Source organism: Scyliorhinus torazame, chromosome 1 (assembly GCF_047496885.1).
Source record: "Scyliorhinus torazame isolate Kashiwa2021f chromosome 1, sScyTor2.1, whole genome shotgun sequence".
Lineage (NCBI taxonomy): Eukaryota > Metazoa > Chordata > Chondrichthyes > Carcharhiniformes > Scyliorhinidae > Scyliorhinus > Scyliorhinus torazame.
Window position 1 is genome coordinate 75,352,125 of NC_092707.1, and position 288,358 is coordinate 75,640,482.

The window sequence follows — 288,358 nt, forward strand, 5'->3', positions numbered from 1 at the left end:
CTGCTAATCTTACTGCTCCTCATACAAACGGACGTCAGAAATAAAATAAGACCCTTCATCACGCTTCTCATCTCGGCCCCCTTTTATGAAACATCACCTTCCTGTAGTCACCTATTAATTGACTACCCAAGGCTCCAGTGCTTCTCATTGCCAGATGTTCCGTTTAATCCAAGTTGGTCCAATTGCAATTGGCATGAGTGGCAGGAATGACTGACAAAAACTGAAAGTGTCAATATGTTAATGCTTGTCACTTTTTCTGGTGAGGATGCATCTTAATTATTTTTGTGTGAATTACTGAAAAAGCTGCAGCAACCATTTGAAAATGAGAAGCACTATAAATGTGTCATGGTCTGAATTGAGTATTTCTGATTCACAGTTTAGAGGGCTCTGGAAAATAGATTGTGCACTTGCTGTGTAAAATATTACATATTTCCTGTTGAAGTCGATGACTCTTCAGAAGGAAAAGGACAATAAACATCAGAAATGACTGGCACTGGTACACCTGAAAATGGAACTCCAGCTCGTACTGGTCCGAGCTGAGTCCTGTACCGGTCATTTCCGAAGTATTCCTGGTTATAGAGTAAACTTTTACCTGGCGATCCACGAGTAGCTTTTCCAGATTATAGCACAAACCCTACAAAATTATTTACACCTCAGACCAACAGGAAAGCACTAGGATTGAATGATTTCTAAAAATAAATAGAATCAATTCAGCACAGCTTTAATATTTCACACCCTTTGCCGTTCTGTGCTCTGCTATATTTAACCACCTTTATACTTATCTATCGATGTTTTGTTGTGTGGGTGGCTGCAAAAATGTCAGATAAGTACAACGTAAATAAAAATTACTTTTCTATTTCTGTCAATTGTTTTTGACAATTTCAATTCAGAATGGTGTTTTCTGCTCTGCTTGCATTACTTTTAATAAAGCATCATGTCGCCTGTTCAGCTGTTGAGATAGGCTCCCCCAACCCAGCCACTCAGAATAATATGGGGCAGTTTTACAAGTGCACACAGCAGGAGGAATGTGCCACGCACCAGCGGGAAAGATTAGAAATTCATGCATGCCATGCCCATGATTGCATGACCATTTAAAAAAAAAAAAATTTACTGCTTAGCCCAGCCTTTATTGCACATCCCTAGTTGCACTTGAGAAGGTGGTGGTGAGCTGCCTTCTTGAACTGCTGCAGTCCTTTTGGTGTAGGTACACCCACTGTGCTTTTAGGGAGGGAGTTCCAGGATTTTGCCCCAATGTCAGTTGAAAGAACAACGATATATTTCCAAGTCAGGAGTGGTGAGTGACTTGGAGGGGAACCTCCAGGTGGTGGGGTTCCCAGGTATCTGCTGCTCCTGACCTTCTAGATTGTAGTGGTTGTGGGTTTGGAAGGTGTTGTCTAAGGAACCTTGGTGAGTTACTGCAGTGCATTTTGTAGATGGTATACACGGCTGCCACTGTTCGTCGGTGGTGGAGGGTTTGAATGTTTGAATGGAAGGAGGAGCAATCAAGCAAGCTGCTTTGTCCTGGATGGTATTGAACTTCTTGAGTGTTGCTGGAGCTGCACTCATTCAGGCAAGTGGAGAGTATTCCATTACATTCCTGACGTGTGCCTTGCAGATGATGGACAGGCTTTGGCAGGGGAGGCGGGGGATCAGGAGGTGTGTTCCTCATCGTAGGATTCATAGCCTTTGACCTGCCCTGGTAGCCACAGCATTAATATGGCTAGTCCAGGTCAGTTTCTGATCAATGGAAACCCCCGGGATGTTGATTGTGGGAGATTCAGCGATGGTAATGCCATTGAATGTCAAGGGGCAATGGTTAGATCCTCTCTTGTAGGTGCCATTGCCTGGCATTTGTGTGGCGTGAATATAACTTGCCACTTGTCAGAGCAAGCCTGGATATTGTCTTGATCTTGTTGCATTTGGACATGGACTGTTTCATTATTTGAGGAGTCGCGAATGGTGCTGAATATTGTGCAATCATCCGCAAACATCCCCACTTCTGACCTTATGATGGAAGGCAGGTCATTGATGAAGCAGCTGAAGATGTTTGGGCCTAGGACATACCCTGACCGAACTCCTGCAGTGATGTCCTGGAGCTGAGATGATTGATCTCCATCCACCACAATCATTTTCCTTTGTGCCAGATATGACTCCAACCAGCGGAGAGTTTCCCCCCCGATTTCCATTGACTCCAGTTTAGCTTGTGCTCCTTGATGCCTTGCTTGGTCAAGTTCTGCCTTGATGTCTATTAATGTATTAATCCTTGCAAGCTGCTAGAAAGCTCGCTGAGTGGGATTTTCCACCCCTCCCCATGGCGTGTTTTGTGGTGGTGGGATTTTCTGGTCCCGCCACCGTCAACGTGTTTTCCTGTTGTCCATACCCTTTTCCGCTAGGGAACACGGGGTGGGGGGGGGGGGGGGGGGTGTTCGCGTTGGTGGGACCAAAAGATCCCGCCAAAAGGAACGGACAGAAAATTTGGGCCTTTAAAACTATTTGAGGATTTCAATCAATGTAAGAAAAAAGATTTAATTCTAATCAGAATGACAACTTAATAACTCAGAACGATCCCAATGAAATTTTGAGTTCATCTTTTTGAGAACAGGGTGAAATTGGGGATTTGGGAGTAAATGCCCTGCAATCACGTATTTATTAGGTTCCTAACCCAAACATTAAAGAAAAACCCTCGACCGAACTGTCAACTCTTTCTCTTGCCACAAAGGCTGCCAGACTTGTGGAGTAGTCCCAGTATTTTCTGCTTTTATTTCAGATTTCCAGCATCCACAGTATTTTGCTTTTGATTGAGTGTCAAGTTGGCAGGCACACATTAACCTACCTTTGTTAGAGGGTCTCGCCAGCTCTGAAAGTAGTACTGGGATTGACTGTGGAAGTGGACATGTCCCACACTTAGCTGTGGTAGGAAATGTGTAGTTACGAGGAGAGATTGGAGAGGTTGGGGTCATTTTCATTGCAACAGAGAAGGCTGAGGGGATGACATCACAAAATTGTGAGGGGTAGAGATAGAGTAGACAGGAGGAACCTGTTCCCTTTGGCAGAGTGTTCAAAAATCAGGGGCCATAGATTCAAGCTAAGTGACAGAAGGATTAGAGGGGACATGAGGGAAAATGCTTTTACGCAGAGGGTGGTGGGTGTCTAGAATTCACTGCCTGAGTTGGTGGTGGAGGCCGAGATCCTAAACTCTTCTAAAAGGTATCTGGATCTGCACCTTAAGTACTGTAAGCAAGGCTATGGGCCACGTGGGCAGGAAGATGGGATTAGAAAGTGCACCTGGATGACTTTGGGTCAGCATGGACAGGATGAGCTGAATTTCCAAGGTTCTATGGTTCCAACCAATGATAGGAAAGAGGAACTTAAAAGGACAAGAAAAAAGGGAAAATAAAACATTGTTAGCTCTTTTCTCTCCCTACAGATGCTGCCAGACCTGCTGAGATTTTCCAGCATTTTCTCTTTCGTTTCAGATTCCAGTATCCGCAGTAATTTGCTTTTATCACTAATTCAGGCCTCTTCTTTCTCAGGGGTGGGGAGGGGTGAAGATGGATTGTCCACCACTGCAGGCGGAAAATGGGAGGGCCAGTTTCCCTTCTGGAGTTTCCCTTTTCAATTAGGGTCTGTCCCAGAAAAGATCCAAGTTTTGAAAGCATGGATTCCATCACTTCTAATGGGAAACAATGATAAAAACATGCTACATGTGGAGCCAAATATTTTTTGTCAGGAGATGAAATAGCAAGGCCCTCATTTTTCCAAGAATGCATTTGCAAAGACAAGCCTGCACAAAATTACATTAATGAGTGAGAACAATTGGGCCTGACCTATCCAATCTCTGGGCAGTATCATCCCAAAAATTGGCAAAGTCTGATTTTGGGCAGGGAAAGTATAATTTAACCCACCGAAGGCACTGGCTGCTTTTTCCACCATATTGTGCGTCGTCTGGTCAAAATAATTTGCAAGGATGAATTCCAGGCCATAACGTGGCAGGCAGCCTCTGATTAGCCCGCCACACCATCACCTCAACACTTCAGTGATCCGGGCATCATATTGAAAGGCCATCCCTGCACACTCAAGGCCGGGGAAGCTCAATGGGGCGCTTGGCTTGTCAAAGGGAGGAGCAGCACTGTAAAGAAGAAGGGGTGGCAAGGCCTACTCTGCAGGCCAGAGGATGAAAACCAGAGAGCCGTCACTCATAGGCACCTCGCCAGACACAGGGTCTACAGACCGTGCTTATCATGCCTGCAGGTGTCCGCGAACTAGTGGCATCGAAGACGGCTTATGTCCAAGGAACTGATTGGTCACATCTGCCACCTACTATAGGATTTATACCACGGGGACTTGGAGGACATCCGCTACAAATGGTAACACTATTGATAGGTTGGGCAAGATTATGACGAATAGGGAGAGGTGGCAGTGGGTTCAATTATATGGGATACATAAAGGTCCCAATAAATCAAACACAGTTTGTAATTTGCCATATAATATGGCCAATTTTACAAAGCAGGAGCAGCCCAGAGTGTGTGAGGAAGGAGGCAGAGTGCTTTGCAGTAGATATGGGGGTGGAGGAGGAGGGACATGTCTAGTAAGTAACTTCCCAGCAGGAATAATTCCCTATTTATGATTTCAGGAATTTCTCTTCAGGGTAAATGATTCAGTGAGACAGAAATCTTTTTTTAACCCAGGTAGCACGCCTTTCCTTTATTATTATTATTACTATTATAAGCATTGATATGTAGGAGAAGCCAAGATCAACCCAGTTTACAGCGGTGGATGACTTCATTTTCTGATCATTAGAAAATGAGCAATATGCCTCATTAATAAAATCAGCTTGGAATAGGTAGAGGATTAGGTTAGTGCTGCAAGTTTAATTTCTCTAAAAACAAACTTGAAATGATTAGCCTTGGGTGTTAACAGTTAGCCCTAAAATGAAGACATGAGTGAAATGAATGAAAAATTGACCATACTACAAAACCATGTTAGGTCTTTCAGATAACCTTGCTTAATTATGATGCTCACTGAAATGCAAACGTTAGTGTGTGGAACTAGAATAGAAGCAGGCACAAAGGTAATGCAAGTTACGCTTGTCGTGTAAAAACTATAGAGGCCCATGGAAGGTGGAAGATAACTGAAGGGTGGACTTCACTCCATGGGTTAAACAAAGAGTTCAACATACCAATGAATGCCAGCACATAAGCCTTGAATGCAATGCCATGAATCACCCCTGAAGAGGGCCCAATATTTAAGGTTTAGAAAGGCTCCATTTGCAGTAGCTGCTGGTGAGAAACATCCAAGGGTCAATTCATGCTGAGTAGTTTGAGAAGTTGCAAAGATGTGGGGAAGAGGAAGGGAAAAAGAGGAGAAGTTCTGTTCATGGATTCCTGCCATCTTGTCTGACCTGCACTCTCTACTCATCAGTCATTTGCTGTTGTTGTATAGCTAGTGTATTGTTTCTCAAGCCCAAGTTCAACATATTGGTTGCAGTTGACCCTGCTTAAATTGAATTACTGTAATACGAATGGTAATGCACCGGATGGCTTCATCTGCAGAAAGTGCACCCAACTGGAGCTCCTCACAGACCGCATGGTTCGGTTGGATCAGCAATTGGATGCACTGAGGAGCATGCAGGTGGCGGAAAGCGTCATAGATCGCAGTTATGTAAATGTGGTCACACCCAAGGTGCAGGCAGAGAAATGGGTGACCACCAGAAAGGGCAGGCAGTCAGTGCAGGAATCCCCTCTGGTTGTCCTCCTCTCGAACAGGTATACCCCTTTGGATACTGTCGGGGGGGAATAGCCTATCAGGGGGAAACAGCAGCAGCCAGAGCAGTGGCACCACGGCTGGCTCTGATGTTCAGAAGGGAGGGTCAAAGCGCAGAAGAGTAATAGTAATAGGGGACTCTATAGTCAGGGGCACAGATAGGCGCTTCTGTGGACGTGAAAGAGACTCCAGGATGGTATGTTGCCTCCCTGGTGCCAGGGTCCAGGATGTCTCCGAACGGGTAGAGGGCATCCTGAAGGGGGAGGGCAAACAGGCAGAGGTCGTTGTACATATTGGTACTAACGACATAGGCAGGAAGGGGCATGAGGTCCTGCAGCAGGAGTTCAGGGAGCTAGGCAGAAAGTTAAAAGACAGGACCTCGAGGGTTGTAATCTCGGGATTACTCCCTGTGCCACGTGCCAGTGAGGCTAGAAATAGGAAGATAGAGCAGCTAAACACGTGGCTAAACAGCTGGTGTAGGAGGGAGGGTTTCCATTATCTGGACCACTGGGAGCTCTTCCGGGGCAGGTGTGACCTGTATAAAAAGGACAGGTTGCATCTAAACCGGAGAGGCATAAATATCCTGGCCGCGAGGTTTGCTAGTGTCACACGGAGGGTTTAAACTAGTATGGCGGGGGGTGGGCACGGAAGCAATAGGTCAGAAGGTGAGAGCATTGAGGGAGAACTAGGGAATAGGGACAGTGTGGCTCTGAGGCAGAGCAGACAGGGAGAAGTTGCTGAACACAGCGGGTCTGGTGGCCTGAAGTGCATATGTTTTAATGCAAGAAGTATTACGGGTAAGGCAGATGAACTTAGCGCTTGGATTAGTACTTGGAACTATGATGTTGTTGCCATTACAGAGACCTGGTTGAGGGAAGGGCAGGATTGGCAGCGAAACGTTCCAGGATTTAGATGTTTCAGGCGGGATAGAGGGGGATGTAAAAGGGGAGGAGGAGTTGCGCTACTGGTTCGGGAGAATATCACAGCTGTACTGCGGGAGGACACCTCAGAGGACAGTGAGGCTATATGGGTAGAGATCAGGAATAAGAAGGGTGCAGTCACAATGTTGGGGGTTTACTACAGGCCTCCCAACAGCCAGCGGGAGATAGAGGAGCAGATAGGTAGACAGATTTTGGAAAAGAGTAAAAACAACAGGGTTGTGGTGATGGGAGACTGCAACTTCCCCAATATTGACTGGGACTCACTTAGTGCCAGGGGCTTAGACGGGGCGGAGTTTGTAAGGAGCATCCAGGAGGGCTTCTTAAAACAATATGTAGACAGTCCAACTAGGGAAGGGGCGGTACTGGACCTGGTATTGGGGAATGAGCCCGGCCAGGTGGTAGCTGTTTCAGTAGGGGAGCATTTCGGTAACAGTGACCACAATTCAGTAAGTTTTAAAGTACTGGTGGACAAGGATAAGAGTGGTCCTAGGATGAATGTGCTAAATTGGGGGAAGGCTAATTATAACAATATTAGGCGGGAACTGAAGAACATAGATTGGGGGCAGATGTTTGAGGGCAAATCAACATTTGACATGTGGGAGGCTTTCAAGTGGCAGTTGAAAGGAATTCAGGACCGGCATGTTCCTGTGAGGAAGAAGGATAAATACAGCAATTTTCGGGAACCTTGGATGACGAGAGATATTGTAGGCTTCGTCAAAAAGAAAAAGGAGGCATTTGTCAGGGCTAAAAGGCTGGGAACAGACGAAGCCTGCGTGGAATATAAGGAAAGTAGGAAGGAACTTAAGCAAGGAGTCAGGAGGGCTAGAAGGGGTCACGAAAAGTCATTGGCAAATAGGGTTAAGGAAAATCCCAAGGCTTTTTACGCGTACATAAAAAGCAAGAGGGTAGCCAGGGAAAGGGTTGGCCCACTGAAGGATAGGCAAGGGAATCTATGTGTGGAGCCAGAGGAAATGGGCGAGGTACTAAATGAATACTTTGCATCAGTATTCACCAAAGAGAAGAAATTGGTAGATGTTGAGTCTGGAGAAGGGTGTGTAGATAGCCTGGGTCACATTGAGATCCAAAAAGACGAGGTGTTGGGTGTCTTAAAAAATATTAAGGTAGATAAGTCCCCAGGGCCTGATGGGATCTACCCCAGAATACTGAAGGAGGCTGGAGAGGAAATTGCTGAGGCCTTGACAGAAATCTTTGGATCCTCGCTGTCTTCAGGGGATGTCCCGGAGGACTGGGGAATAGCCAATGTTGTTCCTCTGTTTAAGAAGGGTAGCAAGGATAATCCCAGGAACTACAGGCCAGTGAGCCTTACTTCAGTGGTAGGGAAATTACTGGAGAGAATTCTTCGAGACAGGATTTACTCCCATTTGGAAGCAAATGGACGTATTAGTGAGAGGCAGCACGGTTTTGTGAAGGGGAGGTCGTGTCTCACTAACTTGATAGAGTTTTTCGAGGAGGTCACTAAGATGATTGATGCAGGTAAGGCAGTGGATGTTGTCTATATGGACTTCAGTAAGGCCTTTGACAAGGTCCCTCATGGTAGACTAGTACAAAAGGTGAAGTCACACGGGATCAGGGGTGAGCTGGCAAGGTGGATACAGAACTGGCTAGGCCATAGAAGGCAGAGAGTAGCAATGGAAGGATGCTTTTCTAATTGGAGGGCTGTGACCAGTGGTGTTCCACAGGGATCAGTGCTGGGACCTTTGCTCTTTGTAGTATATATAAATGATTTGGAGGAAAATGTAACTGGTCTGATTAGTAAGTTTGCAGATGACACAAAAGTTGGTGGAATTACGGATAGCGATGAGGACTGTCGGAGGATACAGCAGGATTTAGATTGTTTGGAGACTTGGGCGGAGAGATGGCAGATGGAGTTTAATCCGGACAAATGTGAGGTAATGCATTTTGGAAGGTCTAATGTAGGTAGGGAATATACAGTGAATGGTAGAACCCTCAAGAGTATTGAAAGTCAAAGAGATCTAGGAGTACAGGTACACAGGTCATTGAAAGGGGCAACACAGGTGGAGAAGGTAGTCAAGAAGGCATACGGCATGCTTGCCTTCATTGGCCGGGGCATTGAGTATAAGAATTGGCAAGTCATGTTGCAGCTGTATAGAACCTTAGTTAGGCCACACTTGGAGCATAGTGTTCAATTCTGGTCGCCACACTACCAGAAGGATGTGGAGGCTTTAGAGAGGGTGCAGAAGAGATTTACCAGAATGTTGCCTGGTATGGAGGGCATTAGCTATGAGGAGCGGTTGAATAAACTCGGTTTGTTCTCACTGGAACGAAGGAGGTTGAGGGGAGACCTGATAGAGGTATACAAAATTATGAGGGGCATAGACAGAGTGGATAGTCAGAGGCTTTTCCCCAGGGTAGAGGGGTCAATTACTAGGGGGCATAGGTTTAAGGTGAGAGGGGCAAGGTTTAGAGTAGATGTACGAGGCAAGTTTTTTACGCAGAGGGTAGTGGGTGCCTGGAACTCACTACCGGAGGAGGTGGTGGAAGCAGGGACGATAGTGACATTTAAGGGGCATCTTGACAAATACATGAATAGGATGGGAATAGAGGGATACGGACCCAGGAAGTGTAGAAGATTGTAGTTTAGTCGGGCAGCATGGTCAGCACAGGCTTGGTGGGCCGAAGGGCCTGTTCCTGTGCTGTACATTTCTTTGTTCTTTGTTTGTTCTTTGAGGGGAAATAGGTCAGGGCCCCCGACCCTCCCTGGGACGTAAACACCTTGGCACTGCCAGGATGGCTCCTGAGCACTGCCACCCAGGCAGTGCCAAGGTGCCTGAGTGGCACTGCAAAGCTGGAAGGGGCACCACCAAGGGTCAGGGCCTGAGGGGGGGGGGCTGTGCACATAAAAGGAGGGTGGAAGGGGTATGAAGAGTGGGGAGGGTGCAGGCTGGGTATGAAAGGGCCTCTGAAAGGTTGTGGGGTGAATGGTGGTGGTCCTGGAAGGGGGTGTCCCTAAAGGAAAAGGGGGGTCCTCAGCGACACCCAGAGGGGGGTGCCATCACTTGGGGAGGGGGTGTTGGGTAATGCCGATGTGTGTGGGGGACCCACAAACCCACGTAGGGATCAGGGCACCCTTTCAACATGGTGCCGCGCTATCTGGGGAGTCAGTCTGGCCAGTGAGTTCAGTTCCCCAATGGTTTAAACTGGTGAGAAACTCCCAAGGTCCCCAAAGATGTGACTATGTGATGTTTTTGAAAACTCACCACTATTCTTAGAAGTCCCCCTTTCCCAAAAAGGGCCGACATTCTAAATGGTGATCAGGGATTCTCACTCCCCGACTCCAATGCAAACTATGTTTTCAAGTTATCCCCCAGTATAACCCAGACCTTCACCGAAGATTTCATCTACTTACCACTTAGTAGCATCGATCCTGGATCCCGCATTGCTAAGTAAGTAAAGTAGACTAATAACCACTGTTTCAGGTTAAAACTTTTAAGTTATTTTATTATTATATTTTTTGTTCTCTTTTTCTAAAAGATGCAATCACTGTCTTTACAGAAAAGTAAAAAGATCTTGCTTCTGGATCCTTCTGGTTGTTTGAAGGGACCTTCAGGCCCAACTTGACAATCAATCTTCTTTAAAGTCTGGTCTTCTTTAGATGTATTTAGTTATTTTAGCTCGGCTGCTTTGCTCTGTCTCTTTCCCATGACCGAGCTGACTGTGACTCTAGCTGCTTGTCCCCTCTCTCTCTCTCTCTGAGTTCTGCTTCTGGTTCAGGATCTGATCTTTCCTGCCCTGGTCTCGAGGTTTATATTTGCTTTCTAGCAATTAAGGTTTTATGATGTTATTGTAAAGTAACTCTTATTTTCTTTGATTGTAAAAAGTATCTTTTGATCTAAACCTTTTAATCCAACTAAGTATACATTTTAACATGACTTCATCTCATAGATCTGATTACATTGTGTCCTTTGTGGTGTTCAAAATGCTTTGGTTTCAAGAAGTGTTACTTTTAATTCCTGTCATTTGTATAGTTTTATTTTCCAATTGTGTCCTCAGCTCAATTTTGACTTTGATTTTGGCTTGATATTATGTTTCTCGTAGACTGATAGCCTCCAGTTTTCTTTAATTTATCTGGTATTAGCAAATTTTCGCACTTAGAAGTATCACAAAATTCAACTGAACCTCATCCATTCTGTTCCAGATCCTTACTAAGATAGTTACTTTCAATGAAGGTGTGAGCCATTGTGTTTGGCTTCATTCAAAATACTGTTTGCCTTGTTTGCTAAGCCTGCTTGACCAAGGCTATCTGCATTTTACAATCCTTCCCTGGCAGCTGCTGTTAACCCTTTGTGAGATCTTTCCCTACATTCTCTCATGTTTCTCTCAGACCAGATATTGCCAGACTTCCATGTTTCAAATGACACATCTTTCCATATTTTCAATTACACCCCGTCTTGACATTTGAAACATTACTATATAATTTCGTCAATTATCCCCCCATCTAATTAACTGACTAACATTTATCCCCGATCTTTCTCATTTGAATGTACATGTTTTGTGATTTTAAATTGTGCACCAAAATCAATTCGTAAATGTATCCATATCACAGACCAGTGTTTTTTCCCGTTCTTTCCTCAAGTCCAATTACCATGAACCATAGCCGCAGTTGCTCAGGAAGGTAACACAATAGCTATATCCGTGTTCCACTATCTCCAAAGCATTTTACTTCCTTGGGGTAGCAGCACCGTAGAAGCTTCCTCATGTCCCTTAGAAACAGCACACAACTCAGTCCATCAGTAACAAAAAAGGTCTTTTGTTCATCACTGGCTCTTAAGTGTCCCATTTTTCTGTCATCCAAATTGCTTTCCGTTTCTCATTGGCATGGTAAATTATGATATCATGTACCACCCCTTGATTCTCTTGCTTCATTAATTTAAAAGGTTCAATCAACCCTGCTTCTATCCCTGACTTCCTCCACATTAATATCTAACATTGTCCTGAACCATGTATGTCTGCCAACCCCTGGTGTACATGAGAGAATATCTTTCTGACAAATTTCCTTCAAATCCCTTTCGTCTGTTATAATTTCCCTTACAACATTTGCAATACAATATGCCGACAGTATTCACAAAATCACATCGAATTGTAACTATTTCCAAATAAATTCTCCTTATTGTTAAATACACAGTTAAAAAAAAAATTAAGTCTCATCTTAACACATTACTCATCACCTATCCACACAAATAGACCGTGTGTTACAACTTTACATATTTGCAACTGGTATCACAATTTCAATACTAAAAATATAGTACAATATCGACACATCCCTTCTAGGCTTTGGGACCAATAGTCATTACATACTAAATATGGCGTGCAAACAACATCAATATTATTTGTGATGTTCTATGTAGTTAAATCAAGAAAACACATTAAACTACCACTATACCCCCTTTATTAAAACATTCACACAGTTTAGAAATGCTGATCAAGGTCCTTGAACGGCACACATATCCCCATTATCATACATAACAGTCTCTACCAATTTACATGACATTTCTTCTTTAATAACTATTACAGCTCTTCAATGCAATATTGTTTGCTGCATTGGTAACAATTTTCCCACCGTGGCATCAAGCTATAAAAATTCTTAAACTTTTATCATTTATCATATTGGGGTTCCTCGTCAGTCGCTGCTGTCTGCCGAGACCCTTAATAACTCCATCGCGTAGTACCTACCCCGTGGAGACCTCAGATCATCCATCAGCTGATGTCCAATTAGAGATGTCTGACCGGAGGTTTCATTGCTCAGTAATAATTTGATATTTTGATTTGTTTCTAACCCGTAAAGTTTTCCTACGGGCTCTTGTAATTTAATTCCCTCAAATATGTAGCCAATTGTATCATTAGTTTCCCCCCAATCCTGTCTAAAACATTCTTCTCTGGAGCGTAGTTCTCTTCCTTCTTGTGAACTGGTTTGTCTGTTATTTATTTTTCCCATCTGAAAAATCAAATGAACAGGTCAAAGGTGGTGAGGGCCCTATTCTTTAATTTGTACTTTCTATCTTCGATTGAACACTCCAGAAATGCCCTCTCCAGGACTTCCGGATTTCTTTTGCTACCATTTCTTTCCTTTTTTCTTTTTGAACTGGTTTATTTTCCTTATCCTTGATATACATCATACAATTAAAGCCTGTTAAGCCTCCTCCTTCTGTCGTTGCACCCCTGAGTGAGATTCGAAGAATCTCAAACTCCTCCTCTTTTGCTCACTCTGATCCAATCTGTCGAAACCTTACCCTGATACATTCCTGATATTGCTACTGCATTTACTTTAATTACTTTATTTTAATTACGACCGGATTTTTATGAAGGTAAGTTCCAAACATGACATTTTAACTTTATCACCTGTCCAATCAATGCTGCTGATGGGTTTTAATTCACTGTCTTCCCACCAATTAGTTATGTGTCTTAATTGTGAAACCATTTCTTTTGCTCCAGACACCATGCTTCTCGAAGTCAACTGTATGTTTACCCAGATTCTGAACAATCTTGTCTTCACATTTTACAGCTTCACTGATTATTTTTCCTGCAGTTTTAGTTGGTAGCTTCACCCAAACTTCCTCTGTGTTATCAATTGTTTTAATATCTTAATTTTTCCACCTGCATTTATTTTTATCAAATCTTTTCCTGCCATCAGATTCTCTTTTCCTTATACTGCTAGTAATTCTCTTAATCTAACTTTTGATCCAATATCTTTATTCTCTAAAGCTCCTTTTTCAACGTATTTAACATTCTAAACATCATTATTTCTGCTGGTGACATTCTTGTGCTCATCGGGCACTAGGACCCTGCGGAGCTATGCAGTGTCAATTTCAACGCTCAGTTTCAAAGCCTGACATTTATAACTTCTAATTGATGTGAAACTCGGTTTTACAAAATACAACATTTTTTTAAAAATACAAACACCAAAGGAAATTCACAATTCCTTATTAGACACACACACATTCATTCATCCACTCAGATCCTGGATCTCTACTTTGTAGGATTTCACAAATCCTTATTAAACACACATTCATTTATCCACTGAGATCTGGGACCTCTATTCAGTGGGGTTTTAGTTACTTTTAACAAAAATTGAGACCCCTCCATGCTGATAAAGTTTCACTTATGCAGGAGTTTTTTGCCTCTGTTAATTTCTTCCACTCTTGTTTCATTGCTTCAACTCTCTTGACCGTGTTTCAGAGCAAGATGATCATTCGAATTGCCATTTTTCGGAATTTTAAGTTCTGTTCCTGGTTGTCCCTTTCAGTTGCAATCTGAAATTAACGATAAGTACCCTTTCTGGGCCCTATCCAAGGCTGACTAAGGCACTATCTTCCTGTTTTAGTTAAGGGTCGATTGGTTATTTGTCTCTAAAGATTCTAGATGTCCCCTATTTCTCTAGGCTTTAAACTCACAATCTGCCTTACTCTAAGGATGATTTATTTTTTGGCCTCTTTTTACCAGTAATGGATGCAAGATTTTTAGTGCTGTCACCAAGATGTCTTGCAGACTTTATCTCAGGGTCAGTATCTTCTAGTCTGCCGATTTTACACACCCAACCTGAGTTTTATGTCCCCTCGATCCACAGAATATCCTTACAAAAGTCAATCACACATGACTTTCCAGACTAAACTGGGCAGGTAAAGTCTGACTCACACATAGACCAGAAACTTCTAATATTCGAGCCTTTGTGCCGGTTAGAAACTTCTCATTTCCAACCGTTTCTTGGGAACTAGAAACTTCTAATATTCTAGCCCCCACTCTAGCACCCATTCTGCTCAACTAGAAACTTCTAATATTCTAGCCTTGCGTTACCTAGAAACTTCTAATATTCTAGGTCCCTGTTCGGGCGCCATGTTTTTTAAAAACTCACCACTATTCTTAGAAGTCCCCCTATACCAAAAAGGGCCGACATTCTAAATGGTGATCAAGGATTCTCACTCCCCGACTCCGATGCAAGCTTCAGTGGGTGCTATTCAGGTCAAACTATGTTTTCAAGTTATCCCCCGGTATAACCCATACCTTCACCAAAGATTTCATCTACTTACCACTTAGTAGCATCGATCCTGGGTCCCGCATTGCTAAGTAAGTAAAGTAGACTAATAACCACTGTTTCAGGTTAAAACTTTTAAGTTATTTTATTATTATATTTTTTGTTCTCTTTTTCTAAAAGATGCAATCACTGTCTTTACAGAAAAGTAAAAAGATCTTGCTTCTGGATCCTTCTGGTTGTTTGAAGGGACCTTCAGGCCCAACTTGACAATCAATCTTCTTTAAAGTCTGGTCTTCTTTAGATGTATTTAGCTATTTTAGCTCAGCTGCTTTGCTCTGTCTCTTTCCCATGACCGAGCTGACTGTGACTCTAGCTGCTTGTCCCCTCTCTCTGAGTTCTGCTTCTGGTTCAGGATCTGATCTTTCCTGCCCTGGTCTCGAGGTTTATATTTGCTTTCTAGCAATTAAGTTTTTATGATGTTATTGTAAAGTGACTCTTATTTTCTTTGATTGTAAAAAGTATCTTTTGATCTAAACATTTTAATCCAACTAAGTATACATTTTGACATGACTTCATCTCATAGATCTGATTACATTGTGTCCTTTGTGGTGTTCAAAATGCTTTGGTTTCAAGAAGTGTTGCTTCTAATTCCTGTCATTTCTATAGTTTTATTTTCCAATTGTGTCCTCAGCTCAATTTTGACTTTGATTTTGGCTTGATATTATGTTTCCCGTAGACTGATAGCCTTCAGTTTTCTTTAATTTACCTGGTATTAGCAAATTTTCACACTTAGAAGTATCACAAAATTCAACTGAACCTCATCCATTCTGTTCCAGATCCTTACTAAGATAGTTACTTTCAATGAAGGTGTGAGCCATTGTGTTTGGCTTCATTCAAAATCCTGTTTGTCTTGTTTGCTAAGCCTGCTTGACCAAAGCTATCTGCATTTTACAATCCTTCCCTGGCAGCTGCTGTTAACCCTTTGTGGGATCTTTCCCTACATTCTCTCATGTTTCTCTCAGACCAGATATTGCCAGACTTCCATGTTTCAAATGACACATCTTTCCATATTTTCAATTACAGTGGTTAGACAACGGTGGGGATCTCATCAACAGAGCCGGCGGGAAACTCCCAGCAAAACCCACCACAAATGACACTTTAGACATTTTTCCATTAGATAGTGCCCGAAATGTGAAGTGAACCTTCACTGGAAGGACTCTTCTAATATGCTTTCAAATGTATAACTGTTGGCTGTTTTCTGGTATTTAATATTTGCAGCGATGAGTCACTTTTTTTATAAAAGCATTTCATTGCTAATTCCCGACCTAAAAATGGCTGCTAGCAGCTGAATTTGCAGTAGACAGGCACCCTCTGACTTGATCAACTTCCGATATGTGAGCAGGTTTAGATAGGTTACTGTGGTTCTCAAAGCTGCAAAACTCAACAGTGGTGGCAAGAACTTGCTTTTGAGGCTGCAAGAGATAGAAATTATTAAAGCCAACTGGTTTAAATGTTAGTTCCTGGTAACAACTGTAGGGTTCTTTGTGATTCTTTTATCAGGACGGATGCTGTAGTGTTCACAAAGACCACAGAAGCTAAGCTCATTAACAAATCTAACTTTTATTTACACTACTTATTAAAGGTCGACTACTTATTCTTATTGTAAACAATAATCTGGTAATCTACAATCTACACTCAATTAACACCAGTCTCTATACTCTATCTATAATTGTACTCTGATCCCTCTCACTGCTCCTATGCTCTCCTCTCCAGCCTTCTCCCAGAAGTCTGTGAGTCAGTGCTTTATATAGTTTGGCATCTAGCTTCATCTAGTGGTTAATTATGATATGACATTAACCCTTTGTACTCTGAACATTTCCCATAATGTCACATCCCCCTTTCTTTGAGAAAAATGTTGGAAATTCTTTCGAACATATTTTTAGATACATGGTTGAGAATGCTGTCATACAGTTCATGCTTAATGTTATATTACATATTACTATTGCAATTACAGAGTTGCAGTCCTGAGTGTGTTACAAGTTTAATCGAATAGGTGGTTTTCTTTTGACCTTCTCAATGCACTTGAAGCGTCATTGGAGTTGTCTGTTTCGTATGTGTGTTCGATAACAACGCTGCTGGTAAGTCAATGTTACAAAACATGGGGCGGGATTTTCCAATAATGGGACTATATCCCCACGCCCTCGTCAAAACGCGGGCATTTCACTCTGGAGTTTCCTTAATAAAGTCCAGGGTGATTCTCCAATGTTCAGGGGGCTAGCAGTGCCCTGGAGTCCTTCTCGCAGCTCTGACTGCGGATACGGGGCCCTGCACTTCCGGTCGGGAGTCCACGCATGCAGTGCGACATGGCGGACTCAGCCAGAATGTAGGTCCCCACGAGATCGCGCGTGCCTATGGATCGGTGCCTCCCGATCATTTGCCGGGCCGTCTGTGAAGCCCCCCCTCAGTGAAGGATCCCCCCTCCCCCACCAGGGAGCCGCAGACTGAGTCCACAGCCACCACCATTCCCGACAAGCAAAACGTGGTTAGAACCACACCGTCGGGAACTAGGCCAGTTGTCCTCGGAGAATTGCCGGAGGGGCTCTGTCAATAGCCCCCTATCCCTGCACCGTAGACCGTGCACGCACGATTCGCGGTGCTTTTCTGGGGACCAGGGAATCACGGGAGCAGCGTCAATGCCCATTCTCCGCCCCCGCGCCAATCGTGACTTTGGCGCGTAGGCTCAGAGAATCCCGCCCATGGTGTCTGGGTTTGTTATAGTTGGCTCTTGAAACTGCAGTGAATTCTTTACTTTTAACAATGCTTGTCTATTTCTATGAAACATCAGTCCAACCACAGTTTGTACCACGTACGATCGTGGTGCAACCTCATTTAACACTTTCGCAATGTCTGACCAACCACCATTTGGATTTTGTATCCTGACAACATCTCCTTCTTTGAGTGGCAGTAATTGTTTTGCATGCCTGTCATAGTATGCTTTTTTCTTGCATTGCTGTTGCTTTCATTTTTTATAAATTCCCCCCATGTTTGGAATTTTTATGGCAAGTGATGTTGCATGAATCTTCTTTTCCATGTGCACTGGGCAGGTGACAGTCCTGACGATAAAGGAGTAGTTCTGTAGCTTAACAGCACTTTTATCATCAAATGCCTTTTTGAACAGTTGTTTTACTATTCCGATTCCTTTCTCCGCTTTCCCATTGGATTGGGGACACAACGGACAAGAGGTAACGTGTTGGAAGTTGTATCCTTCTGCAAATGACAACCATTCCAAACTACTGAAATAGGGTCCATTATCCGTCACGGCTTTTAATTTAATTCTGTGTCGAGCAAATACAGACTTTGCCACTCATATTATTAAGTGAGCAGTCGAATCTGACAACGTTATGACTTCAGGATAATTGGAATAGTAACCAATGACCTGAAATAGATCTGGGGTGAGATTCTCCGACCCCAACCGTGTCGGAGAATCGCCGGGGGCTGGCGTGAATCCCGCCCCCGCCGGTTGCCGAATTCTCCGGCACCGGAGATTCGGCGGGGGCGGGAATCGCGCCGCGCCGTTTGGCGGGCCCCCCCCCCCCCGCGATTCTCCGGCCCGGATGGGCCGAAGTCCCGCTGCTAGAATGCCTGTCCCACCGGCGTGGATTAAACCACCTCTCTTACTGGCGGGACAAGGCGGCGCGGGCGGGCTCCGGGGATCTGGCCCCGGGGGGGGTGCCCCCACGATGGCCTGGCCCGCGATCGGGGCCCACCGATCCGCGGGCGGGCCTGTGCCGTGGGGGCACTCGTTTCCTTCCGCCTTCGCCACGGTCTCCACCATGGCGGAGGCAGGAGAGACTCCCTCCACAGCGCATGCGCAGGGATGCCGTGAGCGGCCGCTAACGCTCCCACTCATGCGCCGCCCGGCAATGTCATTTCCGCGCCAGCTGGCGGGGCATTTCCGCCAGCTGGCGGGGCGGAAATCAGTCCGGTGCAGGCCTAGCCCCTCAAGGTTAGGACTCGGCCGGTCAAGGGGCGGAGGATTCCGCACCTTTGGGGCGGCGCGATGCCGGACTGATTTGCGCCGTTTTTGGCGCCGGTCAGCGGACATCGCGCCGATACCGGAGAATTTTGCCCCTGGTCCATCCCAACCTTTGATCATGAGTTTGTGACAATCTTACTTGCGACAAAGGTTTCTTTACACTGCGATGGTTGATGTGTTTGACAGACACTACACTCTTGCACATAGTTGTCAACATCTCTATTGATGCCCAGCCAATATACTGACTGCCTGGCACGTCTTCGACCGTTATCTATCCCTTGGTACCCTTCATGTATCTTTTCCAGAATACTTCTTCGTAGGCAGGAGAGTATTACAATTCTGTCCCCTTTCAACAGGAATCCGTTTATAACAGTCAGGTCATCCTTCATTCTTTGAAAACTGTTACAACTGCCATGAGGCCATCCTTCTCTGAGGTTTTTGATCATCTGTTGAAGTATTGTGTCGTTTTCAGTTTCATCCCATATTAAACTTAGCTTTGCATCAGACACAGGTAACATGGGCGAAATTCTCCCCGAACAGCGCGATGTCCGCCGACTGGCGCCAAACACGGCGCCAATCAGACGGGCATCGCGCCGGCCCAAAGGTGCCGAATGCTCCGCATCTTTGGCGGCCTAGCCCCAACATTGAGGGGCTAGGCCGACGCCGGAGGGATTTCCGCCCCGCCAGCTGGCGCGGAAATGCGGCGCATGCGCGGGAGCGTCAGCGGCCGCTGTCAGTTTCCCGCGCATGCGCAGTGGGGAGAGTCTCTTCCGCCTCCGCCATAGTGGAGGCCGTAGCGGAGGCGGAAGAGAAAGAGTGCACCCACGGCACAGGCCCGCCCGGATCGGTGGGCCCCGATCGCGGGCCAGGCCACCGTGGGGGCACCCCCCGGGGTCAGATCGCCCCGCGCCCCCTCCCAGGACCCCGGAGCCCGCCCACGCCGCCTGGTCCTGCCGGTAAATACCAGGTTTGATTTACGCCGGCGGGACAGGCAATTTCTGGGCGGGACTTTGGCCCATCCGGGCCGGAGAAACCAGCGGGGGGTCCCGCCAACCGGCGCGGCCCGATTCCCGCCCCCGCCCAATCTCCGGTACCGGAGACTTCGGCAGGGGTGGGATTCAAGGCGGCCTACGGCCATCCTCCGACCCGGCGGGGGGTCGGAGAATGACGCCCCATGTCTGCAACAAATGTGGCATGTGTTTCCACATTGAGTACTACTTCTGCTGCTTTCTCATCATTGCAGCTTGTAGCTCTTGAAAATGCATCTGCAACAGCTAGTTCTTTGCCCTCAGCTTCATGCTGAGATGCAATGGCAGTCTGATTTCTTTACACCAAATTCAATTTTGTGCATGCGTCTGCCCCAATTAGTGATCATCCACAATTTCAAAGTCTAATGGCATACAGTTGTCAGTATTCTCTACCGGAGACAGCAGGAACCTTTCGTCACTATTATGAGAACATAAGAACTCGGAACAGGAGTAGGCCATCTGGCCCCTCGAGCTTGCTCCGCCATTCAATGAGACCATGGCTGATCTTTGTGGACTCAGCTCCACTCTCCGGCCCGTACACCATATCCCCGAATACCTTTATTCTTTAGAAAGGTATCTATCTTTTTCTTAAAAACGTTTAAAGAAGGAGCCTCAACTGCTTCACCGGGCAAGGAATTCCACAGATTCACAACCCTTTGGGTGAAGAAGTTCCTCCTAAACTCGGTCCTAAATCTACTTCCCCTTATTTTGAGGCTATGCCCCCTAGTTCTGCTGTCCCCGACCAGTGGAAACAACCTGCCCGCATCTATCCTATCTATTCCCTTCATAATTTTATATGTCTCAATAAGATCCCCCCGCATCCTTCTAAACTCCAATGAGTACAGTCCCAGTCTACTCAACCTCTCATCGTAATCTAATCCCCTCAACTCTGGGATCAACCTAGTGAATCTCCTCTGCACTCCCTCCAGTGCCAATATGTCCTTTCTCAGGTAAGGAGACCAAAACTGAACACAGTATTCCAGATGTGGCCTCACCAACACCTTATACAATTGCAGCATAACCTCCCTAGTCTTGAACTCCATCCCTCTAGCAATGAAAGACAGAACTCGATTAGACTTCTTAATCACCTGTTGCACCTGCACACCAAACTTTTGCGACTCGTGCAACAGCACACCCAGGTCCCTCTGCATAGCAGCATGTTTTAACATCTTACCGTTTAAATAATAATCCATTCTGCTGTTATTCCTCCCAAAATGGATAGCCTCACACTTGGCAACATTGAATTCCATCTGCCAGACCCTAGCCCATTCACCTAACCTATCCAAATCCTTCTGCAGACTTCCAGTATCCTCTGCACTTTTTGCTTTATCACTCATCTTAGTGGCGTCTGCAAACTTTGCCACATTGCACTTGGTCCCCAACTCCAAATCATCTATGTAAATTGTGAACAACTGCGGGCCCAACACTGATCCTTGAGGGACCCCACTAGTTACAGGTTGCCAACCAGAGAAACACCCATTTATCCCCACTCTCTGCTTTCTGTTAGTTAACCAATCCTCTACCCATGCTACTACTTTACCCTCAATGCCATGCATCTTTAGTTTATGCAGCAACCTTTTGTGTGGCACCTTGTCAAAAGCTTTCTGGAAATCCAGATATACCACAGCCATTGGCTCCCTGTTATCTACTGCACTAGTAACGTCCTCACAAATTCTACCAAATTAGTCAGACGTGACCTACCCTTTATGAACCCATGCTGCGTCTGCCCAATGGGACAATTTCCCTCCAGGTGCCCCGCTATTTCCTCCTTAATGATAGATTCCAGCATTTTCCCTACAACCGAAGTTAAGCTTACCGGCCTATAATTACCCGCTTTCTGCCGACCTCCTTTTTTAAACAGTGGTGTCACGTTTGCTACTTTCCAATCCTCTGGGACCACCCCAGAGTCCAGTGAATTTTGATAAATTATCACTAGTGCGTTTACAATTTCCCTAGCCATCTCTTTTAACACTCTGGGATGCATCCCATCAGGGCCAGGAGACTTGTCTACCTTTAGCCCCATTAGCTTGCCCAATACTGCCTCCTTAGTGATTACAATCATCTCAAGGTCCTCACCTATCATATCTTTATTTCTATCAGTCACTGGCATGTTATTTGTGTCTTCCACTGTGAAGACTGACCCAAAAAACCTGTTCAGCTCCTCAGCCATTTCCCCGTCTCCTATTATTAAATCTCCCTTATCATCTTCCAAAGGACCAATATTTACCTTAGCCACTCTTTTTTGTCTTATATATTTGTAGAAGCTTTTACTATCTGCTTTTATGTTCTGAGCAAGTTTACTTTCATAGTCTACCTTACTCTTCTTTCTAGCTTTTGTAGTAGCTTTCTGTTGTCCCCTAAAAACTTCCCAGTCCTCTAGTCTCCCACTAATTTTTGCCACTTTGTATGCTTTTTCCTTCAATTTGATACTCTCCCTCACCTCCTTAGATATCCACGGTCGATTTTTCCCCTTTCTACCGTCTTTCTTTTCTGTTGGTATGAACCTTTCCTGAACACTGTGAAAGATCGCTCGGAAGGTTCTCCACTGTTCCTCAACTGCTTCACCATGAAGTCTTTGCTCCCAGTCTACCTTAGCTAGTTCTTCTCTCATCCCATTGTAAACGCCTTTGTTTAAGCACAAAACACTAGTGTTTGATTTTACCTTGTCATCCTCCAACTGTATTTTAAATTCCACCATATTGTGGTCGCTCCTTCCAAGAGGATCCCGAACTATGAGATCATTAATCAATCCTGCCTCATTACACAGGACCAGATCTAGGACTGCTTGTTCCCTTGTAGGTTCCATTACATACTGTTGCAGGAAATTATCTCGGACACATTCTATAAACTCCTCCTCAAGGCTGCCTTTACCAACCTGGTTAAACCAATCGACATGCAGATTAAAATCTCCCATGATAACCGCTGTACCATTTCTACATGCATCCGTTATTTCTTTGCTTATTACCTGCCCTACCATCCTGTTACTATTTGGTGGCCTATAGACTACTCCTATCAGTGACCTTTTCGCCTTACTATTCCTGATTTCCACCCAAATTGATTCAAACTTGTCCTCCATAGCACCAATATCATCCCTTACTATTGCCCGGATGCCATCCTTAAACAACAAAGCTACACCACCGCCCTTACCGTCCATTCTATCCTTTCGTATAGTCTGATACCCTTGGATATTTAACTCCCAGTCGTGACCATCTTTTAACCATGTTTCAGTAATGGCCACTAAATCATCGTCATTCACGATGATTTGCGCCATCAACTCATTCACCTTATTCCGTATACTACGAGCATTCAGGTAAAGTACACTTATGCTGTTTTTTATGTCTTTGTTATGAATCCTAACACCTTGATCAGTAACTTTTCGCAAATTATTTTTCCTCTTACCCTTTTTCCTAGTTTTCCTTGTCTTTGAACCCATATCTCTACATAATAACCTGTCACGTAACCTGCTGCCTTGCTCTCCATTAACCATTATACTGTCCATAGCTTTACCCTTCCCTTCCCCCCAACTTGCTAGTTTAAAGTCCTTGTGACCAACCTATTTATCCTATATAGAACACTGGTCCCAGAATGGTTCAGGTGAAGACCGTCCCAACGGTACAGGTCCCTCCTGCCCCAGTACTGATGCCAATGCCCCATGAAATGGAATCCCTCTTTCCCGCACCACTCCTTTAGCCATGTGTTAACTTCCCTAATTTTCTCAACCCTATGCCAATTGGCACGTGGCTCGGGTAATAATCCAGAGATTATAACCCTGGAGGACCTGTTCTTTAATTTAGTCCCTAGTGTTTGATAATCCCCAAACAGGTCCTCTTTCCTAGTCTTGCCTATGTTGTTAGTCCCACGTGGACCACAACAACTGGATCCTCCCCCTCCCTCTCCAAAATCCTTTCAAGCCGGTCAGAGATGTCCCTCACCCTGGCACCGGGCAGGCAACATACCATGCCGGACTCACGATCTGGCTTACAAAGGATGCCATCAATCCCCCTAATTATAGAATCCCCTACAACTACCACTTGTCTTTTTGCTCCCCCCTCTTGAATGGCTTCCTGTACCACGGTGCAGTGGTCAGTCAACGCATCCTCCTTACAGCCCTCTTCCTCATCCACACAGGGAGCAAGTACCTCATACCTGTTGGACAAGGTCAAGGGCTGAGGCTCCTCAACTCCTAAACTCAGGATCCCCCTACCTGCCTCCCTTGCAGTCACACCACTCTGTCCCTGACCACTGACCGAATTAACAGTACTTATTCTACCGGGTGTGACTGCCTCCTGAAACAAAGCGTCCAGGTAATTTTCCCCCTCCCTGATGTGCCGCAGTGTGTGCAGCTCGGTCTCTAGCTCATCAATTCTGAGCCAAAGTTCCTCGAGCAGCCAACACTTGCTGCAGATGTGGTCACTGACGGTCTCAATGGGATCAACCAGTTCCATCATCATACAGCAACAGCACATCACCTGTCCAGCCATATTCAACTAGTTAATTAATTTAAATAATTTTTAAAACATTTTTTTTTCTAGAACCTCAATGATAAACCCAAACACCAACAAAAACACAGCCCTCTCTCGCCACTCACCCGAACTCAGTCACTCACCTAAACTCAGATGCACTCTGTTCCAATCAGCACTCAGTCACTCACCTAAACTCAGATGCACTCTGTTCCAATCAGCACTCCCGTGACTAAAGGCACTCCTGCCACACCTTTTGTACCCTGCCTGATTTCCAATGAGCCAATAGGCCCGCTCCAGGAACTGAAGTCTCCAACTGCCACTCGACCTGTAAACTAAGCTCTTTTAAATATGCACTCACCTCTCCCAGCAACCCTGCAGCCTGTGGCCTGCTCCAGGAACTGAAGTCTCTTTTAAATATGCACTCACCTCTCCCAGCAACCCTGCAGCCTGTGGCCTGTTCCAGGAACTGAAGTCTCTTTTAAATATGCACTCACCTCTCCCAGCAACCCTGCAGCCTGTCGGGAATTATGTTCCCGTTGTCGTCTGTCAACCTACAGTTTGATTTTTTAATACTTGGAATTTTGTTCACTTGTTTTAGATCTGCCTCTGTGATTAAATTTGCATTTGTACCCGTATCCAGCTGAATGGAACATCGGACCCATTAATATTAAGTGGTACAGTCTAACCTTTAATTAAATTGAAGAGTTGAAATATTGTTCTATCATCAGTGTCCAGGGCATTAACTCTAGTTATCGCTTGGCCCATGAAGTTATCCTGCAGAGAAAACTTAGAGGAATAATTATTTGAAGTTACATTTTTTTCTTCATTTTGTATACTCTATATTTTTATATGTATGGAATGATTTTTTAGAGTTGTTTGCCAGTATCGCTGAAGTAAAATGGCATTGTGAGGCAAAATGATTGAACTGGCTGTATATTATTTTTAAAATTCCCGATGCCGGGCATTTCTTTCTTAAGTGGGCATGGCCACAGTGTCAACACATCATCACACTGGTGACGGCATGCGCAAACATCTCATGTGCATGCGCAGAACAGTCGACTTCCGGTTTGCGTTGTTTTCCAAGTGCGCATGCGCAAACTAGTCATGCACATGCGCAGAGCAAACTAGTCATGCACATGCGCAGAGCAATCAATGTCCGGATCGCATTTTCTTCTCAAGTGCGCCTGCGCAAAATGGCTGCTTTCTGCAGCACGCTGTGCCACCGATTCAATGGCATCAGACACGTTTCCCGTAATCACGCCTTTTTCTTTAGCCCTGAATTCAGCATATTCGTTTGTGGGTTGCTCACTAGCCTTGCAAAGATTTATGTCTTCTTCTAACGGCATAATCATTCTTCTCAGTAATCTTTCTCGCAATCAATCATATATACCAAACACTATTTGATCCGGAAGCATCGAATCCGCAACAGAGGAAAAATTATAGGACTGTGTTCTTCGTCTTAAATCAGTTATAAACAAATCTACCGATTCTCCTTTTGTTTTTACTTTCAAAAATTTGGAGTGCCCAAATCATTTTTTCTAATTAAGGGGTAATTTAGCGTGGCCAATCCACCTACCCTGCACATCTTTGGGTTGTGGGGGCGAAACCCACGCAAACACGGGGAGAATGTGCAAACTCCCCACGGACAGTGACCCAGAGCCAGGATCGAACCTGGGACCTTGGCACCGTGAGGCAGCTGTGCTAACCACTGTGCCACCGTTCTGCCTCAACTGATTCTCCTTTAAGCTGCAGCCATTTTCTGAACATGTATCGCTCGTATGTTTCATTCATCTGCACTTTGCAATGAACATCAAATTTGTCCACGACCCAATCAAATTTTTTCTTATCTTCACTGTCTGTGAATTCAAAGGAATTAAATCATTCAAATGCCTGCGGTCCAGCCAAATTGAGGCGGAGCGCAATTTTTCAATTATCAGGAGCTGATTCTAACACAAAGGCAGATTTTTAAAAAGCTTCAAATTGTTATTTGAAGTTTTTCCAGTTTAGACTTAGTTTACCGGTCATCCGAAAGTGTTCTGGCTTTTTCAGACCTTCCATCTTTTGATCAGTAGCTTGGTGTTGTCTCCGAGATCTGTGTAGCGGCGTGATCGTTCTTATTTTTTCTTAGAAGATAAACTCACGTTCTAAACTTACTGCTTACTTTTAGGAACAGACTTCTGGTACCATGTGGTGTTCTTTGTGATTATTTTATCAGGATGGATGTTGCAGTGTTCACAAAGACTGCAGAAGGAAAGTTAAAATTTATTTATACTACTTATTAAAGCTCGACTACTTACTTCTATAGTAAACAATAATCTCGTAATCCACCACCTGCATTCTGCTAATACTGGGGCGTGAATCCCGCCCCCGCCGGTTGCCGAAGTCTCCGGCACCGGATATTCGGCGGGGGCGGGAATCGCGCCGCGCCGGTTGGCGGGCCCCCCCGCTCGATTCTCCGGCCCGGATGGGCCGAAGTCCCGCCGCTAAAATGCCTGTCCCACCGGCGTAAATTAAACCACCTACCTTACCGGCGGGACAAGGCGGCGCTGGCGATCTGGCCCCGGGGGGTGCCCCCACGGTAGCCTGGCCCGCGATCGGGGCCCACCGATCCGCGGGCGGGCCTGTGCCGTGGGGGCACTCTTTCCCTTCCGCCTCCGCCATGGTCTCCACCATGGCGGAGGCAGAAGAGACTCCCTCCACTGCGCATGCGTGGGAAGCTGTCAGCGGCCGCTGACACTCCCGCGCATGCGCCGCCCGGAGATGTCATTTCCACGCCAGCTGGCGGGGCACCAAAGTCCTTTTCCGCCAGCTGGTGGGGCGGAAATTCGTCCGCCGCCGACCTAGCCCCTCAAGGTTGGGGCTCGGCCCCCAAAGATGCGGAGCATTCCGCACCTTTGGGGCGGCGCGATGCCCGTCTGATTTGCGCCGTTTTGGGCGCCAGTCTGCGGTCATAGCGCCGTTTCCGGAGAATTTCGCCCCAGGTCTCTACATTCTATCTATAACTGTACTCTGATCTCTCTCACTGCTCCTATGCTCTCCCCTCCAGCCTTCTCCCTGAAGCCTGTGAGTCAGTGCTTTATATAGTTCTGCATCTAGCTCCATCTGGTGGTTAATTACGATATGACATTAACCTTTTGTATTCTGAACATTTCCCATAATATCACAGCAACCATCATTAAAGGACTGGATTCTCCGTCGGCGGGATCCCCCGTTTTGCCAGCAGCGCACTCATGCCCACGGCTTTCCCAACGTTGTTGGGGTGCCCACAATAGGAAACCCCATGGGCCTGCTGCTGGGATGGAGAATCCCGCTTCTGGCAGGGACGCGCCGCACCAGAAAATGAGTGCGGTGGTCCGGCGAATCCCACTCAAGTAGTTCTAAAGTGTTCCATGACCAAGGCCACATTCAGGAGCATGCAGTTTGCTCCCATGACCCCTTGATCTGTTACTGTGCCTAACAGAAACACAGGGAAAGGAAGCAGAGATCAACAGCCTTGTGCACAACTATTTTACTCCTGAAATTGACCTTTGCTGCGTGGAGATTACTACCTCCCTCACAGATGGGGCAAGGTCAGACTCCATGTGAGTCCGACGAAAGCATCAGGCAGAAGGGAACCGATAGCCACGAGACAGTGGAGCTTTAAAAGTACTATTACAAAATCTAAATTGAATTTGATTCGCAAGCAAGCTGAAAGGCTCAATATTTGCCCACCAGGCTGCGATGTGCTGCTTACTGAGTTACAACATTTCCCAGTGCGTCTGATGAGTCTGCATTTAATTTACAGCAAAGGAGTTTGTTTCTGGTGCCAATATAAATAAAGTGAAATGCCATCAGCTTCACTTGCTTGTGAACTGCATCATTCTACACAAGAAATATGACACATAGCCAGGTGTGTATACAGGAAATCAGCCAAAACATCAGTATTACTGTGGCTACATTTCCTGGAGTGGGAAGTGCGCTAATCCTCCCTAGTATTCTTTGGCAACACCCACAACGTGTCTCTTGCACATGCAACAAGCTGGTCGTCCACACCTAATCCTCTCTCGTCACTTTGCACTCCCAGGGAAAGTGAAATCTGCTGTAGCTCTTTCAGGCCTTATTTAAACTGTAAGTCAGTTATGTGCTTGGGAGCGGCTGCTTTGGCTCCGCACCCACCAATAATCACCTCAGTGTGCATGTTTTAGACATTATGACTGGCAACAACAGCACCTCAGCCTTCAAACATTCACCTGCATTCAGAAGATCTATGGCAGAAAACCAAAATTAAGTGCATCCTGAATTGAAGTGATTTCATCCCCCCCCCCCCCCCCCCACCCCCTCTAAATAGCCCATCAATTACAAGATCAAACTCATAAATAGAACCAAATGATGGTTAGGTCACTGGAATGCAAAATAAATTGTATTCTCTAATTTCAAAGTTAATTTAAAAGCCTTGGTGCTGATTTTACCGTACAAATCAGCTGGCACAGGGTATCAAAAATCTTTTTTAAAAGGTCCTAAAAAAGGTATTTTCTATAAAATTGCTCAAACAACTTATATCTCAGGCTGACATAAAAAGCAAAATACTGCAGATGCTGGGAATCCAAAAGTAAATTCCATGAAGATCTGGCAACAATGGTGGAGATAGAAACAGTTAAATTTTCAGGCCTGTGACTTTTCATCAGAACTGGGAATGATTATGTAATGTCCTCCCCTGCAATGGGATTGCTTCACCACTTTTACCTTGTTCGCCCTCAGGCTGATTGTCATGTGGACAAATGGGAACACACGCTTTTTTAGTGATCAAATATGTGATTGTTAAAGATTAAAAGTTTGGCTGCCTCCCATCACATGAGATCATTGTTGGCATTTTGGTGATGAATTCTGTGTTAATCTGGTGTGACTCAGGAATTCCACTTTGGCAGTCCCTGCTGCAGAGGGTGACAGTGGGCTGAGAAGGTGCATAATTCCCTCTGGGCCCTCTTCGTGGCTATCTGAGCTCTTTGCTTCTGCATGCCTCTTCCAATATCCTTCCAAACAGATCACCTCCAGACTCCCCGTAGCCAGCGACTATATCCCAATGTCAATGTTGGCCATTTTCAAATGTCGGTCAGATAAGATTAATTTTTGAACAAAGGCTAAAGGGGTAACGATTAAATCTAAAAGTGTGGAAAAGAAAATATGTTTTCGAATTACATTGTTTTGGGAAAAAGATCTCCAACAATAATTAAAACCTAAAGGAAGGGGAATCCACACTCATTATAGTTAATTTTCAGTGCCTGTGACATTGACTAACATGAATCACACTCTTAGATAGGATACTTATACTTGAAATGGCTCAACATTCTGAGGAGTTCACTTTTTGCCTATGTTCGAGGACAGGAACTTCACAGCCACTCAATATATTTAACTGGGGAGTGAGAGTGTTGCAATTTTTGTTAATCGAATAGCAGAGCAACAACTCCAAAAGCAGATTTTCCGAATTCTGATTTTAAGTTAAACATTTGCTTCCATCTTAATTTGCTGTAGCACGTGCGTATAAATAACACCAAGCATTATTTACCTCACTGTCATTTTGACAGCAATTTTTGGGCCATTGATTTAGCGCTGTAGCTGCAGTGCTAGCAGCAGAATGTATTGAGCCACTACACATGTGGAGGGGAACCAAGCTTTTTAAAGGCAGAATGGAAAGGATCAATTCACTATCAAATTGGACAGATTTACTCATTTTTCAGTGAGAATTAATCTTCATTCCAGTGGCGTATTTTAATCTGGCATTTGTCATCATGACTTCAGCTTCACACAGCCTTTGACATTTATGTAATAACTACTGGTTGGTGCACATATTCAAGTATGCTGGAGGATCAAGACCACAAGAGATGAAAAGCAGCGTTAAGGCTAACCTTCTGCAATAATGTTTAAAATATATTCCAATAAAGTCTTGAACAACCAATATAACGGTGCTAAAGAGATTGAATTCAACTGAAAAGGCCAAAATATTTTATACGTTCCAACAATCTTAAAAATCACATTTAAAATTGATCGGAAATATTCTCCAAAAAGGTAAAATTAAACCACAGAAGGGTTTCTTTCCAATTGGGAAACATAAATTTTAAAAATCTTAATTTAAAGCAACTTCTGATCATTTTATTTTTAATCCATTAGTTGAAGGGTGACAAGTGTTGAAGAATGGAACATTTCTTATTTGTATTTTGTGACTACACCTCTTGATCAGATAACACACAGGGCAGATGAAGTGATTTAAGAGTTCAGCCACACTGCACCAACTAAGTTTTCTTTTATTTTTATTCATTTAAAAGGGTGTGGGCGCTGCTGGCTTGGCCAGCATTTATTTCTCATTCCTAGTTGCCCTTGAGCAGGTGGTGGTGAGCTGCCTTCTTGAACCGCTGCAGTCCATTTGGTCTAGGCACATCCACAGTGCTGCTCTGGGGAGGGTTCCAGGATTTTGACTCAACAACAGAGAAAGAACGGAAATATATTTCCAAATCAGGTTGGTGAGTGGCTTGGACGGCAAACTCCAGGTAGTGGGGTTCCCAGGTACCTGCCGCTCTTCTCCTTCTAGGCTAGCGTCGTGAGTTTGGAAGGTGCTGTCCAAGGTAACTTGGCAAGTTCCTGCAGTGTATCTTGTAGATGATACACATTGCTGCCACTGTTCACCAGTAGTGGAGAGAGTGAATGTCTACAGAAGGGGTGCCAGTCAAGTGTGATGCTTTGTCCTGAATGGTGCTGAGCTTCATGAATGTTTTTGGAGCTGTGGAGGCAAGTGGAGAGTATCCCACCACACTTGGGTTAGCAAGTTCGAACAAGTGAGTACCACAGGGATCAGGCCTCAACTATTTAGAATCTATGACTTGGATTTAAAATCTTGACTTGGACAAAAATTTGGAAAATCAGGACCGGCGCTCAGAAATGGCGCTCGGCACGGAGGCGGAGAATGGGGCCTCAGACACGCAGTCGGGTCCGAAGCCAGGACGCATATTCTCCGGCGACCGGAGAATCGCCTCCAATCACGCGCGCAGCCTACGCGCCGCCGGTCGGGGGCCGTTGAAAGAGGCCCAGGCGGCGATTCTCCGCGGTCGACCGGCCGAGTTCCTGCCAGCGTGGTTCACGTATGGTTCCACCCGGCGAGAGCTCGGCGTCGCGGCTGCGGTGGCCGTCCTGGTGGGGGATGGGGGGGGGGAATCAGTCTCCGGGGGGGACCTCCACGATGGCCAGGCCTGTGATCGGGGGCCACCGAGCAGCAGGCTCGCGCGATCGGGGAGGGGGGCCTAACTTCTGCCATGCCGGCCCGCTATGTGGCTCCACCATGTTGCGTGGCGCCAGCGCGGAAGTGGCCGCCGCGCGCATGCACGAACCCCGGCCGGTAGTGCAGGGCCGCGTACGGCAGCTGGAGCAGCGTGGATCAGTCCGGCGCCTTGCTGGCCCCCTGTGGGCTTTAGAATCGCTGGGCCAAGGGCCAATTTTTCCACTTAACGAGATCTCACAGGCTTCTTGCCGCAAATCAAGACTCACCAGCTGATTCGCTGGCACCGCGCTCGGCAACCCCCCACTAACAAGGTCAGGCAGCACTTAAACTGCACTTGCTCAGCGAACCCAAGCCAGCTCACAACAATGGCGCCAAGGAGACCAGCCCCAAGATTCGGGAACGCAGACCTGGGGAGGCTGCTAGACACTGTGGAAGCCAGGAAGGATGCCCTGTTCCCCCGAGGGTCCAGGAGGGTCAGCCACAGGGCAGCCAGTACAGCCTGGGACAGGGTGGCGGCGACAATGAGCTTGGTGAGTATGCCCAGGAGGACTGACCTCCAGTGCAGGAAGGTCAATGACCTACACCGAGCAGCACGAATGAGTAGACACCACCCCCATCCCCAAACCCCCCCCCCCCTAGGAGACATATCCCCCCCCATCCCCCCAGGAGCGTCTACCCCCCTTCCCCTTCAAACGCCCCAACCCTTCCTCCACCCCCTCCCTCCTTCAACCCCACCAACCGCTCCTTCACACACACACACCGTCCCACCACTGTGAACCACGCGTGTGGCTAACAATGCCGTCTCTGTGTCTTCTCAGGAAAATCTCTCCCACAATCACCAGGGGAGAGCCCAGACTGGCGGTGGTGTGCCAGACATCAGAATCCTCACCACCTTCAAGGTGCGTGCCCTGGAGGTGACCATTGTGGCCAAGGACAGAGCGGTCACCAACACGGAGGCTGGCGGAAGGGAGGAACCACCGGGCCCCACCCTGAAGATGTGACAAACGTGAGTTTTTATTGCATTACTGACTGACCCATCCCTCCCACTGACCACATGTCCATTCTCCCCTAGGTCTTCCAGTCAACAGCATTGGACTGTCCTGGGTGGCCACCTCAGAGACCACCTTGGAGGTAATAGTTGCGTCACAGCTGTCATCCCCACTCTCCACCAACGCAGAAACATGCACCTCGGTGGGACATGTTAGTGGACAGGCTTCGGGGCACAATCTGGTGAGCACCACACTGCTGCTGATATACATTAAGCGGAGGCAAGAACCCCCAGGTGAGACAGTAGTCGGAGGTCTGCTGGATCCCAAATCCCAAACTGATGCTAAACCTGTGGAAGAGGTCATCCCAGAGATGATGGAGTCAATAGGGTGCAGCAGGGACATTCAGGGGGAGGTGTCAGCAGGAGATATTGCCGGCAATACGTGGCACCGAGACCAACACTGCCAGGTTGGCAACCACAGTGGAGAGCCTGGTACACAACGTCGGCACCATTAGTGAAGGTGTACAAGGCGTCGCGCAGTCAGTGACGGCCATGGCTGAGGATCTCGGCAGAATATTCACTTCGCTGGGGGATGTCACCCAGAACCAAGCTGACGTTGATGAGGTTCTGCAGAGCATGTCCGCTCTCAGATGGGAATGGCCGAGGCACTGCATAGCTTTCCCCAGTCGCAAGTGACATTGCCAAGGCACTGCAGAGCATGGCCCAGTCACTGAGGAGCATCACTGAGGGAGTCGACACGATACTGTGGACCATGGGGATCCGCCAGGGCTGGCAGAGCCAAATGATGCAGGGGCCATCAAGTCTGGATTTGTCTGCCCAAAATGCAAAAGTTCACAACACAATGCACTATTTTGACACTTTGAGTCCCTTACTTCCTCTGCACAACGTAAAAGTGTCTCGACATTAATGATCCATGGACCAAAAACGATAAAGACAAAATAAAAGAAATAGGAACTAAGTGATTCAACAGGAAGGGCCCTTACAATTAGCCAAATGTATATTGAACTGCTTTAAAAAAAAGCAAGCAAAGACACTGGGTGTGATTCTCCGGCCTCGTTACGCTCTCGCTCAAGCAAAATGAGATTGGTGAATAGCAGGAGGCCAAAAACGAGAATTGCACCAGGCGCCAAACAGTTTGCGATGCAACTGGCCCGCTCCCGTGGGCAAAATCGGGATTTTGTTGTGAGAAACCAATTATCTTCATTTATGCCCCATTTCTATACAATTAACAAGACCAACCGCATATCCAACGGCCTCCCATCATTCAGCAAGTGGTCACGCTGGCACAGATTAGTACTCCTTTTGAAAAACATCAACCTGGCGGAAGGGCATCAGTGGGGAGCCGGAGAGGTAAGTAGCCATCTTTGCTCACAGGCAAAGAGCCGGGGGGCGCTGGGCTTGCCACTGTGGGTGGTGGACCCTCGGCTGGAGGTGGGAACCCTCCGCAGGGGTGGGCCACCACGAGGGGATGGGAGAGGCACTGGGAGGGGCAAATTGAAAACCGCTTATTGTCACAAGTAGGCTTCAAATGAAGTTACTGAGAAAAGCCCCTAGTCGCCACATTCCGCCGCCTGTTTGGGGAGGCTGGAACGGGAATTGAACCGTGCTGCTGGCCTGCTTTGGTCTGCTTTAAAAGCCAGCAATTTAGCCCAGTGTGCTAAACCAGCCCCTGGAGAGGTTTGTTACAATTGGTTGGCTGGTGGCCAATGGATTGGCCAGGGACAGTATTCTGCCTGGCAAGCTATAGTGGCTAGCTCCTGTCAGGTGAGGTTTTTCAGAGCCCAGAAGAAGCCACTGAAACCTCAAGGTCGAAGCAGCTCCCTGTCTCTGCTCTGCTGCTTACTGTCTGAGGGCATGGCCTTCTAAATCCTGAAAGAATCAGCTGTCTCTCTCTCAACAGTTATTTCTGCAAATCTACAGTAAAAACCATTACAAGCTGAAAGAAAAGATAACATCCACCTGAAAGCCTACACTGAAGAAGAAACAAACTGGAATTCTCTTCCCTAGAGAGAAATGAAAGTTTGGTCATTGAATATTTTTGTGGCAGAGTTTAATTCATTTTTGATAGACAAAGGAGTCAAGAGTTATGGAGGGCAGACAGGAAAGTGGAGCTGATACCACAACCAGATTGGCCACCATCTTGTTGAATGGTGGAGCAGATTCAAGAGCCAGGTGGCTTGGTTCTATGTCCCTATGTCAGGTGTACTGGGCACAGTTCTGGTATCCAGATTTTTAAAAGGACATAGCAGTGGAGAAAATACAAAAAAAATGAGGCTTCCAAGCTGATACCAGAACTGAGTGATCAGAGCCACTGGGAAAGATTGTACAGGCTCGAGGGTTTTGTTTTAAAAATAGAAGATTTAGACTTGGCTTATGAAGCTTTTAAAACCATGAGTGGGTCGTAATTATTACAAATTTACAAACAGCTGGCCACTATTACAAATTTAACTGTGGCCAGCTAGGTTTCGCAAACCTGGGGAAAACCAGCCAGCTAAAAGGACTGATGGATCCAGGAGTTATGTACCTCACCTATGGATAATCTGTATCCAAAACCAGAGAGGGTCTTTGACACGTGAGTGCCAGGAACAAAGGTCAAGCAGGAGACATGACCTTTTGGAGAGATGGGGAGGGAAATGAAAGATCAAGTAACCAAACAAAAATTGTAATATGAAAAAATATATACCATATATAGATTGGGACACGACATCTAATGTGGGTTGGCACACATTGTACAAAACAGGAAAAATTGTATGAGGCCGAGCTGGTCGCAAGATAAATCATGGAAACATTTTTAAGTGAAGGCTGCACATTACCATTTCCCAAAGAAGTTTTGCAGCAATAGTCGCAACTCTTCTCATCCAGAAAAATCACTATTTAAATGTAAAATACATGTGAAGTGCACAGGAACTGCTTAAACAAAAAGGCTCACTCAATTCTTTACAAGATTACTGCATTATCTATGCACTAGCTTTCATGATAAAATGATTGGACTGAATGGATGAATTGGCAAATTGATGCCACACAATTCCAAGGCCTGTTCTTATGGTCTATTTTACACCTATCACCCCTGTTCATCTTTCTAACAGAAATGCTTTAAATGTGAGTGCATTTCTGAAGCCCATTATTAACACTATCACATAAACAATCCGTCATTACTCTTGAATGGTTTGCAGGCTGCACAATGTATGAGGAGTTTGTTTTCCAGTTGTACAGAAGATCATTCGTCAATCAGGGCTCCTAAAGAGAAAGGGTTTCATCAGCAATAACTCAACGAGAACATTGATCACTTAAAAGGATGAGGTTATGAGAAAGAAAACACATTTGAAGAAGCACCAGTAGACTTCAAGTGAACTCAACAGAGTTGACATATGGCTGTAAAATAATAGGCTCTGAATTGAGAAGCCAATTATTGCTCAGAGCTTACTTGCTACACTAATAGGGCAAGTGCTGAAAATCAGCGAAGATTTACCCTTTGCACGTGGCAGCATTGCTAAGTGCTTGTCCTGATACGGGCCAGTGTCAACACAGAGCAACTGTGGAGCCATGAAAACGCACATTTCAAGCAGAATTCCAAAATAGAAAGATTCCCAATTTTGAATTAAAGCTCATTCCTTCACTAATTTTGAATTAGTGAAGAAGGTAAGTTTCAAAAGTCACCTGCGGCTTAAAGGCTGCATGTTGATTTGACTCCAGGCTTCAATAAGTTGACAACCACGGTTTCAATTCTCAACTAGTACGTGGCTTTTTGACATAAGATAAAAATGACCAGAACTGTTTTTCACAGCCCCCCCCCCCCCCTCCCCCCCACCCCCACCAACAGCGCCCTTTGTCTGGATGACAGTTTGTGCAGTGAAATCCTGTTCTGCAAATAAATAAATAAAATAAAATCCCTCAAGGCTGACTGATAAATGTTGAATGACATTTAATTTCAGAAATGTTAAGCAACGGTCCAATCATGAAGAACAATGGCCACATCGACAGCCACATAACAATCGGCACAAGACATGCCGAATGGTTCAGACTCGCTTTAGATAGATTTTCCTTTTTATTGTTCAGCACCACATGGGTGAAGTGCACAGAGAGAAAAAAACGTTGGACAGGGTTGGACACTGGGGCGAAATTCTCCCCCAACGGCGCAATGTCCACCGACTGGCGCCAAACCGGGCGCCAATCAGACGGGCATCGCGCCGGCCCAAAGGTGCGGAATGCTCCGCATCTTTGGCGGCCTAGCCCCAACATTGAGGGGCTAGGCCGACGCCGTAGGGATTTCCGCCCCGCCAGCTGGCGGAAATGGCGTTTGTTGCCCCGCCAGCTGGCGCGGAAATGCGGCGCATGCGCGGGAGCGTCAGCGGCCGCTGACAGTTTCCCGGTGCATGCGCGGGAGCGTCAGCGGCCGCTGTCAGTTTCCCGCGCATGCACAGTGGGGCGAGTCTCTTCCGCCTCCGCCATGGTGGAGGCCGTAGCGGAGGCGGAAGGCAACGAGTGCCCCCACGGCACAGGCCCGCCCGCGGATCGGTGGGCCCCGATCGCGGGCCAGGCCACCGTGGGGGCACCCCCCGGGGTCAGATCGCCCCGCGCCCCCCCCCCCAGGACCCCGGAGCCCGCCCACGCCGCCTGGTCCCGCCGGTAAATACCAGGTGCCGGCGGGACAGGCAATTTCTGGGCGGGACTTCGGCCCATCCGGGCCGGAGAATCCAGCGGGGGGTCCCGCCAACCGGCGCGGCCCGATTCCCGCCCCCGCCCAATCTCCGGTACCGGAGACATCGGCGGGGCGGGATTCACGGCGGCCGACGGCCATTCTCCGACCCGGCGGGGGGGGCCGGAGAATGACGCCCCAGACCTGTTATAAAAAGTGGGGCTGATTTTCTGCCCATCTATTTATGCCTTGAAACCAAGCAGGAAAACCTGCTCCACTGAATGAGAATTGGGCAGTACGGTGGCAGAGTGATTAGCACTACTGCCTCACAGCACCAGGGTCCTAAGTTCAATTCCGGGTGACTGAATGGAGTTTTTACTTTCTCCCTGTGTCAGCGCCGGTTTCCTTTGCGTGCTCTGGTTTCCTCCCACAATCCAAAGATATGCAGGTTAGGCGTATTAGCCATGATAAATTGCCCCTTAATGTCCAAAGATGTGCAGTTTAGGGGGTTGGGGGGGGGAGGAAGGGTGCTCTTTCAGAGGGTTGGGACTGGCTCAATGGGCCAAATGGCCTCCTTTTGCACTGAAGGGATTCTAGGGTAAAGTCAAACTTCCTTATTATGCCATTTTAGACAGTGTTGCAGAGGCATTGCAATTAATCCAAGTGTCCCTGGGTTAGGGCAGAAAAAAAAAAGCCAAGCTCATTGCTCATTGCTCATTGCTCTTGATTGCTAAAGCACCCGATTGCTAAAGCACCCTCTTCTAGAGGAAATCGTGAGAAAGCCAGGCAGGGACAGGATCTGACTCGACTCCAATATATTTTAATGTCAAGCAGCCTGCTCGCAATGCATTATCAAGGTGCACAGGTGAACAGTGGCCACAAGGGCAAGGTACAAGATGGTAACCACACTGTGTTAGGTGTCAGCATCATCAAGCGGAGAAGGTAGAGAGAAAATTAAGGAAGAAAATTAGAGAAAACAAGTAAGTGCTAGAGCTGTATAATAGTCGAACTAGAACAGAATAAATAACCAGCTACAGATACAAAATCAATTAGGAGGGAACTAATTGGCAAAGACTAATCAGTCATGATTTTTATAATTGCCAAGCTATTTTTACATTTCCAGTACTCTTATTGAACAAAGCAACTTACTGAATATTAAGCCCTGCCCTCATTGACTGTCATGCATGATCATAGACTCCTTTCTGACATAAATCTATCCTTTAGCAAATGTAGCAGTCCTTTGCTTTTAAATATAAAGTGTCATTTTCCAACAAACAAATCACATTCTTATCTATAATAGATCATATGCTAGTTACTTAATTCAAAAATTATATGATGGCAAACTGAGGAAATTGGGCTCTTTAATTATGTACTTGTAGGTGGAGCAACATGCATATATGATTCCTGGATCATCACATTTGATGATTTTAACACTTGTCACATTTCATATGTAATTATTTGTCAAAATAATTATGCAAAGCTATATTTTATTTATAACATTCTAAAATTCTGATGCACCATTATATCCTGCCAGAATAGAACCCACTAATCATCTTGACTGGAATATTATTAGCCTTGTCCTGTTACTGTTTCATAATTGGGTATTGTTGGAACAGTCTGCTGTTTGCCATCCATCTCGTCCTACCATATCTCCTCTCAGCAAAATCATAGAGTGACAATGGCAGAGGCTACAGTCTATTTGCCCACCTGAAGGATATTTTAGGATGTGTAGTTAGTTGGGAATTCAGGATGTTTTTGCTTGGCAGAGGGGAGGGAACTTTCCACCTCAGGGGATTAAACAGATTAGATGGAGTCCATGATAGAGCAGATTGCATCTATAGTGTGAGGATGGATTTGATGAGTGAAATGGTCTTTCCTCCCTTCATGCTTTCTAATAGAGGATATTAAAATTTATCTTGTTCCCCCCCCCCCCCTCTGCCCCACCCCCAGCCCATACATTACGGGGAGGTGGTGGCATAGTGATACTGACACTGGACTAGTAGGCCAGAGACCTAGGGTGATGGTTTGGGGACCCAGGTTCTAATACCGCCACTTCAGATGGTGAAATTTGAATTCAATACATATCTGGAATTAAAAGTCTAATGATGACCATGAAGCCATTGTCGATTGTTGTAAAAATCCATCTGGTTGGCTAGTGTCCTTTAGGGAAGGAAATCTGCCATCCTAACCTGGTCTGGCCTACTTGTGACTCCAGATCCACAGCACCATTTTGACTCTTAAATGGCCCCTCAAGGGCAATTAGGGATGGGCAATAAATGCTGACACAGCCTGCGATGCCCACATCCCATGTACGAGTAAAAGAAACAACAGCATGCCACAACTTTTTTCAAAAGTTCAGGAGGGCCAGCTGAAAGAGGATCCAACCCCTGCAATACATTACTAATGACTACAACAATGACGCACAGTACCTTTCCACTGGATGATCAAAGATCAGATTGGTCATCCTTTCTCATTCAGCACGGTAGCACAGGTGATTAGCACTGTGGCTTCACAGCGCCAGGGTCCCAGGTTCGATTCACTGTCTGTGCAGAGTCTGCATGTTCTCCCCGTGTCTGCGTGGGTTTCCTCCAGGTGCTCCGGTTTTCTCCCACAGTCCAAAGACGTGCAGGTTAGGTGGATTGGCCATAATAAATTTCCTTCAGTGACTAAAAAAGGTTGGGAGGGGTTATTGGGTTACGGGGATAGTGTGGAAGTGAGGGCTTAAGTGGGTCGGTGCAGACTCGATGGGCCGAATGGCCTCCTTTTGCACTGTATGTTCTATGTTCTATCCTCAATTTAAGAATTATTCCCACTCCATTACCTGGCAGATAACACTAATTTTTTTTTCCAAAACAGAAGTAAAATGTCTAATTAAAATCTACCTTCTTTGTACTTGCAGGCACGGAGATGGGTTGAAGTGTGTATACTTCAACGCAAGAAGCATCAGGAATAAGGTGGGTGAACTTAAGGCATGGATCGGTACTTGGGACTACGATGTGGTGGCCATCACGGAAACTTGGATAGAAGAGGGGCAGAAATGGTTGTTGGAGGTCCCTGGTTATAGATGTTTCAATAAGATTAGGGAGGGTGGTAAAAGAGGTGGGGGGGTGGCATTATTAATTAGAGATAGTATAGCAGCTGCAGAAAGGCAGTTCGAGGAGTATCACCAGATTGAGGTAGTATGGGTTGAAGTCAGAAATAGGAAAGGAGCAGTCACCTTGTTAGGAGTTTTCTATAGGCCCCCCAATAGTAGCAGAGATGTGGAGGAACAGATTGGGAAACAGATTTTGGAAAGGTGCAGAAGTCATAGGGTAGTAGTCATGGGCGACTTTAACTTCCCAAATATTGAGTGGAAACTCTTTAGATCAAATAGTTTGGATGGGGTGGTGTTTGTGCAGTGTGTCCAGGAAGCTTTTCTAACACAGTATGTAGATTGTCCGACCAGAGGAGGGGCAATATTGGATTTAGTACTGGGTAATGAACCAGGGTAAGTGATAGATTTGTTAGTGGGGGAGCATTTTGGAGATAGTGACCACAATTCTGTGACTTTCACTTTAGTAATGGAGAGGGATAGGTACGTGCAACAGGGCAAGGTTTACAATTGGGGGAAGGGTAAATACGATGTTGTCAGACAAGAATTGAAGTGCATAAGTTGGGAACATAGGCTGGCAGGGAAGGACACAAGTGAAATGTGGAACTTGTTCAAGGAACAGGTGCTACGTGTCCTTGATATGTATGTCCCTGTCAGGCAGGAAAGAGATGGTCGAGTGAGGGAACCATGGTTGACAAGAGAGGTTGAATGTCTTGTTAAGAGGAAAAAGGTGACTTATGTAAGGCTGAGGAAACAAGGTTCAGACAGGGCATTGGAGGGATACAAGATAGCCAGGAGGGAACTGAAGAAAAGGATTAGGAGAGCTAAGAGAGGGCATGAACAATCTTTGGCGGGTAGGATCAAGGAAAACCCCAAGGCCTTTTACACATATGTGAGAAATATGAGAATGACTAGAGCGAGGGTAGGTCCGATCAAGGACAGTAGCGGGAGATTGTGTATTGAGTCTGAAGAGATAGGAGAGGTCTTGAACGAGTACTTTTCTTCTGTATTTACAAATGAGAGGGGCGATATTGTTGGAGAGGACAGTTTGAAACAGATTGGTAAGCTCGAGGAAATACTTGTTAGGAAGGAAGATGTGTTGGGCATTTTGAAAAACTTGAGGATAGACAAGTCCCCCGGGCCTGACGGGATATATCCAAGGATTCTATGGGAAGCAAGAGATGAAATTGCAGAGCCGTTGGCAATGATCTTTTCGTCCTCACTGTCAACAGGGGTGGTACCAGGGGATTGGAGAGTGGCGAATGTCGTGCCCCTGTTCAAAAAAGGAACTAGGGATAACCCTGGGAATTATAGGCCAGTTAGTCTTACTTCGGTGGTAGGCAAAGTAATGGAAGGGGTACTGAAGGATAGGATTTCTGAGCATCTGGAAAGACACTGCTTGATTAGGGATAGTCAGCACGGATTTGTGAGGGGTAGGTCTTGCCTTACAAGTCTTATTGAATTCTTTGAGGAGGTGACCAAGCATGTGGATGAAGGTAAAGCAGTGGATGTAGTGTACATGGATTTTAGTAAGGCATTTGATAAAGTTCCCCATGGTAGGCTTATGCAGAAAGTAAGGAGGCATGGGATAGTGGGAAATTTGGCCAGTTGGATAACGAACTGGCTAACCGATGGAAGTCAGAGAGTGGTGGTGGATGGCAAATATTCAGCCTGGATCCCAGTTACCAGTGGCGTACCGCAGGGATCAGTTCTGGGTCCTCTGCTGTTTGTGATTTTCATTAATGACTTGGATGAGGGAGTTGAAGGGTGGGTCAGTAAATTTGCAGACGATACGAAGATTGGTGGAGTTGTGGATAGTAAGGAGGGCTGTTGTCGGCTGCAAAGAGACATAGATAGGATGCAGAGCTGGGCTGAGAAGTGGCAGATGGAGTTTAACCCTGAAAAGTGTGAGGTGGTCCATTTTGGAAGGACAAATATGAATGCGGAATACAGGGTTAACGGTAGAGTTCTTGGCAATGTGGAGGAGCAGAGAGATCTTGGGGTCTATGTTCATACATCTTTGAAAGTTGCCACTCAAGTGGATAGAGTTATGAAGAAGCTCTATGGTGTGCTCGCGTTCGTTAACAGAGGGATTGAATTTAAGAGCCGTGAGGTGATGATGCAGCTGTACAAAACTTTGGTAAGGCCACATTTGGAGTACTGTGTACAGTTCTGGTCGCCTCATTTTAGGAAGGATGTGGAAGCTTTGGAAAAGGTGCAAAGAAGATTTACCAGGATGTTGCCTGGAATGGAGAGTAGGTCTTACGAGGAAAGGTTGAGGGTGCTAGGCCTTTTCTCATTAGAACGGAGAAGGATGAGGGGCGACTTAATAGAGGTTTATAAGATGATCAGGGGAATAGATAGAGTAGACAGTCAGAGACTTTTTCCCCGGGTGGAACAAACCATTACAAGGGGACATAAATTTAAGGTGAAAGGTGGAAGATATAGGAGGGATATCAGAGGTAGGTTCTTTACCCAGAGAGTAGTGGGGGCATGGAATGCACTGCCTGTGGAAGTAGTTGAGTCGGAAACATTAGGGACCTTCAAGCAGCTATTGGATAGGTACATGGATTCCGGTAAAATGATATAGTGTAGATTTATTTGTTCTTAAGGGCAGCACGGTAGCATTGTGGATAGCACAATTGCTTCACAGCTCCAGGGTCCCAGGTTTGATTCCGGCTTGGGTCACTGTCTGTGCGGAGTCTGCACGTCCTCCCCGTGTCTGCGTGGGTTTCCTCCGGGTGCTCCGGTTTCCTCCCACAGTCCAAAGATGTGCGGGTTAGGTGAATTGGCCAATGATAAATTGCCCTTAATGTCCAAATTGCCCTTGGTGTTGGGTGGAGGTGTTGAGTTTGGGTAGGGTGCTCTTTCCAAGAGCCGGTGCAGACTCAAAGGGCCGAATGGCCTCCTTCTGCACTGTAAATTCAATGATAATCTATGATTAATCTAGGACAAAGGTTCGGCACAACATCGTGGGCCGAAGGGCCTGTTCTGTGCTGTATTTTCTATGTTCTATGTTCTATGTACCTTTGACTCTATGCACCTTTCCAACCAAAGACTATCAATTTTCTTTCTAAAAGATCCAATAGGCCCAAATCTAAAATGTTCGTTCTGCACTATAAATTTGTGTATTTGCAAAGAAGCGGAAGCTCACCTAATTTGGTTCTTTTCGAGTTTGTTCAGTTTGACTTCAATCTAGTATTTGTAGGGCAAATCCTATTCAATACAAATCTCATCATAAATAACTTAATATGGCAGTGGTATAGTGGTAATGTCCCTGGAATAATAATCCAGAGACCCAGGGTAATGTTCTAGGGACCAGGGTTCAAATCCCACCAGGGCAGATAGTGAAATTTGAATTCAACAAAAATCTGGAACTAAAAGGTCTCAAGATGAAACCATTATCGATTGTCGTAAAAACCCATCTGGTTCACTAATGTCCTTTAGGGAAGGAAATCTATCATCCAGGTCTGGCCTACATGTGACTCCAGACCCACAGCAATAAAGTTGACTCTTAAATGTCTTCAGGGATGGGCAGTAAATGCTGGCCCAGCCAGTGACACCCATATCCCATGAACGAATGAAGAAATTTTTTATAACAAATCATTACACACATCAGGGCTCTACTATACCAGAATGAGAAAGAAGAACTGCAACAAAAATAAAATCAGAATGAGGTAAAACTTAAGGTTGGTTTTGACATACAACTTGTGCAAGTCAGCACACAGGCTGGCCGCCTTTAATCTCAAACCAGGTTCCTTTTTGAAATAGTCACTCAGCTAGTGTGAAATGTGGAATCTTGGCTGCAGTGTACAGTACTGAAATAACACAGAGAAAGACAGTGTGCCGATGACAGATGATCAGTCTTTGCCTTGTAAACTTGCTAGCTTTAACATCAATCATACACTGCAAAATACATTTCATCCATCAGATTTGTGTCTTTTCAGGGTTATGTAATAGTTTTGATAATCCCAGAGGTGTCATATAATGCAATATTTGTTCATTTGATTATGGGGCTTGCCATTATGTGATTAAAATATTATAAAGTACCAAGCTGAATAGTGCTAGTAGATCACATTTCACAGCGTATCCATTCTTCTTCTTGTTTGACACAACATCAGATGCAACCTGTTTCCAATGTGTTGGCAGTGAAGACAGACCTTCAGCATGGAATAACTAAAACATCTTTGCTGAAGGGTGTTGCTTTGTGTAACTATGAAGTCACAGAAGGCCCTTGCAGGTGAATAAACGTGTTGTAGTCATTGAAAATGGCCGTGTATGGGAACATACACACACAATAACTCCCTAGCAGGACTACCAGAATGCAGTCCCTGTCCGGGCCAGCTTTTATATAGCACGGTAATGAGCCTGAGCTAGGTGGGCTCACACAAGCGGGGAAGCTCATATTCCACAGAGAGTCCTACGGGGAGATCGATTAGGGTATCCCCGTGGACCACATAAGGGTTATTTACCCCCTTCTCACCAAGTCCGAATGTTCTCCTCCAGTTGAGGGGGTCTTCCTCACTGCTTCGCATGTGGCTGCGCCTCTGCCAGGGACGGCCCAAGTCGGGGGGGGGGGATTGGGGGATCAAGTCGTCAATCATCTTTTCGTGACAAACGGCAGAAGGTCACTGCCAGAGGTTCGGTTCCAGTTGTGTCGTCGTCCATGAGTACAGATGCTTCCGTGTCCACGGCCGAAGCCAAGTCATCGTTGTTCTGTTGATCCGGATGCTGGCCCATGGTGGGCTGTGCCTCTTGACTATATGGTGTATGAGGGGTGGAGGAGGCACTGATGTGCCAGGCGTGGTTTCCTCTGAAGTGGGTTCCCTACCTTTGCAATGGTCCATGTGTTTCCGTACGGTCTTCTCTCGGCCTTGTGCGAAATGGGTCCCATTTTCTCCAACCACAGGGTGACGTCCCCAAAATTTCTTTTTTAAAATTTATTTTACAGGATATGGGAATCGCTGGTTAGGTCAGCATTTATTGCCCGTCCCTAGTTGCCCTTCAGAAGGAGGTGGTGAGTTGCCTTCTTGAACCGCTGCAGTCTATCTGGTGTATAGACACCTACTGTGCTATTCGGGAGGGAGTTCCAGCCTCCATGTTGTGGGAGCCGCTGAAGGCGGTGGTAAGGGGCAAGTTTATCTCACTCCAGGTGCACCAGGAGATGTTTGAGCAGGCTGAGTGGTTTGACGTTGGTGGAGGCCATTTTGGGGGTTGACCAGAGGTATTCAGCAGTGCCTGGGGAGGCCCTGTTGAAGGAGAGACAGAAGCTCCAGGTGGGGTTTGGGTTTGTGTCCATGGGGAAGGCAGTGGGGCAGCTGCGAAGGGCAACATATGAATATGAGGAGAAAGCCAGCAGGATGCTTGTACATCAGTTGAGGAGGCAGGTGGAAGTGAAGGAAATTGGGAGGATGAGAGATGGCAGGGGAATTGTGGTAACGGAATCAGAGGAGATGAATGTGGTGTTTCAGGCTTTTTATCGGAAATTGTATAGCTCGGAGCCTGCGGTAGGGGATGAGGGGATGAGGTGGTTTTTGGATGGGCTGGAGTTCCTGATGGTGGACGAGGCAAAGGTGCTGGGATTAGGGGCCCCGATCAGGCTGAGGGACGGTAATGGACTGCCTGGGGTCGATGCAGATGGGGAAGGCCCTGGGCCTGGATGGGTTCCCAGCTGGGTTCTATAAAAAGTTTGGGTCAGAGTTTGCGCCCCTGTTAGTCGAGATGTATAATGAGTCAAATTGGAAGGGTAAGCCCCCTCCCCCCTCAAATTGTCTCAGACTTCAATATCGCTCATTTTAAAGAAAGACAATGATCCAGAGCTGTGTGGGTCTTACCAGCAAAGTTTGCTGGTGAATGTAGATGCGAAGTTGCTGGCAAAGGTACTGGCGATGTGGATAGAGGATTGTGTGGCGTGGGTGGTAGATGAGGACCAGACAGGTTTTGTGAAGGAGTGGCAGCTGTTGACGAATGTCCGGAGGTTATTGAATGTCTTTAAGATGCCTTCGGGGGCCGAGAAGTTGAAGTGGTTTGGCGATGGATGCTGAGAAAGCTTTCGACTGGGTGGAGTGGGCATTCATATTTTAGGTGCTGGTGAGTGTGGGTTTGGGCGGGGATTTGTGGATTGGGTTTGGCGCCTAAGGCGAGTGTTCACACTAACACAGCCGGCTTGGATTAGTTTGGAATGCACGGGGGGACGAGGCAGGGGGTCTCCACTCTCCCCGCTGCTCTTTGTCCTGGCAATTGAGCCCTTGGCAATGGTGCTCAGGGTATTGAAGGGGTAGAGAGGCATTGAGCCAGTGGGAGCAGGGGACGGGGGGGGGGGGGGGGGGGGCAGTTTCTTTGTATGCAGATGATCTCCTGCTGCATATTTCAGACCCAGTCGGGTGCTTTGACAGGATCATAGGCATTTTGGGGAGCTTGGTCTCTTTTCGGATATAAGTTCAACATGGGTAGAAGTGAGATATTCCCAATTAATGCCCAGGGACAGGAGAGGGGTTTGGGGGCTGCCGCTTCGGTTGGTAGGGGCGAGTTTTCATTATATTGGGATACAAGTGGCACGAGTTGGGCTCAGCTGCAGAAGTTGGATTTGGCGCAGTTGGTTGAGGGATTGATGGTAGATTTTAAGAGGTGGGATGTACTGCCATTGGCGTTGGCTGGTCGGCTCCAGACGGTAAAAAGACAGAGTTGCTGAAGTTTTTGGTTGTGTTTCAGAACCTTCCGATTTTTGTGCCAAAATCCCTTTTTAGGAAGGTTAATGGGATGATTTTGAGGTTCGTGTGGGCGGGTAAGGCTCCACAGGTCAGAGGGTATTCTTGGAGAGGTTTGGCGGGGGTTGGGTGTTTAGCGTTACCAAACTTGAAAAAGTATTATTGGGCAGCAAACATTGCAATGGCTAGGAACTGGGCGGTGGCAGAGCGGTCGGTGTGGGGGCGGGTGGAGGTGACCTCGTGTAAAGGGACCAGTTTGGGGGGGGAATGTTGCTGGATGCCTTTCGTTATCGCCAGTCAGGTACTCCATGAGCCGGGTGGTGGTATCAGCGTTCAGGGTGTGGACCCAGTGCCAGCAGCATTTTAGAATGAAAGGCATGTCCCTGTGGGTGCCAATCTGCGGCAATCATAGGTTTGCTTTGGCGGGGTTAGATGTGAGGTTCCGAGGGTGGCGGCAGGTTTGGATAGAGAATTTTAGGAATTTACTAGTTGGAGAGAAATTTGCAGGCTTGGAGGAGCTGGTGGGGACATATCAGTTGCCAATGGGGAATGGGCTCAGGTATCTGCATGTGAGGGACTTTATGAGGAAGGAGGTGCCTTTGTTTCCGACGCTGCCATCTCCGGTGCTGCAAAACAAACCTGTCTGAGGTGGAAATAGGAGCGGACAAGGTCTCAGACACATATGGGGAGCTGGTGAAGAGAGAGAGCCCCCGGTGGAGGAGGTTAGGCGTAAGTGGGAGGAACAGCTGTTGGTGGGGGGGGTTGCTGTTTGTTGGATTATGGAGTGAGTGTTTGCGGAGGGTTAATGCACCCCCGTCATGTGCAAGACGAAGTTTCATTCAGTTTTAAGTGGTGCACATGGGCCTACATGATGGTGTCCAGAGTAAGCCGATTCTTTTCAGGGGCGGAGGAGAATAATAATCTTTATTAGTGTCACAAGAGGCTTACATTAACACCGCAATAAAGTTACTGTGAAACGCCCCTAGTCGCCACATTCCGGCGCCTGTTCGGATACACTGAGGGAGAATTCAGAATATCCAACTCACCTAACAAGCACGTCTTCCGGGACTTGTGGGAGGGAACCAGAGCACCCGGAGGAAACCCACCAGACACTGGTAAAACGTGCAGACTCCGTACAGACAGTGACCCAAGCCAGGAATTGATCCCGGGTCCCTGGTGCTGTGAAGCAATAGTGCTAACCACTGTGCTACCGTGACACCCACAGTTTGGGCGGTGTGCGGGGGCGGCGAAGCATGTACATATGTTTTGGGCATGCCCAAGGTTGAGGGAGTTTGGACGGGATTTGCAGATATAATGTCAAAGATTTTGAGGTAAACGGCAGCTCCGGGTCCGGAGGTGGGAATAGAACATAGAACATAGAACGATACAGCGCAGTACAGGCCCTTCGGCCCACAATGTTGCACCAACAAGGGAAGTCAAAAAACAAAAGCCATCTAACCTACACTATGCCATTATCATCCATATGCTTATCCAATAAACTTTTAAATGCCCTCAATGTTGGCGAGTTCACTACTGTTGCAGGTAGGGCATTCCACGGCCTCACCACTCTTTGCGTAAAGAACCTACCTCTGACCTCTGTCCTATATCTATTACCCCTCAGTTTAAGGCTATGTCCCCTCGTGCTAGCCATTTCCATCCGCGGGAGAAGGCTCTCACTGTCCACCCTATCTAACCCTCTGATCATTTTGTATGCCTCTATTAAGTCTCCTCTTAACCTTCTTCGCTCTAACGAAAACAACCTCAAGTCCATCAGCCTTTCCTCATAAGATTTTCCCTCCATACCAGGCAACATCCTGGTAAATCTCCTCTGCACCCCCTCCAAAGCTTCCACGTCCTTCCTATAATTCGGTGAGCAGAACTGTACGCAATACTCCAAATGCGGCCGTACCAGAGTTTTGTACAGCTGCAACATGACCTCATGACTCCGGAACTCAATCCCTCTACCAATAAAGGCCAACACTCCATAGGCCTTCTTCACAACCCTATCAACCTGGGTGGCAACTTTCAGGGATCTATGTACATGGACACCTAGATCCCTCTGCTCATCCACACTTCCAAGAACTTTACCATTAGCCAAATATTCCGCACTCCTGTTATTCCTTCCAAAGTGAATCACCTCACACTTCTCTACATTAAACTCCATTTACCACCTCTCAGCCCAGCTCTGCAGCTTATCTATGTCCCTCTGTAACCTGCTACATCCTTCCGCACTGTCGACAACACCACCGACTTTAGTGTCGTCTGCAAATTTACTCACCCACCCTTCTGCGCCCTCCTCTAGGTCATTTATAAAAATACGGCCCCAGAACAGATCCTTGTGGTACGCCACTTGTAACTGAACTCCATTCTGAACATTTCCCATCAACCACCACCCTCTGTCTTCTTTCAGCTAGCCAATTTCTGATCCACATCTCTAAATCACCCTCAATCCCCAGCCTCCGTATTTTCTGCAATAGCCTACCGTGGGGAACCTTATCAAACGCTTTACTGAAATCCATATACACCACATCAACTGCTCTACCCTCGTCCACCTGTTCAGTCACCTTCTCAAAGAACTCAATAAGGTTTGTGAGGCATGACCTACCCTTCACAAAGCCATGCTGACTATCCCTAATCATATCATTCCTATCTAGATGATTATAAATCTTGTCTCTTATAATCCCCTCCAAAACTTTACCCACAACAGACGTGAGGCTCACCGGTCTATAGTTGCCGGGGTTGTCTCTACTCCCCTTCTTGAACAAAGGGACTACATTTGCTATCCTCCAGTCCTCTAGCACTATTCCTGTAGCCAATGATGACATAAAAATCAAAGCCAAAGGCCCAGCAATCTCTTCCCTGGCTTCCCAGAGAATCCTAGGATAAATCCCATCAGGCCCCGGGGACTTATCTATTTTCAGCCTGTCCAGAATTGCCAACACCTCTTCCCTACGTACCTCAATGCCATCTATTCTAATAGCCTGGGTCTCAGCATTCTCCTCCACAACATTATCTTTTTCCTGAGTGAATACTAACAAAAAATATTCATTTAGTATCTCGCCTATCTCTTCAGACTCCACACACAACTTCCCATCCCTGTCCTTGACTGGCCCTACTCTTACCCTAGTCACTCTTTTATTCCTGACAACCTATAGAAAGCTTTTGGGTTTTCCTTGATCCCACCTGCCAAATACTTCTCATGTCCCCTCCTTGCTCGTCTTAGCTCTCTCTTTAGATCCGTCCTCGCTACCTTGTAACTATCAAGTGCCCCAACTGAAACTTCACTCCTCATCTTCACATAGGCCTCCTTCTTCCTCTTAACAAGAGATTCCACTTCTTTGGTAAACCACGGTTCCCTCGCTCGACGCCTTCCTCCCTGCCTGACCGGTACGAACTTATCAAGAACACACAGTAGCTGCTACTTTTGCGGGCAGGCCAAGCACCCCCGCCAGCGCTGCCCGGCCCGCGCATCCACCTGCAAGGGATGCGGCAAAAAGGCCCATTTCGTGGGGGTATGTCAGGGCGGAGCGGTGGCCGCGATCTCCAGCAGCGAATGCGGACCGCCACCACAAACTTCTCCACGTGCCCCGTGCGGCCAGTGGTCGCCGCCACCCCCATATCCCAGGGCCACGTGCGGACCCCGGGCGCTGCCATCTTGTTCCGCGGACGCCACGCTTGAGGGATGGGCGCCGCCATTTTGTGCACCCCCGGCCATGTGCGACCAATGGGAGACGCCATCTTGGATGAACCCCCAGGACCCCAGCTCGACCGACCACACACTGCCTGAACAGAATTCCCAACTACTGCGATTGGCCTCGTTGACCCTGGATCAGTCGCGACCTCGAACACTCTCAACCGCTACGACGACCGTTTTCATCAACGGGCACGAGACGTCCTGCCAAATTGATTCTGGGAGCACGGAAAGCTTCATACACACCGACACGGTAAGGCGCTGTTCCCTCCTCATCCACCCTGTTAATCAAAAAATCTCACTGGCCTCCGGTTCCCACTCAGTGGAGATAAAGGGGTTTTGTGTAGCAAACCTCACAGTCCAGGGACGGCGAAAATTTCCGTCTCTATGTCCTTCACCACCTCTGCGCGGCTACACTCCTGGGGTTAGACTTCCAGTGTAACCTTCAAAGTCTGACCTTCCAATTCGGCGGCCCTATATCGCCCCTTACTCTCTGCGGCCTCGCGACCCTTAAAGTCGACCCGCCTTCCCTATTTGCGAACCTCACCCCGGATTGCAAACCCGTCGCCACGAGGAGCAGACGCTACAGTGCCCAGGACCGTATCTTTATTAGGTCAGAGGTCCAAAGGCTACTGAGGGAAGGGGCCATTGAAGCCAGTAACAGCCCCTGGAGAGCTCAAGTAGTGGTGGTAAAGACCGGGGAGAAGCATAGGATGGTCATCGACTACAGTCAGACCATCATCAGGTTTATGCAGCTGGACACGTACCCTCTCCCCCGCATATCCGACCTGGTAACAGGATCGCGCATTATAAGGTCTTCTCCACGGTCGATCTCAAGTCTGCCAACCACCAGCTCCCCATCCGCACTAACGACTGCAAATACACTGCCTTCGAGGCAGACTGGCGGCTCTATCACTTCTTAAGGGTTCCCTTTGGTGTCACTAACGGGGTCTCGGTCTTCCAGCGTGAGATGGACCAAATGGTTGACCGGTACGGTTTACGGGCAACATTCCCGTATCTCGATAATGTCACCATCTGCGGCCACGACCAGCAGGACCACGACACCAACCTCTGAAAATTTCTCCAGACCGCTAAAATCAATAAGGATAAATGCGTGTTTAGCACCGACCGTCTAGCCATTCTCTGCTATGTAGTGCAAAATGGAGTTATAGGCCCCGACCCTGAACGCATGCGCCCCCTTATGGTGTTCCCCCTCCGTCACTGCTCTAAGGCCCTGAAACGCTGCCTAGGATTTTTTAGCTACTACGCCCAGTGGGTCCCCAACTATGCGGACAAGGCCCGTCCCCTGATCCAATCCACAGCTTTTCCCCTGTCAATAGAGGTCCGCTAAGCCTTCAGCCGCATCAAAGCAGGCATTGCAAAGGCCACGATGCACGCCATCGACGAGTCCCTCCCCTTCCAGGTCAAGAGTGATGCGTCCAACCTAGCTCTGGCGACCACCCTCAACCAAGTGGGCAGACCCGTGGCCTTCTTCTCCCGTACCTTCCACGCTTCTGAAATCCACCACCCCTCAGTCGAAAAGGAGGCCCAGGCCATAGTAGAAGCTGTGCAACATTGGAGGCATTACCTAGCCGGCAGGAGATTCACTCACCTCACTGACCAACGGTCGGTTGCTTTCATGATCGATAATGCACAGCGGGGCAAGATAAAAAACAACAAGATCTTGCGGTGGAGGATCGAACTCTCCACCTACAACTACGAGATCTTGTATCGTCCCGGGAAGGTAAACGAGTCTCCTGATGCCTTGTCCCGCGGCACATGTGCCACCGCACAAGTGGACCGCCTTCGAGCCCTCCACCTCTGCCACCCGGGGGTCACTCGCTTTTTCCATTTCGTCAAGACCCGCAACCTGCTCTACTCCATCGAGGAGGTCAGGACTGCCACCAGGGACTGCCAAATCTGCGCGGAGTGCAAACCACACTTCTACCGGCCAGAGAGAGCGCACCTGATAAAGGCTTCCCGTCCCTTTGAACGCCTCAGCTTGGACTTCAAAGGCTCCCTCCGCTCCACCGACCGCAACGCGTACTTACTGAACGTGATTGACGAGTACTCCCGGTTCCCATTCACCATCCCCTGCCCCGACATGACCGCCACCACCGTCATCAAGGCCCTCCATAGCATCTTTGCACTGTTCGGTTTCCCCGCTTACATACACAGTGATAGGGGGGTCCTCTTTTATGAGCGACGAACTGCGTCAATTCCTGCTCAGCAAGGGCATCGCCTCGAGCAGGATGACCAGTTACAACCCCCGGGGTAACGGACAGGTAGAGAGGGAGAACGGAACGGTCTGGAAGACCGTCCTACTGGCCCTACGGTCCAGGAACCTCCCAGTCTCCCGCTGGCAATTAGTCCTCCCGGATGCCCACCACTCCATCCGGTCACTACTTTGTACAACCACCAATCAGACAGCTCACGAACGTCTCCTTGTCTTCCCTAGGAAGTCCTCCTCTGGGACCTCGCTCCCGACCTGGCTGGCAGCTCCCGGACTCATCCTGCTCCGAAAACACGTGCGGGCGCACAAGTCGGACCCGTTGGTCGAGAAGGTCCATCTGCTCCGTGCTAACCCCCAATACGCCTACGTGGCGTACCCCGACGGCCGACAAGATACGGTCTCCCTACGGGACCTGGCGCTCGCCGGAACTCCACGCACACTCCAGCCACCAGTGCCACCCTCCCCTCCACTGCAGCACCTGACAGGGAGATTGGTCCTTCCGCCGCCCCCGTCTAGGCCCACCCACCCACTGACGCCCCCCGCAGCCGCTCCCTTCCCAGGTCAGCCATTTTCCCCACCAGCACCGTCTAGGGGTGACGAAGCTGCCATGGAGATCGAAACCACGCTACCGGAGTCACAGACGCCCGAGCCTCCACTGGAGTCACCACCGAGGCTCCGACGATCACAGAGGACGACCAGGGCCCCCGATTGACTGATTGCTTCATTTTAACTGTAATCTGTAAATATAAACCACCAAATGTACATAGCTACCAGATCTGTAAATTGTTACGAAACACTGTACGGAGGTATTACGGTACCCCCATAACTAATTATACCATGTTGTTTTGTTTTGTTGTTTCTGGCCACCACCCCTGCTGGACTTTTCTTAACAGGGGGTGAATGTGGTATTATAGGTATTACGGTACCTGAGAGGCTAAAGCACCATTGGTAGAACCTGTATGCTTGCTATTGGCTAGAGTGTATAATACCTCCGCCCTGATAGGCGGTGTATAAGAACCCGTGCCGTCCCAGCAGCCCTCATTCTGTACCTGAGCCTTCATTCTGTATCTGAGCTGCTGGGGGGAACATCTAGCTTATTAAAGCCTTCAATTGGACTACAACCTTGCTTTAGTGGTCTTTGATCGTGCATCAATATTGCAATTCAAGACAAAGGAATTCTGAAAGGAGAGTTGGAAAACCTGGAGGCAGCTCCTTGCTAAGTCAGCGGAGAGGAAGCCTGTTCAAAAGGTTACTTTGAAAACGTAGAGCGTTTTCTTGATGGAAATAGCTAATGGAAAGCATTGTTTGAGAGAAGATTTTAAAGCACGTTTTTGTGAGAGTGGAGCATGGAAACGCTGATGTGACAATCATTTGAGGAGAAATCCACAAAGATCGATTGTGTGGCACCTGCCATTTGGTTTCAGAGTCAGGTGCTATGCTTGAAATCCGTGTACATTTGTGAAGCTAAATGGGGAGTGCATCATAATCAAAGTTTTCATGTTTAATGAGTGTCTTTTTCTTGGTGTTAATAACTAATTGACAATCTTCTGACTCCATGTTTTGTACAAGAAAATAAAAATTATAGAACATTACAGCACAGTACAGGCCCTTTGGCCCTCGATGTTGCGCCGACCTGTGAATCCACTCTAAAGCCCATCTACACTATTCCCTTTTCGTCTATATGTCTATCCAATGACCATTTGAATGCCCTTAGTGTTGGCGAGTCCACTACTGTTGCAGGCAGGGCATTCCACGCCCTTACTACTCTCTGAGTAAAGAACCTACCTCTGACATCTGTCCTATATCTATCTCCCCTCAATTTAAAGCTATGTCCCCTCGTGCTAGACATCACCATCCGAGGAAAAAGGCTCTCACTGTCCACCCTATCTAATCCTCTGATCATCTTGTATGCCTCAATTAAGTCACCTCTTAACCTTCTTCTCTCTAACGAAAACAGCCTCAAGTCCATCAGCCTTCCCTCATAAGATCTTCCCTCCATACCAGGCAACATTCTGGTAAATCTCTTCTGCACCCTTTCCAATGCTTCCACATCCTTCCTATAATGCGGCGACCAGGATTGCACGCAATACTCCAAATGCGGCCGCACCAGAGTTTTGCACAGCTGCAACATGACCTCATGGCTCCGAAACTCAATCCCTCTACCAATAAAAGCTAACACACCGTATGCCTTCTTAACAACCCTCTCAACCTGGGTGGCAACTTTCAGGGATCTATGTACATGGACACCGAGATCTCTCTGCTCATCCACACTGCCAAGAATCTTACCATTAGCCCAATACTCTGTCGTCCTGTTATTCCTTCCAAAATGAATCACCTCACACTTTTCTGCATTAAACTCCATTTGCCACCTCTCAGCCCAGCGCTGCAGCTTATCTATGTTCCTCTGTAACTTGTAACATCCTTCCACACTGTCCACAACTCCACCGACTTTAGTGTCATCTGCAAATTTACTCACCCATCCTTCTATGCCCTCCTCCAGGTCATTTATAAAAATGACAAACAGCAGTGGCCCCAAAACAGATCCTTGTGGCACACTTCTCCATCCCGCCAGACCTGTAGCCTGGCATGGCTAACCCCCGCCGACAGCAGGATACTCCATTCCGGCAGCTGGCCAATGGGGTTTCCCATTGTGGCTACCCCCATGTCATCGGAAAATCTGTGGGAGTGAGTGCGCTGCCGGCGAAGCGGACGATCCCGCCAATGGAGGATTGCGACCACAATCTTTTGACCCAGGGTTACATTCTGAGATTTACCCATCCAGTTATAACATCAACTGGGATCACAACAAACGTGTCGGAGAATGGGTTTGAGGTTGATGATCAGCAATGACCGAATTGAATGGCAGAGCAGGCTCGATGGACCGAATGGCCTCCTCCTGTTCCTGTATTCAATCTTCTGACACATGGAATGGCAAGTCCAAAGATGGCAGGTTAGGTGGATTGGCCATGCTAAATTGCCCTGAGTGTCCAAAAAGCTTGGGTGGTGTTACTGGGTTACAGGGTTAGAGTGGGTGTGTGGGTTTGGGTAGGGTGCTCGTTCCAAGGGCTGGTGGAAAATTGATGGGCCAAATGGCCTCTTTCTGCACTGTAAATTCTATGATTCTATCATTCTATAAGTCGTCGGGCAGTGAAAAGTTAGAGACGGGGGCAAATGTTTAAATTCACCTTTCGGCATGTTTAGCAGGGTTTTTCTCGATGGCTGCAGTGCTGAGAAACATCCCGCTATTTAACGGCACTTTGTGATTTTTTTTGGGCCTGGTGCAGTGTCTCCTGCCAAGGCCGGACTTAGAGGAATTTCCTGCTGGTGAATTGATCGTGCCAGCACGAACAGCTGTTTGCAGATTGGGGCACTATTTTAATCGGCAGCCTCAATGTCCCTCCCACCCACCCCACCATTGAGGGCCCCAGCCCCGATTTCTGGACCCCCCTCACCCACCAGCCTTGTTGATGCCCTTGGGAACAGCGACTAATTAGCGATGTCCACCTGGGCCTGGCCCTTGACAGTGCCAGCCTGCCACCCAGGCACCCTGGCACTGCCAGCCTGGCACTCTGGCAGTTCCCCTGACACCTTGGTAGTACCACCTAGGCACCCTGGCAGTGTTAGGCTACGAGTGCCAATGTGCCCGGGGGCCAGGGGGAGTACCAGGGTACTATCCTGCCCTATCCTCGACCATCCGGGGGTCTCCAATGGCCTGTGAGACCCGCCCGAGGTGCCGTTCCACCTGGTCCAAGTTTGTGCGGACCAATACTAGTCGTTACTCTGGCGAGGTCTCGCATGCGTGGTCGTTGAGTCCTGTGCACCATGTGAATCCGGCGTGTGACTCGCAATCAGTCCGGCACTCGGTGAGGAGCCCGATTTGGAGCTCTTACATGAAACACCCCTTGCGCCCGGATCTATGCCAGGTGCAACAACATCACTGAATCGCGCCCAGGGTTTTTCCAGGAACAAATCCACTTGATGTCTGTACATTTGGAATGTTAATGACAGTCGTCTAAGATGTCATGGTTATTAAATAGTTAAAGAGCCTGTAGATACATCTACAAGCGCCGCCCTGTTGTTACTGATAAACCACCAAGATATATTGACAGTATAATTCAATTATGTTCTCAACTAAGTCAAGGCAATGATCGTTTAGTTGTCTTAGTCTTATCCTTTAATATCAATGTAGTTTTCCAAGCACTAGAAGACTATTAAGATTATCTGTGACACTGGGTGGTCTTGCATTATTGCTTTTTGATTGCCATTCCACCTTGTACGCAACTGAAATACGCAAGACCTGGAATTTCAAAGTTAGTATCACCCTTGCACAAACCTGGAGTCTACTTAATTTCTGACTCACCAATTACATGAAATTATTTGGCATCAGATAATAATTTTACAGGCTACTGTGACTAGTTTAGCACAGCCTTTCTTTCCCCAGTTTTGTTCAACATCTCAGGGAAACTTTGGACTTTAACTCTCAAGCTGTTTTAAATCATTTAATTGGTGGACGCACATCCCACTCGCTCCTGCTGATTGAAATGCGATGACATCGGGATGCATGCCCAATGTCTTATCATGGGCTTCCAGGTCGGGCGCTCTTGTACTTTGCATGTAAAATTCTGGCCTATATCTTTATATTGTGCACCATTGCAGATTAACAAATGAATGAACGGACATCGCGCAACAATCACCAGGCAGGAATGTTCCCTTCCAGTCGGGGAACACTTCAGCAGTCAAGGGCATTCAGCCTCTGATCTCCGGGTAAGCGTTCTCCAAGGCGGCCTTCAGGACCCGCGACAACGCAGAATCGCCGAGCAGAAACTTATAGCCAAGTTCCGCACGCATGAGTGCGGCCTCAACCGGGACCTGGGATTCATGTCGCATTACATTCATCCCCCACCATCTGGCCTGCGAAATCCCACCAACTGTCCTGGCTTGATACAATTCACACCTCTTTAACCTGGGGTTACCCCATCTCTGGATCTGTAAAGATTTAATCACCTGCTAATGCTCGCATTCCTAGCATTGTTTGGCATCTTTGAATTTGTCTATATATGTGTTTCTGGAACAGACCTCTGCATTCACCTGACGAAGGAGCAGCGCTCCGAAAGCTAGTGATATTGAAACAAACCTGTTGGACTTTAACCTGGTGTTGTAAGACTTCGTACTGTTTTTGACAAGTTATTGGACAGCCACCAAAGGCCACTGGTGAAGAGTAGCTGACGGCTACTGTGATAGGACTGTTTCAGCCAAGAACTCTGAATCGTAAGTTCGTGCTGATAATGTAATCTGGGATAGAGGGCAGTACAACTGCCAACAAGATAGACTGGCTGGCAGGCGACGTAGCCAACGACTTTCCTGCCTTCTCAGCCAAAGTCATAAACAAGCTGCAGCTGGAGCCTGCCAACCAGTCAGCCATTCAGTGCGGGTACGGCCAAGGTGACTGCCAATGGAAAAGTAAAATGCTGTTAAACAAAGGCCTTCAATGAGACCACTGGAAATCTCTTCAAAAGGACCGAGAGCTGCTGAAAGGAAAATTGAGATGTCAAATGCAGCAAACTCAATAGTTACCATTCGGGAAATTGTGTTAATCTGCAATGGTGCACAATTTAAAGATATAGGCCAGAATTTTACATGCAAAGTACAAGAGCGCCCGACCTGGAAGCCCATGAGAAGACATTGGGCATGCATCCCGATGTCATCGCATTTCAATCAGCAGGGGCGAGTGGGATGTGCGTCCACCAATTAAATGATTTAAAGCAGCAATTAACCAGAATTTTATGTTACCCGGGTGATTTTTGGGTCAGCACATGGACAGTCAGCCAATTCGTTTTTGTCAATTTGTCATCTAAAAGCAGGATGAAAGAAGGCAGGAGCAAAGGCAGGGTGCGTTGGTAGGAGTTAATGAGCGTTTGGTATGGACTTAGACTAGACTTGTGAACATATTCACTGCTTTCTTCGGAGGTTTCTGCCTATTGTCTGGACTTTTCAGGATATTTCAGTCTTGTGAGATCTCTGAGATTTCCAAACTATTGGCATCTACAATGCATGGATCAACCTCATTGATAATAATTATAACAATAATCTTTATTGTCACAAGTAGGCTTACATTAACACTGCAATGAAGTTCCTGTGAAAAGCCCCTGGTCGCCACATTCCGCCGCCTGTTCAGGTACACGGAGGGAGAATTCAGAATGTCCAAATTAGCTAACCTGCACGTCTTTCGGGACTTGTGGGAGAAAACCGGAGCATGCGGAGGAAACCCACGCAAACACGGAGAACGCGCAGACTCCGCACAGACAGTGACCCAAGACGATAATCGAACCTGGGACCCTGACGCTGTGAAGCAACATTGCTAACCACTGTGCTACCATGCCGCCATTAACATCTCAGCAGGTGGTATTGTGTACTCAGCAGGGAAAACTCCTCTGAGGAAGAGAGGGGCCGAGGAGAATTAAGACCAGGTGGTCCTCAAAGGTGAGGCGCAGGCACAGAGTGTTCATGGGCAGCAGGGAGGGCCAGGAAGACAGGTCACTATCCAGCTGGCAGAGTCTATAGGCAGCGATCCAACTACCTCGAGATGACCGAGGTCCAGTGCCGCATGCAGGAGGTTCTGCTTCTCAAGTGAAACCAGCACTTCCATATACCAGATGATTGGGCCGCAGATCGCCTCTGCCTATTTACGTGGACACCCAATGCTCATGTCTCTCTAAGTCACTTGCAGTCCTTAACATTTATGGCCTTGTCTCTTTCCAGGGGTCAGTGGGTGATAGTTGCATAGTTTCCCAGTCAGCGGTACATACCTGCATTCAGCTGGTGACTGACGCTCTGTTCAGATGGATGATGACCTGCATGCATTTCAGAACAGGCCAAGCTTGCCAGACTGAGCGAGCCAGAGGCCTTGCGGCTTTTCCTGGGTTCTTCCGCATCAAAGATGCCATCGATTGCACCAATGTAGCCTTCAAGGCATCAACCTGCCAGCCAGGCACCTTTGTCAAAAAAAAAGGGGTATCATTCCATCAGATATGTGCAACCACAGGACCCAGATTCTACAAGTCAGTGAAAGGTCCCCTGGCAGCTCACACGATACCTACATATTGATTCACACACAAGTGCCAAGGCTGTTCGCAGATCCAGGTCTCCTCAAGGATTGGTTGCTGGGCGCTAAGGCATATGTTTTGAAAAAGTGGCTTATGCCACCACTCAGGCACCCAAGGACAGAGGTGGAGGAAAGGTACAATCGCTGTCATACCTCCACAAGGGTGGTGATGGAGAGGAAAATAGGTCTGCTAAAAATGAGGTTCCGATACCTGGACCGTTCCAGAGGGGCACCCCAAAATATCCGCCAGAGCGAGTGTCGCTCATCGTCTGTGTGTGCTATGCTCTGTATCATCTTTCTCTTTCAAGGGGGAAACTACTGGACCAGGAGATAACCTGAGGCAGGTGCACTCACCTCAGAGGAAGAATCGAATGACGACTCTGATAGGGAGCTCGGGCAAGCACATGCTGCGGACGAGGAGCCTGTCATGAGAAACATATGAACAGATGAACTAGGAGCAGGGTTAGGCTGCTCATGTTTTCGAGCATGCTCCGCAACTCAATAAGATCGTGACTGATCTTATTGTAACCTCAACCCCAAATTCTTGCCTATCCCCCCAATAACCTTTCATTCCCTTGTTAATCAAGAATCTAGCGAGCTCTGCCTTAAAAATATGCAAAGACTCTGCTTCCACTGACTTTTAGGAAAAGAATCCCAGAGACCCAAGACCCTGGAGAGAAAACATTTCTCATCATCTCCATCTTAAATGAGTGACCATTTATTTTTAAAACCGTGACCCCTAATTCTAGAATCTTCAACAAGAGGGAATATCCTTTCCACATGCATCCTGTTAATACCCCTCAGGATAGTAAAGGATTCGATCAAATTGCTTCTTACTCTTCTGAACTCTAGTGAATACAAACCTAACCTCTCCAACCTTTCCTCATCAAACAACCTGCCCATTCCTGGTATTAGTCTTGTAAACCTTTTTTTGAACTGTTAACGCACCGTGGAGCCAGGAACACCTGGGGGCTGTGATTCAATGCTCCTTCAGCTAGGCTGTCAAGGCTTGGCTTCCGTCTGTGCCCAAGGGCACCCCTCCCTTCGTCAACATTTCAGGCACCTTCATCACTGCTTCTCTAATAAAGTTTGCTACCTCAACCGTCTTTCAAAAGGCACTGATGTGGCCAAAACCTCTCAAATACATAGGACACTCAGGTTTTGTGAGCAAAATGGTAATGTATCTTTCTATCATTTAAGTGAAATATTAAAATATATGGTTAATTTTGTTAATTGAAAACTACACATTTCTTGTGATAAACAACAAAATACACCTGTGCAGACCCATTCCTGTGCTCACTGTCCCTTAAATTTATATTTGTGGCTGCTATGCCTGGGTGCCCAACCCCTCCATTGTTGACAGCGGCATTTAGATTCATTTACAGCACAGAAGGAAGCTATTCGGACCATCGTGTTCATGCCGGTAAACAAAGATCTGACTACACTAATCCCATTTTCCATAGCCTTGGCCCACAGCTCCGGAGGTCCTGGCCGCGCAAGTGACTATCTAAATACATCTTAAACGTTAAAGGGGTTTCTGACTCAACCTTTTGGGCAGCAAGTTCCTGATTCCTGCCACCCTCTGTGGAAACATTTCTCCTCAACCCCGCTCTTAGCATTCTACCTCTTACCTTTACTCTCTGCCCCCTGGTTACTGACCCCTCTACTCATGGAAAAAGGGCCTTCCTAGCCACCCTAACTATGCTCCTCAATCTTATACACTTCTATCAGGCCCCCTCTCAAACCTCACCGCGCCAAACAAAACAGCCGCTGCAATTCTCCTAATAACTCAGAACCTCCAGCTCAGGCAACATCCTGGTGAATCATCTCTGCACCGTCTGCAGTGCAATCACATCCTGCCTATAATGTAGTGACCAGAACTGCATGCAGCACTCAGGTTGTGGCCTAACCAGCACTCTTATACAGTTGCAGCACGACCTCCCTGCTGACTTGTTGGGCCGACGGCCTTGGCGGTTGTCCTCTAGCTGATAGAGCGTGAGAAATCTCCACCTGAGGGAGTGCACTCAGTGACATTGCTGCACACTCTTCAGTACTCAAAGACTCTGAGGATGGCAGTGACTGGCAGAGGGGAAGAGCAGCTGCCACTCTCATCTGGAGTGCCGCGAGGAGGAGTCACAGAGAGGACAGACAGATCATTCATCAGCATGCGTCTTGTCTGTACTTCCCTGCTCACCTAGGAGTGGATGTGATTGGAGGGTCGAGAGAGCACATACGCGAGGAGAGAGCGCATGCCCGCGTGACTAGAGATTGCACGCCAGCGCAGGCAGAGAGCACACGCCCAGGCAGAGAGCAAGCATGTGTGCGAGAGCCTTCAGCAGAAGTGTTCCTAGAAATGTCACAGTTTTCAAGCATGGAAGAGAAAGAGGAGGACGAGGGGAAAGAATAAAAAGCAAAAGATCCAGGATACGGAGGAATGAGATTAAATGACAAAAAACATGATAGTTCAAGGCAAAGGGAGATGGAGAGTCCAGGAGGTGTAAAGGAGAAACCAGTACTAACAACACCTGTCCAGAAGGAAAATGAAACAGGGTCACCAAGCTTCATATCACAGAAAGAAGTCTTTCGGTCCATCATGTCTGCGCCAGCCATCAAACACCTATCTATTCTAATCCTATTTTCCAGCATTTGGCGCATAGCCTTGTATGCTATGGAGTTTCAAGTGCTCAGCTAAATGCTTCTTAAATGTTTTAGATTTAGATTTAATGTCACATGTACCAAGATACAGTGAAAAGTATTGTTCTGCGTAGTCCAGGCAGATCAGTCCATACATGAAAAACACAGGACATACGATAGATACACAATTTAAATACATAGGCATAGACATTAGGTGGAGCATACAGAGTGTTGTACTACTCAGTAGAGAAGATGTGGAGAGAGATCAGTTCAGTCCTAAAAGGATTATTCAGGAGTCTGGTAACAGCGTGGAAGAAGCTGTTTTTGAATCCGTTAGAGCCTGATCTCAGACTTTTCTAACTCCTGCCCGATGAAAGAGGTTGGAAGAGAGAATAACCCAGGTGGGAGGGGTCTTTGATTATACTGCCCGCTTTCCCAATGAATGGGAGGCGGGTTTGTGTTATGAGGCAGCGCGGCGGCGGTGTGGTTAGCACTGCTGCCTCACGGCGCCGAGGTCCCAGGTTCAATCCCGACTCTGGATCACTGTCCATATGGAGTTTGTACATTCTCCCCGTGTTTGCATGGGTTTCACCCCTACAACCCATAAATGTACAGGGTAAGTGAATTGGCCACGCTAAATTGCCCCTTAATAGGCAGCACGGTGGCGCAGTGGGTCAGCCCTGCTGCCTCACGGCGCCGAGGTCCCAGGTTCAATCCCGGCTCTGGGTCTCTGTCTGTGTGGAGTTTGCACATTCTCCCCGTGTTAGTGTGGGTTTTGCCCCCACAACCCAAAATGTGCAGGCTAGGTGGATTGGCCATGCTAAATTGCCCCTTAATTGGAAAAAATGAATTGGGTACTCTAAATTTATAAAAGAAAAGGGTTTGTGTTATGGACTGGGCTGTGTTCACAACTTTCTGTAGTTTCCTAGGGTCTTGGCCTGAGCAGTTGCCATACCAAGCTGGGTTGCAGCCAGATCGGATGCTTTCTTTGGTGTATCTGGAAAAACTGATGAGTCAATGCGGACATGCCGAAATTCCTTCGCTTCCTGAGGAAGTATTGGCGCTGTTGTGCTTTCTTGGTCGTAGCGTCAACGTGGGTGGACCAGGCCAGATTGTTGGTGATGTTTACACCTAGGAATTTAAAGCTGTCAACCATCTCCACCTCGGCACCATTGATGCAGACAGGGCTGCGTACGACAGTTTGCTTCCTGAAGTCAATGACCAGCTCTTTAGTTTTGCTGACATTGCGGGAGAGATTGTTGTCGTTACACCATGCTATTAGGATCTCCATCTCCCTCCTGTATTCTGACTCATCGTTATTTGCGATGCGACCCACTACAGTTGCGTCATCAGCAAACTTGTAGATGGAGTTGAAGCCAAATTTTTCCACACAGTCGTGTGTGTACACGGAATATAGTAGGAGGCTATGTACACAGCCTTATGGAGCCCCGGTATTGTGGATTATTGTGGAGGGGGTGTTGTTGATTATTCTCACTGATTCTGGCCTCTGGGTCAGGAAGCCGAGGATCCAGTTGCAGAGAGAAGAGCCGAGTCCTAGATTTTGGAGTTTGGATATGGGCTTGGCTGGGATTATGGTGTTGAAGGCGGAGCTGCAGTCAATGAATAGAAGTCTGATGTAGTAGTCCTTGTTTTCGAGATGCTCCAGGGATGAGTGTAGGGCCAGGGAGATAGTGTCTGCTGTGGACCGGTTGTGGCGGTATGCGAATTGCAATGGATCAAGGCATTCTGGGAGTGTGGAGTTGATCAAATTCTGGGAGTACGATGTGTCTCATGAACAACCTCTCGAAGCACTTCATAATGATCAATGTCAAGGCCACCGGACGGTAGTCAGTGAGGCACATTGCCTCGATCTTCTTTGGCACCAGTATGTTAGTGGTCTTCTTGAAGAAGGCGGGAACCTCGGAACGGAGTAAGAAGAGGTTGAAGATGACTGCGAACACACCTGCCAGTTGGTCCGCGTAGGATTTGAGTGCACAACCACTGACACGGTAAGGACCGGTGCTTTCCATGGATTCACTTTCAAGAAGGCCAATCTAACTTCGGAAGCTGGGACGATAGGTTTGGGTGAGTCTGAAGCAATTAGGGCCATTGACAACAATTTGTTGGCTTCCTGCTCGAAAACGAGCATAGAATGCATTGAGTTCATTGGGGAGGGCTGCTCTGTTGCCTGAGATTCCACTTGGTTTTGCTTTGTAGACGCTCCATTGTTTAAGCCTTGACACACCCGACGAGAGTCCATGTCGTTAGTCTTTTACTCCAGCTTAGTCTGGTGTTGTTTCTTGCCATCCCTGATGGCTTTGCAGAGGTCATACCTAGATTTCCTGTATAGGTCAGGGTTGCCTGTCCTGAAAGCCTCAGACCTGGACTTCAGTAGGGAGTGGATCCCCTAGTTAAACTATGGTTTCCGGTTGGGGAACGCACATGCTACCTTCTTCGACACACTTACTGATGAGGTCTGTGACAGTGGTGACATACTTGTCTAGGTTGGCCATTGAGTTCCTGAACATGGACCAGTTCATGAAAATTGACCAGTCCACTGACTCCAAGCAGTCGCATAGGATTTAGCGTTCCGTTCTCTACCACCCTTTCAGACAATGAGTTCCATGGGCGGGATTCTGCGGGAATCGGCAGGGCAGGCAACTCCGGCGCGAAGGAGTGACGTGAACCACTCCGGCGTCGGGCCTCCCCGAAGGTGCGGAATCCTCCGGAGAGGTTTGCGCCGCCCCGGCCGGCACGGAAGGGGCTTGGCACCACGCCAACCGGCGGCGAAGGGCCTCCACCGGCCAGCACGAGTTGGCACATGCGCAGGAGCGCCAGCATATGCTGGCAACATTCCAGCGCATGCGCAGGAGGTTTCATCTCCGTGTCGGCCATCGCGGAGGTCCACAGCAGCCGAAGCGGAGTAACAGAATGTCCCCATGGCACAGGCCCGCTCACGGATCGCAATCGACCCGATCGCGAGCCAGGCCACCGTGGGGGAACCTCCCTGGGCCAGATCCCCTCGCGTCCCCCCGGAGGCCGCCCGCAGAGCCAGGTCCCGCCAGGAAGTACCTGGTGTATTTTAGCACCTCAGACTTTCCAGCCTCTCTTCATAGCTACAACACTCCAGCTGAGGCAACATCCTGGTGAATCTCCTCTGCACCCTTTCTACTGCAATCACATCCTTCCTATAGTGATGACCAGAGTGGCACAGAGTACTCTAGCTGTGACCGAACAAGCGTTTTATACAGCTCCATCATAGCCTTCCCGCTCTTATATTCTATGCCTCAGCTAACAAAAGCAAGTATCACATAGGCCTTATGATCAGAAGTTGTACTGAAAGAGATATCAAATCTGCCTCCACCATTCTCAGGCACTGCATTCCACATTCTCGTCACTTGTGCATTGTGGTAGTCACCACTGTTTATATAATACGTATACGAAAGGTAATACGGTAAGGCTCCTGTACTACAGGTACGGGGGTAGATCCCTGCCTGCTGGCTCCGCCCAGTAGGCAGAGTATAAATGTGTGTGCTCACCGAGCTGCAGCCATTTCGGTAGCAGCTGCAGGAGGCAACACATCTCTGCTTAATAAAGCCTCGATTATTCTCTACTCTCGTCTCGTAATTGATAGTGCATCATGCATAAAAAGTTTTACTTCATGTCACCTTTGGTTCATTTGCAAACCACTTTAATATCAGGGTCCTCTGGTTCCATCAATGGGAAGGCTTTCAGTCTATCTGCGCCCCTCAGGGTTTTATACAGTTCCATTAAATCTCCTGTCAACTGTTCCTTCTCCAAGGATAACAAGATCAGCTTCTCCAATCAATCCATATAACAGGGGTCTCTCATTCCTAGCATCATCCTTGTAAACCATCTCTGCACCCTCTTTAATGCCTTCACATCCTTCTCAAGTGTAGTGCCCAGAATTGGACACAATACTCTAGTTGAGGACAAATGAAACCAGGATTTTTATAAAGATTCATCATAAATCCCTTGCTTTTGTATGACGTGCCTCTATTTATAAAGTCCAGGGTTTCACATGTCACATTAAACCCTTTCTCAGCCTGCCTTGCCAGCTTTCACCATTTCTGCACATATACCAAGAGGTCCCGCTGCTCCTGCAATCCCTTTAGAACTGTATTTTATATTGTCTCCCTGCATGCTTCGAAAATCTATCACTTCACACCTCTTGACAATAAATTTCATCTGCCCCATTTCACCCATTTCACCAGTCTATGTCTTCTTGAGGTCTACCACTATCACCTTCTCAGTACTTCCAAATTTGTCTCATCCGCGAATTGTGCCCTGCATACCCAAATCTAAGTCATTGACACTCATCGCAGTGAAACCCCACTGTACACCTGCCCCCAGACAGAAAACACTTGTTCTCTAATCTGAAAATTTTAGTTGGTGAAAATGATAGTGGAGTCAATCTTTTCTCAGGCTCATGTTTAATTACAGACAATACAAGCGCTTATTTCCTCACATCCACAGGCCAGTTTCAGCAAGTCTCTTTTTTGTGCTCACATATAACCTCAATTAAAGCCCTCCACCTACATATAATCAAAAACAATTGATATGCAATTAACAAACATTCACCACTATTTCATGTGACTCAGCCAATCTCTTCTCCATGCTGCCAGACCATGGGCTGCCACTTTATCAAATGCCTTTTAAAAGTCCATTGACACCAGATAAACCTATTAGCATTAACAACCCTCTCTGTTACCACAAAACGTTCAATAAAGTCAGTTCAACACTATTGTCCTTTAACATGTCTTGGCTGACGTTCATGGCTGACATTCTTTAATTAATCCAAACTTGTCCAAGCTCAAATTTGTTTCCAAAAGCACCGAGGTTGAGCTCAATGATGATGAGTCAGTAAAATGTCTCACTTAAAGATGAGGTTCTGCTCCTCAAGCCTACTTTGAGTTTCATTGGAAAAAAGTGTTGGAGGGGGAGATGTCAGATTTGAAGTGGGGTAAAGAATCAAAATGATAGGCAATCAGATGCTCGGGGTCACACTCGCAGACTGAACAGAGGTATTCGACAAAATGGTCATTTAGTACTGCATTTGGTCTCCACAATTTAGAAGATATTTCATCATGAATAGCCAATAGCGAGACTAAATTGAAAGGTACAAGTAAATTGCTTGTTCATCTGGAAGGAGAGTTTTCGCTTTGGATGGTGTGAAGGGAGATGTTATAAAATTACATCTCCAATGTTTGCACAGCAAATTGTTGCAAGAAGGGGAGTGGGTGTCCAGAGTGAAACAAGGAGTGGTCCAAAATGTAACGGAGGGAACTGACCTTTGGAAACCTGAAAGGAGGGAAAAAAGGTGTTTAGTGGTGGAGGATGACTTTTTGAATGTGGAGCTTTGTGGTTTGAAAGGCAAGGACAAGGGAAACCTGAGAAAGAGGGGAGGAAGCAACATTGTGAGACATGGAATGAACAGGGTCAAGGGGAATTGTCCATTGTGGAGGGAGGAAGCTGCATTAGAAGCATTGATATGGGAGATGACACATCAGACCAGATGCAATGGAGAGCGAGAAACCTTGATAAGTCCTTGTAAGAAGTGAAGGATGACATATGGAATGTGGAGGCTAGTGGAGTAGAAAGTGAGAACAAGGGGAATGTTATCATGGGTCTGGGACTGAGAGAGCCTGGATTAAACATTGGGTGATGCACAAGACTGGCATTGGGTTTGAGCACTTTGAAAAATTAAAATGGAAAGCTGCAAGTCGCCCTGCATAGGTTCCTCCATCAAGCAAAAAGTGGTTGTTTACCATATAGTTGATGGGGGAAACCTGGATTGAGCTCACAACTCTTGGCGGATAATTCTGCAAACATGTGCATATATAAAAAGGATTCTGTACCTCCTACACTTGAATTTCAGCATGTCAGCTGAGAAACCACAACTTTGCTTGGTGGATTCACCATTAAACAGGATATGTTTTGTGGCTACATTGTGATCAGCAGAGTAGCGGAAAATGGACTCACCTTTTAGGGAGAGCTGCTCACCGCAATAGTCATGAGCAATTTCTCTATCAGCTGTTGATCCAGCAAGGACCCAAACCTACTTGCCAGTCAGCAAACTAGTGCCCAAAATACTTGCAAGAATGGACAAAAGGAATCTTTTTGAGTTCAACATGGCTCCAAGATGAGACACTCCAGGATAGAACATTGAAACCAAACCATCCTTGGGACAGTTAGGATTTTAATCAGAATATGCCTTGATTTGGTAATCCAAATGTGATCCAAACAAATTTCAATAGCACATGTTGATTGGCCAGTTAACGTTGTTGATTGATTCAGGGTATTCACGCTTCATTCTCAGATGCTAATCCTGCTGAAAGCCAATCTCCTTGAGAGGTGTACAAGAGCCAAGAAGCTCGCCTCAGTCTGCTGTACTCATATATTGCACAATTTTAGCCAATTAAATTGCTGAAGCGCTCATGCACACACGTGTGTGCTCGAGTCCTGTCTCATGCCAACACTTGAGTGTGCCCTTAAAAGACCATATGATACAGGACCAGAATTAGGCCATTCGGCCCTTCAAGTCTGCTCCTCCATTCGATCATGGCTGATATGTTTCTCATCTCCATTCTCCTGCCTTCGCCCGGTAACCCTTGATCCCGTGATTAATCAAGAAGGAGTAGGCACTCCAGATACCAGGAAAACTGAAGCATTCCATGGGGTTTCTCAGTAGCTTGGTTTAAAAGGTGTTGAGCACATGCTAGGCCTGTTGTTCACCTCCATTAATGTTCTTTGGTGAAGGATCAAAAATTCAGAATACCATTAATGATTGTAGGTGCTCAACACTCAAACATTGTACAAAGAAAGTATAGTCTGACCAGACATTTTAATGGTGCTGAATGTAGTATCTTCAGTTATTTAAACTGGTTAACTCATTCACTGTGGTGGCTCGAGAAAATACCAGGTAGACAGTAGTAAGGAAGAACAAAATGTTTATTGGCAACAAACAAGGGTAACTTACATAGAAGCACAGAATTGCTATACATATAGGTGTTAACACTCTGGCTCCCAGGTTCATTCTGACCATAACCCCACTCCCCATGCCCCACACTTTTTCCTCATTGGTTGGGGTTTGTTCCCATATGATAGACCCCAAACCAGTCACATGAGCACAAGGGCACACCCCTTAAAGGGACCACTCTACCACATTCACAATGCTATGTGTTCCTAATACAAGACACAGCAGGGAAACACAAAAAAATAAAGGTTGAACAAGAACCATTATAATATTACAAGATATATTAATCAGTGACATTTATACATCAAAGCAATGGAACCTTGAGCCAATTCAGCATGCAGAGTCCAAATATTAATACACATTACAACAGATTGGAGCTACTTTGAAATGAGCTTGGTTTTAATTTTAATTCTTGGAGGCTGGTGCCCAATAGTTAGCAACAATTACTATGTTCACCTCCTTAACCCAGCCCTACAATCAACGAATCATTTAAAGTATCAATAGTAGAAACTGCAAGGACTTGACATTGTGGGTGTTCACGGCAGCGGATTCTCCAGTCCCACTTCAGTAATGGGAGATTTGACTGAGCACCAAATTCTCTGTCGTTGCTAGCAGCAGAAGCGGGGTGGACTTGCAACAAAGAATCCTGACCCTACTTGAGGCACCAATGATAACCACTGTACCACGGTGCCATTAAGTTATTCATAGTGGTAAAAGTTTTCATTTCTATCCACCTTCTATCTGGACAAGGAGTGATTCATCGTTCAAAGACTGAATGTGAAGGGTAGTGCAAGTTTTTTTTGGATCCATTAAAGACAACTGAATTTAGTGCCCTTGGCATATGGAGGTAGTGTGAGAACAGGAGGTGATTGTGGGCAGTTGATTGAGTGTGTTCACTCCAAAAGAGTTTTCATTCAGGTCAAGATAACAAAGGTTTCTCTCAGAGGTGATGTAAACAGTTGCAATTTAGTCTTTTTTTGCAGCCATAATATGAATAAAAGTCACTAGCAGGTACAATGGGTCCCCAACTGGAAATGGTGGCAGAAGGTAATAGGCTACATTTTCTGTGCATTGCCTCTTTGAGAAAATAGAAATTGATGGGACAGATGGGAAGGAAATCTACAGGGAGTTATTAGAAAATGGTGGCTGTCTAAGATCTGTGCAAAGTCGACATAAAAGGAAATTATAGAAGACTTGTTGTCCTCTGCCAATGAATAATATTGGAAGTAAACTGATAGGAGGACCTGATTTTTATATGTACCAATAATTTGAAGTAATCATTGGTATCTGTTCCCTTTAAATAAAGTGGTAAAACTATTCTCTAAAGAAAACAAATTCTGATGCTGGAAATCTGAACCCAATAAAAAGCCCAGGAAGTCAGGCAGTATCTGCAGAGAGCAAAATGTTTCTGATGAACATTCATTATTTCAAATTTCCATTCTCTTTGTCTCTTCACAAATGCTGCCTAGCCTGCTGGGTATTGCCAGCATTTTCTGTTCTATGCATAAACCTTTCACAATCTATGGGCATTTAAAAACCTCTGTCTCAGTTTCTCACCTCCTCTGTCAAATGCTTGGTGTTGGGAAATCAAAAACACAAAGAGACTTGGGAGTCCCTGTTCACGATTCGCTTAAGGCTAACGTGCAGGTTCAGTTGGCAGTTAAGAAGGCAAATGCAATGTTAGCATTCATGACGAGAGGGATAGAATGCAAGACCAGGAATGTACTTCTGAGGCTGTGTAAGGCTCTGGTCAGACCTCATTTGGAGTATTTTGAGCAGTTTTGGGCCCAGTTTCTAAGGAAGGATGTGTTGGCCTTGGAAAGGGTCCAGAGGAGGTTCACAAGAATGATCCCTGGATTGAAGAGCTTGTCATATGAGGAGCAGTTCAGTATTCTTGGTCTGTACTCGTGGAGTTTAGAAGGATGAGGGGGGATCTTATTGAAACTTTAAGATGCAGCAACACCTGGATAGAGTGAATGTGGAGAGGAAGTTTCCACTAGTAGGAAAAACTAGAGCCAGAGGGCACAACCTCAGATTGAAGGGACAATCCTTTAAAACAGAGACAAGGTGGAATTTCTTCAGCAAGAGGCTGGTGAATCTGTGGAATACTTTGTCGCAGAAAGCTGTGGAGGCCAAACCACTGAGTGTCTTTAAGACAGGGACAAATAGGTTCTTGATTAATAAGGGGATCAGGGGTTATGGAGAGAAGGCTGGAGAATGGGGATGAGAAAAATATCAGCCATGATTGAATGCCGGAACAGATGTGATGGGCCACGTGACCTATTTCTGCTCCTATGTCGTATGGTTTTATGGTTTTATGGTAATCTTGAATAACAGCCTTTAAGAGAGTGACGAGCACCATTTTACCAAAAATAATACCCAAGGCAAAACAAAATCTTGTGAATGGATGTACTTCTGGATTTATGTCTTTAACAACATTGGACAACAGGAATGTCTTGGGGGTTGGAGCAGACCATAGGATGAAGGTAAACAATTCTAGAATTCCTTCCAGGCCATTTTTGCAACGGTCAATTATATGTCAGTGGATTACATTTTTTGCGTTGGCAGGAGGTCCGGATTTGCTTTTTTATTCAAGGCAGCATTTGACCAAGTATGGCATCAAGGATCCAGAGGAAAACAGGAGTCAATGTGAATTACGGTAACCCTCTGCTGGTTGGAGTCATACCTGGCACAAAGGAAGATAGCTGTGGTGATTGGAGGCCAATCATACGGGGCTGTTTAGCACAGGGATAAATTCCTGGCTTTGAAAGCAGACCAAGGCAGGCCAGCAGCACGGTTCAATTCCCGTAACAGCCTCCCTGAACAGGCGCCAGAATGTGGCGACTAGGGGCTTTTCACAGTAACTTCATTTGAAGCCGACTTGTGACAATAAGCGATTTTCATTTCATTTCATTTCATTTCATTTTCACTTCATTTCATTTCATCTCAGTTCCAGAACATCACTGCAGGAGTACCTCAGGCTAGTGTCCTAGGCCCAACCATCTTCAGCTGCTTCATCAATGACCTTACTTCCATCATCAAGGTCAGAAGTGGGGGTGTTCGCACAGGACTACACAATGTTCAATACCATTTGTAACTCCTCAAATACTGAAGCAGTCCATGTCCAAATCCAGCAAGACCTGGACGATATCCAGGCTTGGGCAGACAAGTGGCAAGTAACATTCACACCACACAAGTGGCAGCCGAAGAATATCTCTAACAAGAGAGAATTGCATCGTCACCCCTTGACATTTGATGGCATTACCATCACTGGATCCCCCAATAACAACATCCTGGGGCTACCATTGACCAGAAGCTGAACTGGACTAGCCATGAAAATACTGTGGACATCAGAGTAGGTCAAAGGCTACGAATCTTGTGGCGAGTAACTCACCTCCTGATTCCCCAAAGCCTGTCCACCATCTACAAGGCACAAGTCAGGAATGTAGTGGGATACTCTCCATTTGCCTGAATTAGTGCAGCTCAAACAACACTCAAGAAGCTTAACACCATCCAGGATAAAGCAGCCCGCTTGATTGCTCCCCTGCTACAAACATTCACTCCCTCCATCACTGACGAACAGTGGCGAACTGTGTGTACCATCTACAAGGTGCACTGCAGGAACTCACCAAGATTCCTAAGGCAGCACCTCCCAAATCTTCAACCACTACCATCTGGAAAGACAAGAGTAACAGATACCTGGGAACACCACCACCTGGAGACACCCCAAGTCATACACCATCTTGATTAGGCAATATATCGCCATTCCTTAACTGTCGCTGGGTCAAAATCCTGTAATTTCCTTCCTAACAGCATTGTGGGTATATCTGCACCTTAGGGACTGCAGCGGTTCAAAAAGGCAGCCCACAAAACCTTCTGAAGGTCAGCTAGGGATGGACAATAAATGTTGACCGAGTCAACGACACCCACATCCTATAAATGAATAAAAGTAAGCTATTTATATTCAAGGTTTTCTGGCTCTATGGAAACAATACTGTGCCAAACATCTGCCCAAAATACATTGAGTAGTCAACCTTTGGAACTATTATTTGGATATATTTTCCAATGGTGAGTCGGTCAATCATCTGCTCAGCAACAAACACCATTCTGCCCTTTCTCAGCAACTGAGGCCACTGTCTTATAGAGTCAGCAAATATACCTGGGCCTGAATTTTCACAGGGACAGAAAGGGTCTCCAGTTTAACTAAAATGGTGCTCTAACCCCAATCCCAGAAATCCCACCCCTAAACCCAGCACCCAACCTTCTCACTTGGGGGTGGAGGGTGGAAACTGGGGCAGGTTGTAGTTAGCACATCCATGGTTCACAGAAGCAGTTGCACATTGAGAAATGCAGTTTCCTTCAAATAGATCCATTTTTCATTTGTGTGGTGTCCAGACGCACCCCATGGGCTTCAGACACGAGGAAAAGATCTAAAGCTGCCTGAGTTCTTTGGAGAGGTAGGATACTCTTTACGATAGGCCCAGATACTGATTTTAGATAGATCCAAGTACCCCTTTAGGAGAAGTAAAGGTATTCATGAATGTGCATAAGTGGATAAGCTCTGTGAAACTGGCCCTTTGAGGAATTTAAATCTCCTTCCCTTTAAATTTGAAAAAGTCTGCAGTTTAACAAAAAATGAGTTCTTGCAATTTCACTCTTGTCTGTTGACATAAGCCTGAGGGTCATCATTATAGTATTGGTGCTGCATGACTGGTTCCACAACCTATTATTATCACAGTTCTGGAATTAGGCTTGTTTTTGTAATTATGGTACGGTTGTCATATCTTTAAGGGTATCTGTTAAAATTGTACTTTGTATGTGACAGAGCCATAAAGCCTAATTGATAAGCTCAGTTAAATATTAGCTAAAGTATGTACAAGTGAAAAGAAATACCATGAGTGATATAAGGTGGTTAATTCAATTAATGCAAAACATTACTGGCAATGTTCTAAACTATGGGCAGCCTCAGGGGAATTTTGACCTTTTGTCCAGTAAAAGACTGTAAGTAAATCTGATCTGGTAAAGAGCTGCAGAAACAGATTCTGTGCATATTGACTTAATGTTAGGTAAGTGAACACAGAGCCACAGCAGCAGAAGGTTGAATAGCTGTGAAAGACAAAACACATGAATGGCATAGTATGTAGGAAGTGCGCGACTGAAGTTCGTGCAAATAAGAAGAGATACAAATCATTTGGGCCTTGAAATGCATAACAGCTCAATGTATAGTTTTGGCAGAACAGTTGGTTAATTACTGACCAAATGCCTAGTAAGGGTGTTTGCTCAATACAGCAAAAAGCCAAGGTTGAGAAAGGGTATAAAGTCAAAGGTCATCAACCAGTGGCCCACGGTGGATGCAACTGCTCACCACTGCCTGTTAAGTATTACATTTTTGTACTGGTAATAACTTAATAAATTCCATGAAACTAGTTAAAACACATTCAAACCCGTATGGTCTGTAGCTAGTCTGAACTGAAAGTTCCTTTTGGATCAGTTTTCAGAACTTAGTCTGGAATTGTAATTGATCCAAGTTTTACAATTAAATTGAAGCAAACCCCAGATCTTACTCAGTTGGGAGCCTATAAATTGACAGTTGATTAACAACTCCAAGTCATTGTGAAGTTTTTGATGTTGGGTTATGAATACAAATGTGTGTTTTCATAAAGGAATAAGTACTTGCATGAATTGTTTGCTTTCACGGGATTAAGTACTTGAAAGAATTTAAATGTAATAAAACTAACATTCATAAAAATACATTCAAATGAAATCTGCAATAGGCAGAACATTATCTTACTTCATCTCAGCATTTTACCCGTGATCTACCCATGGTTGATACTGGGTGAGTTGGCATGGAAAGTGCAAGGGCAAAGGGTAGTGGCTAGGAGCATGATATGGCATGGAGAGTGTGTTGGAGGGTGAGAGCTGAGGGATTTTTTTTTTGTTTTATTTTCTTTCTTACCAGTCCCAGAACAACTAAACAGGCCTTTCACGGAGATTGTTTTCCTACCCAGCAGTCCCTGACTGCCTTCAAATTCTTTCCCAGAGCATCAGGCCAGGCTCCCATTAACACCCAGCCCTGTGGAACAAAAAAACATACAGGACATTTTCTCCCAAGTTGGGTTTGCGAAGTGGGGAATTTTCCTGACTGAAGAGTGAAAACTCGGCCTTTTGTGTCATTCCATATAGTTACACCACTAAATGACTGCATCGCTGAGATCACCCATGTTACAGACGCTATGTCAGCAGCTGCATTGGTTAGAATAAGTACATCTTTCTGATCACTGACTGATCTAGGCGGTGGCAGTATATAACATACAATAAATTATTGGCAATATTGAAGTAGAATTATTGGACCTCTTGTACCAGGCAGCACTTTACAACACATTTTAATAAAGGAATAGTCAATAATTCTGAAAAATCAATAACTCAATATCAATAGAGGTTATGAAATCCACTCAACAATAAAGACTGATTAGCAGATACTTAAAAGTGTAACACCTTTTAAAATCAACTTGTAACACTGACCCCACTTTTGATGCCTGTGATATTGACTTGGTTTGTAAAAGGACCAACTTACTTGCGGTATTAAAGGTGCAGAATTAATCACTTTCCAATGTATCTCTATTTCAGCAAAATAATTGTACGAGATAAAATCAGTCCAATTCTGAGATTTTACCATAATTATGAACAAATTAACACAAGGGGTTTGAGTCTCTGGCCTCGTTGCGCTTGAGTGAGAGCACGCTGAGGCCTGTGAATATCGGGAGAATATCGGGAGAGGCCAAAGACAAGAACTTCATCAGGCATCAAACAGTTGGCAATACAATCAGCCCGAAATCGGTATCCCGTCATACCGTAGCGAGAAGCAAATAATCACCACTTAAGCCCTATTTCCATAAAATTAACGGGAGCCACCCCAGACCAACAGCCTCCTGTGATCCAGTGGCCTCCTCAGCAAGTGGTCACGCTGGCGCCGATTAGTACTCCTTTTTAAAAATGTAAACATGGCAGAAGGGCTTCTGCAGAGAGCTGAGGAGGTGAGTCGCCAACTTTGCTCACAGGCAGAGAGCCCGGGGGCATTGGGCTTGCTCCCCAGTGCTCGGTGGGGGCAGCAAATCAATGTCACTCCCCCCCCCCACACACACATGAACACTACCCCACAACCCCCAAGGGAGAACACTCCACTATGGGGTCACTGATGATCCCCCCCTGTTCAGGCCCCCCAATTCGCCTTACAGCACCCCCTCCCTTTAGGAGCCCCACCCATCTTCTCTCCAACCTTCCAGAGGCCCCTACTTACCTGCCCTTTACTCCTCCGCCATTCAAAATCCCTCCACCCTCATTTCATGGGCATGGCCCCCCTCACCCCCAGGCCCTTGGTAGTGCCACCCTGGAACTCAGGCACCCTTGCACTGGCACCCTGGCACCAGGCAGTGCTCCTGCCAGGGCAGCACGGTAGCAGAAGTGGATAGCACTGTGGCATCACAGCGCCAGGGTCCCAGGTTCAATTCCCCGCTGGGTCACTGTCTGTGCGGAGTCTGCATGTTCTCCCCGTGTCTGCATGGGTTTCTTCCGGGTGCTCCGGTTTCCTCCCACAGTCCAAAGACGTGCAGGTTAGGTGGATTGGCCATGTTAAATTGCCCTTAGTGACAAAAAGAGTCACTAAGTCACTGGGAAGAGTTATTAGGTTATGGGGATGGGATGGAAGTGAGGGCTTAGGTGGGTCGGTGCAGACTCGATGGGCCGAATGGCCTCCTTCTGCACTGTATGTTCTATGTTCTATTAGCAGTGCCATCTAAGCACTTTGGCAGTGCCAAGGTGGCAGTCTAAAGGTATTAATTGGGCAGAAGGGAAGTGACCCAGTACCAGGCTAACCTTGATGAGATGCTGCGGGACATGTCTCGCTCTCAGTTGGGAATGGCCGAGGTGCCACGGGGATTGTCCAGTTAAGGTGGGCATGGCTGGGGCCCTGCAGAGCATGTCTCAGTCACTGATGAGCATTGCTGAGGGCATCAACATGATGGTGCAGACATCAGGGAGTAAGCAGGGCTGGCAGAGTCAGATGATGCAGGGGCAGTGGGGGCTCGAACCAGCTGACCCTCAGTCCCGAGATGAACCCCAGGGCCATATGGACAACTGACGGGAGGAGAGGGTGCACCTATGGGCTATGGCCTGCGAGATGCCACACAGGTCCCTACACGAACCCTGGAATGATCCCGAGGCGTAGAGGTTCAGTGCTGCGGTGACCTTGACTGCCACAGAGAGCAGGTGTCCTCCTTGGGGCGTGTTTAAACAAATGTGGCAGGGGATGGGAAACGGTGCAGGAAGTTGGAAGGTAGTAAAACAAGAGCAGAAACAAAAGGCAGTAAGGGGGAAAGTATAAGGAAGAGAAGCCATAGTCAAAAATCAAAAAGGGCGACAGTACAAGGTACAGTGACTGAGGGGAGCTCAGTGAATAGGCCCAGTAATACTAAAAGGAATGAAACGGGAAGTAAAAACATTAATGGTAAGCGACGCGACAGGTTGTTATGTGAAGATGTGGGATCAACGACTCGGAAAATTAGGAGAAAAGTTAAGAGGAAAAATAACTTAGGAGAGGTTGCTGATCAAGGTGTTAAGAGCCAACATAAGTGTACTTTACCTGAATGCTCGTAGTATTCGGAATAAGGTAAATGAGTTGATGGCGCAAATCATCGTGAATGACTATGATTTTGTGGCCATTACTGAAACATGGTTAAAGAATGGTCACGATTGGGAGTTAAATATCCAAGGGTATCAAACTATTCGGAAGGACAGAGTGGGTGGTAAAGGAGGTGATGTAGCTCTGTTATTTAAGGATGACATCCAGGCAATAGTAAGGGATGACATCGGTGCTATGGAGGATAAGGTTGAATCAATTTTGGGGGAAATCAGGAATAGTAAGGTGAAAAGGTCACTGATAGGAGTAGTCTATAGGCCACCAAATAGTAACAGGATGGTAGGGCAGGCAATAAGCAAAGAAATAACGGATGCATGTAGAAATGGTACAGCGGTTATCATGGGAGATTTTAATCTGCATGTCGATTGGTTTAACCAGGTTGGTAAAGGCAGCCTTGAGGAGGAGTTCATAGAATGTGTCCGGGATAATTTCCTGGAACAGTATGTAATGGAATCTACAAGGGAACAAGCGGTCCTAGATCTGGTCCTGTGTAAAGAGGCAGGATTGATTAATGATCTCATAGTTCGGGATCTTCTTGGAAGGAGCGACCACAATATGGTGGAATTTAAAATACAGTTGGAGGATGACAAGGTAAAATCAAACACTAGTGTTTTGTGCTTAAACAAAGGCGATTACAATGGGATGAGAGAAGAACTAGCTAAGGTAGACTGGGAGCAAAGACTTCATGGTGAAGCAGTTGAGGAACAGTGGAGAACCCTCCGAGCGATCTTTCACATTGTTCAGGAAAGGTTCATACCGGCAAAAGAGAAAGACGGTAGAAAGGGGAAAAATTGACCGTGGATATCTAAGGAGGTGAGGGAGAGTATCAAATTGAAGGAAAAACATACAAAGTGGCAAAAATTAGTGGGAGACTAGAGGACTGGGAAGTCTTTAGGGGACAACAGAAAGCTACTAAAAAAGCTATAAAGAAGAGTAAGGTAGACTATGAAAGTAAACTTGCTCAGAACATAAAAGCAGATCGTAAAAGCTTCTACAAATATATAAGACAAAAAAGAGTGGCTAAGGTAAATATTGGTCCTTTGGAAGATGATAAGGGAGATTTAATAATAGGAGACGGGGAAATGGCTGAGGAGCTGAACAGGTTTTTTGGGTCAGTCTTCACAGTGGAAGACACAAATAACATGCCAGTGACTGATGGAAATAAAAATATGATAGGTGAGGACCTTGAGATGATTGTAATCACTAAGGAGGCAGTATTGGGCAAGCTAATGGGGCTAAAGGTAGACAAGTCTCCTGGCCCTGATGGAATGCATCCCAGAGTGCTAAAAAAGATGGCTAGGGAAATTGCAAATGCACTAGTGATAATTTACCAAAATTCACTGGACTCTGGGGTGGTCCTGGTGGATTGCAAATTACCAAACATGACACCACTATTTTAAAAAGGAGGTAGGCAGAAAGCAGGTAATTATAGGCCAGTTAGCTTAACTTCGGTAGTAGGGAAGATGCTGGAATCTATCATCAAGGAAGAAATAGCGAGGTATCTGGATGGAAATTGTCCCATTGGGCAGACACAGCATGGGTTCATAAAGGGCAGGTTGTGCCTAACTAATTTAGTGGAATTTTTTGAGGACATTACCAGTGCGGTAGATAACGGGGAGCCAATGGATGTGGTATATCTGGATTTCCAGAAAGCTTTTGACAAGGTGCCACACAAAAGATTGCTGCATAAGATAAAGATGCATGGCATTAAGGGTTAAGTAGTAGCATGGATAGAGGTTTGATTAATTAATAGAAAGCAAAGAGTGGGGATTAATGGGTGTTTCTCTGGTTGGCAATCAGTAGCTAGTGGTGTCCCTCAGGGTTCTGTGTTGGGCCCACAATTGTTCACAATTTACAGAGATGATTTGGATTTGGGGACCAAGGGCAATGTGTCCAAGTTTGCAGACGACACTAAGATGAGTGGTAAAGCAAAAAGTGCAGAGGATACCGGAAGTCTGCAGAGGGATTTGGATAGGTTAAGTGAATGGGATATGGGCTGGCAGATGGAATACAATTTTGACAAATGTGAGGTTATCCATTTTGGTAGGAATAATAGCAAAAGAGATTATTATTTAAATGATAAAATATTAAAACATATCGCTGTGCAGAGAGACCTGGGTGTGCTAGTGCATGAGTCGCAAAAAGTTGGTTTACAGGTGCAACAGGTGATTAAGAAGGCAAATGGAGTTTTGTCCTTCATTGCTAGAGGGATGGAGTTTCAGACTAGGGAGGTTATGCTGCAATTGTATAAGGTGTTACTGAGGCCACACCTGGAGTATTGTGTTCAGTATTGGTCTCTTTACCTGAGAAAGGACGTACTGTCGCTGGAGGGTGTGCAGAGGAGATTCACTAGGTTAATACCAGAGCTGAAGATGTTGGATTACGAGGAGAGGTTGAATAGACTGGGACTGTATTCGTTGGAATTTAGAAGGATGTGGGGGGATCTTATAGAAACATATAAAATTATGAATGGAATAGATCGAATAGATACGGGCAGGTTGTTTCCACTGGCGGGTGAAAGCAGAACTAGGGGGCAGAGCCTCAAAATAAGGGAAAGTAGATTTAGGACCGAGCTTAGGAGGAACGTCTTCACCCAAAGGGTTGTGAATCTATGGAATTCCTTGCCCAATGAAGCATTTGAGGCTCCTTCATTAAATGTTTTTAAGATAACGATAGATAGTTTTTTGAAAAATAATGGGATTAAGGGTTATGGTGTTCAGGTCGGAAAGTGGAGCTGAGTCCAAAAAGGATCAGCCATGATTTCATTGAATGGCGGAGCAGGCTCGAGGGGCCAGGTGGACTACTTCTGCTCCTCGTTCTTATGTTCTTATGTTCTCCACGTGGTGCCAAGTTCGTGAGGACATGGCACAAGTGCTGCACCATCTCCTGGTTGAGGTGGAGCCAGCACCCGGAAAATGTGCCGCCGACAAGTGCGCCGGGGCCCAGCGGCCCCAGAGGATGCCTGCCAGGGGCATCAAAGGCAACGGGACATGGTAGGTAGCTGGTTGCCTCCACCTCTGATTTGCATCCTGCGCCTAGACTGTGTGGTAGAGCAAGGAAGGTCAAGCACATTGAGGATCATTGAAGGCATGGGGTGGGGGGCCTGAGGGTAGGTGGGGGGTAAGGAGTGGAGTGTGCTTTGGGGGGAGGGTGCATTGTGGGGGGTTTGGGGGGGCGAGGGAGGGAGGGTGGGATAGTGGGGCGGCACGATCGGGATATTGGGGCAGAGGAACTTTAAAATACCCTCACCACAGCCAGTATGACGCCTCTGGCTCTTTGTTCCACAATGCAGGCCAACCACCAATCCCATGTCCCACACTGCGGACATCCTCACTAGCCCCCCCCCCTCCCCCCTCCCCACCCAACATACCCTGCCCACGCACACCTGGCCCCGGACATGTGCCCGGGGCTCATCCCCTGGGTGTTCTAAGGTTGGCCCCTGGGTCTGTGGTTCTGCCTCCCGCAGTGTCCAAACACAGTGTCCATGCATCAAGGTGTTGGTGGGATGTTATGCAATGAGCCCTGCGTGCTATCTGGCATGCCCACCCAGTGGATCCACTTGGGATGTGTGAAGTGCTCACTTAATCACGATTGCCAATTCTCTATCAGCAATAGCCTTCAGCCACACGGCCAGAGGCCTCCACAGTCAGTGGGAGTTGTGGGTGGTCAGTGGGGCTGACAGGCAGGGGCTAGGATTGCACCAGTATGGGAACACATGGTCCAGGGGTTGGCATGGTGGACCCGTGCACATCCGCCTCCCCCTTCCACCCCCCCCCCCCGCCCCCGCCTCAATACCCCCAGCCCCATGGCGGCCCATCCCCAACTGGGGCTGCACGCCCTGGTTGCCCCCCCACCCCTTCAAGTATTATATTGTATTAAAGGATAAAGCATCAAATGGGCATTTTTGCCTTTCAGTTCATGACGTAACCACAGAGGATTTCTTGACTGAACATATCACAAGTCTCTTTGAATCTTTTTTAAAAATATAAACTGAGTTAAAATTAAGGACTCATTAAATTATGTGAGATAGAGTGATTCATAATTACAGCTAGTTTGGATTGAAGCCTAATTATAGACTGCTTGAGCACAACTTTTAACCCAGGTGTGCCTTCACTGCCACACAGTATGTTGCGGGCAAATTAGAGTCATCCAGTTTTGATTGCAGCCTAAGTCTAAAGTATAAAGCCAGTACCTGAAACAAGTGGAGCATAATAGCAGCTTACCATTAAATCACAGGATTGTCATAATTATGGAGGTTTTTTCCTTCTCGCTCCCCAGTGATTAGCAATGATCAATGTCCAATTAATGTATTTGGTTAGAAGCCTCTCTGCTCTGATTTGAGATGGCATGATCTAACCTTGTGGGATTGTGACTCATCTGCATAATGCTCAAAACACAGTGCAGAATACCACTGAGGCAGCCCTGTGGGATTTCTGTTTGCATACTGGTAAATTATGGAACAGAGAACAAGCAGAGATAAGTTTTGGTTGTTTTTTAAAAGAGAAACTCAGTCCAAGTAATTCACATTGGAAATGAAAGTGATTCATTCTTTTTAATTTAATTTGCAACACAATTCAGAACACAGACCATAATCCAGTAAAAGATTCCTGGAGGCTAGAAAGCTAAAGCATTTTAATAGATGAAGTGAAGGAAATAGAAAATGTGAATAGTAACCAAACGGCTGTCAGAAAGGCAGAAAGTTAAGGAAGCATGAATCAATTAAATATGACATTTTAAATATGGGCTAGCACACCGAATGCAGGCCTCTGGAGCTCCAAATTAATAAGAAGAGATTAAAAAAGCATGAGGTTGTGCTTTTGACTTTCATAGATCATAGAATTTACAGTGCAGAAGGAGGCCATTCGGCCCATCGAGTCTGCACCAACTCTTGGAAAGAGCACTCTACTTAAGCCAATGCTTCCACCCTATCCCCGTTACCCAGTAAACCCACCTAACCTTTTTGGACACTAAGGGAAATTTATCATGGCCAATCCACCTAACCCGCACATCTTTGGACTGTGGGAAGAAACCAGAGCAGCTGGAGAAAACACAGACACGGGGAGAACATGTAGACTCTGCACAGACAGTGATTCAAACCGGGAATCAAACCTGAGACCGTGGAGCTGTGAAGCAACTGTGCTAACCACTGTTCTGTCATGTTACTGAAAAGAAAAGGAACATTCAGGGTCTGCGGGCTCCATTTTCCCAGAGTTGGGGAGATTCTGGGGTCCTTTAAAAATGCCATTCAGGACCCATATCTGGAAGTCCCACCACATTTCGGGCATATCCAATTTTTTGGGTAGGGAAAAGGGGGCAGGACATGGGTCCAACAAGTAAAAAAAACAAAACTCTGCATTTCAAACAGACCCCATTTCCACTGGAACAAGGACATTAACGCTCAATGTGAGAGTTGAAAATCTTTAGTCAGATCATGATCTTCTTAGAAATGTGGGTAAGGTCTATAGATCAGTTGACCTGTCAAGCTGTTTAAATGACCAACCCTTTAAAAATTATAAGAAATCTACCTGCTTGTGTCTGTGAGAGTTGAAAAAAATCAGTTCTAGTAGCTTCAATAGTTGTTTGTTGACATAATCTTAAGTGTTATCATCATAGTATTACTAATGCTTGACTGCTTTACACGGTCTATCCTTTTCAGACTTGGTGGGTTGTAAATTCACAGTTTGATCAACAGTTCAAAAAGGTTATTAAAAGATTGGCAGCCTTTGATGTGGTGTCATTGATACAAATGTTTGATCTTCTTAAGGGATTAAGCATTTGAGGGGATTTAAATGTATTGAATAGACTTTTAGGAATATAAATATTTGCTTATTATAGCTGTATTGGATATTTAGAATAGATATTTAGATCTTTATCTAATTTCATCTCAACATGGCTCCAGAGGTCTGGTCATGGTGTTACTGGGTGAGTTGACATGGAGGGTTTAAGGACAAAGAGTGCAGGCTGGGAGGCATGAGTTGGCATGGAGGCCATAGGGACAATGGAGGATGGGTGGGGCATAAATTGTTATGGATGGGGCACTGGGAGTGAGTGGGGGTAATGGGGTTTGAAGGCTGGAGGATCTAATATTAACAAAACAGCCCACCACAGCACTGGGTGCCCCAGTGGCCATCTCTGATTTTCACCCAGGGGTGGCAGGCCCTAATCCATCCCGCACCGGCCAAACCCACCCCCAGCTCCTAGTGAAAATTGCGCCATTTGAGACACTGTTTTCCGAGGTAGGTGCACTGAGCGGGTCATTTGCTGACATGAATACCCATCTCAGGAGAGAAAATCCAGCCCTAAATTATCTATTTTTGCAATACAATGGCTACCTATTATCAGAATAACATGAGCATGGATTGGTAGGTACTATGGGCGCTATTCTCCCCCCCCCCCCCCCCCACGCCGGGTGGGAGAATCGCCGGGACGCCACGTGAATCATGCCACCCCGTCCCGACCCCCGCATGCGATTCTCCCACCCCCCGGAAACCAGCGGCGCGCGATTCGCACCGGGCCGCTCAGAGAACCAGTGAGCGCCGATTCTCCGGCCCGGATGGGCCGAGCGGCCGCTACGACACGACAGGCTCCCGACGGTGCCATCCACCCCTTGTCGCTGCCGGCGGGAACTCTGCGGGAACGCTGGGGGGGGGGGGGGGGGGGGGCGGCCCGTGGGGGAGGGAGGGGGGCTCCTTCACTGGGGTGGCCTCCGATGGGGTTTGACCCGTGATCGGTGCCCACGCGGGCTGGCCTCTCCCCCCCCCCCCGGGCCTACCTCCTTCCACGCGCGGCCCCAGAACACTGCTGCATGTTGGTGAGGGGCCGGCGTGCGTAAGACGTTCCCCGCGCATGCGCAGGATGCCGCAGGCCAACTGTGCATGCGCACGATTGGGCTGCCCCAACTGCGCATCCGCGGGTTGGCGCAGCGCCCATTTGGCACCGCGTAAGGACGCTGGAGCGGCGTGAACCGCTCCAGCGCCGTGCTGGCCCCCTATGGGGGCCAGAATAGGTCGTGCCCGGGCCCTGTTCACGCCGTCGTGAAACGCAACGGCGTTCACGGCGGCGCGAACACTTGGCCTCCATATCGGAGAATCGCCCCCATTGTTTTTCTAGGTGCTGGAGCGCAACAGCCTGAGTTTGTGAGTTTCTGATCTCAGCCATTCTGCCACAGTTGAGATACAAGCAGAGGTTTGGAACTTAAAGGATGTCGGCATAATATTTTTGATTATCTTCTGTGACATAGTGCACAAGAAACCTGAAAGGAATTAGAAGAAAATAATTAGTGTACCAGAAGAAAAAATGATCAGAATCCTTTGAAAATAATTTGAATGCACGATTAGCTTCCTGTGGCATTATTTGCGAGAGATAAGAAGTGGTATCGCGCACGTAAAGAGATGCTGGAAATAACGCACATGGGACCCAAAAAACAGGTTGTGTGGTGTAAATGAATGGTGCATTTAAAGAGCTTGGAAAATATCAGGAGTCAATTTAGAGATGACGATTGCGAATTTTGGCAACAAACCAAAGGTTGAGATGACCCAGAGTTCTGTGAGACTGCAGGCCTCCCAAAAATTAAACCTATTGTTTGGGTTTTTAACAGGCCTTGGGCAACTCCATGGAGAATTTATATTTATTTTGCAACTTATATACATTTGCGGTGTTTGCCTTTTTAAACAAAGTCTACAACAAATCAGCTGTGGGGAAGCTAAAGGAAGTTAGAAAATATTACTTGAGTAATTTGATTGGCTCATTTTACTGCAATCGCTGTTTTGAATTAAGGAACAAATAGATTTAATTTTGTATTGGTTGTAGCTTTTGTTGATAGCTTTTGCAAGTATTGTACATTCTCTTGCCTATCTGTATTTAAATGAATCATCATGGTTAACTGAGTCCTGTGCATTCTGCATCTGTGGCACTTTTAATTATGACAGGTAACATACATTTTCCATACACTCGAGTGGACTAGGTGCTATTAATTATATAGATATATTAGCCTGGATATTCTGCCATAACTTCAGCAGGAGGTCAACAGAACCCCCAGAGAAACAGCAAAAACTGCTGAAAATAAAGAGACCTGGCATCACTTCAGGGCTGTGATTTCCAAGTATCCCTCAGTGATTTAATCTGGTGTATATATGAGCCATACTGAACAGTAAAGTCGGTGCTGAATCAATGTAGAATGCTGGAAGGAGTGCCACAGTTGGGTTTAACAGAGTGGTTGTTGATCGAGGATAGGATCACACTCTGCCCACATCTCCTGGCCAGGTTGACAGGGAAAGAATAACCGCTCAGACGAGATGCTAGATAACCGTTGGCCCTCAGATCCATATCTGTCTTAGTATTTTTTTAAAATTACAAGCATATATGTTTTCTTTAACTAGGGAAATTGCAGAGTCAAGTGCTGATATTGTTAGGTCACTCGTTTTCTTCATTGTTTCACAGACTGCGGGTGTTATGTAGTTACATTGTGTATGTTGTGTTGCCCTATTATGTATTTTCTTTTCTTTTCATGTACTTAATGATCTGTTGAGCCGCTCGCAGAAAAATACTTTTCACTGTACCTCGGTACACGTGACAATAAACAAAATCCAATCCACCATTGGCTAGGCTTGCATTTGTTTCTCATTCCCAAGTGCTCTTGAGAACGTGGTGGTGAGTGACCTTCTTGCACTGCTGCAGTCCATATTGTGTAGGTACACCCACAGTGCTGTTAGGAAAAGATTTTGACCCAGTGACAGTGAAGGAACGGTGGTATAGTTCCAATTTCTGTTAAAAATCTTGGGGCATGAAATAAAGTCTTAAATAATTGCCTTCCCTGCACCAAGGTAATGAGACTGTTGTGAATTCCTCAGATCCAGAATAGAGTTAACTAAATGGACTGACAGTTAACAAAGCACTTTCTGATCCCTCTTGGTACAAATCTTGGTATAATCTTTATTCATGAGCACTTTATATATTAAATAAGGTTATTAAAGTAGAATCCATAGAAACCATACAGTGCAGAAGGAGGCCATTCGACCCATTGAGTCTGCACCGACCCTCAGAAAGAGCACACTACCTAGGCCCACTCCCCCACTCTATCCCCATAAACCTGTGCATTGATCATGGCCAATCCACCTAAGCTAATCTTTATTATTGTCACAAGTAGGCTTACATTAACACTGCAATGAAGTTACAGTGAAAATCACCTAGTCGCCACACTCCAACGCCTGTTCTGAGGGAGAATTCAGAATGTCCAATTCACCTAACAAGCACGTCTTTCTTTCCTCCTTGGGGGAGGAAACCGGAGCACCCGGAGGAACCCCACGCAGACACAGGGAGAATGTGCAGACTCCACACCGACAGTGACCCAAGCCGGGAATTGCGCTGTGAAGCAACAGTGCTAACCACTGTGGTACTGTGCCGCTCCATCTTTGCACCTGCACATCTTTGGAAACTAACGGGCAGGTTAGCATGGCTAATTCACCTGCCTGAACATCTTTGGACTGTGGAAGAAAACTGGAGCACCTGGTGGAAACCCACATGGACATGGAAAGAATGTGAAAACTTAACACAGTCACCCAAGGCTGGAATCGAACCAACGACCCTAGCTCTGTGAGACAGTAGTGGTAACCACTGTGTCACCATGCCGATTGTATGCATTTTTTTCTAAACGTTGTTAGTTGAAAAGAGATCTAATCTACTCTTTGATGCTCATGATGTCCATCACTGGTGTATGCTTTCAGTGCTCAAAACTCAATTATTTTGCATATAATTTAAGATGCATATAGAACATTGATCCCAGCAAGTGAACAACTTGCTTTTCAAGTATTAGGAATTCTCAATTAATAAAAGATGACGTATGCTCTCCAGTTTATTTTCCATGCATAGTGCTAAATATCTGGACGGACCCCAAAAAATGGGATAATGAGCCAGGGTTATCATCAAGCACTCCTCGATCAGGTGAAAGCTGCCTCAGACAGAAGAAATCCAAATTTTGCTGCTGAAAATTGACAGGCTCAGCTTCAAGCTGGACACAGAATACTTCAGAATAGGCCACACATCAGATTACAGAAGCAGGAGCCCAATCCAGAGGAGAGGAGAGTGTGGTGGGAGGAGGGTGGTTGATCCCTGACTCTCGATGTGAGAATCTGATCCTGGGGATCCGATACCTGACTTTGGAGGTCTTCACATACAGGGGGCGGGATTCTCTCACCCCGGGACCGGCACGAATCGCGCCATGCCGTCTCGACGCCGGTCCGCTGATTCTCCGGAGAGTGGGAAACCAGCGGAATTGGCGTTGGCGCGGTTGGCGCGGTGCCGGTCAGGGCCCGCTCTATGGGGGCCCCCCTGTGACTCTCGGTCCGGGATGGGCCGAGCGGCCACGCTAAAACAGCCGAGTCCTGCCGGCGCCGCCCACACCTGCTCTTAGACGGCGGGACTTTCAGCGTGGATGCATTTGGGGGCGGCCTGGTTGGCCCGGGGGGGCCTTCACTGTGGCCTGGCCCGGGATCAGGGCCTATAGATCGGTGGGCCGGCCTCTCGGGCTGGGGGCCTCTTTTGTTCCGCGCCGACTCCTGTAGCCCTACGCCATGTTGCGTCAGGGCCGGCGCGGAGAAGGGAGCCACTGTGCATGCGCGCGTTGGCGCCGGTTCCACTGCCCATGCATGGACACCGCGGCGCCCATCTGACACCAAGATCGACAGCTGGAGCAACGTGGATCGCTCCAATGCCGTGCTGGCCCCCTGCAGGGGTCTGAACTTCTGCTCCTGAGACCATGTTGACGCCGGCGAGAAAAGCGGCAGCGTTTACGACGGCATCAACAGTTAGCCTCAGGATCAGAGAACCCCGCCCAGGGTGTTTGATGATTCAGGAGAAACCTTGAGAAACCTTGGGGGTGACCAGGAAGGAACACTCACCCTCCTCCTCCTGGCCCACAAGCAATGCTGTAAAAGCACTTACTTCCTCCCCGAAATTGCCTTCGCCTCCTTTTAGCTGGCAGGTATCTTGAGGATTGGAAACATGGCTGGCCAGGGTTAAACCTGTAAATTTGGGAGTGGGTTCAGTGCTCTCTCCTTGTTCTCCCTCCATTAAACTCAGAAGTACGAAGGTTGGGGGTCGCATGGGGCCAGGTTTGATGCTTGTAAATTTTGAAATTCTGACCTGATCCCAACTCAGTCCCTTTTGTGTCTTATAGCGTCATGGATGTTTACAGTATGGAAACAAGCCCTTCGGCCCAGCTTATCCATGCCACCCAGCTTCTATCACCAGGCTAGTCCCACTTGCCCGCATTTGGCACATATCCATCTATACCCACCCTGCCTATGTAACTGTCGAACTGTTTTTAACGGAGAAAAATTGTGCCCGCTTTTTGGATTGAGATCTAAAAAGACGAGGTGTTGGGCGTCTTGAAAAATGTTAAGGTGAATAAGTCCCCAGGGCCTGATGGGATCTACCCCAGAACACTGAAGCAGGCAAGACAGGAAATTGCTGAGGCCTTGACAGAAATATTTGGATCCTCACTGTCTTCAGGTGATGTCCCGGAGGACTGGAGAATAGCCAATGTTGTTCCTTTGTTTAAGAAGGGTAGCAAGGATAATCCAGGGAACTACAGGCCAGTGAGCCTTACGTCAGTGGTAGGGAAATTACTGGAGAGAATTTTTCGAGACAGGATCTATCCCATTTGGAAGCAAGAGGTCGTATTAGCGAGAGGCAGCACGGTTTTGTGAAGGGGAGGTCGTGTCTCACTAACTTGATAGAGTTTTTCGAGGAGGTCACAAAGATGATTGATGCAGGTAGGGCAGTGGATGTTGTCTATATGGACATCAGTAAGGTCTTTGACAAGGTCCCACATAGCAGACTGGTACAAAAGGTGAAGTCATACGGGATCAGAGGTGAGCTGGCAAGATGGATACAGAACTGGCTAGGTCATAGAAGGCAGAGAGTAGCAATGGAAGGGTGCTTTCTGATTGGAGGGCTGTGACTAGTGGTGTTCCGCAGGGATCAGTGCTGGGACCTTTGCTGTTCGTAGTATATATAAATGATTTGGAGGAAAATGTAACTGGTCTGATTAGTAAGTTTGCAGACGACACAAAGGTAGGTGGAATTGCGGATAGCGATGAGGACTGTCAGAGGATACAGCAGGATTTAGATCGTTTGGAGACTTGGGCAGCGAGATGGCAGATGGAGTGTAATTCGGACAAATGTGAGGTGATGCATTTTGGAAGGTCTAATACAGGTAGGGAATATACAGTGAATGGTAGAACCCTCAAGAGTATTGACAGTCAGAGAGATCTTGGTGTACAGGTCCACAGGTCACTGAAAGGGGCAACACAGGTGGAGAAGATAGTCAAGAAGGCATACGGCATGCTTGCCATCATTGGCCGGGGCATTGAGTATAAAAATTGGCAAGTCATGTTGCAGCTCTATAGAAACTTAGTTAGGCCACACTTGGAGTATAGTGTTCAATTCTGGTCGCCAAACTACCAGAAGGATGTGGAGGCTTTAGAGAAGGTGCAGAAGAGATTTACCAGAATGTTGCCTGGTATGGAGGGCATTAGCTATGTGGAGAGGTTGAATAAACTTGGTTTGTTCTCACTGGAACGAAGAAGGTTGAGGGGCGACCTGATAGAGGTCTACAAAATTATGAGGGGCATAGACAGAGTGGATAGTCAGAGACTTTTTCCCAGGGTAGGGGGTCAATTACTAGAGTGCATAGGTTTAAGGTGCGAGGGGCAAGGTTTAGACGAGGTGTGCGAGACAAGTTTTTTACACAGAGGGTAATGGGTGCCTGGAACTCGCTGCCGGAGGAGGTGTTGGAAGCAGGGACGATAGTGACGTTTAAGGGGCATCTTCACAAATACATGAATAGGATGGGAATAGAGGGATACTGACCCCAGATTTTAGTTTAGACGGGCAGCATGGTCGGCGCAGGTTTGGAGGGCCGAAGGGCCTGTTCCTGTGCTATACTTTTTTTGTTCTTTGTTCTTTTTGTTCTACCACTGTCTCTGGCAGCTCGTCCCAGATGCTAACCACCCTCTGTGTGAAAAGACTTCCCCTCTGGTCTCTTTTCTATCTCTCCCCTCTCACCTTAAACCTATGCCCTCTAGTTCTAGACACCTCGACCTTTGGGAAAAGATGTTGATTATCTACCTTATCTATGCTCCTCATTATTTTATATACCTCTGTAAGGTCATCCCTAAGCCTTCTACACTCCAGGGAAAAAAGTCTCAGCCTACCCAGCCTCTCCTTATAACTCAGTCCATCAAGTTCTGGTAGCATCCTCGTAAATCCCTTCTGCACTCTTTCAAGTGGTTCAGGGTCAGCACATTCCTCTTAGAGTGAATGGTAAGGCAGGTAGAAGGAGGGAACCCTGGATGACAATATCCTTCCTATAATAGGGTGAACAAAACTGAACACAGTATTCCAAGTGTGGCCGTACCAATGTCTTGTACAACTTCAACAAGACGTCCCAACTCCTGTGTTCAATATTCTGACCAATAAAACCTAGCATGCCGAATGCCTTCTTCACCACCCTCTCCACCTGCGATTCCACCTTCAAGGACCTATGAACTAATACCTCAAGATCTCTTTGTTCTGTAACTCCCTGCAACTCCTAACCATTAACTGAGTAGGTCATGCCCTGATTTGATCTACCAAAATGCATCACCTCACATTTATACAAATTAAACTCCATCTGCCATTCATCAGCCCACTGGCACAATTGGTCAAGATCCTGTTACAATCTTATATAACCGTCTTCGCTATCCACTATGCCACCAATCTTGGTGTCATCTGCAGACTTACTAGCCATGCTTCCAACATTCGCATCCAAATCATTAATATATAACAAATAACAGTGGACCCAACACTAATCCCTGAGGCACATCGCTGGTCACAGACCTTCAATTTGAAAAACAACCCTCCACAACCACCCTTTGGCTTCAGTCTCCAAGCCAATTTTGTATTTAATTGACTACCTCACCCTGAATTCTGTGAGATTTAACCTTTTACAATAACCTACCATGCGGTACCTTGTCAAAGGCCTTGCTTAAGTCCATGTCGACAACGTCGACTGCACTGCCCTCATCTACCTTCCTGGTTACCCCTTCAAAAAACTCAATCGAATTTGTGAGACATGATTTTCCCTTACAAAGCCATGCTGACTTTCCCTAATTAGCCCTTGCCTGTCTAAATGCCTGTAGATCCTGTCCCTCAGAATACCTTCTTACAATTTATCCACTACAGAAGTAAGGCTAACCGGTCTGTAGTTCCCAGCCCTTCTTAAACAAGGGCATAACATTTGCTACCCTCCAATCTTCAGTCACCTCACCTGTGGCTGTCGACGATTCAAATATCTCAGCTAGGGGGCTGGCAATTTCTTCCCTAGCCTCCCACAACGTCCTTGGGATACATTTCATTAGGTCCCGGGGATTTATCTATCTTGATGCGCTTTAATACCTCCAGCACCTCCTTCTCTGTAATATGTACACTCTTCAACACATCACTTTTTATTTTCCCAATTTCCCTTTTTGCCCTCCTTACTTATCTCTTAACATTACTCCGACAAGCCCTAAACTCTTCAAGGGATCCACTTGATCCCAGCTGCCTAAGCATGTCATATGCCTCCTTCTTCCTTTTGAGCATGGCCTCAATATCCCGAGTCATCCAGGTTTCCTCCTTCTACCAGCCTTACCCGTCATTCTAAGAGGAATGTGCTCACCCTGAACCCTAGTTAACACCTTTTTGAAAGACTCCTATTTACCAGCTGACCCCTTGCCTGCAAATAGGCACCCCCAATCAACTTTTGAAAGTTCCCGCCTAATACCCTCAAAATTGGCCTTGCCCCAATTTAGAATGTTAACTTTTGAGCAAGAACTATCATTCTCTATAGCTATCTTAAAACTAATGGAATTATGGTCACTGGTCGAAAGTGATCCCTCACTAACACGTTCGTCACCTGTCCTTCCTTATTCCCCAAGAGGAGGTCAAATTTTGCCCCTTCTTTAGTCAGGCCACCCACATATTGGATGAGGAATTCTTCCTGAATACACTCGACAAATTTATTTCCGTCCAAACCCCTACTGCTATGGCTTTCCCAGTTAATACATAGAACATACAGTGCAAAAGGAGGCCATTAGGCCCATCGAGTCTGCACCGACCCACTTAAGCCCTCATTTCCACTCTATCCCCGTAACCCAATAACCCCTCCTAACCTTTTTGGTCACTAAGGGCAATTTATCATGGCCAATCCACCTAACCTGCACGTCTTTGGACTGTGGGAGGAAACCGGAGCACCCGGAGGAAACCCACGCCGACACGGGGAGGATGTGCAGACTCCGCACAGACGGTGACCCAGCAGGAAATCGAACCTGGGACCCTGGCGCTGTGAAGTGCTATCCACTTGTGCTACCGTGCTGCCCGTTGGGAAAGTTAAAGTCCCCAACTATTACCACTGTATTTTTCCGGCAGCTATCTGTAATCTCTTTACAAGCTTGCTCCTCAATATCCCGCTGACTATTTGGGGGCCTATAGTTCAGTCCTATCAAAGTGTTAAGATACAATTCAAAGGTTCATGCACATTTGTGAGAATGCCTTTCGAAGAGTAAGTCACCCCTTTACAAAATAAGAATAAGATTCTACGCAAGCAACCATTCTTTCAATCTAGTTTATTTTAATTCTATAGCCTGTACTCAAAGGGCCTGTAGGTCAGAAATTAAACTTGTAATGCAAATTCTCCAATGCACATTTCCTGCATGAATGATTCCGATTTGAGCCCAGGATCAGATTCACCCCTTTAAGTTCTGAGAGCAGAGATCCAGCTAATAAAGAGGGAAGCATCCAAACAAAGCAGGGTCAACCAACCACACAGCTAGTCTTGACTAACAGGATCTATTTTGCTCTCATTCAATGCTAAAGGGCAAAACCATAGAAACCCTACAGTGCAGGAGTTCATTCGGCCCATCAGGTCTGCACTGACCGTCTGAAAGAGCATCCTACCTCGGACCACTCCCCCACCCTAACCCCGTAACCCCACCTAACCCGGTGATGCGACTATCAATTCACAGGAGACGATTAGTAGAAGTGAACAGTGGTTTTAATAAGCTAGATCTGTGCCTGCCTGCGACTGCTCTGTACTGAGTGCCGCCTACAAGCTGCAGGTTCACATACCACCCCCGAGGGGGCGGAGCCACAGGCGGAGCCCACAGGGGCATCAACATAGTACAGTACAATACAGTGGTGAATTGCAGTAGCAATACGTTCACCACATTCACCCCCTGTTAAAAATTGAAGTCCAGAGGGGGTGGAGTGGGCTCACATATCGAGTCTGTCCGAAGCCTTAATCGTTCTCTGTAATCGCCTCAGCTCCGGCTTCACTGCGGGCACGGGTGTTGGACTCGTTGACTCCGGGAGCGTGTCATCTGGAGCTTCATCACGGCGATGGGGGCAGGCCATGTAGGGATGGGGGCGGTGTTCAGGATCCCCAGGGGGGCAGCTGGTAGCCCGCAGTGAGGGATTCGGTTGGTGGTGATAGGCGGTGTAGGGGGGGGCGCGTTGGTGATGGTCGCTGGGGAACCGGCGGGTGCCAGATCCTGGAGGGAGACTGTATCCTGTCGGCCGTCGCGGTGCGCCACATAGGCATACTGAGGGTTGGTATGTAGGAGCTGGACCCTCTCGACCAGGGGGTCGGACTTATGGCTCCTCACGTGCTTCCGGAGGAGGACAGACCCCGGTGTTGTCAGCCAGGACGGATGTGAGACCCTGGAGATGGACTTCCTGGGGAAGACAAATAGACGGTCGTGAGGGGTCTCATTCGTAACTGTGCAGAGGAGCGACCGGATGGAGTGGAGAGTGTCGGGGAGGACCTCCTGCCAGTGGGAAACCGGGAGACTTCTAGAAGACCAGAAGGACGGCCTTCCATACCGTCGCGTTCTCCCTCTCCACCTATCCGTTTCCCCGGGGGTTGTAGCTGGTAGTCCTGCTCGAGGCAATGCCCTTAACGAGCAGGTACTGACGCAGCTCATCGCTCATAAAAGAGTAGCCCTGGTCACTGTGGACGTAAGTGGGGAAACCGAACAGGGTGAAGATGCTGTGCAGGGCCTTAATGACAGTGGCCACGATCATGTCGGGACATGGGAGGCGAAGGGGAAATGGGAGTACTCATCAACGACGTTGAGAAAGTACACGTTGCGGTCAGTGGAGAGAAGGGGCCCTTTGAAATCGATGCTGAGGCGCTCAAAGGGGCAGGAGGCCTTCACCAGGTGGGCCTTGTCTGGCCGATAGAAGTGCAGCTTGCATTCCGCGCAGACTTGGCAGTCCCTGGTCATGGCCCTGACCTCCTCAGTGGAGTAGGGCAGGTTGCGGGCCTTGATGAAATGGAGAAGCCGGGTGACCCTCGGGTGACCGAGGTCATTGTGGATGGCCCGAAGTCGGTCATCTTGCGCGCTGGCGCATGTGCCGTAGGACAGGGCATCTGGGGGCTCATTGAGCTTCCCAGGACGATACACAATATCGTAATTATAGGTGGAGAGTTCAATTCTCCAGCTCAAGATCTTATCATTCTTGATCTTGCCCCGCTGTGTGTTGTTGAACATAAAGGCTACCGACCGTTGGTCGGTGACGAGGGTGAACCTCCTACCGGCCAGGTAGTGCCTCACACAGCTTCCACAATGGCTTGAGCTTCCTTTTCGACAGAGGAGTGTCGAATATCGGAGGCATTGAGGGTACGGGAAAAGAAGGCCACGGGCCTGCCTGGTTAAGGGTAGCGGCCAGGGCGACGTATGACGGATCGCTCTCCACCTGGAAGGGGATAGACTTGTCCACCGCGTGCATCGCGGCCTTGGTAATGTCTGCCTTGATGCGGCTGAAGGCCAGGCGGGCCTCAGTCATCAGGGGAAAGATGGTGGCTTTGATAAGCGGGCGGGCTTTGTCCTCCTTGTTGGGGACCCACTTGGCATAATATGAGAAGGACCCCATGCATCTCTTCAGGGCCTTGGGGGCAGTGGGGAAGGGGGAGTTGCAGGAGGGGGCACATGCGGTCCGGGTCGGGCCCTAGGACTCCATTTTCCATGACATAGCCGAGGATGGCTAGTCGGGTTGTGTGGAAAACGCATTTATCCTTGTTGTAGGTGAGATTAAGGGATTGGGCAGTTTGGAGGAACATCTGAAGGTTAGCGTCATGGTCCTACTGATCATGGCCGCAGATGGCGACATTATCCAAGTACGGGAACGTGGGCCGCAGTCCATGCTGGTCAACCATTCAGTCCATCGTTCTTTGGATGACCGAGACCCCATTGGTGACACCGAAGGGGACCCTGAGGAAGTTGAAGAGGCGGCCGTCTGCCTCAAAGGCAGTGTAGTGGCGGTCTCCCGGGCGGATCGGAAGCTGGTGGTATGCGGACTTCAGATCTACCGTGGAGAAAACCCGTTAGTGTGCAATCTGATTAACCATGTCCGCTATACGGGGAAGGGGATACGCATCGAGTTGCGTGTACCGATTTATGGTCTGGATGTAGTCTACAACCATCCGGTTCTTTTCCCCTGTCCTGACGACCACCACTTGGGCTCTCCAGGGGCTATTACTGGCCTCGATGATCCCCTCCCTCAAGAGCCGCTGGACCTCCGACTTGATAAAAGTTCTGTCCTGGGCACTGTACAGCCTTCTCCTGGTGGCGACGGGTTTACAGTCGAAGGTGAGGTTCGCGAAGAGCGAGGGAGGGGTGACCTTAAGGGTCACGTGGCTACATATGGTGAGAGGGGGTAGGGGTCCGCCGAACTTCACGGTCAGGCTTCTGAGGTTGCACTGGAAGTCCAGTCCTAACAAGAGAGGAGTGCAGAGATGGGGAAGGACATAGAGTTTAAAATTGGCGTACTCGGCGCCCTGTATCGCGAGGTTCGCGACACAGTACCCCCGGATCTGCACTGAATGTGATCAGGAAGCAAGGGAGATTGTTTGAAATGCGGGGGAAATCTGAAGGAAGCAGCACCTTACCGTGTCCGGATGGATGAAGCTCTCCGTGCTCCCGGAGTCGAACAGACCGGGCATTTTGTGCCCATCGACCCGGACGGTCATCATGGGTTTCTTGAGGTGCTTGGGCCGTGACTGGTCGAGGGTGACCGCGCCGAGCTGCGGGTAGCCGGTGTGGTCAGTGGTAGCAAGGTGGTCCCAAGATGGCGGCCAAGATGGCGGCCCCTGTCAGTCGCACGTGTCGGGCAGCGTTGAAGATGGCGGCCAAGATGGCGGCCCCCATGAGTCACACATGGCGGGCTGGGTTGAAGATGGCGGCCAAGATGGCGGACCCCATGAGTCGCACGTGTTGGCCGGAGTTAAAGATGGCGGTCCCCACGGATAGCACGAGGCGGATGACGCATCAGAAGGGGACGTTACCGGCAGACACGCAGCCACGCTGCAAGGTCAGCGGGCCTGTGAGTCTGTGAGTCGAGCCTGCGATTTTGGAACTTTGGGGCGGGCCAAGTAGACTTTGGCAAAATGTCCTTTCTTGCCGCAGTCGCTGCAGGTCACGTTCCAAGCTGGGCAACGCTGCCTGGGGTGCTGGTTCTGACCACGGAAATAGAAAGACGGCCCCCCGGGTTGGGCGGGCAGCCGCGCGGCACAGGTCTGGGACACCCTTCGGGTCGGGTGATGGCCGCGAGGCCATCGAGGACAGGGGAAAAGACCCACGAGGAAATCGCGTGGTCGGAGGGGAAAGCAGTTAGGCTCTGGAAGGCTACCTCTAAGGAGGTGGATAGTTTTACCGTCTCTTCTAGGTCGAGGGCGCCTTTTTCGAGCAGGCGCTGTCTGACATAGCTGGACCGGACTCCAGCCACATAGCTGTCCCAGATGGCAAGTTCCATGTGCTGCGAGGCTGTGACGTCCTTGTAGTTATAGTTCCGAGCGAGTACCCTCAGGTCACGTAGATATTCCTCCAGCGATTCCCCGGGGCGTTGACGACGTGTGGTGAGGAGGTGCCGCGCGAACACTTTGTTCACCGGCCTCACGTAATGTCTTTTCAGGATCGCGACCGCGTCTGTGTACGTGGTCGCGTCCTCGATTAGTAAAAAGATTCTGTGGCTCACCCGGTCATTGAGGAGACTCGGCTTGTGTGCCTGGGTGACAGCGGGTGAGGAGGAGGAGGAGGCGAGGTAGGCCTCAATGCAGCGGAGCCAATGTGAGAAGATTCCTTTGGCTTCAGCTGCCTGTGGGTCGAATTCCAGTCGATCAGGTTTGAGGGCAGCTTCCATTTCGATATCTTAGCTTATTAAATTGATGCGACCATCAATTCACACGAGATGATTAGTAAAAGTGAACAGTGGTTTTACTAAGCTAGATCTGTGCCTGCCTGCGACAGCTCTGTACTGAGTGCCGCCTACAGGCTGCAGGTTTATATACCACCCCCGGGGGGCAGAGCCACAGGCGGAGCCCACAGGGCATCAACATAGTACAGTACAATACAGTGGTGAATTGCAGTAGCAATACGTTCACCACACCCGGTAACCCCGGACCCCACCTAACTTGCACAGCATGGGATGTTTTATTGTGTGCATTTCCATGCTAAATCCGGCTCTCAGCATTAACAGAATTCTAATATGACATAGGTAGAAGAGTATGAAGTCTTACAACTCCAGGTTAAAGTCCAACAGGTTTGTTTCGATGTCACTAGCTTTCGGAGCGCTGCTCCTTCCTCAGATGAATGAAGAGGTATGTTCCAGAAACAAACATATAGACAAATTCAAAGATGCCAAACAATGCTTGGAATGTGAGCATTAGCAGGTGATTAAATCTTTACAGATCCAGAGATGGGGTAACCTCAGGTTAAAGAGGTGTGAATTGTGTCAAGTCAGGACAGTTGGAAGGATTTCGCAGGCCAGATGGTGGGGGATGAATGTGATGCGACATGAATCCCAGGTCCCGGTTGAGGCCGCACTCATGTGTGCGGAACTTGGCTATAAGTTTCTGCTCGGCGATTCTGCGTTGTCGCGCGTCCTGAAGGCCGCCTTGGAGAACGCTTACCCGGAGATCAGAGGCTGAATGCCCTTGATTGCTGAAGTGTGAAGTGTAAAGATTTAATCACCTGCTAATGCTCGCATTCCAAGCATTGTCTGGAGGCTTTGAATTTGTCTATATATTTGTTTCTGGAACATACCTCTTCATTCACCTGAGGAAGGAGCAGCGCTCCGAAAGCTAGTGACATCGAAACAAACCTGTTGGACTTTAACCTGGTGTTGTAAGACTTCGTACTGTGCTCACCCCAGTCCAACGCCGGCATCTCCACATCATAGGTAGAAGAGTTCAGTTTAGTTTCCAAGGTTTCTCTGCAGGGAAATCCACATGGAATTCATTCCAGTCCCAACTTGGCAGTACAAATGGATTTCTTGACTGGTGTTCAAATTACTCTGTTTAATAAGCCACCGGGAATGGTGAAACTTCATCATCATAAGTAGATTTATGTTGCTGTTATATTTACGTTCATGATTTTACATTGGCTATAGCCCTGGATGCCACAGAAACAAACTTCCTGAGCTTGCAGCAGATGGAGCAAAGAATGCCAGCAGACGTGTGTGCACGGCCTCTTCACCCTGTGCATGTTACATCTGAACAATGTTCTAATTATTGTATAGCTTTCTCCCGAGTTAAATTTATTTTTAAAGTGCAAAATTAAGAAAATGATAAATCAGTTTTTGCAGTGAAACATACTTAATTGGAGGAAGCCCAATTTCAGTGGATTGAGATCAGGCTTGTCCCAGGTAAACTTGAATGAAAGGTCAGTAGGCAAGATCATAACAGAACAATGGGCTGATGAGGAGATGGTTCAGGTACAGTTGAGTTACATTCCCATATAAAATGTTAAGAAACAGGAGCAGAAGGCCATTCGGCCCATCAGACTTTCTCCGCCTTTCAATAGGATCATGACTGACCTGATTGTGACCTAAACATCACTCTCTTGCCTTCCTCCAACAACCCCCCCCCCCGACGGCATGGTAGCACAGTGGTTAGCACAGTTGCTTCACAGCGCCAGGGACCCGGGTTCGATTCCCGGCTTGGGTCACTGTCTGTGCGGAGTGTGCACGTTCTCCCCATGTCTGCGTGGGTTTCCTCCGGGTGATCTGGTTTCCTACCACAAGTCCCAAAAATGTGCTTGTTAGGTGAATTGGACATTCTGAATCCTCCTTGAGTGTACCCGAACAGGCACTGTAGTATGGCTACTCGGGGATTTTCACAGTACCTTCATTGCAGTGTTGATGCGAGCCTATTTGTGGTACTAATAAAGGTTATTATTATTAGATCAAAATCTGTCTAACATCAGCCTTTGAATATGTTCAATGACCCAACTTGCATCGTTCTCCGGGAAAAAAAATTCCAAAAGATTAGCAACCTTAAAGAAGAAATTCCTTCTTGAATTAGAGACCCTTTTTTAAAAACCCTGCCGCTTAGTTTTAATTTTCCTCAAAAAGGGATACATTCTCTCAGAATCTACCCTGCAAGCCCCCTCAATATTTCATAGGTTTCATTAAGATTACCTTTCATTCATCTAAAACTCCAACGAGTATAGGCCGAACAGATTAATCCTCATAAGAAAACCCCATTAATCCCAGGAATCAGCCAAGTGAACCTTCTCTGAACTGTTTCCAATGGAAATATATCCCTCCTCAACCAAGGAGACTAAAACAGTACACACTACTCTAGGTGTGGTCTCACCAATGCCCTGGACAGCTGTAACAAGTCTTCCCCAGTTTTATACTCCAACCCCCTTGCAATAAAGGACAACATTCAATTTGCCTTCCTAATTACTTGCTGTACTTGTCTCCAAATGTTTTGTGATTCATATACAAAGGCATCCAGATCCCTCTGACTTGTAAAATTCTGCAATCTCTCTCCAATGAAATAATATTATTTTTTCTACTCTTCCTGTCAATGTTCAACTTCACATTTTTCCACATTATATAATCCATCTGCCTTTTTTTTCTTGCCCATTCACCTAACCTACATATGTCCCCTTACAAACTCTTCTTTCTTCCCTTTCTATCTTTATATCATCAGCAAATTTGACTACAATACATTCCACCTCTTCATCCAAATCATTAATATAGATCAGGAATAATTGAGGAACCAGCACCGATCTCCGTGGAACACCATTAGTTACAGTGAAAATGGCCCATTTATCCCTACTCTCCATTTCTTGTTTGTTAGTTAGTCAAGCTTCTATCCATGTTAATATATTAACCTCAACATCATGAACTGTGACAGTTTATTTCATGCTTTTTGGAAAACCAAATGCACTACATCTACTGGTACCCCTTTATCCACCCACAATCAGAGAATGGCTGCAGCACGGAATGAGACCACTCAGCCCATCGGATCTCCAAGGAGTGGGGGGTGGGGGGGGCCCTAGAGAACACCGATCTCTTCCTGCACTGCTGAGTTTGTTTGTGCAGGAAATTAGTCTAAGTGCAGCCCCGGCTGGGAATTCCTCGCAGAGGCCCGAAAAAGAAGGATTGTCCTGCTTAATAGTGGGGTGGTCCTCGGCATTGCAAGCATCGGAAACACCCTGCTAAATGCGCCCAAAATGGGACTCTTTTTTTCCCATCAAATCGTGCCCCATGATTTTCTACTATTCTTGAGATGCTTTTTATCTTCTTCTGTGAAGACAGATACAATATACTTGTTCAAAGTCTATGCCATTTCTCTTTCCCCATTAAATCTTCTGCTCTGAGCAACCAACACTCACTTTTGCTACTCTTCTTTTGGACGGGATTGACCGACTATCCCGCTGATTGTTTTTCGGCATCGGAGGCGGCCCGCCAGGGGGACCTACCAACCCCGCCGTTGACAACTGGATTTCCCAGTGACAGCACCCCTCTTTGCCGGAATGCTGTGTGCCGGCGTGGGACCAGAATTTCTCACTGGCTTGAACAGCTGGTAAATCCCGTCCATTGTTTCTATACTTGTTTTTAAATGTCTCACTTTTTTTCTCTTACACTCCTATTTCGCTGACTTTATTACTCTTTTGCCATCCTTTGTTGGTTTCTAAAAAATTCCCAATCTTCTGGGCGACCATTAATCTTCCAATATTGTACATCTTTTCTTTCAATTTGATACCATCTTTAACTTCCTTTGTTAGCTGTGTATGGTGTATCCTTCTCATAAAGTCTTTCTGCCTCAATAGCATTTAACTTTGTTGAAAGTTATGAAATATCTCCTTAAATGTCTGCCACTGCTTCTCTGCCATATTACCTTTTAACCTATTTTTCCATTCCACTTTAGCAAACTTTGTCTTCATACCTCTGTAACTGCCTTCATTGCATTTTGTAACACCAGTTTCAGAGCCACATTACTCACCCTCAAACTGAACATGTCATTCTATCATGAACATTCTTACCTGGAGGCTCCTTTACCATGAAATCATTAATTAATCCTGGCCGGAATTTTCCGCTCTTTGGGATTTTCTTTTCTCACTGGCAGTGTAGCCCCACCCGTGAGTTTCCCAGCGGTGTGGGATGTCTCCAATGGGAAATCCCATCCTTAAGCGACGGGAAGATAGAATCCCATCACCAGCGCACGACGCGTAGCCGAGAAACACACGACTGGGGGACTGGAGAATCCAACCGTCTCCTTACATATAACCATGTCTAAAATAGCCTGTTCATTGGTTGGTTCCAGAATGTATTATTTAATATACTGTCCTGAATATACTCTATGAACACATCCTCAAGGTCACCCTTGCCAACTATTGCAGTATCTTTCCTACTATTTCTTCATTTGGATTCTCCATTTCTGAGACTATGTGCTGACACCGACATGGGAACAGTGGTGTTTTACAACAGGAAAAATGACGCAACAGCTGCACCGTATTCAGCTACTTTAAATGGGCCAGCACCGTCACCATGTGAAACGCAACAGGCTCCATGCGAAACAGCGCCGGATCCCTAATTAGCGCACATGAGGCTCACATGCTGCAGCCGCACTTAAACGATCCATCCCCCCCTCACCGTCCCAGTGAATAAGATGGCTGCAAGGAAAGCAGCGCCACTGTTCAGGGATGGAGAGCTGGAGACCCTCTGGACGCCGCGGAGGAGAGGCGGATGATCCTGTACCCTGGCCCAGGAGGAAGGCCGCCAGGCGCCACCGTTCACCGTGCCTGCCCATGCGGTCAGCACCGTGGGAAACATTGCCCGGACTGGCATACAGTGCCAGAAGAAATTCCACAACCTGCTCAGGGCGGCCAGGGTGAGTTGGCAGCGCTGTGTCCCTGGCACTAACCCCCACTCACATGCCCGCAACCCGGCCTCTCCCCCGGGTGGGACAGCCAAACCCCCACCCTGCCCCACAAGCCAGCACCCATGCCAGTCGCGATGGCCGGGTGCCCTGGCCACTGATGCAATCATCTACCAAATCCCTGGGCTGCATGTGTCGGAACGTCTAATGGTGTCGTTGTTTGTGTCGTCCCCACCAGGAGAAGGCCGCACACAACTGCCAAGTGCGGGATAAGACCCGAGGGGGATGACCAGACATGTGGCCCCCTCACCGTACCCGAACAGTGGGCATTGAACGTGGACGGCAGCCCGGAGGAGAGGGAGGTCGCCGACGTGGAGGACGGTGGCGGGCGAGCAAGCGTTAGTTGCGGATCCTCATGTCACATGTGTGGGCACCCCCTCCTCATCTCCCCTCATCCCCCACACTTTTCACCCCCCTCACCCTTTTCACCCTTGCCCCTTCCCCCTCAACACCCCCCCACCCCCTCCCGCCGGTCCACTCTCCAACCATACATGTTGTCTTGTGTCTTACAGGACCTGCTGGAGATGGGGCCAGTCCATCCATAGTCCCCCGCCCCCAGCCAGTGCCAAAGCCGCTGCCCCCCAGACGGCCGAGCACTGATGCGGAGAGGAGCCAGATCACCAGTCATCTGCCCAAGACTCAGGACACCCCGGAGTTCGGGTCGGAGACGGACACTGACTTTCCATCACTGCTGTCTCCTACGCCCTCCAGCATCCCAGAGACTATTACCTTGGTTAGGCACATTAGTGAAGAGACTCCTGGGACACTATCGCATCCAGTACAGCAGGTGGAGGTAGGAGCAGCTGAGGGGCAGGCAGTCGGAGGGAAGGCCGGCACCAGGAACCAGCTGCCGTCCAGACGGGTCCCGGGCTCCTGGAGCATCCAGTCCCAGCCACAGTGCAGGTGCAGTCAGATAGCCAGAGACTACAAGAGTGGCTGACAGCCTGCTTCCAGCACCTGCAGGCGCAGGTGGAGGAGTCCATCTGCGTGCAGGAGCAGGGTGTGGTGCCGGTCATGTGTGCCACCCAGGCAGACACCACATGGGTAGCGTCCGCGGTGGAGGCAATGGGGATAACGGTGTCGGATATGGGTCAGAGTGTGCAAGTCCTGGGGCATTCTGTGCAGGCGGGGGCCGAGGCCCAGGACAGGGCTGCCCTCTTACAGGCAGCCATGTGCCAGAGCCACCTGGACATTGCAGCGGCGCTCCTCAGCGGGGCCCAGTCACTGCAGGCCATGGCTGAGAACGTCGGCGGCATTACTCAGGTGCTGACCGGCGTGGCGCAGACACTGGGCGGATGGCCCAGCCCCAGAGGGAGGTGGTCCAGTCCCAGAGGGAGGTGGTCCAGTCCCAGAGGGAGGTGGCCCAGTCCCGGGGGGAGGTGCCGGAACAGCACAGCACCTCGGACTCCTCCCCCCCCCCCCCCCCCCCCCCCCCCCACCCTCCTCCTGTATCTGGTGCATCTGGTGGGTAGCAGGCAGAACAGGGCAGCACCACGCCACCCGGGACACCCGAGCAGTGGCTGGACCCCACCAGGCCTGGTCGGTCCACGAGACGTGCGCCAACGGGGACGCTTGTCGCAGGGCAGGAGTCACAGCAGGCCGCCTCTACGTCTACTGTACCATCTGAGGAACCACCTAGATGTCGTGTTAGGGCCCGTGAGGCCAGAGAATTAGACACCAGTTAAGTTGGCACGGGTGCAAGGCACAGTTGAGCTATGGGGCTAGGGCACAGACTGTATACATTTCTGCACAATAAACACCTGTTCACACTGTTATAACCTGCCTCAGTGCTCTGTCTGATGGGTGTAGGGATGGGCCGGTCAGTGTTGGCTGGGGGGAGTGGGGGGCGTGTTCAGGCCCCGTGGGTGGACCATGCTCCCCACCCTTCTTCCCCACCGCCACCCCCCCCCCCGCCACCACCACCCCCCAGCCACGACCGAGCCCAGCACCCCCACCGCAGGGATCTGACGGGACCGTGTGAGAGACTGGCCAGCTCGCATGCAGGGATCACCCAGGTGGAAGGTGCTACCGTGGGCATGAGTCAGACATTGTCATACGATGTGGAGCACCGGAGCTCATTGTAGAGGGGGTTGTCATCATCCTCCACCCCACAGACCAGACCCACTATCACCACCAACCCAGGGCCCTCAGCTCCTAGCGCTGCAGTTATGTGTCATGTGGGGGGGAGGGGGGGGGAGGGGGGGGAGGGGGTGTATGCGGGCAGTTTGGTGGTGTGGGAGGTGAGGCAGCCTGGGCCCGTACTACTGGGCAGCAACCTTCCCTCCCCCCTAGTCAGTGAACCGTGTCGCGATGAGGGTGCCCCGTGCGTGCTGACCTTGGTGATGGCGTCGTGCGGCCTCCTGTGCCTTCCTGGGCCCCATGCCCCGCTCATCGTCCCACTCCCCGCATCCTCCTCATCGGACGAGGCTTGCCCATGCTCCTCATCAACCTCCAGCTCCAGCAAATCGCCTCTTTGCTGGGTTATATTGTGGAGGACCCTCCCTGTCTCCTACTGGAGGACCCCTCCAGGCACCGAATAATAATAATAATCACTTATTGTCTCAAGTAGGCTTCAATTAACATTACTGTGAAAAGCCCCTAGTCGCCACATTCCGGAGCCTGTTCGAGGAAGCCGGTACGGGAATTGAACCTGTCATGATATACACCAGTATATAATGGTGTAGATACACACACACTGATGGACACACAGCAAGACCAATCAACACACACAACACCGCAGTCAATCACCAGTTAGAGCACATCCACTATAAAGACAGGGAGCATCAGAGTTCCCGCTCATTCGGGATGCAGCCTCCTACAAGGACAGAGCTTACAGCTTACAGCACAGATCCGGACCATGTGCTGAGTGCATAGACTGGTTCGGACAGGCATAGGTCTTTAGTTTAATCTAACATTGTGTTAACCCACAGTGAAAGTATGTTCAACAGTTTCTAACTTAATAAAATAGTGTTGCACTATTTTAAGTGTTGGGGGTCTGTATGTGTACCACGGATCCAGAACCCCAACACATCATGATACCAGGAGTTGAGGGATATTAGAACTTCTTAGACCTACCTGCAAGTGATCTGCCTTCCACCAGCATACAGTCATCCTGCAAAATGGACAGTGTCCGCCTGCCGCTCCGCATCACCGGTACCTGGAAGCCACAGACTGGGAAAATGCCTCGGACACCAAGAAGATCGGTCTCTTCCTATCCACGGCCGGGGAGCATGCCATCCACATTTTCAATTCTCTCACCTTTGCTGATGATGAAGATAAATCAAAATTCAAGACGGTCCTCCTCAAGTTTGACACTCACTGCAGCATAGAGGTGAATGAAAATTTCGAGCGTTATGTATTCCAACAGCGTTTACAGGGTAAGGATGAACCTTTCCAGTCCTTTCTCACCCACCTCCGCATCCTTGCGCAGTCCTGTAATTACGGGCCCACCTCCGACTCCATGATACGCGACCAGATCGTTTTTGGTGTTCAGTCGGACCCCCTATGCCAGCAGCTCCTCAAAGTAAAGCAGCTCACCCTAGCGACCGCCATCGAGATCTGCGTGCTACACAAACACGCCACTAGTCGGTATTCCCACATCCAAGCGGCTGAAACGGTGCGGCAAGGTTCCCACGGGGCAGAACGGGTCCAAGCAATCGAGCAACTCCAGGGCCTCAGCCTGGATGAGGGCGGCCATTTTGCGCGCTTTCCGCGGACTCCTGCGCTTGTACGCACCGAACGAGGGGACGGCGACGTCGACGAACGTACTGCGCAGGCGTGCACCACGTACGGCTGCACCATGCATGCGCGGTGGCGCAGCGACAACTGTGGCTCCGCCCACTTAAAGCGGCAATACCCTGCCAAATCCCGACAATGCCTGAGATGTGGCAAACTTGGACACTATGCTGCTTTATGCAGATCAGCTCGGCTTGCCAGTTCATATCGCTCCGGCCAGACTCGCAGGAATGTCCGGGCCATTCAACCCATGGTCACCAAGTCCGATGCGGACCTACTACCCGATATTGACACCGAGGACCCGAAGGCTCCTTTTCGAATCGGTATCGTTACAAAAAACAGGGTGTCCCCGAAGCAAAGAATCCAGCCTCTATCGGTATACAACATCGATCCAGACGATGAGTGATGTGCCACCCTTACGGTCAACCGGTCCCAAATACGATTCCGCCTGGACACTGGTGCCTCCACCAATATCATTGCGCGGTCTGACCGCCAAAGCCTTTGTGTCAAACCAGCCATCCTGCCATCAACCTGCCAGCTCTTAGATTATAATGGCAATGCCATTGTTGCCAGCGGCTCGTGTCAGCTCGAAGTGACGCACAAGTTACACAAAGCCATCCTTCCTTTTGAAATCGTGGGCTCCTTGAAAGCCTCCCTGCCTGGCACGCAAGCATGTAAGCTGTTGAACCTAGTTCAGAGAGTTCACTCTCTCTCTCCTGCTGACACGTCTGCCTTTCAGGACACCGACTTCAGGGCGCAGCTCGACGCCATTATCAACCAGTACCACAAAGTCTTCGAGGGCATGGGCACGCTCCCGTACACCTACAAGATCTTATTAAAACCGAATGCCACGCCTGTGGTGCACGCACCTCGCAGAGTCCCAGCACCCCTTTAGGACCGCCTCAAGCAGCAGCTGCAGGACCGCCAGAACCAAGGAGTAATTTCCAAAGTCACGGAACCAACCGACTGGGTCAGTTCCATGGTATGTGTAAAAAAGCCTTCCGGCGAATTGAGAATTTGCATTGATCCCAAGGATCTAAATCGCAATATCATGAGGGAGCATTAACCAATTCCCAAGCGCAAAGAGCTCCCATGTGAGATGGCTCGCACCAAGCTCTTCACCAAACTCGACGCCTCAAAAGGATTCTGGCAAATCCAGCTCGATAAATCCAGCAGGAAACTTTGCACATTCAATACCTCCTTTGGCAGATATTATTACAACAGGATGCCGTTCGGGATCACATCCGGATCAGAAGTGTTCCAGAGGATTATGGAACAAATGATGGAAGGCATTGAAGGTGTTCGCGTCTATGTCGATGACATAATCATTTGGTCCACCACCCCGCAGGAGCATGTTAGTCGCCTCCAGCGCGTATTCAGACGCATATATGAGCATGGCCTCCGCCTCAACAGGGCCAAATGCTCTTTTGGTTAGACAGAACTAAAGTTCCTTGGGGACCACATCTCCTGATTGGGTGTGCAGCTGGATGCGGACAAGGTAGCTGCCATCCCAGCTATGAAAACACCAGAGGACAAGAAGGCGGTCCTCCAATTTCTGGGCAGGGTCAATTCTTTAGAGAAATTTATCCCTAACCTCGCCTCTCATAGCACGGCTCTCAGGAACTTGGTCAGGAAGACGACAGACTTCCAATGGCTCCCTGCCCATGAGCGCGAATGGAGAGAACTCAAAGGAAAACTGGCCAAGGCCCCGGTCTTAGCTTTCTTTGATCCAACAAAGGAGACCAAAATTTTGACCGATGTCAGTCAATCCGGCATTGGGGCAGTGCTCTTTCAACGTGATCAGGCCTCATCATGGGCCCCCGTTGCATATGCGCCATGTGTGATGACCCCCACGGAGCAGCGCTACACGCAGATAGAAAAGGAGTGCCTGGGCCTTCTGACCGGTGTGGTTAAGTTTCACGATTATGTCTACGGACTTCCTCAATTCACCGTCGAGACCGACCATCGCCCGTTGGTCAATATAATACAGAAAGACTTGAACGATATGGCGCCTCGCCTCCAGCGTATTCTTCTCAAGCTCCGGCTATACGACTTCCAGCTGGTATACACCCCAGGCAAAGACCTCATCATTGCTGACTCTCTCTGCAGGGCAGTCAACACTCCATGTGACCCAGCGGGATTCGTCTGCCAGGTTGTCGCCCATGTGGCCTTCGTGGTCTCCAATCTACCTGCCACGGATGAACGCCTCGTCCAAATTCGCCGCGAGACGGCGGCTGACTCTTTGCTACAGCGTGTCATGCGCCAACTAATGGACGGGTGGCTCAAGGGTCAATGCCCTCAGTTCTGTAATATCAGAGATGATCTGGCGGTAGTAGACGGGGTTCTTCTAAAACTGGACCGCATTGCCATCCCGCATAGCATGCGCCAACTTGTCCTGGAACAACTACACGAGGGCCACCTTGGTGTGGAAAAGTGCCGCTGATGGGTCCGAGAGGCAGTGTACTGGCCCGGCATTAATGAGGACATAGCCAACACAGTGCTCAACTGCCCCACTTGTCAGCACTTCCAGCCGGCCCAACCACGTGAGACCCTGCAGCCCCATGAGTTGGTCACGTCCCCATGGACCAAGGTGGGCATCGACCTGTTCCACGTGCTGGGTAGAGACTATGTGCTGATCGTGGGCTAATTTTCGAATTACCCGGAGGTGATACGGTTGCACGACATCACCTCGTCTGCCGTCATTCGTGCATGTAAAGAAACATTTGCTCGACACGGCATCCCGCTCACGGTTATGTCGGACAATGGCCCCTGCTTCGCCAACCAGGAATGGTCCAACTTTGCCAGGCGGTAAACTTTTGCCTATGTGACATCCAGTCCCCAGTGCCCCCAATCCAACGGCAAAGCGGAGAAGGGAGTACATATAGTCAAACGGCTCCTATGCAAGGCTGTCGATGCTGGGTCCGATTTTCACCTTGCCTTGCTGGCCTATCACTCCGCCCCGCTGTCCACTGGCCTGTCGCCAGCCCAGTTACTCATGGGTCGTACCCTGAGGACGATGGTGCCGTTCATCTATGTCCCAGACCTCGACCGCATTCCGGTCCTTGACCGGATGCAGCTGTCTCGTGCACAGCACAAGGCGGCTCATGACTCCCGTGCAGCTGATCTCCCTGCTCTGGTTCCAGATGACAACGTCCGCATCCATCTTCCGGATGGGGGCTGGACTGCGACTGCTATTGTCCTTCGGCAGGTGGCCCCCCGTTCGTTCCTGGTTCGTCTACCGGATGGCTCTATTCTGCACCACAATCGACGCGCCCTTCGTCTCGTTCCACGCTCGCCACGTGATCCTCCACTGTCGCCTCGCCCTCCTGCTGACCCTGCCATGGACTATGCAGAGCTCCCTGTCACTCTGCCTCCCCCTGACCCTGACGCAGTCCAGCCCAGCTCCTGAACCGGCGGCTCTCGACCCACCCTTGAGGCGGTCAACCAGAATTCGTCGCCCTCCTCAGAGACTTAATTTATGAACATTGTGGACTTATAGACTCTCTGAATTGTTTCGTTGCTTTGTTTGATCGTTTCCCTGGTTTGTATATAGTGTTGATCTCATTATTCTTGTTGCATACTGCTTCTCTGCACCTGGCACCTTCCCATGTAAATAACTTAGTTCTCATGTACATAGTCCTGTAAATATGTCTTCGCACCCTACACATAGTTCGGAACATTCTCACCATACACTATTTATTGCCACACACATACATTCTTTTATAAAAGGGGGGATGTCATGATATACACCAGTATATCATGGTGCAGATACACACACACTGATGGACACACAGCAAGACCAATCAACACACACAACACCGCAGCCAATCACCAGTTAGAGCACATCCACTATAAAGACAGGGGTCATCAGAGTTCCCGCTCAATCGGGATGCAGCCTCCTACAAGGACAGAGCTTACAGCTTACAGCACAGTCCTCACCATGTGCTGAGTGCATAGACTGGTTCGGACAGGCATAGGTCTTTAGTTTAATCTAACATCGTGTCAACCCACAGTGAAAGTATGTTCAACAGTTTCTAACTTAATAAAATAGTGTTGCACTATTTTAAGTGTGGTGGCCTGTATGTGTTCCACGGATCCAGAGCACCCAACACATCAGAACCCGCGCTGCTGGTCTTGTTCTACATTACAAGTCAGCTGTTTAGCCCACTGTGCTAAACCGGCCCCTAAAGCACCTGAAGCTACTCAAGCACCTGAAGCGCATCTTTAGGATGCCGAAGCACCACTCGACCACAAAGTTGTTGTATCAGGTCTCTGCATCGGCCTGTGGCCTCCGGATAGGCGTCATCAGCCACGACCACAACGGGTAATCTCTGTCGCCCAGCAGCCAACAACGCAGCAGGGCGGGGGGGGTGCCCCTCAAACATGTCGAGGATCACCAAGTGTGCCAAGTTGAAGGCGTCATGGACACTGCCCGGATATCGGGCGCAGACCTGCAGTATGTGCATCTGTTCGGCGCAAACCAGCTGGACGTTCTGTTAGTGTATAGCAACTCATTCAACTCTCTGCTCTTCATTACCCTCTGACTCAGGTAGCAATCCAGAGACTAATGCCATTCTGGTTCTAATTTTTGAATTTAGCTCCTTGCTGTTCAGAATCCCTCAGCAAAACCTATTACTCAATCCTACGAATGTCATTGGTATCCATGTGGTCATGATAGCTGGATTCGTTCCATCTCACTTCAGGTTCTTCTCCAGTCCTGAGGAGATATCCTTAACTTTGGCACCCAGCAGGCAACATTGCCATCAGGACTCATGCTCTAGGTTGCAGTGAACAGTATCTATTCCCCGAACTACACTGTCCCCTACTACAATTACATTCCTTTTTACTCCCCCAGCTTGAATGGCCCCGTGCACTATAGTGCCAGTTAGTTTGTTCATCCTCCCTGTAGTCATTCCCCTCATCCTCACAAGGTTCAAGACCCTTGAGCCTGTTGGACAACTGCAAGGGCTCAGGCTCCTGCATGTCATACCTTCTTGATCTCCATATCTGCCTCACTTGCCGTCAATCCCTGCCTGTCCTGACCACTGACCAAATCTGAAGTACCTAATGTGAGAGGTGCAATTGCCTCCTGGAGCAAAGTATCCCCAAATAACTTTCCCCCTCCCTGATGCACCGCGGTGTCGAAATCTCAGACTCCAGTTCATCAACTCTGAGCCGAAGTTCGTTGAGCAGATGTCGTTGCTGTGGATTAGACAGGGTGTCCCACCAGCCCCCATCTGCTACAGCTGCAGCACATCACCTGCTCTGCCATCTTTACTTTGCTTTCTTTAATTAATTAAGGTTCAAGTTTAGAAATATAATTCAGATGTTACACTCTAAATTTAATATAATACTTATATGTCCCCGGCACAAGTTTAAAATAATGTCCTAGTTCAGGGAGAGAGGGAAAGTAAACCTAAAAATTCACGAGTCACAAACTTGCTTACCTAATTAATGCCTGTGATTTTTCAGCTCTTGAGTCCCACTGTTTCTGATTCCCCTTTCTGACCACTCCGTTTTTGCAAAAAGATGAGTGAATAGATCCTTTGGTCCCCCAGTCACATGTTTCTCGGCAATGCATGCGGCGTTCACTGGCAGCAGGATTCCACCCCCCCCCCCAACGCCTTCGGGGATGGGGGGGGGGGGGGCTGCTGCCAGCGGGAACAGAGAATCCCAGCAGCTAGAGAATTCCGACCCAGGTAGCTCCTCATCCCTCGCCTACCAAATTTCTAGAGTTAAGCACTCGGCCTTGCTGCACTCAGACTCAAACAGGATCTTCAAGCGTCTTACTTGGCCCATCTGCTAACCCTCCTGTATTTATACTAGCTGAAATTCCAGTGAGCTGAGTCAGCCACTGCTGGCGAGGGAACAAGTTCTAACTGGCTGCCTAATTAACCTACTAAATGTTGTTACAGTTAAATTAAACGCTAAATGCAAACTTGACTAGATTTTAGGAATGTATCAACCATTAAAAAATCTGCTAACTTCCTTTTCAATTTCCCTTTGGCACATTCTATATACCTCTTGAGCCTCTCCTGTTTTCAGTCCTCGATATCGGCCATAAGCCTCCCTTTTTCTCCTAATCCAGTTCTGTAAATAAATAGTTAAAAGGCAGTAAGAGGAAGTAATAATCTTTCTTAGAAATGGTGCTGGTGCTAGAGACTTGAGAATTGTCAATGTTACACCATTGTTCAAAAGGTTGCTGTTGCAGAAAGCCAGCATAGAATGGACAGGCTGAATGGACTCATTCTCTGCTGTAACCATTCTATGATCCTGTTTAATGATTTGTGGATTTTAAGGTAAAGACAGAAGACACGATGCATTCCATACCCCCAGTCTATGGTAGCAAAATATTCAAGTAGTTTATTCAAGTTACAAGACTGGATTCCCTCAGCTGTTCCATTGATTCAACCCACACACCCTCAGAAGGTAATTTACCTGAAGAGGGTGGAGATTTTATCTATGCTGACAGTTCCCACTTGTCCAGTTCCTGGGTGCATGGTAGAATAGGAGGTGTACTAGGCCCAGTGAAGGGTAAATGTACCGACTAACATCTAACCCTCTGAATCCCACCCCAGCCGAAAAAAGGTGAGATGATTGGGCAGGATTTCTTTGGCCCTTCCTGCCTCCGGGATCTTCCAGTTCCACCAAAACCGACCCCACGTGACGGGTTCCCCAGCAGTGGGATGAGCAAGGCACTCAAAATGTCACAGGCATCAGCGGGACTGGAGACCCCACCAGCGGCCAATGGCAAGGCCCTTCTGCCTCTGGAAAATCCATCCAATATATATATATATATATTTCACTTTATGGATCAGCCCCTGAACAGGGTTTTGCTGAATTAAATGATGTTCTGCAAATGTGGTGCCCTCCCACTAACCTGCCCACTGGCGGGCACAAGATTGTCATGGATGCTGGCACCAGTGCCCAGACATTCTCATTGCTTGTATTTTTCAAGTATCTACTGTTGTGTTGGCATTCGAAAGAAGCTTGAGTGATCATGAACTCGTCAAAAAATCATTAACACTTTCAGTGTTATTTTGAATTCACATCTACTCAGCTCAGCACGTCAAGTGTAATGTGACCGTGTGAAATATGTGAGAAGCACACTTGTCTGTTATGCAAGTATGAAAGACAACACGCTTCACTAGCAAAATGTCAGGGTTGCCTCTGTCCATTTACAAAGCAAAGAAAATATAAAATCTTGGATAAAATAGAATCAAGGGCATTTTCCTCCATTGGCTTGCAATTTTTCTTAATTGTGCAGGAGCACCATGACACTACTGTGCATCTGGGAGTGCTAATTATTCATACCTGAAACTCAGTGAAGCTTCCTGCTGTCTGGTACCTGTATGCATTCAATCTTTCAGCAGTTCATTTGGCTTTGTCAGCTGTCTTGTGCTGGTTGAATTACTTTGTAGTAAGCCTTTTGAATTAAATATTTTTCACCATTCTTAATAAAATCCATGATGCACTATCAATTACCACAAAGACGAGAGTAGTGGAATAATCGAGGCTTTATTGAGCAAAGATGTTGTGCCACCTGTAGCTGGAACCAGAATGGCTGCAGCACCGGCGAGCACACACATTTATACACCGCCTACTGGGCGGAGCCAGCAGGCAGGGATTTACCCATGTACCTCTATTATACGTGTCTTACCGTAATACATATAATACTGCTAGTGGTGACTACCACATTCACCCCCTGTTAAAAAAAAGAGTCCGGCGGGGATGATGGAAAAAAAGAATTACAAGTTCAGTCTGTCAGGGGCCTTGACCCTCCTCTGCGATCACCTCAGTCCTGGTGGTGATGTGGGTGCCTACTTGGTCACCTGTGACTCCGGGAGCGAGTTGTCCTCGTCTTCGTCACCCCTGAGTGGAACCAATGGGAGGACGGATCCTCCTGGGGCGGGGGCTGCAGTGAGGTTCGCTGGGGGGAGGGGGAGTGGCACGGGGGGTGAATGATGCAACCGGGGGGGGGGGGGGGCGGTGTCAGGTCGGGGGCCGTGGGTGGGGATCCAGCGGGTGCCAGGTCCCAGAGGGAGACTGTGTCCTGGTGCCCGTCGGGGTGTGCCACGTAGGCGTACTGTGGGTTCGCGTGTAGGAGGTGGACCCTTTCGACCAAAGGGTCCGACTTATGGGTCCGCACATGCTTGCGAAGGAGGACGGGTCCAGGAACTGTCAGCCATGTTGGGAGCGAGACCCCGGAGGTGGACTTCCTGGGGAAGGCAAAGAGACGTTCATGAGGGGTCTCGCTAGTCGCGGTGCAGAGGAGCGATCGGATGGAGTGGAGTGCGTCAGGGAGGACCTTCTGCCAGCGGGAGACCGGGAGATTTTTTTGACCGCAGGGCCAGCAGGAAGGCCTTCCAGACCGTCCTGTTCTCCCTCTCCACCTGTGTGTTTCCCCGGGGGTTGTAGCTGGTCGTTCTTATCGAGGCGATGCCCTTGCTGAGCAGGAACTGACACAGCTCATCACTCATAAAAGAGGATCCCCGATCGCTGTGGATGTAGTTGGGGAAATCGAACAGTGTGAAGATACTGTGGAGGGCTTTAATGACCGTGGCAGAAGTCATATCGGGGTATGGGATGGCGAAAGGGAACCGGGAGTACTCATCGACCACGTTCAGAAAGTACGTGTTGCAGTTGGTGGAGGGGAGGGGCCCTTTGAAGTCCATGCTGAGGCACTCAAAGGGGCGGGAGGCTTTCACCAGGTACACTCAATCTGGCCGGTAGACGTGCGGCTTGCACTCCGCGCAGACCTGGCAGTCTCTGGTGATAGTCCTGACCTCCTCAATGGAGTAGGGCAGGTTGCGGGCCTTGATGAAATGGCAGAACCAGGTGACCCCCGGGTGAGGTGATAGTGGAGAGCCCAGAGTCGCTCCACTTGTGCGCTGGCACATGTACCATGGGATAGGGCGTCAGGGGGCTCGTTGAGCTTTTCCGCGCGATACAAAATTTCATAATTATAGGTGGAGAGCTCGATCCTCCACCTCAAGATCTTGCCGTTTTTGCCCCGCTGTGTGTTATTGAACATGAAGGCAACCGACCGTTGGCAGTGAGGAGAGTGAATCTCCTGCCGGCCAGGTAATGCCTCCAATGTCGCACAGCTTCCACAATGGCTTGGGCCTCCTTTTCAACAGAGAAGTGCTGAATATCGGAGGCATGGAGGGTGCGGTACAAAAAAAGGCCACGGGCCTGCCCGCCTGGTTGACGGTGGCGGCCAGAGCTACGACCGATGCATCGCTCTCGACCTGAAAGGGGAGGGACTTGTCGACCGCGTGCATCGTGGCCTTGGCGATGTCTGCCTTGATGCGCATGAAGGCCTGGCGGGCCTCAGCCGTCAGGGGAAAAACTGTGGACTGAATGAGTGGGTGGGCCTTGTCCGCATAATTAGGGACCCACTGGGCAAACCCCAGGCATCGTTTCAGGGCCTTGGGGCAGTGGGGGAGGCGGAGTTCCATGGGGGGGGGGCGCATGCGGTCGGAGTCGGGCCCTAGAACTCCATTTTCCACGACATAGCCAAGGATGGCTAAGCAGTTGGTGCGGAACACGCATTTCTCCTTATTATATGTGAGGTTAAGGAGTTTGGGGGTCTGGAGGAATTTTTGGAGGTTAGCGCCGTGGTCCTGCTGATCGTGGCCGCAGATGGTGACGTTATCTAGGTACGGGAAGGTGGCCCACAGTCCATACCGGTCAACCATTCAGTCCTCATCTCAATTTGGAAGACCGAGACCCCAGTAGTGACGCCGAAGGGAACCCTAAGGAAGTGATAGAGGCAGCCATCTACTTCGAACGCAGTGTATTGGCGGTCCTCCGGGCAGATGGGGAGCTGGTGGTAGGCGGACTTCAGGTCCACTGTGGAAAAGCCCCGATACTGCGCAATCTGCTTGACCATGTCAGATATGCGTGGGAGGGGGACACGTCGAGCTGCGTGTACCGATTGATGGTCTGACTGTAGTCAATGACCATCCTGTGCTTCTCCCCAGTCTTTACTACTACCACTTGAGATCTCCACGGGCTGTTGCTGGCCTCAATGACCCCCTCCCGCAGAAGCCGTTGGACCTCCGACCTGATGAAGGTCCTGTCCTGGGTACTGTACCGTCTGCTCCTGGTGGCGACGGGTTTGCAATCCGGGGTGAGGCTCGCAAACAAGGAAGATGGATCGACCTTAAGGGTCGTGAGGCTGCATACGGTGAGGGGGGGTAGGGGTCCACCAAATTTTAAGGTTAAGCTTTGGAGGTGGCACTGGAGGTCCAGGCCGAGTAACAGGGCAGCGCAGAGGTGGGGGAGGACGTAGAGCCGGAAGTTACCAAACTCTACGCCTTGGACGGTGAGGGTCGCGATGCAATACCCCCGGATTTCCACGGAATGGGATCCGGAGGCCAGGGAGATTTTCTGGGTAACGGGGTGTACCGCGAGGGAGCTGCGCCTTACCGTCGTGGGGTGGATGAAGCTCTCTGTGCTCCCAGAGTCAAAAAGGCAGGTCGTCTCGTGCCCATCGATTTTCACCGTCGTTGTTGCGGTCACGAGGTTGCGGGGCCGGGACTGATCCAAGGTGATTGAGGTGAGCTGCGGCAGATGCTGGGAGGTCCAGGGCTGGTCAGCAGTGGTGGAGGTAGCGGCAGGGGATGTTCGGCCAGACGAGCAGGGGTCCTGAGGTGCCGTCAAAAATGGGGCCGAAGATGGCGGCGCCCATGGGGTGCACATGGCGGGCGGCATCAAAGATGGTGGTGCCCACGGGCCGCTAGCGGCCCACGGAGAAGAAGATGGCGCCACCCACGGGCTGCACGTGGCTTGCGAGGAGGAAAATGGCGGCACCCCTGGGTCGCAAGTGGGGGGTGCAGGAACGCCGGGCCAGGAAACAGCGGCGACCGACCGGCCCTGGAAACAGAAACAAAGTGTCCCTTCTTTCCACACCCGTTGCCGGGCGCGGAGCCGGGGGTGTTTGTTCTGCCCGCAAAAATAGCACATGGGCCCCCCAGGGTTGGCTGGCTGCCGCGCGGCGCAGGCTTGCGGTGAGCTGGAGTCGGCAGCTGGTGGGGTCAACGATGCCCATGAGGGTGCCGCGTGGTCGGGGCCGTACGACTGGATGTTACGGGACGCCACTTCTAACGAGTTCGCGAGCTGCCTAGTTCTAACAAGATCAAGTGTACTCCCTTCCAGTAGGCGCTGGCGGACGTACGCAGACCTCATGCCCGTAACCAAGGCGCCTCGGATTAAAAGTTCTGTGTGCTGGACTGCCGAAACTGCCTGGCAGTCACAGTTCCTCCCAAGGATGTGCAGGGCACGCCAGAAATCGTCCTGAGACTCACCGGGGAGTTGCTGTCTCGTGGACAGGAGGTGCCTGGCGTATAGTTGGTTGACTGGCCGAACGTAATGTCCCTTCAGGAGCTCCATCGCTTTGGAGTAAGTGGGCGCATCCCGGATGAGAGGAAAAATGTCGGGGCTCTCCCGTGAATAAAGGACTTGGAGCTTCTGCGCATCCGAAGGTTCCTCAGCAGATGTTCGAGGTAGCTTTCGAAGCAGGCTAGCCAGTGGTCAAAAGCAGACGTAGCATTGGTTGCTTGAGGGCTCAGCTGCAGGCGAAAACCATTGTTTTAAAAATCTTTGCTCAATAAATTGATGCACTATCAATTACCACAAAGACGAGAGTAGTGGAATAATCAAGGCTTTATTGAGCAAAGATGTTGTGCCTCCTGTAGCTGCCACCAGAATGGCTGCAGCACCGGAGATCACACACATCTATACGCCGCCTACTGGGCGGAGCCAGCAGGCAGGGATTTACCCATATACCTCTATTATACGTGTCTTACCGTAATACATATAATACTGCTAGTGGTGACTACCACAATCCACATTTTCTTTGTCCATGAAAAATAGATGGCCAGATGAAAGTCTATTGACTTGAAACTTGAAACGTTTTGCTCACTACAGACGCTGCCTGACGTGCCAAGTGTTTCCAGCATTTTCTGTTTTTAACTTCAGATTTTTGTAGGGATCTTTCGATCTCTGAGTCAGGATGTTGTGCCTCTCCAGGGCTTCAGCACAAAAGCAAAGCTGGCACTTCAGTGTGGTACTGAAGGAGTGCCGCATTGTTGGTGGTGGCATATTTTGGGAGAAATGTTAAACCATGGGCCTTCTGCACACACACACCCCTCCCCCAGGTGAACATAAAAGAAAACCCGGAAGTTGTCTGATTTGTTATGTTGTAGGTGTAACATAAGCGGCTTCCTTGTGGTGCACTTTACAAAGGAAGTTTCAGACGTGGAGATAACTTCAACACGTTTATTAAACTATTTACACTTCTATTACTCGGGTTCGACACTACTGCTAATCCTACTATAGCTACCCAGACTGACTAACCAGTTGCTGCAATCCACGTGGTGGGTGTAATATTGACTCAACCCTGTGACTCTACTCACTGACTGTCTCCACTGGAAAGAGGCAGACCATGTGTGTGGTGTCCTTTATATATGGGTTGGTGTAATGCCCCCCTGTGGTCGTGTCACCTCCTTGTGTATCGTGAATGTCTATTAGTCGTGTCCTATCTACTTGATCTATTGGTTGAGTATGTGTGTGTGTGATGTCACTGTGCTCCCTCTAGTGTCTAGCTAGCCTACATGCATTTATATTGATGCACAACACTACAGTTGTCCTCTTGCCCTGGTAAATAGTCCTTCTTCAATCAACATGATCAAAACTAAATTAACAGGTTATTAATCTCACTTGTCATTTGTGGGGCCTTGTGAACAAAATGGCTGCCATATTTACCCATGTAATAGTGGCTGCAGATCCTCCATGATTCCTTTACTGTGAAGTACCTTGGGAGGTCCTAACTGTGTGACAAGACACCCTAAGTATATGTATTTATTCAATCTTCATCTCATGGCTATCACGTAGAGTCCCAAGCATTTCAATTTATTTTTCAGAGGTTGGGTGCCCCAGCTGAAGCTCAGAGAAATTATAAAATACTTGACAATGGCTGCAAATGTAATAAGTCAAGAAACCTGCCAGGCCGTTAATATTTTAAAAAGTCTAATCTTGCGCCAAGGAGAGGTCTCATGGCACAGTGATAGCATCTCCAACTCTGTTCAAGTCCCACTTCAGGTCTTGTTGGTCATGGAAGGCGTGTTAATAACATGGCCAAACAGGCTGATTCTCAATCTGTAACTCCATCCGATGCTCCCAATGGCAGGCAGTAAGAGGAGAGTTTCCTGGGCAGCCATATTGCAGAAGGCAACAGCAAACCACCCCAGTGGCTTTGCCAAGCATAATCATGGACCAATCCAATGGAAAACTATGGTCGCCAATGCCTGGAGGAAGAGGAATATTGGGACTAAGCTGAAGAATGATGTAACTTTAAAAAAAGAACAGAACTTGTCAGCTGCTAAGTTATCATCACAATAAAATCACAATAAAATCTAGCTCAAAGAGAGAAAAAAAACAGGAGGAAAAATATTCATTTGAAAGAATGCATGAGATAAATTTGGTTATTTTCAGGAGTTGCTGGAGCAGACAGTGGAGCCAGAGGTTATATGAGGTGATTGCGTATTCACAGAAAGTTGTAGGTAACATTAAACACTTATTCTGAGCAATCCCATTACAGCTATCTTGTCTTTACAACAACCATTGTTAATTAGTTGCACAATGTTTGGAAAAAGTAAATGAGTTTCAAGATCAAAATTTTATGTCGAGAACATGTCCTCGTCACGAGGGAAATATGGTAAAAATGGATCCTTCAGTTTCTGGCATGTGCCTCAGTTTGGAGATTGAATGCATCTTGTTTTTCCCAGTTATTCCTCCCTTGTGTATAGCCTTTCACACAACATAACTCATTCCCTGCTAACAGGTGAATGGGTCACAAACCTCTTCGTGTTTTCCCTATCTGTACTGAACATTGGACTGCCTGACAGCAGACATATGAGATCAGGATGAGACATGAGTACTGTCACTTGCAGCTGGCAACTTGGCAGGAAAGAAAAGTGATTAAACTTGTCCTGAACAGACAAAACTGGCTAGTGTTCCAGGCACCAACTGGTCCCATGACTACCAAGGTTCAACACATTATGTGCAGGGAAAGCCATTTGTACCCTCGGAGGTTGGCATCAACATATGGCAATACCTACGTGCAACATGTCATGGCTCACCTGTCTCTTGCTAATTTTATTGGTTATGTAAGTGTGGTGCCTCGAGACACTCACTGGAGACTTCCAGTAGTTAACAAAGCAATTTAATGACTTCCGGTTGCGGCGATGCATCGCTAAGCCGCACGTTTCGGCACCTCCCGTTTCAACGGACTTTTGGGCTCTTATCGGGAGCCCCAACGGGAACTCTTTTTGGCCGAACCCACTGTGAGGTGAGAAAGGAAGCAGTCCCCCCCGGGGGTGGATGGAAAGGAGCGGCAGTAGCGGCCAGATTACGGAGGATCCTGTGGAGCAGCGGCAGAGAAGAGAAGGGAGAAGCAAGATGGCGGCCGAGGGAGCCCAGATGCTATTTGGCCCGGAACAGCAGGAGTTCGTCCGACGATGTGTGGAGGAGCTCAAGAAAGAGGTGCTGCCGCTGATGTTACTGGCAATCGAGGGACTAAAGGAAACACAAAAGGTCCAGGCGATGGAGCTCCGTGGAGTGAAGGCAAAGGCAGCCGAGAACGAAGATGAGATACAGGGCCTGGTGGTAAAAACGGAGACGCACGAGGCACTACATAAGAGGTGCATAGAAAGGCTGGAAGCCCTGGAGAACAGCTCGAGGAGGAAGAACTTACGGATTTTAGGTCTCCCTGAAGGAACAGAGGGAGCTGATGCTGGGGCGTATGTGAGTACGATGCTCCATACTCTAATGGGAGCTGAGGCCCCAACGGGCCCCCTGGAAGTGGAGGGAGCGTACCGGGTCCTCGGGAGAAGACCATAGGCAGGGGAAACACCAAGAGCAATGGTGGTGAAGTTCCATCGCTACAGGGACAGAGAGATGGTCCTGAACTGGGCTAAGAAGACACGGAATAGCAAATGGGAGAACGCGGTGATACGCGTGTATCAAGACTGGAGTGCGGAGGTGGCGAGAAGGAGGGCGAGTTTCAACCGGGCCAAGGCAGTGCTCCATAGGAAGCAAGCCAAATTTGGGATGCTGCAGCCGGCGAGACTGTGGGTCACGCATCAGGGCAAACACCACTACTTCGAGACGGCGGAGGAGGCATGGACATTTATTCAGGATGAGAAATTGGACTAGACTTGAGAAATTGATGTCCGGAGGGAGGTAGCGAGGTGGTGGCACAGAAATGTAAAGTGGGGAGAGGGGAGGGCTACTGTATAATAATGTTGGACGGGGAATGTTTCTCCCCCCAATGGGGGGGACACGAAGAAATGTGGGCGCCGGTGGAAAAGGGGACAGGGAAGGGGAATGAGGGAACTGCGCCATTAGGGGCGGGGCCGAGAGGAAAGCGCGGGTATTTTCCCGCGCTATGGAAATTATAGCGGGAAAAGGGGCGCAGGAAGGAAGGGAGCCTCACACGCAGGGAGGTCAAAGAATGAACGGGGGAAGCCGAGGTCAGCCAGAGTTAGCTGACTTCCGGAAGCAATATGGGGGGAGTAATCAAGCTAGAGGGAGATCTAGCGGGGGGGGAGGGGGGGGGATTAACTGGGTTGCTGCTGCTGAGGGTAAGGGGGAGCTGATACGAGACGAGGTGGTCGGGACAGGAGGGCGCCGTCTGGGGGACAGACATGAGACCTGGGTGAGGAGATGGCTTAAAAAAGGGGATGGCTAGTCGACGAGGGGGGGGGTAAATGGCCCCCCAATTCGGCTGATCACGTGGAATGTGAGAGGTTTAAATGGGCCGATTAAGAGGGCACGGGTGTTTGCGCACTTAAAGAGACTGAAGGCGGACGTAGTTATGCTCCAGGAGGCGCACCTGAAGTTGGCGGATCAGGTTAGACTAAGGAAAGGATGGGTGGAACAGGTATTCCACTCAGGGTTGGACGCGAAGAACAGAGGGGTGGCAATACTGGTGGGGAAACGTGTATCTTTCGAAGGTAAGACCATAGTGGTGGATAGTGGGGGCAGATATGTGATGGTGAGTGGCAGATTGCAGGGTGAGGCGGTTGTACTGGTGAACGTATATGCCCCAAACTGGGATGTTTGCGGGATTCATGAAGCGAATGCTGGGACGTATCCCGGACCTGGAAGTGGGAAACCTGTTAATGGGGGGGGACTTCAACACAGTGCTGGACCCAGGGCTGGACCGGTCCAGATCCAAGAGTTTTCCTTTTTCTCCCACGTCCATAAGGTATACTCCCGGATAGACTTTTTTGTTTTGGGAAGGGCACTGATCCCGAAGGTGGCAGGAATGGAGTACTCGGCTATAGCCGTGTCAGACCACGCCCCGCATTGGGTGGATCTGGAACTGGGAGAGGAAAGGGAGCAGCGCCCACTCTGGCGATTGGACATGGGACTACTGGCGGACGAGGGGCTATGCGGAAGGGTGAGGGGATGTATCGAAAGATACCTGGAGGTCAATGACGATGGGGAGGTCCAGGTGGGGGTAGTATGGGAAGCGCTGAAGGCGGTGGTTAGAGGAGAGCTGATTTCCATCAGAGCCCACAAGGGGAAACAAGAGGGTAAAGAAAGAGAGAGATTAGTGGGGGAAATTTTGAGGGTGGATAAGAAGTATGCGGAGGCCCCAGACGAAGGGCTACACAGGGAGAGACGAAGATTACAGACGGAGTTTGACCTGCTGACCACGGGAGAGGCAGAGACACAGTGGAGGAAGGCACAGGGGATACAGTATGAATATGGGGAAAAGGCGAGCCGGCTGCTGGCCCAACAACTTCGGAAGAGGGGAGCGGCGAGAGAGATCGGAGGAGTTAGGGACGAAACGGGAAAGACGGAGCAGAGAATAGGGAAAGTGAACGAGGTGTTCAAGACATTTTATGAGAGGCTGTACAAGTCCCAACCCCCGGAGGGGAAAGAAGGAATGATACACTTTTTGGATCAGCTAGAGTTCCCGAGGGTGGAGGGGCAGGAGGTGGCAGGTCTGGGGGCGCAGATTGAGGTGGATAAGGTGATCAAAGGAATAGGGAACATGCAAGCAGGGAAGGCCCCGGGACCAGACGGGTTCCCGGTGGAATTTGATAGGAAGTATATGGACCTGCTGGCCCCGCTCTTGGCGAGAACCTTTAATGAGGCTAAGGAAAGGGGGATATTACCCCCGACAATGTCGGAGGCGACGATATCGCTAATTCTGAAACGAGACAAAAACCCGCTGCAGTGCAGGTCATACAGGCCCATTTCCCTCCTAAACGTAGACGCCAAACTGCTGGCCAAAGTGATGGCGATAAGGATAGAGGATTGTGTCCCAGGGGTGGTACATGACGACCAGACAGGGTTTGTAAAGGGGAGACAATTGAATGCCAATGTACGAAGGCTGCTGGGGGTGATGATGATGCCCCCACCGGAGGGGGAGGCAGAGATAGTGGTGGCGATGGATTCAGAGAAGGCATTCGATAGGGTGGAGTGGGACTATCTGTGGGAGGTGCTGAAGAGATTTGGGTTCGGGGAGGGGTTCATTAGATGGGTTAGACTCTTGTACGGGGCCCAGGTGGCAAGCGTCATTACAAACAGGCAAAGATCGGGATACTTTCGATTACATAGGGGTACAAGACAAGGGTGTCCCCTGTCCCCGTTACTGTTCGCGTTGGCAATTGAACCATTGGCCATAGCGCTGAGGGACTCTAAGAGGTGGAGGGGGGTGCTTAGAGGGGGAGAGGAACATTGAGTGTCACTATATGCAGATGACCTACTGCTATATGTGGCGGACCCGGTAGAGGGGATGCCAGAGGTAATGCAGATACTCAGGGAGTTTGGAGAGTTCTCGGGATACAAATTAAATATGGGAAAGAGTGAGCTTTTTGTGATGCACCCCGGGGAACAGGGCAGGGGGATAGATGCTCTGCCGCTGAGGAGAGTGGCAAGGAACTTTCGATACCTGGGGATTCAGGTGGCCAGGAACTGGGGAACCCTACATAAACTTAACCTGACGCGATTGGTAGAGCAGATGGAGGAGGACTTTAAGAGGTGGGATATGGTGCCCCTTTCATTGGCGGGCAGAGTACAGGCGGTTAAAATGGTGGTCCTCCTGAGGTTTCTTTTCGTGTTTCAGTGCCTCCCCATCCTGATTACAAAGGCCTTTTTCAAAAAAATAGACAGGAGTATTATGGGCTTTGTGTGGGCGGGAAAGACCCCGAGGGTAAAGAGGGGTTTCCTGCAGCGCAGTAGGAACAGAGGGGGATTGGCACTGCTGAGTCTGAGTGACTACTATTGGGCTGCTAATGTGTCGATGGTCTGTAAGTGGATGAGGGAAGAAGAAGGTGTGGCATGGAAAAAGTTGGAGATGGCGTCCTGTAAGGGAACGAGTCTAAAAGCGCTGGTGACGGCGCCGCTGCCGTTCTCCCCGAAAAGGTACACCACAAACCCAGTGGTGGTGGCGACCTTGAAGATCTGGGGGCAGTGGAGACGACACAGGGGAGTGACGGGTGCCTCGGTGTGGTCCCCGATAAGGAATAACCACAGGTTCGTCCCGGGGAGGATAGATGGGGTATTTCAATGTTGGCAGCGAGCAGGAAATAGGAAGCTGAAGGACCTGTTTGTAGACGGGACGTTTGCGAGTCTGGGAGCATTGGAAGAAAAATATAAGCTGCCACCAGGGAATGCTTTCCGATACAAGCAAGTGAGGGCATTTACGAGGCAACAGGTGAGGGAATTTCCGCAGCTCTCGACGCAAGGGATCCAGGATAGAGTGATTTCGGGGGCATGGGTTAGAGAAGGTAAAGTGTCCGAAATATACAGGGAGATGAGAGACGAGGGGGAGGCGATGGTAGAGAAGCTGAAGGGAAAATGGGAAGAGGAGCTGGGGGAAGAGATCGAGGAGGGGCTGTGGGCAGATGCCCTAAGTAGGGTAAATTCTTCGTCCTCGTGTGCCAGGCTTAGCCTGATTCAATTTAAGGTTCTACACAGAGCGCATATGACGGGAGCAAGACTGAGCAGGTTTTTCGGGGTGGAGGATAGATGTGGAATGTGCTCAGGAAGCCCGGCGAACCACACTCACATGTTCTGGTCGTGTCCGACACTGCATGAGTTCTGGGAGGGTGTGGCAAGAGTGATTTCAAAGGTGGTGGGGGTCCGGGTCAAACCAGGCTGGGGGTTGGCTATATTTGGGGTTGCAGAAGAACCGGGAGTGCAGGAGGCAAAAGAGGCCGACGTCTTGGCCTTTGCGTCCCTAGTAGCCCGGCGAAGGATTCTACTTATGTGGAAGGAAGCGAAGCCCCCGGGCGTGGAGGCCTGGATAAACGACATGGCAGGGTTCATAAGACTGGAACGAATAAAATATGCGTTAAGAGGATTGGCTCAGGGGTTCACCAGGCGGTGGCAACCGTTCCTTGACTATCTCGCGGAACGATAATGGAAAAACAGAAAAGACAGCAGCAGCAACCCAGGGGGTGGGGGGGGCGGCGGGGGGGGGGGGGGGGGGGGGGGCCAGGGGGGCGGGGGGGGCGGGGGGGAGCGGGGGGGGGGGGAGCATTATTCCGTGTTTTTGTTTTTTGCCAGTTGTTGATATTTGCTTTTTGGTTTATCTCTTTTTTCATTTGTTGTTAGTTTAATATATTATTTAAATAACGTTTAATGTATATTCCTTTATTACGTTGTAAAAACGGAAAATTTCTGTTTGAATAATTTCAATGAAATATATTTTTTTTAAATATCATCTCAACGACAGGTGAACTGACCTCACCTGCCTCAACAGGAGCAGCTAGTTGAGCAGGATCAGGAATCCTTGACTCCCCTTGGCTGGACATAGTTGCAGTGTTCACGATGCTAACTGGACTTGTTGACATCAAGTTGGAGGCTGCCACCCCTCGATTCCTCAAATGGTCGACATGCTTTCTGATAGTCTTCCCGTTAATACTGACCACATAAAACACCGGCCCTGACTAAGCCGCAACTCATCCTTCTAACCAAGGCGAACCTGAAACTAAATTATGGACCAAAACTGGGTCTCTCACCCGGAACACCCTGCTGCCCCTCTAATCTGACCGCTGACTCTTCTGAGAGACTTGATGTGCCTCCATCCTCCCCGCCAAATTTAGAAACACAGGATCCAATCCAATCAGGTTCTCAATTGACGGCCCATGAGCAGCTCAGCTGGTGTGACCATCATGGTGTGAGGAGTCGAGTTGCACAAAAACAAAAAATTAACCAACCGCTGATGAAGTACTTTATCAGATTACCTTTTCATGGCCTTCTTGAAGGTTTGAATAGCTATCTCAGCCAAACCATTCAACGTTGGGTGTTAGGGGGCTGTCCCTGTGTGCATGTGCCATTTTCTTGCACAAAAGCCTGGAAGTCATCGCCGGTGAAGGGGGTGCCATTGTACAAAACAATTGACTCGGGAAACCCATGAATGGCAAACACTCGGCGGAAGGCATCTACCGTGGCTCCCATCTCTTGAACCGATTTAGAGTGGGCATCACCAGCATCAAAAACACCTTGCCCATAAAAGGCCAGCATAGCCAACGTGGACCGTGGTCCACGGGTGACCTGGCCATTCCCAAGGGTGAAGGATGACAGAAGATGGCAAAGAATGCTGCATTTGGCAAGGCGTTGTATTTGTTCTTCATGGATTTATCTATGCCAGGCCACTAGATGTAGCTGTGTGCCAGCATCTTCACCTTTCTCTGTCCTGGGTGGACACAAAGTAGCTCTTAAAGCAGGGGCCCCCTGGCCTGAGGCGGGATGACCTTCCGTTGGCCCCCACAGAATCACACCATCGTCACATGTCAACTTGTCCTGTCGAGTGATGTAGGGCCTCAATTATTCAGACTTCTCGTAATGTCAGCCAGTCTATGTCATTTGATTAACCTTTGAAAGAATAGAATCACTTTGGGCCCAGTTGTGGATGTGCCCAGATGACACTGGCAGAGCGTTGAGGAAGTTTAAAGCCAGAATGATGTACTGGGGTCCAGGTGGTGGCAGAATGTCCTTGCATAAGGGCAGGTGACTTAATGCATTCACAATTGCAATTTGCGTCCTAGGCCGGTGCTGGAAAGCTTAGTTGTAGGCCGCCAACAACAAGGTCCAACTCTGCACCCTCACCGAGGCTGAGCGTTATGGGCTTATCTTCCATTTAAAGGTCCAGTGATGGTAGGATAGTCACTATGTCAAACCGCCGACCGGACACATACTGGTGGAATTTCTTCACACTGTATATAACAGCTAAGCCCACCTTCTGAATCTCAAAGGGTCTTGAGGCAAAGACGATAGGGCATTTTGAACCATCTCCCATTTTGAGGGATAAAGCAACCCCTATACCATAAGGGGACGCATAATACGTTAGCACGGTTGGTTTCCCAGGTCAAAATGCATCAAGAGGTTTGAAGACTGCAATGCTTGCTTCACAACACAGAAGGCTTCCTCTTGGGGCCCCTCCATTGTCAAGTTTCTGGCATGCCTCCACCTCTCCCATCTTTAACCATCTTGTTACGAAGCACACTGATGTTATCTGTGAGGGTAACCCAACTTGGAACATCGGTTCGTGGGGGCGTATAGTTTCATTTTGTTTTAGTGTGAGGAGGCAAGTGAAATCCCAATGAGTTTAAATAGTCCAGTCATTGGGTAAAAAATTATTAAAGACTATTTCTTAAAGTAAAGACAGGACATATACACACAAACTGGACTACTCTATTCTCACAAAATTAAGATGTATGAATTGCTAAACACGCAGTTTCTATCGAACCTATCCCTTGTTACAAAATATATTCTGAACTCTGTAAGACTTCCCCTGTTCACCAAATAACATTTGAATTGAATAGCCAGCTATAGTTACCACACAATATAGGGATGATACTCAAATCTGGGAACTGTCTTCTTCCTGGTCCTGCGAAGATATTTTAAAACTGCTGTTACAAAGGTTTTCTGCACTGCCTTTGCTCTAAGCTTGTTTCTTGTAAACTTGGCCTCTGCCTTGGTGGTTGGAAATTGGCCTGTCTGCTTTCTGAGACTGCTAGATGCCTTCCTCCTCAGTGACTGCTCAATTATACCTTTGTAGTTCTTTGATTATACCTTCTGTGTATTCGTCTTCTGCCCCCATTGACTTCCTTGACTATACATTAACATATGTATCTCTCAGGGATCTTCCCGATCATTTATAGTCTGTTTCTTCTCCACATGCTATTCGTGCTTGATTAACATCTGAACTGCCGTTCTAAACTCATTACCAGGAGAGACACATACCAATTGAGTCCTTTTGAATACTGTCTGTGCAGTTTCCAGGCGGATTCTGCATGCACTAACACCCCCGCCCCCCCCCCCCCCCCCCCCCACCCGCCTCCCCACTTCACCCCGCACGCAGGTGGGGTGATATTCCAGTGAGCAAATGGTCAACTTGGGAAACTGATAGTATTGATTCATTCAATTTAAAATTAGATGGATCTCTTTCAGAAGTTAACACTTGGGATGCAGAATGTGTAGAATTTGAGACATGACATGTCCTGAGTGTAGCATGCTGAGGAGAAACAGGTAACGTTGAACCAATGGTCCCTCAAGTTTTCCACTGTTGACTTTTTCTTCACCTCATGCCTGGGTCTGATGTAGATTGATTGATGAGGATTGATTGCTGTAATTCGCCCACAACTATATTATTATGGGAACATGTTAAAAACAGGTTAATCAAGCCGGATGGACTCTCTATTTTCCTCTCTGGCCATTTCTACCTACCACATCTCAGCTCCGAAACACTTTAGCTGCTAAAACGCATTAACACGCATTAATTGAAATGCTCAAGATAACAGGATTGGTATTGTGGTAAAAAAAATGCAAGGGAGGTAATGAGACCAAACACCAGAAGGCAAGAAATGTTTAAAGGTTCACTCTATGTATAAGAAAAGTAAACTATAAAATTGGTATCATCCTGTGTTTTTAAAGTAGGGATTAAAAAAATGAAATTGATGTAAATTAAATTGACGGAAATTAAATTGATGAATTCACAAAAATATTAAGTTTGGGATTTGGCAAATTCAGTCATAACAAATCAATGTAATAACATCTGCTTTGAGCTACTTTGTAAGAGCATAAGTAAAGTCTGCACATGGACAGGGAGGAAGTATCCAGTGATGGCGCTATTGATAAATACAAATTGGATTTGACTGTGAGCAACAAAACACTAAAAGACACTAAACAGAAGTGTCCAGCAGCAGTGATGGACCAGGATATATTTAATGCTGTCAGTTGTTAAAGTAACCTTGGTAAATCCATGGAATGGTCAGATAGAGAGGACAACAAACCCCAACCCAAAACCACCTAGTATTTGCAAACCTAATCAAGCTATTAAAAATCCGAGAGCAAAATACTGCTGGTGGTGGAAATGAGAAATAGAATTTGACATTGCTGAAAGCATTTGCCCCAACACTTACTTTTGGTAAAGGGGAAAAACTCAACTCACAAACTGATTTCTGCTGCCTCTTCTGCTTCTGTGGCCTGGAGTCAGGTAATGGGAGAGTGTAAGCAGGCCTACTTCTGGTCTGAAGGAGGGAAAGAGGTGCTCTCTCACAATGCTGTTCTCTGCATTAGTGTGGCTTTCAGGTAATGATTGTTTCTGTCTTCAGAGTCTGCTGCTGGGAGCTGCCAGACAAGGAGAGAGAGGAGGAATAACTTGAATGCTACTGCAGCTACCTGGGGGCTTTGTGTATGTCTGCTGCTGCCTCTTCTGCTTCTGTGACCTGGATTCAGAAAAGGGGAGGATTAGTTCGCCTACTATCTGTCTGAAGAAGGGGGCAAGGTGCTCCCTCACTCCTCTGCTATGATCTGTTGTAGTGTGGCTTTCAGGTAATGATTATTCCTGCCTTGAGAGCCCACTGCTGGGAGCTGTCAGAGGTTGAGTGACCCGCCTGCTGTTGCTGCCACTTCGAAACCGTGTGTCTGGAGTTGAGAAATTGATTTCATCCTTTATTTGCGGGGGAGAAGTGGTGAGTATTCAAAGGACAGCCCTTCAAAGGGACCGGCAGTCAGGGGCTTGGCTTTACCGAATCTGATATATTATTACTAGGCAATGAATGTGGAGAAGGTGTGGTGATCCATAAGACCCTAAGACCATAAGACATAGGAGCAGAATTAGGCCACTCGGCCCGTCGAATCTGCTCCGCCATTCAATCATGGCTGATATTTTTCTCATCCCCATTCTCCAGCCTTCTTCCCATAACCCCTGATCCTCTTATCAATCAAGAACCTATCTATCTCTGTCTTAAAAACACTCAGTGATTTGGCCTCCACAGCTTTTTGCGGCAAAGAGTTCCACAGATTCTCCACCCTCTGGCTGAAGAAATTCCTCCTCATCTCTGTTTCAAAAACATGTAGGGATTCTGTGTTGAGGCCACTAGCGACAGCCTCGCTTGCATTCTCACCGGGGAAATATTTTGCAAATCCTGTGGTTGTCTCCGCCCTTCAGATATGGAGAGAATTTTGGCAACATTTTAAATTGGGGGCAGTATCGAAGCTGGCTCCGATCTGCACTAATCATATATTTGAACTTGCGAGATTGGATGCCATGTTTCAGAGGTGGGAAGAGAAGGGGTTGGAAGGAATGGGGGATCTGTTCTTGGAGAACACCCTCGGAGGGATGGTTTGCAGGTTTGGAGGATTTGTCGGAGAAATTTGGGCTCTCATGTTCTCACTTGTTCAGATACCTACAAGTTTGCAACTTTGAAAAATGGATCCTTACGATGTTCCCTGTGGCGCCGTAAACCTTGTTGATGGAGAGGGTTCTTTCGGTCGCAGGGTCGAAGGAGGAGGGGAGTACCTCGGATATCTATGGAAGGATTATGTTCAAAGATCCTGGGCGGGATTCTCTCAGCCCGGGGCCGGGCCGGAGAATCCCCGCAACCGGCACGAATCGTGCCACGTTGCCCCGACGCCGGCATGCGATTCTCCGCAGAGAGGAGAATTGCCACCATTGGCACCAGCATGGTTGGCGCGGCGCCGGTCGGGGACTGCTCTACATGGCCCCCCGTGGTTTCTCGGCCCGGGATGGTCCGAGCGGCCGTCGTAAAAAACCCGAGTCCCGCCGGCGCCGTCCACACCTGCTCTCAGCCGGTGGGAACTCGGCGTGGAAGGATCGTGGGGCAGCCTGCCGGGGGGGCGGGGGGGGGTACGACCCCGGGGTGGGGGGGCCTCTGATGTGGCCTGGCCCGCGATTGGGGGCTCACCGATCGGCTGGCCTCTCTGGCTGGGGGCCTCCTTTCTTCCACACCGGCCCCTGTAACCCTGCGCCATGTTGCGTCGGGGCCGGCGCGTTGAAGGGAGCCACTGCGCATGTGCACGTTGGTGCCGGTGCCACTGCGCATGTGCACGTTGGTGCCGGTGCCACTGCGCATGTGCACGTTGGTGCTGGTGCCACTGCGCATGTGCACGTTGGTGCCGGTGCCACTGCGCATGTGCACGTTGGTGCCGGTGCCACTGCGCATGCGCAGATCCCACTGCGCCCAGTTCACGACAGAATCAGCGGCTGGAGCGGCGTGAACCGTTCCAGTGCTGTGGTGGCCTCCTGTAGGGGCCAGAATTGCTGATTCTGAGGCCGTGTTGACACCGTCGAGAACCACAATGGCGTTTCCAACAGTGTCAAAACGTAGCCTCAGGATCACAGAATCCCGCCCGCTGTATCGGTGGAGGGGGCTAAGGCCAAGTGGGAGGAGGAGTTGGGGCTGTTGTTAGAGGATGGGGTGTGGAGTGAGGTCCTGTGGAGTGTGAACTCCACATCCTTGTGGGCGAGGCATGGCTTGATGCAGCTTACATTAGTGTGTAGGGCTCATCTGACTAGGTCCAGGATGCGAAGGTTTTTGCAGGAGTGGAAGACAAGTGTGAGCGTTGTGGAACGGGTTCGGCCATCCATGCGCACGTGTTCTGTACATGTTCTAAGCTCGTAGAGTTTTGGGTCTCCTTCTTTAGCACCATGTCAGTGATTCTGAAAAACCTGTCCCTTAGTGGCCATATTTGGAGTGTTGGACTTGCCAGAGCTGCAGACGGGTGCAAGAGCAGATGTCTAGAGAGGTTGTTTTTTTTCAGTGGTTGGGGGGTTGTGATTTGGATGTTGTTTGGGTGGGATATGTTGTTTTAGTGTTGAGTATAAAATGGAAAACGCTTGAATAAAAATATATATTTTTTAATGCTTTTGCAGATTTACTGTTGACTGTTTAATGCCTGGAGGCTGTGTGTTTGTTTGCTGCCACCCCTGTGATTCTGTGGCCTGGAGTAAGGAAAGGGAGGATGGAAGATGGCCTGCTGCCAGCACTGAAGAAGGGGAAGAGGAGCTCTTTCTCTCTTCTGGTGTGCTCTGCGTCTGTACAATTGTCCCCTGCTGGCGAGTCTACTGCTGGGAGCTGCAGGAGGGAGAGAGAGGCGGATTGATCCAAATGAGCAACAGGTTTGAAGAAATGCTTTTGCAGAATGCTTGTGCCTTTATTGAACTGTTGACTGTTTAATGTTAATGCCTGGAGGATGTGTCTTTGTTTACTGCCGCCCCTATGCTTTTGTGGCCTAGAGAAAGGTAAGGGAGAATGTAGAGGACCTGCTGCCAGTGCTGGAGAAGGGGATAGTGAGCTCTCTCACTATCTGGTGTGCTCTGTGTCTGCGACTTTCCCCTGCTGAGGAGTCTACTGCTGGGAGCTGCAAGAGGGAGAAAGAGAGGCGGTAGTTTTTTTGTACAAATGAACTGTTGTAGTTTTGTGTTTGTACAGATATTCTGTCGTGAAAAGGTGTGGCACAGTGCCTTTTCCTTGTTGATTAATGGTTGGTGTGATATCTGGACTGTTAAATAGTTTGTTTTCATCTTCTTTGTATACTGGTACTGTTGACCGTTTAATAAACAAAATATTCTCAAGTGATTTCTCGTGGGTACACAAGCCATGTCCCAGGCAATGATTCTCGCATCGCATTTCAATATCAAACTTTGGAGTCTGAACAGTTTGCCTGACCTCTAGAAGTGCCAGCACCACAGAGGCAGCAGCCAACAATCAAACACTCAAGAGCTGGGCTCAGCACTGGGGATATCCTCATGACCAAAGGGTGAGTATTATGACACCCTCGGTGAGTGCACAGTCAATTCCAGGCCCACAGACCCCGCAGTCCCAATGTAAATGAATTAACCAATAATTTGTGTATTTTTGACCCTAGACTGCTCCAATGAGTTACAGGCACCAGATTTGTAAGTAAAATATTAACAAAACTGTTTATTTGTAACAAGATGAACATATAATGGTGAGAATGGAACAATTAGACAATGGTCTAATTGTTCCCCAAACCCCATCCCACCCTCCACCCAGACACACACAAGACAGGGACAAGGTGGAGGGGGTAGGGAAAGGATTGAAAATAATAGGGATTAAAAGGTATGAGAGATTTGAGAATCTTTACTGCTGAGGTTGAGGCCTTTGTAGGCGGTTATCTCTTCAGAATGCAAAGTATTAAAAAAACATTGTTTGGTTTGGATCTTCAAGCTGGGCCACTCAAGCCAGATCCTCAGGCTGTGGGATCCCCTCAAGGGACACGCTTCAACTTGCACTGAGCTGAGTCTCCCACAGAAGATGCACTTCAGTACTGCTCAGTTTCTGCTATGTGGTCAGCTTCAGCAGACTCACAAACAGTTTGTCTTAGTTAAACAGGATATAAGAGCAGCAGTTTTCACGAGGCCTTCGAGTAGTCTGGCAACTTTAATGGGCGGGGAATTTGGAAAGTTCCCTCTCCTCATCTCTATCTTAAAGCTTTGAATGCTCACTAACTGCTCTGAGAGAGAATTCCACTCTCTCTGGGAGAGAGATTTCAAAGGATTTCGCTCAGGTCTGCAGTTCCAATCAAAACTAACTTGGGAACACAGTCTCACAGAGAATGCCTACCAGCTCAGTTGAGGAGAAAACACAGCTTCCAACTGAGGTTTTTAAGAGAGATCCATGCGCTTCAGGGAGAGAGCCATCGTCAGCTCTGTCCCCCAAAAAACTAAATTGAACCCATAAGCCAGCCTGCTTGTCCAGAAGCATCTGAAGGCTTCCACCAACCACAGACGACAGCAGGGGTTGGCCCGAAATTCTAGGAGAGCCAATTGGCTGCTGGCCAAACCTGTCAAAATGACACCACGGACTATGTCACAGAACATACTGAATCAAGGGGTCTGCCTGGTCAGTCAAAATAGCAGCTTGCAGCAGGGGTGTTTTAGCTCAAAACCAAAGTCTGTAATGTTGCAGGACAGGGATTTTTTAAAAAAGAAACACGGAACAAACAGGTTCTTTACAGTGGATCAGGGAGGGCACCTGAGCATGGTTTCCCTAATGTCCTCGGCAGGGGTCGAGGATCTAAGGTCTCTTGCTGTGGCCGGAGGTGAGTGTGCAGAGCAAGGTTTTCCAGCACAATTGGATCGGTGAATGGCACTCTGAGGGAAGGTGAGACACGTAAGTGTGGGGGAGCCTTGGGGGACTTGAGGGTCCCGGCGCGGAAGCCCTAACTGATTGTCGGTCTGTCTCCTTCTCCAATTCCTTACAGTTACCAAAATGGATGGTTGTGTCAATTCCGCAGAGGATGCCCTCGCAGTGTTGGAGGAAGGCAGATGCCGGAGAAGGCAGCAGGATTGACACAGGCTGGAAGTGGTACCCATGTGCAGTGCACCGCCACACACCCTGAAGATCCGGTCACACATCAGGCCGAGGAGGAATGTTGCTATATTTACTCGCTATAAATATGGCAGTCAATAAGGTTGCCCTTCTTTTGTCTAGATATTGATATTATATTGCTTTCAGAGTCGCCAGGTATCAAATGACACCGCCACAAGGTTCAACCGGATATCGCTCAAAGACCCAACCACCAGTTAGTTAGTTCAAGTTCAATAGTACTTTATTACACACAAGATTAACTTATACATGCAACTAACACTATGACAACCTGTAATTAACTTCAGGCACCCGGCTTAGGTCAGAGGAACAGTGGCCTTTGTTCGAATCTGGATCTGCTGGGTCTGGAGAAGTAACTGCCGTTCAGCTAGGCTCATCCATCTGGTAGCGAGCGTTGAACTTGGACTTGCTTCTGGTCGTGTTGCTGCAATTGGAGATGGACGTTGCCGGAGCGCCAGGTCCAAAAGAGATCAAACACATGGCAGTGCCTCTCTTTATCCTTGGGGGGTTTCGCGCTCTTTTGGGCGGTCCTTAGGTTTGGACCCAATAATTCGGCAGACTTCGATTACTGCCTTCGATCTGAGCCAATAAAGGGGCGGATGCCTTGATGGCTGGGCGTGTCCTAAGCAGTCATTGACCTTGCTGTTTATGCTTCCTGAGTAAAAGGAGTGGCGCCGATGTGTCTGGAATTGTACCGGATACCTGAGTACCAGTCCTTTGTCTTAGGGAAATGGGTCATTAGAATGCAAATCGGCTGGGGGTTCCGATACTGTCTTGTTCTCTGCTTACAAATATACATTTAGGCTCTGAGCCTGCCGGAATCTTGTATTGGCCATATTTCCCTTGAGTCTTTGCAAATGTCCATGTTTCTTTGTAAGTGGCCATCCCAGATGGCTACAGGAACCCAGAGGAGGATGCCAGCGACACCCAAGGTGCACAGGTATCATTGGTCTTTTGAGGCGATGACGAACAGCATGTGCCGCAGGAGACTCCATCTCAACAAAGAGATAGTGCAGCCCCTGTGCCACATCCTCACGGACTTGGCACTCCATGGAGAAGGAGGACACCTGCTCCCGGTGGCCATGAAGGTCAACAAGGACCTCTTTGCCACCAGTTCATTCCAGGGCTTAAGCGGGGACTTCTGCAGCATTTCACAAGCGATAGCCCACAATTGCAACCGTGAGGTCATGGATGCCCTGTATGCCCGGGCAGCAGATTATATCAACTTTGAGCTGGACCAAGCCCACCAAGCTGCCCGGGCTGCAGGATTTTCTGCAATCACCGGGATGCTCCAGTCCTGGGGAGTAATTGATGGCATGCATGTCGCCTTGCATGCACCAGGGCATCAGGGAGTGTCCTTCATTATCAGAAATCCTCTGAATGTTCAACTTGTGTATGACCACCACCTCCAGATCATACACGTGAATGCACGCATCCCAGGAAACGTGCATGACAGCTACATTCTGGTACACTCAGAAATTCCCGGCGTCTTCGGGGACCACCCCAGGATCACGGCTTGCTTTTGGGGGATAAGGAATACCTGCTGAGGTCTTGGTTGGTGGCACCAGCTGGCGACCCAGGTGGAGACCCATTTTAGCGAGGCCTAATTGCCACCCTTGCTGTCATTGGGCGGTGCATACGACTGCTCAACATGCGGCTCCAATGCTTGGACCACTTTGATGGTGCGCTGCAGTACACCCTCCAGAGGGTCTCCCGCTTTGTGGTGGCTTACTGTGCCCTCCACAACCTGGCACAGCAGCGAGGTGAAAAGCTGGAGGAGGAGAAGGGGGGAAATGCAGCCTCATCTGAGGACCAGGAAACAAACCAGGAGGGGATGGCGGACGAGTCCAGGGAGAAGCAGCAGGAGGAGCGGAGGATGGATGACAGGCGACAGCTAGGGTCCAACACACCCGGAGGACCAGGGAGACACTCATCCTCGTTCACTTCTCAGAGGTTGAGGCTTTGTCCGTCAGCTTACCCACTCCCCCGCACCCATTCCTCTCCCTCCCCTTCATCCCCCTTCTTCCCCTTCATTCCCGTCCTTCCCCCCCCATTCCCCTCCCTCACCCCCATTCCGTTCCAACCCCACCATTCCCTTACACTCCCATCCTCCAAAGGTCTGTGTAATAAGACTGATGGGCCTGTGTTGGCACTGTCAGTGGGTCATTATACAAGGCAGGAGAGTGATGATAACTCACTGTGAGGAAAGCTCTGGCGCCCCTCAGTTTCTGCTAAAGTCTGACTCCTGTCTATCTGCTGACAGCGTGCTCACACCCATCCTCTGAACGGGGTCTGCATCGAGGGGTGGGTGATCTTGGACCACTGTGCCTGGGTGCGGGTGGGGGGACAGGGGATGGGAATGCAGGCAGCCCAGCTGTGACGATTAATGTGACAGAGGCTTCACAGATATCAGGTGAAAATGTTTTAATAGTGGACATTGGAAATTTCCATGCCCCCTAGCTATACATTGTGAACCCTCCAGTGCCCACTCACTCCTCCTCAATCTTCACTGCTAGTCAGAGTAGAAATGACAGGATATATAGGATGAATACGTGGCTGAAGAGTTGGTGTCAGGAGGAGGGTTTCAGATTCCTGGGGCATTGGGACCGGTTCTGGGGGAGGTGGGAACTGTCTAAACTGGACACTTACACCTGGGCAGGACTGGAACTGATATCCTAGGGGAGCTATTTGCTAGAGCGGTTGGGGAGTGTTTAAACTAATGTGGCAGGGGGATGGGAACCGGTGCAGGAAGTCGGAAGGTAGTAAAACAGGGACAGAAACAAAAGGCGGTAAGGGGGAAAGTGTTAGGCAGAGGAGCCATAGTCAAAAATTAAAAAGGGCGACAGTACAAGGTACAGTGACTGAGGGGAGCTCAGTGAATAGGCTCAGTAATACTAAAAGGAATAAAACGGGAAGTTGAAACATAAATGGAAAGCGACGCGGCAGGTTGTTACATGGAGATATGGGTTCAACGACAAGGAAATTTAGGAGAAAAGTTAAGAGGAAAAATAACTTAGGAGAGGTTACTGATGAAGGTGTTAAGATTCAAAACAGAGGTATAAAACCCAACATAAGTGTACTTTATCTGAATGCTCGTAGTATTCGGAATAAGGTAAATGAGTTGATGGCGCAAATCATCGTGAATGATTTAGTGGCCATTACTGAAACATGGTTAAAGGATGGTCACGACTGGGAGTTAAATATCCAAGGGTATCAAACTATTTGGAAGGACAGAGTGGATGGTAAGGGTGGTGGTGTAGCTCTGTTTTTTAAGGATGCCATCCGGGCAATAGCAAGGAACGACATCGGTGTTATGGAGGATAAGGTTGAATCCATTTGGGTGGAAATCAGGAATAGTAAGGCGAAAAAGTCACTGATAGGAGTAGTCTATAGGCCACCAAATAGTAACATTATGGTGGGGCAGGCAACAAACAAAGAAATATCTGATGCATGTAGAAATGGTACAGCAGTTATCATGGGGGATTTTAATCTACATGTCGATTGGTTTAACCAGGTCAGTCAAGGCAGCCTTGAGGAAGAGTTTATAGAATGTATCCACTATAGTTTCCTAGAACAGTATGTAATGGAACCTATGAGGGAACAAGTGGTCCTAGATCTGGTCCTGTGTAATGATACAGGATTGATTAATGATCTCATAGTTAGGGATCCTCTCGGAAGGAGTGATCACAATGTGGTGGAATTTAAAATACAGATGGAGGGTGAGAAGGTAAAATCAAACACTCCTGGTTTGTGCTTAAACAAAGGAAATTACAATGGGATGAGAGAAGAGCTAGCTAAGGTAGACTGGGAGCAAAGGCTTTATGGTGAAACAGTTGAGGAACAGTGGATAACCTTCCAAGTGATTTTTCACAGTGCTCAGCAAAGGTTTATACCAACGAAAAGGAAGGACGGGAGAAAGAGGGAAAATCGACCATGGATATCTAAGGAAATAAGGGAGAGTATCCAATTGAAGGAAAAAGCATACAAAGTGGCGATGTTTAGTGGGAGACTAGAGGACTGGCAAATCTTTAGGGGGCAACAGAAAGCTACTAAAAAAGCTATAAAGAAGAGTAAGATAGATTATGAGAGTAAACTTGCTCAGAATATTAAAATAGATAGTAAAAGTTTCTATAAATATATAAAACAAAAAGAGTGGCTAAGGTAAATATTGGTCCTTCAGAGGATGAGAAGGGAGATTTAATAATGGGAGATGAGGAAATGGCTGAGGAACTGAACAGGTTTTTTGGGTCGGTCTTCACAGTGGAAGACACAAATAACATGCCAGTGACTGATGGCAATGAGGCTATGACAGGTGAGGACCTTGAGATGATTGTTATCACTAAGGAGGTAGTGATGGGCAAGCTAATGGGGCTAAAGGTAGACAAGTCTCCTCGCCCTGACGTAATGCATCCCAGAGTGCTAAAAGAAATGGCTAGGGAAGCTGCAAATGCACTAGTGATAATTTACCAAAATTCACTAGACTCTGGGGTGGTCCCGGCGGATTGGAAATTAGCAAACATGACACCACTGTTTAAAAATGGAGGTAGGCAGAAAGTGGGTAATTATCGGCCAGTTAGCTTAACTTCGGTAGAAGGGGATATGCTGGAATCTATCAAGGAAGAAATAGCGAGGCATCTGGATGGAAATTGTCCCATGGGCAGACGCAGCATGGGTTCATAAAGGGCAGGTCGTGCCTAACTAATTTTGTGGAATTTTGTGAGGACATTACCAGTGCGGTAGATAACGGGAGCCAATGGATGTGGTATATCTCGATTTCCAGAAAGCTTTTGACAAGGTGCCACACAAAAGGTTGCTGCATAAGATAAAGGTGCATGGCATTAAGGGTAAAGTAGTGGCATGGCTAGAGGATTGGTTAATTAATAGAAAGCAAAAAGTAGGGATTAATGGGTATTGATCTGGTTGGCAATCAGTAGCTAGTGGTGTCCCTCAGGGATAAGTGTTGGGCCCACAATTGTTCACAATTTACATAGATGATTTGGAATTGGGGACCAAGTGCAATGTGTCCAAGTTTGCAGACGACACGAAGATGAGTGGTAAAGCAAAAATGCAGAGGATACCGGAAGTCTGCAGAGGGATTTGGATAGGTTAAGTGAATGGGCTAGGGTCTTGCAAATGGAATACAATGTTGACAAATGTGAGGTTATCCATTTTGGTAGGAATAACAGCAAAAGGGATTATTATTTAAGTGACAAAATATTAAAACATGCTGCTGTGCAGAGAGACGTGGTGTGCTAGTGTATGAGTCGCAAAAAGTTGGTTTACAGGTGCAACAGGTGATTAAGAAGGCAAATGGAGTTTTGTCCTTCATTGCTAGAGGGATGGAGTTTAAGACTAGGGAGGTTATGCTGCAATTGTATAGGGTGTTAGTGAGGCCACATCTGGAGTATTGTGTTCAGTTTTGGTCTCCTTACCTGAGAAAGGACGTACTGGCACTGGAGGATGTGCAGAGGAGATTCACTAGGTTAATCCCAGAGCTGAAGGGGTTGGATTATGAGGAGAGGTTGTGTAGACTGGGACTGTACTCGTTGGAATTTAGAAGGATGCGGGGGATCTTATAGAAACATATAAAATTATGAACGGAATAGATAGGGTAGATGCGGGCAGGTTGTTTCCACTGGCGGGTGAAAGCAGAACTAGGGGGCATAGCCTCAAAATAAGGGGAAGTAAGTTTAGGACTGAGTTTAGGAGGAACATCTTCACCCAAAGGGTTGTGAATCTATGGAATTCCTAGCCCAGTGAAGCAGTTGAGGCTCCTTCATTAAATGATAGATCGTTTTTTGAAGAATAAAGGGATTAAGGGTTATGGTGTTCGGGCAGGGAAGTGGAGCTGAGTCCACAAAAGATCAGCCATGATCTCATTGAATGGCGGAGCAGGCTCGAGGGGCCAGATGGCCTACTCCTGCTCCTAGTTCTTATGTTCTTATGTTCATGATCTTTCATGGCCTAGTGCTACGTATTGGTGTCTCCCCAGGATGCACATCAGAGATGAAGACAGTCTGCTACTTTCCGTGCTCTGTGGCCTTTGTTGCCATTGGCAGACATCCTCTGGAGGACTTGGGGCTGTAGGGCCCTGGCCAACATACCGGTGTCACTGGCATTGCAGTGCCACCCTGTTCTGCCTGCTGCCTTTGAGATGCACCGTGGTCAGGAGGCAGGGATTCGGAAGAACTGGAGACCGCCGTAGTCTCTTTGGTAGCAGGCCTTGGATTGGCCTCCAGCACTTCCCCCTCCCTGACGATGGCCGTAGGGACCTGGGAGGCTCCATGGGATGGAGGGGCAGCTGAAACGAGCCCCACAGACCTCTGCATCATCTGGCTCAGCCATCCTGGTGGCTCTCCATTGTCTGCACTTTGGTGTTGATTCCTTCGGCGATGCTCCTCAGTGACTGGGCCATGCTCTGCAGTGTTTCGGCAATGTCCACCTGCATCTGGGACACATCCCTCAATGACTGGGCCATGCTCTGCAGTGCCTTGGCAAGGTTCACCTGCGTCTGGGAGAGGTCCCTCATTGACTGGGACATGATGTTGAGGCCCTCAACCATGGTCGTTACATACTGAGCCACGACTTGTTCACCACCACTCAAGATGCTGATGTCGTGCTCTAGGTTTTCCACTGCAGTCACCACCCTAGCAGTTTTCGCCTTGGTGCTACCCATTGTCGTCATCAATTACTGCATCCTTGGCTTTGGGACTCCTCCAACCAGCAATGTACTCTGTGAAATGTCGCTGACATCTCCTCCTGAATCTCGCGGCTGTGTCCTAGCATCTGGACTAGCTCTGGGAGAACCTTGTTCAGAGACTCGGCAATTGACCGGGACTCAGCTGAATCCTGGGATCCAGCAGGCCTCTGACTGCTGACTTCCTTGGATGTTCCTGCCTTCACCTGATGTGCATCAGCAACTGTGGTGCTCACCAGAATGTGCCACAGAAGCCTCCCCACTAATGTCACCCACCAAGGTGTGTGTCTCTGTGCTGGTGGGAGGTGGGGGTGACAGCTGTGACACCTCAATGGTGGTCACTTCAGAGCTCTCCTCCGAGGTGATCTCTTGGGTGGCGATGGGGGGGGAGACAACTCTGGATGACACGGCCTTATCTGATGGAGACCCTGCGAGAGAATGGACACATGGTCAGTGAGAGGGAAAGATCATTTTGTCTGACATGAACAAGTCACTTGAGACAGGTCATTTGGGTGAAGGGGCAGTGGATCCTCACCTCTGCGGCACAGGCCTTCTTCGCTGTGGGTGACTACTCGCTCCTCGGACAACCCTGCGATTTCCAGGGACTATTCCTCAAAGGGGGTGAAGACTCAGATCTCTGTTATTCCATCCCCCTGCCTTGCCCTTTCCTGCTTGTTATGGACTATCTTTTCCAGGGCGGCACGGTGGTTGGCTCTGCTGTACAGAAGGGCGGGAAAAAGAGTGGGAGGGCTATAGTCATAGGGGATTCAATTGTAAGGGGAGTAGATAGGAAGTTCTGTGGTCGAAAACGAGACTCCCGAATGGTATGTTGCCTCCCAGGTGCCACGGGTCAGGGATGTCTCAGATCGGCTGCAGAACATTCTGAAGGGGGAGGGTGAACAGCCAGTTGTCGTGATGCATTTCGGCACCAATGATATAGATAAAAAACAGGATGAGGTCCTACAAGCAGAATTTAGGGAGTTTTTAGCAAATTTAAAAAGTCGGCCCTCAGAGGTAGTAATCTCAGGATTGCGACCAGTGCCACGTGATAGTCAGAGTAGAAATGAAAGAATAGGCAGGATGAATGCGTGGCTTGAGAGATGGTGCAGGAGAGAGGGGTTCAGATTTTTGGGATATTGGGACCGGTTCTGGGGGTGGTGGGGCTACTACAAATTGGACGGTCTACACCTGGGCCATCTGGAACCAATGTCCTTGGGGGTGCTTTTGATAACACTGTTGGGGAGGGTTTAAACTAATGTGGCAGGGGGATGGGAACCAAATGAGGAGGTTAGTGGACAGTAAGGAGGTAGTAACTAAAACCTGTAAGGAACTAGATTATGAAGTCAGTGTGACTAAGGGGAAGAGTAGGCAGGGAGCAGATGATGAACGCAAAGGGACTGGTGGTCTGAGGTGCATTTGTTTTCATGCATGAAGTGTAGTAGGTAAGGCAGATGAACTTAGGGCTTGGATTAGTACCTGGGTGTATGATGTTATTGCTATTACTGAGACTTTGGTGAGGGAAGGGCATGATTGGCAACTAAATATCCCAGGATATCGATGCTTCAAGCGGGATAGAGAGGGAGGTAAAAGGGGTGGAGGAGTTGCATTACTGGTCAGAGAGGATATCATAGCTGTGCTGGAGGAGGGCACTATGGAGGACTCGAGCAGTGAGGCGATATGGGCAGAGCTCAGAAATAGGAAGGGTGCAGTAACAATGTTGGGGCTGTACTACAGGCCTCCCAACAGCGAGCGTGAGATAGAGGTACAAGTACGTAAACAGATTATGGAAAGATGTAGGAGCAACAGGGTGGTGATGATAGGAGATTTTAATTTTCCCAACATTGACTGGGATACACTTAGTGTCAGAGGTCTAGATGGAGCAGAATTTGTAAGGAGCATCCAGGAGGGTTTTTTAGAGCAGTATGTAAATAGTCCAACTCGGACTATTTACTGGACTTGGTGTTGGGGAATGAGCCTGGCCAGGTGGTTGAAGTTTCAGTCGGGGATTACTTTGGGAATAGTGATCACAATTCCGTAAGTTTTAGAATACTCATGGACAAAGACGAGAGTTGTCCTAAAGGAAGAATGCTAAATTGGGGAAAGGCCAACTATACCAAAATTCGGCAGGAGCTGGGGAATGTGAATTGGGAGCAGCTGTTTGAAGGTAAATCCACATTTGATATGTAGGAGGCTTTTAAAGAAAGGTTGATTGGAGTGCAGGACAGACATGTCTCTGTGAAAATCAGGGATAGAAATGGCAAGATTAGGGAACCATGGATGACAGGTGAAATTGTGAGACTAGCCAAGAGGAAAAAGGAAGCATACATAAGGTCTAGGCGACTGAAGACAGACAAAGCTTTGGAAGAATATCGGGAAAGTAGGATCAATCTGAAACGAGGAATCAAGATGGCTAAAAGGGGTCATGAAATATCTTTAGCAAACAGGATTAAGGAAAATCCCAAAGCCTTTTATTCATATATAAGGAGCAAGAGGGTAACTAGAGAAAGGGTTGGCCCACTCAAGGACAGAGGAGGAAAGTTTGCGTGGAGTCAAAGAAAATGGGTGAGATTCCTAACAAGTACTTTGCATCGGTATTCACCAAGGAGAGGGACATGACGGATGTTGAGGTTAGGGATAGATGTTTGATTACTCTAGGTCAAGTCGGCATAGGAGGGAGGATGTGTTGGGTATTCTAAAAGGCATTAAGGTGGACAAGTCTCCAGGTCCAGATGGGATCTATCCCAGGTTGCTGAGGGAAGTGAGAGAGGAAATAGCTGGGGCCTTAACAGATATCTTTGCAGCATCCTTGAACACGGGTGAAGTACCGGAGGACTGGAGAATTGCTAATGTTGCCCCCTTGTTTAAGAAGGGTAGCAGGGATAATCCAGGTAATTATAGACCGGTGAGCTTGACGTCAGTGGTAGGGAAGCTGCTGGAGAAGATACTGAGGGATAGGATCTATTCCCATTTGGAAGAAAATGGGCTTATCAGTGATAGGCAACATGGTTTTGTGCAGGGAAGGTCATGTCTTACCAACTTAATAGAATTCTTTGAGGAAGTGACAAAGTTGATTGATGAAGGAAGGGCTGTAGATGTCATAGACATGGACTTCAGTAAGGCATTTGATAAGGTTCCCCATGATAGGCTGATGGAGAAAGTGAAGTCTCATGGGCTCCAAGGTGTACTAGCTAGATGGATAAAGAACTTGCTGGCAACAGGAGACAGAGAGTAGTAGTGGAAGGGAGTTTCTCAAAATGGAGAACTGTGACCAGTGGTGTTCCACAGGGATCTGTGCTGGGACCATTGTTGTTTGTGATATACATAAATGATCTGGAGGAAGGTATAGGTGGTCTGATTAACAAGTTTGCTGATGACACAAAGATTGGTGGAGTAGCAGATAGTGAAGAGGACTGTCAGAGAATACAGCAGAATATAGACAGATTGGAGAGTTGGGCGGAGAAATGGCAGATGGAGTTCAATCCGGTCAAAAGCGAGGTGATGCATTTTGGAAGATCCAATTCAAGAGCGAACTATACGGTAAAGGAAAAAGCCCTGGTAAAAATTGATGTACAGAGAGATCTGGGTGTTCAGGTCCATTGTACCCTGAAAGTGGCGGCGCAGGTCGATAGAGTGGTCAAGAAGGCATACGGCATGCTTTCCTTCATCGGAAGGGGTATTGAGTACAAGAGTTGGCAGGTCATGTTACAGTTATATAAGACTTTGGTTCGGCCACATTTGAAATACTGCGTACAGTTCTGGTCGCCACATTACCAAAAGGATGTGGATGCTTTGGAGAGGGTGCAGAGGAGGTTCACCAGGATGTTGCCTGGTATGGAGGGTGTGAGCTATGAAGAGAGGTTGAGTAGATTAGGATTATTTTCATTACAAAAGCGGAGGTTGAGGGGAGACCTCATTGAGGTCTACAAAATCATGAGAGGTATAGACAGGGTGGAAAGCAAGAAGCTTTTTCCCAGAGTGGGGGACTCAATTACTAGGGGTCACGAGTTCAAGGTGAGAGGGGAAAGGTTTAAGGGAGATATGCGTGGAACATTCTTTACGCAGAGGGTGGTGGGTGCCTGGAATGCATTGCCGGCGGAGGTGGTAGAGGCGGGCACGATAGCGTCATTTAAGATGTATCTAGACAGATTCATGAATGGGCAGGGAGCAGAGGGATACAGAACCTTAGAAAATAGGCGACAGTTTTAGATAGAGGACCTGGATCGGCGCAAGCTTGGAGGGCCGAAGGGCCTGTTCCTGTGCTGTAATTTTGCTTTGATTTTTGTTCTTTGAAACTTAGAAATGTTTTCGTTACATCACACCTTTTGTCACCCAAATGGAGAATTCAGCACACTGTGTCAATCGTGCATCCTTTGTATCACCATTATAGCTGCTTTAAACCTAAGTAGCAACTGCACTCCGTATAGGGTGATTTGGTGACCATTCTATTAAAAAAAAACAATTATACACTGATTAAAGATCCGCTGCCCTGGTCATGGAGCATCCAGTGTCATCAAAAAAATTGGATTAGCGCCCGGCACCGATCCCATTCGGTCCTCCGGTCTCCCACTGGCGGCGGTATTGAGTTCACGTCCGGGAGGAGGCAAATGGGTCAAATCTGCAGTCCTCTGGGCTGAGATTCATGTGGAAGAGAATTGGCACAGGTATTTACCAGCGTGGCCCTGACGTGGTGGGCCTCGCGGTGGGCCACGTGGGTAACTCTTTAAGGGAGTTGCCCCCAAAGTCCATGGAAGGCCCCCACCCACAATGCAAATTTTGCCCACCAGATGCCTGCACCAGAAACCACCTTATAATCGGGTATTTCTGGTGGGGGTCTCTCTTTTGCGGGGGTTTCTGTTAGGGGTCTGTCTTATGGGAGTTGTGTGGTCCTGTTACCCTCGTACTCTGGGAGGGAGGGGGGTGAGTAACCCAGAAAATCACGTAGTGAAGGGCAGAATTGCATTGTCCGGGAAGGTTGTCCAGCCCCCAGACCTCGCCAGTGTGCCGCCGACTCAAAGTGAAGGCTCAAAAGCAGGATTTGCGAGGGAATCCCTCACAATCCCCGGCATGCATAAATCTGCATGGCAAGGGATAGTGAATCGCCTCTGGATTTCCACACCCAACGAGAGTGCAAATCTGAGGTGATTCATCTCCGGCAGGAGAACATAATCTCCCAGCTGGAGAATCCTTCCCATGATCACCATAATAATCTTTATTGTCACATGTAGGCTTACATTATCACTGTGATGCACGATCAATTGCACAAAGACTAAAGTTGGGTACAACTGTGGCTTTATTACAGTCAGATGCGTGGCCTCCTGCTGCAGCTGGCGAAATGGCAGGGCACTGGAGGTCATACATATTTATACAGTTCTCCGTGGGCGGAGCCAGCCGGCAGGAGCTACCGGCGAACCTGTAGTGTAGGTCCTACCTTACATCTCCTATTACAGTGGTTCACCACATTCACCCCCTGTTAAAATGAGTCCGGCGGGGGTGACGTGAAATTATATACAATTTGTTCAATTATGTACAGTGGTACATAAAGTCCATGTTGACAGTCCGGAGTCCGTCAAAGATTCAGCCGGTCCGGTGCTTTGGTGCCTGGTTGGGAGCGGCGTAACGGTGGCGGTGAAGTCGGTGCTGGCGGTGGTGGAGGTGGCACCGATGGCGGTGGTGGCGGTGCTGATGCTGGCCAGTCATCGGGGAACTCCGGGAGCGTGCAGAAGTCCTCTTCGTCCTCTTGTGCGGAAAAGGGGAGGGGGGGGTTCTCTGGTGGGTTCAATATTGGCGGCGTGGTGGGAGGTGGGGTGGGGGCGCATTGTTGGGGGTGTGATGGGGTGGAACCTGACGGTGCCAGGTCCCTGAGTGAGACAGTATCTTGGCGGCCGTCGGGGAACTCCACGTAGGCATATTGAGGGTTGGCGTGGAGCAAGTGAACCCTGTCCACCAAGGGGTCTGCCTTGTGGAGTCGGACGTGCCTACGGAGAAGGACCGGTCCTGGAGCAGCGAGCCAAGTCGGGAGTGACACCCCGGATGTGGACTTCCTGGGGAAGGTAAAAACACGTCCATGGGGTGTGTTGTTAGTGGCGGTGCACAATAGTGATCGGATGGAGTGTAGATCATCAGGGAGGACCTCCTGCCAGCGAGATGCTGGGAGGTTCCTGGACCATAGGGTCAGCTGGACGGCCCTCCAAACCGTCCCATTCTCCCGTTCTACTTGCCCGTTTCCCCGGGGGTTGTAGCTGGTTGTCCTGCTGGAGGCTATACCCCTGCTGAGCAGGAACTGACGCAGCTCATCGCTCGTGAATGAGGATTCCCTGTCACTGTGGATGTAGGCGGGGAAACCGAACAGAGCGAAGATGGTGCTGAGGGCCTTGATGATGGTGGCAGACGTCATATCGGGGCATGGGATGGTGAAGGGGAATCTGAGTACTCATCGACCACACTGAGAATGTACGTGTTACGGTCGGTGGAGGGGAGGGGCCCTTTGAAATCCACGCTGAGGCGTTCAAAGGGGCGGGAAGCCTTCACCAGGCGTGCACGGTCTGGCCGGTAGAAGTGCGGCTTGCAGTCCGCACAGACCAGGCAGTCCCTGGTGACTGTCCTTACTTCCTCGACGGAGTAGGGCAGATTGTGAGCTTTGACCAGATGGTAGAATCTAGTGACCCCCGGGTGACAAGGGTTGTCGTGTAGGGCCCGGAGTTGGTCCACTTGTGCGCTGGCACATGTACCTCGGGAGAGGGCATCTGGGGGCTCGTTGAGTTTACCGGGGCGATACAAGGGGCGTCATTCTCCGACCCCCCGCCAGGTCGGAGAATGGCCGCTGGCCGTCGTGAATCCCGCCCCCGCCCCCGCCGAAGTCTCCGGTACCGGAGATTGGGCGGGGGCGGGAATCGGGCCGCGCCGGTTGGCGGGACCCCCCAGCTCAATTCTCCGGCCCGAATGGGCCGAAGTCCCTCCCAGAAATTGCCTGTCACGCCGGCGTAAATCAAAGCTGGTATTTACCGGCGGGACCAGGCGGCGTGGGCGGGCTCCGGGGTCCTGGGGGGGGGGCGCGGGGCGATCTGACCCCGGGGGGTGCCCCCACGGTGGCCTGGCCCGCGATCAGGGCCCACCGATCCGCGAGCGGCCCTGTGCCGTGGGGGCACTCTTTCCCTTCCGCCTCCGCCACAGCCTCCACCATGGCGGAGGCGTAAGAGACTCTCCCCACTGCGCATGCGCGGGAAACTGTCGGCGGCCGCTGACGCTCCCGCGCATGCGCCGCATTTCCGCGCCAGCTGGCGGGGCACCAAACGCCATTTCCGCCAGCTGGCGGGGCAACAAACGCCATTTCCGCCAGCTGGCGGGGCGGAAATCCCTCCGGCACCGGCCTAGCCCCTCAATGTTGGGGCTCGGCCCCCAAAGATGCGGAGCATTCCGCACCTTTGGGCCAGCGCAATGCCCGTCTGATTGGCGCCGTTTTTGGCGCCAGTCGGCGGACATCGCGCCGTTGGGGGAGAATTTCGCCCAAGATCTCGTAATTATAGGTGGAGAGCTCAATTCTCCACCGCAAGATTTTATCATTTTTGATCTTGCCCCACTGTGTGTTATTGAACATGAAGGCTACCGACCGTTGGTCCATAAGGAGAGTGAATCCCTTACCGGCCAGGTAATGCCTCCAATGCCGCACAGCTTCAACGATAGCTTGGGCCTCCTTTTCGACGGATGAGTGTCGAATTTCAGAGTCATGAAGGGTGCGGGAAAAGAATGCCACGGGTCTGCCTGCCTGGTTTAGAGTGGCGGCAAGGGCGACGTCTGAAGCATCGCTTTCCACTTGGAAAGGCAGTGACTCGTCCACTGCGCGCATCCCGGCCTTGGCGATGACTGCTCTGATGGGGGCGAAAGCGTGTTGTGCCTCGGCCGCGAGGGAGAATTTGGTGGACTGAATGAGTGGGCGGATCTTGTCCGCACAGTTTGGGACCCACTGAGCGTAGTAGGAAAAGAACCCCAGGCAGCGTTTGAGGGCCTTGGGGCAGTGGGGGAGGGGAAGTTCCATGAGGGTGTGCATGCGGTCGGGGTCGGGCCCGAGAAGTCCGTTTTGGATTAGATATCCAAGAATGGTTAATGGGGTCGTGCTGAACACACACTTCTCTTTGTTGTAGGTCAGGTTAAGAAGAGTGGCAGTGCGGAGGAATTTATCGAGGTTGGCATCGTGGTCCTGCTGGTCATGGCCGCAGATGGTGACATTATCTAAGTACGGAAAGGTGGCGCGCATACCGTACTGGTCGACCATTCGGTCCATCTCTATTTTGAAGACCGAGACCCCATTTGTGACACCGAAAGGGACTCTAAGGAAGTGGTAGAAGCGACCGTCCGCCTCGAAGGAAGTGTATGGCCAGTCCGACTTCCGGATGGGGAGCTGGTGGTAGGCGGAGAGGGTACGCGTCGAGCTGCGTGTACCGATTGATGGTCTGGCTGTAGTCCACGACCATCCTGTGTTTCTCCCCAGTTTTAACCACTACCACTTGGGCTCTCCAGAGGCTGTTGCTGGCCTCGATAATACCCTCCTTAAGCAGCCGCTGGACTTCGGACCTGATGAAGGTCTTGTCCTGGGTGCTGTACCGTCTGCTCCTAGTGGCAACGGGCTTGCAATCTGCAGTTAGATTGGCAAAAAGGGAGGGGGGATCGACCTTGAGGGTAGCGAGGCCGCAAACGGTAAGGGGGGGTTAGGACTGCCGAATTTGAGGGTGAGGCTCTGGAGGTTGCACTGGAGGTCCAGGCCCAACAGGAATGCAGCGCAGAGATTAGGAAGGACATAGAGGCGGAAGTTACTAAATTCTACGCCCTGGACCATGAGGGTGACTGTGCAAAAGCCTCGGATTGGGACGGAGTGGGATCCGGATGCTAGGGAGATCCTTTGATTGGCAGGGTAGACCGCGAGGGAGCAGCGCCTTACCGTATCTGGATGAACGAAGCTTTCGGTGCTCCCGGAGTCCAGCAGGCACGAGGTTCCGTGGCCGTTGATTTTAACCGTCGTCAACGTGGTGGCCAGGTTGCACGGGCGAGATTGGTCCAGCGTCATCGAAGCGAGCTGCGGGTAGCCATCGGATGCTTCGGGTGGCGAGCGTGTGCGGTTCCGATGTCGGGATGTCCGGAGACCCTGTGGGGGACGGGTTGGTGGCGCCCATGGTGCGCACATTGCGGGGTTGGGACAAGATGGCGGTGCCCGTGGGGCGCACGTGGCCGAAGGGGGACAAGATGCCAGCACCCATTGGTCACACATGGACCCGGGAGGAGAAGATAGCGGCTCCCATTGTGTGCCTGGCGTGGGGGAGGGGTCGATAGCGGACGCGATCGCAGTGACTGCGCGGGCCTGGCACACAGCCGCGAAGTGGCCCTTTTTACTGCAGGCTTTACAAACTGCAGTGCGGGCCGGGCAGTGTTGGCGGGGATGCTTCTGCTGACCGCAGATGTAGCAGCGGGGACCCCCAGGGTGCGCGGATCGGCGTGCGACCCAGGCATATTGGGAAGGCAGGGCCCGGCTGAGGAGGTCGTCGGTGGGTTCCAGGAGGGGTAGGAAGGAGGAGAAGGGTGAGCAGCGCGGCAGGAGGGGTACGATACGGGATGCGACCATCATGGAGAGTGCCAAGGTTTTCGTCTACGCCAGTTTGAGCGTGGCCCCTTCCAGTAATCATTCTCGGATGCGGTCCGACGCAATCGCCGTCACAAAGGCATCGCACATGAGGGGATTTGCGTGTTCGGCGGTCATAACGGCCTGACAGTCACAGTCCCGGATGAGTGGAATTAGGGCCCGCCAGAAGTCTTCGATGGACTCATCAGGTAGTTGCAAGCGGGTGGCGAGTACATGCCTGGCGAAGAGCGTGTTCGCCTTCTGCGCGTAGTGTTCCTTAAGGACTTAAGGAGTTCCATTGCTTTTGTGTAATTCGTGGTGCCTTGGATCAACGGGAACACGCTGGAGCTCAGTCTGGAGTACAGGACGTTTATCTTCTGAACCTCCGTTGGCTCGGGGTCCGCAGCCTTGATGTAGGCCTCAAAACATGCTAGCCAGTGAGTAAAGTATTTTCTGGGGTCGGGCGAGTGCGGTTCCAGCTGCAGGCGATCGGGCTTAATTCGGATATCCATTCTGTGGAAAATCTGACTATAATAATTGATGCACGATCAATTGCACAAAGACTAAAGTTGGGTACAACTGTGGCTTTATTACAGTCAGATGCGTGGCCTCCTGCTGCAGCTGGCGAAATGGCAGGACACTGGAGGTCATGCATATTTATACAGTTCTCTGTGGGCGGAGCCAGCCGGCAGGAGCTACCGGCGAACCTGTAGCGCAGGTCCTACCTTACATCTCCTATTACAGTGGTTCACCACACACTGCAATGACGTTACTGTGAAAAGCCCCTAGTCGCCACACTCCAGCCCCTGTTCGGGTACACTGAGAGGGAATTCAGAATGTCCAAGTTACCTAACAGCACGTCTTTCTGGACTTGCAGGAGAAAACCGGAGCACAGGAATCGAACCTGGGACCCTGGCGCTGTGAAGCCATAGTGCTAACCATTATGCTACCGTGCTGCCCACAGTCACCTTATATCCATTTTGATGCTGTACAAAAAGCACTAATTTCACTCTTATTGCGCTTGGATTCATATGATCCCCTGAAGGCAGTGCAGAGGGGAAAATCAAGTGAAGAGGCTGGCAGAGACTGCACAGTACTAATGGATGGAAAATAGGTTGGGTTCTGTGCATGCAGAGCCTGGGTATCTTTCAATATGGGCTTGTTGAGTATGATCGGTACAATGCCTGTTTTGAACAAAGCCCACTTGCCAACCAACCCGCACTCTTCTCATGAAGTATAAATTGCTCTTCCCTTTACAGTTGGTATTCTTGCGCACTTTCCTGATGAGTGCAAGACGTAAAGCTTCACCTTTTTCTGTAATTTTCAAGTTCTGTATTACCGAGTGGCTATTTAAATTTCACGGTATTCTGAGGGAGCCAGTTAGAAGTGCTCATGGGATGGGCTGCACTCTGAAAGCAGTTGGCATTGTATCTGTTTCCAGATGTAATATGCTCCAGATGAAACATCCCACCATGGGAAAAGAAAAGTGACATTCGAGCTGTTCTACTCACGAACAACATACCCATCAAATCTCAAATACTTCAGACAGCCATTCTTTTCGATGAAAAAACAATGGAATCTATCCTCCTCCTGAATTTGTCTCTGTAAAAACAAATAATTCTAGCTGAATTCATTTCAGTGAGATTCCAAACTACTTCACTGTATTTTTTTGAAGATAAATGGTCTGCCCTTGTTCTTGCGGATATGTCACTTAATACCTTGCAACATGCCGAAGCTGAGGTAAAAATGTTTTTGTTCATCTCTGGCACTGTTAAATTGCTTTGTTTCCTAGCTGCCCTTTCCAATGTTCTTCAGCTTATTGTAGAGCAGCTTTATCTGTACTTCAGTGAATCAAATGCTGAAATATATTTCAAAGGTATTCAGTCATGGAGTAAGTCTTCTCTGCCAGCGTGAAGCCTTACTCACTTCAACATTGGCTAAGAGGATGGGGCTACAGAGTTGCAGCTGTATCTCTGGCTCACGCTTGCTTCACAGCAGAAGTGCGGCTCCGCAATTTCTGCCATTAGCAATCAAAACTGATTTGCTTCCCTTATCTGAGTAAAAATGAACTCATGCAAATCTACAACAACCACAGATGTAAATCACATCTTCTTAGAAAGTGTGGGCCTGATGATTAAATGGTACTTTTCATGTACTTCGTAACTCTAACAGGATACACCCAATACTTGCATGTCCAGACGACAGTCATTCTTACTTATGGCTATATTGGGCCTTGCTTTGCCAAATGCATCAGTTTTCATGATAAAATAGATTTGAGTGACTAATGCTAGCAGAAATGCACAATAGACTTTTATTACAGCTAATATTAGACTAGTTCTATGACTAATAAATAAATACAACTACACCTTTGAGCCTTGTTCCAATAATAAAAGGTATTTATAAAGGTTATCTCTTAATTCTTTGACAAAGAGTCACCCAGACTTGAAACGTTAGCTTCCGTCTGTCTCCACAGATGCTGACAAACCTGCTGAGTTTTTCCAGCGTTTTCTGCTTTTGTTTCAGATTCCAGCATCCGCAGTAATTTGCTTTTATCTCCCTAAATATTGATTGAAGTGAACTGTTAAAGCCTTGTTAGAAACTCTCAGAGTTTGTGGTATCTATCAATGATTTAAACTTCAAAGTAGGGGGGAAGGATAAAGAAGTTTGCAGTTGATTCAAAAAGCGGTCACATAGTAGTGAAGACGAATATTGTAGACAACAGGAATAGACTGGGCGGATGGACAGACAAGTGGCAAAATTGAATGTAATCTGGGGAAGGGTGAGCCAATGCACTTGGGGATAACAAACAAGGCAAAGAAATACAAGGATATTGAGAGGTGTACAAGAACAAAGGAACCTTGGAGATTATACCTAAAGTTCCCTGAGGCAGGCAAGACAGGTAGCTATGAGGTTCAGAAGGTATATGCGATACTCTCTTTTATTAGCCAAGGCATAAAATGTAAGAGCAGGGAAGTTGTGCTAGAACTGCATAAAACACTAGTTAGGCCACAGCTAGAGTATTGCCTACAATTCTGCTCATCACATTACAGGAAGCATGCAATTGTACTAGCGAGGGAGCAGAGGAGATTTACAAGGATGCTGCCAGGACTGGGGATCTTCCGCAGCAAGTAATGATTGGATATGCTGGTGTTGTTTTCTCTGGAAAGCAGGAGGCTCAGGGGAGATTTAATTGAGGCATATTAGGTTCCGAGGGGCCGAGATAGAGTGGATTGGAAATACCTATTCCCCTCAGTGGAGTTGTCAATAACCAGGGGATGCAGATTTTAAGTAATTGTTCGAAGGATTGGGGTGAATTGAGATATGTTTGCCCAGAAGGTTGGGTGGCTCTGGTAACTCCAACCTAAAAGTGCGTTAGAGGCAAAGAAAACTCGCAATGTATTTTTAAAATACCTTGATGTGCACTTGAAGGTCTGTAAAATACAAGGTTGGCAAGTGGGATTAGACTGGATAGACCTTTCATGGCCAGCGTGGACACCTCCTTCTCTGCCATAGATTTTAAAGATTTTCTGATATGTGCAATGGAGGTTGAAATTTCCAACTGATTGAGTTACTCATAAACTAGTGAGGTCAGGCAATTGTACACTGTATGAATCTGGTTGAATGTTTTATACGTTTGTAAACTGAAAATTTGAATAAAAAGATTTTTTTGAAAGATTTCTTTGGGGGTTTTCTCTGCTCTTTAATTTTTTTTGAGCACATTAATGCTGCATTTCATGTATCAGGCATCAGCATCAACCACAACCAGGGCATAATCATACATAGAGCAAAATTGACTGAACTCTACCCCAACAGTGTGCCTCAACCGCAACCTCAGTAGAGCACACCAACCATGTAATTGTGCCTTTGAGTGAGATTACTAATTAACGCTGAATTGGAAGCAGTTCGGCCTGGAATAGTTTTTCACATTAACCTGGCAACGTTTGCTGTCATTACCCCTCTGAATCTGACCTCAGCTGTAGGATTTTGTGCAAATGTAGATTAACAAAACTATCCTGGGGTGCGATTTTCCCACCGCATTGGGCCCAGCGCCAATCAGGGTAGGCCAGGTGAGTCACAGCGGGCACGCCAGGGGGTTTGGGTTGTTCAAGGGGCTGGAGGAGTCCAGGTCGGGGTCGATCCTGGGCCCCTGCCCCTGCAGTACACCCCTAGAGGGTCTCCCACACTGTGGTGGTCTGCTGCGCCCACCACAATCAGGCACAGCAGCGGGGTGACATGATGGAGGAGGAGACGGTGGAGGGACATAGGGCATCATCTGATGAGGGGGAGGCAGTCCAGGTGGGGCTGGAGGACAAGCCCGAGGAGGAGCTGGAGGATGGGAGACAGGCAGCAGCAAATGTCCAATATGCCTAGAGGGCCAGTATGGCCCTCAACATCTCCAGATTCTCCTAGGACGAGGCTGTCCGTCAGCTCAACATCCTCCCCATCTACCCCATTACTCCACCCCGCTCCCCAACCACCTGTTCTCCCTTCCAAGGTTCTGTGTAACATCACTCGAGGACAATGGAGCTGTGTTGGCACTGTCTGTGGGTTCCTATACAAGGCAAGTGAGGAAGGCTCCGGTATTCCTCAGGATCTGATTGAGTCTGACTCCTGCCTTTCAGTGCATTCACACCCATCCTCATGTCGCAGTCTGCATTGGGGACTTTTGATCTTGGACCACTATGCCGGGGAGGGACGTGGGGGGGCGGGTGGGAAGTCAGAGAGGAACGGGGGATGGGGCTGCAGGCAGGCCCGCTATGAAGATTAACGTAACAGAGGCATTTGACGCACTCGCCGGACACCCTCTGGAGGGCCTGGAGCTGGAGGGCCCCGGCCAACTTACCGGTGTGGCATCGCCGTGACACTGGCATTCTGCCCACTTGTGATGTGCTTGTGTCAGGAGGGGTGAATTCAGAAGAACTGGAGACTGCCATAGTCTCCTTGGTGGCAGGCCCCGGGTTGGGCTCCAGCATCTCTTCCTCCCTGAGGGTGCCCATAGGGCCCTGGGTGACTCATCGTACAGAGTGAGTTCCAGTCCTGGAGGTTCCCCATTGTCTGCACTATGTTGTCGATACCGTCAATGACACTCCTCAGTGACTCGGCCACTCTCGGGAGTGCCTCGGCAAAGTCCAACTGTGTCTGAGACATGACCTTCATCGACTGGGACATTGTATCGAGGCCCTCAGCCATAATCATCACAGACTGACACATGTCTTGGATACCACCACTCAAGTGGACATCGTGCTCCAGGTTTTCCACTGTGGTTGGCACCCTAGCAATGTTGGCTTGGATACCATGCATTTCCAGCACCATCTCCTGTGCCTGAAGGGTTTGGGAGTCCTCCAATCAGCCTTGCAGTCACTGGAAGGTCGCTGACACCTCCTCCTGCATGTCACGGCTGTGTGTGTCCTATCATCTGCGTCAGCTCTGGGAGAACCTTGTCCAGAGACTGGGCATCTGACTGGGGCCCAGCTGAGTCATGGGATCCAGCAGACATCTGACTGCTATCTCTCTTGAATGTTCCTGCCTTCACCTTGTGTGCATCAGTAACTGTGCGGTGCTCACCAGATAGTGCCCCAGAAGCCTGTCCACTAATGCCGCCCACCGAGGTGGTGTCTCTGCGCTGGTGGAAGGTGTGAGTGATAACTGTGACGCAATGTCGGTGGTCTCCCTGGACCTCTCCTCTGAGGTGGTCTCTTGGCTGGCGTCATCGGATGGCGATCCTGCAAGACAATGGACATATGGTCAATGAGAGGGAAGGATAGTTTTGTGGGACATCAACAACTCACATGAGACAGGTCATCTGGATGAAGGGACAGTGGAACCTCACTTCTCTCCCATAGACCAACCTCGCTGTCAATCACTGCTCTCTCCTCAGCAACCCCGTGGATCTCCAGGATCTGTTCCTCATGAAGGGTGTGGACTCAGATCTCGCATCACCCCCCCCCCCCCCCCCCACCCCCCCCCACTGCCTTTGCCTTTTCCCTCTTATTATGAGCTATCTTCTCCTGTGGAGACAAAGAGAAGACATTGTGAGCCACGCACTTGATGGGTTAGGGGGAGTCTATAACAAGTGGCAGGTGTGGTAACCGTACCTAGACATGAAAGGGTTATGCCAGGGGGCTCTGAGGAAGAAGCTTGAAGTTCGGATGTTGGGAGAGTGCGACGTGTCAGCCAGTGGATTGGAGGGGAGGAGGGTTTTGGGAAATTAAGGGGTGGCAGGCGGGACTGATGCTGGAGAGAGGTGGCAACCTCCCATTGCAGCTCATTGAAGATTATTCACTTCTTCTTACATTGGACGGTGGTCCTCCTGGTCATGCTGCCCACGTTCACTGCCTCCCAGGTGACATTGCTGACCCTGCTGCTGGTTCTCTGGGAACAGGGTGACCTGCCTCTCATTGACAGCATCGAGAAACCTGGCCGGGTTGGCATCCCCAAAGCGAGGAGCAGGTCTCCGCACTGCCATTCTTGTGTGTTGACTGGGGGTGAGTGGTGAGGGAGCGTTTAAAAGCAGCTCCTCCTTGTTAGCAGCGAGTAGCTGAGGCGCGAGTTGAGGGAATTGGACACCAAGGTAGCCAGGCGTGGCATGAAGGGGCTCATTTTGTGGACTAAATGCGGGTGAATATAGGCCGTGATCTCACCAATGTGGCCAGCACAAAACAGCTTGCCAAACTCACCCAAAAAGACACTTTGAAATTTATTGGGTGATTTGCACCCCTGAAGCGGTGGCCCATCATTCACTGCTCCGCTACAAGCTGTGTAGTGGACCCAGAGACACAAACAGTGAAATCAATTGACTTGTTGAGAACTTCTTTTCTACTTTTGTTTCGCTGTTGGAAACCCCACAGGAAAGGAAGCCTTGTTCAGTGTGTTGCAATAATGTTTTTAAAAGAGAACTGAGTAATAATTATAGCTGGACAACTGATCTGACCCTAAAAAACTATTTTACATTTGCAGAATATTGTTGAATGTTTCCATTATGATTAATTACTAGATTTTTAAAAAAGATATTATTTAAATAATCCAAACACAAAACGTAGCTTAATTTCTCTCCACAGTTGCCATTACACCTGTTGTTATTGTCCAGCATTTTCTGTTTTGGCTTAATTTTAAATTAATGTAGTTACTGTGGAAAGTAATCCAGTTGTCAGTTTCATTAAAACAATAATTCCACATATTCAAATTAACAGAAGATTATTTTGTTAAACTCAACATATATTTTGTTTCAAATTTTCACCAAGTATATAATTGTTTTTTTATTTTAAAGATTCACTCCCTACTGAAGTCCAGGTCTGAGGCATTCAAGACAGGTGACCCTGACCTATACAAGAAATCTAGGTACGACCTCCACAAAGCCATCAGGGATGCCCAGAGACAATACCATGCTAAGCTGGAGTCACAGACTAATGACACGGACTCTCATTGGTTGTGGCAAGGCTTGAACAACATAATGGGCGAGGGCAGCACTGTGCCACATGGTTAGCACTGCTGCCTCACAGCTTCAAGGACCTGGGTTCGATCCCGGCCCCGTGTCACTGTCCATGTGGAGTTTGCACATTCTCCCCATGTCTGCGTGGGTCTCACCTGCGCTACCCAAAGGTGTGCAGTGCAGGTGGATTGGCCAGGCTAAATTGCCCCTGAATTGGAAAAAAAAATGAGTTAGGCATTTTTAATTTTAAAAAAATATAACAGCTACAAAGCAAAGCCAAGTAGAATCTCTTCCAACAGTGCACCCCTCCCCGATTAACTCAATGCACCCTATGCTCGATTCAACCAACAAACCGTTGTCAATAGCCTCGTACATACCATACCTACCGTCACAACCTCCAAAGTCAGATCGACCTTCTTGAAAGTGAGCCCTCGCAAAGCAACGGAACCTGATGGAGTCCCTTCTGGTGTACTCAGATCCTGCGCAGACCAACTGGAGGGTGTGTTCATGGACATCTTCAACCTCTCCCTACTCCGGTCCGAGGTTCCCATCTGCTTCAAGAAGACCACCATCAGACCGGTGCCAAAGAAGATCCAGGTAATGTGCCTCATCGTCTACCATCCAGTGACCTTGACATCTCTCATTATTAAGTGCTTCGAGAGGTTGGTCATGAGACACATCAACTCTGTACTCCCAGAATGCCAAAATCCACCGCAATTTGCATATTGCCACAGCCGGTGCACAGCAGACGCTATCTCCCTGGCCCTACACTCATCCCTGGAAGATCTCAACAACAAAGACTTTCACGTCAAACTCCTATTAATTGACTACAGCTCCGCCTTCAGCACCATAATCCCAGCTAAGCTAATTTCAAAACGCCAAAACCTAGGACTTAGATCCTCCCTCTGCATTTGGATCCTCGACTTCCTGACCAATAGACCACAATCAGTAAGGATAAACAACACCACCTCCTCCATGATAGTCCTCAATACCGGTACCCTGCAAGGCTGCATACATAGCCCCTTACTATACTCGCTCTACACACACCACTGTGTTGCAAAATGTGGCTCCAACTCCATCTACATATTTGCTGATGACATGACCGTAGTAGATCAGATCTCAAACAACAATGAGTCAGAGTACAGGAGGGAGATAGAGAACCTAGTGGCATGGTGTAACAACAACAATCTCTCCCTCAACGTTAGCAAAACTAAAGAGCTGGTCATTGACTTCAGGAAGCAAAGTATTGTACACACCCCTGACTCCATCAATTGCCGAGGTGGAGATGGTTGACAGCTTCAAGTTCCAAGGCATGCACATCACCAACAATCTGTCCCGGTCCACCCACGTTGATGCTACGACCAAGAAAGCAGAACAGCGCCTATACTTCCTCAGGAAACTAAGGAAATTCGGCATGTCCACATTGACTCGTGCCAGTTTTTATAAATGCACTATAGAAAGCATCCTATCTGGCTGCATCACAGCCTGGTATGGCAACTGCTCGGCCCAAGACCATAAGAAACTACAGAGAGTCGAGAACATAGCCCAATCCATCACGCGAACGCACCTCCCATCCATTGACTCTGTCAACACCTCCCACTGCCTTGGGAAAGCAGGTAGCATAATCAAAGACCCCTCTCATCCAGGTTACTCTCTCTTTCAACCTCTTCCATCGGGCAGGAGATACAAAAGTCTGGGAACACACATTAATAGATTCAAAAACCGTTTCTTCCACGCTGTTACCAGACTCTTGAATGACCCTCTTATGGATTGAACTGAACTCTCCACATATCTTCTCTACTGAGTAGTACAACACTCAGTATGCTTCACCCGATGTCGATGTCTATGTATTTACATTGTTTATCTATCGTATGTCCTATGTTTTCATGTATGGACCGATCTGTTTGGACTGTATGCAGAACAATACTTTTCACTGTATCTCGGTACATGTGACAATAAACCCAAATCCAAGTACATGAGTTAATAAATTCTCTTTTTTTACCTAAACCAAATTGAACCTGTCAGTTGCTAAAATTTGGGGCTAGATTTTAACTCAGCCAAACCAATTTACTTTCACAGGATTAAAACCAGACCCTAATTATTTGCAGAAAGTCAAGACATTGAACAAAAGATGTGGAGGCTAATTTTCATCTGCCCACCTCCAGATAACACTCAACAAATGAGTTCATTAGGGAGTTACAATCAGTAAATCAATGGTAAACTGATGTTAAAATAAGTTAATCAATGTTAAATACTGTAAGTTGACAAGTTAAAGCTTTTGACAGCTGTCCCTTAAGTAAAAGCAACATAAATACACATGAATGTAATTTTAGTACGTTCATATTAGCAATAAATGATGTCCAAAAACCTGAGAATACTTTGCCAGCCAATGTAAAATAAATGTCAATCACATATGTGTGTTGATTGAATCAAGTTTTGATACATTAAAATGCAGGCTTTACTGAGAATATTAAAGACCCAGCTGGTAAATTGGGATTTTCTCCATTAGTTCTGCCACTCAGAAAGGTTTTGCACACTCTGCAATTGGGTGAATGAAATACCATTATTACCAATTAAATGCTAATGTAGCATGTTGAGAACTGTGAAAGGAGCTTTATTGTTGCTGCATCGGCATTATCTGCTTTACTTTCACCGCTACTAAATGATTCCAATTGCAGAAAATCTTAAGCAGAATCATCCGTACCTGACACATTGATTTAGATGTTGTTCTCGTGACAAATTGGATTTGCCTTGGGCTTTCTGAGATGAATCATTTTTTATCTTTACTCATTTCAAATACTACTACTTCAAAACGAGTTAAATCCATCCATAAATTCAAAGTTTCTCAGGGTGGGATCTGGTAGCCCATCCGAGCTGGAAGAGCACTTTTAATGCTCACTCATGCAAGTTCCTAAAACAATGGGAAGATCTCAGGAGGTCAGTCGGCTGAAATGGTCACACTGTTGATTCGCGCCTCAGGCAATCCTTTGTCTTCTCCCAATATTGGGGAAGAATTCATTTTAGTTAATTAGATCATGAAAGGCATATTGGTTGCACTCAAACTGAAGGGTGGGGGGAATGCTGTGATTCACAAAAAGGCCTGTCTCTCCCTTCGATTCCACTCCTTGGGCGATCTGCATTTTTTAAAACTGTCAGCAAGAATTTGTCTGTGTTTTAATAGACTGAAACTGCTTAGCTCTCAGAGGTTCCACCCATAAAGGTGATTCCATCTTTGTAGGGCTGATAAGTTGTATCATTATTTTTCATAATGTTAACGTTTGCAAATTCTTTCATGCTTTCACACCTCTCTACCTCGATTGAGCGGAACGTTCCCACTACCCCGCAGCGCGTCCTGCACGGCGGAGGGTGGCTCGCCAGTGGCCAATGGAGGGATGTTCCAGTCCCGCCGTTGTCAACGGGGTTCCCGATCAACGCACCCCTAGCCGCCGCGGGGTGCACAGTCGGTGGGACCAATGGGAAAGGCCAGAAGATCCCACCCGCAATCTATTTCACTCCCACAACCCTCCAAGATATCGGCACTCATTTTATTCTGGCCTCTTGAGCATCCCCAATTTTAAGTGCTCCACCATTTGTGGTCACACCTTCAGTTGCTAAGGCCCCAAGCCCTCCCCACACCTCTCCATCTCACACCCCTCCTTTAACAAAACATAAAAAATTGGAGCCTTGAGCTACTCTGAAATTCAGTAGATAAGGGCAGCATGGTGGCCCAGTGGTTAGTATTGTTGCCTCACCGCATCAGGGTCCCGGGTTCAATTCCACCCTCAGGTGACTGTGTGGAGTTTGTGGTATTATCATAACTGTCTGCATTACAAGGGTTAATGTCATGTTGAGAGTAGCCATTAGAGGGAACCGCAGATTACTTTAGGGGAGGAGTGTATGTAGGAGATCGCTAGTGAAGGTCATAAGAGCAGATAGTGTGAGTAAGGTTAGATTATAGTTTATACCAGTAGTGAGGTTAGCAGTAGATGAGTGTAGTTAGATGTTATGGATCAGTTGTGTATTCTTCAGGAATAAGTGTCGAATCCCAGTTTAGTAGTGTAAATAAAATCATAGTTTTGTTTAAGTAAAAAGGTATTTTGTGGCCTTTGTGAACACTACGCCAACCATCCTGAAATAAGCAACACAAAGAACACTACAGAGTTTGCACTTTCTCCCCGTGTGTGTGTGGGTTTCCTCTGGGTACTCCGGTTTCCTCCCACAGTCCAAAGATGTGCAGTTTGGGTTGATGGGCCATGCTAAATTGCCGCTTAGAATCCAAAAGGTTAGGTGGGATTACGGGAATAGGGTGGGGACGTGGGCCTAGGTAGGGAGTTCTTTCCAAGGGTTGGTGCAGACATGATGGGCCAAATGGCGTCCTTCTGCACTGGAGGCATTCTATGACGACTGACCTCAGTCCCCCTCCCTATATGCCCGGATTCCCTGAGAGACCAAAATTCTATCTTAGCCTTAAATATATCTATTGATGGAGCAGCCACAACCTTTCTGGGTGGGGAATTCCCAAAGATTCGCATCCTGTTTCACAACACTCTCTCAGACTTAAATGATCAGCCTCTTACCCCCGAACTATCCTCCCTCATCCCCCCCCCACCCCCACCCCCCCCGCCCCATTCTAGACTCCACAACCTGGGGAAACCCCATCACAGCATCTACCCAATCAAGTCCTTTCATAATCTTGAACATTTCAATCAGATCACACCTCATCCAGAGAATAGATTCAATTTACTCAATTTCTCAGCACAGGACAAACCCTTTCAACTCAGAGACCAATCGGGTGAACCTTCACTGTGCTGCTATCAATTCAAGTATATTCTTTCCTAAATTTGGAGACCAAAATTGCACAAAGCTTCCCCGCTCTCACCAAAGCCCCTTACAATTGTCATAAGACTTCATGTTATTGTACTTCAATACCCTTGCAATTTTGGTACCCTTGCAATAAAGGCAACAGATAATTTGCTTTCCTAATTGCTTTCTGTATCTACAGGCTACCTATTTGTGCTCCTTGTACGAATACACCCAGGTCTCTCTGAACATCATCATTTACAACTTTCACACCTTTTAAAAAATATTCTGCTTTTGTATTCAAATGCCCGGAGTGAATGACACACAGTTTCATTATGATCAGCAAAGGTAAGTGCTCTCTGTCTCTTCTTGGGACCTTACCCTTCTGTCACCTCTGGAGTGTCACCTGGAACCCACCCCAGAGGTTTCCAGCATCCGATCTCCCAGGCTCATCCTCAAACCCACCTGGCACTCCTCATCAGAACCTCTTCCTGCAGTGCCCAATCATGCCAGGTACCATCAACCTCTGACACACCAAACGTCCAACTCACATTATCCCCTTTTGTGTCCCTGCAGGAGAAGATCATCCAAAACCAGAGAGACAGAGAGAAAGCGGGCGGTGAAATGCCCAAGCTGAGGATCCTGACTCCATTCAAGGCAAAGGCCATGCAGCTTGGAGGGGAGCAGCAGGAGCAGGCCTGCACTGAGAGCAAGAGAAAAGTGAGGAGTCACTGCACCCTCATCCAGATGACCAGTCTCAAGTGAGTGCTTTGATGTCCAAACCCATGACCAGGCCATCTAATAAAACCATATATCGTGACTTGCAGGAACATCAACCCAAGAGCTTGGCCCGTCAACTAGCAGTGCCCACCACCCACTCTCGAAAACAATTTGGAGGAGGTCTCAGAGGAGGACACAGCCAAAGCGTGATAGCCATCACGCGCCTCATGCACCGTTACAGAGACACACAACTCGATGCGCGAAGTTAGCAGGCAGGCAGGCTTCTTTGTCACTTTCTGCTGAGCACCACATTGCTTCTGCTGCACATCAGGTGGAGGTAGGAACATCCCAGGGATCAGACGGTCAGAGGTCTGCTGGATCCCAGCCATATACCGTGCTTCTGGGCATGTTCGCCGCTCAGCTCCTTGAGATGCAAAGGCAGAACCGGGAATACCAGGGGGGTTGCCAGCCACATTCCTGTGACTGCAAAGCCGAATAGAGGAGTCCCAAAGCCTCCTGTCTCAGGAGATGTTACCAGCGATGCGTGGCACACAGGCCAACACTGCAAGGGTGCAGGCGCTTTGGTAAGCCTGGGGCAAGATGTCAGATCCATGACTACTGAACTGCAAGACATGGCTCAGTCACTGAGGACCATGGCTGAGGGGCTCAACACCACGATACAGACAATGATGAGTCTCCACGACTGGCAGCATCAGATGATGCTGAGGCTTCTGGAGCTCACTCCAGCTGACCCTCCCTCCCATGGAGTTATCCAGAGACCCACGGGCACCTCCCGGAGGAAGGAGGAACTGCTGAAGTATTTCCATCCAGGAGAACTTGGAAGTGATCAGTGCTTCTGAATCCCCCCTGCCTGATATCAGCGCACCTCAGGGGTAGCGGGATGAATAGAGTGATACGCAGTACCAGTGCCACCTGACAGTAGGCCAGGGCCCTCTACATCCCGGCCCTCCAGAGGATGCCCTCCAAGGACATCTCAGGCAACAGGGTGTGGAAGACAGCAGGCTGCCTCCATTTCTGATATGCATCCTAAAAATACACCGAGATGTAGTGCGAGTATTTGCAAAGCTAAGGAATTGTAGGGACACACAGTGGGCATGGACGGAGTTAGGTACAAATAGCTGGGAGTCTTTATGAAATGCCACAAATGCACATATTACCACAGTATTAAGGTCTCACTGTCATTTACCCTCCTCCCAGTGGTGTAGCACTTCATCTCAGCTGGACATAGCTCTTCTCACAGGGCCTCAAAGTCAGGCTACCGGCTTGGCTCAATCAAAATGAAGAGTCAAAGAGTCAGAGATGTTTACAGCATGGAAACAGGCCTTTGGTCCAGCTTGTCCATGGCACCCAGTTTCTATCACTAAGCTAGTCCCACTTGCCCACATTTGGCCCATATCCCTCTATACCCACCCTGCCCATGTAACTGTCTAATTGCTTTTTAAAGGAAAAAATTGTACCCGCCGCGATCACTGCCTCTGACAGCTCATTCCAGATGCTCACCACCCTGTGTGAAAAATTTCCCCTCTGGTCTCTTTCATATCCCCTCTCACCTTAAACCTATGCCCTCTAGTTCGAGATTCCTCTACTTTTCGGAAAAGATGTTGACTTATCTGTGCTCCTCATTATTTTATAGACCTCTATAAGATCACCCCTAAGCCTTGTAAGCTCCATGGAAAAACGTCCCAGCTTATCCAGCTTCTCCTCATAACTCAGACCATCAAGTCCTTGTATCATCCTTGTAAATCTCCTGCATTCTTTCTAGTTTAACAATATCCTTCCTATAATAGGGTGAACATAACTGAACACAGTATTCCATGTGTGGTCTTACCAATGTCTTGTACAACTTCAACAAGATGTCCCAACTCCTGTATTCAATATTCTGACCAATAAAACCTAACATGCTGAATGCCTTCTTCACCACCCTCTCCACCTGCGACTCCACCTTCAAGGAGCTATGAACCTGTACCACTAGATCTCTTTGTTCTGCAACTCTCTCCAACTCACTACCATTAACTGAATAGGTCTTGCCCTGATTTGATCGCCCAAAATGCATCACCTCACATTTATCCAAATTAAACTCCATTCATCAGCCCACTGGCCCAATTGGTCAATATACTGTCGCAATCTTATAGAACCTTCTTCACTATCCACTATGCCACCAATCCTGGTGTCATCTGCAAATTTTCTAACCATGCCTCCTGCATTCTCATCCAAATCATTAATATAAATAACAAATAACAGTGGACACAGTACCGATCCCTGAGGCACACCTTTGGTCACAGGCCTCCAATTTGAAAAACAACCCTCCACAACCACCCTTTGGCTTCAGTCTCCAAGCCAATTTTGTATCTAACTGGCTACCTCATCCTGGATTCTGTGAGATTTAACCTTTTGCAACAACCTACCATGCGGTACCTTGTCAAAGGCCTTGCAAAAGTCCATGTAGACAACGTCGACTGCACTGCCCTCATCTACCTTCTTAGTTACCCCTTCAAATACCTCAATCAAATTTGTGAGGCATGACTTTCCCCTTACAAAGCCATGCAGACTTTCCCTCATTAGCCCTAGCCTATCTAAATGCCTGTAAATCCTGTCCCTCAGAATACCTTCTTACAATTTAACCACTACAGAAGTAAGGCTAACCGGTCTGTAGTTCCCAGGCTTATCCCTACAGCCCTTCTTAAACAAGGGCACTGAAGTGTTGGGTACTCTGAGACGCAGACGAACCAACACGGTTGCGATTGGTACAACGCAGTTTTATTTCTTTTAACTATTTATATAACAAACTCTGGTACTCAGCACATGGTGACTGTCTGAGTGTCTGGCTTGGAGTTCCTTGCCCTGAGCCGTCTCCTGCTGGACTGCCCAGGAAGTGTCGTGTTCCTTGTTTTGTACTGTGTATGCTCTTGTCTGTGATTGGCTGTCGTGTTGTGTGTGCTAATTGGTCCGTTGATCTGTCCATCACTATGTATGTGTGTATGTGCTGTGATGTTCACTTGTATATCATGACAGGCACAACATTTGTTACACTCCAATCTTCAGGCACCTCTCCTGTGGCTGTTGATGATTCAAATATCTCAGCTAGGGGGCTGGTCATTTCCTCCCTAGCCTCCCACAACGTCCTCGGATACATTTCATCAGGTCCAGGGATTTATCTATCTTGATGAGCTTTAATACCTCCAGCACCTCCAGTCCTGAAAGGACTCGGACATTAATCAGTGAACCGTAGACCCTCGCCCCTAATCCCCCTCTTGTGCTATGCGACAAAAGGACCTCGGGCTGAAACCCACTTGCTCATGAGCCAGAGAGTCGGCATGCTGGCAACAGACAGACAGGAGGCAGACATAAGCAATAGCTGGGGTGCATCACAGAGCTTTCCTTACTGCAAGTCATCATTATCCTCCTGCATTTTCTGATTAGCAGGGACAAGGACTCCCCTGGCCCAGTTTCCTGATGACTAAGATTTACTGCGACCTTCCTTCCATGGTCATGAAGGGGTTAGTACAATCTGGTGGGATGGGCTTCTTGAGCTGTTGTACAACATGGTGTTCCTATAGTCTGCCCTTTTGAACCCTCACCCCCGCCTGTCCTCCTCTCCAGCCTCTTCCTCCACTCCCTCCTTGTCTTCCTCTTCATCCGAAGAGACATTTTACTCCTCCAGGGCTCCCTTCATTACTAAGGTAGTTGCCCGCTGCTGTGCCAAGCTCTGTAGAGCACAGCAACGTGGGAGATCCTCTAGAGACTGTACTGTGTAGGGCCCCATCAGACCTGTCGAGGCAGCAGAAGCACATCTCAAGAAGCCCGATGCACTGGTCTATCACAGACCGGGGGGCACTGTGAGCTCATTGTCACACGCTTTGCTTTGGTCATCAGCCAAGACCTCAGCGGGTATCCTTTGTACCCAACAAGCCATCCCTGCAGCCTTGGATGACCCTTGAACATTCCAGGAATTTGCTATTGACCAGGAATGTAGCTATCATGCACACTCCCTGGGAAACATGCACACACGTCCATGAACCTCATCTGATGGTCACACACCAGCTGGATGCATTAATAATAATAATAATAATCATTATTCAGGGAGGACGGTGGCTCAGTGGTTAGCATTGCTGCCACATGGCGCCGAGGTCCCAGGTTCAATTCCGGCTCTGGGTCACTGTCCGTGTGGAGTTTGCACATTCTCCCCGTGTTTGCATGAGTTTCGCCCCCACAAGCCAAAGATGTGCAGGGTAGGTGGATTTGCCATGCTAAATTGCCCCTTAATTGGAAAAAAATAATTGGATTCTCTAAATTTATATTTAAAAAATAAAAATAATAATAATCTTTATTAGTGCTACAAGGAGGCTTACATTAACACTGAGATGAAGTGACTGTGAAAAGCCCCTAGTTGCCACACTACGGCGCCTGTTCGGGTACACAGAGAGAATTCAGAATGTCCAATTCACCTACCAAGCACGTCTTTCGGGACTTGTGGGAGGAAACCGGAGCACCCGGAGGAAACGCACGCAGACATGGGGAGAACGTGCAGACTCCACGCAGACAGTATAAAGTGATGCATTGCAAAGAGAGAAGATAATCTGAATTGTCAGACACTTTAATGAAGCAAGAGGGATAGACGTGAAAACTTTATCGAGAACTCTTGTGGTAATTACAAGCAATCCCTGCACAGGAAGGTGTGTACCATTTTATCATGTTTTCATGGCTTTATCCTGTTTTTCCCTTGGTCTCTGGTTGGGCTCATAGAGGCATCAAGTTATGTCTAATGATTGTATCGAGCTTGTTATACTGCTGTTCTCTTGTCTTCCTCTGTATTCATGTAGATGGAACCGTTTCTTTGCTTGCTGTGCTGTATCGTTGTTCTGGTTTTGTTATGTTGTTTGTCAAAATGTAAAATCTTAATTAACATACTTTCAAAAGAAAAGAAATGCAATGTACTTAAGTGGGCCAAATCAAACCGTGAGTTCCCCCAAAGGTTTCAGAGCAACAGCTGCTTTATGGAATGAAAATGTCCAGTGTTGCATGAGAAGAACAAGATCACAGAGAGGCTGCCAAAAACCAGCCCAGCTATTCGTCATCAGACAGCAGCAAAAACATGGGGACCTATTAGGCCACATAAAGAATGCAGTTTATCAGCATGGGAAGTGTTCAGTTCAGATCTCATGTAACCAATGAGACCAAGAAGTGCCTGTAAAGCAATAACAGCTACATTGCAGTTCTGCCGGGAGTTCTAATGTCCATCGTTCAACCTTTGGATGTGTGCCTCAACAAGCCATTCAAGGATTATGTTTAAGCCAAATGGAATAGGTGGTCGATTGACAGATGAGATACCTTCACCAAGAGTGGAAATATGGACGCTTACCCTCTTGATGTTTTGTGTGGTTTCATTATCAAATCATGGGATAGTATTAATGCACAATCTGTCATTGGATCAATCTAAAATGCAGAATATCCAATTCAATGGATGAAGAGAAAGAGGATTGGTTGCAGAGGGATGATTCTGAAACTGAAAGCATCGCATCACGATACCCCCCCACACACACACACACACACACACTCCCGCGGTTGGTTCCCCCCCAAGGCCAATGCGGCGAGCCATTCAAATCTTTGTTGACTTTGACAGCACGGAAATATCCCGCTGGCAAGAGAGGCCAGAAAAGACCACTCAATGACTCAATGAGTTTGACAGGTTTTAAAATGCTTCCATTACAATTTAAGGTATCTTTGCACAATTAATTTGTTCAATAAGTCATGCCACATTAACTTAGTATAAATTCCTGGTGTTATGATTTATTTTACCACTTCAAAATTGCGACCGCTCACTCCCACATCGATAATTAACATTTTATACTCTGCATATAAGTTGACACTCCTTTTTCAGAATGATTATTTGGAGGCTCCAAAGGCCAACTTATATGCTGAAATCTACAGTCACAACATGTTGCCATATGTGGTACTCGCATGTTGTGCCTGTCATGATATTCAGATAAACATCATGGTGCAAACATACACACACACTGATGGACAGATCAACGGACCAATCAATACACACACAACATCACAGGCAAGAGCGTACACTCTATAAAACGGGGAACACGACACTTCCCGCTCATTCCAGCAGGAGACAGCTCTGGGCACAGAGCTCACAGCAAGCCACTCAGACATTCACCATGTGCTGAGTGCTTCTCCAAGATAGTGTTAGGGCTAGGTCCACAGATTAGAGGGTAATGAACAAACCACAGTAACCAGTTTACAGATGTTGTTACTGTTAGTAATAAAACTGAGTTGTACCATCCGCAACCGTGTTGGTTCGTCTATGTAGCAGAGCACCCAACATGACAGTGCCAAAAGCTGACAGTGCATGATATGACAATAATGTAGGTCTGTCATTTTCAGTAGACTCAGGCCATTGAAAGATGTGAGATTTGTTCCAGAAGCTACTTTATTTCCACTGAAATAAATTGAGCTGTTTTCTTTTGGTAATGTGAAACATACAGAATCAGTTGATGCCATCGAAAATAAACAAGGCTTGAGCAGTCTCCACACAGACCTGCCTCCTACCATTTTGGCCTGCTTTTATATTTGCTGTGGGAGTGTGTTAGAGCCACTTTTCCATACACATTTTATCAAGCCTTCCTGGCTACCAGCCTTAATCAATCTGGCAAGTTCACTTAGTGAATCGCTGTCAGTAGAGAACGAAAATACCTTCATAAGGAGGGATGCAAATCAATATATATATAGTTGCACAGACTCCTTGTAATAGGCCTTGCCGTTGGAAGAAATAAAGGAGGAGATTGAAACATATGTTTTCACACTGAAGACTACTGCAACTTAAACCATTAACTGCAAATGACAGCTAAAACTAGAACGAAAAGTGGGAATAGGAGAAATATTGGAAAAGGAAGAATGTACAAGGATAGATGGCGAATGGGAGGTAAATAGGTTTAAAGGAGATTGTTGCAAAAGAAGAGTTGGAATTGGTGCAGACACAAGCACAAGGGGCCAAATCGACTTGTTCTGTGCTGCAACTTAATTGATTCAAATTAATTTGTGATATACCAAAAAAAGGCAAACTGTCTATTGAAAAATGTATATTATCACCTATAGCAGATCTGAATGAACAATGGTGAGCCCCTATCCTTCCTCCTGCCGTCTCTACCATTAATCATCTATTTTTCCCCCGCAGCCACAAGCTTCAGACCATCTAAAAATAATGATTCCTTCGAGGTAGAAATGTAATGGTGAGCCAATTTCTATTATTATTCCTGAGATGTTTTCTCAGTGAGGTCAGCTATCAGTAAAGTTTCACTCGGATATTGTTCGCATCATGAAAAAATTGCCAGCATATTGCCTATGGGCATGGGCATGGGCAGCACGGTAGCAAAGTGGTTAGCACAATTGCTTCACAGCTCCAAGGTCCCAGGTTCGATTCCGGCTTGGGTCACTGTCTGTGCGGAGTCTGCACATCCTCCCCGTGTGTGCGTGGATTTCCTCCGGGTGCTCCGGTTTCCTCCCACAGTCCAAAGATGTGCAGGTGAGGTGGATTTGCCATGATAAATTGCCCTTAGTATCCAAAATTGCCCTTAGTGTTGGGTGGGGTTACTGGGTTATGGGGATAGGGTGGAGGTGTTGACCTTGGGTAGGGTGCCCTTTCCAAAAGCCGGTGCAGACTCAATGGGCCAAATGGCCTCCTTCTGCACTGTAAATTCTATGATAATCTATGCTGGTCTGTCTCATAAACAGCAATGTTTACAGCCAGGCAGGGCTCAGGTAGTCACAATGCTGTTCCAGCCAGGGTCAATTCCCACTGCAGGATCTGAGCAGAAACAAAATGCAGGCTGACCCTCCGGTACCAGTGCTGAAGGAGTGCCGCACTGTCAGAGATGCTAACTTTTGAATGAGACATTAATCAAGATCCTTTCGGGTGGATGTAAAAAAAAGCCTTTATGCATTTCAAGGAAGAGCAAGAGAGTAATGCCTGGTGCTGACCAATTATTATCCTTCAATCAACATCAATAGCATGGTGGTACGGTGGTTAGCACTACTGTCTCACAGCGCCAGGGATCCGGGTTCAATTCTGACATCGGGGGACTGTCTGTGTGGAGTTTGCACATTCTCCCCCTGTGTGTGCGTGGGATTCCTTTGGGTGCTCTGGTTTCCTCCCATGTCCAAAGATGTGCAGGTTAGATGGATTGGCCATGATAAATTGCCGCTTAGGGTGGGGTTGCAGGAATAGGGTGGACAAATGATCCTCGGTAGTGTGGTCTTTCGAAGGGGCAGTGCAGACTCGATGGGCTGAATGCTCTCCTTCTGCACTGTAAGGATTCTATGGTTCTATAACATCAATTATCTGTTCATTGTCACTTTGCTGTTTGTGGCAGCTTACTGTGTACAAATTGGCTGCTGTGTTTCCGACATCACAACAGTCACTCACTTCAAGAGGTACTTCATAGAATCATAGAATTTACAGTGCAGAAGGAGGCCATTCGTCCCATTGTGTCTGCACTGCCCCTTGGAATGAGCACCCTATCTAAGCCCACAGCTCCACCTTGTCCACGTAACCCAGTTGTGGTGTTGGGTGCTCTGAGGTACAGATGAACCAACATGGTTGCAATTGGTACAACGCTGTTTTATTCCAACTTGCTATTTACAGATTTGTCTTGATACTCTGCACATGGTGACTCCCTGAGTGTGTTGTTAATCAGGTCCTGTCCTTGTCCTGGTCTCTAGATGGACTGGCCACCAGGTGTCGTGTTTCTTGTCTTATACTGTCTCTGTCCTTGTCTGTGATTGGCTGTCGTGTTATGTGTGCTAATTTGTCTGTTGGTCTGTCTATCATGATGTGTATGTTTGAATATCATGACATCCCCCTTTTTTTACAAGATTATGTGCCTATGTGGTTATAAATATGAATGTGTCCTGAGTGCAGCTAAAAGTGTGTGTGCGTGATATTTACTGCATGTACATGTGTCGTAACTATATACATGGGGCGATGTCGGGTGTGTCATGCTAACGAGGTTGTACCATAACAAAACAAGAAAAAAACTTTGAAGTGTGGTCCGGTCAAACGAGATCTGGAATGGTAAAACAGTAACATGTTGCAATACAATAGTTGCTAAACTTTGACGTGTGAACAGTCTCATAAGTCCAGTCTAGTAGGTGTGCGACGAATTTGGGTTGACCACATCAAGGGTGGGTCGAGAACCACCGGCTGAGGTGCGAGCCTGGCCACGGGTGGCGATGGAAGGGGCATGGTCTGTGGCAGCTCCACAAAGTCACTATCAGGAACCAGTGGAGGACCCGGCATCTGTGTACTGTTCCGTTGCGAGCGTGGAAGGAGGCGAAGGGCTCACCGATTGCGCCTACGCACGGATTCATCCGGCATGCGTACTAGGAATGAGCGGGGAGCCACACGTCGGAGAACTTCGGCAGGTGCTGACCAGCCACCATCTGGTAGATGAATGCGGACTTTGTCTCCAGGGGCCAGGGGGGAAAGATCAGTTGCCCTTGTGTCGTACGATCTCTTCTGGCGATCACGCTGCAGTTGCATCTTTTGCAGTACCGTAGCATGGTCTGTTGTTGGTGCCAGGATGGAAGGCACAGTTGTTCTGAGGGTGCGACCCATCAGCAGCTGTGCTGGCGAGAGACCCGTGGCTAGCGGGGCCGAGCGATAGGCCAGCAGGGCGAGGTGAAAGTCCGAACCGGCAGCAGCAGCCTTGCAGAGGAGCCGCTTGGCAATGTGAACGCCCTTCTCCGCCTTTCCATTGGACTGGGGATGCAGAGGGCTAGACGTCACGTGTGTGAAGCCATATGAGGCGGCAAAGGATGACCATTCATGGCTGGCAAAACAGGGCCCATTGTCTGACATGACACTCATCGGAATGCCGTGGCGGGCAAAGGTGTCTTTGCAGGCCCTGATGACCGCAGACGACGTCAGATCGTGTAGGCGTATGACTTCTGGGTAATTGGAGAAGTAGTCCATGATGACAACATAGTCCATGCCAAGCGCGTGAAATAGGTCGACACCCACCTTCGCCCAGGGGGACCTCACCAGCTCATGGGGCAGAAGTGTCTCAGGAGGTTGCGCCGGCTGAAACCTTTGGCAGGTTGTGCAGTTGAGCACCATGTTGGCAATATCGTCATTGATGCCCGGCCAGTATACCGCCTCTCGGGCCCTCCGTCTGCACTTCTCGACCCCCAAGTGGCCTTCGTGTATTTGATTGAGAACCAGCTGGCGCATACTGTGCAGAATGACGATCCTGTCTAGCTTCAGAAGGATCCCATCAATGGTGGCTAGGTCGTCCCGTACATTAAGGAACTCCGGGCACTGCCCTTTGAGCCAACCTTCTGTCATGTGGCGCATCACTCGCTGTAAAAGGGGGTCGGCTGCTGTCTCTCTGCGTATGCGGGCCAGACTGGAGTTGTTAGCCGGCAGATTTGCCGCTGTCAAGGCCACTTGTGCCTCGACTTGACATACGAACCCCTCCGCATCTGGTGGTGTACTCACTGCTCGGGATAGGGCATCCGCCACGATGAGGTCCTTCCCTGGAGTGTAGATCAGTTGGAAATCATACCTCCTGAGTTTAAGTAGGATGCGCTGGAGGCGGGGGGTCATGTCGTTCAGGTCCTTGTTTATTATGTTGACCAGGGGGCGGTGGTCAGTTTCGACCGTGAATCGTGGAAGACCATATACATAATCGTGGAACTTGTCCAAACCAGTTAGCAAGCCCAGGCATTCTTTTTCGATTTGCGCGTAGCACTGCTCTGTGGGGGTCATAGCCCGTGATGCATAGGCAACCGGGGCCCATGACGACGTGTCATCCCTCTGCAGGAGCACTGCTCCAATGCCGGATTGGCTGGCATCAGTTGAGATTTTAGTGGGACGAGACGTGTCGAAGAACGCCAACACTGGTGCCGTGGCAAGTTTGTGTTTGAGCTTCTCCCATTCCAGCTGGTGTGTATGTTGCCACTGGAAGTCTGTGGAATTTTTTACAAGATGGCGCAGAGCCGTTGTGTGGGAGGCAAGGTTGGGAATGAATTTCCCGAGGAAGTTGACCATGCCCAGGAATCGTAGTACAGCCTTCTTGTCGGCCGGCCGCGGCATGGCTGTGATGGCGCTCACCTTGTCTGCATCCGGACGGACCCCTGACCGGGAGATGCGGTCCCCCAGGAACTTCAATTCGGTCTGGCCAAAGGCACACTTGGCTCGGTTGAGGCGCAGGCCATTTTCCCGTATGCGGGCAAAAACGCGTTGGAGGCGATGCATGTGCTCCTGTGGTGTGGTGGACCAGATGATGACATCATCCACATATACGCGCACCCCTTCGATGCCTTCCATCATCTGCTCCATGATTCTGTGGAAGACCTCGGATGCCAAGATGATGCCAAATGGCATCCGGTTATAGCAGGATCTGCCGAAAGGGGTGTTAAAGGTGCATAGCTTTCGGCTGGAAGGGTCCAGTTGGATCTGCCAAAATCCTTTGGAAGCATCCAGTTTGGTGAATATCTTGGCTTGGGCCATTTCACTGGTGATTTCCTCCCGTTTAGGTATGGGATAATGTTCCCGCATAATGTTATTATTTAGGTCTTTAGTGTCTATATAGATGCGGAGCTCGCCAGAGGGCTTCTTGCCACACACCATGGAGCTGACCCATGGCGTGGGCTCCGTGACCCTGGATAGGACCCCTTTGTCCTGGAGATCCTGCAGCTGCAGCTTGAGGCGGTCTTTAAGTGGCGCAGGAACCCTGCGAGGTGCGTGAACGACCGGGATGGCGTCCGGTTTGAGGCAAATTTTGTATGTGTATGGCAGTGTTCCCATGCCTTCAAATGCCTCCTGGTTGTGAGCGAGGAGCGATTGTAGATTTGCGTTGAACTCAGCATCCGGGAAGTCAGATGTGTCGTCTGGAGAGAGAGACTGAATTCGTGTACAAGGTGGAGAGCCTTACATGCCTGTGCGCCCAGCAAGGAATCCTTCGATGAGCCAACTATTTCAAACGAGAGTGTGGCCGTGTGCGTTTTGTGTGTCACCTGGAGCTGGCAGGATCCCATGGCCGGGATAACGTTCCCGTTGTAGTCGACCATCTTGCACCGGGATGGCTGGATAGGTGGTTTGACCTTCATGGCATGGAATGCTGAATACGCTATGAAGTTGGCGGATGCGCCAGTGTCCAGGCGGAAAGTGATCTGCGATCGGTTGACCGTCAGGGTGGCACTCTATTCATTTGCCGGATTGATGGTGTTGACGCGGTTCACATCAATGACCGCAACCCGGACGGCATCTTGGTCATCTGTGTCGTTGGGTTGGATGTCCTGATGTGTGGGCTGGACTGTCCTGACGTGTCTGCGAGGTTGTCGGAAATGTGTAGGGTCCATCGGTTGAACCGCTCGACAGTAGGCAGCATAGTGGCCCATCTTGCCACAGCATAGGCATTGTCGGTTTTTTGCAGGACATTGCCCTTTTAAATGTGCAGCTCCACAGTTGCCGCACGTCATGACGTCACGGCGTTCGTTACGCCACTGCGCATGCACAGTTCAGTCTTGCATCGGGCGCGCCTGCGCAGTGCGTCCCTCGATGTTGCCGTTGGTTTTGGCGCGCACAAACGCGGGGACCTCGAAAAGCGCGCGAAACGGCCGCCCTCGTCCGGGCCGCGGGCCGGGAGGTACTCGATTGCCTGGATGCGTTCGGCCTCGTGGGCGGCCTGGCTTGACGATTCGATCGCTAGGGACCCCCTCCGTGCCGATTCGGTCGCCTGAAATTGGGCAAAGCGGCTGGTCACATTTTCATGGAGGACACAGGCTTCCACCGCAGATGTTAAGGTCAGGCCTTTAATTTTAAGAAGCTGCTGGCGTAGGCCACTGGAGGCAACGGCAAAAACGATCTGGTCCCGGATCATGGACTCTGAGGTGTTGCCGTAACCGTAGGACTGCGCGAGTATGCGGAGGTGCGTCAGAAAGGGTTGAAAGAGCTCATCCTTACCTTGCAGGCGTTGCTGAAAGATATACCTCTCAAAGCTTTCATTTACCTCAACGTTGAAGTGCTGGTCGAGCTTGAGGAGGACCGTGTCATATTTGGATTGGTTCTCGCCTTCCGCGAACACCAAGGAGTTGTATACATCGATGGCGTGCTGACCTGCTGTAGTGAGGAGCATGGCAATCTTTGTTTCGTCTGAGGCACCCTGTTTTTCGTTGGCTCGCATGTACAGTTCAAATCGCTGCTTGAAGAGCTTCCAGTTGGTGCCCAGGTTCCCAGCGACTTGCAACTGCTGCGGTTTGTTGTTGATGTCCATGGCTCAGGATGGCAGATTTGCCGGCAGGTATCGATCCACTCACTTGGTACCATGTGGTGTTGGGTGCTCTGAGGTACAGATGAACCAACACGGTTGCAATTGGTACAACGCTGTTTTATTCCAACTTGCTATTTACAGATTTGTCTTGATACTCTGCACGTGGTGACTCCCTGAGTGTGTTGTTAATCAGGTCCTGTCCTTGTCCTGGTCTCTAGATGGACTGGCCACCAGGCGTCGTGTTTCTTGTCGTATACTGTCTCTGTCCTTGTCTGTGATTTGCTGTCGTGTTATGTGTGCTAATTTGTCGGTTGGTCTGTCTATCATGATGTGTGTGTTTGAATATCATGACACCAGTAACCCCACCTAACCTTTTTGGACACTAAGGGCAATTTAGCATGGCCAATACACCTATCCTGCACATCTTTGGGCTGTGGGAGGAAACCGGACCACCCGGAGGAAACGCACGCAGACACGGGGAGAACGTGCAGACTCCACACAGACAGTGACCCAAGTCAGGAACCGAACCTGGGACCCTGGAGCTGCAAAGCAACTGTGTTAACCACTGTGCTACCGTACTGCCCTGATTTGGCTGATAATCCAACAGTTAATAAAGAAACAAAAAGGGAAAATGCTGGACAATCGCAGCAGGTCTGACAGCATCTGTGGAGAGAGAACGGATGTTTTCAGTCTGCATGTCTCTTTGACAAAGGTAATAAAAACAATGATTTGTGAAAATTAAGTAAATTAAGTACCATGGGCGCGATTCGGCGGACTGAAGTTAAAGTCCGCTGTTGGGCGTGTTTAGCGGGGTGTTTCACACCTGCTGCAGTGCTGAGAAACATCCTACTATCCAAAGGCACTTTGCCTTTCTTTTTTGGCCTCGGGGAATTTCTCACCGCTCAGGCCACACTTAGAGGGATTTCCTGCTGGCAAGCTAAATGCTTCTCGCTGATCGAAGGGCCATTTTGTCTGGCAGCCCCGCTCCCTCTTTTCAGGCTCCCCGGTTTTATTTACCACCCCACACCCAGAATTGGGAGGCCCCAGGAACCCCCCTCATCCCCCTCTTCTTGGCAAGGCCACTACAGACCCAACTTCTGGCAGTGCCAACCTGGTTCCTGGGTATCTTGGCAGTGCCATCCTGCCCTGTGCCTGACGTCCCCAGGTGCTGTTACGCCTGATCCACGTTTGTGTGGACCAGTGCAAAACAGGGCCCTGGTGAGGCCTTCAAGGCACAGCCAGTGAGTCCTGGCGCTGGTTGAATCCGGCATCCGGATATTTAAATGAGCCCAGCAAGTCAAGATCCAGATCGTGCAGAGCCCAATTTGAGGCTCGTGTGTGATTCACCCGTTGTGCCCGGGTTCGTGCCGGGCACAAAAGGGTCACTGAATCACATCCATATCTATTTAAATTTGTACTTCCATATAATATGTAACCTAAAATTAAAAATTTTGACAACAAAGTTATATTTTATTGAATTGCTTGTTGGGTAGCAGTAAATTAAAATTACAATTTTGGGATGTAAATGCAGACCTTGATTAGATGGAGTTTGGTGCTAAAATGGATTATGATTATTAATAATAATAATAATAATCTTCATTGTCACAAGTAGGCTTAGATTTGCACTGCAATGACGTTACTGTGAAAAGCCCCTAGTTGCCACATTCCGGCGCCTGTTCGGGTATACAGAGGGAGAATTCAGAATATCCAATTCACCTAACAACGCGTCTTTAGGGACTTGTGGGAGGAAACCGGAGCACCCGGAGGAACCCCACGCAGACACAGGGAGAACATGCAGACTCCGCACAGACAGTGACCCAAGCCGGGAATCGAACACAGGACCCTGCCGCTGTGAAGCAACAGTGCTACCCACTGTGTTACCGTGCTGCCCGGTACAATAGGCCCCTGTGTATTTACAGTCATAGTTTATCGGAAATTATCTACAGCGTCAAACCAACTTAAAGGAGTAATAATACAAATAAAAAAGCATAATATATCAGGGTGGGTTAAAATCCAGTTTCAGCTGAAACTTTGAATGTCTTCGCTTTGTAATAGCTGCAAGAGCCTGTCATGAAATGCATTGAATTAATTCCAGCCCAGTCCCTTTGGGTGTGGTCCAAAAGTCTAAAATGCCACTAGATCGGCAAACTCAATCACAACGATGGGTGTGGGAACTGAATAAATGTCACATTGGTATAGCTGCTCAGAGACTGAGGTTGAAATAGATTGTTCAGAATTGGGTATAGGGAGATTTTTACTCTGTATCTCGCCTTGTCGTGCTTGAGATTCTGAAATGAAAACCGTTTGCCTATTTCACATTGTATGAGCCACCAAGCTCCTTGAAACACAGGTCTTCATTCAGTGCTACAGCAATCTATATACGCAACTACCAGAACCTGCTCAGACCTGATACTGGGAAAACTCTTTATTCTGAAGCCTGTTTTCTGAGCAGTCTGTCCTTGTGAGCCCTGGAACGTTTTGCATTGGGCTTGCAGCTGGTGAACCAAGCCTCCTGCTGTGGCATCCTTAGTGGCAGTATTGCAATATAAAAGCAGCTGAACATTGTTCGCTTTGAACACCACAGGCGATGGCAGATTAAGCAACCACAAGGGGGAAGATGGGGATTTAGTTCTTTTTGAGCTTAGTGATGTTAACATTAATGAAATCACATGATAATTGCTCAAAAAGTGGCTGCGTTGAGGAGGTACTTGCCTTTCGTAGTGGAAAGCCATATTTTCTGGTTAGACTTTAATTTGCCACTGGAGATGGCAGTGGATTACATTAAATCCTTTGTAATGACTTTTCGAGACCAGTTTCTTGGAAGTTTTCTAGAAAGAAGAAACAGCTGCATGAATCATTGATCAATTTGTTGGATTGAGTATTGTTATCATTGTCATAGTATAACTAAATTAAAGTATATCATATGGGGAATAATTGATTACTTTGACTGTGTTGCAAGGCCAAAAGAGGTTTGCATTTGGATAGTATGGCCGGAATTAGGTTTTAGCATCACATATTTGTGGCTCTCTCCCTCCATCCCATCCAATGTAATTTAAGTGCACTCAGGCATCAAACTGCTCAGAGTGGGGCCTCCAACAGCTTCAAAGACCCCGGAGTGTGGAAATCCTGTCCTCAAGAGCAGCTGGTCAATCAAGAGTGGTGGCTGCTGCCAGTACTGTTGTAGCCACCTGAGTTGGCCAAGTCCCGATTTAAAATGGCGAATGGCAAAGGCTTAAGGGAAATTCAGCCAACACAGGCAGAAACCAACAGGTGCAGGTTTGCTGTGTATTTAACTCTGTAAAAGCCCAGACAGCATCGATACCAGCGACCATCAGCATAATAATGTAGCAGCCATCTACATACTAATAAGCCCCGGGAACAATAGCAACATTTGGGACAAACAAAGCTAAGCCAGACACCCCGGCGCCAGCAGGAGCCAACACAAAAGAGGTTAACGGACTCCTCAAGACCGCCCATCGATCAGGGAACCGCTCCAGTATTGGAGAAATCGAACCAAGCGATTGGAACAAAGTCCAATCACTTAGAACCAGGTACAGGGTCCGCCCCGAAAGGCGGGAAGCCCCTTGGGACTATAAAGTTAAGCCTCCAAGTTCAAATCGGCCCCTCTTCTTCCTGACCGGGTCACCCAGCAACGCGAACCAACATTGACCGTGACCGGTCCAGCGGCCGCCGAGAGATCGTAAGTCTTAAGTCAACGCTTGCTACGAGAAAGGCGCTCCTAGCTATCAATCCATACCAACTTCGAATCCCGCAGACTCAGAACCCGAACGAAAGGCCATTTGTTCCCCTGACCTGGTGGGCCAGTCCGAAGCTAAGTACAGGCCTGTTAGTCGTAGAAGTAGCTTAGACGTAGAATTTGTGCATGAGTAGCGATTACTGTGTATAATAAATGTGCTTTGATTTAAATCTTACTAATCGGTGTATTGTGTTATTGGTCATTACTCGAACTTGAACCTCGTGGCGGTATCATAAAGATACCTGGCGACTCGAGAGCAAAGGTTATAAAACAGAGCCAAGTGAACCAACCAAAAGTTAGCAACACTGTCCCCAGGCCTACCCAGAAATTCAACATTGGATCCCTGGGACAAATGACTAGAAAGGATCGAGGAGGTGGGTTGGCGCAGGGAGTGGGTCAGGGGAAATAAGTGGGTTGGAGTCAAGGGAGTCCTCCATTCTGATGTCGGGTCTCTCAATCGGGTACTGAGTGCCATCCAACAAGGGACCCTACCCAGTCCCAATAGGGTCACAGGAAAACCCACTAAGATTTTCTGGGTGGATTCCAGAAGGCAAGGAACACCCATTAAATCACTGAGGCACCACTAAACTCCTGTATGTTCAAGGATAATTAGTGTTAAGTGGCTCATTTACGAACCTAATTGGGATCACACTGTCAGCAGGTGGAATTCCTGCTGTTCTCAGCCTCAACTTAATTGGGGAGAGTTTTTCGGACACTGGGAATCAGCAGCGAGTTCTCCTACCTGATTTTCCAAGCCCCCAAGTCATCCAGCCTGTTCCAGGGGGCTTCATTAAATTCAACCTTATGTTTTTAATTCATTCTCGGGGTGAAGGCGTTTCAGTCAAAATGTCCATCCCTAGTTTTCTGAGAAATTGGTGACACAACTGAGTGACTTGCTGGGCCACTTCAGAGGGCATTAAGAACTAATCGCATTGGTGTGGGAGAGAAGTCGCATCAAGGTCAGACCGGGTAAGTCAGGCAAGTTCTCTTCCCTAAAGGACATTCCGGGACCAGTTGGGGTTTTACTTTACAACAATCTGAGAGCTCAATGGACACTTTAATGACTCAGATGAGGCTGGCGGTAAACAAGCATAGATTTATTTACAAAGGTCTGCATAACACAGCATGTCACTCCCAGTATAATCCTAACTGGGAGAATTAACCCCTGTTTTGGGCCTGCTTTTATAACGAGCCCCAGGTGGTTGGTCTACACCCCCTACCTGGGAGGCTCATACTCCATGAGTCCCCTAGGGCAATCAATGATGGTTTCACAGTGGTACTTGTGGACGTTATGACTCTCCTCCCCCTCCAAAGTCCGAAAGTCCCCCTTCAGCCGCCAAAGGTGGAGGCCTTCGGAGGCGCTTCGCCTGTGGCTGCGTTTCCATCTGTGGCGGCTCTGGGCCGGGTGGTGTGTATCATTTAGCCGATCGCCGTTTCCTGGCTGACCACCTAAGATTTACTGCTGGGACCTCGGTTCCAGACACGCCATCGTCCCCCAGCACGGACTCCTCTGCGATAATCTCAGATCCAGAATCATCCTCGCTTTGCTGAACCGGGCAAGGCGACCTGGACGGCTGGGCCCCCAGACCAAGGGGTGGTTCCTGGTGTGGCGAAGTTGCTACCACCGCCGGTCGGATGCCCTGAAGGGCGGGTTCACGCTTCATCAAATGGTCCAACTGTTTTCTCTGGATCCTTCCCTGAACCCAGACTTTGTACAAAACCCGGTCAGTATGTTCCAGTATCGCACCCGGGAGCCTAAATGCTCCATCATCAAAATTGCGAGCATTCCCGGCGTGAATCATAGAATTTACAGTGCAGAAGGAGGCCATTCAGCCCATCGAGTCTGCACAGTCTCTTGGAAAGAGCACCCTACCCAAGCCCACACCTCCACCCTATCCTCACAACCCAGTAACCCCACCAACCCAACACTAAGGGCAATTCTGGATACTAAGGGCAATTTAGCATGGCCAATCCACCTAACCTGCACATCTTTGAAACACCGCTCCGGCACCCTCAGGCCGTGGTGCCTCTTCTGCGTCTCCTGTTGCCTCTCTACTTTGTTGCCGAGACTCGGAAAGGTCAGACCCAACCGACTCCTGAGCCTTCGGCCCAACAATAGCTCCTCAGGGGCAATTCCCATTGTCGCATGCGATGCTCTGCGATACCTATACAGGAACATTACCAGCCCCGTGTCCATGGACTCTGTCGACTGCTTTTTCAAGCCCCTTTTGAAGGCCTGCACCTCCATTTCCGCTAGTCCATTGGAGGAGGGATGATATGGGGCAGTTCAAATACACAAAATGATATTCCGCAGCAGAAAAACGGCAAATCCTTTGCGAATGAGCGGCGCTCCATTATCCGTCACTAGGACCACCAGGATTCTGTGGGTGCTAAAAGTACTCTGGAGCTTTTTAATCATGGCCCTGGATGTTGTGGAGGTCATCCTGCATATGTCCAGCCACTTTGAGTGGGCATACACGATCACAAGGAACAATCCTGCAAAATCCACATGAAGGCGAGCGCATCGGCGTCCCGACCATTCCCAAGGGTGAAGGGAAGCCATCAGCGGGAGTTTCTAATGTTCCTGGCACACCAGGCAGCTTTGCACAACCCTCTCAATGTCCCCATCGATACTGGACCACCAGATATAACTGCAGGCCAACATTTTTATTTTAAACACCCCCGGGTGGCCACTGTGCAGGTCCTGTAGCAGGGTTCCTGACCCTGTGGAGATATGACACCCAAGCTCCCCACAATATCACGCCATCATCCAAACTGAGGTCGGAGAACTTCTGGATGAAAGGCCGAAGGGTCACCTGAAGGGCCTCCTTTTTCCCACTGCTCAACTGCATGAGGCCCAATGCTGGATCCTAACCGATGCTATTGGCAAGATGCCTTTATTCTCACTGAAGAGGCCGAACAGCAGCTTGTGGTCCGTTAAAATAAAAAAATTTCACCCATAAACATACTGATGGAACTTTTTTATTCCAAGAATCACAGCCAAACTCTCCTTCTCTATCTGCGCGAAACAACACCCTGTGTCACCAGGGTCCTTGAAGGGCATGCAATGGGGCATTCCGTGCCATCGTCCCAGCCTTGGGCCATCACCACCCCGTGCCATAGAGGGAAGCATCACAGGTTACAATTAGAGGTCTGGTCGGATCATAATGTGTAAGAAGCTGTTTCGACGACAGATGCTTCTTACGCATATCCACACTACAATGGATACTGTCTGGAGAAGCACCCCAGCACGCCTCCTGGTCCCTCCTCAACAGCATATGGAGCGGAGCTAGTAGAGTTGCCAGATTGTTGTATGAATTTCCCATAGCAGTTGACCTGGCCCAAAATCAACTGGAATTCGGCAGCGTTCTTTGGAGTCGGGACCCTTTTAATGCGCGAACCTTACCCTCCATTGGGTGCAGACGATCCTTGTCCGCCCTGTAACCGAGATAGGTTACCACCCTATCATGGAAGACACACTTGCGGCCACATGGGAAAAACGCAGGAGCACTTCCTGTAGGTTTGCCAAATTTTCTTTCTCTCAAGACCCCATAATAAACACGTCGTCCACCTTAAGTAGGCCTTGCAAGGCGGACGAAGCCCCGAATGGGAGGCGGGTGTGCTCAAACAGTCCCTAATGCATATTGATGGTTGCAAACTTTCTGGACTCCAGGTCGAGCTCTACCTGCAAGTAAGCTTAGCTTATGCCCAGCTCCGTGAAGGAGCATTTTATTTTATTTGTTCATGGGATATAGACGTCACTGGCTGGAGCAGCATTTATTGCCCATCCCTGAGGGCAGTAAGAGTTTCTCCATATTGCTGTGGATCTGGAGTCACATGTAGGCCAGACCAGGTAAGGGTGATAGATTTCCTTCCCTGAAGGCCATTAGTGAACCAGATGGGTTTTTCCGACAATCGATAATGGTTTCATGGTCATCATTAGACTTTTATTTCCAGATTCAAACCTGGGTCCCCAGAGCCTGACTCCGGGTGTCTGGATTACTAATTCAGTGACAATACCACTACGCCACTGCCTCCCCAAGCTAACTTGGCATATAAATCCTCAACCTGGGGCATCGGGTACCGGTCCAGTTGCAACACCTTGTTAATGGTGAGCCTGAAGTGACCGCAGGGCCAAATGTTTTTATCGGGCTTCATCACTGGCACCACAGGCATGGTCCATTCCAAAAACTCGACAGAGCGTTTGCACCGCAAATCCTACAGGCACCATAGTTCCACATCGACTTTCAGAAGTAGTGCGTAAGGGACAGGCCTCACCCTGAGGTAGTGGGGTTGAGCAGCAGGTTCCATATAGATAAGGGACTTGGCCCCCTTTATTCTGCCCATACAAGCAAACATAGATTTATTTACACTATTTACGATGGTCTGCATAATGCAGCATATCGCTCCCAGTACAAGCCTAGCTGAGAGGACTAACCACACCAGGCCCTGTTTTGTGCCAGCTTTAATGTTAGCTCATTAAGGGGGACTTCCGGTGGCGGCCATGAGGGAGTAGGTCATTTGGTGGCTCCCGCTTGTGACGGACGTTTTGGACCTTTTTTCCCCCGACTTTTTTCGGAATTTTGTTGAGGGGCCGGTGGTGGATGAGACTGTGAGGAGGAATCCCACCAAGTATATGGAGACACGGTACAGAAGTGGACGTAAGGGAAGAAAGAACCGAATCGAGCAGACACGTGCAGATTCTGAAGCAAAGGAAAGCATGGCGGATCTGCAGAGTACTGGCTCGGCGGCCCAATGGACACCGGACCAGCTGGTGGAGTTTATTCGGGAGGGCTTTGCCAAGCAAAAAAAAGAATGCCTGGACCCGATCAAGGAGTTGATCACTCGGGTGGAGCAGAGACTGGAAGCTCAAGATCGGGCGATCCAGAAGGTGGAGGAAATGGTGGCTGAGCATGAGGAACACCTAACTGCGCTGGAGGCACAGGTGGGGCTGATGAAAGAGCAACAGAAAAGGCTGCAAGACAAGGTGGAGGACCTAGAGAATAGGTCCCGCCAGCAGAACTTGAGGATCGTTGGCCTCCCTGAGGGATGTGAGGGAACGGACGCAAGGGCTTATGTGGCGAATATGCTCGAGAAGTTAATGGGCGATGGGTCATTTCCTAGACCCCTGGAGGTGGACAGAGCGCACAGAATGCTTGCGCGATCGCCGCGGGTGAATGAGCCACCGAGGGCGATGGTGGTACGAATGCACAGATTCCTGGATAAGGAGCAGATTTTGCGTTGGGACAAGCAGACATGGAACTGTAAGTGGGAGAATAACATTCTGCGCATCTACCAAGATCTGGGTGCGGACCTGGCCAAGAGAAGAGCGGGTTTCAACCGAGTGAAATCGACCCTTTTCAAGAGGAAGGTGAAGTTTGGTCTACTTTATCCAGCTCGTTTATGGGTCACTTACTTCAAGCGGCAATTTTACTTCGAGTCACCGGATGAAGCAATGGACTTTGTGAAAAGTAAAGGTCTAGATAGAGACTGAGGTGACTGATCTTTGCTGTAGGGACTCTGCTAAAATTGTTCTTACTTATGCACTACATAAGAAATGCCTTTTGTAAAATTTTTTTGCGCTGGTGCTAAGTTTTGTGAGTTAACTTTATACTGGTGGGGGAACGGTGGGTGAATCTTTGCTGTTTTTTCTTTGGATGTGTTTGGGTGGAGACATGCCTTTCGAATAGGTATGTCCGAGCGGGGGGAGGCGGAGGGAACAATAGGAGGTAAGATGTCTGGCGCCATGGGGGGGAGTCACCAAGCCAGCTGGGCGGGTTGGCTCACGGACGCGCAGTGGGGGGTGAGCAGATGTTTTGTTTGTTGAAGGGGGTTGCATTTATTGTGCTGTTAAGGGGAGGGGGGGGGGAGGAATTGCTCTGATGACAGGGGAATGCCGGTTGCTTGGAGATAAATGGGAGGTCGGAGACGGAGGCTAACTGTGGGCGGGCCGGAGGGAGCGCGGGCACGAACTGGAGGCTGGCCTAGGAAGGGGGATGGTTGATCGGCAGGGGGGAGAGGTGAGAAGCCTTCTGACCAGGAGGGTAATTGATCAGACCAGACTGAGGCAGGGATGGATCGGGCAGGTACTTCACTCAGGGCTGGACTCTAAGACTAGAAGGGTCGCAATCCTGATTAATAAGCGAGTGTCATTTGAGGCGGGGAGAATAGTTGCGGATATGGGGGGTAGAAACATTATGGTTAGCGGGAAGCTGGAAGGGTTGCAGGTGGTGCTTGTGAATGTCTATGCACCAAACTGGAATGATGTGGAGTTTGTAAGACGGATGTTAGGGAAGATCCCGGATCTGGATTCACATAAGCTGATCATGGGGGGGGGATCTTCAATACGGTCATTGACCCAAGGCTGGACCGGTCGAGTTCAAGGACAGGCAGGGTGCCGACAATGGCGAAGGAACTAAAGGGGCTCATGGAGCAGATGGGTGGGGCAGACACATGGAGGTTTGGACGGCCAAGAGCGAAGGAGTTCACCTTCTTTATCACATGTACATAAAGTATACTTACGGATCGACTTTTTTATTTTGAGCAGGTCTTTACTTGTGGGGGTGGTTGACACAGAGTATACGGCGATTGCTGTGTCGGACCATGCCCCACATTGGGTGGACCTCCAGATGAGCAAGGAGGGTGGTCAGTGCCCGCAATGGAGATTGGATGTAGGACTGTCAGCGGACGAGGGGGTGTGCGGGTGGGTGAGGGAATCCATCCAGAACGACCTGGAAATTAACGATACGGGAGAGGTCTCAGCAGCAATGATTTGGGACGCACTGAAGGCAGTGGTCAGAGGGGAGCTGATTTTGATTCAGGCCCATAGGGCGAAGGAAGCGAGGGCAGTGGTGGATAGGCTGGTCAGGGAAATATTTCAGGTAGACAGGAGGTATGAGGAGGCCCCGGAGGTAGGATTACTGAAGGAACGACGGAGGCTACAGGTGGAATTTGGCTTGTTATCTACGGGGAAGGCGGTGGAGCAGTTGAGGAAGGCGAGGGGGAGGCAATATATGAGTATGGAGAGAAGGCTAGTAGAATGCTGGCATACCAGCTCAGGAAAAGGGAGGCAGCTAGGGAGATAGGGAGAGTGAAGGACAGGGGAGGGAAGACAATATTGGACCCAGCAGGAGTTAACGGGGTGTTTAAGGAGTTCTACAGCAGGCTATACAAGTCAGAACCCCCAGCGGGAGTGGAAGGAATGAGGAAATTTCTGGGAGGGCTGGAGTTCCCGAAGATGGACAAAGGGTTGGTAGAAGGGCTGGGAGCCCCGATAGGGATTGAAGAAATAGCAGATGGACTGGAGGCCATGCAGTCAGGCAAGGCCCCAGGACCAGATGGTTACCTGGTGGAGTTTTATAAAAAGTTCTCTGAGATGCTGGGCCCACTGTTGGTGAGGAAGTTTAACAAGGCAAGGGAGCGTGGTGTTCTTCCCCCGACAATGTCACAGGCCTCGATCTCACTGATCCTGAAGCGGCAGAAGGACCCTGAGCTATGCGGGTCTTACAGGCCCTGTTGAATGTTAATGCCAAACTGTTAGCAAAAATCTTGTCCTCAAGGATAGAAGACTGTGTCCTGGGGTGATAGGGGAAGACCAAACGGGGTTTGTTAAGGGAAGACAGCCAACGGCCAACGTTAGAAGGCTCTTGAATGTAATCATGATGCCCCCAGAGGGAAAGGAAGTGGAGGTAATGGTTGCAATGGACGCAGAGAAGGCCTTTGACCAGGTGGAATGGAACTATCTGTGGGAGGTGTTGGGGCAGTTCGAGTATGGTCGGGGTTTCATCGACTGGGTCAGGCTGCTGTACCAGGCACCAGAGGCGAATATTCGAACGAACCGTCTGATGTCGGGCTATTTTAGACTACACCGGGGGACTAGGCAGGGATACCCCCTCTCTCCGTTGCTGTTCGCACTGGCCATTGAGCCACTGGCTATGGCGTTAAGAGCTTCCAGGGGCTTCCAGGGGCTGGTCCGGGGTGGGGTGGAACATAGGGTCTCGTTATACGCCGACGGCCTGCTCCTGCATGTTTCTGACCCCTTAGAGGGGATGGGAGAGATCATGGGGATTTTAGGGGAATTTGGCCATTTCCGGGGTACAAATTGAACATAGGGTAAAGCGAGATGTTTGTGATCCAGGCAAGGGGGCAGGAGAGGAGACTGGGAGAGCTGCCGTTCAGAGTGGTGGGAGGTAGTTTCCATTATTTAGGGATCCAGGTGACACGGGGGCTGCTACATAAACTAAACGTGACCCGATTAGTGGAACAAATGAAAGAGGACTTCCGAAGGTGGGATATGCTCCCATTATCACTGGCGGGGAGAGTACAGACAGTGAAAATGACGATCCTCCCGAGATTCCTGATTGTTTTTCAGTGCCTCCCCATCTTTATCCCAAAGGCCTTTTCCAAGCGGGTAAATAAGGTGATCTCCGCTTTTGTGTGGGCCGGTAAAACCCCGCGAAGAAGGTGATGCTGGAGCGTGGCCGGAGGGAGGGTGGGCTGGCGCTGCCGAACTCTGGCAACTATTACTGGGCGGCAAATAAAGCTATGATTAGGAAGTGGGTAGTGAGGGAAGGGTCGGTGTGGGAGCGAGTAGAGGCAGCGTCTTGAAAGGACACGAGTTTAGGGGCATTGATAAGGGCACCTCTGCCGTTCTCGCCAGCCCGGTACTCCACAAGCCCGGTGGTAGTGGTGGCCGTGAGGGTCTGGGGGCAGTGGAGGAAACATGTAAGAGCGGAGGCAGCATCGGTTTGGGCTCCAATCTGTAGCAACCATCGGTTTGCCCCGGGGAGACTGGATGGAGGGTTTGGGCGATGGCAGAGAGCAGGGATCGCGAGGATGGGAGATTTGTTTATAGATGGGAGCTTCGCCAGTTTGAGGGAGTTAGAGGAGAAGTTTGAGTTGACGGGAGGGAATGGGTTTAGATAGCTGCAGGTTCGGGACTTTTTGCAAAGGCAGGTTCCAACCTTCCCTCCTACCGCCACGTGGGATACAAGATAGGGTAATTTCTAGAGTATGGGTGGGAGAGGGGAAGGTCTCAGATATCTATAAAGAACTCATGGAGTCAGAGAAAATGCAGGTAGAGAAGCTAAAGTACAAATGGGAGGAGGAGTTAGGGGGAGAGATAGAGGCAGGTCTCTGGGCGGATGTGTTAAGCAGGGTCAACACATCCACATCATGCGCCAGGCTCAGCCTAATACAATTTAAGGTCGTTCACCGAGCACACATGACGGTGACCCGGATGAGCAAGTTTTTTGGGATAGAAGACAGGTATGCAAGGTGAGCGGGAGGGCCAGCGAACCATGTCCACATGTTTTGGACATGTTCGAAGCTGAGGGGATTTTGGCAGGGGTTTGCAGACGTCATGTCCACGGTGTTAAAAACAAGGGTGGCACCGAGTCCAGAGGTGGCGATAATCGGAGTGTCGGAGGACCCGGGAGTCCAGGGGGGCGAGAGAGGCCGACGTCTTGGCCTTTGCCTCCCTGGTGGGGGGGTTAGTCTAGATTACTGTTCTCGGAAGGTGGGACCTGTGAGAGAGGTAGAGGATCTTTGCACTATGTTTATAGTTGTTTGTATATGGTTTACTGTTACTGTTAGAAAATCACAAATGCCTTTATAAAATATTTAACAAAACAAATGTTAGCTCATAAAGAGCCCCAAGTGATCCAAAGATGTGCAGGTTAGGTGGATTGGCCATGTTAAATTGCCCCTTAGTGTCCAAAAGGTTAGGTAGGGTTATTGGGTTACGGAGAGAGGGTGGCGGTGTGGGCTTAAGTAGGGAGCTCTTTCCAAGGGCTGGTGCAGACTTGATGGGCCGAATGACCTCCTTCTGCACTGTAGGGATTCTATGATTCTATGGTTGGCCTCCGTCCCCTATCTCGGAAGCTCATACTCTACGGGTCCCACGGGGAGATCAATGAGGTTTCCCCGTGATCCTTATGGGGGTTATGACAGACACTTTGTCACCACCTCTTTGTTTCTAGCTCATTTTCTGTCTCAAACTCCCATGGTGGGATTTGGGCTCATGTTCACTGGATTATTAGTCCCAGATTCTGGATTACTTGTTCAGCAACCGAACCGCCATGCCTTTTTTAAATTTACTGACGATTGTCTCCCCTTCCCGCCCAAAGGACACTAACTCTTGCTATAGTGCTGAGGGGAGGTGGGCGGCAGGGAGGGGGGGGGGCGGGGGGGAAGCAACATGGGAGGGGAGAAACGAGAAGGCCATCAAGTACCTCAGTCATCATCCTTCTTGTGTGAATTTACACAGGGAGTGTCAAAATGCTATTCAGCTTTGCTCTCACAATTGAGGGCAATACGATCCTGACTGGACACCCACTTTGGTCCACCTTCCAGCATGTGTCACAGCACAAGAAGCAGAAACTGGTGCACTGAGACTGGAGGCTATCTGTGGTGCCTCAGTTCTGCCCTATAGTCCGACACCTAACTCAGCAAAGTCGGGCAATATTATTGCTTTGGATAAACTTGCTCAGGTATATTTTATTGCTTTATGAATATATGCAGCCTTCTATTGTTTGCATCAGTGAACTTTTCTACTTGTGTTTTGACCTCGGGGTTAATGTTGCCCTTCAATGGAGGGAGATAAGGTTATCTGATCAACACTATCTGCCCACCAATTTTCCAAATATTGAATATGTAACTCTACACTGTGCAATAGGAAGTAGAATATTAACAAGATCATGACGGCAGACCAAACACCTTTACTGGAAAGTAAAGCTGGGATCTTCCCACTTGATATCAATACAATTTAATTTAATTTTCAGATAATCCCCTTCTTTACTGGGTTGAATCATTGTGCTCCTTTTTGTGTTTATCTTCATCGCTTAACATCTATCCAATCTGGGAGGATTTAATTCTAAATACCCTCACTCCATCTTTTGATGTACACGTACATGTATACCAGTTACACTCTTTCCATTCATTATATCAGTTTTGAACTTATATTATTAATGGACTTTGGCTGACTGTATCATTCAGCAGCATAAATTACTATAATTCTTTTTCTGTTTTACCCATTGTTTCTCACTTGTTATGACTGGTCAGATACATCATTCTTTGATTTGTGTTGCATACCACTTATTGCATTTTTCAAATAAATGTTCAAATACTGTTTCCAAATGGAGAACTTTAATTGATGACTTTTTTTTACAAAAATAAATATGCATTGCTGATTTTACCCTGAATAACTGACTCAAGTACTGTGATAATCACTCCACTGTGCAGTGCATAAATGTTTATTAATGTGTACCAGGATCAGGAGAATAAGGTTATATTTACCCTTATTAAACTAAACTAATAAGATTTTCAAATTGCTAAATATCACCTTGTATTCAGTTATCCCTAGTCAAATATTTGAGCACTTTTGCAATGCAAACCCTTGCTCTATGTAATTTATTTTGATATGGAATAAGAGTATATTTATTACATATTAATGAATAATATTAATAATGCATGGCAGTATCAATAAAATAACACATGGCGATAACCATGGTAAATAAATTAACAGTTCAAGAGCACTTTTTGCATTTTGGCAATAACTCTACATCTCAGGCGCAGCCAAGAAAGGTTAATGCTTATGTGCCCAAGAATGTTTGAATTAATCTAGCCCAAACAATCCATCAGAATTGACAGCCTATTTCGATCACAACAGGTGCCGTCGCACTTGCCTTTGGGGGGGGAGAACTGCTCACAGCTGAGAAAGGCAGAGCTTTCTGCGTGGTGTACCCATTACTGATGGGCGAGGCCACTGTTAAACTGTGAGGGTATGTCACTGATGCCATATTGTTAGGTGATCAGAGAAAAGAAATAGGGCAATAAAATCCAGCTGTGAGGGATTAGCAATCACATCCATATTTAATAAGCATAGACCAGGAACACTACTTCAATTATGATTATGTTCACCAGATCAAACTTTGCAAATCAATACAGTGCCTTCATCCCTAAATGTATTTTATTTGATTTATATCGTTTTTAAGGAAGAAACAGCTCACAATTATTTTACATCAAACATTAATTTGGAAGACACAGAACTTGGCAGAATAACAATGTAAATTAAATAACGCAAACATCTAAGGAATGAATCGTGTTTAACTTTATAAACAATCAGCAATCTACAGAGCCCTGAAATATACCCTTGTAAATTCCCCTTGATAATTACCACTACAGTCTCTATATATGCTAATAGATCTGTTAATGCCTTACTTAACATTCTGTGTGCATATAATAGCACCACACTGCAATGGATACTGTATTACAGCAATGATGAAGCGTGATATGGCAGTGTGTAGGAATTCAATTTTTATTCAATACAGAAGGGACTTAAAAGTGTGTGATGAATCTCCTGGAATGCTAATCTCAAAGCGGCATCCAATTTCTTTTCATTCGTGTGGCAACAATAAGAATGCAGTTCAGACAGAGTGCAGTGTGTGGAACTATTATCGTGTGTCTGATGCATGTTCAGGGTAGAAAGCCCGTCCTTGTGGAAGTGATTTATCATTGTGACACCTCACAATGCCGAGTTGGCATGGCCAAAAATGACGTCTTAGATAATTGAATGCAGACCAGAAGGAGACTGAATAAAGGGACCTGCATTCACTCTTGTACAAACCTTTTTTCTCTCTCTCCCCCGCCCTCTCCGTTCTGATTTCAAAATGTATTCTAATTCTTTGGTCCACTTAAAAAGTGATCTGTCTTTTCACTCGGTCCATATCTCTTTCATTTGTACTTTCCTTTTAATCTAATGGAGTGGCTCTAAAATGCGCACATTGTTTGCTCTCTGTTAACATGGTCTGTATGTAATGACTTGTAATTGTTGCTGGAGTGTGCTCCCAAGCTTAGAAAATTTAGACGGGGCCTCAGACAAATAACGTCAGCACCCCCTACTGGTAAATATATCCCTTGTAGCCTGTAGATCCTTCATTGTTAGCTTCATATCTCTGACAATCTCCAATCAGTTCGATTATCTTCAAGTAGAGCTACAGATTTGATCACCAACATTTTTGTTCTCTATTCAACGTTCTTTTTTTGCAACCTTAAAAAGTGAACGCTAGGCTTCAAAGTAGGCGGTGTGTAATTCAAATCTAGGCCTTGCCTGTACATTACACAGACACTTTAAATATTCAACTCATTTCCATATATTAGGTAATGACATGACGATTAATGTGCAGTTCACACGGGATTAGAGCACCGGCATGCGGGAAATACAGAATTTGTTTTTAATGTAAATATTCTATTTTTTTCCATTTTGGGTTACATATTGCATGTGACTTGCAATTCGTACATAGACGAGAGTTGCGCACATTTAGGCAGCGTTAAGCAGTGAAATGGTTGAGAACCTTTGTGTGTGTTGGGGGGTGTCATAATATACACCAGTGTATCATGGTGCAGACACACACTGATGGACACACAGTGGGACCAATCAACGTACACAACACCGCAGCCAATCACCAGGGAGAGCACACGCACTATAAAGACAGGGGGCATCAGAGTTCCCGCTCATTCGAGTAGCAGCTAGCTAGGAGGACAGAGCTCACAGCCTGCAACACAGACATTCACCATGCGCTGAGTGCATCAACTGGTTAGAACAAGGCAAAGGTCTTTAGTTAAAGCTAGTATCGTATTTACCCACAGTTCAAGTATGTTTAAATAGTTAACCTTTTAATAAAATATTGTTGCACTACTTCAAGTGTTGGTGACCTGTGTGTGATCCAGAACACCCAACACATTGGGGGGGGGGGGGGGGGGGGGGGGTGCGGGGGGGGGGGGGGAGTTGCAAGTCTGTGTTGGTGAATGAGATTATAATGGTGCATTCTGAATTTTTGTAGTTTTGCTAAACTTTATCTTCAGATCCACAAGCAGATTTAATTTCTCACTGTCACACTAAATGGGCGAAGTGCCTTTTTTTAAAAAAGTGTTTTACGTAGCTGAATTTATCATCAATACGGGTAATTTGAGCCGGCTTTTCACCAAGCGTGCTGCTGATTTCCTTTTTCCACACTGCACAATCATTATTATGCTTTACTTTTGTGTATGAGCGCATTGCAAATAAAACGTGGAAGGCACTTCCATGTGGGGCCACATCTTGTGCAAAACTGCAGATGCACATGGCCAGGTTGGAAATGTTGCTGAACATCTGGTGTGAAATGCCCAGAGGTAATGCAGTGCCAACACTCAGTCCGAGTTCAGCTCTCGAGTCAAGAATGTTTGTCAGCAACAACTTTAGTGTAGTCCACGGGGTGCCGAGGGCAACCAACCCTCAAGGTTTACTGACTGCACCGGATTGTGACACAGAGGACATGCTGTAATTTTTACTTTAAATATGCCTACTTCACAGAAAAAAAAAACAATCAGCAGTTGGGGACATTTTAAAACAGTCGTCGTATAAAATAGCCAAAAGCTATTATTTCCTCCCGATTTATCCATTTATGTGGACGCTTGAGCAAACAATGAAGTGAATAGCGGATTAAAAAAAAATTTTAACAGACATTCTAGCTGTTGCTGAGCACAAGGCATTTAAATTAAATGTATTCATCCGCCATTTTAGCAGAAGAATTAAACCCATTTATTTTTAAATAGGTTAACTCTGCTATTTAAATATCAGTCAAAAGAATTTTGTACAAACAATTTAAGTGTCCCAACACTTTTTATACAGTCAGCTTAATTCCAAAGCCTTAATCTTTTGGCAGCTAAGCTGTGACTAAATACAAAAGATGGAAATCGCAGTTGGTCAGGTTTGCAACGTGAAGGATTGTGGTGAATGTAATACTGCTACCATTCACCATTGTATTACATTACATTACATTGTATTATGTTGGTGCCCTTGTGGGCTCCACCTATGGCTCCGCCCCCTCGGGGGAGGTATATAGATCTGCAGCCTGTAGGCGGCACTCAGTACAGAGCAGTCGCAGGCAGGCTCAGTTCTAGCTGATTAAAATCATTGTTCACTTCAACTCTGTGAAGTGAATTGTGAATTGATGGTTGCATCAATTTAATCAGCTACAGATCGCTATGGAAGCAGCCCTCTAACCTGATCGACTGGAACTCGAACCTCAGGCAGCAGAAGCCAAAGGAATTTTTTTGCACAGGCTCCGCTGTTTTGAGGCCTACCTCACCGACTCCTCCTCACCCACCATCACCGAGCAACAGAAACTGAGTCTCCTCCACGCCCGGGTGAGCCACAGAATCTCCGTGCAGATCGAGGAAGCGACCACGTACGCAGATGCGGTCGCGATCCTGAAAAGGCAGTACGTGAGGCCGGTGAACGAAATGTTCGCGCGGCATCTCCTCACCACTCGTCGTCAACGCCCCTGGGAATAGCTGGACGAATACCTACGCAACCTGAAGGTACTCGCTCGAAACTGCAATTATAAGGACGTCACGGCCTTGCAGCATATGGAACTCGCCATCCGGGACACCTATGTGGCTGGAGTCCGGTCCAACTATGTCAGACAGTGTTTGCTTGAAAAGAGCGCCCTCGACCTAGAAGAGACGGTAAAATAATCCACCTCCTTAGAAGAAGCGTTTCAGAGCCTCAATGCTTTCCCCTCGTGGACATCCGACCAGACGGTGCACCAGGCCTGTGCCGCGCAGCTGCCCGCCCAACCCGGGGGGGCTGCTCTGCTATTACTGCGGCCAGAACCAGCACCTCAGGCAGCATTGCTCGGCTCGGAACATGACCTGTAGCGACTGCGGCAAGAAAGGACACTTTGCCAAAGTCTGCCTGGCCAGATCCAAATCTTCTAAATCACAGACCCGACTTTCAGACTCAGAGGCCCGCAGACCCCACAGCGTGGCGGCGTACCTGCCAGTACCGCCCCCTTTGGACGCGTCATCAGCCTCGTGCTGTCCGTGGGTGCAGTCATCTTTAACCCTACACAACACGTTTGACTCATGGGGGCCGCCATCTTGGCCACCATCTTCAAAACCGCCCGACATACGCGACCGACGGGGGCCGCCATCACCAATGCCACCTGACACGTGCGACCGACGGGGGCAGCCATCTTGGGACCACCCCACCACCTCCGACCATGCCGGCTACCCGCGGCTCGGCGCTGTCACCCTCGACCAGTCACGGCCCAAGCACCTCAGGAACTCGATGATGACCGTCCGGGTCAATGGGCATGAAAAGCCCTGTGTGTTTGACTCTGGGAGCAGGGAGAGCTTTGTACATCCAGACACGGTAAGGTGCTGTTCTCTCCAAATTTCCCCCACATTCCAAACAATCTCCCTCGCTTCCGGATCACATTCGGTGCAGATCCGGGGGTACTGTGACGTGAATCTCGCGATACAGGGCGCCGAGTACGCCAATTTCAAACTATATGTCCTCCCCGACCTCTGCGCTCCTCTCCTGTTGGGACTGGACTTCCAGTGCAACCTCAGGAGCCTGACCCTGAAGTTTGGCGGACCCTTACCCCCTCTCACCGTATGTAGCCTCGCGAACCTAAAGGTCGCCCCCCCCCCCCTCACTCTTTGCGAACCTCACCTCCGACTGTAAACCCGTCGCCACCAGGAGCAGGCGGTACAGTGCCCAGGACAGGACTTTTATCAAGTCAGAGGTCCAGTGGCTCTTGAGGGAGGGGGTCATCGGGGCCAGTAATAGCCCCTGGAGAGCTCAAGTGCTGGTCGTCATGACCGGGGAAAAGAACCGGATGGTTGTAGACTACAGCCAAACCATAAACCGGTACACGCAACTCGATGCGTACCCCCTTCCCCGGATAGCAGACATGGTGAATCAGATTGCACACTACCGGGTGTTCTCCACAGTAGATCTGAAGTCCGCATACCACCAGCTTCCAATCCGCCCGGAAGATCACCACTATACTGCCTTTGAGGCAGACGGCCGCCTCTTCCACTTCCTCCGGGTCCCCTTCGGCGTCACCAACGGGGTCACGGTCTTCCAAAGAACGATGGACCGAATGGTGGACCAGTACGGGCTGCAGGCCAAATTTCCGTACTTGGACAATGTCACCACCTGCGGCCATGATCAGCAGGACCACGACGCCAACCTTCAGAAGTTTCTCCAAATCGCCCAAGTCCTCAATCTCACCTACAACAAGGAGAAATGCGTTTTCCGCACAACCCGACTGGCCATCCTCGGCTATGTCGTGGAAAACGGAGTCCTAGGACCCAACCCTAACCGCATGCACCCCCTCCTGCAACTCCCCCTCCCCCACTGCCCCAAGGCCGTGAAAAGATGCCTCAGGTTCTTTTCGTATTATGCCCAGTGGGTCCCTAACTATGCGGACAAAGCCCGCCCACTTATCAAAGCCACCATCTTCCCCCTGATGGCTGAGGCCCGCCAGGCCTTCAGCCGCATCAAGGCAGATATCAGCAAAGCTACTATGCGCGCGGTGGACGAGTCCATCCCCTTCCAGGTGGAGAGCGATGCGTCAGACGTTGCCCTGGTCGCTACCCTTAACCAGGAAGGCAGGCCCATAGCCTTTTTTTCCCGTACCCTCAACGCCTCCGAGATTCGACACTCCTCAGTCGAAAAAGAAGCTCAAGCCATTGTGGAAGCTGTGCGGCATTGGAGGCACTATCTCGCTGGTAGGAGGTTCACCCTTGTCACCAACCAATGGTCGGTAGCCTTCATGTTCAACAATACATAGCAGGGCAAGATCAAGAATGATAAAATCTTGAGGTGGAGGATCGGACTCTCCACCTATAATTACGATATCGTGTATCGTCCAGGGAAGCTCAACGAGCCCCTAGATGCCCTGTCCCGCGGCACATGCACCAGCGCGCAAGATGACCGACTCCAGGCCATCCACAATGACCTCTGTCACCCGGGGGTCACCCGGTTTCTCCACTTCATCAAGGCCCACAACCTGCCCGACTCCACTGAGGAGGTCAGGGCCATGACCAGGGACTGCCAAATCTGCGCGGAGTGTAAGCCGCACTTCTATCGACCAGATAAGGCCCACCTGGTGAAGGCATCCCGGCCCTTTGAGCACCTCAGCATCGAGTTCAAAGGGCCCCTCCCCTCCACTACCGCAATGCGTATTTTCTTCACGTCGTTGACGAGTACTCCCGTTTCCCCTTTGCCATCCCATGCCCCGACATGACCGCGGCCACTGTCATTAAGGCCCTGCATAGTATCTTCACCCTGTTTGGTTTCCCCACTTACGTCCACAGTGACCAGGGCTCCTCGTTTATGAACAACGAACTGCATCAGTACCTGCTCGGTAAGAGCATTGCCTCGAGCAGGACTACCAGTTACACCAGCAGAATAGAACTACAGGGGTGTTTGTAATTTTCTGCCGAAGTCACTGTGCAGGAATTGCAAGTTACGTTCAGGACATGTTGTAACAATTCTACCATGGGTATCTGGAAATTCGTGAGCAAGATTAATAGGTAATGGAACCACATATAAAGATCTAGATAATACTAATAATACAGTAATGGTATTTGATTCAACAAACACATTCACAGCCCAAAGGCTGAACTTACGTCAAAAAATTCATATATAGGCATGGACAGGCTGCAGGGTTGCTGGGAGAGGTGAGTGCATATTTAAAAGAGACTTCAGTTCCTAGAGCAGGCCACAGGCTGCAGGGTTGCTGGGAGAGGTGAGTGCATATTTAAAAGTGCTTAGTTTACAGGTCGAGTGGCAGTTGGAGACTTCAGTTCCTGTAGCGGGCCTATTGGCTCATTGGAAATCAGGCAGGGTACAAAAGGTGTGGCAGGAGTGCCTTTAGACACGGAGTGCTGATTGGAACAGAGTGCATCTGAGTTTAGGTGAGTGACTGAGTGCTGATTGGAACAGAGTGCATCTGAGTTTAGGTGAGTGACTGAATGCTGATTGGAACAGAGTGCATCTGAGTTTAGGTGAGTGACTGAATGCTGATTGGAACAGAGGGCATCTGAGTTTAGGTGAGTGACTGAGTGCTGATTGGAACAGAGTGCATCTGAGTTTAGGTGAGTGACTGAGTTTAGGTGAGTGACTGAGTTCGGGTGAGTGGCGAGAGAGGGCTGTGTTTGTGTTGGTGTTCGGGTTTATCCTTGAGGTTCTATAAAAAAAGTGTTTTTAATTATTTAAATTAATGAACTAGTTGAATATGGCTGGACAGGTGATGTGCTGTTGCTGTATGATGATGGAACTGGTGGATCGTGGATCCCATTGAGCCCGTCAGTGACCACATCTGCAGCAAGTGTTGGCTGCTCGAGGAACTTCCGCTCAGAATTGATGAGCTGGAGACCGAGCTGCACACACTGCGGCACATCAGGGAGGGGGAACATTGCCTGGACGCTTTGTTTCAGGAGGCAGTCACACCCGGTAGAATAAGTACTGTTAATTCGGTCAGTGGTCAGGGACAGAGTGGTGTGACTGCAAGGGAGGCAGGTAGGGGGATCCTGAGTTTAGGAGTTGAGGAGCCTCAGCCCTTGACCTTGTCCAACAGGTATGATGTAGTTGCTCCCTGTGTGGATGAGGAAGAGGGCTGTAGGGAGGATGCGTTGACTGACCACTGCACCGTGGTACAGGAAGCCATTCAAGAGGGGGGAGCAAAAAGACAAGTGGTAGTTGTAGGGGATTCTATAATTAGGGGGATTGATGGCATCCTTTGTAAGCCAGATCATGAGTCCCGCATGGTATGTTGCCTGCCCGGTGCCAGGGTGAGGGACATCTCTGATCGTCTTGAAAGGATTTTGTAGAGGGAGGGGGAGGATCCAGTTGTTGTGGTCCACGTTGGGACTAACAACATAGGTAAGACGAGGAAAGAGGACCTGTTTGGGGATTATCAAACACTAGGGACTAAATTAAAGAACAGGTCCTCCAGGGTTATAATCTCTGGATTACTACCCGAGCCACGTGCCAATTGGCATAGAGTTGAGAAAATTAGGGAAGTTAACACGTGGCTAAAGGAGTGGTGCGGGAAAGAGGGATTCCATTTCATGGGGCATTGGCATCAGTACTGGGGCAGGGGGGACCTGTACCGTTGGGACGGTCCTCACCTGAACCATTCTGGGACCAGTGTTTTAGCGAATAGGATAAATAGGTTGGTCCCAAGGACTTTAAACTAACAAGTTGGGGGGAAGGGAAGGGTAAAGCTATGGACAGTATAATGGTTAATGGAGAGCAAGGCAGCAGGTTACGTGACAGGTTATTATGTAGAGATATGGGTTCAAAGACAAGGAAAATTAGGAGAAAGGGTAAGAGGAAAAATAATTTGCGAAAAGTTACTGATCAAGGTGTTAGGATTCATAACAAAGACATAAAAAATAGCATAAGTGTACTTTACCTGAATGCTCGTAGTATACGGAATAAGGTGAATGAGTTGATGGCGCAAATCATCGTGAATGACTATGATTTAGTGGCCATTACTGAAACATGGTTAAAATATGGTCACGACTGGGAGTTAAATATCCAAGGGTATCAGACTATATGAAAGGATAGAATGGACGGTAAGGGAGGTGGTGTAGCTTTGTTGTTTAAGGATGGCATCCGGGCAATAGTAAGGGATGATATTGGTGCTATGGAGGACAAGGTTGAATCAATTTGGGTGGAAATCAGGAATAGTAAGGCGAAAAGGTCACTGATAGGAGTAGTCCATAGGCCATCAAATAATAACAGGATGGTAGGGCAGGCAATAAGCAAAGAAATAACGGATGCATGTAGAAATGGTACAGCGGTTATCATGGGAGATTTTAATCTGCATGTCGATTGGTTTAACCAGGCTGGTAAAGGCAGCCTTGAGGAGGAGTTTATAGAATGTGTCCGGGATAATTTCCTGGAACAGTATGAAATGGAACCTACAAGGGAACAAGCGGTCCTAGATCTGGTCCTGTGTAATGAGGCAGGATTGATTAATGATCTCATAGTTCGGGATCCTCTTGGAAGGAGCGACCACAATATGATGGAATTTAAAATACAGTTGGAGGATGACAAGGTAAAATCAAACACTAGTGTTTTGTGCTTAAACAAAGGCGATTACAATGGGATGAGAAAAGAACTAGCTAAGGTAGACTGGGAGCAAAGACTTCATGGTGAAGCAGTTGAGGTGGAGAACCTTCCGAGCGATCTTTCACAGTGTTCAGGAAAGGTTCTTACTGACAAAAAAGAAAGATGGTAGAAAGGGGAAAAATCGACCGTGGATATCTAAGGAGGTGAGGGAGAGTATCAAATTGAAGGAAAAACATACAAAGTGGCAAAAATTAGTGGGAGACTAGAGGACTGGGAAGTCTTTAGGGGACAACAGAAAGCTACTAAAAAAGCTATAAAGAAGAGTAAGGTAGACTATGAAAGTAAACTGGCTCAGAACATAAAAGCAGATAGTAAAAGCTTCTACAAATATATAAGACAAAAAAGAGTGGCTAAGGTAAATATTGGTCCTTTGGAAGATGAGAAGGGAGATTTAATAATAGGAGACGGGGAAATGGCTGAGGAGCTGAACAGGTTTTTTGGGTCAGTCTTCACAGTGGAAGACACAAATAACATGCCAGTGACTGATGGAAATAAAGATATGATAGGTGAGGACCTTGAGATGATTGTAATCACTAAGGAGGCAGTATTGGCAAGCTAATGGGGCTAAAGGTAGACAAGTCTCCTGGCCCTGATGGGATGCATCCCAGAGTGTTAAAAGAGATGGCTAGGGAAATTGTAAACGCACTAGTGATAATTTATCAAAATTCACTAGACTCTGGGGTGGTCCCAGAGGATTGGAAATTAGCAAACGTGACACCACTGTTTAAAATAGGAGGTCGGCAGAAAGCGGGTAATTATAGGCCGGTAAAGCTTAACTTCGGTTGTAGTGAAAATGCTGGAATCTATCATTAAGGAGGAAATAGTGGGGCACCTGGAGGGAAATTGTCCCATTGGGCAGACGCAGCATGGGTTCATAAAGGGGAGGTCGTGTCTGACTAATTTGGTAGAATTCAATGTACCAGTGCAGTAGATAACGGGGAGCCGATGGATGTGGTATATCTGGATTTCCAGAAAGCTTTTGACAAGGTGCCACACAAAAGGTTGCTGCATAAACTAAAGATGCATGGCATTGAGGGTAAAGTGGTAGCATGGGTAGAGGATTGGTTAACTAACAGAAAGCAGAGAGTGGGGATAAATGGGTGTTTCTCTGGTTGGCAACCTGTAACTAGTGGGGTCCCTCAAGGATCAGTGTTGGGCCCGCAGTTGTTCACAATTTACATAGATGATTTGGAGTTGGGGACCAAGTGCAATGTGGCAAAGTTTGCAGTCGACACTAAGATGAGTGGTAAAGCAAAAAGTGCAGAGGATACCGGAAGTCTGCAGAAGGATTTGGATAGGTTAGGTGAATGGGCTAGGGTCTGGCAGATGGAATTCAATGTTGCCAAGTGTGAGGCTATCCATTTTGGGAGGAATAACAGCAGAATGGATTATTATTTAAACGGTAAGATGTTAAAACATGCTGCTGTACAGAGGGACCTGGGTGTGCTGTTGCACGAGTCGCAAAAAGTTGGTGTGCAGGTGCAACAGGTGATTGAGAAGGCTAATCGAGTTTTGTCTTTCATTGCTAGAGGGATGGAGTTCAAGACTAGGGAGTTTATGCTGCAATTGTATAAGGTGTTGGTGAGGCCACATCTGGAGTATTGTGTTCAGTTTTGTTCTCCTTACCTGAGAAAGGACATATTGGCACTGGAGGGAGTGCAGAGGAGATTCACTAGGTTGATCCCAGAGTTGAGGGGATTAGATTATGACGAGAGGTTGAGTAGACTGGGACTGTACTCATTGGAGTTTAGAAGGATGCGGGGGGATCTTATTGAAACATATAAAATTATGAAGGGAATAGATAGGATAGATGCGGGCAGGTTGTTTCCACTGGTCGGGGAAAGCAGAACTAGGGGGCATAGCCTCAAAATAAGGGGAAGTAGATTTAGGACCGAGTTTAGGAGGAACTTCTTCACCCAAAGGGTTGTGAATCTCTGGAATTCCTTGCCCAGTAAAGCAGTTGAGGTTCCTTCTTTAAACGCTTTTAAGAAAAAGATAGATGCCTTTCTAAAGAATAAAGGGATTCGGGGATATGGTGTATGGGCCGGAGAGTGGAGCTGAGTCCACAAAGATCAGCCATGATCTCATTAAATGGCGGAGCAGGCTCGAGAGGCCAGATGGCCTACTCCTGTTCCTAGTTCTTATGTTCTTAGATGTGATAATCATGTGGCAACAAAAATAGACAGACACATTCAGCAGGTAACAGGGAAGTGGTGGACAAGCTATTAAAAGAAGGAACATTGAATTAAAATCATATCAAAATTACAAACCAATACACCATTTCCAACATTTCAGGCACTGAAGTACCAACTTATTTAAATACCTTACTGAGGACCCAAATCATCTAAAGGACAGGGCCACAGCAGCATCATTCTGCCCTTCTTGTAACTGAATTTAGTCAAACCTCTGAGTTGCCTTGATTGTTCTGCGCATGGTAGGGGTGACCAGTTCTGAAACTGGGTAGATTGCAGACGGGATTTTCTAAACATAGTACAAATATAAACTCTATAAATATCTAACTACATACACACATGTAGATATACAGATAAGTATTGATAGATGCACTGGTAGATAGATATACATAATGTAAGTATTTACATATAAATTTGGTTTTTTTTAGAAATATTTTTATTCAAACTTTTACATATTTTCAACAAGGGACCCTTTACATATTTTACAGAAAAAAAGAAAAACAAAGAACACATAAATAAACATCTTACAACTACATCACGAATTCCCCCAATATACAAACCCCCCATTAAGCAATAATAAACACAGTGGAAAACACAAAATACACCCCCCCCCCTCCTCCCCCCCTCCCCACCCTCTGGGTTGCTACTGCTGCTGACCACCTCCTAACGCTCCACTAGAAAGTCTAGGAACGGTTGCCACTGCCTGAAGAACCCTTGCACAGACCCTCTCAAGGCAAATTTTACCCTCTCCAATTTAATGAATCCTGCCATGTCGCTGATCCAGGCTTCCACGCTTGGGGGCTTCGCCTCCTTCCACTGTAGCAGAATCCTCCGCCGGGCTACCAGGGACGCAAAGGCCAGAATACCGGCCTCTTTCGCCTCATGCACTCCCAGCTCATCCGATACCCCAAATAGTGCTAACCCCCAGCTCGGCTTAACCCGGGTGTTCACCACCTTAGACACCGTCCTCGCAATACCCCTCCAGAACCCATCCAGCGCGGGGCACACCCAGAACATGTGGGTGTGATTTGCTGGGCTCCCCGAGCACCTCCCACACCTGTCTTCCACCCCAAAGAACCTGCTCAGCCTCGCCCCTGTCATATGCGCTCTGTGAAGAACCTTAAATTGTATCAGGCTAAGCCTGGTGCAAGAGGAGGAAGAATTAACCCTACCCAGGGCGTCCGCCCATGCACCCTCGTCTATCTCCTCCCCAAGCTCCTCCTCCCATTTACCCTTTAGCTCCTCCACTGAGGTCTCCTCCTCCTCCTACATCTCCTGGTAGATCGCCGAGACCCTGCCCTCTCCAACCCACAACCCCGAGAGCACCCTATCCTGGATCCTGCGTGCTGGAAGCAGCGGGAACTCCCTCACCTGCCATCTTACAAACGCCCTTACCTGCATGTACCTGAAGGCATTTCCGGGGGGAAGCCCAAATTTTTCCTCCAGCGCCATAAGGCTCGCAAATGTCCCATCTAAAAACAGGACCCCCATCCTTCTAATTCCTGCCCTGTGCCAGCTCAGGAACTCTCCATCCATTCTCCCCGGGACGAACCGATGGTTCTCCCGGATCGGGGCCCAAACCGAAGTCTCTACCTCACCCCTGTGGCATCTCCACTGCCCCCAAATTTTCAAAGTCGCCGCCAGCACCGGAATTGTGGTGTGCCTAGTCGTCGGGAGCGGCAGCGGGGCTATCACCAGCACTCCCAGACTCGTGCCCACACAGGACGCCATCACCAGCCTCTTCCATGCCGCCCCCTCCCCCTCCATTACCCACGTGCATATCATCGCCACATTGGCAGCCCAGTAATACCCACACAGATTAGGTAACGCTAACCCTCCCCTGTCCCTACTCCGCTCCAGAAAAACCCTTCTCACCCTCGGGGTCTTTTTCGCCCACACGAATCCCATGATGCTCCTGCTGACCCGCTTTAAATAGGCCTTAGGGATTGTCGTGTTGGGTGTTCCGCGATACAAACGAACCAACACGGTTGTAGGTGGTACAACTCTGTTTTATTACCCTTGATAACAACATCTGTTAACTCATGGCTGTGGTTCGTCCTTTACCCGTTAACCTGTGGACCCAACCCTAACACTATCTTAGAGAGGCACTCAGCACATGGTGTATGTCTGAGTGTTACGCTGTGAGCTCTGTGCTCTGAGCTATCTCCTGCTGGAATGAGCGGGAACTGTGGTGTTCCCTGTTTATAGTGCATGTGCTCTCACTGGTGATTGGCTGTAATGTTGCGTGTGTGTTGATTGGTCCGTTGATTTGTCCATCAGTGTGTGTGTGTGATTGCACCTTGATATGTTTATATGAATATCATGACATCCCCCTTTTTACAAGAATATGTGCCTATATGGTAATAAATATTTGTGTGTACTGAGTGCAGCTGAATATGTGTGTGCAATATCTACAACATGTACATGAGGCTAAACTATATACATAGGAAGGTGTCAGGTGCAACATAGCAACGAGGTTGTACCACAAACAAAACAAGTACAATCATCAAATATCGAAAGAGAATTCCTGAAACGACAAAAAGAGAAACTCGTTAACATTGTTGCACAACAATTTAGTGAGTCCAATGTGCAAACAGGCTCACAAGTCCAGCCTAGTAGGTGGGCAATGATTTCGGGTGGGTCAGGATCCACCGGCTGAGGAATGGGCCTGGCCACTGGCGATAGAGGAATAGGCATAGTGGCAGGAAGCTCCACGAAGTCGACATCAGGGACAACAGGAGGGCGTGGCACCGGTGCATGATCACGTAGCGAGCGCGGAAGCAGCCGAAGGGCCCGCCGATTACGCTGGCGAATGGAGCCATCAGGCATGTGAACCAGGAACGAGCGGGGAGCCACGCGGCGGAGAACTTCGGCAGTTGCCGACCAGCCACCCTCTGGAAGGCATATGTGGACGTTGTCTCCAGGCACCAGGGCAGGAAGATCAGTTGCCCGAGTGTCATGTGCCACCTTCTGCTGAGCACGCTGCTGTTGCATCCTTTGCAGTACTGGAGCATGGTCGGGTTTAGGAACGTGAATGGACGGTACAGTGGTCCTGAGGGCGCGACCCATCAACAGCTGGGCTGGTGAGAGGCCCGTGGACAGTGGGGCCGAGCGATAGGCCAGCAGGGCTAAACAGAAGTCAGATCCGGCATCAGCAGCCTTGCAGAGGAGCCGCTTCACCATATGGACGCCCTTTTCCGCCTTGCCATTCGACTGGGGATGCAGAGGGCTGGACGTCACGTGTGTGAAGCCATACGAAGCGACAAAAGAAGACCATTCTTGGCTCGCAAAACAGGGCCCATTGTCCGACATGACGGTAAGCGGAATGCCGTGGCGAGCGAAGGTTTCCTTGCATGCTCTGATTACAGCTGATGATGTCAATTCGTGCAGGCTTCAACACTCCAAAGGGAGTGTTGAAGGTGCACAGCTTCCTGCTGGACTGGATTCCGGATAATTTGAAAAAGAATCAATTATGATGACGTAGTCCCTGCCGAGCGTATGAAAAAGGTCCACACCCACCTTCGCCCAGGGGGATGTTACCAACTCATGGGGCTGAAGCGTCTCAGGGGGTTGCGCCGGCTGAAACCTTTGGCAGGTGGGGCAGTTGAGCACCATGTTGGCGATGTCGTCGCTGATGCCCGGCCAGTACACAGCCTCTCGGGCTCTCCGCCTGCACTTTTCAACCCCGAGATGGCCTTCGTGTAATTGTTCGAGGACCAGCCTGTGCATGCTGTGTGGGATCACAATCCGGTCCAACTTTAGGAGGACACCATCAATGACGGCCAAGTCGTCCCAGACATTGTAGAATTGTGGGCACTGTCCTTTGAGCCACCCTTCCATCACGTGGCTCATCACACGTTGTAGAAGGGGGTCAGCCGCAGTCTCACGGTGAATACGGGCCAGACTTGCATCATTAGCTGACAGATTGGCCGATGTGATGACCAGGGGGCGATGGTCGGTCTCCACGGGTGAACTGAGGGAGACCATACACATAGTCATGGAATTTATCGATGCCGGTTAACAAACCGAGGCACTCCTTCTCGATCTGCGCATAGCGCTGTTCTGTGGGGGTCATGGCCCGCGAGGCATAGGCGACCGGGGCCCATGATGCAGTGTCGTCCCATTGCAGGAGTACCGCCCCAATGCAGGACTGGCTGGCATCAGTCGAGACCTTTGTGTCTCGAGTAGTGTCGAAGAACGCCAATACCGGGGCGGTGGTGAGCTTGATCTTGAGCTCCTCCCATTCCTTCTGGTGTGCGGGCAGCCACTGGAACGCCGTAGTCTTCTTCATCAGGTGGCGAAGAGCCGTTGTGTGGGAGGCTCGGTTGGGAATAAACTTCCCCAGGAAGTTGACCATCCCGAGAAAGCGTAGCACTGCCTTCCTGTCTGCCGGCTGCGGCATGGCTGTAATAGCTGTCACTTTGTCTGCATCCGGACGCACCCCTGACCGGGATATGTGGTCCCCCAGAAACTTTAGCTCAGTTTGGCCAAAAGAGCACTTGGCTCGGTTGAGGCGCAGGCCGTGTTCTCGTATCCGAGCAAAGACGCGCTGGAGACGACTGATGTGCTCCTGTGGTGTGGTGGACCAGATGATGACGTCGTCCACGTAGACGCGCACACCTTCGATGCCCTCCATCATCTGTTCCATGATCCGATGAAACACATCGGATGCCGAGATGATGCCAAACGGCATCCTATTGTAGAAGTTCCTGCCAAAGGGAGTGTTGAACGTGCACAGCTTCCTGCTGGACTGATCCAGCTGAATCTGCCAAAAACCCTTTGAGGCATCAAGCTTGGTAACAATTTTAGCCCGGGCCATCTCGCTCGTGATCTCTTCCCGTTTGGGTATGGGGTTGTGTTCCCTCATGATGTTCTTGTTCAGGTCTTTCAGGTCGATGCAGATCCGAAGTTCGCCAGAGGGCTTTTTTACGCACACCATGGAGCTGACCCATGGCATGGGCTCCGTGACCCGGGAAAGCACTCCTTGGTCCTGGAGATCCTGCAGCTGCTGCTTGAGGCGGTCCTTGAGTGGTCTGGGACTCTACGAGGTACGTGAATGACCGGGGTGGCGTCCAGTTTGAGCCGTATTCTGTAAGTGTAGGGCAGTGTGCCCATGCCCTCGAAAGCCTCCTGGTTGTGGGCGAGGAGTGAGTGGAGTTGTGCCCTAAAGTCTGCATCCGGGAAATCGGACATGCCTTCTGGAGACAGAGTGTGTACCCGCTGAACGAGGTGGAGAACCTTGCACGCCTGTGCGCCTAGCAGGGAGTCCTTGGAGGATCCAACTATCTCAAAGGACAGTGTGGCTGTGTATGCATTGTGTGTAACCTCGAGCTGGCAAGGTCCCATGGCCGGGATAACATTACCGTTGTAATCGACCAGCTGACAGCGGGATGGCTGAATCGGGGGTTTGACCTTCAAGGCGTAGAAGGCTGACCATGCAATGAGATAGGCGGAGGCATCAGTGTCTAAACGGAACATGATTGGTGATCGGTTGACCGTTAGGGTGGCACACCATTCATCACCCGGCTGAATGCTGTGCACTGGCATCGGCTGGTGGGTCCTACTTGGGGACATCCGATTTCTGTTAATTACCGCAAATCGGAAGGCTTTCAGCCCTAGGTGTAACTTTATCCCTGCCACCCTCTCGCCCCCACAGGAGAAACGCGCTCACAACAACTGGGAGCGTGAGAGGACCGGAGAGGGTCCACCCGAACTGCGACCACTCACCATTCATGAAGAGAGGGCCCTGGACCTTGCAGGTGGACCCGAGGACCGGCAGGCTGCGGATGCAGAGGTCGGAGGCGCACCACCAAGTGAGACCCCCCACTGCCTGCCCCCCCCTTCCCTTATAACCCCCTTTCCCCCATCCCCCCTTCCCCCATATCCCCCCTTCCCCATATCCCCCTTTCCCCCCTCCCCCTTCCCCATATCCCCCCTTCCCCATATCCCTGTTTCCTCCATCCCCCTTCCCCCATATTCCCGCATTTCCCCTTTCCCCATATCCCCTTCCCCCATATCCACCCTTCCCCCATATCCCCCCTTCCCCATCCCCCATATCCCCCTTTTCCATATCCCCCCTTCCCCTATAGCCCCCATTCCCATATCCTCCCTTCCCCATCCCCCCTTCCCCATATCCCCCCTTCCCCATATTCCCCTACCCCTTCCCCATATCTCCCCTTCTCCCATATCCCCCTTCCCCCATATCCCCCCTGCCCCTTTCCCCCAAAACTCCCTTCCCCCATATCCCCCTGTCCCCATATCCCTCCTTTCCCCATATCCCCCTTACCCCATATCCCCCTTTCCCATATCCCCCCTTCCCCCATATCCCCCTTCCCCCTTTCCCCCATATTCCCCTTCCCCCATATCCCCCTGTCCCCATATCCCTCCTTTCCCCATATCCCCCTTTCCCCCATATCCCCCTTCCCCATATCCCCGTCCCCATATCCCTCCTTTCCCCATATCCCAACTTCCCCATACCCCCTTTCCCATATCCCCCTTTCCCATTATCCCCCCATTCCCATGTCCCCCCTTTCCCATATCCGCCCTTTCCCATATCCCCCTTCCCCCATATCCCCCTTCTCCCCTTTCCCCATATCCCACCTTCCCCCATATCCTCCCTTCCCCCAGATCCCCCATTCCCATATCCCCCCTTCCTCCATATCTCCCCTTCCCCCATATCGCCCCTTCCCCCTATCTCCGTCTGCGTGTCTAACCATGCATGCTGTATTGCCAATTGCAGGTCAAACGTCGCCCCACCCGTCCCTGCGGGTGCCGACCGCCCCCAGGACGTTCCAGGGCGGCCACAAGCCAGGGACACACCTGGAGCACCAGGCATACGACACCCCCAGGACGTGCCCAGGCGCCCATGAGCCAGCGGCAGACCCGGAGCACCAGGTGGACGCCCCCCCATCTAGTTCGAGTGCGGCGAAGCCAGCAGGCCACACCCAGCGACAAGGAGGGAAGTCACAGCAAAGACCCCCGTCGCAGCCGTCCCAGGACACTGACGCACTGGACACAAGCACCCAGGAGACCCACATGCAGGACACATCCACCCAGGACACATCCACCCAGGACACTGACGCCCAGGACACTGACACCCAGGACACTGATGCCCAGGACACTGACGCACAGGACACTGACGCCCAGGACACTGATGCCCAGGACACTGACGCACAGGACACTGACGCACAGGACACTGATGCCCAGGACACTGATGCCCAGGACACTGACGCACAGGACACTGACGCCCAGGACACTGACGCCCAGGACACTGACGCACAGGACACTGATGCACAGGACACTGACGCCCAGGACACTGACACCCAGGACACTGATGCACAGGACACTGACGCCCAGGACACTGACGCCCAGGATACTGATGCCCAGGATACTGACGCCCAGGGCACTGACGCCCAGGACACTGACGCACACGACACCCACACACAGGGGACAGATGGACTGGAATCACCACTCCAGGGAACCCCGGACTTCAGGTCAGATGAGGAGCACGCCATTATGCCACTGCTATCTCCTACACCCTCCACCATCGCAGAGACACTCACCTCGGTTGGGCACTTTAGCGATGAGGCATCTGGGACACTAACTGGTGCGCACAACACAGCCGTCCCGGTACAGCAGGTGGAGGCAGGAGCAGCCGAGGGGCCGGGAGGTCAGAGGGCAGCCCGGCGCAGGCAACCATCTGCCGCCCAGACAGGTCCCGGTTTCCTGGAGTTACTGCACCCACCCATAGACCCGATGCAGTCACGGACCAAGGGACGACCGAAGGGGGTGACGGCCGGCTTGCGGCAGCTGCAGACGCAGGTGGAGGAGTCCACCTGCATGCAGGAGCAGGGAGTGGTGCCGCTCATGTGTGCCATCCAGGCCGACACCGCACAGATGGCGTCCGCAGTGGAGGCAATGGGTGCAACGTTGTCAGACATGGATCGCAGTATGCAAGGCGTGGGGCTTTCTGTGCAGGCGGTGTCCGTAGCCCAGGACATGGCTGCCCTCTCAAAGGCCGCCATGAGACAGAGCCAGCAGCAGATCGCAGAGGCGCTCAACACCGTGGCCCAGCATCAGCAGGCCATGGCCCTGTCTCGGCAGGCCATGGCCCAGTCTCAGCAGGCCATGCTGAGGGCATCGGCGCCATTGCCCAAGTGCTGGCCGGCGTCGCCCAGACACAGACGGGAATGGCCAACTCCCTGAGCTCCATGGCTGCAAACTTGCAGACCCTTGTTGATACCAGGGCGGGCCTCCGGGACTGGCAGCGCCAGGTGTCGGGGGGTCGTAGGATGCTCGGTCCATTCGCATCCCCGACCCACGTAGAGGCCCGGAGGCCATCGGGCACCCCGAGGGAGGAGTAGGTGCTGGGGCCTGTACCGGGTCCCCCTGTCGGGGAGGTCCGGGAAAACCACGACACCTCGGACCCCCCCCCCCCTTCCGTCCCAGGTGCATCTGGTGGGCAATGGGCAGGACAGGCTGGCAGCTCGCCATCCCAGTCACCCGAGCCGCGGCCTGGCCCATCTAGGCCGGGCCGCTCCAGGAACCAGCCACCAAAGGGATCCCTAGTCACAGGACAGGAATCACAGGAATCGACCTCCAGTTCCGCTGTACAGTCGGGGGAACCACCTCGACATAGTCATAGGGCCCATAAGGCCAGAAAATTAGACACTGAGTATGTTGGCACGGGTGCAGGGCACAAAATAGTTATAGGGGCGAGGGCACGTGTATGAACTGTTTGTTATTAAAATCACTTTCACAGCGACAGAGGCTGCCTCTGTTCTCTGTCCGATGAGTGCGGAGTGTAGTGTGAGGTGAGCGCCAGTGTGTGTGTGAGGGGTGATAGGACATCGGCCTCAGGTGAGTGTGCCCTCGCCCCTCCCCCGGGGTCACCTTCGCCACCCCCCCCGGGCAGACGACGGGACTGTGCGCTGCAGTGTCACGGCCGCATGCAAGGACGGTCCAGGTGGAGGGTGGCACTGTGGCCATGGGTCAGACATTGTCCAACGATGTAGAGCCCGGAGCTCATCGCAGAGCTGGTTGTCATCATCCTCCATGGCCTGCAATAGACACGCTTCCACCGGCGACCGTGTGAGCCCGGCCCGTTGTACCGCAGGTGGATGTGCAATGGAGGGGTGGTGTGCATGCAGGTGGGGTGAGGGTGGTTGGTGTTGGGTGGGTGGGGTGCGGGTGGTTGGTGTTGGGTGGGGTGAGGATGGTTGGTGTTGGGTGGGTGGGGTGAGGATGGTAGGCTGGTGCCGTAGTATGCAGTCTGTGCCCATACTCGGCGATTCCCAAGCCCCCCTAGTCCGTGAACCGGGCGGCTATCGGCCTGTCCCGTGCCCGCTGACCCAGCCGGTAATGGTGGGCAGCCTCCCGTCCATGTCCAGCCCATCTGTCCTGAACATTTCCCCCATCCTCCTCATCTGGGGAGGTCTGTGCCTTGTCTTGCTGTTCCTCCCCCTCCCCCTCCTCTGCCTGCAGCACATCGCCCCTCTGCTGGGCTATGTTGTGCAGAACGCAGCAGACCACAACGATGCTGCCGACCCTATCTGACGGGTACTGGAGGGCCCCTCCAGGGCGGTCCAGGCACCTGAAACGCATCTTCAGCAGCCCAAAGCACCTCTCTATCACACCCCTGGTCGCTGCATGGGCATCGTTGTAGCGGTTCTCCGCGTCAGTCTGTGGCCTCCGTATAGGCGTCATCAGCCACGGCTGCAACGGGTAACCCCTGTCGCCCAGCGACCAGTCCCTCAGCCGGAGTGGGGGGGGGGGGCGTCCCTCGAACATGGCGGGGATGAAAGATTGCGCCAATACAAATGAGTCATGTACACTGCCCAGGTACCGGGCGCAGATGTGCAGGATCCTCATGCGGTGGTCACAGACCACCTGCACGTTCATGGAGTAAGTCCCCTTCCTGTTCGTGAACATGGCCCTGTTATCCGCAGATGGCCGCACGACGATGTGCATCCCACCGATCGCCCCCTGGACCATGGGCATCCTGGCCACGGCAGCGAATCCCGCTGCCCGGGCATCCTGGTGTGCGCGGTCCACAGGGAACTGAATATAGCGGTCCACAATGGCAAACAGTTCGTCAGTCACTATTCCGGACAGGTCCCTGGACCTGGCATAAATGTTCAGGGCCACCGTAACCTTGACGGCCACGGGGAGGGGGTGTCCTCCTCCAGTGCCACGCGGTGCCAGGTGTGCCATGAGATTGCAGATATGGCCGATGGTTTCCCGGCTCATCCGGAGTCTCCTCCTGCATGCCAGGCCCGTGAGGTCCTGTTACGACGAGCGGGGTACGTACACACGGGGCCACATCGGGCGTCACCGTCGCCGTGGTACCACCACCACCTCCTCCTCCTCCTCGTCCTGTCAGGCGATGGTCCTCCAGCCTGGGCGGCTGCCACCTGCCTCTCTGCGGCACGCTCCTCTGCGGCAGCCTCCGCCACCTCCCTGGCACGCTCCTGCTCCAGCTCCCCCAGGGCAACAAGTAGAAGTGCGGCTCCCGCCACGGCGGCCAACATCGCTGGGTGATGCCCAAACATAATGGCCTGCAGGGAGTGTGCGGTGGGCGGTATAGACGACATGTCATCATTGCCCATACCCCCACCCCCCCCCACCCCCCGCCCCACCCCGGCACGCACCCTCCCCGGGCTTCCCTCTCCTCCTTGGCGCGCACCCTCCCCAAACCCCCCCCCCCCCCCTCCTCCCCGGCACGCACCCTCCCCAACCCCCCTTCTCTCCTCCCAGCACTCACCCTCCACAACCTCCCCCCCCCCTCCTCCGCGGCACGCACCCTCCCCGGGCTTCCCTCTCCTCCTTGGCGCGCACCCTCCCCAACCCCCCCCCCCCTCCTCCCCAGCACACTCCCTCCCCAACCCCCCTCCCCTCCTCCACGGCACGCACCCACCCCAACCCCCACCCCCTCCTCCCCGGCACGCACCCTCCCCAAACCCCCCCCCCTCCTCCCCGGCACGCATCCTCCCCAACCTCCCCCCCCCCTCCTCCCCAGCACACACCCTCCCCAATCCCCCCCCCCTCCTCCCCGGCACGCACCCTCCCCAACCTCCCCCACCCCCTCCTCCCCGGCACACACCCTCCCCAACCCCCCCCCCTCTCCTCCCCGGCACGCACCCTCCCCCACCCCCACCCCCTCCTCCACTGCACACACCCTCCCCAACCCCCCCCCTCCTCCTCCCCGTCACGCACCCTCCCATCACTCGCCCTCCCTTGCCCCCCCCCTCCTCCCCGGCATGCACCCTCCCTAACCACTCACACTCTCCTCCCTGGCATGCACCCTTCCCAACTCCCACCCTCCTCCCTGGCATGCACCCCCCCCCCAACCCTCACACCCTCTAATCCCCGGCATACACCCTCCCCAACCAACCCCCCCCCCCCCCCCCCACTTTGCTCCTCAGCAAGCACCCTGCCCAAACCCTCCCCCCTCTCCTCCCAGGCACGCATCCTCCACATCACTCGCCCTCCCCGGCCCCCCCCACACTCTCCTCCCTAACCCCTCCCCCCTCTCCTCCCCGGCACGCACCCTCCCCAACCAATCACTCTCTCCCCCTCCCGGCAAGCACCCTCCCCAAAGCCACCCCCCTATCTTGCCTGGCACGTGCCCTCCCCAACACCCCCCCCCCTCCTCTACGGCAAGCGCCCTCCCCAATACCCCCCCCTCCTCCCCGGCAAGGAGCCTCCCCATCACTCGCCCTCCCAGGCCCTCCCTCCCTCAGAATAGAATACAATAGAATTTGTTTTTCTAGAATTTACAATGCAGAAGGAGGCCATTCGGCACATCGAGTCTGCACCAGCCCTTGGAAAGAACACTCTACTTAAGCTCACGCCTCCACCCTATCCCCGTACCCTAGTAACCAGACCTAACCTGCACACTAAAGGGCAATTTATCATGGCCATTCCACCTAAACTGCACATCTTTGGATTGTGGGAGGAAACCGGAGCGGAAACCCACGCAGACACGGGGAGAAAATGCAAACTCCACACAATCACCCAAGGTCAGAATTGAACTCGGGACCCTGGAGCTGTGAGGCAGCAGTGCTAACCACTGTGCCATCTCGGTTCACGTGACAATAAATCTAAATCTAAAGGCTGTTAGTGGCCATTAAGTGAACACATAAGGGCCTTAATTGTGATATGGGTGGGCTTTCCACCCGAGGCCCTGTCCTCTCCACCATAAAATTGCATCCAAGTCGGGGCAGGTTCCCAGAAAAAAATCCCATCTATGCTATTTTACACACTCCACCCCCATAACCTCAGACCCGTCGGGAGGTGGGACTGTAAAGTTCTGGCCGATGTCTTTTAGGTTTGTCGAAATCCGCCTGAATACTCATGTGTTACACCATCTCAAACCTCCTGGGTCAGCTCACTTGCATCTTTATTCCCATGACCAATTGCAGTCTGGGTCAAGTGTAAGATTGGAATCTAGTGTGTGAGTGCAATTTGATGAGCCAAAAATTCTGAAAGAGTTCAGTAAAAGCTAAAAGGGATGCCAATGCATTAGCAACCTCCGCTGATGCTTAAGCAGCTGGGAATTAAGTCATGACAGACCAAACTGAAAGCAATGAAACTGTTCTATAAACTTGCTGAGTAAGGAAGTCTCTGCACCGTTCACATGTCCAAGCCAGGTCTGGTGAAAGCCACACTCTCTGGAGGCGAGGAGCCTCCCCCCTCATTCCACACCCAGCTGCTCCTATTACACCAGGTGCCCTTAGCCTGATGTGTGGCACCTTCAGGATCAGAGAGCAGGGAGGGTGTGCCTCCATCCCACTAACGATCATTTGCCCTGTAAGGAAAGACAGAATGAGTCCACTCCCTTAGACAGAGGTCAGTAAGTGATGGGGATCACGTGCAGCTGAGCCACTGGCATTTTCCTGGTTGTTCTGCTCGTTTCCCGATGGGAGACCAACATGGCTTCCTCCCAGTGAGGCCTTTCGGGACCAATGCATTGTGGTTTACATGACTATATTGCATTTATTTGCGTCTCAAAGGAGCAAAGTGCTAATTGTCTCAATGTAAAGCCAGCTGTATAAAACCAGCTGTTTCTGTGAGCGATCTGCTTCTTATACCCATGCACTCTGGGGGGCCCTCTCCCATACACACCGTTGTTGTATGATGTAGAAAACATTGACTGATGAATTGAATCAAGGCTCCATTTGTTTTCTCACAAGTAGGATCCATGATATATTACAATCCTGAATCAGACCCCAATAGTTGCTAGGATACCAGGCAGAAGCCCCAATATTTTATTTAATTTGTAAGTCTGTGAGGAAAGGATACTTCGCTGCAGGAATGATTCCACGCACAGATAGGGATAGGGTATATTAAATTATTATTACTAACACAGTATTACTAACTTTAGTATCATGAACACGATAGCTTACAATTACAAATTAAACATGCTTACCAATCCAATAAAACAATAACTCCGAACTGCTAGGTTTATCTACAGGCAAACATCACCCATGGCAGGTCAAAATCCACTTTTAAATGTAATCAGCAGACCCAGAAATACTTGCGTAATAGAGATGTTTTGTATACCCTGCTTTGAAAAAGAGATATCCTTCAGGAACTAACTTGCAGATTCTTGCCTGCCTCAAATTACTGTTCAACATGCCAACCCTTGAGAAACTGCTCATGTCCTGTTCACAGGCAAATCTTTTGAGAGAAACTGCTCCTGCTCACAAACAGTTTTCAGAGAAGCTGCTTGTCTGTCTACATTCCAATCTAAAACTGAATTTCAAAACTAAAAATGCAACGCCTGACTGCTTCATGCCATAGCTCCTCCCATTAACTGCATCATCTTACTAAGCTAAATACAATGCCTCTAATTGCCTACTCCCCAGGGAACCCTCTTTATATAAATAAAATTCCATTCGCCCAACTTTTACGACACTTTAATTGCACCTCTGTCTCCCTGCTGCCTTTCAAACAGGATTTTTGATAATATGACTGCACCAGTCACATACTAACCCAGGCTTTTAACCCTCACTGCACTAACTACATAAAATACAATGGGCGGGAATCTCTGGTCCGCCAGATGCGTTTTCCAGTACGGCATGCCCCCACCAGCAGGGGGGTTCTCCGTTCCTGCAGCCAGCCAATGGAGTTTCCCAATGTGGCCACCTCACGCCATCATAATACCCACAGGCATGGGCTCCCAGTGGACCAGAGGATCCCACTGATGCAGAATTCCACTTAATATATCTGACATTCCTACATTCATCACAGACATTTTTTCAAAGAAAAGTAGGGGAGTTCTCCTAGCTTCCTGACAGGCATTTAGCCTTCAACCAATATCACATAAATAGATGTCCTGGTCATTATCACATTGATTGTGGGACCTTACTGACTGCAAACTGGTTGCTGTATTTCCTAAATTGCAGCAGTGATGACGTATCCTTTATTGGATGTAAAGCACTTTGGGACATCCTGAGTTTGTGAAAGGCTTGTTTTATGGATGCCTGGTCAGTTTTTAACAGCGGCTAAGTGACTGGACCAGAACCATAACCTTTTTAAGATTTACGGTGGTGCGGAAAGATCGATTCGATCCAGGAGTGATAAGATCAAATAAAGGGTTTGGTTATTTTATAAACATACTATATTAAAAGAAAAGAAAACAATATTTAAACTTTTAAACTTCAACCCTAACAATAACAGATTACATGTAATTTCTTAACATTAACAGACTAGTTCACATTAAACAGCCCTTGAACAGAACATTCAGCTCTCGTTCCACTTACAGAGACAGGCAAAGGCATTACTTGCATTTACGAAGCAATTTCTCATCTGTTAGGGACATTCATTCAGAACCCTTTTCCAAAGTCTGCCTTGGTGGCAACTTTCATTACCTCTCTCAGTCGATTTCCAAAGCCTTCTCCTGTACCTGTTCAAAGCAGCATTCTTTTTCTCTCTCTCTAAGTTCCACCCAGCCCCTCAAACAAAGGTTCTCTGGGGTTTCCAGACTAGAACCTATCACCGTTATCTTGTCTGTTTGATTACCCACTCCCATTTATACAAAAGAACAGAGCCATGGTATTGATATGCAACTAATCTCCCATTGACAGGCAAAGAGGCCATCAGCCACTCTAATGGGCTAATAGCTGGTCAGAGGCAGCACGGTCGCATACTGGTTAGCACAATTGCTTCACAGCTCCAAGGTCCCAGGTTCGATTCCCTGCTTGTGTCGCTGTCTGTGCGGAGTCTGCACGTTCTCCCCGTGTGTGTGCGGGTTTCCTCCGGGTGCTCCGGTTTCCTCCCACAGTCCAAAGATGTGCAGGTTAGGTGGATTGGCCATGCTAAATTGCCCTTAGTGTCCAAAATTGCCCTTAGTGTTGGGTGGGGTTACTGGGTTATGGGGATAGGGTGGAGGTGTGGGCTTGGGTAGGGTGCTCTTTCCAAGAGCCGGTGCAGACTCGATGGGCCAAATGGCCTCCTCCTGCACTGTAAATTCTATGTAAACATGAGTGTCCCAAAGGGCAATGGATCTGGGGCATCCCACTGATAATTTAAGTATGACTGGGACAACCTAACCTGGCCAGGTATGGGTGTATTCCTCTGACTCCTTGCTAGCAGTTTTTCCCCTCAGTCTGTATAACCCCTAAATTGCCTGTGACATCTTGGATCTTATTTCTGGACCCAAGTTCTTAATATTGCCCTCACGTAACACTCGGTAGAAATGCAATTTCAATCGTTTTAACATCATTTATTCAATGGAGAAGATAAATTCAATGTGCTGTTCACACTTCTGTCACAACTGTGCGAACAGTTTTGTAAGTTATTTTCCTTGCTCCTCACAACAGCATGAGACCAATAAATGATAATGAATAAAAATCAGAGCAATTTGTTATAATTTCTACTGTGAGGAACTTTAGGTAATTCTACAACCTTATTTAGTTTGCCACCTTTTTTTCTATGTGCAAGTAATATCTACGTATAATGAGGCAAATGTTGAAACATATTGACCCGGTATCTTCCGCAGAATGGCAATCTCCGTCGGATTGCCACTCTCACCAGACTTAGCTACACTGGGGTGCCGAAGCCCCATGTTTCACCCAACCTTCTGCTCAGGCTGGGTGACACCGGAGCAGCGTAGTCCACCCCCGGCAGATTTGTCGTGGAGTAACTGGGGATCAGAGAAGGAAGTCACACACCCTTTTCATGGAGTATCTGCTGTAAAGGGGAGGTTTAAAGGGACAATTTACAGGGAACAGGTAAGTTTTTAAGTTTAGGGAATGGGTGGCAGGGGGTTTGGACCCGCAAAGGGGGGGGTCGAACCTGAGGGTGTGTGTCGGGCCTGGGTTGGGCCTGGGGGATGGGAGGTTCGGGTCAAATTGGGCCGGGGGGGGGGGTGGGGGTAGGCCGGGATGGGGGGGGGTTGTGGGAACTTGGGTAAGGTTTGGGGTGGGCAGGATTGGGTTGGGTTGAATCAAGTCAGGTTAGGGGGGATTGTGGCTTGGGTGGGGATGGGCCTGGGGAGTCATTGGGCTGGGCTGGGGGATAGGGGCAGGTGATTTGGTTCAGTTGGACTGGATCGAGCCTTGTAGGGTCATGTTGGGTCGGGCTGTCCGGTGAGGGGGGGGGTTTGGATCGGGGAAGTTGGGTTCGGGGTTTGGGTCCGGTTGGGAGGGGGGAGGGTGCAGTGGTGGTGTGGTGGGTTCCCTAGGGTGCCCCTTGCGAGGCTGGGTCTGGACATTTAAATAGTTATTCTGGAGTTCAACCTTTTTTCCCATCTAACTCTTTCAGAGTAACTGTCAGGGTAAAATTGAAAGACCCACCAGAAGGTAGCAATTTAAATCACTTCTATTGGATGGTTCCCAGCCCAGCTCAATTTTTCACAAGACGTTAGCTTTTCTGGGCAATTGCTGGGTAAACACTAACATGGGAACTCCCGAGAAGAATTCCCAGCGCATCATTGAGGTACTCCCTAAATGAGATTCTACGGATCGCGAAAGTTATGGGCTAATGTAACCACAAAGTCAGGTTACATGGGAGCTGAGGTGTCCACCTTACTGCCTGCTGTACCTTATGATCGTGAGTCACTGTAGACTGTGGTTAGCACCCATAAAGATATTTTTTCCATTAATTTAAAGGGGAGAAAATAAGTGTAAGGAAATAAGGCTAGTGTCAATTATTTTTGGCTGTCGTTACTTCTACAAGTCTGTCTCCCATCATAAAATAGGTGAACGGAAATTAGAGAAGAAGAAAATGTATTCAAGTCTATCCTAAGAAAGACCTTGCAGAATATGATGAAGGCCTAGTGATCAAGTTCTTGCCTACTGTATTGGAAACCATGAGTAGATAGCGTATGTAAAGAAAGGCAGGAATTCTCTCCACCACAAATAGTTGGGTAAGAGAGGAATCCGCCAGCCCGAATATTTTTAATCAGGGTATCTCACAACACTTTTTTCACTTTGGGTAAAAGTGGTGAAAGAATCCCCGAGCTGGTTATCAGCCCTTGATCTGGTAAGAATGCTCTTTCCATGGCCAATAAGTCCTGGGGCGCGATCAAACAGCTTCACCATGCCCAATTCGGGATGTGACGCGGCCGGTAAATCTCATGAGAGGCGTCACAATCTGGGTCCCACCCATGAGTAGTTAGCCTCACTTTAATATGTCTCCGCCCAATCTACCCAGTGATTGAATAAAAAGGCACCCTGATCTCTTCCTGCACTGGCTAGCGGAGCTCCTAAGTGCAGGAAATGAAGGTAAGTTTAGCCTTCTTCACCAAGGCCTGAAAAAAGAACAGAGTCCCATTTAATAAGGGGGTTGTTCTTGGGTGCTGCAAATGCCGGGAACCACCCTACTAAACGCGTCCATAACAGTACTCTGTTCCCCTGTTAAATCACACCCCGGTGGTGGACTTGAACCTGGGCAATCTGGCCCAGAGAAAGGGGTGCTATCACTGAGCCACCGGATCTCCTGCAGCGTACCTATAAATCTATTGATTTCAGTGAATTAAAAGAAACAGATCTGTAATGTGTGTGTTACAAGTCCTTGATTTTTTAAAATTCCAATTAAGGGCCTTTTTGGTTTAGTCCAAGCATGGCTCATTTCCTTTGGAAGGAATGTTCAGATATGCCTTACACCACTTAATCGCCCATACCCCATGCAGTTCTGCAAGGCCTTTCTTTGGACGGACTTGAATACATTTTCTTCATCTTTCTGTCTAATTTCCTTTCACTTATTTTATGATAGGAGAAAGACGTGCAGATTAGGTGGATTGGCCAGGCTAAAATTGACCCTTAGTGTCCAAAGATGTGCAGGTAACATGGAGTTACAGGGATAGGACAGGGGAGCGGGCCGAGGTAGGGTGCTCGTTCAGAGGGTCGGTGCAGACTCGATGGGCTGAATGGCTTCTTTCTGCACTGCATGGATTTTATGTTCTATGCAATAATGACAGGAAGAAAAAAATTGACACCAGTCTTATTTACATATGCCTATTTTTCTCCCTTAATATTAATGCAAAAAATATCCTTATGTGCCCACTCTAATGAGCTTAGCAATGAATCAAAATGTCATAGTTCATCCAGTTCAAATGCTCTAATTAATCCTCTGTGTACTACAAGAACATCTCCTGAACAAGACTACTAAACATGCCAAAGTGTTTTGAAAAGAATCTTTTAAAATTGCATTATGCTGCAGAAAACAAACTCTACTTTTTTCTCCCTTGTCAACCAGAGAACGCCGGGGAAAATAAGGAGGAAAACAACATTGGTATACAAAGAAAGAATCAGCCAAGAGGGATTCACAAACCGAATGAAACGATTGATGATCAAAGAAGTCATTCTGTTTTTGCATTACCTGCTAGACTTGCGACACCAGCTTCAATGATGATTTGCTTTGTGGCCACATTTGCAAATCCCCCAGGCTCACTCACACTGCATCGCTCTTTATGAGGCTTCACAGGGATGACGCATTCCTTTACAGAGAGTGGGTGTTACACAGTAAACTGCAATTAAAATATTTGTGATTCACAGGCTAGTGATTCAGTGCTTTGCTGCAACACAAAGAATTTTTCTCAGGCAATAAGGAATATCAAAATGAAAGTAAAATTAAGTTGCCTTTGTGCTGCCTGGAATTTTATTGCATTTTGTCATTCACATTTAGTGGTCGAAAGTAACTTTATTATTTGATACTATAGCTCCTAACATTTTAATCAAAAAAGTACTTTGTAGGCTTAATTAGTCATCACGCTGTGTTAGATAATCATCGTCTCAAATGGAAGCTTAAGATAGCATTCATGGTCTCAAATACCAGCAGGGCTCCCAGTTGACAATGGGAGTTATCTGTAGATGGAGCTGCCGTGTACAAATATTGGTCTTGTCCTACTCCAGGGGTTTTTCTGAGGCAGACGGGGCAAATGCTTCGGGCACTCCCCTCTTTCTAAACAAAATCAGAAAAAAAAAGTGGGGTGGCTGGGACCCAGGAGAGGGTTTGCCAGTCTCGCTTCGGGTGACCTGCCAACTTACTTATTAATAATAATATCTTTATTGTCGCAAGTAGGCTTACATTAACACTGCAATGAAGTTACTGTGAAAAGCCCCTAGTCGCCACATTCTGGCGCCTGTTCGGGTACACAGGGAGAATTCAGAATGTCCAATTCACCCAACAAGCATGCCTTTTGGGACTTGTGGGAGGAAACCGGAGCACCCGGAGGAAACCCACACAGACACACAGCTTCCTTCTTCAATCACAGCACCTCTTCCATAGACAAGACCCCAGCCCAGAAATGACACCTTCCATTCATTTATGGCCCTCTGGGAGAGGCAGCTCTGCGTGGCATGGGCACGCATCAGAACATTTGAGTTTAGTGGCTTTTTTCTGACCTTATGAACTTCATTGGTATCCTCATTGGGATTCTGGGGATATGGGCTTTCAGCCTTAGTAAGGCAATTCGAACAGACGGGTAGTTGAGGGTGGATCTTTTGAGGAGTGACAATGTTGAGAGTTATGAAGGAGAAGGGAACAAGGGCAGTTATGGTGGTGGTATTGGAGCAAGAGAAAGTTGCGTGAGAAGGGCTTTTAAGGTGTAAAAGGTGAATCTCAGAGAAGAAGATATTGCTGAGTGCTATGAGGAACAATGAGGGCATAATGGCGGCAGGATGATATCGAGGGTTGATGTAGACTCGATGGACCGAAAGGTCACCTTCTGCACTGTAAGGTTTCTATGGACTAGGCACTTAGAAACTGTGTCAATTTCTGGTCTCTATAACACAGAAAGGATGTAAAAGCACTGGAGAAAGTACAAAGAAGAATCAGACGGATAATACTAAATTTGAGAAGCTACAATTATCAGGAAAGGCTGAATATACTACGGCTCTTTTTTCTAGAAAAGAGAAAACAGGGAGGTGACTGTCAGGTGTTGGTTAAAGTTTGGTAGGTCTGAAAAAGTCTTTGTAGTCATCTGAACATTAATTTTAACTCTTCATTGACTCTTAGAACTATTTACAAATATACAATAAAGGGGACAAACTATGAGCTGTCCCCATGCTTGCTGGTACACACAGTTCTGGTAAGATTAGACTGATCCTGGGTGCAGGTCATGTGCTCGCTTACATTATTATGTCCTGTACTCAGGCCCACAATAATTCAATGTGTGGCAGATCCAACAGTGACCACATAGAGTCCTTATAATTATGAAGGTGTTTGATAAGGTGGATGTAAAACAGCCGTTTCCACTTTTAAGGGAACCCCAAATGAGGAGCCATTGAAATATAAACTAGTCACTAAAAATTCCAATAAAGAATTCAGGAGTAGCTTTTTTATTCAGAGGGTGGTGAGACTATCGAACTCACTACCACATGGAGTGTTTCCTAAATTCATTTAAGGGGAAGTTAGACAAGCAAAAAAGATTGGAAGGACATGTTAATAGGGTGAGATTAAGTAAAGTGAGTTAAAGCACATGCGGAGCACATATACTAACCCTTGTCCTTGACCTGTTGGGTGAAGTGGTCTGTTTTTGTGTTGGGAAGTATTATTAGTTAGGAATCAAGCACAAAAATATGGAACTGGAATTGCAATCTGACAGCTTCATGGTCATCATCTTACTGGTTCTTTTATTTCCAGATTGGTTTGAAAGTGAATTGAAATTCTCAAACTACTATGGTAGGATGTGAAATCCCATTCTCTTAATTAGTCCAGTAACACAGCCACTTCACCCGCATATCCATGTAGCCACAGGGTGATGTTAGAGTATGTTCAACGGTTAGTTATGAGAGGGAAGGATAATATCCTTGCTGCTGGAATTTCAACTCGCAGAGCAGGTTGAACGGCAACCTAACTCTACAGTTTCACAATCCAGCTTAACAAAGCTCACCATCTGCTGAAAACAACTACACATGGCTCACCTCCTGATGCCAGTGAAATCTGCAAACAGTTCTTGGCAGACATGTGCAGCATAGAAGATGATCTGTGCAAACATTTTCACTGTTACAGGTTCAAGTTTCAAAAAGCTTCCGCAAACCATAACAGATGCGGTGATGACCCGGTGGCTGACTCTAAATTGGTTGGTCACTCTGGAATTCAGATAGTTTATTTGAAAGGGCATGTGGTTCTCCTTGGGTGGTCGGCGATGGGAAGGAAAGAAATTGTTTGGGCCTTTTTGTCCTGAATTCCATCTCTATTGTAGCGATAAGATAACCCACGCTTATCGCTGCCTCTGGCATTGCCTGCAATGTTTGATACTTTGTGGTTTGTAATAGTTGCCAATACCAGGAGTCAACATGAATTAATTATGCATCATACTACACATTTGGTATAATTAAAATTACTATTCTCTTGTGCACATACAATTTGTGGGGCTTTTTTAGGTTGTTTTCATTGCATCAACTTTCTATCCCCTTCTGTTCTGTTGACTCTTTGCCATAGTGTATTGTCATGGATTGGCCTTCAGGAGTAGCCATAGTCCTAGATGACCATAGGCTGCTTTTCCCTCTGCGGGGAGAGCTGATAGGTGATGATTTAATCTGAGGATCACAACACCCTCAAGCAAGGGGCAAGGTTGAATAACCATGAATAACCTCAGCCGGTATGGGGATTGAACTCACTCTTGTCCAACCAACTGAGTTAAGCTACACCTGTGAGCGTTGGCTGATGTCTGTCCACAGGAAACACGCCCTTGTGGTGCAAAGGGCTACATTTTAAATGAAATAAATAAATAAGTGAAAGAAAAAGCAGGTTTGGTTTAATGGGTTGGTGGGAGTGAGGGGATGGTGCTGGTTAAAGTCTCAGAAATCTGTTTCCCAAACCACACCCACCTCCAACTTTCCCACTTCTAATTGAGGCCAGGAGATGGGTGGGCAGTCAAACTGACCCAAGGAGAAGGGTTAGAGTTTTAACTATAATAATAAGGTTATTGGTTTTACATTCCATTAGCTTTTGAAATTTAAGGAGCCTGCCTGAGAAACCTCTGTGATCAGGCGACCCCTCCAGCCTGCCCACCAAAGGCATATCTCCCTGAGATTTTTGACCACCCCTTGCCACACCACCATCATAGAATCCTACAGTGCAGAAGGAGGTCATTCAGCCCATTGAGTCTGCACCAACCTCCGAATGAGCACACTACCCAGGCCCACTCCCCTGCCCTATCCCCGTAACCCCATCACACCTTTAGATACTAAGCGGCAATTTAGCATGTTCAATCCACTTTAGCATTCCAAGATCCCTCCCATCCAAACCAGGGTCCAGTCTCCCCATCATCAGCAGAGCCCTATTCCAACCCCCCAACCACAATGTCAGCAACCCCCTCTGCCTCCCAACTTCATGTTGCTGTATTAACTGTTGGGAAATTACTGCTGCACCGACACTTTTACACAAGCATTTCATTAGGAAGCTAAGCATAATTATTACAAGTATTACAACTACCAGGATTATTAATCCATGCACTAGGTAAGACCCCCATGATCCGGCAAACACCTAATCTAACCACCCATCTCTTGATGTTTCATGCAGTTCCTGATATGATCCACGAGGTGGGTGATGTTCTCCGAACTATCGGGGATGTAGGTGCAACATTCCTAACCGATCACGGCACAAGTCCCACTTTTGTTTGCAAGGAGGTAATCGAGGGCCATTCGGTTTTGTAGGGCTACGGTTCTTATTGCCACCATTTCATTATTTATCTCAGTCACTGCTTCTGTGGTGTCATTTGCTACCTCTTCCAGGATTTTTGCTACCTTCCTTATTTCCTTTATTGCAAGAGCTACTCCGATAGGGGGAAGCAGGATCCCAAAGTATCTCTGCGTTTCGGTTATTGCTCTCTTTTGTCGCTTCATCATTTGGTAATGGTCGCCTAAATTGGTGAGGTGGTGTATAAAGGGGACTACATACCCCAGATAACAGGATCCCGTCCAATTCTCTGGCAGCCAGGGATATGCCTTGTGGCCACAAATAAAGTACGTCCCATTGTATGAAGTGAGTTTGTCCACATCAAATCCTTCAGCCATCAGGGAGTACTTGAAGGTACCTGTCCCATTTGCGTATGGGACGTCCAGTGTACACCCATAAAACTGAGGAGACGTATATACGGGATAGACCTTGGATATGTTGGCCACTACAAATTTGTGCTTGCATCGACTAGCACCTACGAATATCTCTTTAACCACATTCCTTACTAAACTTATTATTCCCAGTGGTCTTCCCATGTTGGTGGTATTAGTGAGGGTAAGAAACGGAGGCTGGTGGGATCTGTTATAACTTGGTTGGTACCACATCTCAAAGGTGTTCATTGGATAGCCCCCCTCTTTCCAAGGTCTTGGGGATATGGGGAGAAACGATAAACTAGAAGCTGCCCCGCCATCTGGGTGTCTTACCATAGATGCAATTCCTATAGTCCTGGGGGATTGACGAGTACCATCCTGGTAAATATACCATTCTACTGTTTCTGACAGGTTAAGCGGAACAGGTCTGAGGGGGATCCTTAGCATGGGTCAGGATATGTGTACATACCCAGCAACCAGAAACATTCATAGAATTTACAGTGCAGAAGGAGGCCATTCGGCCCATCGAGTCTGCACCGGCTCTTGGAAAGAGCACCCTACCCAAAGTCAACACCTCCACCCTATCCCCATAACCCAGTAACCCCACCCAACACTAAGGGCAATTTTGGACACTAAGGGCAATTTATCATGGCCAATCCACCTAACCTGCACATCTTTAGACTGTGGGAGGAAACCGGGAGCACCCGGAGGAAACCCACGCACACACGGGGAGAACGTGCAGACTCCGCACAGACAGTGACCCAAGCCGGAATCGAACCTGGGACCCTGGAGCTGTGAAGCAATTGTGCTATCCACAAGGCTACCGTGCTACCTTTGCATACACATATGACATATACAGATACGTGTTTACATGTAATTCCCTTTTTTTCCGCAGCCTTACCCTCCCTTGGTCAACGCATCCCAAGGGTAAAGTCTTATTTTTGTTTCTGCAGCTATAGTCCCATTTACAGTTGACCCGATGACAGGGTAGGTTGCCCTTAGTCACTCCACTGATGAGTATGGTCTGATTGCATCGTTGTACGTAGGCCGAACATCCGTCCGCAGGGGTTGCGTTCCATGGTCCTTTTCCTGGGCCTTGACTGGTGCATTGTAAGGTGTCTCCTCGACAGAGGTGATGAGTCCGTCTTCTCTTGGGGCCACAGGTTCTTTGCTTGGCCTCTCCTCCCATTTCCAAAAGTCCCAACAGGGTTACGATAATAAGTGTGGCCTTCATCCTTTAAGTGACGCCGGAGTTATTACCAAGGGCTCGAAACAGAGGGTTATTTTCTATTGCATTTTCACAACCTTACAATGGTGGATGTGGATCCAGGCACTTCCGCCTTCCACTTTTACAGCAGTGGGAGTAGTGAGTAGGACCTGGTGTGGTCCTTCCCATCGGGGTTCTGATCCTTTCCTAACCCAATTACGAATCAGAACATACTCCCCCGGATTAATAGTGACAGAACTGGACAAGGGAGGTATCTCCTCATTAGCAGCTCGTACCCGTGAATGGAGACCTTTTAGTACTTTAGTCAAGGCTATCACATAGTTGGCCATTTCAGTGGTCATATGGTGAAACTGTACTTCCTTAGGTTTCCCTTGATCCCAAGGAGTACGCAAGGGTCTTCCGTATAAAAGTTCGGCGGGACTCAGTCGTGTCTTTCCAGCTGGGGTTGCACGTATTTGGAAGAGGGCAATAGACAATAATTTGAGCCAAGTGGCTCCAGTCTCTGCCTGTAGTTTTGCCAATTTTGTTTTTAATGTCTGATTAGCCCTTTCTACCATTCCCGCTGTTTGGGGTCGGTATGCGCAATGTAATTGTTGTTTTATTCCCAGCTGAATACAAAATTCCTTATTGATCTGTCCCACAAAATGAGGTCCATTATCAGAACTTAATCGATATGGAATCCCAAATCTAGGAACAATTTCTCGCATCAAAACTTTTACTACCGTGGAAACTTTGTTATCTACAGTAGGGTAAGCTTCTATCCGTTTACTAAATGCATCAACAATAACTAATCCATGTTTATAACATTGACATCTTTCCAAACCATTTGAAGGGTTTCAAAAGGACCCTCCGGTAGCGGGGTTTTACCCATTTCACAGGGTATTGCTTTTCCAGGATTATACTGCTGACATACTAGGCAACGACTGCTAATGTTTTGTGCTATGTCCTGCAGTCTTGGATGCCACCAAGTCTTGAGCAATACATCACCCGTAGCTCGCGCACCACAGTGAGTTGCAAAGTGAACACATTCGGTGACCCAGGCTGCTAATGCATCGGGCATACAAGTTTGCTCTGCCGGGGTGACCCACAATTTGTTTACAGGATCATAACAACATCCCAATTCTTCCCATAGTCTTTTTACACAGGCAGGAGCATCCTCCTGTAACTGAATGACGTCAGTGATGGTCGGCATTGGCTTTTCAGAGGGAGACTGACCCTTAGAGCTTTTAGTCTGGCTCATCATTTTTGGTACCACCATGTCTTTTAAGCGAGAAGCCTCTTTGGCTTGGTGGTCCGCCTGCCGATTACCCGCGTCCACCGGGGTTTTACCTGTCGTATGGGGAGCGCACTTTATTACGGCTATTTGTTTAGGGAGCATTAATGCCTGTAGTAATTGTGTAACTAACTGTTTGTGGGATATCTGAGTGCCTGCAGATGTAAGAAATCCCCTGTTCTTCCATAATTGACTGAAGTCGTGTGTGACTCCAAATGTGTATCTGAAGTCTGTGTAAATGTTTATTTTCTTATTCTCTCCTAACACACACGCTCGGATAAGTGCAAATAGCTCGGCTTGTTGGGTGGAGAACGGCGTTTCAAATGCTGCTGCTTCCAGAGTTTCGCCCTGCTGATTAACTATAGCGTACCCTGATAATCTATCCCCCCTTTCGCCGACGGAAGCACTGCCGTCGGTGAAAACAGTTAAGTCTGCATCGGGCAGGGGAGTGTCAGTGAGACCATCTCGCACGGAGGCTTCCTCTCTGAGGAGTGTCAGGCAATCGTGGCCCGGCTCTGAGCATTCCAAGGGTGGTTCGGAGAGAAAACCTGCTGGATTGATGGTGGTGCAGTGGCAAAATTGGAGCTTGGGATTATTCAGGAGATAAATCTCGTATTTGTTCTGCCGAGCCATGGTTAAATGTTGGGTTTGGAGCTGGCCAAGCAGGGCCGTCACAGAGTGGGAACTGTAAACCACAATGTCCTGCTGGAGGGTACATTTAGCCGCCGACTGGAGGCTGTTGTAAATAGAAGCAAGGATCTGAGTGCAGGCGGGATAGCCGAGTGCCACAGGGTCAAACTTAGAGGAATAATAGGCGACGGGACGATGGCGATCTCCGTGTTTCTGGGTGAGGACGGCCGTCGCACAGACAGAAATTACGGTACAGTAGAGCTGGAAGGGGCGATCGTACAAGGGCCGCCCCAGAGCCAGCGCCTGCATCAGGGCGTGCTTGAGCCTTTTAAAAGCCCCTAGAGCCTCTGGCCTTAGCTGAAAGGGTCCCGGGTGGTTAGTGAATGGAGTCAAAAGGCGGGTATCGAGACCGATATTGGGGATCCACTGGCGACAATAGTTGACCATGCCCAGCCATCGGCGAACGTCCTTAGCAGTAGAAGGGTCTGGAAAATGGCAAATGGGCTGCACACCGCTAGGTGCCAGTGCTCGTGCGTCTGCACAAAGGAGGATGCCCAAGAATGTAACTTCTGATTGGGCAATCGATACTTTTGCAGGCGAAACTACGTACCCCAGGGCCGAGAGGTGGTTCAACAATTGGGCAGTATCGTCTTTACAACTTTGTTCTGATGGACTAGCAACTAACAGGTCGTCAACGTACTGAACTAGCGTGGAGCCGCCCTTTAGTTCCAGCTGCCGGAGTTGTTGCTGGAGGCAGCAGGAGAAGAGGGTAGGTGAATGAACGAAGCCCTGTGGCAGACGGGTCCATGTATATTGTTGGTTCTGATAGGTAAAGGCAAAGAGGTACTGGCTAGCAGGGTGAAGGGGAGCGCGAAAAACGCATGTTGAAGATCTACAAGGGAGAAAAATATGGCATTAACCGGGACCTGAGCCAAGATGTGAGCTGGATTAGGGACCAGGGCATGAAGGGGCTGCACAATGGCATTAATAGATCAGTGGTCTTGAACGAGGCAGTACTGGTCGGGTTTGCCGGGTTTAGGAACGGCTAGAATCGGAGTGTTGCAGGGTGACTGACACGGAACTAGTATGTGCTGCTGGATGAGGTGCTTAATAAGGGCTTCCAAGGACGGCACGGCTTGGGGTTTTAAGGGGTATTGACGAATGGAGGGCAGTGTGACATTTTTCTTTCGCAGAACTGGAATGGGTTCAATGTTGACGGTGCCAGCCTGATATTGATCTTCAGCCCATATTCGACTATCCACAGAGTTTAGGGGCCTAGCATGGTGATGACGGTGTACAGCGGCGGTGTAACGAGCGTCCAAGTAGAATTGGAGCTGTAAGCGTCCTGGCAGAATTTGGATATCCGTAGAAGTATGATCTGCGGAATCAAGGGCCATTCTCACCATGGGGCCTAGGTCTTTCGCGTGATATGGAAAGCTGACTTTCTTAGTGACATGAGGAGTCGTATACCCAGTCTGTTGCCATAAAGTTTCTGGGACTATGGCGGCTTCGGCTTCCCCTTCTGGTCCTGTTACAAAAGCGATTAATTGAATGTTGAAACTGGCTCCCAGAAGTGGTGCGTACAAGTTTTCTAGATGCTTATCCTCACCTGATCTATCGTAATCCAGTGTAACGTGCATGAGTCGTGCGTAGTCCAAATGTAACGACCACCATTGGGGATTAGAGGTGGTATAGTATTGGGCCAGGATCGAAGGCGGTCGGACAACAATACCTTCATCTCCGCACTCTATCTGCAAGCCGAAGGCACATAACCAGTCCCGAGCCATAAGATTGCAGTTAAGCCCTGTAGTAATAATAAATTGATGTTGGACCTGTTCCCCCTGGAAAGTTACCGCGACGGGTTCGGAGATGGGGTACTGGCAAACCTGGCCTTGAAAGCCGGAGAGTCTCTGTGTTTTCTCAGAGAGTGGGAGCAAGAGAGAAGATTGGACAGAGGACATAGTCGCCCCTGTGTCTACTAAAAAGGGGTGAGCGTGACCATGAATGGTGAGGGAAAGGAGCGGCTCTTTTTCGGAGGCCGGCTCGCGGCAGACCAAGTTTCAGGGTCAGTACTGAAAGGGATTATTCTGCGTAAAGTTGGTGTAACCTCTTCCTCTACCTCTTCCTCCTCTGCGACCGCGCTGTCCTCCTTGATTTCCTCTAGGGTTCTGGTAACAATCCCTGCTCCAGTGTCCCCGGCGCCCACAGGGGTAACAGGCGTTGTTAGATGGGGCGGGTGGCCCCCCTCCCCCTTGCACGTATACCAGTTGTTGTGGAGGCTGTGGACCGGGGAATGGGGCATAAAGGGGTCCGGAGGATGGAGTCATGGGTCTGTTAGGATGTGTCACGTATCCTTCACCACGAGCCGTAACCCACACTGGTACACAAAACTGAGGTTCCATCTGACATCCCACCCGATCCGGTGGTGGCTCGTCATCCTTCTTTGTAACATATTCCGTTTTTATTTTGGATTGTGTTTTTGTGGGTTCGCAGCCTGATCCGTCTTGCCAGTAATATTTTACCGCGCAAGCCATCTGAGTAGGGCTATTATCGGACCAATCCATATTGTTAGTTTTGATAGCGTCCGAGACCTGAGTGGGCAAACAACTCAACAACATTGTGCAATATTGGGGAGAGTTACCCCCTTCCTGATAGTTAGCGTCTCCGGCTTGGTTTTTATACATTCCTTCAAATCGCTCCAAAAAATCTTCAGCCCCTTCGTTCCTTTTTGGTTTGGTCTCCATTACTTTAGTGATATCGATGGGTTTCTGCAGAGGAGTGGTGAGGGCGTTATATACGGCAGTTTGCTGAGCCGCATCTCGGTCCATAATTGCCTGGAGGGCCGCTAAGGTGGGCACACTCGCACCTGTTTGCCGGACCAAGTTGTTAAGAAACCTATTGTGTTCCTCGGGTCATAAGACCTGACGGACTAGTGCCCTGGTTGTTGGGCCCCGGGGGATTGGCAGGGTTGTATACTATATTGGGAACTTGCCAGATGGGGAACTGGCACCGCGGCTGATAATCGTCTGGGTAATCAGGGAAATCCACCTCCGGTGCCCCCTCTTTTCCCGGGACTAACTCTTGATTAATCTGTGGGAATTGATTAGCATGGGTTTTAGAATGAGTGCGAGTCGCCGGACCTCCTTACGACGGCGGAGGTGGTGGTAGTGGCGGTGGAAGCTGTGGATAAAGGGCTTGAATGTAAGGTGGAGGCGGTGGTAGTGGCGGGGGAACGGTCGGTCATCCCCTATATTGTCAATTTTCAGGATCATCTTCATCGTCTCCCTCAGTCAAGGCAAGGCCGGCCATTTGTCCGCTAGGTCCCGATTTAGAAATGTTTTTTTTACAGACTTTGGCCTTTTATGGTGGGCACATTCCTTCTTCAAAACCTCCGCAGTCTTAACAATTCCCCCTTCTGTTAATTCAATACCCAACTTTAAAAGGGTTAGCCTGCCAACTAGCCAATAAAGATGTATCTTTTAATTTTGGGCAGTACTCCCGCCATAACTCGATCAATTTCTTAGCTGTGGAGCTACGGTTATGTCGCCAAATAATCTGCTGTGCCTCCATAACCGTGGGCAAATCTTTTGATCCTCCCAGGGGCCATTTTCCCTTTCCCAAATTCTTATGCAATTCCCCCGACAACTGCCGCAGCTGCTTAGAATGTTCCGGATACTGTTCGCAAAGAGTCTGAAGTGCGCTTCCACTATCAGAGGTGCTATCCAGAGTATTACCCATTGTCTCCTATCCTCGGATGATCCTTGTGGTTACCTACTTAATTTTGATGGCGATCCTAAATCGCTTATTCAATCAAGAATTTAAACGGGATTATCCTGCCCCATTACCCAATCAGGAGGCTTAGGCAATTGTTTGAGTGTTCTGACAGGGTACGCGATGGTGAAACCCTGTTTATTGTGGAGTTTAAGACGTCATCCGCACCTGATGGGAAGTACTATATTTTGAACGGAGTTATCGGGCTCCGTTGTAGCCAATAGTCAACCCGGAGTGTCGAACAAGTCAACACACTGGTTGAGACAATCACTTGTTTTAAGGGCAACCTTTTATCGCGAAGGCATCAAGCAACCAGAAGGATCATCATCAGCCAAGCACCTTTCTTCAGCCGAGGGCCTCTAACCCTCGCGCACGGGCCTTTAATCCTAATTCGAAGCGGACTCTAACCCCTTACGGGCCTCTAACCCTGTCTCGGGCCTCTAACCCTGACACCAATGGGTTCGCCGGACTGACCTGATCTCGTAAGAGTCTCTTCAGAAACAGACGGTAGGACTAGGTCACGCTCGGTACAGCGGAGGGGGAAACCAAAGTGGTAACAAGGGTACTCACATTTGGGGGCCCGATCCCTCCTTCGCCTCCGGACACGATCTGTCAGTTACACCGACTGCTCCTGGCGAGGCTCCGTGAGATCCCACCGCTGCCACCAAATGAGAATTTGTTTCCCTTCAGTCCGGATGAAATGATCAATCGAACACCAAGTCACTTCAACATACATTTATTCACGGCCGGGCTGCACCACCATATTTCGGAGAGGTACAGTAGCAAGCCAAAGTTAATACATCCGACAGTAGCTTATATACAATATATGACACTGTTTCTTTTCTGAGGCGGCCCCCTTAGAGGAGGCCTAACTTATGGCATTCTGTTTCTCTCAGCTTAGTTATAGTTATCTTTAGAATTAGGAACCATTCGCAAGGCTGTATCTTGTTACTGCAAACTGTCTAGTACAAAAGCAGAAGCGATTACAAAGCCTTGACATTCCGTCTACACAAAGCTCTATTTGACATTCCATTTTCCCATCGAGCTCTATTCTATCTTGAGCCAAACTCTCATTCTCAATGGGAGAGAAGGACCAGATGTAACTGCCTGCTATCCACATTTACACACACACACCCCATACACTTGAGCATATGCACACCATTTATGACCAAATAGTGTCAGCGAAAATGAAGATTGAAATAACTGTTTTAAAAATAATTACGTTTTAATTTGGAATCAGAGCACGGGATCCACAGCACAAATGTAATTTTGTTGAACAAGTAAATAATTAATGACACGACCAGTTAAATCATTCCTTTCTATCAAGTCCTTCTCTCCATTGCTAATGTAAGATAAACCCTGCTTTAGTAATCGAATGGGTACTCATCAATATTATTCTGCTTGAGTATTCAAAGTAGTCTCAAGGACATTAGAGCCAATATATGGAGATTATGAAAAATCTGTGTTTGGTATCTTGCCAAAATGTTATTAGTAAAAAAAATTGAATTTATATGAGGTCATTAAAGAGGCATTGGAGTGCTAATATAATGACAAACAAAAAAAATGTGGCTTTGAAAGATCACTTTCTTAACTTAGCTGTGAAAAATATAGAAAATGTGATAATTCGTGCCTGAAAAAACACTTATTTAGAGTCGTGTGTTTTAGTCTAAATAAAGATCATCATCGGGTCGATTCCACTGAGCACTTAACCCAGCAACTATGAAAATGAATTTTTAATAATATTTTAAGATCCAACTAAAAGCAAAGAGGTTAATGTACTCTCAGTGTGGCAGGACTATCTGGTGTCTGCGCTGAATCTGTTCTGATTATATTCTAACCTAATCTAATTTGAATTCAACTAATCTTAATTACAGGATTAACTGCTTTTTATTTCAGTAATTAAAATTTGTGGAGCTCAAAAATAATGCATAGCTCCCCAGATGGTACACTGAGTAAACACAAGGGCTAATTCTCCAATCGAGGGGAAAATGACTCTCGTTCTCTGCAGTTTAACCCACCCAAATCTGTGGGGTTGCTTGCGTTACATAATTCGTATATGTTCCCTGAATGCTCTTAACATGTGGAAGGTGTTACGTTCTGGTGCTTGGCCAGTAGGAATGATGCACAGAAGAACGTCTACTTTGACTAGTTAAAGTATTTTATTATAAAATAAATACGTGGTAAAGATAACTATAAGAAATATATTACAAACTACTAATACTGATAAATTATCCGAGAGCTACTGCAAATACGACTATCCACTAACGCGACTAACTCCCAAATCCTCGCGGTACAGCGTCACATGGTAGATTTACACTGCCACCTGCTGGTCAGAGGTCTTTTTCATCATCATATACATGATTACCTATGCATATCATTACATCCCCTGTCCTTTGAAAGTGTAACTATTACATTCATGACTTTGTTTTACATTAATATATGATATGCATAATTCTTTAGAACATTTAACTATTTACAGTCCATCACAAATTCAGTCTCTCAGGTTTCCGTCTTTTTCTTGTTGACCTTCTGAACATTGGTTGAACTTGTGACCGTGTTTCATTTTCATTTGTTGTTGTAATGTGTCTTGTTGATCTTCATGAATTTGTGCATTTGTACTTTGTTCTGGCTCTGTAGGCTGAAATGTTTCTTTTTCCACTGTTTTAGGATTGCTCACAATGTCTTCTTGTGGTTCTGTAATCTTCTGCCTCCTTTTTTGAAGAATAAGTTTTCTCTCCAATCTTCGATTAACTGGTTCTTTCGGCGGTTTATACCGAGGCTTCAACCACAGTGTGCAGTTTATTACCATTACTTTAATATCAGCGTTGATGCCTGGCCAATAAACTGTATCCCTGGCTTTGCTCTTGCACTCTCTATCCTCAAGTGCCCTGCATGAGGTTTTTGAAGAAGAGACCCGCTGGATGCCATGGAGAAAAGGTGCGCCACCCAGTTCCTCGGGATGATAAGGAGGCTACCACCCACTGCCATACAGTGGGGCGGCATATGTAGGTGGCATAGGCCATGAGCGGGGTGGGCTCCACTGCCAGGACAGCCAGTAGTGCCGAAAGAAGCTGCACGAACGACCCAGGAAGTCCTGGGTGAGTAGGCAGCGCTGATCCCCTGGCACCAACCCCCCCACACACACACCCGTAACCCCCCCCCCACGTAGAGGTCGAAATAACCCACTCGTCAGCAGTGTGCTGGCTCCCCAACCTGCACCACATGCAGCACCCACACCGGCCGCCATCGCCGAGTGCCCTGGCCATGAAGGCCATCAACTGTCCACCCCCAGTGCTGCAATTGTCCAACTACCTAACACATGCACTTTCTGTCTCCCAGCTGTGTGACCCAGCTGCGTAGTGGTTTCACATGGCATGCATGGCACGATCCCCAGGCCTCAGGACTGGCAGCGCCAGGTGGCAGGGAAACTCCGCGAGTTTGCTCGGGCCGCACCCCGTCCCACGGAGTAGCCCGGGGGCCATCGGGCACCTGGAGAGGAAAGGAGGTGATGGGGCCCCTGCCGGTGACTCCTGCAATGGAGGTACTGGAACACCACAGCGCCTCGGTCTCCCTCCCCCCTCCTGTCCATGTAAAATTGCAGATAAGTGTTTGGCAGATGGGTATTTCTCTCTTCTACCCTTTTGGACCTCCATTGAGATTGAAGGCTAGATAGAAAAAGGTTAGTGTGGAAACTAAAAACCAGTTGAAAATGTAATTAAATAAAATAGGGATGCAGGGCCAGGTGTTACGTTGTAGCTGCAGCATGTGGGAGATGATGGACCCCATTGTGGTTCATAGCGACCATATCTGTAGCAAATGTTGGTTTCTCGAGGAACTTCAGCTCAGAGTTAATGAGCTGGAGTCTGAGTTTCAGACATTGTGGCACATCAGGAAGGGGGGAGAGTTACCTGGATGCTGTGTTTCAGGAGGCAGTCACACCCCTTAGATTAACTATCTTAAATCCTGTCAATGATCAGAACAGGAGGGTATGACTGCAAGTGAGGCAGGTAGAGGGATCCAAGAGGTAGCGCTGAAGGAGCCTCAGCCCTGCCCTTGTCCAACAAGTTCGCGATTTTTGTTCTCTGTGTGGACAAGAGCTAGGACTAGGGAGGATGAACAAACTGACCATAGCGCCGTTGTACAGGAAGCCATTCAAGTTGGGGGAGAAAAGGGAAATGTAGTCGAAGTGGGGGATAGTGTAGTCAGGGTAATAGACACTGTTCTTTATAGCCAGGATTGAGAGCTCCGAAGGCTGTCTTGCCTGCCCCCGGTGCCAGGGTTCAGGACATCTGCTCCGGGCTTAAGCGGGACATGCAGTGGAAGGGGGAGGATCCTGCTGTCATGGTCCATGTAGGTACCAAGGACATAGGTAGAATGAGGATAGAGGTTCTGCATAGAGAGTTTGAGGAACCTGGCACTAAATTAAACAACAGAACCTCCAAGATTATAATCTCTGGATTATTACCTGAGCCACATACAAACTGGCAGTGGTTACATACAATTAGAGACATGAATATGTGGCTCAAAGATTTGTGTGGGAGAAGTGAGTTTACATTTGTGGGGCACTGGCATCAGTACTGGGGAAAGTGGGGCCTGTCATGTTCTTGTGCTATGACCGGTACGAATGTAACAAAACAGAACATCTGGTTCTTGACTAGTTAAAGTAATTTATTAAAAAAACAAATGTGTGGTAAACATAACTAGAAGAAATATATTACAAACTACTCATACTAATAAATTATCCTAGATCTACTGCAAGTATGACTATCCATTAACTCAACTTGTCGAAGTACAGAGTCACATGCTAGATTTACACTGCCACCTGCTGATTGGTGGTTGTGTACATCATTGTATACATGATTGCTTACGCATATGATCACAGGGGCTGTACCGTTGGGACGGCCTACATCAGGACCATGCAAGTGTTCTTGCAAACCACATAACGAGGGAAATAGAGGGTGGTTTAAACTAAATAGGGGGGGTGTGGAGGGGGGTTGGTTCTGTAGAGGGGACATGTAGGCTTACAAACCAAAAGAAAAAGACAGTATTACAAGGAAGCTATATAGGTACTGATATCCAGAGTGTAACAGGAAAGAACAGTGTGTAAACATTTAAAAAATAGCAAAAATTAGGGTCACAAAGGGAAAAATTAGTACTAGTACAAAATTAATGGCTTGTTGCTTAAGTGCATGTAACATTCGGCACAAAATAAATGAATTAACAGCCGAAATTGAGGTTAATGGGTATGATCTTATAACCATTACAGAGACATGGGGGCGATTTAACGGGACAAAAATAGAGTCCCATTCTGGGCATGTTTAGCAATGTGTTTCTCGGTGCTGCAGCATTATTTAAGGGATTTTGCCGGGGTTTTTTTGGCCTCAGCAAGAAAAGCCCCGCCGAGGCTGCACTTACCTCATTTCCTGCACCGACAAGCTCAGCTTGCCACTGCAGGAAGAGTACACGGATTGACGTGCTATTTTTAAATGCCGCCTTGATCTTTCGACCCCCCTTCAGACACCCAACTGCGCCCCCCCCCCCCACACTTCTTGAGGGTAAGGCACCATGGGCCCAATCACTCGCAGGGGCAACCTGCCACCTGGACACTTTGGCACTGCCAGACTGGCACACTGGCAGTACTCCTGCCAGCCAGGCAGTGCGACCTGGGCATCCTGGAAGTGCTAGGGCAGGACTGCCAGGGTGCCTGGGTGGCAGTGCCAAGGTGACCGGGTGCTAGCATGTGTGCCAGGCAACCACCCTCCCCAGAGCCCGACAACCCAGGGGTCTCCAATGGCCTGGGAGATCCCCGCAGGTGGCGTTATGCCTGGTCCACATTTGTGGAAACCAGTGCTAAACGGCGCCTTAGCAAAGTCTCCCAGGCTCTGGGAGAATACGACGCAGACAAATTGAAATGAGCCTAATGGGAGGTGGGTGGTGCTGGCTTGGCCTGCATTTTTATTGCCCATCCCTAACTCCATCTGGGAGTTTCAGAATTTTGATCCAGCGATGCTGAAGGATAGGCGATATATTTTCAAGTCAGAGTGATGTGTGGATTGGAGGGGAGCTTGCCCTTGTCTTTCTAGGTGGTAGGGGTCGTGCATTCAATAGGTGCTGTTAAAGGGAGCCTTGGTGAGTTACTGCAGTGCATGAAATGAAATGAAATGAAAATTGCTTTTGTAGATCTTGCAGATAATCAATACACAATTGGATGTTGAGGGTGGTGGATGGGGTACCCAATAAGGGTCCCAAAATATTAGTAAGCTGGTAGAGCAGGTTATTGGGAAATAAATGGAATATTAGCACTTATTACAAAGGGAATTGAGTATGAAAGGGGGGAAGTGTTGCTACAGCTGTACAGGGCCTTAGTGACACCATATCTGGTGTACCTTGCACAGGTTTGGTCACAGGTTTGGTCTCCTTACTTAAGTACATAATTGCATTAGAAGCAGTTCATAGAAGATTCACTCAACTGTCTTGTGGGATGAAAGGGTTATTTTATGAGGAAAGGTTGGACAGGTTGTGCCTGTATCCATTGGAGTTTAGATGAATGAGAGATGTTCTTATTGAAACATATAAGATCCTGAGAGGACTTGACAGGGATGCTGAGACGAGGTTGCTCTTCATGGGAGAAACTAGAACTAGGGGACACAACTTTTGAAAAAGGGGTTTCCAAAAAGTCTTTGTAATGGGTCATTGGTGCCTCTGGTATAATTGGAGTTGGGGGAAGTGTGTCCTGGTGCGCTCCCAAATGTGGCGCAAAAATCTTATCCTATACTTTTGTTGGATGTACGAACACTCGTTACACATGAAGGTGGGCACCATTGTACCATGTTTTCATGGCTTTATCTTCTTCTCCCTCGTTCTCTGGTTTATTCGATTCCCTCTTTCATTCGTTGTCGCAGCGTCTGCATGGTCTCGCCAATGTACCACGCTTCGGGACATCCTTTCCTGCAGCGTATGAGGTAGACAACGTTGGCCGAGTCGCACGAGTATGTACCGCGTACCTGGTGGGTGGTGTTCTCACGTGTAATAGTGGTATCCATGTCGATGATGTGGCACGTCTTGCAGAGATTGCCATGACAGGGTTGTGTGGTGTCGTGGTCACTGTTCTGAACCACGACACCACACAACCCTGTCATGGCAATCTCTGCAAGACGTGCCACATCATCGACATGGATACCACTATTACACGTGAGAACACCACCCACCAGGTACGCGGTACATACTCGTGCGACTCGGCCAACGTTGTCTACCTCATACGCTGCAGGAAAGGATGTCCCGAAGCGTGGTACATTGGCGAGACCATGCAGACGCTGCGACAACGAATGAACGGACATCGCACAACAATCACCAGGCAGGAATGTTCCCTTCCAGTCGGGGAACACTTCAGCAGTCAAGGGCATTCAGCCTCTGATCTCCGGGTAAGCGTTCTCCAAGGCGGCCTTCAGGACCCGCGACAACGCAGAATCGCCGAGCAGAAACTTATAGCCAAGTTCCGCACACATGAGTGCGGCCTCAACCGGGACCTGGGATTCATGTCGCATTACATTCATCCCCCACCATCTGGCCTGCGAAATCCTACCAACTGTCCTGGCTTGGTACAATTCACACCTCTTTAACCTGGGGTTACCCCATCTCTGGATCTGTAAAGATTTAATCACCTGCTAACGCTCGCATTCCAAGCATTGTTTGGCATCTTTGAATTTGTCTATATATGTGTTTCTGGAACATACCTCTTCATTCACCTGAGGAAGGAGCTGCGCTCCGAAAGCTAGTGACATCGAAACAAACCTGTTGGACTTTAACCTGGTGTTGTAAGACTTCGTACTGTATTTACTCATAGTTATTGTTATTAATAAAAATTACTAGTGTTCAAATTTACAAACCTGGTGACTTTAATTATTAGGCAGCCAGAGACCAGAGACTTTGAGTATTTCCTAAGAATTATTTGTTAATTTAAATTGTGTTGCGACTCCGGGTCAAGTGGGGCTGGAATTGCCCATGCACTAGCCCAGGGTGTCATGGCATTATCAAGGGGCTGAGTGGCCAAGCCCTATTCCTAATTCTTGTGTTATTGTGTGTTCTATAAGTAGCTCCACCGCTTTGCCTCTGTCTGCAATGTAGACCTGTCTCCATTTCTAACGGGTTAGAATTCAGAATGCTTGCAAGCGTCTGGTCCATTGAAGAGTGCTGCAGAAAGGGAACCAACCTTAGAACTAGGGAAAGCTAATTTACTGAGTCCAAAGGTTGAGCCGAGAACCACACAGACTAGCAAACCAAGAATGGAGGTCAAACACCAGTGCAAAGTTTCCAGGGAGTGAATTGCAAGTGACCTTTCAATGCCACATTGGCCAATATCAAAATAACTGGGAGGGTTTGGACATCCCAAGCTCCCTTTCCCCCACCTTACACTTGCTCCACCATCAGTTCAGACATGGTATGGGCAATGTAGGCTGCACATTGAGCTGTACTTTACTGTTACAGTCCAATGCTGGAAGTATCAGTTTGGTCTATTTCTGTAAGAGGTGCAGTCACCTGAATTATCCTTTTATTTTGGCTATGTGGATGTTTATGAAATAGTAGTCTTGGTAATACATATTTTATTTTGAATCATTCATTGCTGGCAAGTATAGCATTTGTTGTTCATTTTTAATTGACCTTGAGAAGATGAGGGTGACCTGCCCTTCTTGATCTGCTGTAGTCTACATGGTGAAGATACTCCCACAGTGTTGCTAGGGAGGGAGTTCCAGGATTTTGACCCAGCACCCAAGAAGTAACAGCAGTATACTTCCAAGTATGGATGGTGTGTGACTTGGTGGGGAACCAGCAGGTGGTGGTGGTCCCATGAACCTGCTGATCTTGTCCGTCTGGGAAGTAGAGATTGGGGGCTTGGGAGATGCTGTCAAAGAAGGCTTGGCAAGTTGCTGCAGCACATCTTGTAGGTGCCGTGAGAAAGTTGGTAGGCACCATGCTGGCTACCTGGATGCCATCAATGGTGCCCTGCACATTGCTTTTGTTTCAAAGGTGCAATGGTGCAATGGAATCTTCGGGTCCCACCAGCAGCGTGGTAGGACATATTTTATGCGGAGACAAAAATCTGTTTCCTCAAGTCAGGATGAACTGTCGGAATTCTGATCCCGAGATTTTAAAGATAAGTCGTGCTTCCCAACGAAGCAGGTTGGGAAGCCCTTTACAGGCTCATTAAAAGGCCACCTCGCTGGAATTAAGTTCCTCTGCTAAATTAAGTTATTAGAATGTTCACTTTTACAACTGTATATAAGTCGTGTGCAACTGGCGAGTTCCACTTCCATGACTTTGAGCTTCAAACAATGAATGAATCAAAATAAAATATCAATTACCAAAGCCACAATTTCATCAATATCCATGTAACCAAAACAACAGAATAAAAATCTATCTCTTGACTCTATGGCTATTAGTCATTTCCTCTGACTCTAATGACCTATCTTTTTCAAAAAAAATATTTTATTGAAGCATTTGTAATTTTCACAATTTAACATATTGACATTTCTAAAACAACCGCGCGGGTCGACGCACAAAATGCTCCCTAAAATAACACACAATAAACCATGTACCCCACTTGACCTGCCCTATCCCCAATTACCCTTATACTAAATTCCCTGTCCTTATTTAACATTACCGTGCCTCCTATTTTCCTCCCCCCCGCTTTTTCCCTTTCCCCCCTTATTGCTGACGTTCAGTTTTTCTTAAAGAAATCGATGAACGGCTGCCATCTCCGGGCGAATCCCTATATTGATCCTCTTAAAGCAAACTTGATTTTCTCCAGACTGAGAAACTCGACCATATCGCTGGCCCGCACTCCTGATTTTGGGGGCTCCGAGTCCCTCCATCTCAGCAAGATCCGCCTCCGGGCCACCAGGTGGAGAAGGCCAGAATATTGGCCTCCCTCCCCCCCCACTTTGCCCCCGGATCTTCCTACACCCCAAATATTGCTAATTCTGGACTCGGAGTTACCCTACCTTCCAGGACTTCCGACATAACATCTGCAAATCCTTGCCAGAATTCCCTGTTTCGGACATGCCCAAAACATATGAACATGGTTGGCCGGACTACCCCTACACCGCCCACATCTGTCCTCCACCTCCTCGAAGAACCTACTCATCCGGGCTACCGTTATGTGGGCCCTGTGGACTACCTTGAACTGAATCAAGCTAAGTCTAGCACAGGACGAAGATGCATTTACCCTTTTCAAGGCTTTATCCCACAGTTCAGTTCCCAGCTCCCCTCCCAACTCTTCTTCCCACTTCCTCTTCACCTCTCTGATAGGGGCCCCTTCCCACTCTAACAATTCCCTGTATATGTCCAAAACCTTCCCACCTCCAACCCCTGTTTTTGACAGCACTTTATCCTGTAGTCCCCTCAGGGGGAGGCGAGGAAAGCTTGGGACCTGTCTCCGTACAAAGTCCCGCACTTGAAGGTACCAAAACCCGTTCCCACCTGGCAAATCAAACTCCTCCTCTAATGAGGATGAATAGATCCCCAAACCTCCCAATCCCTTCCCGCTGCCATACCTTAAAGCCCCCATCCAGACTCCCCGAGACAAACCGGTGATTGTCACAGATCGGTGACCACGCTGACGCCCCCTCCAGTCTCATATGCTGCCTCCATTGCCCCCACACCCTCAGGATGCCACCACCACAGGACTTGTGGAGTACCGAGCCGGCGAGAACGGCAGGGGCGCCGTCAGTAAAGCCTCCAGACTCGTACCTTTGCAGGATGCTGCCTCCATCCGCTCCCAGACCTACCCCTCCCCCACTACCCACTTCCTGACCATCGATATGTTGGCAGCCCAGTAATAGTTAATAAAGCTCAGGAGAGCCAATCCCCCTTCCCCGCGGGCCCGTTCCAGGAGTGTCCTCTTTACTCTCGGGGTTTTACCCGCCCATATAAACCTCGATATCGCCACATTCATACTTCTGAAAAAAGCCTTTGGGACAAAAATCGGGAGACACTGAAAAAAGAAAATCAGTCTCGGAAGGACAGTCATCTTCACCGTCTGAACCATCCCCGCCAGCGTCAGTGGGAGCATGTCCCATCTACAGAAATCCCTTCTCATTTGATCCACTGCTTTGCCCAATTTTAACTTGTGAAGCTGCCCCCAATCCTTGGCCACTTGAATCCCCAGATACCTAAAACTCTTCCCAACCACTTTAAAAGGTAGCTCCTTCAGCCTTCTTTCCTGCCCCCATGCCTGAATCACAAACATCTCGCCTGAAAATCAGCCAAATTCACCTAATACCTCAATGATTTCGGTCATCCCCCCCCACCGGGTCCATGATATAAAGCAGCAAATAGTCCGCATAGAGAGAGACCCTGTGCCCCATCTCCCCTCTCACTATTCCCCTCCAGGTATTCGCTGCACTTAGAGCCATTGCTAAGGGTTCTATGACCATGGCAAACAGTAATGGGGAGAGTGGGCATCCCTGCCTTGTCCCCCGACAAAGACTAAAGTATTCTGACCGAATTCGGTTAGTTCTTATATTTGCCACCGGGACCTGGTACAGTAGCCGGAACCACTCCAGAAATCCCTGCCCAAACCCAAACCTGCCTAAAATATCCCATAGATACTTCCACTCCACTCGGTCGAAAGCTTTCTCCGCGTCCATGGCAACTACCACCTCAGCCTTGCACCCCTCCAATGGCATCATAATTACATTAAGGAGCCGTCTAATGTTGGATGTCAGGTGCCTGCCCTTTACAAATCCCGTCTAATCCTCCCCAATTATCTCCGGGACACAATCTTCTATTCGAGTGGCCAGGATCTTTCCCAATAATTTGGCATTTACATTCAGGAGGGAGATTGGCCTGTACGATCCACAGCTCTCCGGATCCTTGTCATGCTTCAGGATGAGAGAAATTGATGCCTGTGATAACGTTGGGGTGAGTACTCCCAGCTCCTTGGACTCGTTGAAAGCCTTAACCAGGAGCAGCCCCAGTAACCCAGAGAATGTGTTATAAAATTCCACTGGGAACCCATCAGGTCCCGGGGCTTTACCCGATTGCATCGCCCCCAGTCCATCTATCACCTCCCCAAGCCCAGGGCCTCCACCAGCTCCTCATTTACCTTCAGGAACTCGAGCCTCCCCAGGAATTGATTCATGCCCTCCTCCCCAACTGGGGTTTCCGACTCGTATAGCTGGCTTTAAAATTACCGGAACACTTCATTCATCACCTCCGGGTCCGTCACCGTTTTCCCCCTCAAATCCTTTATTTTCCCGATTTCTCTCGATGCCTCCTGTTTCCTCAGCTGATGTGCCAGCATCCTGCTAGCTTTCTCCCCATGTTCCTATATTGCCCCTTTTACCCTCCTCAGCTGACCATCCGCCTTTCCTGTGAAAAGGAGCCCAAACTCTGACGCTCCTTCAGGAGCTCCTCATTTGGAGACTCCGAGTATCTCCTGTCCACCTGTAAGATTTCTCCTACGAACCTGTCCAGCTCCGACTGCTCAGTTTTATCCCTGTGGGCTTGAATCCAAACACGTTCCCCTCCAATGACCGCTTTCAGTGCCTCCCAGGCCACCCCAGCTCCCGTGTCATTGATCTTTATGTACACCCGAATGGCCTCTCTCACTCGCTCACAGATCTCCTCATCCGCTAACAGCCCTGTACTTAGTCTCCACTGTGGGCGTTGGGACATTCCCGTGTCTGCCCGTAGGTCTATCCAGTGTGGTATGACCTATCTTTTATGTGCAATGCCAGGGCTGGAAATGGGGACGCATCTCAGACAAGCTCATTTTTGTCCTCTTTTGACATCCCCACATATACTTTTATGATATGGGGTGCGATTTACTGGCCACACCCCACCAAACTTAGGATGGGATGTGGGCGGTAGATCCCGCGAGAGGCCTCTGCAATGGATTCCCTACGATCATTACGCCTCATGAGATCTAACGATACATCGCAGTCTGGATCCCGTCAACAATGGGCGGGACCCGGACTTGCAAAGTTAAGTGAGCTTAAAAGCACACTTAACTCTGCTGATGCCAGATCTAACCGGCTCCCGAGTTCTACTGGCCTCGCCAAGGAGACCCCAGCCAAGTGCTACATATGGGGACCAGGTGGAACGGCACTTGGGAGGGTCTCTCAGGCGATCAGATTGATATCTGGGCAGGATGGCACCCTGGCACTGCTGATGTAACCTGGGCACCTTGGCATTGCCCATCTGGCACCCTGGCAGTGCCAACCAGGTGCCAGCTTGGCACTGCAAGAGTGCCAGGCGGATCGTGCCAAGTTTCCTCAGTGGCATGTTACCCACACCGGGGATTGGGCCCATTGGTGCCCTGCCCATTTGAGGTGGGATGTGGAGGACTCGATGACCTCCCAATAGGTGAGTTGGGGCATTGGGGGTTCCGAGGATCGCATGGAAGGGTCAAGAGATTGGGGCACCGGAGATCTCTTCCTGCAGTGGCGAGCGGAGCACCTCAGTGGAGGAAATGCAACTAAGTGCAGCCTCAGCAGGGTGTTCCACGTTGAGGCCCCAAAAAAAGAGTACCGTTTAATAGTGGGGTCGATCCCGATGCTAATCCCTCTAATCCCACACAGAACCGACTCTGTTTCTCTTCGGTTTGATCACTCTCCAGCATTTCTGGAGAGTGGGCAGGAGCAAGGAACCCGGCTGATATCACCTTTCCAAACCCAGGGAAACCCTACTGAGCCCCCAGTTCTGAGCTTGTTAATATTACCAGACACACAACGGGACTGAATTCTGTGAGGCCCTTTTGTCTGTGTAGCTCGGTCTCAGGCCCCTCTTTATTGACTTGCTGCTTATGTTGAAAGCCGTACCTCCGAATGTATAAAAGGTTATTATTCTTTCTCCACTTTGCAGCTGAATTTAAAAAGTATCAGAATAATAGTTCAAATCCTCTTCATCTGTTCTTTCTCTAGTCAGGTCAAAGATTGACGTCCATTTAAATACATGTTACACATGTTCCCAGCCTTGTACAAGGCAGCAGAACATTTTTTTCTGGCTCTCTGCTGCCATCTTTCTGGATTCCTCATTGAACAGCAGAAGTTCTGTTGTTCTACTCGGAAGTCAAACTATGTCCTGTCCTATTTGGTTCTCAGTGCAAGCAAGGTACTTGCCTCAAGTTGTATTTTTTTCACAGCCATACTGGAACATTGCTCTCAAACTACAAATAATTCAGAACAGGCTGGAACTTTCATATTCTGGAGAATGGGCCAAGGATATTTGACGGAGGTTTTTAAAATTATTTTCACTTGCTGCTGATTCCAGAATATATCAGTTGCCGTTAACAAACAGACCAGGTAAAGAATTTAGGAGCAATCTCTTTGTTCAAAGAGTGGTGAAAATAATTTGCTCCTTTCACGTCAACATGCGCCGAACTGTACGGTTTGACAAGACCATTTCCGACACTTTCAAGCTGAAGAATAGAGTGCATCCTAACCCCCACTTTATTTAGTATCTTCTTTGCCATGGGCCTGACCGTTACCTTCTCTGCAGATATGGAGGGCATGTAGCTGCATACTAGGTCAGAGGACAATGGAGAATGTGTACCTGCATGTGAGGTCAGACAAAATTGGATGATGTGTACCTGAATGTGAGGTCAGACGACAATGGAGGATGTGTACCTACATGTGAGGTCAGATGACAATGGAGGGAGTGTACCTAATGTAAGGTCAGATGACAATGGAGGATGTGTACCTGCATGTGAGGTCAGATGACAATGGAGGATGTTTACCTGCATGTGAGATCAGATGACAATAGAGGGTGTGTACCTTGCATGTGAGGTCAGGCGACAATGAAAAATGTGTACCTCGATGTGAGGTCAAATGACAATGTAATAATAATAATAATCTTTATTAGTGTCACAAGCAGGCTTACATTAACACGGCAGTGAAATTACTGTGTAAAGCCCCTAGTCACCATATTCCGGCACCTGGTCGGGTACACGGAAGGAGAATTCAGAATATCCAAATTACCTAACAGCACGTCTTTCGGAACTTGGGGGAGGAAACCTGAGCATCCGGAGAAAACCCATGCAGACACGGAGAATGTGCAGACTCTGCATAGACAATGACCCAAGCCTGGAATCTAACCTGGGACCCTGGCGCTGTGAAACAACAGTGCTAACCACTGTGCCACCATGTCACCCATGTACGATGTGTAACTGCATGTGAGGTCAGAAGACAATGAAAGACATGTACCTGTATGTGAGGTCATATGACAATGGAGGGTGTGTACCTGCATGTGAGGTGACAATGGAGGGTGTGTACCTGTATGTGAGGTCAGACGACAATGGAGGGTGTATACCTGCATGTGAGGTCAGGAGACAATGGAGGGAGTGTACATAATGTGGGGTCAGATGACAATGTAGGACATGTACCTGCATGTGAGGTCAGGAGACAATGGAGGGAGTGTACCTAATGTGAGGTCAGATGACAATGGAGGATATGTACCTGCATGTGAGGTGAGATGACAATGGAGGGTGTGTACCTGTATGTGAGGTCAGGCAAGAATGGAGGGTGTATACCTGCATGTGAGGTCAGGAGACAATGGAGGGAGTGTACCTAATGTGGGGTCAGATGACAATGGAGGATATATACCTGCATGTGAGGTCAGGAGACAATGGAGGGAGTGTACTTAATGTGGGGTCAGATGACAATGGAGGATATGTTCCTGCATGTGAGGTCAGGAGACAATGGAGGGAGTGTACCTAATGTGGGGTCAGATGACAAGCTCTACAGTCTGCCAGACTGAGAGCAAAGGCAAAAATGCAGCACATTTTGATCAGAGAACTCCTCTATGCTGATGATGCTGCATTAGTTGCTCACAAGAAAACTCAGCCGCAAAAACTCTTGGGTTCCATCTCTCATATTTATAACTTGTTCCCGATTACCATAAGCAGCAAGAAAACCCGTATATCAGACAAAGTGTCACATCGTTGTCCTTGTTCACACTAATACCCACTGAAAGTGGTTAGAAAATTCTGCTACCTTGGGTCCACGGAGCCAGATAATCCATCTTTTGATGCAGAACTCAAATCATGCACTGGGAAAGCAGCTACTACTGTTTGTAGCACATTCTGGGCATTTCATGGCAGGACAAGTCACTAATGCAACAGTCCTCTCAAAGGCAAAGCACCCAAATATGTTGGCATTCATCCAGAAGAGATGCCTTTGTTGGCTCGAGCGTGCTTGCAAGGTGAAAGAAACCTAAGGATCTTCCGGAAGATGAGATGCATGGAGCCATATAACCAGAAGGATGTCCAAAGTTTACCTTAAAGAATGCTTGCAAGCATGACTTGAAGGTCCTGAACATTGGTTTTCACACCTTGGAGACACCAGCTGACACATCGCTTGTGGGCTAACGTGAGCCATCATGACGACCAGTGGCTACAGTGGCTGGGAAACAGCTGCCAGGACTGAAAGCAACCCAGAACGACAAATCACTTTGCCTATTACACTTGTAGACGAGCCTGCTTCTCTAGAATTGGTTTCTTCAGCCATCAGCAATAATTTTAATTAATTTTAAAAAAAATAATCTTTATTGTCACAAGTAGGCTTATATTAACACTGCACTCAAGTAACTGTGAAAATCCCCTAGTCGCCACTTTCTGGCACCTGTTCGGTTACACAGAGGGAGAATTCAGAAGGTCCAAATTACCTAACTGCACGTCGTCCGGGACTTGTGGGAGGAAACCGGAGCACCCGGAAGAAACCCACGCAGACACTGGGAGAACGTGCAGACTCTGCACAGACAGTGATCCAAGTTGGGAATCGAACCTGGGACCCTGGAGCTGTCAAGCAACAGTGCTACCCGCTGTGCTACCGTGCCACGCAGGGCACCATATGAATACCCTGTGACTAATTTCCCAACATAAAAGCAAAGTGTAATTTTCAATCGGTGCGATTCCCACTGGCCCCAGGGCATGAACCAGACTGCAACTTTAAGGCACTTTGAAAACGTTTTCTTTCCCCATGTGAAAAACGCCACTCTATGGTGTGAAGCATTTGATTCACCAATATCGGGACACATCTGAGCACTCCAATGAAGTGCATTTAAACAGCTTCACAGTACTTGCTCTCATTGAAGCCAGGAGGCAGCTAGGTAAGCAGCTCCTAGGTTTACGGGGTTGGGGGGGGGGGGCTCAGCTGTTCGCTGGATGCCGTGGAGGAGAGGTGGGCTACAATATACTGTCAGGCTGGCAGGAGGCCCTCCAGCAATGTGACAAATTCCACATCGGTTACAGTGACAGCATTGGTCAGTGCCAGCAGCCTGACCAAAAGTAAGAAACCTATTACGATCAGCAAAGGTAAGTGTTCCCGGTCTCCTCTCTGCACTCCGCCCTTTCATCACCCCCCGGAATGTCACATGGATCCCACATGCCGCCATCTCGCAGGGCCCCAGCATCCAACCTCCCACCAGCATTCTCAAATCCCCTGGCACTCCTCATCAGTACCGCTTCCTGCTTAGGCACAGTACCCACAAATGCCAGGTGTCATCGACCTTTGGTCCTCCAGGTGTCTGGCTCCCGTTATCCCTATTTGTGCTCCTGCAGAAGAAGATCGCCAAAACCACCGTGAGCGAGAGAAAATGAACAGTGGGATGCCCTAGCTAAGGATCTTGACTCCGTATGAGGAGAGGGTCATGGACCTCGCAGGGGAGGACAGGAGTAAACCTGCACTGAGAGCGACGTAGGCCTACAACTGAAAAGTGAGGAGCTACTGCACCTTCAACAGATGACCAGTCTTAAGTGTGTTCTTTGTCATCCAAACCCTTGATTAGGCCATGTACTAAAAACATGTCCCTTGCCTTGCAGCAACATCAACCAAAAAGCATGGGCCGTCTACCAGCAGTGCTTCACCGCCCCATCCTTGACAGCACCTCATAGGAGATCTTGGAGGAGGACACGATGATGTGTCACAGCTATGACCCACACCATCCACTATCGCAAAAATCAGCAAGGGTAAGTGTTCCCGGTCGGTGGGCGAACTAAGCAGTCAAGCTTCAGGGTCACGTTCTGGTGAGCACCACGCTGCTTATGATGCACATCAGGTGGAGGCAGGAACATCCCAGGGATCGGACAGTCGGAGGTCTTCTGGATCCCACGACACAGCTGTTCCCCAGCCAGTCCATTCCTCAGGACACGTTCGTTCCTTAACTGCTAGCCAGTTTAGCTCAGTGGGCTAGACAGTTGGTTTGTAATGCAGAACATGGCCAGCAGCGTGGGTTCAATTCCTGTACCGGCTTACCCAAACAGGCGACGGAATGTGGAGACTAGGGGCTTTTCACAGTAACTTCATACTTGTGACAATAAAAGATTATTATTATTATTAGAGATACAATGGCAGAGCCAAGAATACCAGGTGGGGTTGTCAGTGATGCTCCTGCAACTGTAAGAATGAATGGAGGAATTCCAAAGCATTCTGTCAGACGAAATGTTGCCAGAGATGTGTGGCACCCAAACCAACACCTCCGGGGTGGCGTCCGCAGTGGAAAGCTAGGAGCATGAGGATAGATCTATGATGGGAGAACTCTGAAACACGGCTCAGTCCCTGAGGACCATGACTGAGGGGCTCAACACCATCATCCAGAAAATATGGAGCCTCCAGAATTGACAGTGTCAGAAGCGTTGAAGCTTATGGAGCTCACTCCACTGTCCCTCTGTCCCATGGAGTAAAACCCAGGGCCCACTAGCATCCAGAGGGAGGAGGATCCATTGGAGCACATCCTATGGCCTTCCACCCAAGAGACCCTGCGAGTGACCAGCCTATCTGAATCCCCCTCCCTGACATCGGCGCAACTCAGGGCCAGCGAGCAGAACAGGGTGATGCGGCAACCCCAGTGCCACCCAAAAGTAGGCTGGGGCCCTCCAGGTCCCCGCCCTTCAGAGGACGCCCGCCAAGGACATCACAGGCAGCAGGGCATGGAAGGCAGTAGGCTGCCTCCACCTCTGATGTACATCCCGGGAGTACACCTAGACATAGTGGGATGGTTCACAAGGCTAAGGAATTGTAGGGGCACAGCGCGGTCACAGATAGTTGGGGCAGCACGGTAGCCTTGTGGATAGCACAATTGCTTCACAGCTCCAGGGTCCCAGGTTCGATTCTGGCTTGGGTCACTGTCTGTGCGGAGTCTGCACATCCTCCCCGTGTGTGCGTGGGTTTCCTCCGGGTGCTCCGGTTTCCTCCCACCGTCCAAAGATGTGCAGGTTAGGTGGATTGGCCATGATAAATTGCCCTTAGTGTCCAAAATTGCCCTTAGTGTTGGGTGGGGTTACTGGGTTATGGGGATAGGGTGGTGGTGTTGACCTTGGGTAGGGTGCTCTTTCCAAGAGCTGGTGCAGACTCGATGGGCCGAATGGCCTCCTTCTGCACTGTAAATTCTATGATAGTTGGGGGTCTTTATCACTTGTAACATCTGCACATATCACTTTATTAAATTCTCTTGATCTTCAAAACCTTAAAGCCTCGCTTTTGTTAGCACTCCTCCCAGTAGCATAGCGCTTCACCCATCTGGATAAAGATCTTCTTCCAGGCCTTCAGTGTTAGGCACAAAGTGAGGCACTGTCATAGTGAATGTTTCATTAATTGTGAAAGGACTCAGACATATATCAGTGAACCTTAGAACCTTGCCCCTCCTACTCCTCTCATGCTATGCGACAAAGGAATCTAGGGCCAAAGCTCACTCTGCTATAAGCTGGGACGTCAGCGTGCTGGCAACAGACAGACAGGAGTCAGACATGAGCAGTAGCTGAGGAGCATAACAGACCATTCCACACAGTGAGCCATCATCACTTCCCTGCATTGATTGTCAGCAGCCACTCAAGAACTCCCCAGTCCTGGCACCCTGATGACTAATGTTTCTGCCACCATCATTCCATGATTGCAGAGAGGTCACGACGGACTGAGGTTGGGGGCAGAGGGTCGTATTGAGCTGTCGGACAACATGCTGGCCCTACTGCATGAAGTGGCAAGAGATGGGGGCAGCCCTAGCCCTCCTGCTCATGCAAACCCTCACCCCTGTCTAGCCTCCATCCTCCAGCTCTTATGGGCCTCTTCCTCTGCTCCATCATCCGAGGAAATGTTATGTTCATCAGTAAAATTGTCGCTCTACTGCTGAACCAGGTTATGTAGGGCACAGCAGACCATGGCAATGCAGGAGATCCCCTGGTGAATGTACTGAAGGATCCCACTGAACCTGTAGAGGCAGCTGAATTGCATCTTGAGGAGGCTGATGCACCACTCAATCACAGGTAGGGTGGCACTGTGAGCCTCATTATATCGGGCCTCTGCTTCAGTCTCCGACCTCCACACTGACAAAGCCAGCCAAGACATCGGGGTATTCCTTGTCCCCTACAGGCCACCCCTGCAACCTGGGGTGACCCTCGGAAATTCCAAGGCTTTGCAATTACCCGAGAATGTAGCTGTCATGCTGTAGCGCACAAAGACTCCGTGAGACGAATAGAGTGAAGTCGATGAGGCTTTATTAAGCGTGTCTGTTCCCCCGCAGCTCAATAGTAGAATGGCCTGCGGGGGAGGACTCCGGCTTCTTATACTCCGCCTTCAGGGCGGAGCTAGAGGTCAACAGCCAACCAGGACCCGGGATCTGTCAGCCAATGACATTAGGGCTTCCAGTCCCACATGACCCCTAATACATACTACCACATTCACCCCTTGTCAAAAATGAACCCGGCGGGGTGATGCTTCGTATGGTGGTAAGGGTTTACAGGGCTGGTCCTGGGAGGAAAACATTCATATGGCAATACAGTATGTACAATTTTGTCCTGTTTCAATTATTTACAGAAGGTATCGGGAGAAAAGCAAAATGTTCTTGTGAAAAGTCCATATATTGATTTAGATCGACGCCACGAGTCGGTCGGGCGGTCTGGTCGTCCGTGTCGATCGCCTCGGCCCCGGTGGTGGTGGTGGTGCTTGTACCGGTGTTGTCGTCTCCGGGAGCCTTACGGTTTCAGCTTGGGCTTTATTCTTGGTCGGGCCTGAGGGGAGGGGAACCGATCCTCCTGGGAAGGGGGCGGTCGCGGGGTGCGGCGGTGGCAGGAAGGGGGGGGGGGGGGTTGGGTGAATGGTGTCGGGGGGTGTGTGTGTTGCCGGCGGGCGCCAGATCCCGCAGGGAGACCGTGTCCTGTCGGCCGTCGGGGTACTCCACGTAAGCGTACTGCGGGTTCGCGTGGAGGAGGTGAACCCTTTCGATCAACGGGTCCGCCTTGTGTGCCCGCACATGCTTTCGGAGCAAGATGGGTCCTGGGGCCGCCAGCCAGGTCGGCAGCGACGTTCCAGAGGAGGACCTCCTAGGGAAGACAAGGAGACGCTCATGAGGCGTTTGATTAGTGCTCGTACATAATAGCGACCGGATGGAGTGGAGAGCGTCCGGGAGGACCTCCTGCCACCGTGAAACTGGGAGGTCCCTGGACCATAGGGCCAGTAGGACGGTCTTCCAGACCGTGCCGTTCTCCCTCTCTACTTGCCCGTTCCCCCGGGGGTTGTAGCTGGTCGTCCTGCTTGAGGCTATGCCCTTGCTGAGCAGGAACTGGCGCAGCTCGTCACTCATGAAAGAGGACCCCCTGTCGCTGTGGACGTATGCGGGGCAACCGAACAGTGTGAAGATGGTGTTCAGGGCTTTAATGACTGTGGCCGCGGTCATGTCAGAGCAGGGAATGGCGAATGGGAAGCGGGAGTATTCGTCCACCACATTAAGGAAGTATGTGTTGCGGTCGGTGGAGGGGAGGGGCCCTTTGAAATCCAGACTAAGGCGTTCAAAGGGGCGGGAAGCCTTAATCAGGTGCGCACCATCCGGCCTGAAAAAATGCGGTTTACATTCCGCGCAGATGTGGCAGTCCCTTGTGACTGTACAGACCTCCTCTAAAGAGTATGGGAGGTTGCGGGACTTGATAAAGTGGAAAAAACGAGTGACCCCCGGGTGGCAGAGGTCCTCGTGGAGGGTTTGGAGGCGGTTAATTTGTGCGTTGGCACATGTGCCGCGGGATAGGGCATCGGACGGCTCGTTCAGCTTTCCGGGCCGGTACAAGATCTCATAGTTAAAGGTGGAGAGCTCGATCCTCCACCTTAAGATCTTGTCGTTTTTGATTTTGCCCCGCAGTCCATTATCGGACATGAAGGCTACCGACCGTTGGTCGGTGAGGAGAGTGAATCTCCTGCCGGCCAGGTAATGCCTCCAATGTCGCACAGCTTCCACTATGGCTTGGGCTTCCTTTTGCACTGAGGAGTGGCGGATTACTGAAGCGTGGAGGGTTTGGGAGAAAAAGGCCACGGGTCTGCCCGCTTGGTTAAGGGTGGCCGCTAGAGCTACGTCGGAGGCGTCGCTCTCCACCTGGAAGGGGAGGGACTCGTCGATGGCGCGCATCGTGGCCTTTGCGATATCCGCTTTGATGCGGCTGAAGGCCTGGCAAGCCTCTGTCGACAGAGGGAAGGTCGTGGTCTGTATTAGGGGGCGGGCCTTGTCTGCGTACTGGGGGACCCACTGGGTGTAGTATGAAAAAAACCCCAGGCAGCGTTTCAGGGCTTTTGAGCAGTGCGGGAGGGGAAATTCCATGAGGGCGCGCATACGTTCGGGGTCGGGGCCTATTATCCCATTGCGCACTACGTAGCCCAGAATGGCTAGCCGGTTGGTGCTAAAAACGCACTTGTCCTCGTTGTATGTGAGGTTCAAGGCTTTGGCGGTCTGGAGGAATTTTTGGAGGTTGGCGTCGTGGTCCTGCTGGTCGTGGCCGCAGATGGTTACATTGTCGAGATACGGGAACGTGGCCCGCAACCCATGTTGATCAACCATTCGGTCCATCTCCCGTTGGAAGACCGAGACCCCGTTTGTGACGCCAAATGGGACCCTCAGGAAATGGTATAATCGCCCGTCTGCCTCGAAGGCTGTGTACTTGCGGTCACTTGGGCGGATGGGGAGCTGATGGTAGGCGGACTTGAGGTCCACGGTGGAGAAGACTTTATATTGGGCAATCCGATTGACCATGTCGGATATGCGGGGGAGAGGGTACGCGTCTAGTTGTGTGTACCTGTTGATGGTCTGGCTATAGTCTATGACCATCCTTTGTTTCTCCCCTGTCTTCACTACTACCACCTGTGCTCTCCAGGGACTATTGCTGGCCTGGATTATGCCTTCCTTTAGTAGCCGCTGGACTTCGGACCGAATGAAGGTCCGGTCCTGGGCGCTGTACCGTCTGCTCCTCGTGGCGACGGGTTTGCAATCCGGGGTGAGGTTCGCAAACAAGGACGGGGGTTGCACCTTGAGGGTTGCGAGGCCGCAGATAGTGAGTGGGGGTATTGGGCCGCTGAATTTGAACGTAAGGCTCTGTAGATTGCACTGGAAATCTAATCCCAGTAATGTGGGGGCGCAGAGTTGGGGAAGGACGTGTAGTTTGTAGTTTTTGAACTCCCTCCCCTGCACCGTTAGGGTAACTATGCAGAAACCTTGGATCTGTACGGAGTGGGATCCTGCAGCTAGGGAAATATTTTGTGCGCTGGGATAGGTGGTCAAGGAACAGCGTCTTACCGTATCGGGGTGGATAAAGCTCTCCGTGCTCCCGGAGTTGACTAGGCATGGTGTCTCGTGCCCGTTTATTAGCACCGTTGTCGTCGTCGTCTGGAGTGTCAGGGGACGAGCTTGATCGAGCGTAATTGAAGCGAGACGTGGTTGTAGTAGTGGAGCGTCTTCCTCGAACCCCGTGGAGCCGTCGACACTGGGGTCCGTTGTTGCCGTCCAAGATGGCGTCGGGGATGAACAAAATGGCTGCCCCCATACATCGCACATGGCTGGGGGGTCACAAGATGGCGGCGGGGGTGGACAAAATGGCCGCCCCCACGCGTCGTACAGGTCTGGGGTGGTCCAAGATGGCGGCGCCCTTCCTCCCCTCGTGGTGGCCGGGACCCAAAATGGCGGCGTCTGCGGGTCGCACATGGGGCGCTGGGGGGGTTGGGGAGCGTTAGGACCGCGTGGGGCTCCCTCATCTCTGGGGACAGCGGTGGTCGGGACCCAAATTGGTAGCGCCGGCGGGTCATACGTGGGGACGGGGGATGGGGAGCGTAAGCGGCGTGCAGGGCTCCCTGTTCTCCCGGGACCGCGGTGGTCGGGACCCAGAGCGGCTGCGCCTGCGGGTCGTACATGGGGCGCTGGGGGGGTTGGGGAGCGTAAGCAGCTTGCAGGGCTCCCTGTTCTCCCGGGACAGCGGCGACCTCGCGGGACCGGCACACAACCGCGAAATGGCCCTTTTTCCCGCAGCTCTTGCAGATTGCTGCGCGAGCCGGGCAGCGCTGCCGGGGGTGTTTCGCCTGGCTGCAGAAATAGCAGCGGGCGCCCCCGGTGCGACTTGGCGTTTGGACCGCGCAAGCCTGTGGGGTGTCCGGGGGGGGGGTGGGTTTGTCGCGACGGGTACGTACGGAGCCCAATGGGCTGCCGCGTGGTCGGGGCCATAGGCGCGGGTATTACGCGCGGCCACGTCTAGAGAGGCTGCTAGGGCTCGTGCCTCTGAGAGTCCTAGCGACTCTTTTTCTAGAAGTCTTTGGCGGATTTGGGAGGAATTAATACCTGCCACAAAAGCATCGCGCATTAACATGTCCGTGTGTTCATTTGCGTTCACCGAAGGGCAGCTGCAGGCTCGTCCCAAAATCAGCAGCGCGGCGTAGAATTCGTCCATCGATTCTCCGGGACTTTGCCGTCTCGTCGCGAGCTGGTAGCGAGCGTAGATTTGGTTAACTGGGCGGACGTAGAGAATTTTCAGTGCTGCGAACGTCGTCTGGAAATCCTCCGCGTCTTCGATGAGGGAGAAAATCTCCGTGCTTAACCTCGAGTGCAGGACCTGTAGTTTTTGGTCTTCTATGACCCGGCCGGTGGCCGTTCTGAGGTAGGCCTCAAAACAAGTCTGCCAGTGCTTGAAGGCTGCTGCCACGTTCACTACGTGGGGGCTGATCCTCAGGCATTCCGGGATGATCCTGAGCTCCATAGTCCTTTTTAGGCACGCTTAATAAATTGTAGCGCACAAAGACTCCATGAGACGAATAGAGTGAAATCGATGAGGCTTTATTAAGCGTGTCTGTTCCCCCGCAGCTCGATAGTAGAATGGCCTGCGGGGGAGGACTCCGGCTTCTTATACTCCGCCTTCAGGGCGGAGCTAGAGGTCAACGGCCAACCAGGACCCGGGATCTGTCAGCCAATGACATTAGGGCTTCCAGTCCCACATGACCCCTAATACATACTACCACACATGCACACTCCCTGGAAAACAGGCACACATGTGTATGAACCTGATCTGGTGGCCACGTAATAATTGGACAGTGAGGGAGTGGAAACCATTCCTGTTAATGCAGGGGACTCCCTGATGCCACGGGAAACCATGTGGGCAGCACGTCAGCATTGTGGATAGCACAATTGCTGCACTGCTCCAGAGTCCCAGGTTCGATTCTGGCTTGGGTCGCTGTCTGTGCGGAGTCTGCATGTCCTCCCCGTGTGTGCGTGGGTTTCCTCCGGGTGCTCTGGTTTCCTCCCACAGTCCAAAGATGTGCAGGTTAGGTGGATTGGCCATGATAAATTGCCCTAGTGTCCAAAATTGCCCTTAGTGTGGGGTTACTGGGTTATGGGGATAGGGTGGTGGTGTTGACCTTGGGTGGGGTGCCCTTTCCAAGAGCCGGTGCAGACTCGATGGGCCGAATGGCCTCCTTCTGCATTGTAAATTCTGTGATAATCTGTGACACGTAGATCGATATGAGTGCAATCGATCACCCTCTGCATCTGTAGCGGCCCAGCTATGGTGTTGGCTCCCGTAGCCCTCTCGTCCTGCTGGGCCCAGTGCAGGTCGAAATGAATTAATTCCGAGGCCCTCGTATAGAGTGTATCTGTCACCTCATGGATTTACTCATGGGCAGATGTCTGCAAAATGCCTCACAGGTCACCCATGGAGGCCTGGAACGGCCCCGTCGCATAAAGGTGGAAGGCTTCTATGACCTTCACAGCCACAGAAAGTCGGCGTTCTCTGCCTACACATGACACCAAGTTGGAAGCAATGTGCTACAGGTACCGCACAGTCTCCTTGCTGCTGGAGTCTGTACTCCTCCAGCGCTGTAATCAGCAGAAGCACCCAGTCCCACATGGCGTCCAATGCTCACTCACACCACAGGTGCTATCCCACCTCCATTGCATGAGCGGCCCCAGTCAATGCTCTCGCTCAGTCAGAGTCGCCTTTGGCCTCCCATCTAGTTTTCCACTCCCTTGTTCTCAGTAACACTGGGTATTCTGACAGGAGTTTTATTTGGTTTCCCATCCCTCATGGGCAAGGTGTACTGGACGGAGATGTCCACCTTAGGATCCTGTGCATCGAAGCGTTTAGCTTTGAAGCCTGAGTTTTGAGACTGTGGGCAGCTGACATTATTAATGGTTAATTCTTGGTGGCCAGTTAGTTTGACTAGTATCTGTCTCAAGACGTTAGAGGGCACAATTTGTTTCTGTTTCAGGGTGACAAAGCTAATAGGCACCCTTCTTACTCAGGGTGCATAATTCCGAGATCTCACTGTTGTCAGGCCTTTACACTTAAGACTTTACACTTAAGCCATTCCATATTTTCTTAACTCACCTCACCAAAGAATGGGAACCATGTTGGCTTCTCTTTCAGGGTCTCATCTATCCAGCCCATTAGGCCCATCTCCTTTACTCTGATCATACCCTATCCCCCAACCCAAGTGGCCCAAACCAACAACCAGCCCATACCCCCATGCCATAGGCAGCAGACTCACACAGGCCCGTAAAAATTTTAAAGTACAAAGGCAACTGGCTTCAGGACCACCCACCCCAGCCACGCTCCCCATCCCGGGAACCCCCAACCCCCTAAATGTCTACCCGTCATGCAGATGGAGGGGCGTTGTGGTAGCGTGCCCCCTTTGGGTAGCGTTGTTGCTTCACAGCGCCAGGATCCCAGGTTTGATTCCCGGCTTGGGTCACTGTCGGAATGGAGTCTGTACGTTCTACTCGTGTCTGCGTGGGCTTCCTCCGGGTGCTCCGGTTTCCTCCCACAAGTCCCGAAAGGTGTGCTGTTAGGTGAATTGGACATTCTAAATTCTTCCTCTGTGTACCCGAAAAGGCGCCATAATGTGGCGACTAGGGGCTTTTCACAGTCACTTTATTGCAGTGTTAATGTATGCCTACTTGTGACAATAAAGATTATTAATTAGGGGGTAAGTCCTGGATCGGCCAATGTGGCTGGAGCATGCAAACCCTGGGGCGAAGCGTGGGTCCCGGTCAGTTGGGAGTTTGGAGTCCACATAGCTTTTATCTCACTCTCTGTAAATAGTTTCTTACTTTAATAAATCATTCATTTGTTAACTCATCTGGTGATCGCCTGTCTGTTAGGATATTACAGGTGTACCAATGACAACAATGAGAATGCGGACTGAATGGCTGCAGTTGTGAAGAAGATGACATTAACATATTTAAGTTGAAAGAAACAGAGGGACGTGGGGATAAAAGCAAATTACTGTGGATGCTGGAATTGAAACAAAAATAGAAACTATTGGGCAATCTCAGCAGGTCTGATAGCATCTGTGGAGAGAAAAGGGAGCTAACGTTTCGAGTCTGGATGACTCTTTGTCAAAGTTGTTGTGTGAGAGATATGTGGGGGCAGGGTGGGAAGAGGCAATCAGTCTGAATGTGACTCATTTGGCGTGTAAATACAGACATAAACCAGTTGGAACGAATAGCCTGTTTCTGTGCTTAGATTCCATGTGATTCTCTGGAGGCCTAGTTAGAACATAGAAAGTAGTATAAAAATGCAAAGTTTGTGTCGATCTTCATCATGATCCTGGAAATACACTCAAAGACTATGTTGCAGAATTATTTTTCAATGCTTGGAGCAATCTGATAGATATTGGTTTTATAACATAATGGCAGCCGACTCACAATTTACAATTAAAATGCCATGGCAAAATATACTGAAAGAGATTATTGTAGTTTAACAGCTTACAGCCTAATGCCAAGATGTTGTGTTAGTATTACCAGCCAAGTAGGTGTCGATCATGACTCAGTGGAAGCACTCTCAATTCTGAATGAGAATCTTGTGCACTTAAGTCCCACTACTGGAGCTTGAGCAAGTCATATCTTCCAGTGCAGTCTGGCAGAGGTGCTGCACTGCTGGAGGTGCCATCTTGCAGACTGGGTACAAAACTGAAGCTTTATTTGCCCTCTTGAGCGGTTGCAAACAATCCCATGACTTTGGGCTACAGGTTCCGCCCAGCAGTGTAAAGTTGGGACCCACTGGAATTATAACAGTGCAAAGCGCACTTATCTGCTATGGAAAACGTTGTTCAAACTTCCACTGGCTGGAGCCTGCAGTGAAAGAGAAACCAGAGCGAGGTGCAAATCCAGAGGACTCAGGGAGGCCATGCCCTGCTTTTCTAGTGCACAAGATGCTGGAAAACAAGTTGGTTTAAAGGGGTCAGTGAACCTGATAGGCCATGAAGAGGGTCAGTGTCTATACCCCAGGTTGTATACCACCTCAATCCACATTGCCTCAAATCTTCTACACCCCACCCCTTTCCCCCACACCCAAACCCTCTAACCCAATCCCTAATCCCCACCCCCTACCCAGACCTTCAGATGATTTTTTTTTACATTGTCACAGGTTTAATATTCTTACACCTTAATTTAAAATAATTCCTGGATGAGTGCGCAACCACCGTCGCAGACTTCATCAGTAAGTGTGTCGAGGACTGTGTACCAAAGAAGACAATACAGGTATTTCCCAATCAGAAACCCTGGCTCAACCTGCTGAAGTTCCAGACGGAGGCGTTCAAGCCTGATGACCCTGACCTATATAAGAAATCCAGGTACGACATACGGAAAGCCATCAGGGATGCAAAAAGACAATACCGCATCAAACTAGAGTCCCAGGTCAATGACACTAACCCACGACGACTATGGCATGGCCTACACAAGATCACAGGCTGTAAAGCAAGGAATATCTGGGGCTGGAGCATCCCTACCCGATGATCTGAACAAGTTCTATGCCCACTTTGAGCAGTCAGCCAATGTATCAGTGCCACCCGCCCCAACAGCCATGGACACACCCATACCCACTATTACAGCCTCAGAGGTAAGAGCTCACTTCTTGAAAGTGAATTTGGGGAAAGTGACGGACCCCGACGGAGTCCCTGGGCGAGCAGTCAGAGCCTGCGCAGACCAGCTGCCGAGTGTATTTGCAGATATCTCACTCCTCTGCTCTGAGGTCCCCACCTCCTTCTAGAAGACCACCATAATACCAGTACCAAAGAAGAACAAGGTAGCCTGCCTCAACGACTGCCGACCGGTGGCCCTAACGTCTGTTACCATGAAATGCTTAGAGCGGCTAGTCATGAGACGGATCACTGCCAGCCTCCCAGACGGTCTCGATCCACTGCAATTTGCCTATCACCGCAACCGGTCCACAGCAGATGCTATCACCCTGGCTCTACAATCAACACTTGAACAACACCTCAACAACAAGGACACCTATGTAAGACTGCTGTTCATCGACTACAGCTCCGCCTTCAATGAAATTAGACCTTGACGATAAGACCTTGCAGGAAAACAATAAACACTGCAGACTGGATTTTGGTGGAGTTCCGGAAAATATGACCTGTTCACTTGTGCGGCTTTAAACTGAAAACTTGACCCCCATGTGACTTTGGGACTTTTGTTTATTTCACATGGGGTCAAGCTCACAATTCCATTTCTGAGAAGTGACTTCTCGACAAGACTAATATCAAAACTCTGCAATCTCGGACTTGACCCCTCCCTGAGCAGCTGGATCCTCGACTTCCTCACCAACAGACCGTAATCTGTCAGGATAGGTAATAGCACCTCCTCCACAATAGTCCTCAACACCGGGGCCCCGCAAGGATGTGTGCTCAGTCCTCTACTGTACTCCCTATACACACATGACTGTGTGGCAAGATTTAACTCCAACTCAATCTATAAGTTTGCAGATGATACAACTGTGATGGTCCGTATCTCAAACAACGACGAAACAGACTACAGGAGGGAGATAAATCACTTGGTTGCATAGTGTACCGAAATCAACCTCTCTTTAAATGTTGGAAAGATCAAGGAACTGATCATCGACTTCAGGAAGCGTAGCACGACACACACTCCCGTCTGCATCAAAGCTCCGAAGTGGAGATGGTCGATAGCTTTAGGTTCCTGGGTGTCACCATCACCAACAGTCTGTCCTGGTCCACTCACGTTGATGCAACAGTCAAGAAAGCCCAACAACGTTTCTACTTCCTACGGAAACTAAAGAAATTTGGCATGTCTGCAACGACTCTCACAAACGTCTACAGATGTGCGATGGAGAGCATCCTATCCAGCTGCATCACAGCTTGGTATGGCAACTGCTCAGTCCAAGATCGCAAGAAATTGCAGAGTGTGGTGAACTCAGCCAACGCATCACACAAGCTTGCCTCCCCCACATTGATTCTGTATACACCTCCCGCTGCCTCAGGAAGGCAGACAGCATTATCAGAGACCCCTCCAAGCCAAGCATTGCCTTCTTCCAGACCCTTCCATCAGGCAGAAGGTACAGAAGTCTGAAGGCTCGCACACCCAGACATAGGAACAGCTTCTTCTCCACAGCTCCAAGACGACTCCCCCTTGGACTGATCTGTTCCCTGTAAGAACACTATTCACGATGCCCTATGCTGCTCTTGCTCATGTATTTGCTTTGTTTGGCCCCTTATTCCGCACTGTAACCAATCACTGTTTGTCGATGTACCATTTGTCAATGTTCTCTGTTGATTATTCTTTTGTCTACTATGTACGTACTGTGTACCTTCCCCCGGCCGCAGAAAAATACTTTTCACTGTACCTCGGTACATGTGACAACAAATCAAATCAAATCAAATCAAAATAATTCCCATTTCTATGTCCGGTTCCTGAGGACTGTACATAGTGGGTGAGTGACTATGGAGGGTATATGGGGTGCATGGAGGTGGCATCGGGGATCTGAAGAGGAATGGGTGGCACGCAGGTTCTGAGAGGGCATGGTAGCCTGTGTGATCTGAGGAGTATGGAGGATCTGGGGGGAATGGAGGTGGCAATAATGATCTGCGGGGTACAGAGTGGCATGGGGAATCTGAGGGCATATGGGGTGGCACGGGAGTGGACGAGAGATGAGGATTATGTGGCTTTTAAACAATGTGGAGAGGTAGGCTGCTGTGCTGGCTAATAGAGGCAGACATTCTAACCAGCCCACCCCTGCACTCACACTCCATCACTTTGAATTGCGAGCTTGACCCCATGTGAAATAAACAAAAGTCCCAAAGTCACATGGGGGTCAAGTTTTCAGTTTAAAGCCGCACAAGTGAACAGGTCATATTTTCCGGAACTCCACCAAAATCCAGTCTGCAGTGTTTATTGTTTTCCTGCAAGGTCTTATCGTCAGGGTCTAATTGATTCACCTCATCATTTTTGATTTACATTCCCAATCACACTCACTTGACATCTGCTCCCTCATTTTTATAGTGCATGATATATTCCAATTTCACGGAAGAATTTTAAATTCTATTAAAACAGATTTGGACAGTTGCTTGAAAAAGAGGAAAAATAAAAAGTATGCAAAGCGAGCTAGAAAATGAGAGACTATACACAAAGCAACAATTGTGCATTTGTATAGCACCTTTCATGGTATCTGAAAACAATTCATAGCCAATAAACATTTGGGACTGAGTTCTGCAGACCGCCATTGGGCATGTTCTTGGAGTGGGGGCACATAAAATATGGTGGCTTGCCATTCCTGTCCACCTCTGGTCCATTCCCCGTAAAGTCATGGATGGGCTCGCCCCACCTACCCTTCGGCATATGGAGACCGGTAAGTGCCCAATTAAGGGCAATTCTGCTTCTGCTGCCATGATATGATTGGTGGTGGAAGGCGGCAAGAGAGGACATGCTACCTTTTCATCAACCCATCAAAAAGTAGGAAAGTGGGTATCTCCTTTGGCGGGATGCCATGTGTACATCAGGAGCATCCTTCCAGCCCAAGATTTGTGTCTACCCAACAACCCCCGAGACCCCAGCTTTCAAAACCCGATCCTCCAACCCCCTCCCACCCCTCCATAGGGTGTTCGAACCCTACCCAACCAACCCTCTGGGACTTATCAGTCCCTTGTCCATGTTGTCTTCTTTGTCAGATTGCTTGCAGTCCCAGCCACGCCCATGACTGAGTTCTGGACTGCCAGAGCTGTCGGTGAATCAGATTGGTTACGAACTCTCAATGCCGGAATTCTTACCCCTCAGGGACAGAAATCACATGCTGAGCTTGTTAAGGCCACCACAATGTGAAATCACTGTGGTGTAATATTGATTTATGACCCGACTTTCCTTCCAGGGTGGGAGTGGGGGTCTGAGCAATACAACCCCCTGCCCCCAAAATTCCACTCACTGAAGTGCATGTCCTGTCTTAATTTATAGAAATGCAGAAGGCAATTTACACACAGCAAGGACCAACATACAGCAGTGACATAAATAATCAGTTAATCTATTTAGTAGAGGGATGTATGTTTGCCAGGGCAAAGAGGAAACTCGACTACTGTACTTCAAATAGCATCATTAAATATTTTACATCTACCCAAGAGGACGGGCAACATCTCAGTTTAAAATCTCGATCTGGAGATGGCATTCCAACAGTGTGGCAATCCCTCAGTAATGCACTGGGGTGTTAGCCAGGATTATGTGTTTTAATCTCTGGAGTGGGGCTTAACCCCAAGACCAGAAGGCCTAAAGGCAAAGGGTGCTTCCATTGAGCCAATGTTGATAGATGATTCATGCAGGGCTAAGGACTGGCACAAACTTGATGGGTCAAATGGCCCATTAATTGCTGTACTGTAACATTCAATGATTCTAGATCCTGCATTGGGGGAACAGCTCCTAGGGCAAAGGAGCACAGCTAACAAAGCGCAGCTAATTCTCTGGAATTAGCTAAATCAGCTTCAGCAGTACTCCAGAAGGAATCCTGGATGAAACTAATGCTCCCTGTTATCCCTGGAAAACTTGAAAATACTAAAAAAAAATGGAATGAACAACTATTCCGATGCAGAGGATCAGCGCGGACGAGAAGTCAACTATGGCCTGGTGCTGAGGCAGCTGCCCTGTACAGGCACATCACTGATTACAGTGAGGCATGTTGGACTTGGAGATAATTCTGTTTACACATGTAACTATATTTCTGTCTATTCTTTCACAAAATAAATAGCTGATGTGTGTAGTTTGCTCTGTTTCCTAGGGCAGCACAAAGCAATCATGGAGAGGCAAGGACAGTCATGGTGTATTACTGACTTGGCAAAATGCATCACAATAATAAATCTGTACTGTAGCAGCTGCCAACTTTATTCTCCCAAAAGGACTGGCTCAAAATGAAGATGTGAAAGAATGAATTAGCAAACAAGGATTTTATTATAACTGTGGATTTTCCAAACACTGAATTTAACTGTAACCAATTAACACATTCATTTTGCATGTAACGATTGTGATGGGGTAAACCCATTGCCCTCCCTGATCCCCCATTCCATTCTCTGGCTTCTTCTATCTATTGGCCCTCCACAGTCTCCTTAGGCTATTCTCCAATCCCCCTTCCCCCCCCCCCCCCCCCCCCCCCCCGCCCCGTATTAACTCCTCAAGCCATTGTTTCACAATGGAATAAAAGCGGAAAATGGTGGGAAAACACAGCAGGTTCGGCAGCATCTGTGGAAAGAGAAAGGGAGGGGATGTTTCAAGTCCAGTATCGGGAGTCCCCTTGGAAACCTGAGTTCACCAGTCATGTGATGGAATACTCTCCAGGAGCCTGGATGAGTGCAGCTCCAGCAATGCCCAAGAACTCCAAAGAAGTTTCTGAAAGGGCTCCGAGGAAGAGTCACATTGGGCTCGGAACGTTAACCATGTTTCTCTCTCCACAGATGTTGCCAGACCTGGTGAGTTTTTCCAGCAGTTCCGTTTTCAATTCAGCATCTGCAGTGTTTTGTTGTGTTTTAAAAATAGGATCCTTCTGGTGACCAAGCAGTGTGAGTTTGGCATACTGCAAGTTATGGTTTAATGCCAGTGGCATCCAGGCTTTTTTTGTACAATGTTAAAGCAAATTGTGAGCAAGCCACAATTGAACGCGGGTTAGATTGGCATTTTTATGCCCACGAGTTAAGTCTTACCTGAGGGGAGGGGAGGTGACGTACAGCAGGGTGGATAGCCTGTCAGGCAGGAAGGGTGGCAAGGTGGCACAGCGGTTAGCACTGCTGCCTCACAGTGCCGAGGTTTAATTCCGGTTCAATTCCGACCTGTCTTTGACTGTCTGTGTGGGATTTGCACATTCTCCCCATGTCTGCGTGTGTTTCCTCTGGGTCCTCTGGTTTCCTCCCAGAGTCCAAAGATGTGCAGGTGAATTGGCCATGCTAAATTGCCCCTAAATGTCCAAAAGGTTAGGTCGAGTTACGGGGAAAGGGCAGGGGATTGGGCTTAGATAGGGTTGTCTTTCGGAGGGTCGGTGCAGGCTCGATGGGCTGAATGGCCTCCTTCTGCACTGTCGGGATTCTATGATTCTATGACTGCACCTGAGTAACACCACTTACCCACATTCCCTGCTATTGAACTGAACAGAAAGAAAATCTGACTGCTAGGGCAGCATGGTGATGCAGTGGTTAGCACTGGGACTACGGCGCTGAGGACCCGGGTTCGAATCCCGGCCCTGGGTCACTGTCCGTGCATAATTTGCACATTCTCCCCGTGTCTGCGTGGGTTTCACCTCCCACAACCCAAAGATGTGCTGGCTGGCTAGTGTATTGGCCACACTAAATTGCCCCTCAATTCGGGAAAAATTAAATAAATAATTGGGTACTCTAAATTTATTTTTTTTTAATCGAAAATCTGACTGCTGGGGCAGTTAGATTTTCAGCATCTGCTGCATTTGCTTTTGTGTTAACTTTGTAACTGGATTTCATTCACATCACAAGTATACGATTGAAAATGTATATAATGCAATTTACAACTACTCCACGGGTTTTAAAATATAACTATTAAAATAAAATTATTTACTTTATTTATAACAATATATAGTTAAGACCAAAAGACCATAAAAAATGAAATGATTTTATTATAATAGCTAAATTTATTAAAATGTATAAAATGGTATAAAAAAGGAAATCCAGTTACAAAGTCAGAATTATATATTTAACATATGTGCAGCATTCCCACCCTACATTGTGTTTTTTTTTAAAATTTAGAGTACCCAATTATTTTTTCCAATTAAGGGGCAATTTAGAGTGGCCAATCCACCTATCCTGCACATCTTTTGTGTTGTGGGGGTGAAACCCACGCAGACACGGGGAGAATGTGCAAACTCCTCACGGACAGTGACCCAGGGCCGGGATTCGGACCCGGGTCATCAGCGCCGTAGGCAGCAATGCTAACCACTGTGCCACCGTGCTGCCCCTACATTGTGCTTTTGATACAGAGCACCAAAAAGTGTATCATCAGCGCTTTTTTTTATAGGAAGACCCTAGTGTCTTTTTTTTCACTTAATTTTCTCTTTAGCAGAAAACGGAATTGGAATAATTACTGAAATTGACCACACAGGAAACTGAATTAACATCAATCAAGGTACAAGTCATTAACCCGGGGCGTTTCAGTGATCATGTTGTTTTAGCTGCATATATTAATTCACCTCGCTCTACGGGCTGGGCTTTGTAACTCCAAATCAGAACAATATATGAGACCATCACACTTGCTGCTTAACCAGATGTTATCATGGAAAGAGGAGGAATCTCAGCAGTTTGTAACAAAAGCCTGCAAACACGGCAGCATCTGTGGAGAGAGGAACGTAGAGTCAACAGACGGATTTTAACTACGTGTAAGAATGGATTTGAATCTCGCCCACTAACTTTACAGGTCCGGTGTGTCGTGTTGGGTGCTCTGCTACACAGACGAACCAACACAGTTGCGGATGGTACAACTCAGTTTTATTACTAACAATATTTACAATGGTATACTGGTTACTGTGGTTCGTTCATTACCCTTGAATCTGTGGACCTGTCCCTAACACTATCTTGGAGTGGCACTCAGGTGGATGTCAGAGTGGCTTGCTGTGAGCTCTGTGCCCTGAGCTGTCTCCTGCTGGAATGTGCGGGAAGTGTTGTGTTCCCCGTTTTATAGTGTGTATGCTCTTGCCTGTGATTGACTGTGGTGTTGTGTGTGTATTGATTGGTCCGTTGATCTTTCCATCAGTATGTATGTATGTTTGCACCATGATGTTTACCTGAATATCATGACACGGTGAATCTCATCAGACGTTTGTAACGGTTTGACTAACAAAAGGAGAGTGGTGATGAGACATGCATTGGTCCTGAGTATCTGAAGAACTCCCATGATCGATAAGGATTGGTAAATAAAACCAGGTGTATTCTGATTCTATTTCTTTGATTAATAAAAATCCCATGAGATACTGCATGTAAAGATTTAAAAGCGACTGCACTGTTTGGACTGGGCGATTTGCAGGCAGGTCTGCTACTGCTCACAGTGCCTTTTCCCACTTTCTGAAAGATCAAATTTAGCTCTTGTATTCTGGCTACATAAACTCTGCCGGTTATTCCCTCTGCAGAGTATTTGTTTAATCAACGATACAGGTACTACAAACTCATATCCCAATTGGCAGAGGGTATGGATTTACCCCAGATTTCACTGATTTGAACTTCAAATGATCTCCTGAGCACATAGAAAGGAGATAGAGCTCATTTCAGACTATTTATACAGCACTGACCAGTTGATATACCTGTGGTCATTTCAAAGCACAAAGTAACTTTTTATAGGAAAACTAACTCTCTGCACTTATAACTGTTATGAGGTCAGAGCCAATGGACTCCATAATAGTTTCATAATTCTATCCAGTGTATTCCTCAGCCATACAGACCAGCAAACTCCAAGGTCTAGCTTCTGCTGGGCGCGTTGACCTCAGCGAGGGCTGCAGATGAGCACTAGAATCAGCATCCCAGGGTCAGGAAAGGGAAAATAAAATCAGCCTGCATCGGCACGGTGATATCGTGGTTAGCACTGCTGCCTCACAGTGCCGGGGACCAGGCTTCAATTCCCTTCTCAGTTGACTGTGTGGACTTTGCACGTGTCTGCGTGGGTTTCCCCTGGGTTCCGGTTTCCTCCCACGTCCAACAATGTGCAAGTGAGGTGGGGTTACGGGGATAGGGCGGGGCAGTTGGCCTAGGTAGGGTGCAGTTCCAGAGGGTCGGTGCAGACTCGATGGGCTGAATGGCCTCCTTCTGCATTGTAGGAATTCTATGGTTCCTATTCCCAAATAACCACCAGTGAATGCTGCTGAAATGTTGACTCATATCAATGTCAGACAAGATCACAACTGAACTTGAATGATACATCTTCACGGTCGAATAGCTCACTCAGACCTATGCCTGCACGTGAAGGAGGGGCACATGCGTAAGATGCTGGGAAACTGCTGCCATCTGCAGAATTTCAATAATGTTGAGGAGAATGGGAGAAATCCTGGTGGCTGGGGAAATAGAACTTGAGTTTCCACTTTCCGTCAATTTGAATAAATACCTTTGTACATTGTGGCTTACCGTACCCATGAGACCTCTAATGTCATTATAGGTAAATAAAGGTTTTGGGTAGAAGCCATTTTACACACCACATGGAACACTGCGTCATGACTATATCATAAATATTATTAACAAATAAAATAAAAGTGGGGCCTACTGTGTGTGTGTTTCTCAAACTGCAGCCAATGATAATTAAACATTTTCTGAGTGCGTTGTCTATAAACTCAATTTAAGAGGCGTTGTTACTAACCTACAGAATTTTGATCATGTAAGCATTTGTTTTACCACATTAGCAGCCTGGATGTTATTATCAGCTACCCGATATAAAGGCAGGAGCTTCACCTTCTGACCAACCGATATATAACTCGGAAGAGATATTGTAGTGACTTTAAATTTTCACGTTTATACTTCAAAATTAGCAAAGGAAAAGATGTTTGATTAAAGCACTCATATCAAGGGGAGATGGTTACATTTTCAACCAAACATTAGAGAGAAAAAAATATTTTCACAGGCTTTCAAATGGAATGTTAAGGAAATTCATCCTTTGCACTTTTGCTCTGTTTTAACACTGATGGAAGCTGCATGAACACGGTGGCAGCTGTGTTTATGTCAGAGATGGATTAGTTTTGCCTCTGAATGCTTAATCCTCCACAAACATCTGTGTGTGGTTTGGAGCCACTGAACCAGGCATAAATCGCCACCTACCGAGCACACCCCGTGATGGAAGAAGACAAGCACTTTGGACGATAAAACACAAGCTCAAGCTGCCATTTTAATATCAAATAAGCATGTATGTTATTCAGATAAATCTTTGAAAAAATTATAATTGCACCTATTATATCTCTCCGCTCCCCACTCTACTACCAGTACGTATTAATATACACTGGAAAGGAAAGCTGTTTCTATCATCAACGATAGATAGAGATTGCAGCAAAATATAATTATCAGACTTAGAAATCATCCCTTTCACTGATTCATCTGCCAAGCAGTTCCAACATGATTGTGCTTATTTATTTACAGAATAAAGGGCTGAAAATGATGCTGTATTGTTCATATCAATTCAGACACGATGAAGATGTTAATGTAACTTTCAGTGAATAACTTTTTTTTAAACTTGCACGTATATAGCTCCTTTCATAACCTAGGACGTTCCAAAACGCATTACAGCCACTGAAACATAGTCACTGCTTAATTAGTGAGGCAGGCATTTTGCACACTCAAAATCTCCATGAACAGTGACGTGGGAACCACCAAATCATCTCATGTCAGTGATGTGGGGGAATATTTTCTGGGGGAAACTTTGTCAGATGTCATAATCAGCACAGGGCTTGGGGTAGCATCAATTAGACTCCCCGTAAACCTCGTCGAATAAGAGCTTCCCCGTTAAGGTGGGGGGGGGGTGAGGAACTCTAAACCATATTCAATTATCTTGTACAAATTGGGCCTGTTTTGGTACTGAAGGGAGAGACCCGGCAGGGATCTTTCATGTAATGTAAATAATAATTTATTGTAATAAAACTTTGGGCGGGATTCTTCCAAAAAGTTTCAGTGCGGCTGCGACCGGAAACTGCCGCGAGCTTCCTGGCCTCGGGACAGGCGAGGCCGGCAACACTATTCAACATTAATTGGTCCACTTAACGAAGTTCCACGGGCTCGTGAATGAAGGCTCGGTAGCCGATTCGCCAGGACCGCGCTCGCCAACCCCCCGCTAACAAGGTCAAGCAGTACTTAAACAGCACTGGGGCCGGCACGGTGGCACAGTGGTTAGCACTGCTGCCTCACAGCTCATGGGCCCAGGTTCAATTCTGGCCTCAGGTGACTGCCTGTGTGGAGTTTGCACATTCCCCCCCCGTGTCTGCGTACGTTTCCTCCGGGTGCTCCGGTTTCCGCCCACAGTCCAAAGATGTGCAGGTTAGGTGGATTTACCATGCTAGCTTCCCATAAGTGTCCAAAAGGTTAGATCGGGTTACTGGGCTGCAGGGATGGGGTGGAGGCGTGGGCTTAAGTAGAGTGCTCTTTCCAAGCGCCAGTGCAGACTCGATGGGACGTATGGCCTCCTTCTGCTCTGTAGATTCTATGATTGCACAGCCAACCCCACTCAGCTCGCATCCATGATGCCAAGCAGACCAGCCTCAAGATTTGGGAACGCTGATCTGGGGAGTCTCCGAGATGCGGAAGAGGTCAGGAGGGATGTCTGTTCCCCCGAGGGCCCCGGAGGGTGAGCCACAAGGCAGCTGGTGCCGCCTGGCATGAAGTGGCAGCGGCCTTCAGCTCGGGAAGTGTGACCAAGAGGACTGGCCACCAGTGACGTAAGAAGGTCAACGACCTACACTGGGCAGCACGGGTGAGTTGACACCAACGCCCATCGCCCCCTCCCCCCTCTCCACCCCCCCGAGACCATTACGCGCAAGCATCCACCCCTCCCAACCCTCCCTTCAACCCCCTCCCTTCAATCCCTCCAAACCTTCCTTCACAACCCCCTCCCACCACTGTGAACCATGCATGTGGCTAATGATGACCTCTCTATGCCTCAGCACGAGAAGCTCTCCCACAATCACCAAGAGAGGGCCCACACTGGCAGAAGGGTGCCGGACAATCCTCACGGCCTTTGAGGAACAAGCCCTGGTGGTGGCCAAAGACAGACTGGAGGCCGGCGCACTCCGCAGAAATGAGGATCCACCAGGCCCCACCTGGAGGACCTGTCAAAAGCGAGTTGTTACTGCCATATGGACTGACCCATCCATCCCACTGATCACATGTCCATTGTCCCGCAGGTCCTCCAGCCGACAGCGCTGGCCTATCCGGGGTGGACCCCTCCCCTGCCTCCATGAGACCATCTCGGAGGAGAGCTCCAAGAATGCCACAATCAATGCATCACAGCTTCACCCCACCCCCCACCAGCGTAGATACATGCATCTCGGTGGGAAACAATAGTGGTCAGGCTTCTGGGGCACAATCTGGTGATCACCACACAGCTGCTGAAGTACATCAGGTGGGGGCAGGAACCCGCAGGCGAGATGGCAGTCGGAGGTCAGCTAGATCCCAGGACCCAGCTGGGTCCCAGCCAGATGCTGGGCCTATGGAACAGGTAGCTCAAAGCTAATGGAGACGCTAGGGAGTGGTCAGGACATTCAGACGGAGATGTTAGCGACACTCCAGCACTCCATAGCTGATTGGAGGAGTTGAGAGGCTACGGGCGCAGGTGATGTCGCCGTCAATGCGTGGCACTGAGACTAACACTGCTAGAGTGGTGGCCGCAGTGGAGAGCCTGGTGCACGACGTCGGCAGCATTAGTGGAGGTGTCAAAGGCGAGGCTCAGTCGATGACAACCATGGCTGAGGGCCTCGGCAGAATGTCCAATTAGCTGGGGGACGTGACCCAGCACAGGCTGACCCGGGTGAGGTGTTGAGGGACACATCCTGCTCTCAGATGGGAATGGCCTCCCCCTCTGGGTCCCTTCCTGGTCTGATGGGCGGCCGGGTCCTCAGGGTGTGAGGCATGACCCTGCTGCAGTCTCCAGCGCCTGGCCGCCCGTTCTACCAGCAGCACAACTAGGTCCCGTTCTGCAGGGTCCAAAATACTGCCCATACCGTTCAATACCTGTATGGAATTGGGAGAGGGTATTAGACTGACAAGCATATGTGGCTCCCACCTTGGGACTTGCCATTCCCCCATGCCCGAAATGCTCAGCCCATGCATTCCCGGCTGCAGCGGTCCCCAGATCCTGTACCCCAGACACCCACACATAACCTCACCTGGACCCCTCCCCGTTGCACTGACCCACCCTCTGGACATGGACATGTCCCCGGGAGCTGTGTCCTATCCCCTGGGTGTTTGGATGTTGGCTGCTTCGTATGTGTGTTGGATCCCGCGGTGTTCAGGAACAGTGTCCAGGCATCATGGTCTGATCGGGATGCTAGGCAATAACTCCCACATGCTACATGGCCCGCCCAGCCACGGGAATCCACTTGGTTATGTGAAGTGCCTACTTAACCATGAATGCCAAATTCCTATTATCAATAGCCTTCGGCCACACAGCCAGAGGCCGTGGCAGTCTGTGGGGATTATGGGTGGTCGGTGGGGCAGATGGGCAAGGAAAAGGGTTGACCCCAGAACAGTACACACGATCCAGGGGTTGACATGGTGGAGCCACGCATGGTTGCTCCCCCAGTGCCCCTCTCCCCCTTCCCATCGTGGCCCACCCCTGTGGAGGGTGCCTCCCCCTCCCAGCCGCGGGTCCCCCATCCCTCGACGAGCTTCCAATAATTTCCCCTTCACTGAGGTTAGACTGACTGGTCTCCAGTTTCCTGATTCATCCCTTCCTCTCTTCTTGATTAATGGTACCACATAGGCCATCCTCCAGTCCTCCGGCACCTCTCCTATGGCGAAGGAGGAATTGAAAATTATTGCCAGTGCCCCTGCTGTTTCCTCCCTTGCCTCATTCAGCAGCTTGGGATACATTTCTTCTGGCCAAGGTGATTTGTCTACTTTTAAGCCTGCCAGACCACTCTGAATCTCCTCTCTGTCTATGTTAATCTCTTTAATTTTATTACAATCCTTCTCCTGATTTCTATACCCACACTGTCCCTCTCAGGAGTATTCTTTCGGAAATCGGTCGGGACTCAGATTGCAGACGCTGATGCATTGAGCCAGCTGCCCTTGCCGCTCAACCCTCCATCTCACCCAGGACAGACAAAGTTGTCGCCACTCTGAACTTTATGAATCACTGTCGGTCACTGCGACTAGGATCCGTGAGTGCACCCAAGTGGATCCAGTTCTCTCTAAGATTCGGCATCTCGTGTTGTACGGTGGTCAGCATCGTCAGCTTCTGGGTGAATTGAGGGCTTTCTCATCAAAGATGTCCCAGTTTAGTGTGGAGGATGGTGTCCTGCTATGGGGTACGCATGTCGTTGTTCCAGAAAAGGGCCAGGATAACATCTTGAAAGACCTCCACAATGGACACCCCGATGCGTCAAAAATGAAAATGTTAGCAGGCTTTGTTGCTCGCTGCCTACGAGTACTCTTTAGAGCATAAACCAGGGACCCAGATAGCGAATGCCGACGCACTGAGCCGATTGCCTTTGTCGACCGGCCCCATGTCGACCGGCCCCATGTCGACACCCACGACCCGTGAGGTGGTTGCAACCCTACATTTTATGGACTTCTTGCCTGTCACAGTATCGCAGATCCATGAGTGGACCCAGACAGATCCAGTCCTGTCAAAGGTTCGGCATATATTCCTGTATGGTGGGCAGCATAGACAGCTCCCAGGCGAGTTGCGGGCATTTTCCTCCAAGCTGTCAGATTTTAGCGTGGAAGAAGGTATCTTCTTGTGGGGATGCGTGTGGGCATCCCAGAAAAGGGAAAGGAGCTGATACTAAAGGACTTGCACAATGAGCATCCGGGTGCGACCAAAATAAAAATGTTGGCCCGGAGATATGTCTGGTGGCCAGGCCTCGACACCGACATTGAGAAGGTGGCCCAAAACTGCTCCATTTGCCAGGAGCATCAGAAGCTTCCGCCGGCCACGCCTCGACATCACTGGTAATGGCAAGGTCGGCCTTAGGCGCGCTTGCATGCGGATTTTGCCGGCCCTTTTCAAGGATCCATGTTCCTTTTATTAATCGATGTCCAATCTAAATGGCTAGAGGTGCATAAGATGGTAGGCACAACGTCCTGCGCAACGATCGAGAAGATGCGTTTGTCTTTCAGTACGCATGGCCTCCCCGAGGTGCTCGTCATGGAAAACGGCACCCCTTTCACAAGTGAGCAGTTTGAGAGGTTCATGAAGGTGAACGGCATACGCCATATCCGCACCGCTCCATACCACCCAGCTTCCAATGGGTTGGCGGAGTGCAGACGGTCAAACGGAGCCTAAAGAAACAGTCTTCCAGGTCTATGGACACAGGACTGGCTCATATTTTGTTTTCGTATAGGACCACTCCACATGCGGTGACTGGGGTAGCTCCCGCAAAACTCCTAATGGGCTGGAGACTTCCCACCCGCCTTAGCATGATTTTCCCAGACATTGGCGGAAAAGTACGCCGCACTTGAAAGGCAGGGGTGATGCTCTATCAATAACTCCAGAAGCGAGATTGGATGACAATTGAAGGCTTTATTGGACTAGATGTTTCCCCCAGCAGCGCAGGTACAGAATGCGGCTGCTAAGGAGACACAGACTATTATACTGCACCTTACTGGGCGGACCCAGCAGGCAAGCTTCGCTAATGATCTTCATGTCTCAGGTACCTCCCACACCAATGATCTTACAGCCTCAACCTAGGTACCATAATACCCCTAATACAAACTACCACATTCACCCCCTGTTAAAAAAAGAGTCCGGCGGGGGTGGTGGTCTCGCGTCATACAGTGGTAGAGGTTATGGTGATACCCAGTGGTACAGTGTTTGCCTTATTACATGCGACAACTATTTACAGTATTCATTTTCCATGTGCATATCAGACTGAAGCAATTAGTCGATCAGGGGCCTTGATCGTTGTAGTTTCAGCGATGATGCAGGCGCCGGCTCGGCATCCGTGACTCCGGGAGCGTGACTTTGGCTTCTTCAGTAGCTTCCATCACCCCAGGTGGGACCAGTGGAAGAACCGATCCACCTGGAAAGGGGGCAGCCGTGGGGTGCGCCGGAGGGAGGGTGGGTTTGGTGGGGGGGGGTGGGGGGGGATCCAGCGTGCGCCAGGTCCCGTAGGGAGACCGTATCGTGCCGGCCGTCGGGGTACGCCATGTAGGCGTATTGAGGGTTAGCGGGAAGGAGGTGGACCCTCTCTACCAAAGGGTCCGACTTGTGCGCCCGCACGTGTTTGCAGAGCAGAATGGCTCCAGGAGCTGCCAGCCATGTTGGGAGCGAGGTCCCAGAGGAGGACTTCCTAGGGAAGACAAGGAGACGTTCATGAGGTGTTTCATTTGTCGTGCTACACAGCAGTGATCGGATGGATTGGAGTGCATCGGGAAGGACCTCCTGCCAGCGGGAGACTGGGAGATTCCTGGACCGTAGGGCCAGTAGGACGGTCTTCCAGACCGTTCCGTTCTCCCTCTCTACCTGTCCATTTCCCCAGGGGTTATAACTGGTCATCCTGCTCAAGGCGATGCCCTTGCTGAGCAGGAATTGATGCAATTTGTCGCTCATGGAGGACCCCCTTTCGCTGTGTATGTAGGCGGGGAAACCGAACAGGGTAAAGATACTGTGGAGGGCTTTTATGACAGTGGCTGCGGTCATGTCGGGGCAGGGGATGGCGAATGGGAACCGGGAGTATTCGTCAATCACTTTCAGGAAGTATGTGTTGTGGTCGGTGGAGGGGAAGCGCCCTTTGAAGTCCATACTGAGGCGTTCAAAGGGACGGGAAGCCTTTATCAGGTGCGCTTTCTCTGGCCTGTAGAAGTGTGGCTTACACTCCGCGCAGATTTGGCAATTCCTGGTGGCGGTCCTCGCCTCCTCGAGGGAGTAGGGCAGGTTGCGGGTCTTGATAAAATGGAAGAATCGAGTGACCCCCGGTGGCAGAGGTCCTCATGGAGGGCCCGGAGCCGGTCCACGTGTGCGTTGGCACATGTGCCACGGGATAGGGCATCAGGAGGCTCGTTTAGCGTCCCGGGATGATACAGGATCTCATAGTTGTAGGTGGAGAGCTCGATCCTCCACCATAAGATCTTATCGTTCTTTATCTTGCCCGGCTGTGCATTACCGAACATGAAAGCTACCGACCGTTGGTCAGTGAAGAGCGTGAACCTCCTGCCGGCCAGGTAATGCCTCCAGTGCCGCATAGCTTCTACTATGGCCTGGGCCTCCTTTTCAACGGAGGAATGACAGATTTCTGAAGCATGGAGGGTGCGTGAGAAGAAGGCCACGGGCCTGCCCGCTTCGTTGAGGGTGGCCGCCAGAGCTACGTCGGATGCGTCGCTCTTGACTTGGAATGGAAGGAATTCATCGATTGCGTGCATCGTGGCCTTTGCGATGTCTGCCTTTATGCGGCTGAAGGCCTGGCGGGCCTCTACTGACAGGGGGAAAGCTGAGGGTTGGATTAGTGGACGGGCCTTGTCCGCATAATTGGGTATCTACTGGGCGAAATATGAAAAAAATCCCAGGCAGCGTTTCAGGGCCTTGGAGCAGTGGGGAAGGGGAATCTCCATGAGGGGGCGCATGCGTTCGGGATCTGGGCCTATGACTCCATCATGCACTACGTAGCCGAGGATGGCTCGACGGTCGGTGCTGAACATGCATTTGTCCTTGTTGTAGGTCAAGTTAAGGGCTTTTGCGGCATGGAGGAATTTGCGGAGGTTGGTGTCGTGGTCCTGCTGGTCGTGGCCGCAGATGGTGACATTGTCGAGGTATGGAAACGTGGCCCGCAAACCGTACCGGTCAACCATTCGGTCCATCTCCCGTTGGAAGACCGAGACTCCATTTGTGACACCGAAGGGAACCCTTAGGAAGTGGTAGAGCCGCCCATCTGCTTCGAATGCAGTGTACTTGCGGTCGTCCGGGCGGATGGGGAGCTGGTGGTAGGCGGATTTGAGGTCCACCGTGGAAAAGACCTTGTATTGTGCAATCTGATTAACCAGATCAGATATGCGGGAGAGAGGGTATGCGTCGAGCTGCGTATACGTGTTGATAGTCTGACTATAATCGACGACCATCCTGTGCTTCACCCGGTCTTTACAACCACTACTTGAGCTCTCCAGGGGCTGTTGCTAGCCTTGATAACACCTTCCTTCAGTAGCCGCTGGACTTCTGACCTAATGAAGGTCCGGTCCTGGGCACTGTACCGTCTGCTCCTGGTGGCGACGGGTTTGCAATCCGGGGTGAGATTCGCAAAAAGGGAAGGCGGGTCGACCTTGAGGGTCGCGAGGCTGCAGACAGTGAGGGGGGTATAGGGCCGCCGAATTAAAAAGTTAAGCTCTGGAGGTTGCATTGGAAGTCCAACCCCAGGAGCGTGGCAGCGCAGAGGTGAGGGAGGACGTAAAGTCGGAAATTTTTGAATTCTCTTCCCTGGACCGTGAGGTTCGCTACGCAGAACCCCTTGATCTCTACAGAGTGAGACCCGGAGGCCAGGGAGATTTTTTGGTTAGCTGGGTATATGGGAAGAGAACAGCGCCTTACCGTGTTGGGGTGCATGAAGCTCTCTGTGCTCCCGGAGTCGAGCAGGCAGGATGTTTTGCGCCTGTTGGTGAGTACGGTCGTCGTCGCAGTCGAGAGCGTTCGGGGCCGAGACTGGTCCAGGGTCACCGAGGCGAGTCGTGGTACAAATTGGAGATTTTCCTCGGGCGGTGTGTGGTCATCCAAATCGGGGTCCTGAGACTCCAGCCAAGATTGTGGCGCCCACGGGTCGCACATGGCCCGTGGAGAAAGTTGTGGTGGCGGCGGCAGTTCGCCCCCGGAGACAGCGGCAACCGCCCGGGCCTGGCATACTGCCACGAAATGGCCCTTTTTGCCACAACCTTTGCAAGTGGAGGAGCGGGCCGAGCAGCACAGCCGGGGGTGCTTGGCTTGCCCGCAAGAATAACAGCGGGGCCCCCTGGGGTTGCCTGGTAGCCGCGTGGCACAAGCTTGTGGGGGGATGGGGGATGCATCGGGGTCGGCCGCGGGTGGGTTCCACGCTGCCCAAGGGGCTGCCGCGCGGTCAGGGATGTACGCACTGGCATTTCGGGAGGCCACATCCTGGGAGCTAGCAAGCGCCCGTGCCTCTTGAGGCCTAGTGTAACTTTCTCCAGCAGCTGCTGGCGGATTTGGGAGGACAGCATACCAGCAACGAATGCGTCCCGGATTAAAAGTTCTCTGTGGTCGCTGGCTGAAACTTGCGGGCAGTCACAGTTCCTACCCGGTACCAGGAGCGCGCGATAGAATTCATCCAGCAGTTCCCCTGGGATTTGTCGCCTGGTCGCTTGCAGATGTCGGGCGTAAACCTGGTTTACTGGGCGAATGTAGTGTCCTTTCAACAGGGCCATTGCGGCCCCGAAATCGTCCGCATCCTCGATGAGGGTGTAGATCTCTGGGCTCACCCGCGAGTGAAGAACTTGCAGTTTCTGGTCCTCCGTAGGTGCAGTCGTGGCTGTCCTGAGGTACTCTTTGAAGCACGCCAGACAGTGTTTGAAGGTTGCCGCTGAGTTTGCCGCGTGAGGGCTGAGCTGCAGACACTCCGGCTTGATTCGGAGCTCCATTCTTTAAAATCTAGTCCAATAAATTGATGCTCAATCAATAACTCCAGAAGCGAGATTGGATGACAATTGAAGGCTTTATTGCACTAGATGTTTCCCCCAGCAGCGCAGGTACAGAATGCGGCTGCTAAGGAGACACAGACTCTTATACTCCGCCTTACTGGGCGGAACCAGCAGGCAGACTTCACCAATGACCTTCATGTCTCAAGTACCTCCCACACCAATGGTCTTACAGCCTCAATCTAGGTACCATAATACCCCTAATACAGACTACCACAAGGGCATGCATGGCTTTTCTCGGCATCAGCCAATTCAGCAGTTTGTGCCTGGTGGCCCGGTGCTTGTTCGAAATTTTGCTGATGGTGCCCAGTGGGTCCCTGGCCTTATCTTTCGATGAACGGACCGTATCTCTTACCAGGTGCGAGCCCAGGGTCATCTCCAGCGCAAGCATGTAGACCACGTTCGGTCCAGAAGGCCGCCTCTTCCAAAGATTGCCCGCCCCCGGAGCTCACTTCTACAGCTGCAGAGACCAGTCACAGTGGAGGATCATCCTCACGATCTTCCTCTGGTGCCGCACTCAAAGCCTGCGCAAGTCGTTGCAGAACCGCGTGGGGATAGGGACGCCAGGATGATGGAGGCAGTGGAGTCCGACTCCGAGATGGAGATACAGGAAGCCTCCAAGGGGGATTCCTCAGTCCCATGGCCCGTGGATGTAAAACCGTTACGCCGTTCATCGCGGAACCGCCGTTCTCCTTCTCGTTACACGCGCCTGATCTAGCGCCTCGTGCAAATGGTGTCCGGCCTGTGGCAAAACGAGTCCGACACCCTCCTTCGCCAGGGTCTTTGATGGATTCCTTGGACTTGGGGGGTGGGGGGATGTTATAACCTGCCTGATTACTACTGGCTGGGGATTACTGGCAATCCCACAATCCTTAGTGAGTATGAGCTTCCCCAATGAGGGGGGCAGAGAAATGATTAGCAGTCAAACATAAATAGAGCTGGCTGTTGTGGAACCGGCTAGTGAGCAGTGGTGGAGTACTGCTGCTGTTGTATATATGTAATTGTAAATAAAGTTATTTCTTTCGATTCTACAAACTCATGCTGGATTCTTCGTGGCCCTCACAAAATATACTTATTCCGACTGGTCAAGCACCAGAAAGCAACAGTTCCCATTTTTAAAAAGTAGTAATTTGCTCCAGGGCGACGCCTGTTGGGTGGAAAGATTCAGTGAGGGCTGAAGATGCAATGTTAACCATGCCAAGAATGTTATAATGGTTTCAAATTCATGCAAAACAGTTTATTTTTATAATCTTTAGGGCGGCATGTGGTGCAGTGGTTAGCACTGGGACTGCGGCTCTGAGGACGCGGGTTCGAATCCCGGCCCTGGGTCACTGTCCGTGTGGAGTTTGCACATTCTCCCCGTGTTTGCGTGGGTTTCACCCCCACAACTCAAAGATGTGCAGGGTAGGTGGATTGGCCATGCTAAATTGCACCTTAATTGGAAAAAAATAATTAGGTACTCTAAGTTTATAATTTAAAAAAAAAAATTTTAATAATCTTTATTGTCACAAATAAGCTTACATTAACACAGCAATGAAGTTACTGTGAGAAGCCCCTAGTCGCCATATTCCGGTGCCTGTTTGGGTACATGGAGGGAGAATACAGAATGTCCAAATTACCTAACAGTACGTCTTTCGGGGCTTGTGGGAGGCAACCGGAGCACCCGGAGGAAACCTTCGCAGACACAACGAGGACGTGCAGACTCTGCACAGACAGTGACCCAAGCTGGGAATTGAACCTGGGATCCTGGCGCTGTGAAGCAACAATGCTACCCACCGCTCTGGACAGGATAATCGGGGAGGACCTAGGAAGATCACGTTCCAAAATCTCGCCGGCGTAAATCCTGTTTTTGGCCGCGTGCCAGATTTAGTGGCCATTACAGGATTAATAGCCATGGCTAACACGGCCGCTAAATTCCACCCCTGAAGTTGAAAGGGACCTGGGTGTTCTTGTTCATAGGTCACTGAAAGTGAACATGCAGGTGCAATAAGCAATTAGAAAATCAAATTGTATGTTGGCCTTTATTACCAGAAGATTTGAGTATAGGAGTGAAGATATCTTTCTGCAATTATATAGAGCCTTCGTGAGACCCCCAGCTAGAGCACCGTGTACAGTTTTGGTCTCCTTATTTAAGGAAGGATAGACTTGTCAAAAAGAGAGTGCAACAAAGGTTTACCAGTTTGACCCTTGGGATGACGGAATTGTTCTATGAAGAGAGATTGAGGACACTGGGTCTGTATTGTCTAGCATTTAGAAGAATGCGAGATGATCTCATTGAAACACAGAAATGTCTTTCAGCGCTTGATAGGGCTCAGTCATTGAGTTTATTCGAGACAGAAAGCAATAGATTTCTAGATAGTAAAGATATCAAGAGATATGGGAATTCGGTGGGAAATGACTAGAAGATCAGCCATGATCTAGGGCAGAACTTTCCAGTCCCACCCGTTGCAAGACTGGAAATCCTCACCCAAAGTCAACTGACCTTTCACTGGTCCATTAAATTTTCTACTCCACCCGCGACAATTCCTGTGGTGGGGATAGAAAATTTAGGTACTAGTTGAATGGCATAGCAGCTCGAGGGGCTGAATGGCCTACTCAGGCTCATATTTCCTATCCTCCTATGTAATACCCCTGCTCTTCAAATAGTGCCATGGGATATTTTACATCCATCCATATGGGCAAAAAAGTTTACCAGCTCATCTGGAGACATTACCTACAGCAGTATAGCTCTCCCTCATTATTACAGTGATATGTCAACTGACATTCTGTGCTGAAGTCTCTGTGTTGGAACTTGAACTCATAACTTTCTAAATTAAAAGCATGCATGTTACCACTGATCCACAAATGAAATGGTACCTAGTTTCTGTAACTTATCACAATCCGTTCAAGCTGATCTCAACGAGGAGAGTGGGAGGGCTATTACAACGGACCCAAGAGGTCAAGGAGAGAGGGTGGCGTGAATTGGGTAACAATACCCACTCCTGTTTGGGTGCCTGTCGGAAAGTACATATGTGGAGTCATGTGATGACAGAACCATGTTCAACTGTTAGCACAGTTGCTTCATTGCTCCAGGGTCCCAGGTTAAATTGCCTGAGTCACTGTCTGTGCAGCGTCTGCACGTTCTCCCCATGTCTGCGTGTGTTTCCTTCGGGTGCTCCGGTTTCCTCGCACAGTCCAAAGATGTGCAGGTTAGGTGGATTGGCCATGCTAAATTGCCCTTAGTGTCCAAAAAGATTAGGTGGGGTTACTGGGTTATGGGAATAGGGTGGAGGCCTTAAGCAAGGTGCTCTTTCCAAGAGCCGGTGCAGACTTGATGGACCAAATGGCATCCTTCTGCACTGTAAATTCTATGAACTGTGAAGCCTGTATCAGTTAAACAGCTCCCAGCATTTGTTGCTTAGATTTATTCTTGAAAACTAACCACTTGGATTATCATCAAACTGCCAGTCCCCATGGATCCATGCACCAGTAAGAATCAGTGTTCCCAGGGATGAGAGATATATAAGGGAAGAGGAAGTGGAGCTCAATATCTATAATTTTCAGAATTGTTTAAATGTATGAAGACTTGTTCATATGTAGAAACTTTGCAGATGACAAGAAATTTCTAAGAATTGTTCGCAAGTTTATTCCTATTAAGCTGAAACTTGCCTAAGTGTCATTGATGTAGGTGAGATATGATGGATTTCATCCAAGATCATTCCAAACACGGTGACAGACAGAGACATCTGAGAGAGGCCTCACAAAGAAAATAAAAGCCAAGAAGAGCTGTCAAAACAGTGAAATCATTAACATTTAGTTCTCATAGCATGCATAGTAAAACTTAATTAAAATTTTCCTGTAACATCCAAATAGCTCCTTGATTTTTTGGGGGGAATTTGTTTGTTTATTGTCACGTGCACCAAGGTACAGTGAAAAGTATTTTTCTGCAACCAGCTCAAACAGATCATTTAGTACATGAAAAGAAAAGAAAAGAAAATACATAATAGAGCAACACAAGGTCCACAATGTAAATACATAGACCGGTACCGGCATTGGGTGAAGCATACAGGAGTGTAGTATTAATCAGGTCAGTTTAGGAGTCTGGTCAAAAGGTCCACTCCACAGGCCTCAGAGGATCTTTAAACCTGCAAGGGAAGATAAAAGAGAAAGGTTAGTGTTAGTGTTAGAATTAAACTTTAAGAGATTAGTACGGTTATAAGAAATGTAAAAAGAGGATCTGTTTGTGAGAGCTCGCAGAGAGTCACCACGCTCCAGCGCCGTCTTGGATTCAAACATACATTTTTTTAAACGAGCTGGTATTTACAATCACAGCATACATTTAGGTTGTGGATAAACGGCGGATAATAATCATTTAATTACTGCTCCTCACAATACCTGTGGTTTATAATAAATTATTTTCATTTCAGTCCATTTTTGAAACTTTGGCCATAATTTTCCCAGAGAAGAGAAGAGGGGGTCTGGGGACAATGTGGAAATTTAGAAACACAGGGCGCCAGGTTAGCTCTCCGATGTATTCCCACCTCTGAGTGACATTCCCAGGGATGCGTTGTGAGTGGCATTGACCGCCTGTCCGGAGTGCATTGCATTGGAAGCAGCCTCGCAGCGGGAGCTCAAAGCTGCCTAGCAAGTGAAAATTTTAATCATTTGCCACCTGTAATTCTCAATGCTCATGTATCCCTGAGCAGAAGGCACGCC

General features: G+C 48.8%; 1 long non-coding RNA gene across 1 annotated transcript; it reads right to left on the reverse strand.

The window, feature by feature from the left end:
- Positions 1–10,169: 10,169 nt before the first annotated feature.
- LOC140429530 (uncharacterized) lies at positions 10,170–224,339 on the reverse strand. The gene is made up of 3 exons (XR_011949114.1): positions 224,258–224,339; positions 59,659–59,844; positions 10,170–12,678 (listed from the first exon to the last, which is right to left on the reverse strand). It is a non-coding gene; the product is annotated as an uncharacterized lncRNA (long non-coding RNA).
- Positions 224,340–288,358: the final 64,019 nt, after the last annotated feature.